This window comes from Falco rusticolus, chromosome 5 (genome assembly GCF_015220075.1).
Source record: "Falco rusticolus isolate bFalRus1 chromosome 5, bFalRus1.pri, whole genome shotgun sequence".
NCBI classification, from domain to species: Eukaryota; Metazoa; Chordata; class Aves; order Falconiformes; family Falconidae; genus Falco; species Falco rusticolus.
In genome coordinates, this window is record NC_051191.1 from 23,789,657 (window position 1) to 24,078,014 (window position 288,358).

At 40.9% G+C, this 288,358-nt stretch overlaps 8 protein-coding genes and 1 long non-coding RNA gene across 22 annotated transcripts; 4 read left to right on the forward strand and 5 right to left on the reverse strand.

The window, feature by feature from the left end:
- Window positions 1–5,659: 5,659 nt before the first annotated feature.
- Window positions 5,660–43,485, reverse strand: CDC123 (cell division cycle 123). Of its 3 annotated transcripts, XM_037388092.1 has the most exons (13): window positions 43,320–43,478; window positions 42,165–42,236; window positions 40,070–40,124; window positions 39,211–39,243; window positions 35,601–35,696; window positions 34,783–34,889; window positions 26,941–26,989; window positions 25,222–25,297; window positions 22,097–22,219; window positions 18,349–18,377; window positions 12,889–13,017; window positions 10,844–10,981; window positions 5,660–10,023 (listed from the first exon to the last, which is right to left on the reverse strand). In XM_037388092.1, exons 1-13 carry the CDS (start codon window positions 43,391–43,393, stop codon window positions 9,997–9,999), a joined length of 1,008 nt encoding a protein of 335 aa, XP_037243989.1. In that variant the 5' UTR covers window positions 43,394–43,478; the 3' UTR covers window positions 5,660–9,996. The 3 variants fall into 3 exon arrangements, with proteins under 3 accessions (XP_037243989.1, XP_037243990.1, XP_037243991.1); XM_037388093.1 differs by lacking the exon at window positions 12,889–13,017 and having other exon boundaries at window positions 43,320–43,480; XM_037388094.1 differs by lacking the exons at window positions 5,660–10,023; window positions 10,844–10,981; window positions 12,889–13,017; window positions 18,349–18,377 and adding an exon at window positions 18,384–21,959 and having other exon boundaries at window positions 43,320–43,485.
- Window positions 43,486–43,580: 95 nt separating this feature from the next.
- Window positions 43,581–58,330, forward strand: NUDT5 (nudix hydrolase 5). 3 transcript variants are annotated; one of them, XM_037388095.1, is made up of 10 exons: window positions 43,584–43,772; window positions 47,691–47,799; window positions 51,601–51,668; window positions 53,433–53,485; window positions 54,187–54,294; window positions 54,813–54,908; window positions 56,454–56,555; window positions 56,965–56,973; window positions 57,668–57,721; window positions 57,992–58,330. In XM_037388095.1, exons 2-10 carry the CDS (start codon window positions 47,737–47,739, stop codon window positions 58,099–58,101), a joined length of 663 nt encoding a protein of 220 aa, XP_037243992.1. In that variant the 5' UTR covers window positions 43,584–43,772; window positions 47,691–47,736; the 3' UTR covers window positions 58,102–58,330. The 3 variants fall into 3 exon arrangements, with proteins under 3 accessions (XP_037243994.1, XP_037243992.1, XP_037243993.1); XM_037388096.1 differs by having other exon boundaries at window positions 43,584–43,717; XM_037388097.1 differs by lacking the exon at window positions 56,965–56,973 and having other exon boundaries at window positions 43,581–43,772.
- A 1,423-nt stretch (window positions 58,331–59,753) lies between these two features.
- SEC61A2 (SEC61 translocon subunit alpha 2) lies at window positions 59,754–76,929 on the reverse strand. Of its 3 annotated transcripts, XM_037388089.1 has the most exons (13): window positions 76,703–76,929; window positions 75,486–75,553; window positions 71,525–71,590; window positions 69,565–69,643; window positions 66,108–66,239; window positions 65,855–65,964; window positions 65,117–65,270; window positions 63,998–64,158; window positions 62,774–62,971; window positions 61,764–61,955; window positions 61,535–61,611; window positions 60,828–60,856; window positions 59,754–60,158 (listed from the first exon to the last, which is right to left on the reverse strand). In XM_037388089.1, the coding sequence occupies exons 1-13, from the start codon at window positions 76,707–76,709 to the stop codon at window positions 60,001–60,003; spliced, it is 1,431 nt and encodes a 476-aa protein (XP_037243986.1). In that variant the 5' UTR covers window positions 76,710–76,929; the 3' UTR covers window positions 59,754–60,000. The 3 variants fall into 3 exon arrangements, with proteins under 3 accessions (XP_037243986.1, XP_037243987.1, XP_037243988.1); XM_037388090.1 differs by lacking the exon at window positions 60,828–60,856 and having other exon boundaries at window positions 76,703–76,928; XM_037388091.1 differs by lacking the exon at window positions 76,703–76,929 and adding an exon at window positions 72,443–72,585 and having other exon boundaries at window positions 59,754–60,856; window positions 75,486–75,535.
- Window positions 76,930–81,829: 4,900 nt separating this feature from the next.
- On the reverse strand, window positions 81,830–102,549 carry DHTKD1 (dehydrogenase E1 and transketolase domain containing 1). Its single transcript, XM_037388087.1, has 17 exons — window positions 102,371–102,549; window positions 100,484–100,639; window positions 99,503–99,714; window positions 97,484–97,678; window positions 96,893–97,162; window positions 93,692–93,863; window positions 91,940–92,138; window positions 90,741–91,053; window positions 89,592–89,676; window positions 88,799–88,938; window positions 88,301–88,451; window positions 86,974–87,080; window positions 85,691–85,855; window positions 85,216–85,298; window positions 83,410–83,579; window positions 82,846–82,931; window positions 81,830–82,369 (listed from the first exon to the last, which is right to left on the reverse strand). The coding sequence occupies exons 1-17, from the start codon at window positions 102,519–102,521 to the stop codon at window positions 82,268–82,270; spliced, it is 2,757 nt and encodes a 918-aa protein (XP_037243984.1). The 5' UTR covers window positions 102,522–102,549; the 3' UTR covers window positions 81,830–82,267.
- A 5,903-nt stretch (window positions 102,550–108,452) lies between these two features.
- On the forward strand, window positions 108,453–176,527 carry UPF2 (UPF2 regulator of nonsense mediated mRNA decay). Of its 3 annotated transcripts, none has more exons than XM_037387453.1 (22): window positions 108,453–108,596; window positions 113,986–114,365; window positions 117,463–118,242; window positions 122,587–122,747; window positions 123,748–123,945; window positions 125,807–125,956; window positions 131,100–131,203; window positions 131,719–131,804; window positions 138,533–138,641; window positions 139,806–139,919; window positions 141,073–141,189; window positions 146,921–147,106; window positions 147,639–147,842; window positions 148,454–148,729; window positions 150,522–150,705; window positions 154,111–154,250; window positions 156,054–156,158; window positions 157,095–157,193; window positions 158,009–158,176; window positions 163,543–163,684; window positions 167,411–167,531; window positions 175,223–176,527. In XM_037387453.1, exons 2-22 carry the CDS (start codon window positions 114,004–114,006, stop codon window positions 175,230–175,232), a joined length of 3,816 nt encoding a protein of 1,271 aa, XP_037243350.1. In that variant the 5' UTR covers window positions 108,453–108,596; window positions 113,986–114,003; the 3' UTR covers window positions 175,233–176,527. The 3 variants fall into 3 exon arrangements, with proteins under 3 accessions (XP_037243350.1, XP_037243351.1, XP_037243352.1); XM_037387454.1 differs by lacking the exon at window positions 108,453–108,596 and adding an exon at window positions 108,759–108,779; XM_037387455.1 differs by lacking the exon at window positions 108,453–108,596 and adding an exon at window positions 108,893–109,177.
- A 13,799-nt stretch (window positions 176,528–190,326) lies between these two features.
- Window positions 190,327–216,013, reverse strand: PROSER2 (proline and serine rich 2). 3 transcript variants are annotated; one of them, XM_037389155.1, is made up of 4 exons: window positions 215,819–216,013; window positions 206,294–206,502; window positions 194,989–195,241; window positions 190,327–194,111 (listed from the first exon to the last, which is right to left on the reverse strand). In XM_037389155.1, exons 2-4 carry the CDS (start codon window positions 206,426–206,428, stop codon window positions 193,120–193,122), a joined length of 1,380 nt encoding a protein of 459 aa, XP_037245052.1. In that variant the 5' UTR covers window positions 206,429–206,502; window positions 215,819–216,013; the 3' UTR covers window positions 190,327–193,119. The 3 variants fall into 3 exon arrangements, with proteins under 3 accessions (XP_037245052.1, XP_037245053.1, XP_037245051.1); XM_037389156.1 differs by lacking the exon at window positions 215,819–216,013 and adding an exon at window positions 214,763–215,050; XM_037389154.1 differs by lacking the exon at window positions 215,819–216,013 and adding an exon at window positions 203,846–203,930 and having other exon boundaries at window positions 206,294–206,374.
- A 9,982-nt stretch (window positions 216,014–225,995) lies between these two features.
- LOC119148660 lies at window positions 225,996–229,019 on the forward strand. Its single transcript, XR_005104450.1, has 3 exons — window positions 225,996–226,199; window positions 228,206–228,269; window positions 228,369–229,019. It is a non-coding gene; the product is annotated as an uncharacterized LOC119148660 (long non-coding RNA).
- Window positions 229,020–234,694: 5,675 nt separating this feature from the next.
- On the reverse strand, window positions 234,695–243,798 carry ECHDC3 (enoyl-CoA hydratase domain containing 3). The gene is made up of 5 exons (XM_037389120.1): window positions 243,626–243,798; window positions 243,381–243,502; window positions 241,026–241,123; window positions 237,799–237,999; window positions 234,695–236,243 (listed from the first exon to the last, which is right to left on the reverse strand). The coding sequence occupies exons 1-5, from the start codon at window positions 243,754–243,756 to the stop codon at window positions 235,914–235,916; spliced, it is 882 nt and encodes a 293-aa protein (XP_037245017.1). The 5' UTR covers window positions 243,757–243,798; the 3' UTR covers window positions 234,695–235,913.
- A 2-nt stretch (window positions 243,799–243,800) lies between these two features.
- On the forward strand, window positions 243,801–250,580 carry LOC119148659. 4 transcript variants are annotated; one of them, XR_005104448.1, is made up of 8 exons: window positions 243,808–245,477; window positions 245,656–245,810; window positions 246,249–246,337; window positions 246,566–247,052; window positions 247,723–247,875; window positions 248,815–249,037; window positions 249,396–249,617; window positions 250,072–250,580. XR_005104448.1 is itself a non-coding variant. In XM_037389121.1 (6 exons), exons 1-4 carry the CDS (start codon window positions 245,170–245,172, stop codon window positions 246,614–246,616), a joined length of 603 nt encoding a protein of 200 aa, XP_037245018.1. In that variant the 5' UTR covers window positions 243,801–245,169; the 3' UTR covers window positions 246,617–247,052; window positions 247,723–247,875; window positions 248,815–250,580. The 4 variants fall into 4 exon arrangements, 1 of the variants encoding a protein (XP_037245018.1); XR_005104447.1 differs by having other exon boundaries at window positions 249,396–250,580; XR_005104449.1 differs by having other exon boundaries at window positions 249,444–250,580.
- The last annotated feature ends 37,778 nt before the right edge of the window (window positions 250,581–288,358 follow it).

Sequence of the window (288,358 nt, forward strand, 5' to 3'; positions counted from 1 at the left end):
TCTGCTATCCCTTTCCCAGATGTCTGCAAGTACACCACCAGATGAGTTTTTTCTTCCCCTTGCTGCGAGATTAGAGAGAAAAACCTTTCTCTAGGCAATCACGATCTACCATCAAGCCCACCAGGTCTTTTTACAGCTCAGTGATGCCAATCAAATGGTTTCTATGAGAGGATAAGTGCTATTCCCAGACTCTGGCTGACTTTACTACTTGGGGTGGATCATCACCTCCTGGAAAAGGGAGAAAACCCAAATCCAAACCCAGTGCCGGAGCTGAATTCCCTCTCCTCTTCATCCCCATGCACTGAGAAGGGCTGGACCACCACATCCCCAAAAGAGATGGTGACAGTCATGTGCACATAGGAAAACACTGAGGGCTTCCATCTGAAGTCAGCAAAATTAAGCATGGATACAACCTTGAAAGGGTACCTGGCACTCATAGGTGAGATTTGACATTTTAGGGGCAGTTGTCTCACTAGATAAAGCAGAAATTTTCACCACATCTTGAAGTAGGGAGGGGAAGGGTCTCAAGACCAAGCATAAGCAATATTATTCCTGCAGGTTCCCCAGACTCCCCTTGTAGGTTGCCTTAGGGCTGGGATTAGAACATTTTCTCCTCTAAAGTCTCTCTCTGCTCATCTTAGTTTATGCATTAGCTGATTTCTTTTAGAAACAACATGGAGCACAGCACCTTTTCCCATAGTGAAGGATTCAGAGTTTGCCGTTTCTAATGAATCGTGCTTTCTTGTAGTAACAATGAACTGTCCCATGAACTATTCACTTAAAGGCAGTTCTTTGTGCTAACCTCTGAGGCTGAGCTTGAGTAGCCAGGAGGGAGCAGCTGAACATGCCTTCCACTCCAGCTTCTGAGACACTTGAGCCAGGCTAGGCTTGGCCAACCAACCAACCCTCCTGGCTTTGGCAGGGCACTGCCAAGCCCATAGTGTGAACGTACCTGCCACTGCCGGCAGCACAGCTGCAGGATAAGACTCCCGGGCTGAGACCAGCGTGCACATGATACCACTGCAGATCAAGGAGAAAACTCCACTTTTATTGAATGCAGGGACAGCTATAAAGCAGCAGCTCCAGGGAATCCAGGGCAACCACAGTGTCTTTGTGCTGCAAAAGCACTGGGCAGGCACTTAACCAGAATGTTACAGAGAAGCCCTGGCAAAGGGCTGTACTAAATGTGGCCAAGGAAGGTGAAAAACCCACAGGGAAGAAGAGTCCTTCCTGACCCTAGACCCAGGGGACAAAGTGGCATCTTTGTGCTGCAACAGCAGCAGGCAGGCAGCTAGCCAAAATGGCCTGGCGAGGGGCTGTGCTCAATGCAGCCAAGAAAACCAACAGAAACCACCTGGTGACCAGTGCTGGTCTGCCCTGGGGAAAAAAAATTCCTCCCTGTTCCCACAGCTGGTGATCGGCTGTCCCCAGAGCATGTGAGCAAGACCTGCCTCCCGGCCCCACAGGGTGTCCCCTACTAGGGATGCCACCACTGCCTGATCCCTTTGCTCCCACAACCCAGAGCCATCTCAGGGGCTTCAGAGAGTAGCAAAAAGCCCCTGGACGGACCAGCCAAGTTGCACAAGCCTGTGGGGTAGGATGGATCCACCCGAGAGCACCGAGGGAGCTGGTGGAGGAGCTTTCCCAGCCGCTCTCCATCCCCTACCAGCAGCCCTGGCTCAGGGGGGGCTGCAGCAGCCGGGGGTCAGCCAGCGTGGGCCCGGCCACGAGAGGGGCAGGAGGAGGGTCTGGGCAGCTGCAGGTGCCGGCCTGGCCTCGGTGCCGGGGCAGCCACGGGGCAGATCGCCCTGAGCGCCACCAGCCAGCAATGCAACCATCACCATGCCCAGGCAGGATCACAGAATCAAATTGGAAAAGACCTTTGAGGTCATCAACTCCAACCGTTACCCCAGCACTGCCAAGCCCACAGCTAAACCATGTCCCTGTGCACTGCATCTACACATCTCTTAAATCCCTCCAAGGGATGGCGACTGCACCCCCTCCCCGGGCAGCCTGTGCCAGGGCTCGGCCACCCTTTCCATGAAGGAATTTCCCCTCACACCCACCTAAACCTCCCCCGGCACAACGTGAGGCCAGTTCCCCGTGTCCTGGCGCTTGTTCCCTGGGAGCAAGCATGGAAGAGAAAGGAGGGAGGAGTATGAGATGTGCAGCAGGCCTTTGCCCACTTGTACCATGCAAATACCTAAGCAGACCTGGATGGGAAGAAAAGTGGGATTGCAGAGCACCAGGTGCTGGAGGCAGCTCTTAAGAGTGCATTCCTGACTACAAACCCAGGATATTGGTAGCATCTCGCCACAAGAGCAGGAAGCAACAACTTGGAAAAGCCAGCCTGAGACAGCAGGCCAGCCCCTTTGCCACCTTCTACCTTCCACTGGACTTCAAAGATGGTATGACAGGCCAAGTTTTTCCTTCTGGGACGAGAACCTACCATCCACTGAAGTTAGAAAAACTTGTTTCTTGACTGCAGTAGTTTTCTCTAAGCTTTTTGAGTTCCCAGCTGTCTACCACCTCCAGGGTGCCCCTTGAAGAAGTCTGTCTGCAACTGGAGCATCTCTCCTGTGACAAAAGGCAGAGAGCTGGGACTGCTTCACCTAGAGAAGAGAAGGCTCGGGGGGATGGATCTCATCAACATTAACTATGGCAAATTGAATACGAGTCAACAGCGAGCCCTGACAGCCAAAAGGGCCAACCATATCCTGGGGTGCATCAAGCACAGCATAGCTAGTCAGTCAAGGGAGGTGACTGTCCCACTCTACACATGGCCCCACTTGGAGCACTGTGTGCAGTTTTGGGTGCCTCAAGAGAAGGACATTAAACTGTTAGAGTGTATGTAGAGAAGGGCAACCAAGACGGTGAAAGGTCTTGAGGGCAAGACTTACGAAGAACATCTGAGGTCACCTGGCTTGTTCAGCTTGCAGAAGAGAAGGCTGAGGGGTGACCTCATTGCAGTCTGCAACCTCTCAAGGATAGCAGTAGAGTGGAGATGCTGTTCTCCTCTCTGGTGACCAGGACACAAGGAAATGGAATGAAGCTGCATCAGCTGTTCAGACTGGACAGCAGGAAAAGGTTCTTCACTGAGAGGGCGGTCAGTCACTGGAACAGGCTCCCCAGGGAAGTGGTCAAGGCACCAAGCCTGTCAGAGTTCAAGGAGCACCTGGATAACACTTAGTTACATGGGTTAGTTTTAGGTAGTCCTGTGGAGAGCAGGGAGTTGGACTTGATGATGTTCATGGGTCCCTTCCAACTTGAGGTATTCCATGATTCTGTGATTCAGTTTCTGGCCGCTCTCCAATAACTGACTTATTTCTTGCAATATTGTGCCTAAAACGACACACCACAGTACACCATCCCCACATCAAAAAAATCATCTCATTTCTTCCATCCCTCTCTCCTGCTAGCCCAGAATGACACCTGCCTTTTTCCTCCCCCAACAGCTTATTATCGCCTTGCATTTAACGATCTCTAACTTATCCACTCCCACTGTACTGCTGCTCGGCCTGTTCTTTCCCCATTTTGTACTTTAATGTCTGATTTCTCCTTGTAACTACAGCACTTTGCACTCACCTTTATCAAATGTCTTCTCGTTATTTCAGGCCATTTTCCGTGTGTATTATGGCCATTTCAAATTCTGATACAACCCTCAGAAGTGCCTGCGTGTATTCTCAATCAGTGACAACTGCAGATTTTTGTAAGAGTTACTCATTTCAGTGCTCCAGTCTTTAATGAAGTTAGGGAAAAACACAGGCCCTCCAATAAAACCTGTAGTAGTCTCACTCAAAACACCATCTCTGGGTACATATCAATAGCTTTTCCAAGTGCAATTTTTCTGCGACATTGTGATAATTTAGTTTGTTTCCTTCTTTTGCTTGTAAAAAGGATGTAGCGAGGCAAAGAAAACATAAATGCATGTTTTCTCTGAATCATCTATCATTTTTATTCCATCCCCTCATCTTTTCACACTTAATCATGTGCCTTTCCTTCCAGCTTCTGCCGTTTCATTTTGATTGATCCTTACAAGTCCTCACTATGCCATTTCTCCTTCATGTTAGGAGATTGCTGCTGGGCCATTAACAAAGCGCCTCTCCTCAGTTATCCCACCCACCATCTCCCAAGCCTCCACACTTACCAGAACTGCCTTTTGAGGTCCTTATTCTGTTTCTCTCATCTCCCTGCTTTCTCAAGATCACCGAATGCCAACTCCACAGCCACTTTCACCTGAATTACCTCAGACTTTAAGATTTTTAGCTGCTTGTAATAAGCCTGACTGTAACCCAGAGCAGCCAACTCTAGAATAACAACCTGTACCCTTTTGGAATACAACCTCTGTCCTCTGGGGAAAAAAACGAGAATTCATTAACTCTGTCTTCTCAAGTCTTCACATGTTGGGTACCTTCCCAACAAATACTAAAGCAATGAATAGCTCCCATCTCTACCAGACTGTTGGGGGATACTGGTGGATGAAAAATTGGGCATGAGCAGGCAATGCACGCTTGCAGCCCAGAACGTCAACTGAATCCACACATCACTGGCAGCGTGGGCAGCAGGGTGAGGAAGATGATCCTGCCCCTCTGCTCTGCTCTTGTGTGACCCCCCCCCCCCCCCCCCAAACAGCGCTGCATCAGCTCTGGGGTCCTCAGTACGGCAGGGACACGGACCTGTTGGGGTGAGCCCAGAGGAGGCCGTGGAGATGCTCAGGGGGCTGGAGCCCCTCTGCTGTGAGGCCAGGCTGGGAGAGCTGGGGTGGTTCAGCCTGGAGCAGAGAAGGCTCCGGGGAGACCTTACTGCAGCCTTTCAGTACTTACAGGAAAGGTGGAGACAGACTTTTTACCAAGGCCTGTAGTGACAGGACAAGGGGCAGCAGTTTTAAACTGAAAGAGGGACATTTTTCATGATGAAGTTGGTGAGACACAGGAACAAGCTGCCCAGAGCAGCTGTGGGTGCCCCATCCCTGGGGGTGCTCAAGGCCAGGCTGGACGGGGCTGGGAGCAACCTGGGCTGGTGGGAGGTGTCCCTGCCCGTGGCAGGGGGGGTTGGAACTAGATAGTTTTTAAGGTCCCTTCCAACCCAAACCATTCTGTGATTCTATGACTCCCAAGCTTTGGAAATATGGACACTGTTGATGTTCAGCATCATGCCTCCAGCCCTTCCTGAACCACAGGTATGTACCCAGTATGCTTCCATGAAGAAAGGTCCTGACAAGTCAGCGTTTTTGACTGACCCGCTATCCAACCTCTCCCTGCAACCTGACAAAATACATTGTTGGAAGAAGCCTGGTCAGCTATTAAGAGGACCTCAGAGTAGTCAAAACACTCCTAGTAGCTAGGGAGTAATTTGCCACAATAGTTTGCACACAGAGGTACAGCAGGTCGCATGTCCCCTCCCCCAACCAAAAGAATACCCCCACACACACTCCTATTGCAGTGCCCATGTCTCTATTACTATAAAAATCTGCAATCGCACATTGCTGCTTAAGGACTCTGTATCTTTAAGAAAGCTTCAGGTCTGCACGAAATACCCCAATTATGGCAGCAAATCTTATTCTAATTCTATATAATTTCAGGATGGCCACAAGTCAGAAACTTTCTCTTCACCAAGGTCATCAAATTCAAACTGAAATAAAGACACTGTTAATATAAGATCCAGGCAAATTTCTGTTAACACAGATTTATTAAGCCTCTAAATATCAGCATTACCAAGTATTCATCATGAATCAAAAGCACTACGGTCTGTTTCTTTATTACAATTCAAGGCCCATATTCTCTTAGCCAAAAATACGTATTTTAGTTCAATATCATTTCTTGAAGTGATAGACTTGCTATCCAAACACAACCTGAATTGTATACTCTTGGCCTTTACAAGGTTGAAATTATTTACCAGCTGCCAAGCTGATCTGCCTATTTATACTCCCTGACAGATATCCTGTGTTCTTCTCCAGCTATTTGATACTTCAGTTTGGGACAATGTGTGAAAGCTAAACTCACTCAGTCATGCACAAAGGTACCAGAAGCATTTTTACACAGGTTTGTACCACGCCATTAGCTATCTCCATGCTGCTACTGATCTGCTTTGGAACCCTTTCATCTGACAACGCTCTCCTGAAAGCCTGAAACCATGACAGTTTAGTTTAATGATTTATGTTGCTTAAACGGGCGTCTGAACTCCATCTCACTGGGAATGTTTTTCTGGCCAGCACTGCATCCTGGACATCAGCAACAGGTGAGTGCTTAAGAATGAGATACATGAAATTCCTATCTAAAAACATCAGACACAGTTATAGGGATTTTTACAAGCCATACACTGTGACCAGAATCCAACAAGTGGTATTCATTTTACTGAGACTCAGAGCTGGCTATTACTTTCCTGCTTACAGGGTTTTATTTGGATATTATAGAGCACTACTCAGAAACATCTCTAAGAGGGAAGGAAAAGTGCACAGAGAGAGGGTTTTTAAATTCAGATCAGTATTACCTATGCTGCTGCTTACTCTAATCGTAACATTCACCTAAATATTAGATTGGTGGGTGAGGAAAGATGTGGACATCACTGGAGAAAGACGAGTCAAATGAGTACAAACAGAATGGACAGTCTTCAGCCCTGAAGTACGGAAGCCTTATTCCAGATCCTGAACTAAGCCAGTACATGTTAACAATTACTAATTATGGGGTTACCGGAATCCTGATCCCCACCATCCATCAGGGAGATTAAGCATTGCAAACGCTGGCTGTGAAACAATGAAGACTTTTCTTTGGCACGCCTGGTAGAGCTGCAGTCCAAGAACTGCACCTCACTACACTTGAGCCATTAAATATAGCCAGGCTTCTGAGGAGTTTAGCAAGTATATGATCTGTATAAAATGACTGCATGCTACCTCCCTCTAACACTTCCCACATTGGTCATCTAGGTGAGATTACAAATATCTTTATACAATGTTTTAAGGATGTAACTAAGAATATGTAGTATATAGTTGGCTCTTATGCAGCAAATGGTGATCATATCACTGAATCACACGAACAAAGACCTGAACAATTGGAATTTTGCATTTTCAAATTTCTGTATGATAGCTAGAGGCAGAAACTGATTTTACCATGACCTGAAACAAAATTAAAACAGCGTCATCTACTATTCAGTTTAAAACTGATCTTACGTATCAACACTAGCTTCCTCACCTCCCCAAGAGGAATATGTTTGTTACTTATCCTCCCAGATCGTATGGGCTGAAAATTCTTTCAGAAGAGGAATCTTTAATCTAGCAGACAAAATTCAGTAAGTCAGAGAAAGAAGCAAGATAAAGTATGTATTTAAATTGTAAGAATATGGTATTTTGGGGAATATGATTACATAGAACACATTTTTATAGTGGGGACTTTCTGTATTGGGAGCTGAACATGGGACTAGTATTTTTGCTCTGCTACCTTTTATTGTTTTTCATGATGACTAAGCCCAGAGAAAGTGGCATAAGTTCCCGTAACTCTGCAATAAAGTTAGTCAGTGTTTGATAGCTTGGGTGAGCAGTCTGTTAATTCAGATTGGTCACCCGTTAGCAAATCATAGGGGAGAAAACCAAACTTTGAATTCACTTACCACTAGCATACAACCATAAAGAACTATATAAACTTTGAGTATATTAAAAAGCTGTTGAAACCGATGAGGGACGGAGGAGTAAGCTGTGCCAGAGCGCCCTGGGTAGGAGACAGGAGGAGCACAGCATGTTATTATGGTGGTCCTTTAACTAGATGATCAGCACAGGCTAGCAACAAGCAAAGCTGTTTAGGGAGCCAGGTGCTGGGGCAGTGTCTGATTCCACTGCCATTTGTCCTAGAAACACTCAGCTATAAATGTAGAGCACAGAAAACTGCAGTTCTTGCAAACATAAAGCAGCAAGTCTAAGAGCTCTGCACTGATTATGGCCAGTTCACTCAGTAATGCCATTTTCAGGATAAATAATAACATCAAGAAACAAAGGACTGTTAAAAGGCTACCGCTCCCCAACCTGCTCGCCTAAAGGGACACTCTGGAGTGCACAGGGTCCCATCAAACTGGTCCCAACACTGTATATGTTCTGGTGAATATCCAGCACAGAAAGTTGTGATAACGGTAAGTTAATTCGCAGAGCCCACAAAAAGGATGCAGGAAACTATCTTACAGCTTTAAACCAAGACTCAGTATTTTTAAAGACAATAATCTGCAGTTCAGAAGCACTTATGAATCTGCTGGAAATTCCAGGGCATCATCCATGTAAAGGAAGTGTGGTTAGATCATCACAATAGTTTAAGTTACAGCTAAAAACATTAAAAGAAAAAGGAAGCTTTGTTGATTTTTTTATATTTTGAAGTTCCTACCTGTTTTAGAGACATTTATACTCAAATAATGCCTCTAGTAAGGGTGAGAAAAACTCATCCAAAGTCCCACAGTATGGCAGGATTAGGTATAGCCCAGCCCTGAGTTAATGATCTTCCAATTTGTATACAAAAAGCTATTGAGAAAGAGATTCCATCACTTCAAGGGTTAGGCAGACCTTGTACTCTCAAGACTCCAGGAGCTTTAATCTGTGATGTTTCATCAATGTATTTGGTAGTACTGGATTCTTAATCTGCATAATCTTTAACTTAAGAGTCAGTATTCATTCAAAACTGAACCTAAATAAAGACAGTAAGTAATAATTTAACATCTAAGCTCAGATTTAACATCTAAGAACAGATTGTAACTGAGCACCATATCAATCTGACAGAAAAGCAAGGCAAAGAAACATGAACAGCTTTATATACACAAAGGATCACATAATTAGTTTGAAACAGGAATCAGTTTCCAGGGCTATAAGCATCCCCAAATGTCCTTTCATTTCAACAGTTGTGCACACCACACCGTCAATACATTACCAATGTGATGCAAACACCTATATTCAAAAGTTAGTTGGCTCTTCGTCTGAAACTGCCCTCTCTCCACCATCCAAATAACAGCAACTGGTAACAAGAGCTTCTGATTCTCCAGATTTAGCCAAGCTTCCTTTTATACAAAAAACCTAAAGTACCACCAAATGAATCTAGAATTTTAAGAGCTGAAAGAGTAATAGTTTTCTTAAAAAGCTCAGAGATGTGGTACAAAAGAAACAAAACTGAGTCCACATATAAAACTACAGGTTGATGTTATGTTTAACTATTTATATTAAAGCCACAGATGATATCTAGTATGTAATCATGTTAAAAAATAAGTTTCAAGAAAGCTTTTCTATGAAAAATGAAATTTGGTGAAGTTTAACAAATTTCATAGCTTTAGCTACCGTGAAAATATTACTTTACTTGAAATGCATTCAAAATTTCAAATTCCTGAAATTAAAACTTTTCAAACATTAAGTATTCTACTACATCTTAGCTGTTCTCTGAAATGAATCATTAACCCTCATAACAAAGGAAAAAAAATCTCTTCTCCACATTTTTTATCTTTTCTTTTTTTTTATATATAAAGGAAGGATGAGAAGTGCTCCCAAAAGAAAGCCAATTTACAATTTTAAAAGGTTACTACAGAAAAAAACCATTCCTTTCTTTCCTTGTGACTATATTTTAAGCAAGATTGTGCCTAAATTCAGAGAATGCTTGATGTTGTAACTGCACAAGCATTAAATGTTATCATATTTACCACTGCAGAGTCTGATGGCATACTTCAATGGCATCATTCTTCAATTATGAGATGAGAAAGCAGTTGTTCAGTTGCACTCAGATTGTTGCTTGCTTGCACCAGGGTATAATTGCATTTAGCCCGGAATCCAGTGAGAATGCACCCTAATATTTCATGTTTCCCTGCAAAAGACTTTTCTACACTTTTATACAAGCCAGCAGACACACAGGATGAACAGCTCTTCAGTTCTTTCATGGACTATAAAAAGCAGGGTTTTTTTTAAATCAATAGCTTAATAGTTGTGCTAAATATAGCTTTTCCCACATTTCTTCCTTGTAATTCAATGTAATGCTTCTTGATACCTCAGTCATCATCTTGCTGATTTCTTTTCTGTCAGCAGAACAGGAGAGTTCATAATGTTAGGACAAAGTTACCTGAAGTAACAACACTAATAAATCACAACAAGTGTTTCCAGATACAATGGTTATTAGACAATGACTGCGTTTCTAATCCATTTTTGAATGGTAACAGGTAGTTTCCAGCAAATGGAACAGAGCAGTATCAGCCCTCTCCCCCATCCCAAACTACAGGATTTTATTCCCAGTAAAGAACAAGATTTGTCCCACACATTAACCAAAAGAATGTACAAGAACCAGAGAACATGGTGGTGGTGGCAGAAATCAGTGGTCAAGATGAAGGCAACTGCCCTCTCTTCCCTAGCTTATAAAGATACCGTGTTTTCATATCACTGTTCATCAAAGGAACAAAGAAAAAAGTTGTATTGAAAAAGGAACAGGTGTTTATGGTTTTTTTTCTAATATACTTATATTCTAACTTTCAAAGAAGTTGTTAAAAGCATTAGCTTTGACCACTCAAAATGCATTTCCATTTATACTATGTTTGTATTTACATTTAAATAAGAAAGAAAACACAGCTAGATCCTTCAGTAAACATCCATTGCTTCCCGTAAAGGTAAAATTTATTAACGTAAGTGAAATTAGTATTAAAGATTATTCTTTGTCATTAAAAAAAATAAACAAACTACCAACCAACAAAAAACCCAACAACACATCGTATGATGGTTTCATACATTACTTTTTCTGTAATTATGTAACCTATGTTAATTACAAAAGCACAATTCCAGGCATTTTGATGTTGCCATTTCACAAACATGACAGGTCAGAAGATGGTTTTTTTCACTACTTCTTACCAGTTTAAGAAAGTCAATTAATTTGTGAACATCCTCTCCTGTAGAAAGGTCCACAAAATCTTTTGGCAGTCGGTAACTCAGGTATGGACTAGGCTGGACAGTAACTTTACTGTTCGTACAACGGAAAACTGGATAGTCCTTTGGAAAAGATATTGGATAAGACAAGAACAGAGTACGTGAATAAAACTAGCAATGTTTTCCGTGAGACTGAGTCACTTTGCCAATGATATTATTTGGCATTCATTCAATTAAACCTGCACTTTCTAAATATTGTAGTTTTCTTATTAAAATCTCTGCCCACTTAAGAGCAAAAGTTAAAACGTTACTAACAGTCACATAAAGGCATTTATTCTCTCACTTGAAAGTTTCTAAAATGTAACAATTGTTAATGCATTTAATAGACATACATTTATAACAGTGCTGTAATAACAGCTTTAAGGAACTTCAGGCAAGAGTATCTACCTATGTGGATGAAGAAAATACATCCCTAATATATTTTTGTTTTTAAAATATATTTTTATATAAAAATAAAAAATATAATAATAAAAAATATAAAATTATATATATTTTAGGGATAGAATCCCTAAAATTCTCTTCACAGGTTCTTTGTTTAAACCCATGTTTGCAAATATAACCTTAGTGAAATTATGACCTAAGCTTTCCAACCAATTTATTTACTGAAGGAAAAAAATATCTCTCTAAAAAAATATCTCTAAACACTCAACTGAAGCAACAGGTTTTGGGTAATTTGTATGATTTTCAGTTCAACACATTGACATACAACGTAACGGCCCACTGTGTGGCAATAAGCAGCTTCATTTTAAAAGACAGAAGTTCGGTAACTTCACACCAGATTCTGTGACTAGATGTAAGCTGACACATGAAGACAGGTCACTACTTTTTATCCAGGCTTACACCACAGAAAACTGCAAAGGGTCTGGCACTAAGAAAAAGAAATCCTCAAAACAAAGTTCAGGTGTCCCATGGACAGCTCAAGAATTGGGCATGTGTTTTAACAAAGGAGACACAGCTTTTACCAGGAAGGTTCATTGAATGGGTCTTCATACAGCAACTGCCACATGGTGAGACTAAGAGAAAACAGCATGAATGATATCCTGCAGAGAGGTGTATTTCCCTTGCAGTGTGTTATGAAAATGGCGACAGAACTAAAGTGAAGCTCAAATTTTAAATTTGGCTCAATAAAGCATACCATTTCAGTTACCTCTAATGCAGTTTAACAGCTAGAAAAAATAGACAAAAGCCCCCGCTATTTGACTTGCCATCTCTCCTCAGACAACTACCAAGTGTTTCCCAAGATAACATGCTACTTTGTATCTTCTATCCAGCTGTCCGAGGGCTCCTTAAGATGTGAGGACTGTCTCAAACAGGCAGTGAGAAGAAAGCTGGAGTACAAATAAATGAAGACTATCCCTCCCTCTCTGTATCGATGGGAAGTTACTTGTTTTCACAGAGGCACTACAACTTGGAAGAGGGACATAAAAGCCCTGCTCTGCAAGGTCAGAGAGTTCAACCAGAGGACAAGACTTCCCTGAGGGTATCTGATATATGGAAGAGAATGAAGTTAAGCTTCTTGCTGCCTCCCCCCAAACATAAGTCTGGAACTCTGGGAAACTGTATGACAGCTACCAAGAACAAAGGAAAACTTCAAGTGATTAAATAGAAAAGTAGCAGATTTTAAGATAAATTGAGAAGAATGCATCCAAACCGCACAAAACCAAGTTTCAGGGCAGGCATCATCTTCACAATGTGGTCAAAGCTGTAATATGAGCTTGTATCATTTGAACTAAAAATTCCCTTGCAGGCATCTAAAACGAGCACCCAGTACTTGTTGAGATTAAGTACTGTCTGCTAAGGTAGATTCTTCTGAGGAAGAGTTTATGTTTCATGAGATAAAGACCTCCATTTACTTCAATGGGATCTGCATCCCAATTTGACTATAACAGACTGATGGAGGGACAAAAGGAAGGCAGGAAGGCATAACGCCTGTTGGATGTTAGCCAGTCCCCCTCATCACAGGGCTGTACCTGTTCTGTTGCTTCCCCTTCACCCTGGTCTCCTTTCAAGTTTTTCCCAGAGGTCAGTTCTTCCCACGTAAACAGCAAGGAGTCTGTTACCTCACCAAATGGGTTAAAATCTATTAACCAAATCTTACCCTGCAACAGAACAACAGAAGAATTAAAACAAGCCACAGAACTGAAACAACCACAACAACAAACCAACCAGAATACACACACATTACCGTAGTATGCTTGGTCTTTAGATAAGGTGATGTCAAATTTGAAATCATCTGGTTTTAAGCACTTAAAATATTCAAACATCCTTTACAGTAGACAGTTTTAAAATGCAGCAAGCTATGACTTAATATTTTATTTATTTTTATTAAACTGAAGATCGGACAGAACTCAAACTGAATTCAGTTCTATGCAAGGTGCTTTCAGACAAGACCACAGAAGTTCTGGCTAATACCCACGGTCCTCTGAGATCCCTAGACAGCATGAGCAAGGAATAGAAAAAAACAAAACCCAACCCAACCCAACCAAAAACTCCCAAAAAAATCATACATCCAAAACCCCCAAACAAAAATCCCCGCCCCCCAAACAGGGATTTTGCTTTCCATCAAAAGCCACCTCAGCACTGCTGTACATTCAGCAGTCTACAGGAACTGCTGTTCTTGGTCTCAGAAGGGACCCAGCAAATACAGAGCAGGGTCTGCAAAATGCTAATGGAGATCATGAAAGCTGGAAGGTGCTGCACAGATATAGATAAATAAAGAATAACTTAAAGGCATTTTTAATAGCCATTACTAACAGTCCAGACTAGTTTCTCCTGCCTCATCTTTAATATATTTGTGTTCCAAACAGTACTGGTAGTATGCACAAGAGCATGCCCGTTTTCTAACTGAAAAATGAAAGCAGAAAGACTAACAAGCCATATTAAAGGTAAAAGAGGTGTCTGCAGAGGAGCAAGAAATAAGTTTGTGTTCCTTGAGTCATCTTAAGATACAATCACCAGCACAGGGCTATCTTTTCTTACCCAAGGAAGTGTCATCTATTCTAATAAAACAAAATGTTACAATGAATTATAATGAAATATGACTACACCTGCACTAAGGATTTGCAAAAAAAGTATTACATTTTGAAGAAACCAGATCTATCAAATATGGAGAGAAAAAGGTTGCTGTAGTATAAGCAGGACTGAAGGGTTTTATTGTCTTTGTTAAAGACCAACTGGAACTGGAAACCAAACCTGAAGACTGGGCAGCTACTAAAAACTTACTTACCCTTCTCTTCCTTTCCCTCATTCCTGAGGGATCTCCTTTCTTTAAAAGGCCTTCCCTATCTTGATACAAACAGCAAAGATCTTCAATGATTTACACTACAGCCATCTGGTTTCTAACTCACAAAGATGCTTTTGAAGCCTTCAATCACAGAGTAACATGGAGATTTCCTCTCCCACCCACACTACCCAAGTCACCCCCACAGCTACTAACGCACTGTAGAATAGGAAACCCATGGAAACCCATACAATAGAGAATAGAAACGCTCTGGCTGGTCTGTTACAGTCCACAGCAAGTTACTGAGGGGGGGAAGTCCCAGCACAGAGGAAACCAATGATACTACTTGTAAACTGGAACTGAGCCAGCGGGCGTGTGGTTGCACGCAGGCTTTCACAGGTCTCTCTCTCTCAGGGCAGAGCCACAGGGTACAGCTCTCACAGAGCAAGTTTTGAGAAGCCAGTGCACCCCAACAGCAGTACTAAAACCAGACGCCTACAAAAGAAACAGCAAATTGCAGGGACACAGACCTGAGTGGTTTCTTACTTGTTTCGGAAGGGTGAAGCAGCACAGATCTGCGTGGCTAAGTTGCAACACTTCTGCACTAATATTGACACCACTGGTGCAGAGAGAGAACAGGGCAAGCTCTGCTGTCATTTTCCACCTCTGTTCATCTCAAAAGGCAGTCACAAAGTCTCATTATATAAGCGATGTTTTGCTTTTGCTAATGGGGACATCTTGTTAGCTCCAAGGCAGCAGAAGGAGGAAACTGTAATTTTAGATTTATTCTATCACACTAGAAAAACAAGCTAATGAATCCATTTAATCACACACACAAGCAATGGCTGGCAAAGTTCATTCAGCAGTTCAGAGAATCTCCTTGCATCAGAAATGCTTACACTTCATAAAGGACTTCCCTATGAAAGGCTATCACAGAGACTCCTCCTCACCCCAAAGACATGAAACAGCTTTTTCATAGGAACTCATCATTTCTCTAGGGAAGAATGTATGCTGGAAAAAAACAAAAATTGGTTTTGAGACTACTGGAAGAGACACCTGTTTTTTGTGAGCAGCCAGAGAGCAGTACAACTTCTACAACAACTGTTTCCTTGAGACGGTCTTAAATCTGCACTGAGCTTTGGTCGCTGCAAATTAATGAGAAGTGGCAAAACAAACTAAATATTCCTTTTCAGGGCTCATTAAAGGGAGCGTATATAACTCTGGGTCAGTAACCAAACTATCTTAAGATTAAATGCTCCTTCAAGTCTTACATGCAATGTCATGATTTAAATGCAGTTTCAGATCACTTGTACTAAAGAGCAGTAGTAAAGCTATTTATCTGCCATCTTCTTGTACAGCACATAAATGCACGAGCCAGGAAAGAGAGCTGTGCATAACTGAAGAGAAAAAAAAACCAAAACCAACTCATATTACATTGAGATTTTTTTCCTCATCTTGAAACAGGAACCGATAGATTTAGCACATCATGTCAGCTTCACGCTTTGTTTTACTAAAGAATTATGCAACATGCTGTTGAAAGGAAGTACCTATGACAAGGCCTGTTTAAAGGAAGTGAAAAGATAGCTAAAATGTCACTGAACTGCTACATCGCCCTAACTGCAGCTGCACCTTCACGCACAGTGACAATGCTCACAAGGCAGAGAAAGCACTAGTTTGCACGTTAACAAGAGCAGCTGTGAGCTAGCAGTGGGCTGAAGCCACTGGCTGCATTTCTTTGTCTTACCACAGTGACTTGTCTTGAACACGGTTACAAGCTGTTAACAAAGAGCACCAGCAGAGCCTGTCAGGCTTCTCAGCTGTTGCACTATGACTGTGAATGGCTAGCAGGTAAAAAAAAGAAAAAAAAAGAAAAAAAAAAGTGGATCCAAATGAGAACAGGCTACCAGTCCTGCAACATAACTTCTTCAGGACTAGCTCTGCAGATCACCCAGCTTGGAAGACTGTATTGACAGCGTTTCTTCCTTAAAAGATGACTGGTCTGCAAAGTCAGGCACTTGCTTAGATGAGCTCGGTGAAGAGTAACAGGAAAGGTGGACACAGAAAACGTCGTTCTCAGCCAGGCCACCACTGCTTCTTTGCCACCCTCAAACTCAAGGAGCAGAACCTGTGGCAGCCTACTCCATACAGTCTCTCCAGTAACTAAAGCAAGCACAGGGAGGGGGTTGCTTTCATTCACATCTGATTTAAAGTGGACGTTTCTCTCATTCCGTACGTTAGGTTGCCATGCAACCAACCTGATGAGGAGCACGGGCTCTGGAAATTAATCACACTCGGCAACACTCAATATTCTTGTGCTGCCTATAACTCGCATACAAAGGGAGCAATGAATAACACAGTTGCAAACCACAGAAGTACGTGTGAAAGGAGGGGGATCTGACGCACAAAGGGCTATCTGGCAGTTTACAAGACCTGAGGGTAGAAGGCACCGAGAGGTACCTACAAACAGCTATACTTTATCTTGACAGATGAAGAAACACTGCACATTTGAGAACACACAGGCTGAAACCTTTTACTTAAATAATACGTCTCCATGCCTCAGCTGCGAGGCAGACTATGCAATGGTAGAACATGGTTGAATGCTGAAGTGTTGCTCCTCATTTTGCCTGGCAGCATCCTGAAGTCTGATGACCTGAGCCTGGGCAGGTAATTTTCACCACCATTCAGCATGGCTGGTTTTAGCCTGTAGCCTGATTTTTAGATACCTATGTTAAAAGTTGAGCTGAGTAACAGTACAACAGCTGTTTTCCACATGACACATATTCCTGTTTAGCTTCTGTTTTGCAAACTATGGCATGATTTACTATTACACAATTTCAAAATACTTTAGCAACATTCAAAATCAGAATTGGGACTTACTACAAATAGTCCCAACTCAAATAAAAGACTTCCAACGCCATAACTGTAAACAAGTCAAACGGTGAGACTCACAAATCTATATAACAAAAGTATATAGCCACTGTTCTTGCATTTCTGGCTTAGGATTTGGAAAAAATTAAAGCTTCTCATGGCACTGATATGATTCCCAAAAATCAGGTTTTGACATTTAAGGCTACACAACCCATTTTTGGTTGTGGTTGCTTTTAAAACAATACGTGTGTGCCTTTCAAACACAATTCATCTGACCTATTTCTCTCCATTGACACTGGGAGAGGTCAAGGTAACTAAATCTGCTATTGGCACCTGAAGTTCAGATGGGACATTTCTACCCACTCCATCACTATCTGGATGTTCAGGGTTCTGATCTGCCAAGGCAGAACCACAGCCTGGAACAGTTTGAAAAGAAAAAAACCATTAGCTTCCATCTGTCACAAACTGGGCATGCCACATTCATATCCTCTTTTGACAACTATCCCTTCATGTCCTAGACTTCCATATATGAAGTAAAAGTTATCACGACCACAGGACAGGGGACGGGGGAGGGGGGGAAGCCCAGGAATTATTTTCATTTTTTTATATAAGAATCCCCCAGATTTTTAAAGTCAGCAAAATATCACCCCCACCTTATTTTCTGAAATGTCACTGCCATTCTGCTGAATGTTCAGACACATTTCCATCAAAAGTACCTGGAGTAAGCACTGTGCAGAGGGAATCTTAGCAACAGGTAGTCCTTCACCAAAACAATGTAGTAATGTTGCATAATATTATTAAGTACCCAACTTAAAAGAAAATGCCCCAAGCTTGTCAATGTTTAAGAGACATTCAGACAATGCCCTTAACACGCTTTAATTTTTTGGTCAGCCCTGAACTGGTCAGGCAGTTGGACTAGAGGACTGTCCTATGTCCCTTCCAAATGAAACAGTCTATGCTATTATAAATTATTCAGCAAAGACTCTCCATGTCATAATGAAAATTAAATTGCCTCGAATAGATTCACAGAACTGACAGAATTGCAGCTGAAGCCAAAGTTACGTGCTTTAAGACAGACTACTAAATAATTACATGACTGGCACAGACATATTTACACCTCTAATCCTATTATTCTCCTACTGTAGACAGTCTCTAACATAGAAAAAGACCTAGAAAACAGAAAAACATCAAGTGAGTTGGGTGGTTTTTTTTCCTTTTTTTTTTTTTTTTCCTGCCAGGACCACGTCTAGGAAGATGAAACTATTATTTGGTCCATCTCTGTATCATTTCAAGAAGAGTTTCCACAGAACAAGCAATTCTATACAACCTATCATCCACTTACCCTGCTGTCTCTGTACACATCAAAAACAACTGAAAAGAAGAAAAAAAATATGTTAATCTTAAAAGACATATAATTTCACACAAGTTGTCTAAATCTGAATAGATACTTGTGTACACAGCACAATCTGCAAAGTCAGTATGTCCAAAGAACTACAAGCCAGAATTAGGTTCATTTCCAAGGGGGAGTTGAAACACTCCAAGAACTACTGTTAATGCACTGAAAGATTGGCTGCTGGGTTTCTCCATGTAACACTAGTTTCTTCTGTTGATTTTTTTCCCCCCATGGAGGACATTTGGTAAACTCTTAGTCCAGAGAGAAGCTTATCTTTGACATTACTGCTCTTTGGTTTACAGCAGAACGGAGAAATTTTAAGGAAGGATCAAAGACTCCACTGTGCTAGACATTGCGTGAACATTTAATAAGAGAAAAGTTCCTACTTGACAGAGATTAGGACTTCAGCAGATAACAAGCCAAACAGGTTGTAGGAACAAAGGGGTCTGTGGGTGTGCTGAGAAGAGGTGGCAGTGAAATGGCTATGTTTAATGTAACCTAGAGCAAATACAGCACACCTACCCATTACTGACAGCTCTTTCCAACAGAACCTTTGCTACGCTGTGATTGTCGCAAAGGTGCCTTGGCTAGCCCCCTTGTCGTCCCTCCCTTTGACTTAATTAAGCGTGAATCTTTGTACATGCATCTTTCTACTAGCTTCTGTTCTGTATGGTTAAACAAGTCTTTGTCTTTCTATACAGCCAGGGAAATCGACAGGCATTCAGGCATGACTACACACAGAAGTTGTACCAGTTTAGCAGAAAGAAAGAAAGAAAAAAGTGCCAGATTTAGAAAAACCTCAGACAAACACTGTATTATCACTTCCTTCACTAACAAGGAAGGGAATACTTCAGCCAAGAGATTTCCCAATACATGCAGGATAAACTAAACTCAGGATATGACTGAAGAACACTTGAGCCTCAGCAACTACACAGGAAGCTGCCCATCAGTAACAGGGATGACGACTGATTGCATCCATGCATGTAAAGCTACTCAGCAGCTTAATCTAACATTTCATGTGAAGTTGGCTGAGCAAAGGGCAAAAAACCACAACTCAACAGTGCCAAAGCCAGTCACGTAACAGATTCTGACCATACAGCCTAAAAATCCACCCAGCTTTTTGCACAAGCTCAGTTACGTCAATTTGAAATGTCTGTCCAGAACTGCGTCTCAAGAAGACAAGCCCTCAGTGACTAAGGAAACTGTCAACACAAGTAGTACAGCAATCCTGGATTTCTTCTACAGCCGTTCAACTGAACTTGTTGCCTGTACCATGTACTCTTATTAGTCATGTTCCATTAATGGAAAACTTGCATCTGAGCTTCACAATAAAATGACATCTGTCAGCTTAAAGCAAGCCTATGGCAATCACTAAGGCTAACAGCATTTAGTGGGATTTACATCCCTGTTAAGACTGACTGCACAATGGTGACTAGTTTGGGACACTCACAAACATTGCACAGAAAAGAAAACATGAATTGTTACCTCTTCTTAGGGACAACCTCAGAGCAGGAGTGTTGTGTGCCAGAAAGACTGTAGTAAAGCTACCAGCAATTGCTCAAAATGGAGACTAAACCAAAGCTCAGCTCCACGGTATCAACACCTCCAGAACAGTGTTCTTACTGGGCTCTTATGAAAGGTATTTAGAAGGTTCTAACATCATTTAGAAGTATTTATAAAGCATTCACCCATCTGTTATCCTACTGCTCTGACTCTGCAATGCTTCAGCTGCTCTGACTCAACTCTTCCATCTGGAGATGCTACCAGACCAACTGGAAAAAGCAGAGCAAACAGCATGAAAATCCCCAACAAAACAAGAACTCAGAAAAAAAGCTGTAATACCTTTCCTTTTAAAAGCAAACAAACAAGCAAATCCAGATTTTTATTGTTAACAACACATATGCTACCAGACAGTGGATCAAAGGATATGATGGGGGATGAATGAAAGGTGGTGAAAAAACAAACCAAAAAAACCCCACAAAAAAAAACCCCAAAACCACCAGAAAACCTTTTCTGCATGGCATTTCTCTGCAAATGGACAAGTCACCTTCATTTAGTGCCAAAGAAGAAAAGGTTAACAAACCTTCATCCCAGAAGGTCACCCTGAAACCTCTTCCCAGAAGGTAACTCAGATGACATAAAACTATGTCCTTTACATAAGATGACACTTCAGACCTTTCAGTTCCCCAGACAGCAGTTTCACTGCCTAAATCTAGGCATCAGTTTCCAAAAATAATGCCCTGAATTCTTATCTATCAGTTGATTACATACCAGCTAAAATTATGTTGGAACACAGAGGAAAATTAAAAGACAGTAATCAGAATGTCAGATCTATATGACTGATCTTACTTCAAAACATTAGGGCTATGGACCTATTAAATTAGTATACTGACTTCCAGATGACTAGTCTTCTCCAAGCCGTGGTCCTTGAGAGCTTCTCTGGACTGAAATAAAGTAATCCTGCTACATCACATTATTAAGAATTTTAATATAACCGAGACTGGCACAGAAGGCATCTTTTTCAGAAAGTCAGACAGGACCCATCTATTTGGTTGCTCTGGTGGCTCAGCAAAATGATTAATCATGTTCAAAACTCAACTAAAGGTTGAGTTTTCAAAGCTTTGTAGAAGACAATACAACTGCCAGACAATTCTTATATTTATATATTTTACTAAACTGAGGTTTAGTCCCCGCCAGACCCAATTTAAATCTCTTCATCATATTTTTCACCACTACTGACCACCCATCACAAGGAACACGATTCAATTCTTACTAAACTATTTCCAATAAAATTTGCAAAGGACTCTGCATTTAAAGAACAAGACAATTCATTGGGGCTGCTTAGGTGTATCAAATACTGTGGCTTTTATTCTAGCCTTAGCAGCTAAACTGCTGTGCATCCATATTCTAGAAGAAAATATAACTTCTTGAAAAGAAACTTATAAATCCTTTTTTCAAGAATTACATCAATAATTTAGCAGAAAATATCTGACAACATCTTTATAAACAAGTATACTTACTCCTGAATATCTTTTGTTAAGCATTTCCTACCTCACTTCTCAGGTTTAGAATTTTTCTTAATTAAAAACAAGTATAAGGGTAAAAAGCTTAAAAAAAGAAAAAAAAGAAGCAGCAGCCATTAGGCCTTCTGAAGGGATCTTTCACTCATTTATTGTGTTTTCCTGAAAAGCTCCAGCTTATTCCTTCAGGGTTTTTTTGTTGCCAATTTTATAGTCATTCAAAAACTACACTGCTCTGCATGCTCTAGCCACAAGAGCTGTAAGACTTCCTCAAGTTCAAAAGAACCAAGCCCTGTGAAAGGAATAGCTGTGAAGACAGAGATGCATAACGTCACACTTAAAATATTGGGGATGCCATTATTTATTGAGAAGTACCCATTTTAACAGTGATGTCCAGCAGTAAATTGGGATTTAGCACATTGCAACTCGGTGCACTGTAGAGAAAACGAGCCTGGCTTAGCAACAGCAAGGGGGCAGGAGGCCAGGTCTCATTTCCATGGAGTTTGCCCTTGCAAGCCCTTTCCATACCCTGCAAAAGAACTTCAGAGAGGTAGACTCTTCATTTCTGTTTTTATGTCTTTGCAACTATGCATGCAATAAATATTTTAAAACATTCATAAACATCCTCTTTCCCTCCCCCATCCTCCCCTTGCTAACTGAAGCTTTAAGATACTTACAGTCTTCATCCAAGAATTTGTACTGTATGTGTTTCTTGAAAAACTCCTGTATTGATCTACAGATGTCCTCATGTTGCTTGGAGATATGATCATAGTATTGAGTGTAGTCCCTCTGTGATATACCTGTCAATAATTTCAGCTGATTATAAAGAGCTTTGGGCATGCAAAAAACCCAACCAGGCAAAATGCAGTTATCAGACATGCACGTCATAAATTATATTTCAGAAGATGGGGTTCCCCCAAGTTTCAACCATTACTAGTGACTTACTATTTGGCTTTATTCCCTTATATTTAAAGAACTTACATTAGGAATCTTTTCCTTGAACAGTTCCGCCCTGCATTTTGTGAACCTCATTTTATATGTACACACTTTGACTATTTTTAAGTGAATTTCAGTAGGAGCCTCTGCCTGTATTTAAGTTTCCAATTCCTGTCTTTTCCTGTCACTTTTATTCCCTCTGGTTACTCTGGTCAGAAACCTTTTCTGTTCTGCACATCAGATCCAGGGACCAGAATTTGGAACCATGAAATGAAAGGGACAGACACTAAGCTTGCACATCAGCAAAAATGATAGATCCTAGTGTACCATAAAGATTCTTATTTAACCACTTTTTTTTTAAGCATGGAAAAACACATATCTGTTTGATAAGACACTACAGGTAAAACCTTAAATCCTAAAATCAATGAGATGGCATGCAGTCTAGTACCATATTTCTCCCATTTGCCCCTCTGAAGGCTTTCTTGCCTATCTGACATTAGATAAACCATCCCAGCTACATCACAAGCTCTTCATTTCAGACATTTGTCTACAAGACAACAGTTTAAAGTTGACATCAACAGGATTACATTCTTGCATGCATCTGAAGTGACAGAAGTTCTCATACAGGATGTGTCAACATAAGCCACTGCAAAACCCTCCTGGACAAACGTCAAGCCACGACATGCTCCATCACTGCAGAATGAGTAACTCATGCTACTCAGGTAAAGAAAAAGCCAGAACCCCCAAAAAGATGTATCAATGATGGCAGTTTGCTTTTTTAACCATATACAAAACTCAGAGATTAAAGTTTTACTGTAAGACAATGCTGACTTCCTCCAAAGATGTGCTCTTCAATAAAGTTCATATAAGTTCATATAAAGTTTATGATGTCAGTGGAACTGTGAATTATTAATACCACTGCAAAGCTTAAATCAGATCTAAGAACAAAAATCAAGAGACAGTGGCATCTCAGGGGATGCAGACGTGTAACTGGAAAATTCACTTCACTGTGCAAGTATCACTCTTTAGTTTGACTGACAGGCTTATTAATTTTAAGAGCATGGGAACATATTGTGAAAAATCTTGCAACAGTCTCCAGAAACAGAGCCTTGAGTGCTAGCTAAAAAAAACTCATAGTGGTAGATCTACTAGGTTTAAAACCTAGTAATGAAATGTACAGTGTTTAATTAGCCAGCATACAAATGCTTTGAGGTATTTGAAAGTAAGTATCACTATATATATTCTATAATAGATCTACATTCAAACGTTTTAGAGGTTATTGTGGTGATGCATATATCGGGCAGTTGTGGTATTCCAGCAGCACATAACAGGACAGGATTCAGCTCTTCCCCCTTCAAAAAGCTATTTTGGTAGCTGTTAAGCAATACCAACTTAATGGAGAATCTCTGCTACCAGCAAGATAAACTCTGCTACAGAGAACTCCAATAAACCCTGCAATTCACATGAACGGAGAGAGAACGGCAAGATGAGCGTAGAAGCACCAGAAGGAACAGCCAAATAAAAGGGCTATGCAAATGGTATGTGTTGACAGCACCTAGATTAGCACATCCCAAAATGTCTATGTGCAGCTCCATAGGACATCCAGATCAGGAAATAAAGAACAGGGTACATTCCTAATGATTCACAGAGGTGGGACAGGATGGAGCAACAGATTGCTGACAGCTCCTAACAGGTACAAAAAGGCACATGCAAGCCAAGCACATAGTCGTCATGCTGAGAAGTCAGGAGAAACTGAGGACTAGCTAGCTAATGTCCCTTCCCTTCCATATCACCACAAGGAATTGTGGACAGACCATTTGTATATATGCATCTTGGTGCTTGTGAATACATAGATGTGAGACAGACAAAATGAGCAAACTCTGGTTTATTTTTTTTTTAAAAATCATCTTATTTCCTATAAAGTCTGGATTAGAGCTCTGCTACGTCACTGCTATAACATTTCCTTGTTAGAAGAGTTTAGGTGGAATTATTCAATCTTGTTATGGACAAATGTGCACCAGTCCTGTTCTACTTACACCTCTGTTTATCTTTAAAAATTCCATGGTAAACCAGACCAAAATTGAATTCAAACTCCAGAATAGTATTTAGCCTGAAATTAAGCACCTCAATTCAAACACTTGTATGTGCACTAGATGTCTAAGCTCCTGTTATAGTCAGCAGAGAATAGTCAGTATGACCAGAGGAGTGTAATTCAGCTAAATTTGCCCTAGAGCTGCCTAAAATACATGCTCTAGCACAATCTGCCCGTTCTCCAGCTGTCACAGGTCTCCTGATGCACCCACTAGCTCTTTGCATACTGTGGATGCCCTAGATGTTCAGTGCCACCTGAAACATTTTACACTTAGGATTCTGAACCAGAGTAACAAATCAATAGGTTTTCTGACTAAGCTACACTGAATATAATATGAACTCAGACACCTCATACATCCATGGACATGTTACGACATCCCACTTTCTGCATATGATATCCACATGTGGTCACATTTTATCAACATAATACCCAACTACCTCTGTATTGATTCTGCAAGTTGGAGATGATGCAATTCGCTCCTGAATATAAAAAAATCACTCAAAAAACAGCCTTTGGGTGAATTCTAATTGCTAATTCAGAAACTTAAAGAGTATATCCACTGTAATACTTGAGCATGCTATCATGCTTTCAAATACAGTGGAAAGAGAAGTGTGGCATACAGCATTCTAAATAACAGAAGGAAGAAGAAAACATTAATTCCAGAAATGAGGTAAGGTAAGAAAGAACTGTCTTCAGATTTAGCTCTGATTCAAGGAATCACGAGAAAATCCTCAGAACGTCACCTAATAATTTTATCTTTAAGAAAACCCTTACCTATAAGCTTGTTTTCCTTGACAAAGCATCTGAATTCTGCACCAGGGATTAGTTCACACCATTTGCGAAGAACAAGCTACAGAGGAAAAAGAAGCGACAAAGTATTGTTTCAGAAAGGTAACAGGTTAACTTTTTCTCAATAGGTATACCTTCTAGATCTACAGTTCTGCTGTAATGATAAGATGACCTCTGAAGTTATTCCTGATGTAAGAAAAAACAATCTTAACCTGCAGTTCATATAATTGGCAAATGCTTCAAAGCAACTAGACTTAATGTTAGCTTCACAGAATCACACAATATTTTTGGTTGGAAGGCACCTTTAAAGACCACCTAGTCCAAACCAGTTTAAAGCAGAAAGGTTCAGAATGGACATAAGAAGAAACTTCTTCACCATGAAGACCGTCAAGCGTTGGAACAGCTCCCTCCCAGAGGCTGTGCAGCTTCCATCCACTGAGATTTTCAGACCAGATTTGATATAACACCAAAGTGACCCAATTTGATCTCATCGCTTACCCACCTTTGAGCATGAGAATGGACTAGAGACCTCCTGAGGCCCCCTCCCACCTTTATCTTATGCTCTTCCACTTTGTACGGCATTTATAACTGCAAAATTATTAATGAAATAACTTCAAAGTTACATTAATGATAAAGCATGAACACCAAAAACCCTGCTGTACATTACAAATCTCTCATGGAATTGGCAGAAAGTTGCTTCCTAGTCAAAAGAGCTGATGAGCAGAATTAAATTTAACCAAATCAACCTCTATTCTGGTATACACCCAAGCAGAATGCTGTGACGCCTTTGAAGGCGCAAACCAGTTAAAATAAGGACATGGGATGGAAATAGTAACCAAACTATAACAGTCAATAGGACAGATTGCCTGGTAATTGAAGCATATCTCTGGCACTTTTTCAAGTTTCTGCATTCCTAGGCTGAAGCATTCAAATGGATCCACACTATTTTAAAGGCCTCAGTTGCTGCTACTGGATACTGGAAACTCCCAACACCTATCAACTGAAGTCGAAAAATCTCAGTAATCAAAGATGACATTCCTAACTACCGTGTAAACTTGAAACTCTTTGTTCTAACTTTTAGATGTCTGTCACCTTTAAAGCACACTAGATAGTACATTAAAAACAACAGGGTTCATTCACTTTTCCAAAGCCCTTCAAGCCCACAGAATGATGACAAATGCTATATTTACATAAAAACTATTATTAGAGAAATGACCACATGCTATCACAAAAGCAATAGCACCACATGAATAGTTTGAAACATTGCTAATATCTACATCACTAGTTTAACATTTTAGTCTGTTAACGAGCATATTAAACAAGATATGATAGACCACTTCAGGATGTCCCCAGCCACTACAGCTAGCTTCTCTCTCTTAGTAACCTCAGTTGTGATATTCACAAGCAGCATGCTGTCAAGAAGATATGACTTTCAGCTGTTGAACTTGTCCTTCTTGGCCAAATCTGACAGACATGAGAGGAAATCACAAGGAAGCTTCAAAAGTCTGATCTTTACCTCATCTGATCTGTAATTAAATGAACTTGAACTCCTTATGACCTGTAATGCTTAACCAGACGTCCCCACGCTGCCCAAGGAACACAATTAAACAGAACAAATTTTATGGGCACATACCCAAGCACAAATGGCAATCTGCCTGTAAGCAATCCATTTAAATTGCCTAGAAATCATGCAAAGTGTCCTACCTCATAGTCCAAAGAAGGATCAGGGGAATCATCAGTACAGTGAATAAATCTGGAAAAGTAAGGTACAAACATCAAAACCCGCTTTTACATGTAAGATTTTAGCTACAGTGAGAAAAATAACCCCAAACCGTGAATCACAAAAACCTATTAAATTATCTCCAAGACATACAAACCAAGTAAATTTGATAAATCAATAAAAAAAACTCCTTTTGACAATGACTGGGGGGGGGAGAAATTTTTTTTCTGTAACTTGGAAGCACTTCAGTTTGGACAGGGATGTAGCTAAAACATGACTGTTTATCTGTTTATTCATTATTGAGTTTTTTTCTGTTTGAATCAAAAATTATGTTCCTTTCCTCTTTAGTGTTATGTTGGCATAACTGGTTTCTCAAAGAAGAAACTTGAGCAATCTAATCTAGTTCCATTGCATCACGTTTTCACTGGTACTGTTAATGTTTAACTTCCTAAACCACACAACAGAGACGTATCATCGTGCCTTACAGCAGTTCATTTCCATGAATAAGGGATGCAAAACAGCACCACTCAGCACTTCTGATTCCACAGCACAGTATCCTTCTAAATTAAGAGCCTTAAAAAATACTACTACAAATTTCTTGAGAGTGGGAATAAATACAACTATTTCTATAACTGCAAGCAGATGTCAAGGTTTTGTCCCTTGTGAGTAGCTGACTCGGTGTCACCTTTCAGGAACTATCAAGAATGGAGTCAGTTAGACCCAAGCCAACTTTTATCAGTTTACAGCAAACCTCGCCATAAATCCTGTAACTTTCATAGGGAACTAGCAAAAGAACATGCATTTTCCTTCCAAGTGTACTCCCTAACCTTATTGGCAACAAACTACTTTGATGAACAGAACCATGTAAAGGGCCACTGCTGAGCAACAGTCTTAAATGGAAACATTTATACAGTCTCCCTTTGGCACTGAACTCTGTTAAGCAATCCAAAAGTCTATAACATCTTTAACGTAAGCATTGCATTTGTAAGACATGGCTGCCCACCCTTCAGTTTGAAGAGCTATCATAAGAGTTCATTCAGTATACTGCCAGCAGAAATACGTTTCACACATTTTAGACTTTAATGTCCACTACATGCAGAAAAGAAGGGCAGTAGCAGGCATGCTTTCCAAAAGTACTGTAATCAAACAGATCATATATATCTGTAAGCCCATGTAAACAGATAACATCCTTCAACTACAATTTATATTCCCCACAATTTAAGATCTGTCAAGGCAACAGAAACAAATTCATGAGAGCTCGCAGTTTAGCTAGACTCAAAATTCCTCCCTCACTAGCATACATGCCTACCATGCTCAAGAAAATATCCCCCACACACAAAACCAATCATAAACTATTTATATAAAGGTAGCTGAAGTCCAGCACACAGAGTTTTACAGTCCCTGCACGCTAGGACCCGTGTTACATCTCACAGAGTTCCGTATCTGAGGTCGGGGTACCTGCTTCATTCCAGTAACATGCAGTCTTTTCCAGCAGTCAAAAAACAGTCACAAACAACCAAAATTATCCCCTGCTCAACCTTCAAATATTTTGGGCAAGAGCTATGTGGGGAAAGATACTTCCTCTTTCCTTATAAGTCAGAAAATTAAATCCTTGGGTGCCATCCCAAGCCACACAGAGCGCTCAGGTATTGCTGTCAAATCAAGCAAACAGGCAAAATTATGAATATTGATAAAAATACTGCAGGATGCAGTAATGTTATTTTTCTTAAGTCTTAATGACACAGGACTGAGTACAAATGAGGGGGAAAATGGGAGAACACAGCAAAAGAAAATAAACTCAGGTTTTTGTAGTTTCAGTTTTCTTCTAAATAGTACAATGAGACTTTTTTCGACAATAGGACATTACTACCACCCCTTTCTGGAGGGTAAATATTGGGCAACTTGAGACAGTTGCAATTTTATATTTTTTACCAACTTATTGTAGCATTCATTGTTTAGACCCAGCTGAATTCATCTATTACACATGGCCAGAGGCAGAAGGCTACACAGGGTTTCTTCAACCTGCATACTATTCAGGTTTGGAGATACCTGAAAGAACAATCAGAAAGACTTCAGGAATCTAAAACTGAGATATTTCTGGGCTCACTTTTCTGAAACCTTTGAAAATTGTCATTTTGTACTAAGGGTGACAGAATTAAACTCTGTTGCTTATAGGCCTTGTGCTGTGGTCAAGTTGCTTATAGGCCTTGTGCTGTGGTCAAGTTGCTTATAGGCCTTGTGCTGTGGTCAACAGCTTGCTTACATATTTATACTTAGATGTCAAGAACATAAGGATCAAGGTCTTCTTCTGTGTAGCAGCTGTTAATCTCCAAATGCATACACTTGACAACAGGACATACTACATGAAGCCACTATGTGGTTCTGTTTTCAACACAGAGAACAGCAATTTAAGAAGGTTTGTAAGACCTCCAGTAGTTACCCGGCTAAGAGAGCCATGAACTCATTTGCACATCACAGATTATTCTGTGGATAATAAACTATAATAAATATAATGAAAACCGTAGAAGTTGTTCTGTACGACAGTTCCCATGCTATTACCTCATAGCTTATTTTAAAACCTTAATAAATAAATAAAAAATGAAGGAGAACCTTCTAACAACCTTTGAACTGCATTTTTATTTCTTGAATACTGAACCTTGCTGGAACTTTAAGGACTAAAAGAAATAAGAAACTCAAACACTATTCAAAAGAGGATTGCTAGGAATTAGTAATAAATTGCAAATTGCTAGGAAAAAGGGTATGCAAGTAAAACCTCAAGGAAAAAAAAAAGTAATCATCAAAGGCCTCATTTTCCACATCCTCTCATGTAGGACTGCCTAGCTGGGAAGAGGTTATACTGAAGTCTAAACCCTAAACCAACAGCTACGAGTGCCAAGTCACAGCTTTATGAGCCAACGCTGCCTCCTATGTTCTATCAGGAGAACACAGGCTGTTATTCCTCCATATCTCAGAAAAACTATAATGTCTTTATAATTTTTAATTCAATATTTAGAAGCATTAAGTCTGGTACCAAAAATGTAGCCAGAATGCTAGCTTAAAACCAAAAAGGACTGAAACATCTGCTAGGTTTTAAAGTTAAACAATGTGCTTAGGAGCCTCACCGATTGAATACTCATTCAAAAGCAGGCTCTCTCAACTGTTCTCAGAAACAGGTGCCTAAAATTTTAACCTAGCCCTCTTATAAACAACTGAATAAAGTTTAAAAAATTGCATCACCCCTCATGTTTCTTTTTGTCTCGCACATTAATACATTTGGAAACCTTTCCCTGGCCCAGTGGGAGTTGTTTCACCTGCTCCATTAACCTAGTAGGTATTTCTTACCGACTAAATGTGGCATAGATGGTTCCTTTGCTTTGTTTCCTGGGCTTAGGCAGGGTTGAGTGGCTACTTTTAGACTCTTTACTTCACCTGTCTTAACCAGCTTCTCAAAGTTTTCAGGAATGAACTTCTGGAAGGAACAGGTCTGTAGCACCAGCTGGTCCAACAAAATACTGAGAGTCAATTTACAACTCTTAAATGCACTTCAGAAACAGCCTTCTTGGATGTGACTCATACTGCCCCTCTATAATAAGTCAAAGGGCAATCCCCGCAAAAGACGTGCTCTGCATTAGGTTGCTTTTCAACAAGGTGGAACTTACAGGAGTTCTTATTTCACCTCTATGGTTGTGATTAGTAAACAACTGGAAAAATAGTAACACTTCTAGCATTCAACATCCCAATGGTAGCATCTGCAGATCTAAAACTTCCAGTATTGCTCTACGGAACAGGAGCAGTCTCTGAAGTCTGACAAAACTTCCAAGGTTTATTAATGAGCATGACATAACCACAAGCTTATCTTATAACTGAAAGGGCATTATCATATAATTAGAACTACTGCTAATATTTATACCAGTCTCGGTGTGGGCAGTCATGTCTTAATAAAATGTAGCCCACACATTCTTAACAATAAGGAAGAAAACTGTTCTAAACCAATGCACTCAACACGGCTTTGACAAGATTTTTGATCAAATGAGGACTTTTAATCACTTAACAGAAATCCCAATTAGAAAGGGATTTTGTTTTTTTATCACATACTCACAAAGCTAAGTTTTTGAAAGCCTACATTAAAACCCAAAAAGTTAATGGTCATACCATCCACAAGTTTTTTTGTGAACTCATCTAAGTAAAATGCAATGCTTACTTTGAAGCAGAAACATTGACTACATTAACAACTGCATTGGTCTGAAGTTTTTGTTAATTTGTATAAAATTAACAAGGAGGAAAGTTAACTCATTATTCTGAACTTTTCAACCAAACAGTGTCAATGTAATGAGAGAATCCAAACATTTAAAAGAGTCAAAATTTATCTAATCACGCTCAGCCTATTTGCATTAAGACCATATTTTTAAATGGTTTGTATTGAAGTATTGCCTAGCTGAAGTTTTCTTGGAACTTGAGACAGCTGAGAATTACAGCAAGGGCAGTTGCCTGACCTGAATAATGTACATAGATCGATACCAGATATAAGCAGATAAGAAATGGGAGAGGAAGGAAGAGGCAAAGAAAGTGGTTTGCCTTAAGTCCCACTTCACTGGCAAAGCTGGATTACGAAACAGATCTTCAAATTGCCATTGCAAAGTCTTTTCCATATTGTGACCCATGAAGCGGATTTTTTGAACAGAAAATAAAACAAATAAGAAGAGTACACAACATTTCAGGTGTTACTTATGCAGGGCAAGAAAATTTTGGCCCGTACTGGGTGTTAATGAAAGAAGTAGAAATCTAGTGCATTTATCCTCCCTCTGAGTAGCCCTTCCAAGGGATTTGGATGTATGTATTATGTATCCAGTTTTCATCTGTTCAGCACTTCAGGTTCTTATGCCAGCTACATTTTTAATTTCTGCTTGCTAAGGACTAGGCAACTGGCAGCTAATCAATAGTATAATTAAGGAAGACTAGTGTTCTGATTCAGCAAATAATCATTTCACCGTTTGCATGGGGACGTTTTGTACGAATAACTTAGAAATAATTTAGAAATACCATGCACAAACTGGACAACAATATGTGCTTTAATCAAGTACAACATATTCATAAAATACAAGATACATACAGACCAGAGCGGTTTTACGCACTACACACATTTCCCTAGTCATAAGTACAACTTCCACTCAAATTCACAGAAACCAGAAGGTTGCATTGCCTGCATTAACTCTACCTTACCAAAACAACCAAGCCTGTTGGTTTGGTTGTCTGACAAAAAAAAACACAAAAAAAACATAATCCAAACTTATACCAACATTAGATTAGACTTTACAGGAAGGGAAATAAATACAATACTTCTCAAACTAAATTTAATCTTTAGATTAGGTGATGATCCCACAATCATGTCACAAAGTTTGCTTATTTGCCACCCACTAGCTAAGCTATGCTATCAGCTGGTGTGAGGCCTTACCACGCTGGAAAAAGTATCTAAATGGATCAGACTACGGCAATCTGAGGTGTTGCCTTCTAGCTAGTGGTTATTCTCCCGGAGCAGGATCAGTAGAAGAGAACATGCCGGCTACAGGCTGTTCAGCCACTACCGTTCTCAGTCTGGTGTGAACTTCAGGTGAAATTACTGATCGTTCAGGTTAACACCCACGCTGTGAAATCTCACAATGTAGGAGCTAGAATGTAATCATTGCCTCTACCACTAAGTCAGTGCTGTCTGCAAGGAGCAAGGTGAATAGCTGATGCCACCAACCTTATCTGATAAAGAGATAAAACCTGACAGAAAATGCACTGATTTCAGTCTCAGTGAAGGTGGTCAAACCTACTCATTCTACTACACAAACGGCATAAATTAAGAGCCCAAACACAGACACAGATTTGCCACATCTTCTACATCAACTGGTGCTTACTAAACCCTTGACTGTGTCCCAAACTCATTAGAGTGTGGTAACCAGACAGGAACTCTCCAAGGAGCTGAGGGTGCTTTTTGCTGAACCTTTTTATACATGAGGATAGCAGAATACAAAACCCGTATTATTTGTATCAGCCCTTCACAAGTCACAGTTCTTTTCAGATCCACAAGACTCAGTCCTGAAAGCAGGTACAACAAAAGACTCAAATTTTAGTGCTCAACCCTCTGAGCAAACCATCCTCAAGACACCTGGCCAAATCACCTAGCCTCCCACTAGGGGAAACCATGAAAAAAAAGCACCAAAGTCTTCTGAGAATCACTATTGACTCACATCTGAAATGCAGACTATAGATTTCTCAACTCCCCCGTCTCTTTCATTCTCTGTGATCCCAGAATTCTCAATGCTCACAACTGCTTCCCTAGTCCAGCATACTTTTCAAACTCTCTTCTCACTCCAGCATCTTCACCCCTCCTTCTCAGTCTCTTCCCCTGCACCTCACAATGGTGTGGATTAGACATAATGTAAAACCTAGCATCAGAATTGGACCGATAGTGTTGCTAGCACTCCATAAATGCAGAGATAAGGATGAGGATGTTGCTACCTACCATTTTTTTAATGTACCAACAAACAGGGGGAAAAGAGTTATTAGAGTTGCCGGAATAAAAAAAGAAGGCAGTTGCACAGCATTAACACAACTGGTTTCACATTTTAGACAAGACAATCCTTATCATGTCATAAGCTAATTAACACAGGACTACTGTGCTTGGTAACCCTCTACAATGCATGTAGAACAAGGGCCCTGCATTCAACTGAGTTTCCTAAATATGCCAGCAATACAAATAAGCACTGAATAATTACTGGATAACAATATCCCTCATACCAAGCCATGGATTGCCCTTTTTCTTTGAAATATTGCTTTTCTAAAAAAGATAATTTTTATAATAGTAACAAGAACATTGAATTCCAACAATTTTATTTTCTTTCAGAAAAAAAGCTGTATTTTAGAAATAAGTGACATGAATCAGATGCAGGTACTATGGGAGGAAACTGTTCCTATACAATTAAGCATTCTCTTCATGTGAGCAGATAAAAGAAACCCCAAGCACATCATATTTATAATTTTATCTGAAATGATTAACCTTAGTCACAGTTCATGAAGTGTTTGTTCAAGACCTACAAGAACTTGGGTTAAGAAAGAGCTCTAGGAATACGTTAGCAGAAGTCTCAGGCATCTTCCAGGCAGCCACACAAACTTCAACAGCTTTAAATTTTGAAAGGGACATGGTAAACTCATGCTGTATTACTACAAGTGGCAACAATAAAGTAGGTAGCAACAAATGAATGCCAAAAGAGGCGAGAAGGCAAAGAAACCCAAAATTAAAACTTCTCTTGCTCTGGAAAGCAACTTGATAAAAATGGTCTTAGTCCATAGCGTGATTTCACATGTGCTACTTAAATATAATGTCCTCCTGTTCTGCTTTTCACTCATTTGCATATTAAAATCAAGAGAATATAAGAATAAAATGGAGGCTGCTCATCTCTTGTTGACTGAAGCCAAGTAAACAATTCTGATTTACTAGAAGAGACTCACTCATAGTAAGTAACAATGAAGACAACATGTCTTGCAATTCTCTGCACTAAATCGGACCTGGCAATTATTTTTGCACAGTGGAGGGAGACAAAGAAGAAGGGGGAAGGGGTGGGGGGAGCTTCAAAGAGCAACTAACTTATTACTGTACCTGAAACTTATACTGCTGTGCCTGAACAACTTCTAAACATGAAAATGTATTCTTCTATCAGCTATTTATTGTTGCGGTACCGTAAAGAGTAAGATCTTTCAAAAGAACTGAAAAGTTACCCTCAGAGGGTTGGTGGCTTTTTTGACTGGGTATCAATAAGATTGTCTGCTAGAAATCTACTTACGGCTGAGTGAGGTCACGAGTAATGAAGTCTGAACTCTTGAAGAGGAGAAAGATGTCACTGAGAGCTTTACATTTCAGAGAGCTGTTCATTGCTATCCAGTAAGCATCCTAAACAAAGATGGAGATTATCCAAAAACACAGCTTTACTAACAGGAAGGAATGTGAGCTGCAGATCCTTCTAAACATTACACAACATTTGAAATACCTGCAGAAAATATTTTTTTTATTTTGAGGAAAACTTCATTAGCTGTTACAAGAGACACAATAGTTACTGCTTTTTTTATAAATAATCTGTTGAAAGCAGAACAAATCAATTTTAAAAACTAAGTTTTCGGCTTACTGCTTCCAGGCACTGTCTTGGAATGCTTGTTTGAACACAAGTTTCCCTTGAGAACATGATACAGACACATTTGGGTGTACTACACTTAAGGTGTAGCTAGAGTACCTAAAAATAACCAGAGGGAAGCTCACTGCTCTTTAAAAAAAAAAAGTGGGGTTTTTAATCTTTATCCCAGGCAAAGTTTTCAACCAGTATCTTAAATGAGAAGATTGTGACCATCACACTGTTACCTGTGACAAGGATACACAGTTTTACGTAAGAAAGCCAGTGCTGTCTTGCATCAGTCTCACCAAACGTGCACCATCTAGGTCTAACCCACTAGAACAAGTTGCTGTATCATACTTCACTGTATCTTGTTTACCACTTCGTCCTTCACCAGAACCACTAGTCTCTTCTACTTTTCAATGCATTAAGATAAAACAAACAAAAACATCCTTATGATAACACCTGTTACAAGTTTTGAAAATCAGCATTCTTACCCTTGGTGCGCTCCAGTTAAGTTTAGGAAAAACACTACCACCCAAGGAACTTATTGCTTCTTGAACTTTAGCTGTGAACTCAGGAAATTCTGGTGCCTGAACAAAGAACAACAGAAATATCAGTTTTAATACATTTAGTAGTGAAGTGTAGCCATCTTCTAAACACTATCTGAAATACATATTGCAGAAGGAATAAACTTGTCCAAATTCAGGAACCAAGAACCCCACAAAAATAGTGCATTTGTAGAAATAAGTAACTTAAAAATCAACTCTGACATTCTTTCAATCACAGAAAATTGAAAATGTGTTTCCAATTCTCACTTTCATTACTAGCAAGACTCCATGAACTTCAGGGGAAAAACCCAAAACTCCACAACGTTCATCATGAAAGCTTCAAGAGGTGGCAAATGTACAACTCAAATAGACCTTAAATACATACCTGTTGTTTTATAGCCAATGGTAGATTATTGTATACAAATAAGAGCCAAGAAGATTTAAAAACAAGCAAACTTTCAAAAATAGCTTATTTAGAATTAAGCATCTCTTTAAAAAATCTAAACTAGAAATATTGTAGCATCCTGTCAAAGTATTATAAGGTACAAAAGAAATCAGCTCTGTTTTGTAATAGTTCTCTAGTTGCATTTAGGAGCACAGTAAGAGAGCAAAAATAAACTAATCAATTCATAAGCAATATGAGGGACAGCTCTCATTTAAGCTTTAGTTTTATGAAACGTTGTTAGTAATACTTTCACTTATCTGCTCTTACATTAGGTTTTAAAGCAGCTCCTTAACAATACACTGCATCAAAAGAGGGGGAAATAGGTGAAAAGTAACAGAGGGGAAAAAGCCTCCTTAGGATGCTATAGACTCCACTTCGAATGTGGTACAATAGGAAAACTGCTGACTTTTAAAATAATATGAAAGGATTTCAGGCATACGTCAAAGACTTTTCATGTAATAGGATTTATAGCAAAAAGTATATAAGAACATTATTTCTGCCTGAGTACTTTTGAATTCAACTCAAAGCTAACTTCTATGCTAAAGTTAATCCGTCTCTAAAACAACAAGGCCCTCACGGCCACACAAGTGTCCAAAAAAAGTTCGTATGTTTTGCTGTCTCCTTTCTGCAGACTCCCAAATGCAAACACTTAAAAAAAACCCTCTCACATTGTAGCGTAGTGACCTAGACTGAACTTTGCACATTCTGAATTTTTCCTTAGTATGTTATCTAGTCTCCATGGGAAACTACACTTGAAAAACTGAAAAAGCACTTCTCTTATTTTTAGAGCTTCACTCAATTCTAGAAATTGTTCTCACAAGAAGTAAACCTCTTCATCCGCTGCATTCTGATCAAATCTCCTCTTGTTTTGACAGAAGTCAGGAGTCACACTATATATGTAATACCAGCACATACTAACCCTCCCTGGGGAAATGCCCATCATGTCATTTGATTAATACAAGTGAAGAAACATACACAAGAGCATAGCTCTAAGGCTGCATAAACAAGCTAGATTCTAACATTTCCTAAATTCTGAATGCCTGACTTTGCAACCATCAATACTGATGCACATTTTTTTAAACACAGAATTTTCTAAAATTCTATATTTAATTCTTCAGAATATAAAAGGGAAAAGGGAAGTAAGTTTACCTAATGACTCAGGCATGCCATCAAATCCAAATAATCACAAGCACAGCCCACTTTACTGCTCCCTGAGCCAAGAAACCAACAGAGAATTGTAACCTGGGATTTACTGTTAGTAAGCTATGAATGCCCAAGGCTGACAGTGAATGCAGAACAGCAGCCTCCAGTCTGTCTCACTATTCTTTACACATTATGTTCCCTTACTGTCTCCCTGTTCAGCTTCCACATCGCTATTTGATCCATTCTCATCTCTTGCAGTAACTCCAGATGCAGCTCCCCACCCTTCTGCATTCCACACAAGCAGTTTCTTCACTCTTCATTGCTGACAAAGTGCTAACAGGCAACACTGAAAAGCACAAAAGACTTTCCATTTACTCACTGACCTCAGAGCAGTCCCTAGTTTTCAGGTGGAGAAAGCATATTTGCCATAGATGAAGCCTTCAGAGCAATCATCCACCAAACTTACAAGATGGTAAAGAGCACATTGTGAAATTCTACTTTTAGAGTCTCTTTCTTTGTCCAAATGTAGTTGTATTTTTGTAGGAACTAGCTGCAGGCACAAACCATGTTCATTATTAACCATTTTCAAAGTTCCAGGTTTGGCAAAAGACAAAGCCCTACCAGTCTCCTAACAAGAGCCACCCTGGAGGCCAAAACACCCCTCTTCTTCCTCTACGTCTGCTTTTATTGCTGAGTATGATGTTATACAGTATGGAATATCCCTTAAAGACAATTTGGGTCAGCTGCCCTGGCTCTGTCCCCTCTCCTTCTCTTGCCTACCCCTTGCCCAGCCTCTGGGGAGGGGCTGGGGCAGACTGGGAAAAGAGAAAGCCTTGATGCTATGCAGCATTGTTCAGCAACAGCTGAAAGTTAACCCCATCGCAGCCAGCCCCAGTAAAATGTTAGCTGTTAAAGCTGCAATCCGTACACAGCACACAATGCTCACCTAGCTAAACTGAAATCCCTTGGCCTATACCTTTCTGATGGGTATCATACCTCTTGATTACATATTTCCTTGTTGTGTTGTATACTATAATGAAGCTTGATTCAAAATTCCAATACGATTTCTTTAGCAACATTAATGTGAGCTCTGCAAAAGGTAAGATGGATGCCAAAATCCTTGTTCAGAACAATTTACAATCTAAAGCATCTACTTCATCAACGCTTAGATATTTGGACTGAAGCTATTAGCATGTGCAAATTTGGCATGTATTAGGTTTAAAATCTAGGCCATGAATTCTGTGCTAGCATACACACAGCTCAGAGCAGAACTGTTGTGCTGCTAATTGCACCTAATTCAATGTGAACAATTCAACGCTTAGGAAGCAGATATGACTGAAGTAATGGCAGACAACCGACACAAGTATGTTAACTCTCTGACAACAATAGGGCAATAGCAAGTTTCAAAAAAGATGTAAAAAAATTTATCAAGGAAGCCTGTTTCATATCCATCATGATCCCGATTCTAAGCCAGGCACAGTGCAAGAAACGCATAGGCAGGAAAAGGAAAAATTTAAAAAAAAAAAAAAAGGAGGAGAAAAAAAAAAGATGACAGAAAGAAATGTATTTGGGAGGAAATAATGGCACAGGTGTAAGAAAAGAGCTGTGAAAATTGAGCTGCAGGGGCTTCATTTCTTCTGCATCCAGTCTGATTAAGTAATTGGGAGATATTCAAAGCAGTGAAAATGAAAGACAGCTATATTTAGAGCCATACTTCAGTTCATTTCCTATAGTCTAACAAGTGTGTGATTGTTGGGGATGAAGAAAAGCATTTTATTTTTAGTTAAATAAAATTAAGCTAGCAAAACTTTTTTTAAAGTTGCAGGCATCTACACTGCCATCTGTCTAGAAAGGTCTGAAAAATGTTAAATACAGCAACAGGTATCTCTAACTGGCAAAAAGTTCATATCACAAGGTTGCAGAAAGGATACTGCTGACAAACTCACATTAGGTTTTACAGGATCTTACCTTAAGTGTTGTAGTATTCTCATCATCTGACCACTGTTCAAAGAAGAACAAATCAAAGGTTACTGTTTTCCTGAGACATCCTTTGTAATTTATGAGAACATCAGAATTCACATAGCTTCCTACAACACACAGACCAAATCGCTGCCTGGTGTTCCTCTGTAGCGTAACACCACCACCCTCCAATTACTACGTCTGTAAATCAAGACAGGAAAAATACTGTATATTCAGCAGAAGTACTATTCTAAAGTATAGGTATGAGACAACACCTATATATTTTAACTGTGATTTATAGCACAAACTTGGACATTTCAGAACTCAGCAAAGTCTTCCCTGTCTAAAGCTTGTCTCCAGCTCCAGCACTTCCATCCTTAGACCCATGATATATTAGTTTCATCTGTATTTCTCTTACACCACCTTTCTGTACCTTCTGTTACCTTATACTTAAGGCACTTTTAGCATTTTTCTTCTAGAGTGCCCTTCTGAGCAATTATGGCCTCAGAAACTTTCATTGTTTCTTGAAATAAGTCCTCCAAATGTACTCCTCCTCCTAATTTTTCAGGACATGAAACAGCATTAAGTTCGATTCCAACATCCTTCAACATTCCCTACTTACTACAACAAATGCAACTACTAAGAAAATAAAAAAATAAAAAAAACCATCTGTAAAAGAGCACAGAAACATTTTAAACCTTGCCTAACATCACAGTACAAATAATTGATGTTTTAAAGTTCTTCGGTGCAACTACCATGTGATTATTACTTTCGTGAACTACTCTCCTCACCTATAAATTACGCAGAACAGGTTACACGTTCATATTTTTCTCAGGAGACTTGACATTAAGTTACATTTTATGCTGACCTGTATTTCCTCTGCATCATCGTTCCCCTCCTGTGAATGACTTGGCAGATCTTCTCTAAATCAAAAAATTAGCAGGAAAAAAAATTAAGCACTGGAGTTTGACTTGATCATACATATAAATTACATTTCCACAGCAGTTACCAGCTGTTGATCTCAAAATGTTTCTGGAAGAAGATCAGGCCTCAAAACCCCTGGCAAGAGAAAGATCAATGCAAGCCAGTACAGCAAACCAAAGAGCAAACACCCTGGCACTAACACTGGGCCCTACCCAAAACACTTTGCTTCTTTCAAATTAGCAGATCACTTTCTGCTCTGAAAACACCATAATCGAAGCTTTTCAACACCCTATTAATCATTCTTTTCCAACTTCACTGTACTGACAGAAGCACAAATTAAACAATTTTTTTCTTTTTTAAAAAAAAAGTTCAATTTTAATTATGCTTTGCCTCCATACTCCTTTCCCAAGTAAAAATTTTTAAATTTCAGATGTTGACCTGTTAATTTCTGGTTCTGTAAAGAAAACATCCTCGCGCTCCACACAGAAAAGAAGGTCCTATGGAAAGTGGATATGTAGTCATTAGCTTCTTCCTGAAAAGTTCCTTTTTCTACAGAGGTGAGATCTGCGGCTGTAAATACTAGCATATCTGGGCGAAAGCACTTAACTGCAAATATTCCCTTGAACTTGTAGGTAACTTTTCAAGTTCTTTAGCCAATCTGAGTGTGAAGATCTTGGAGAAGGCCAAGCCCTTGAAGACTTATTCACAGCAAGTCAGCGTAGCAAACAGGGTAAGTTCAAATGTATGTCCCTGCCAAAAGTCAACTCTTCAACAAGCTGTCTCTGTAGGCCCTCAACATACTATTGCAGGGGTGAAACTATCAATTTAGGTTTTGACATCTAGAGGTCAGACACCAGTTCACTTAGGATTAAAAGCGATCTTGGCCTTTACTGCACGATCACATTCACTTACCACTAAGAAAGTTCAACTTTGAGAATAACTGGTTTCTAAAAGGGATTTTGAATTGGAAACATTAAAACATGACTTAAGTCAATTATACAGCTGTCCATCATTCCACTGAAGACAGCAGAATTTGTATAACATAGCTGTAAAGTCAAACCCTCAGTTTAAGCTTTTCTGAAGGCTTATTAAAAAACAAATGGCTGCTGCTAAGTAACTTGCAATATTCTGCAATATGGTTTAAAAAAACAATTCTAATTTTCTGTATACCTTTTATTAAAAAAAAAAATATTTAAAATTTAAAAAGGCCTTTCATCTTTACAGGGTGTTTTACCAGCCTCAATTTTAGATAAATTGATTTCTGAGAAATCAGACGTAGCTCCCTTACACTCATAGCCTAATTGGTTGCTCTGGGAGAGGCAAACTACCAGTTAGGAAATGATGGAGTGCAGATTGATTTCCGAGTCTGGTCATTAACAAGATGTATGCATGCAATAATCATTTTAGAAGGAAGCCATATTGTGAGATTCTAAGCAGAAAACAAAGAGCAAGGCCTGGGTTCTTTCCAGCTGTTTCTCACATCTATCCACCTCATCCTTCTCCATCCAAAACTTGGCATAGGTATACATACAGGACATTCAGCTTTGTCCTATGCATGGCTTACATGTATGCAAATTATTATACAAATTCAATAACTACTAAGGTTTTATATATAGCTTATCCTATTGAGAATTAAGCCAGTAATGTCACTTTACCCTTGGATAAGGCAGGAGGCATGTGAACAGCATGGGACAGGTCAAGCCTCTGAACTGGTGCTAACCATATCAAAGCAACCAGCACCTGAGAGACTGGTAGACTCCACAAGGAAAGGCAGAGAAAAAATGAAAGAACTGTCTCCACTTGGCCTAGAATGAAACTATTACATGGATTTTAGGATCTGCATCAGGCTATAGCAAGTCAAGTTTTACTAACAGCAACAGTCAGCCCATTCACATGCTCATACAGTATGAGGTTTACTGCAGCCAGAATGGTCAAATTTTAAAAACTCGTTATGCAAAACACAATATGTGTACACAAAATAGTGCTGTAAATATAAAACAGTATTAATACTTCAAAGGTGGAAGGAAAACACTCTGTACCTTCCTGAAACCACAAGCGTTCCATCATCCAGCAAATATTCTTTCACATTCTCTGGTAGGGGAAGTATAACACTGGAAGAAACAAAGAGAATTTCTTTAATAACGTGTTATTATTACTTGTTAAAATAACAAGAAGAGTTGAATAATTTGTTTTTTAACAGAACATACCTCAACAACAGTATGTTTTACTCTCTAACACTATGAAAAAAAAAAAAAAAAATCTTTCTCCCCTCTCACCCCTTCCAAAAAAGCAATGCCCATTTTCCCTTCAGGGGGGCAGAGGAACATGAGGCAGACATTTTAGATGGAATTCACAAGCACCCCATTTCTTCAAAAGCTCTATGAAATTCAAAGAAAGAGTGTGTGTGGCCAGCGAGGAGACATGTTGCTCAAACTAAAGGTTTCCTTTCTCAGATCCAAGCCACAATTTGCTAATACCACCTGAATGTCCAAAGAATGCAGGACTATCACTAAACTTGCCCAAAATATGCATGTGCTAAACAGAAAAAAACATAAAAGATTAAATGCTTTGACTAAAAGCCTTATGTCACTGCTTTTCAATCCAACAGGGCAACTATCTGGAGCCTGACTTCCCTGAGTTATTGATAGTTCTTGTAACCATCTTGTGACCTGCAGCCACACCTTAGAAACAGCAGAATTTGCCACGGCTTCCAGAAAGACACACAAACACAAAGTCAGCCACTTGGTTTGGGTGCGTTCAGCCTCAGCTTCTTTGAGCAACCAAGTGGGAACAGCAGTGATGTGGGTATCAGCTGGTGTTCAGTGCAGGCTCCCACCGGGAGAGCAGGAAGCACAGAGGGAGTTTGCTGCTCAAACCGCCCCCTCAGGGTGCAGGGAAGAGAGCCCACCTCCCGGGCCTCCAGTTTATAGCTCCATCAAGCCCTTCCCACCTCCCTCCCAGCTCTGCCCCACAGAGGACCCTCTATCCCACCCAACCCTGCCCCAGCACAAGCCCATTTCCAACCCAGCCCAGCCCCACGCGCCTCCCCACCTTCACCCCCACACGCCCCCTACTCGCTTCTCGCAGCCCCTCACCCAGCCCCAGCCCTGGCCCAGGCCCGGGCCTACCTACACCCAGCCCAGCTGCACACCGCCAGAGCTCAGTCGCCCCCGACCCCACGCCGCCCCCCTCACCTGCGGATAGTGACAGCTCTGAAGCGCGGGTACCACACGGAGAACTGGCAGTGCGCCACCTGCTCCTTCTTCATCCTCACCCCCGGCCCGGCCCGCTGCGCCGCGCCGCTCCCGGAAGCTCGCGCTCCACCCGGAACCTCCCCGTCGCTCCCGGCTGCCACCCGGGCCGCCATCAGCAGCGCACCCGGCGCGGTGCCACTCGGGCCCGCCTGAGCGGCGCACACAGCCGCCGCCTCCCCTCGGCCGCCGCCGCCTGGCGCCGCTCCCGCTGCCGTCCGGCCGCCGCCCGCGGCTCCCCCAGCTGCCGGGCCGCTCTCCCGGCCTCGTACGTGTGCCTGGCCCGAGCGGGGGTGTCCGGGCGATACGCTGAAAACACGGTGGCCCTGAGGAAGCGGCGGGTGCGTTTCCCGCCCGGCGGGCTCTGCTTGCCCTCTTTGCCCGTCCCTTTGCAAGGTATCCCCTCCCCGGTGTTACAGCGGAGCTGTGTACCGACAGAACCCACTTCCCCCTCAGCCGGGGCTGCGTGTCATTTTATTTTGGGTAGGGCCGAGCGGTGGCTGGATATTAACGTTCGTCTGAGGCCCCGCACGGCGGCCGCAGCCACCGGCAGGTTGGGCGCGGGACGGGGCTGCTGCTGACCCTGTGCTGCTCGGTGGGCAGGGTGGGGCCTTCTGCGGGGCCAGAGCCAGTTCGTTTTCCTTATTTTATTTGGTGCTGGTCACCCGTGCTGCTAAACATCCTGGCAAAACACTCCTCCCCCTCTTCTCCCTCTCTCTCGTTAACTTACGCTAATTAATTGGGTTTGTTGCTGGAGTCATTTTGCTGACATGCCAGCACACTGCCCGATGGTCACAAGTTTCAAGTGACTCAAGAGCTTTTAGGGATGTTTATCTTCAGCACACACACCTGGGCATGCTGTTGGGTAAATGGTGCGTAAATGCTGCCAGCGTCCCTCCTGCACGCTGTTTATAAGAAACCCCATATTTTGTTTTATCTTGTGCTTGCCTTGCTGAGCTTCCATTAAACCTGGCTGCTGTCAGCTAGGATGTGTAGTTTGTCTTTTGTCTTTTAAGAGGCAGATTTACTGTAGAATGTCTTTTGAAAAGTGATGTAGAAAAGCTAATCCACCTGTAGTGACATGGGTGGGTTAACAGAAGGCCCTGATGGCTCGGCTACTCTCTAAGCTGATTCACAGACCTCAGTTGGTTTAAGATTTTAACTCCTGGGAAGGATAATTTGGGAGCTGTGGAATGGTTCGATGTTGCCTTGAAAAGAAGCCACTCAATAAAGGGATAAGCAATGGGAATAAAGTTATCTCTTTTTAAAATGGTATACCTTTTTAAGGTCTGAGTTTGACCACATGAATTAAATAAATGGAACAAGTAGCATGATTTGCCAGCAGTAGCCTGCAATATTAGAAGCAGGCCAAACTTTTTGCATGATTTGTGGTTCAAGTGCAGTTGATTCGTGCTAAGGACACTGATAAATGTGGATATTTTGACATATGCTTAAGATCACACTGGTAGCTATTAAAAAATTTGAAGCATAGACTTCATGCAATTGTATGTCAGGCAGTCAGGTTCGCAGGCTGCTGTGTGTTGCATTTTTAACTCGAATGATACAGTGGTAATATTATGAGATAGAAGAACCTTCCTGTCTGAGGGCTGCAAGACAAGGTCTATTCTGAAATCTAACATAGGGCTTTAGAAACTTGACATTGTAGTGTGCAAGTTTAATTTTCAGTTGCTGCTGATTTTGATGAACAAAAGGTGTTGCCACCCTTGACAGTATGACTAATGTGAGATACCGGAATTGCACCCTTCATTTAACTGAACGATGTTGCAGCTTTCTAACAGCAGAAATTCTCACTTGTCTACAGTCAACTGAATTTGGAAAAAAATACTTTTTTGGTGAACTGTTTAAAATGTCACTTACACGTAGAGTTATTGCACCCACTTGTGGAGGAGATCAAAACTACAGAGGCTGAGATAGATGAGCTCTCGTGTTCGCTTGTTTTAGATTTTAGTGGTAATTCAAACGACTGAAGCGGTGTAAATTTTTGTTATTTTAATTCACAAGCTACCCTTGAGTCTGTCCACTGCAGAAGAGAGCAAGTTGTGTAAAAACAGCTTCTTCTATTAGATGAGGTTCTATTTAGTATGTATTTGTAACTGATATAGCTAAGTATTAATGCTGTTGTACAAACCATTACTATAGGTGCTTGTGGGATTTAGGGTACAGTTGTGATGATCTGTGTTTTGGAAACATACACTGATACTTGCAGGCTTATGTGGAAGGGTTAGTATGATCGATGGAATGGGATTTCCTGTGAGGGGAGACTAAAAAAGGCAGACTTATTCAGCCCTATCAAAAAAAAAAAAAAAAAAAAGAAAAGAAAAAAGTTGAACAGGAATATGGTTCACTATCTACTCTCTTGATATATTGTCGATCAAAAAGGCTATAAGTCTTTCCAAACATAGGAGGGGAATTTGTTGTAGCTAGGTATGTGAGGTAGGTTTTTATAATTTTAAAGCTGTATACTTCAGGCATCACAGAGAGTCCCCTTTGTTTCCTCTGAATGACCAGGAACCCCTTGGAACTGCTGTGCTGCGCTGTACTTCTTTTGCGTAAGGTTGGTGGAAAGCTTGATCTTGTATTTTAGTCACAGCAAAAGACCATGGCCGTTGTCCAGCTACAGCTCTTTGAAGGGAGTATGAGACATAACTGACTCAAGAACAAATGAGGAACAGCCAACTGAACTAGCATGACATAGAAATTGGAAGATAAGCATGTGAGGTTCTAGAACAGTTTTTCATACAAATAGTAGTAAGGTAGATAGTAAATCTATGTAGTTTTAAGGTGAAGCTTCAGTGCTTTAAGAAAGGATTATAGAACATATTTCTGAAATAACAGAATTGGGTTTAATAGTTCAGGGTCCTTTTTCAGGACTTACGTTACATAAAAATGACTTGACCATTTGACTACTATGACCTACTTCATCCAACGAGACTGTCTTGAGACTTAAGAAGGAGCCTGCCCTGTGTACATGCTGAGGAAATGGATTTTTGTACATTGGTTTTAATCCTGCCGATAACCAGAAATATTTTGTACTACCAGTTCCTTTTAACTACTTTGTGGAATTAAATGCAAATCTAATATGTAAGAAAGGTGACTGTTGCCACATATTCTGAAGTGTTTCACAAATAGGCAGTAGATGTTATCATAAAAGGATAAAGATGAAGCAAAAAATGCAAGCGCTAAAATTGGGTGTGACAGAGAAGGTGATCACTCGGTTCTGGTTTCATTGCTAGGGACCCCACAGAGCCTTATTAAACTCTAGTTGAAGTCAACAGAAGAAATACTGTTGATTTTGTGGAAACTTTATGACCATCAGCACTGAGAATGATAGTGATCTTTGAGATTATCTCATCTCTTCTTTAAACACTTAAACTGGTTTGCTTCTTTGCACTGTCTTTTTGCTTGTGATTCATGCAGATTTTCAGGACTTGAGTACTGAAGCTTGGTATCAGAGACGAGCTTCCTTGGAATAAGAGTTTCCGTGCTGAAAGTGCGCCATAGCTCTGCAGTGAGGCAGGGACTAATGGTGAATCTCTGATGCATCATGTTTTGCTGCTCCCTGGTGTGCCTTTCAGGTAGAACTGGGTTGAGACGATCTTAGGTTTCTAGGGAGCATTAGGGTGCAGGCCGAGGCATTGATGCAGGTGCAGAGCCTTGCTCTGGCCATGCATTAACTGCCTTTTGCACGGTGTTAGCCACAGCATTCCCAGTAAGAGAAACTGCCATGCTTTGGTCATGCTAATTCCACGTGCCACCTAGAATTGTGACACACAGGTGACTTTTTGACCTTGGTTTTTTGTGGGAGGATTGAGTCATTTACGTGTTTATTTTTGATGCATGTAAGGTGGAGGTAGGTTCTAGTTCTGATTCTTTCTCAATAGCAGGCAGGTTTTACTGCTGAAGTCCTCTTGGTATAAGGTTTTTTTCCACTTTCACAGTGGAGTGTGTAGCCCTGTTGTGGCAACACTGTGTTGACAGAGCACTTCACCTAGATCAGAATGAAACAATTGGACTGGATCAGTTTTGTCTCTGTGTGTGACCCTGGAATAATTAGGGAGGGTGTCTTCAGCCAGTAGCTGCTTGGCAGCTGACAGGACTGAAGTCAGGGATTTGACCCAAACTGCCGCTTCTCCTTTGATTGACTCTGAAACCATCAGGTGGAGCTGAAAATAGGAATTGCACTTGCCATCACGTGTCCCTAACTTTCTCCAGCAAGTTTTATTTGTTAATCTAGAATGCAGAAATGAACCTTTTAACTTTACTCTGAAAGCAAATATTGACTTTGTTTCATAGTAATCTGGACTTTGCACAGAAGGGGGAAAGCCTGACATTCCTGAAAATGGCAGCTGAGACATCCACAGAAGTTCCAAAAACTGCTAGACAATTCGTCCTTAAAGAAGAGGTATAACATGCTTGGGTTGACACATATTCTGTTGTTAAGTAAGTTATTTGAGACTGATCAATATGTTTGTGAGGGCAGAGTAAGAAATGCTATGTATGCTGTACTTCTGTAAAAATCTACTCAATAGACAAAATGCTTCTTCCTGGTGGTCAGAGAGTTTAAAGAAGGTGGCATTTCTCTTTGATGAAATAATCATACAAATTACCAATGGGCAGAGAGAAATGTACAGTGTTGCATTATTTTAAGCTGCTGCTTCTTTTTTTGATTTTGCATCTCTTTCTTGTATTGTCTGCTCAGTCTAGTTTCAGTGTTCGAGAATAATACTGATACCTCTGAGAGACTATACAAATTGGTGGGTCATGAAATAGCCTTGTTTTCTGTTCCTTTAAGATGATGAACCACTAAGAGTTTCCTTAACATTTAGGATTATACCTTCTTTGTTGCTTTCTGAAAGGGTTTGAATTTAGACACTTGTTCTAAAGACATTAGTAAGGAGGTAGTAAGATTTTTTCAAAAATACTGTGCTTGCATCTTCACAGAATCAGAAAATGTCAGGTCCTGAGGAAGGAATTTAGAGGTATTTCTGGGTGCTTATTAGGAGCGATTTCACCATAATTTGAACTGCCTGTATTTGTTTCTGCTCTCTTTTAAGTGAATTCTTAAAAGTTAATCTTTGGTGTTAAAGGCAGGTTTGGCAACAGCATCACATGGTTGTTATAATGCAAATGTAGTTTCTTTTCTCCAGTGTTCCTTCCTTGGAATGAACAGTCTTGTAATTTCTTTAGGTTTCAAGGTACCAAAACTTCATCAGGAAAAGAGAGACTCACATTGCTGGGATATATTTATGGGTGGTTTTTTTTAATATGAATATTTTGCAAGCATAAACGGTTTCATTTTTGTAAGCTTTTCGGGTTTTTTATTAAGACCTGTGGTTTTGCAGGTAATATTTTCATTTTATCCTCTTTTTTCTTTTTTTTTTACTCTAATGTCTCTTTGTTCTTCTCCTTTGGATTGTTGTACTTTTTGATGGCATTGGAAGTTTGTAATAAGATCTTACATATTTTAAGCTGTTTATTTTTTTCAGTCATTTAGTGGGATTAATACAGGAGAGTATTTACCATGCCTCTGCCAGTGGCCCTCACATTAAAAGTGATTCTGTAACTCTTCAGTAACTACATGGTCTGATGTTGGAATATCTTAGAATCATAGAACTATGGAATGGTTCGGGTTGGAAGGGACCTTAAAGATCAACTAGTTCCAACCCCTGTGCCTCAGGCAGGGACACCTTCCACCAGCCAAGGTTGTTCCAAGCCCCATCCAACCTGGCCTTGAGCACCCCCAGGGATGGGGCACCCACAGCTGCTCTGGGCAACCTTTTCCACTTCTTCCATGAAAGTGGTGACTGATCTTACTTCCTTCTTCCTGCTTCTGGGAGCCCACAACCAGGCTGCTGTAAGCAAAAGCAGATGTTATTTGCTATCACATTAATAGATAAAGCAATAAAAATAACTCATTCTAAAACTGAGTAGAGTAAGTGCCACACATTCTGCAAAATGTCTTTAGGCCCTAAATAGGGGATTTAGCAAAGCAGAAGTTTTGCTTCTAGGGCAGCTTCTGCAGGTTTTAATTATGCACCCAATGAGGCAGGTGATAAATTTATCTTTTTCTTCCAGGGAAACTTGGCAACTTTCTTTTTTCTCACCCTGTAGGTTGTTAGCAACAGGAGTTTCATCTTACTTTAGAAGGTTGTGAAACCACTTCCATTGTAAAGGTTTATGCTGCATGTCCTATAGTACTTTTTAATTATTGCCCTATGACAGTAGAGGCGAAGAGCTATACCTAAGAATATCTGATACTTTCACATTGTTTGTTTTGTATACGTAAAGCCTACTTTTGTTCTTTTTTTTTTTTTTGTCTTTTTAGACTTGAGACATGTCTAATTTCTTACAGACTGGGGATTTTTTTTCCTCTAAGATTCCTGGGGACAGTACTGTGGTTCTGATTTCAGCCATTTTCCCCTTTCTGCTTAGCAAATGGTAACTTGGTGACAGGGGTAATGATCTGCCAGTTCTGTCGCATGCTGCAGCAATATGGGACCATGATCAGTAATGTAGTCCTTTGTGTTCTCTGCAATGTTTAAAAAAAAAAATTGATTAACACAAAATACTTGGCTGTTTACTTAACTGAAAAATATATATTCCCCTCCTTGGACAACCAATGGAATGTGATTTTCATCTATTTTTCTTGTGGATCTTCCTGTACTCCAGTTCTGCAGTGATTTAGGAGTGAATACAAAGCTATTTACAATATACCTGAATGCTTCTAAATGGAATTACTTCTTGTACCCGTAATGAGCATAATATTCTTCATCGTGTCCCTTCCAGCTCTGTTTTTGTGACCACAAAGCCATTAGAAAACCTTATTGAGAACATATAGCTCTCCTTGTCCAATTTCTTTTACATGGAAATACTGTACTTTCCAAAATAAATGCCAAAACTTTTAAGTGTAAAAAATGTGTAGCCACATTTACAACCATAGGAATACTATTGTTATGCCAGTTGCCTATCAAAATAATTGTTCTGAAGAACACATTTTAAGAATTATGTGGGTTTATCCATCTCAGTTCTAATTTACTGGACACATGAATCACTTCTGATTTGTCTTTCTGCCTCCAGCTGATGCTGTACTTGTGTACTTGTGTGCTTCCGTACCCTACTTATAGCTGCATGATATACTACATTTCATTTCTCTATATTCTTTTTTGAGTTGGTGAATCTCTCACTTTTAAGTCCAAGACCTCCATGGCCACATGGGCCCTATTTGTTCCTTGTCCTGCACTAGAGGATAGTGGTGTGCCAGCCATGTGAATGACCTGTCAGACGTCATCCTTTTGCTGCAATTCAATTTTGTAATTTTTTTTCCCAGGTCCTCTTCTTCCCTTTGCTTGTGCTTGCTCTATTGCTGTCAGCAGTGTGTCTCATTAGACAGTAAGAAGTGATTTGTTCATCTTACTGATTACTTCTCATTTCTGTGGTGAGACCTATGGCCAAATTGATATAAATTCTGGAGATAGGCTTCTTGTCTGCCTACACCTTCAGCAAAGCTTAAAATACAAGTTAGAAGAAGTAAACTGCTGGGCTAATAGCTAGGAATGTTTGCCTTTTAAAGGAATTACATGGAAGGTAACGTCGCAGAGCAAATAAAGTCACTTAGCTCAGAAAAGACATTTTGTAGTGATGCCGAGCACTCAGCAGTGCTCAGAAATCCTAAAAGGGCAGGTATGTATCGCTGCCCGTGGTTACAGAAAACAGCAGTTATGCAAGGCCACGGTCTTGAGATCGTGGCAGGGAAAGTTTCAAAATCGTTTGCTTTTTAGTCTTGCATGCTTAGCTGTCGGGCCATGCTCTCTGATAAGTGGGCACTCACGATGACTAGAGGAGCTACAGTCTGTGCAGACCAGTGACCCTTTTTCTTCTTCAGCTGAACTATGACCTTTGCAAAATCCTTCTAAAAAGATGATGACTTTTCAGTACATAAAATCCCATTGAATTCATTGAAACTTGGTTATCAAAGTCACACTAAGAAAAGTTACTGGACTTATTTTCTATACCTTTTCAACAACTTAGGGTAAATGGGATTTTTTCCAGGTTAGCTGTAGGAATGTTGTGTGTTCCTGCGTGTGTTCTGATGCTGAGATTTTGCTTCAAGAGAATCCAAAAATAATTGTGTTTCTCCCCTTAGCCCCAAGTTATCTTTGGGATTAATCTTATACTGTGTTTAACAAAGAATTCTTTATTTTAGGTAATTGTAGAAAGAAAATGGTTGAAGCTTGAAGAAACAACTTACACTGATCCCTTTGGTAAAACCAGGTAATTGCCTTTCTGAAATTTCAGATTCCTGTGATGTTCCCCGTTATACGGACCACCCCCAGGCTGGAGGATACAGAGTTACAAACCTATTACTCAACACAAGATGAGATCTCATTGTGCAATTTCGTTATAGTTCTTACTGTAGAGAGAAAAAAAATCTTCCTGTAGCAGGCATGCTAGCATGTGGGATCAAATTTGCTCCTAAATGCTTTTGAGCACACAGGACCCTGGTTTACCTTGCGTTTACAGTTCCTTGTAACGATGCTCCTTTTTAACAATGCCATGCAAAAGCAAGTTCTAGCTATGCAGCAGCACTGCGATGACCAGTCTGTCTCACGGCTTTTCTGGCGCTTCATCGAGGGCTCCTTTTTCCCTGCTGATGGTGCTGGATCTTGCATACTGCTGACAAATTACTGTCCTCTTGTATATTATCACGCCTGTCCAGTTCTTTTCTATGCTTTAGTTTTGCTGTATTTATCTAGATGTAACAACATGGCTTTACTTCCCTCCCCTTAACGTGTTAGATTTTGTAGTGATTTCTTTCTCTAAGGCCTTCCCAATTAATCAGCAAAGTATCCTTTTAAAGAATAGCACTGATTGGAGCTTTTGTGCAAGGATTTTTATTGCTGGTGGATTTTTCTTTTTTACTCATCCCATTGTTTATTTTGAGAGAGCAGCTTTGGTCTTCATTGCCTGGATGCTACTTGTGTGCACAAGTAACTGAGCTGAGAGTTCACAGTAACTTACACTATAAACCTTATACAGAAGCAAGATAAAAGGTAGAATGTACATGGTCTTGTTACAAAATTTTATTTCAAAATCTGACATGTTTCATATATAAATTGCTTTATTTTACACATTTACAGGAAAGACTTGCCTGTTCTGTGACAATCATTTACATCTTTCCCTTATTTTTAGTCATCTTTAAGCAGTCATTAATTATTTTCTCTATCCCTCCTTTATGTAGACAAACCAAAATCATACTACAGACATTTTATAGTTCCGGTATGTGACAGGGCATGCCTAAGGCCAGCTGCGTTCTTATGGGGCCTCACTGTGTGACAGTATATTTTGCTTTTAAATGAAAGTAGCAAGGGTCTTGTCCCAGAAGTGCACAGCGCCAGTTCACACACTTGAGTTGAGGTATTTCTATCTTTTTACTCTAGTTTGTGCAAAGGAGGGAGCTAGGTGGTAATACACAAAAACTAGCTCACCTCTTAACACACAGTAAAACATTTTATACACTTTGAACAATTATTTACAATTAAGTTTAGTCACACTGAAGTCTCATTGGTTCTTACAAGCCTCATCTCCGTTTAAAGGTACAGCATTCTTCTTTTTTTTTCACCTCTCATGTTTTGTAGGGAGAGGGCTTTGTTAGTAAGGGGCTTTCTTTGCTCGAGGGCGGACCTTTTAGAATGCTGATTAAGCTAGTTCACACACAGTTCAAGTAATTTTCTGTTTATTCTCATTAACCATTTGGTTCTTCTTGAGCTTGTCATGTTACTTCTTGGCTTGAAGTATTTATGATATGTATTCCGTCTCCCAAGGCCACGTCTTGTTAACTGTTTGCAAGGATTAATTGACATCCTCTGGTTTTCAAATTACTTCTTGTTTTTCACTATACATATTTACATATTTTGTCAAAATTTGAACTTAAAAAACAGACTGGCCTTCTATTAATAGTGTATCTGTGAGCCGGTCAGGTGCAAGGGTAGAAGACAACTTACGTATATATTTGGTTTTTTTCTCTGTGTTAAACAGAACTTGGGAAACTGTAAAGCGTACTGGCAACAAAAAGGGAGTTTCAGCTGATGGTAAGATGTTGGTGACTTGTTTTGTTTGCATTTCTTCCCATGAAAGTTCTTCTGATAAATTCACTGTGCAGAGGTAGAGCCGATCTGTTTCTGAGTGAATGAGGATGCAGAACAGCAGCAGCAGAGCTCAGCAGAGCTTGCTGTACCCCTAAGCTAATGAAATGGTAACTTAAGTGCTGAAGAATCAGGAGCTTCCTGGTGGGAGTGTTTTCCCAAGATCATTTTATTCACTTCAGAACAGGAGTCATTTCAAAGACATCATGGTTGCCCTGATACAGAGCACCGCACAGACTGAGTGGGGTCTGCTGTTAGGGGCTAGGGATAGAGCTCTCTTTGGACAAAAGAGGGACATGATTTAGCCATGTGAGGAGTGTAGGATGGGGTTCCATACCGTGACTTCCAAACAGTCTCTGCAGGCAAGAGAGCCCTTCCCAAGGTACTGGTGGGCTGAGGCTTGGTCTTGCTTGGCATGTGTGCCTCCTGTTTGCTGGGGTACTTTGAAGATTCCTTTTTGGGCTTTTATGTCTTACCACACATGATATAAGGAGCTTAAATTCATCGTTCAGGATTCTGGAGCAGGCACCTAAACGTTTAATGCTCAGAGTAACAGTGCTTGGGTTCCTTTCCAGATCTAACACTAAATACTCACTTTCTGCTGTATTCCAATTCTATGTACTTGTGTCTTCTGTCACTGTCTGTAGGTGTAGCAGTGATAGCTGTGCTACAGAGAACTCTCCACTACGACTGCATTGTCCTAGTGAAACAGTTCAGGCCCCCAATTAACAGCTATTGCTTGGAATTTCCTGCAGGTAAGTGACCGAAACCTTGAGTCACATAAAGCTGACAGTTAAGTGTGTTTAGATGTGCTTGGAGTGTCGATCTTAATGAAGCAGCTCTAAGCAGAAAACCATGGTGAGCTCTGTAGCTTGGTGTGCTGTTCAGAAATAGGAATACTTGATAATGAAGAATGCGAAATGAGCTCATTGTAGCAGACTGGAGACACTTTGCACAGTCGTCTGGTAGTAGAGTATTACATTTTCCTCCACTCCTCCTTCCTCTAAGAGTCAAAGCTTCTTTCCCTCATGAGAACATTATTGCCATTTCCTGGGAAGGTAGCATGCTTCTGTAGATAATCAGAAGATGTGGGCATCAGCACGATGAATCCGGGAACTGGAACCCTTCCTAACACTTCAGTTTATCCCTCTGTAAAAATAGGGTAGTGAGGGTGTTTCACCTCTTCCATAAAGCTGGATTAGAGCTCAGGATGGGTATTGCAGCTAAGTGCTCCCTTTTCAGTTGTTGTTGTTGTGTATTACCTGTCTCACAGGCCTCATCGAGGAAAACGAGACTGCAGAGAGTGCTGCATTGCGGGAGCTGGAGGAAGAAACCGGGTACAAGGGGGAAGTTGTTGAATGTACTCCAGGTCTTTGCTTTTTTTATTTTCCCACCCAAAGCTAATTCTGTCTTTGATGGGTACTTTAAAGGTCTGAAATGCTCTAAACCAAAGGAAAAATCTGTGCAGATTAGCGGAGTAGTATCCCATGGCTGTACCAGTGAGGCTTTGGTCCTTGATGCATCAGTTGCTGAACTTCTGTTAAAAATATAAGACTAAAGTAAAAGTTTTACGTCTATAGGGAAAAATTTGGTGTTAATTAAGATTCTTTACACAAAACCCAATTATTCAGGGTGTGATTTGGCATTTTAGTATAAAGGTCTCAACTGTGAACAGCATCCACGAACTTGGGTAGAAAAAATAGCTGCACGATGCAGTCTGAGTGGAGGTCACCCTAATGTCAGCTGTAGGGAGGTGACACTACTCAGCTTTCCAACCACAAAGAAGAAAGGAGAGAATAATCTGAGTGAATCCAGAGATCCTTTGGAACGTGATTGTTGCCAATCCACGCTTCCTACATAAATCAAAACAAAATGAAGGCAAAGCAAGGATCATAAATAAAACTTGAAAAGGTAGAAAGGTGAGACAGCTTACATATGATTTCAGTCATTCGTGTTGAGACTTGGCTTTTGATTATCAGGTACAACTGCATGCAGGGGACTGAGAGAGATGGAGACAGGTGATGGCAAAATTAAGACTCTAATAGACTGAGGAAGTCTGTAAGGGAATTACAGTTTAATCTTCAGTCTGTGGAATGGGAAGTAAACCTAGCTGCTGAAAACAAGTCTTACAAGGAATCCAGAAAAGAGCTGAGAGTTTCAAAAACATTACTTTTAAGAATGTGTGTCCTGTTTTAACCCCAGCCAGCAACTAAGTACTATGCAGCCACTCGCTCACTCCCCTCCCCTAAGCGGGATGGTGAGGAGGATTGGAAAAAAGGTACAACTCATGGGTTGAAGTAAGAACAATTTAATAATTGAAATAAAATGTAATAATAACAATTGTAATGAAAAGGGTAGGGAGAGAGAGGAATAAAATCCAAAAGATGGGAAAAAAATAATACAACTACGTACCACCCGCCGACTGGTGACCAGACAGGCCCTGAGCAGCCATCAATTGGTCGCTCCCAGCCAGCTCCCCCCAGTTTATATACTGGGCATGACATCATACGGTATGGAATATCCCACTGGCCAGTTGGGGTCAGCTGTCCTGGCTGTGTCCCCTCCTGGCTTCTTGTGCCACTCCAGCCCTCTCGCTGGCAGGGCCTGAGCAACTGGAAAGCCCTTGGACTTAGCGTAAACATTACTTTGTACCAACTGAAACATCAGTGTGTTATCAACATTATTCTCATACTAACTCCAAAATGCAGCACTGCACACCTACTGAAAAGAAAATTGACATTATCCCAGCCGAAACCAGGACAATGTGAAACCAAACTTTTCACAACTCTTCCAGCACGAACATGTGCCAAATACATGCTCTGGCATTATACCAGATGTGAAAGCTTTTGTTAAAATGTCAAGGTGCATGAGTTCTGCTTTCAATAAATTAAAATCTACATGTGCTTGTTGGCAGCTCTCTGCTTGGACCCAGGTTTGTCAAACAGCACGACACACATTGTGAGCGTCACCATTAACGGAGATGAGGCTGAGAATACAAGACCTAAGCAAAAACTTGGTGAGTTTTGTACCATTTATTTGAAAATCTGGAGAAGATAACAAAAGGATGTGTTTAGAAGAACTATCCCTACCACTGCATCTGTTCTGTCCCAGCTGATTTAGATGCTGTAGGTCCTTTAGATCATACCCTGCAGTCTGGATAAGCAGAGACATGTTTCTTTGTGGAATTCACAAGAAACATCTGTGTTAAGTGTCAGATATTGGCACAACCAGAATGAGAAATTTAGGTGCTAAACTTCAGGTGAGGGCCATAGCACTTGTGAACCTGGATATTCCTCTTAGTTGTGGCTTGACCCTCAGAGTAACTACACTGTCACTCACTGACTGTCAAAATAGGGTTTAGTTGTAAACTCTATAGTGTATTTCAAAACCCTTAACTTACTACAATTGTTTTCTTTTACTTGCAGATGATGGAGGTACGTCAGGGAACTGTGCTCCCATTGGCAGTACAGTCAAGTGTGGTCTTCGTACAGCAAGTTTTACTTAGAAAATGTCAGTTAAAACTATTTTGGGATTGGTTAATCTCCTGACCCTAATCAAACGCGCATGAAATTGACTTTGGCTTAGACATGAAAATTCCTGTGGGGCATTATCGTGTCAGTTATCTACAAGTATTGCATCTGTAGCACCAGTATCTCAGGAAACACAAATTCCTGAATCCACAACAGCTGTAGATCAAGCTCCAAAGACAACTAATTCAGATAGACAGGGGAGGTGTAAGCCAACACCAATTCACCAAGAGCAAACCCTTTGTCCCTGGGCCGTTTTGGTCTTCAAACACATCTACAATCCATTACTGTACCAGTATAAGCCAAACAAAACTCCAGTTCGACAGTGAATTTTCCGTTCTCAGAAAGGAGCAGGTCTCCTTTCAGGATTCTTATCCTCCATAGCTGTCAGCTACACTGTTGTTCCCAGCTCTTTTCCAGTTTCTTTCTGCCAAACCTGGTTTTTAGTGGCCCCAGGTCACTGCCTTCCCCCATTTCATGGGCCTTTTTGCAATACATGAAGCGTCACAGCTTTCGGATTGGTGATGAGCACTAGGGCCAGGTCCCCTTCTAAACAGTAAGAAGCAGGACTACTACTGATCACTAATTTCTTCTCTCCTAGAATTTGTGGAAGTTATTTCACTTCCGAAGAATGACCTACTGCAAAGAATTGACGGTAAGAGCTTTCCCACACATTAAATGCACTTGTGTGAGCTTCAGGTAACCCTTAGCTTCTCTCCTCTCAGCTCCTCACTCATCCTAGAATACTGTATCTTAAACAAAAAGCTGGGAGAGACCTGGCCAGGTGACAGAGTGATAGCATTAGGTCTTAGCATTAAGAATTTATGTCTGGAATGTTATATATATTCATTTTAGTAAAGGACTTAAATTTCTGTAGAAGAAAAGTGTTAACAGCATCTCATAACATTTTTGTTCTTATTTTCAGAACTAGTAGCAGAGGAACACATTGCAGTGGATGCCAGGGTTTATACTTACGCGTTGGCCCTGAAGCGTGCAGCAGAAAAACCGCTCCAAGTTCCTTTTATGAAATTTTAAAACCAGATGATGAGAAATTTAGTTGAAAACTGCCCAATTTAGATGGCTTAGAAGTATAACTCTTCTTGTAGAGCAAAAAAAAAAAAGGTTTGTAGGAGCGATGCTGATGTACGAATGATTGTGTTGTTTTTACCTGGGGTTATGTAACTGACAAAAAGTGTTCCTTCTAACTGCTATCAAGCCTTGACCGAATAATCATAATAAAAATGCTGCTTAATTTTCAGAACGGCTCATTTCTGACTATATTGATCATTCCACTTACATTTTGGTATAAGGAAGATGCTGAAGTGACTGTAGTGGGTGTAATGCCACCTGTTCAAAAAAAAGGAAGACGGCAGGAAGAACGTGCGGCTCCCGAGTCCACGTGCACCGGCAGCATCGCTGTGACAGCTGTAGGTCATTCTCTGCAGCAGCGGCAGCAGCAATGGGATGGAGCGTGTGTGCTCTGGCTGCTGTGTTTGAAACAGTACTTTTGGGAATTTCCTTTTATAATTTAGACCTGAAGATGTTGCTGCTTTCTCTCAGCGCAACTAAAGCTACCACAGGCCAGGGCTGGAAGGGGCCTCTGGAGACCATCTAGTCCAACCCTGGCTAACGCAGATTCTCCCAGAGCAGGCTGCACAGTCACATCCAGGCAGATTTTGAATGTTCCCAGAGAAGGAGACCCCACAGCCTCTCCGGGCAGCCTGTCCCAGTGCTCTGCCAACCTCAAGGTAAAGTTCTTCCTCATATTCAGATGGACCTTCCTGTGTTGCAGTTTGTGCCCGTTGCCCCTTGTCCTGTCACTGGGCACCACTGAAAAGAGCCCGCCCCCTCTCAGCGCTCGCCCTTAAGGTATTTGCATGCACCGATCAGGTCCCCTCCCATCCTTCTCTTCCCCAGGCTGAACAGCCCCAGCTCTCTCAGCCTGTCCTCACCAGGGAGATGCTCCAGCCCCCTATCCGGAAAGAGAAAATTGGTTTGTTTGATCTAAGAAAACAATGACAATGATGGCGAAGACAAGATATCCACTGGTGCACACCAGCACCGTACATGGCCCAGCCAGGGCATTCTGTTCAAGGCACAATCTTGCTGACACGCCCGAGACAGCACAGCTGCGCAGCACCCCCTCTCCTGGGACACCTCCACCTGCTCGGCTGTGCCTCCGTTTAGTCCAGTCCCCGCCAGGAAACACTTCTGCCAAACCAACCTGCTGTGTACCTACGTGGGTGGTCACCTGCTTCTAATCATGTAAGCCACCACCACTGCTTCAAGATACCAAAGTGTCAGCCACAAACCGTCCACAAATGTGGATGAGATGCATAAACAGGAAGGCTTTCCTCGCTTAGCAATGAAGCAGAGAACTTGCTTAAGATTTTCTTCCCTTCACAAACAGAGTTACTTTCAAGTTCAGCGCGACAGAAGACAGAACATGAAATCAAAGGGAAAAAGTAATTGATTACAGCCGAGCAGAAAAGCCCAGTGATTTTAAGGGGAGGAATCCTGAGATTTGTTTTTCAATTAAGGCTGCCAAAAACTGATCAGAAATACATATTAGAAAGGATAATGAGAGAAAAAAAGGCACCCTCCAGGCCTACCTCTCTAACAAAGCGCGTTAGAAATGACCAAAACCTGTGTATGAATTACACCTCGCGCAGATAAGACACAGGAGAGAGCTTAATTAAATAAGTTTATTGTCTAACATTTACAGTTGTTACGTTGCCGCTGCAAAGTGCGACAAATAATTTTTCAGCAGGAACTCCTCGTTCCCCCTTTCCCCTTCTATGAACACCACTTCAGGAACCAGGCCTCGGTCTTTAGACTCACAAAAGCAAAGTGGACGTGATGTTTCAGTGGCACAGTTTTCACAAGTACGTGTTTAAACAAAACTATGGGGCTGACTTGCCAGCGTGACAGCAGCTACCGTGCTGTCTCATGGAAGGCCCAGGGCAAGAGCCCGAAATGCCCTGGGCCTGGCCATGCAGCAAATCCACCACAGAACCAGTTCACAGGTGAGATGAGTATCAGTCTCCGGTAAAATGTTTGCTTGTTCAACCCTGGAGCTAAGAGAAAGGTGCCTGAGTGGAGACACCGCAAAGGAATAAGGAGTGCTGAGTTCAATGATGGGGAGATGCAAGTTAAAAAAGTATAAAAAAATTAAATGTAAAACACAGGCTACAAATAAATTTTGTCAGGAACACTGGCACGTGGCAATCTGAACCCAGATATATTTTTTTTCCTATCAAGGACAGGGAAATAAATGTAACATTTTAATGCCGTGTGCAAAAATGTTTACCGATATCGAACTGATACATGTTACCATCTCACTGCAGTATTTGAACAGCAAGGTAGATGAATTGGTTTCCAGCATTACAGGCAGCACTAGATAATACTTAAACAAGATAATGTAAACTTTATTCTTAAGGCAGCTGGTACTAACGCTGCACACAGGCATTGCTTAATGCCCATTACAGTAATGGGACATGTAGCACTTGAAAACAATTAAAGAGAAAACAGCATTATTGAACTAAATGACGCATGTTGTCAAAATACTTTCCCTTTCACACAAACCATGAAATATTTGGACACCTAGAAAAATAATGCACCTACTCCTCCAACTTCAGCCTGTTCTTTTACAAATATTTCAAAATACTGATAAATAATAGTAACTGCAAGCAGAATGCCAGTGCCGGACCCAATGGCCCCTAGAAAGTCAGCCAATACTGAAAGGGCACCAATGCACAAACCTCCAAACGCAGCTGCTGTAGGGATATACCTGGACCAAAGGAGAAAAAAAAAGAAAAAGAATTTGTAATAATGAATTTTCATTGAAGGATTCTAACAATACATCTACTACTAGAACAACCAACCCGACTATTCAGCAACAAATTCAGCATTGCAAATGCAACTCTGCCATTGCTCTTACTATCTTCCCTATCTGCACAAAGTAGAAGCTAAAATAAAACATTCACCGATAAGAAAGGTGTGTGAATAACTGAACACTGGCAAAGCTCTTCAATTCATACTGTAATAGTTCTATATATATGTGCGATCTGACCGTCACAGAACTAAGAATAACTGTTTTGACTTAAGTACGTACAGGTAAGTCTACCTTTCAATACAGATCTGCAGGCTTTGCATACTGCACAAAATACCGCTTCTGTAGTGTCATCTTAGTTCAGTAACGGTGAAGTAAAAATCAAGGGATCTTCCTTTTGCAAACATGGAAGAGACTCAGCCCAAATTCCCTCATTATGCCACTCAAACAAAAGACACTACAGCTTAACCTCTTACTATGAACATGTTCTGCATTACCAGAAAAGGTGCCAGCTGAATGGGAAGAAACTTGACATTTGCAGTGGAAACAGGTCTCAGATTCTTCCAAGAATATCTGCTCTATCTGACAACTCCCCAGCACTCTTAACCATCCAGCTGGAAGTCAGCATTTCCGTACCTGTTAAGCTCATGAACCATTGAAGTATCCCTGTGGCCTCTCATCACCATTTGCTGTTCTTTGAGCTGCTTGGCAACCTGCAAAAACCATAATTTTACGAAACTGCTGGGGTGTTTCAGTCACCTGATATTTTGTCAGAGTAATTAGGAACTGATTAGTTAGCAGCTAGTCAATTCTAAAGTAGAGGCAGCGTTTGAAAACATTTATGTATTTTTATCAGAACACCTACATCTTTCGCTGATGAGCCAGACACCTCAATCCAAGTCTTCGAGAAGAACGCACAGGATCCCAACATAAATATTATATAAACTATTACATGGACAGGATCCTCAAATATTGCACCCATGGATTCTGGAGGGGACAAGTAGTAGCACAGGCCACCAACAGGGTAAGAGCGAGCAGGGCCACCGCCACTGACATCCTATGAGAGGGGAAGAAAAAGGCAGTTAGTTACTTCTCACAGACCTCTTGCACTCCTGTCCTGTCTTTTAGAGGAATTCCTCTTCAACGTTTAAAACAGCTTCTATATACAAATGTTTATCCTGGTTTCAGCTGGGATAGAGTTAATTTTCTTCTTGGGAGCTGGTGTAGTGCTGCGTTCTGGATTTGGTGTGGGAATAACGTTGATAGCAACAACTAAAAACTTCAGTGCTGAGTAACATTTATACCAAGTCAAGGGCTTTTCAGTCCAAGGAGAGGGCTGGAGGGGCATGAGAAGTTGGGAGGGGGCACAGCCACGTCAGCTGACCCCAGCTAGCCAGAGGGATATTCCATACCATACCATGTCATGCCCAGTATATAAACTGGGGGGGGCTGGCTGGGAGCCACTGACTGATCGCTGCTCAGAGCCTGGCTGGGCACTCGTCAGCGGGTGGTGCGCAGCTGTACTGTGCGTCACTTTTTCCACACACCACCCCACCCCCCCCCCCATCTTTTGGGTTTTATTCCTCTCTCCTTTTCATTACAATTATTGTTATTGTTGTGATTATATTTTATTTCAATTATTAAATCATTCTTATCTCAACCCATGGGTTTTACCTTTTTCCCAATCCTCCTCTCCCCCTCCTGCTGGTGGGGGAGTGAGTGAGGAGCTGCATGGTACTTAGCTGCTGCCTGGGGTTAAACCACAACACTGTTAAGAAGTAAGTATTCCAGCTTTCTGCTGGTTCATTACCAAGTTTCACAATGAAGTAAATATATACAAATAATTTTATACAGTTAAAGTGGTAAAATACTTACTGCCCACTGTCCTAATAAGTTCACCAAAAAGTTGCCACTAAAACGAACAGACAGCATCTGGGAAATGACATAGAGGTTTGAAACTAAGGCAGACTGCAGAATGATGGGAATGTTGGAGGTATAGAAGAGCTTGATAGGATAGCTGCTGTACTGTCCTCGATATCGTGCAGACTTGATCGGTAAATCAACACGAAACCCCTATGGGAAAGAACACAGATGCACCAAGTTTGTTTCCAAGACAGAAGCTACTCCTAGGGTGCCTAAAAGCTATTCCTGACCACAAAGCTCTTGCTAGATAAAAAAGGAGCAAGACAGTAAATCCCAATGGCTTTCTGCTACAGTCTGGATCACAAATTTTAAGGACTTACAAATTTTACTGCTTGGTTGTATTACATTCTTTTTACATAAACATTATCTCTCATCTGCTACATTATATTCTTGTAAAATACCCCTTACAGAATAGGGATTGATAAAAGCCTTTAATGGCTTTAACTTAACTAGCCAGTTAACAGCAGGCTTTTGTGTAGTAATCCCAGCCTTCTGGTCTCCAGGGCTGGCTCCTATCGGAGTAGGCCCAAGAAAAGCCACATGAATTTGAAAACCAGGTAATTCATTTTTTTGCCTCTCACGCAACAGCTTAAAAAAAAAAAAAAAATTCATATTTTAGCCACACAGATTAAAAAAAAGGAAACAAAAAAAATCACCACGTGGACCCTCCTTTTAGTGTACATTTTAGTAAATACTTAAATTTAAAAAGAAAGAGTAGCTGAGTATTTCAAGACAATTAGGGGAAAATCCAATAAGCTATACATTAATGACATGGTTGTTTTCTAGAACATACACACCCCAAAGAAGCAAGGTTCTCTAACTCTGTCCAAAAGCATTCTTTTAATTCAACAATGAATATCAAGCACATTATCTGTGCACTGCAACGACTGCAGTTCCAGAATCCCCAGAATCCATTTTTAGTAAAAATACTCTCATAGTATGTATGGCAGTTAATGGAATGTGAGATTACATCACTGAGTACATCTGGCTGTAAAATTTAACAGCTGTACTGTCACAGAGGTATGTTACTGAAAACAACACTGAAACACAAAGCTCCTCACTCAAAGCTAAGATACTGCAGTTACTCTAACTTTCACATTTTTTCCCAGTGACTGCAGCGTCTAGGGTCCATGCACTTCTACCTACACAGCTGTGGAGAGGAACTTCTCATTTTACCTGAAAATATATGACTACAGCAAACACAAACACTGTAGCAATCAGATTCATGAGATTGGGCAAATTCTGCCGGTAAAAAGCTTCCCGCAAAGCCCGGACTTTGTCAGTTCGTGTAGCCAGAAGATGAAATAATGCAATCACAGCACCCTCAAACTCCGTTCCTGCACAAAGCAAAAAAGTAAAAGAAATTTTAATCTGGAAATTAAAAACATTTTAAAAAAATATCTTCCTTTCAGAAATTTTAAGAATGACACATAAAAAAATCAGACGCAATAGGACATAAATCCTGTTACAACAAATACATCACAATAGAGGATTCTGTTTTAGCTTTTATAGAATGTAGAATAATAGACCAAAACATTATTCCTGGTTAAAAAACAAAATAACCTAACCAAGTCACACAAATGAAAGAGTAATCTTTTTCTTTCTTTTCTGGGAGTAGGAGGATGATTGGAAGGAAGAAATAATAAACGAGGAGAAAAACAGCTTTAGAAAAGCAGTAGTACCATTCAAAAGAACTACTAAAAATCAGATGAAAATGAAAGCAAACTAAAAAAATATGGCTCAGGATTTCAAACATATGCATTAAACTAGTTAACATCTTGATGCAAACAGCCTGTATCTTGGTATTTCTAGGGTCTCTGACAACCAGATGTTGTCAAAGGCTGGCTAAGAAACGAAGAGATGGTAGTCTCTGAAGACTCAAACCAGCTTAAAAAGTAATTTGGAGGCATCAACTGTAGAAGTATCCTATAGCCACAAACAACAGCTGGATCATAATCAGCTCCTCTGAAGATACAGAACTTCTTCTCTCTTTCTGTGGATTAAATGACGCCACAACAAGGACATTTCAGTTTGGAAATCTGAAAATCTTCATTCAAGGTGTTTCAAGCTCCATTTTAACTACTGCAATTCAACTCCGCAAAGCCAAACTTGTAGGTTATTAATCTTCACTTAAATCAGAAAACATTTTCATCTTACATGTTACACAATTGACTTTAGAAGCTAGTCATTACACGTTAAAATATTTTTTAATAGCTATTCAATAAACATCTGACAGTTTATGTATAGTATACATCCAATGAAACATGTTATAACTGCTTGTAACAGCACACGTACCTCTGCCAGTGTTGATGGTAGTGGGACTAAAGGCCTTCCAGACAATGGTCTCACAGATATTGGTAGCAATGAACAGGGAAATACCCGACCCCAAGCCATAACCTTTCTGTAGCAACTCATCTAACAGCAACACAATCAAACCAGCAACAAACAGCTGTGGGAAAAGAAACAAAACTGAGCAGAAACAAGAATAAATCAAGTCAAGAATTACTAATTCATCATGTTGCAGCATGATCATTAGTTTTTCACCTAAATATCATTCATGCAGTACATTTGCCCTTTCATGTACAAACGCCTGCGCATCTCAGCTGGCAACGATCTCTGTGACTTTTCAACACAGATGCTAGCAAAAAGATTATTCAGTAAGCACTTTTTTCAAAAAAAGCGTTGAAGTTTGCGCATTTACTGCTTTGCTCTACAGGATAATGTCTCAAAGCTGCATCTGTGCTGTTTAGTGAGAAATCCACCATGGAACTGAACAGCAGCTACTGCTTTCAAAGTCTACTAATTCCTTTACTTCAAATTAAGCAGCCACTCCTATCTGAAACATTTTTGATACTAATTGTCCCATCTTTCTCCTCCTTTACAGAATATTTAGCATTTCTCCTATACAGGCAGACAGATACAACGGATGATGCTCTCTAGCATTAAAAATAAACAGCAACCAGACATACATTTTTCCTTTCAGCTATACTGTATCTAACCAGTCTGTTACACACAAAATAGCTCATTACAAACCTGAATTATAATAAGAAGACAAATTCCAGCACCCATTTCAGCGGGATCTCCATACATTCCAGTCATAACATACACAATGGCTTGCCCAATGGTAATAATCATCCCAAATACTAAAACAAGAGAGAAAGCAAATTCTTTAAAAAAATTTGCTGAAATCACCTACCAAAGAAATCTCACATCTAGTATGACTTCGGAAGGCTGCTTTCCCAACAATAAGAATATGCTTATTAATTTTAATTGGAACAGTGCTTACATTTCTGAGCTCCATTGAACAATGCTCTGTCTTTGGGAGTATCACCAACTTCAATGATCTTCGCTCCAGCTAGCAGCTGCATGATCAAACCAGATGTCACAATGGGTGAGATACCCAATTCCATCAAAGTACCTAAACAGGAAGAAAAATTAATACAACTGCCATTGAAGTATCTCTCCTAAAGAATTATACTCGGAGGATATTAAGTCTGTTGAAAGGTTTATGACCTGTAAGGAACATTCTTCGTAACACTTCAAACATGTATATTCCAGTACAAGTATAATCAAAACAAAAACCATTATCTCCTCACAAAAGAAGGCTGCTCTGTTAAGATCTGTATTTTTGAAGGGAACATTAAAAACCTATGTAGCTCTTCAAATATTTTTGTGGAACCACACTAACACTAAAGGTCAACGCACACTGAAGCTCAGCTTTTTGGCATATCATATCAAGGAACCTTTCACTGAAAAGCATCTTGTCCCTGGTTGTTTATTCCATCAGTGCTTCAACCACCACATTTTCCAGAGGTTTAATTTCGAAGACCACAAGAGAAGTGCTGCAGATCCACAGTGGCTGACAATGCCACTCTCAGAATCACTGACTCTAGTTAAAAGCACGGTAGTTTAGGATTAAACTAGTTTTTAACAAAACAAAGATGTGTCATTAAGATGCTCTTATTCTGGCAACTCACCTACTGGCGCAACGTCATCAAGTTATGAACTTCCAACCGTATACAACTCGAACAGGGCAATCTAACTTTACACAAGACCACTGCTGCAGCACACAGGTGTGCATTGCTGAAAACCTGCCTGGTTTTCCCTCCCAATCACTTCGTCCGGTGTAGTAAAACTGAGGCATCACTCACTTTGCTTGCATCCTCAGACTGATGCACCTTGCAACACCGGAACTACCACCTAATACTCTAATTTAGAAATATTCTCAGCAAGGTCTTATTCAAGTACTGATACCTGTGTGAGTTACATTATAATGTGGTATGGGAGCTGATCTGAATGTACATAAAACAGTTAAACCCAGGAAAATAGCCTGCCTCTTGCCTGTACAATATACTCTCCTGTCTCATCTCAATACAGAATCATTCTCCCACATCAACTTTTTTGAGGAACAGCATTATGAAGAGATTACTTTTCGAAATTTAAGTTGCCCTTCAGCTAATACCAGAAAAATTTCTCCTACCTGAAGCTTAAGAAACCAAGAAGTTGAAAATCTGGATGAAAATTAAGAAACTAGAACTACCAAGTGATGAAACTTTCCACATTTCCTAAGCTGTAACCTTAAAGGAAAAAAGTTCAGGTAAGGACACGTTTTACAAGTTCAGTATTCAATTAAGCCAGATCAAGTTACTTGGTCACCATTTTTTATGCCCCTTGAGTGACCATGTAAATAATGCACATTTTTTCTGATGTTAAGCCACAATATCCACCACGGAGATTCAAAAGAGAATCAGCTTACAATTCTTTTCAATTCTGTACATTTAAGCATAACTCTGCTCTCACATGCAGTACAGTAGTGCTCCATCACAAAATTACCAAGAAAATTATTAATCAAAAACTATTTAGCCACTGCGGACTTGCAAAGTTATAACGAGAACCAGTGACAAGGGAAACATGGTCTGTAAGGTCACATGGAAAACGAAAAGAAGAAGAAACAGCATCTCCATACCTGATCAGCCTAGAAGCTTAGCTGTCCTCACAGCCCACCTCTGACAGGGGCCCCTTCTTTGGGGGAAGTATCATTCTGTATTTCCCTTTCCCCATATACCAGTCATTTATTCAGAAACTGCTTCTGGCAACTTCTGCCAGTAATGCATTCAGAAACTTTGAGTTATATGGGCTGCTTAGTAACACCATTGGCTGCCCATTCCCTCTTACAGTATAAGCAAAAAGTGACTATCCATTCCCTATACACTTTTTCCCAGAAATGAAGACTTAAAAGACATTTTGGATATGCACATTTCGTGGCAAAGAATCCTTATTTTCTTGGGATCTCTTCATGTACGTTAATATCTACCTTAGATTCTCGGTGCTTTTTCCTGAGTGTTTTTTAGTTCACTTATCTGTCATGGCATGGTACATTAGAACTGCATGCAATATTCAATTTGTGGAACTTTACAGATTTGTGGAGACATTTCTTCTGGTCTTTTCAACCAGTTCTTAAGCTGTTAGTTCTTCCCTCTTAACCCACAATAGCTTAATTTCCTGAAGAGTCTTTACTAAGTAATCTGAATTTAACGAAGGGCTTTTGAGCACCTCCACTACTGTCTGGAGACCTCTTTTCATTTCTACCTAACTACCAGAGTCCTCATTTCAGTTCTGATTTTTGAAAATTTTAAGCATTATTGCACAACTATTTTTTTATTTCCTTTTTTGTGTATGTGTTTTGCCTGCTACCAAAATGTGAAAGCACTGAAGTCATTGTAATAATCTGGTTCTTTCATACTTACATCCTAGACTCTACACACTGTTCAGTACCATGTTAAATATTACATCATCTCCCATGGAAACCTCTACATCTCCAACAGCAAGAAAATTAGGATGTCAAAACCTTTAACACATCCTCCAATGACATCTAGTCAGTTGACTTAAGCAAAATTAACTTTCTGGCTCCTGCTTTTTATTGCCTTCACAGTCTCTCTAGTCTTTTCTTGGCCACCATTACCATTCTGTCTGGGTAGTGGATAACAAATTTAGTAGCATACACTGCCAGTGAGACACAGAATTTTATATGCAGATTCTGCAGTAGAGTTTGAAACAGATAGCTTATTTACCTTAATTTATTATCTTCACACGTGTGCCAAAAATTGCCATTCCTAAATAATTTGCACCTTCACATTACAGGGTTCCACTGATTTCCTTATTTCCAACCAATTTTCCAAGATATGGATGAGGTCAGTGTCCTCATTTAGAGTCACACATGCTAGGTCACCCATCTTAAGTTTTAGACTTCTAGAATTAGTTTAACTCTTCTTATATATTTGGTTGGGATCACCTTGTCTATTCTAAAATTAGTTAGTTTAGCGAACTATATTCATCTCTGCCCTTAGCTTTCACACCTATAAAATTACTCACCCATGATGATGCCAAAACATTATTCCTTCTGTGTGACTTGCACACAGAAGGAAACACTCTCATACTGTGTATCAGTGCTATTCCTAAGTGGCAGGGCAGAAGACTCCCTGTCCCATATATTAATCAGAAAGAGACTACAACATTATTCCAAAAACCGAGAACCAAGATTAATCCCATTTGCATGTCAAAGGAAACCTCATTCCTAAGGTGAAGTACTCCTCATGTATCAGTTAATTTTAACTACATCTGTGTTAAGAACTTGACAAAGTATTTCAATGTGACATCTGGGTTGCAGGAAATTTAACAGCCAACTGTTTTTCCCCTGGACTGTTTATACCAACACACAACAGAGAAAGGAATAATCTACTAACCTCTGTTTGATGCAAGAATGACTCGCATCCAATAGAACGGATCTGCAGAATCGGATGACATGATTCCAAACAAAGGTATCTGTCAAAGCACACAACAGTATTAACAGACACACAAAGAAAGCATGCATTAATCCAAACATCTTAACAAGTAATGATTCAACTGCTATACTGTTTAGTATCATTTATTCCAACTTTTTATTTATTCTTCTTTTTTTTTTTAACTAAACCAGAGATACTGGCACTCTCTGTTTTAATCCTCCAAGTGGCGTAGGACTCAGAGGACTAAACTAAGACCCTTCCACAGGAAAAAGCAGAAACCTCTAGAAAGAAGAGTCAGTGCACATAAAACAGATTACTGAAGTTGAAGATGTAAATGTCTGACATAAGATTCTGGAGCACCACAACTCCCCAAAAGAACATAAAAAAGTATAAATAGGTTAGGCACCACAAACCATTAACAGAACAGGGAAAAATATTAGATGATGTTCTCGCTACTTATTTCATGAAAATTTCTCAGCGATTTTGAGGTGAGCTTTTTGTTAAAAAATTGTTCTTTTCAGTACAAGTTAAAGATATCGCATAAACTGCGATGTAAGTATCTTCCTCCAGCAAGTTTAATAGTCAAATTCTGAATATGTTTTAAAATATCCCATACGAAACTATCAGAAGTTAGCCAAGTTTACACAAAACCTCCAATATATTGATATTGAGGGATTCTGAGCTCTTGAGAACTCTTCTTAATCACAAAAACAGTAGACTAGGAATCCAGGTGATCTTATAGATTAATTGTAAACTCTAGTCTGCACCATCTGATTCCCTTATTCAACTACTATAATCTTTTGTATAGATTCAAAATCTTAATTATGTATATATCCAGCAGCTAGGAAACACAGATAAAATACATGTTCTACCTCCAATATTATTCCCACCTCCTACTTCCAAAAAAACAGGTAGGTACAAGAACTGGGTTTTAAAAGCCTTTTAACGGTCCTTCAAAGTTGTAAACAAAAATTATTAAACTACTGCTACAGAGTCTGGAATGGGTAAGTTACTAATTATAACTAAAAAGATTTGTCCTGAAGATGTATGGCTCATTTTAAGTCTTCTAAGAGTTCTAAAAGTTCTTAAAAATGTGTATCAAGTAATTCTCATTTTCTGCAATGTCTATTCTTTAAATAAGCAAAAAAAACCCCAAACAAAACAAACCACTATCTGTTTACAACCCACGTACATGTTCCAGGCACTCCTGCAACTAGGAGTAATGATCACATAAAAATGTTTAAAAAGACTTGTATTATGGAGGGGGTTTAGCTAACATCTTTGCCAGTATATTCACAAAAAACAAGTTCTAAATGTCAACTTTAACACCTCAGAAAAATACTTTCCTGCAATCTTTACAATCGATCAGCTTATTATCAGGTAAAAACAATAATTTCTATTTCACTTTCAAACTTGTCACTTCTAAAATTTAAATTTAGCTATGAACAGAGGGTAAAGAACGCATAAAACTGCTCAGTTTGTTTATACTATTCAATGAATAATCAGCTCAGCTGTTTACCCTGCAGCCAGTATCATCATTTGATAGGACCAAGGCCAGGTTGGATGGGGCTTGGAGCAACCTGGGCTGGTGGAAGGTGTCCCTGCCCCTGGGAGGGGGGGTTGAACTAGATAATCTTCAAAGGGCCCTTCCAACCCAAACCATTCTATGATGCTATGACCCTTCATAAAACAAGAAAAAACATTATGTATATTAAACTAAATAGAGAGAATTAGTTTCTGAAAACATACATACTCATTTCAGAGAATCAGGTTTCTTTAACTGAACTTTAAATACTTAACCATAAAAATAAATAACTGAAACTGGTAGGTCAACATGAAACAAGAACTTCTCACGCTTTCAGTATTCTATTTTGTATGTACAGAACAACAATTTCTGAACACAGAAAACATCAATACTTACCTGGCAGCATACTAAGAAAATGAAAAGCGTGATAGCCGTCCATAGTACCTTCTCTCTGAACTGGATCTACAGAACAGATTGTAGAGATTAAGCATTCATTTTATGTAGAATTTTCACTGTACTCTCACATTAGCACTAAATGCTGTATCATTCAGAATTAAATGTGAAGATACTGAACCAGAAGGCATGACTTCTCATTAGAATTTAATGTTAATATGATTTCAGACTTTATGGAGAGAGACAGTCATGGGCTTCTGTGTAGTCAAAGAAAACTTACTGGATCTGGCAGGCAACACAGCTGACATGCAGTCAGTAGAATGTATTTTATGTATAATATTGTAATACAGTGGGTATTTATAGCAACAGCATGGCTAAAAACATGAAAATAATCAGAACAAAATGAAAGATTAATGCAAAAAACCATCTTCAGTCATTAGTGCTCTAGGCTTCAGCAAATTGGAGGCACTTTTGTAAGGCTGGAAGTTATTAAACTAAAGCACTATGAAGTTTTTAAAGAAATTTAATTGCTGTGAAGACAAGTGATAAAAACAATGAGTTTTGGACAGCAATTCAAAATACTGAATTAAATTCTTCAAAGGGTGTTAGAGGAAGCTTAAATTCACCATTATGTTCATGGACATTGACCACAAAGTAATTTTTGAAGACTCTCTTTTTTCCCTCTCCAAATTATTTTTATCAATGTAGATTATGTATTACTTTAAAAAGAACGTCAGCTCAGTGATCATTAGTCAGTAACACACTGAAGAGAATCCAAGGGTGACAACATTTGAGGCAACTGTTACTAGCACCAGGTGCAAGAAAAGAAGAATCACAAGATTAAGTTTGAACCAGAGGATTACTCAAAGCAGGAGACAGAAAGAAATGCACTCATATGTAGTGTTACTTTAAAGTTCCTACCTCTCCTCCATGGACCGTAAACATTAGGATATGTGTGTTCACTGTACACAAGAGCACAGCAGCTACTAAAACGTGACATGAACTAACATGTAAGACAGATACAGCAGAAACACTAACTTTCTGCCTCCAACCACCGAATCTGTCTGTAGAGAAGTAACAAGAAAAAGGATTAGTGCCTGGTTTTATAGGCACCGAACACCCACAAATGAGGAAATATAAAAGCAATGCAGCAGCACAGCTTCTCAAGCAAAAGAAAACCCAGTAGTAGTCTATAACCTTTATAAGTAAAATCACACACTTAGAAGCAAAATAATCCCGGTAATTTATTTACTGATACTGCCTCACTCTTTGAAAAGAGGCCAAGATGCTCAAAATACTTACAGTATAAAGTTAAAAAAAGAAAAATAGTGACAGCAGCAAATAAATCCAAACAGTATCTTGTCTTTCTTCATGCAGTGCCGACCCACTTTACCACGGGCTGTTTGAATTCTATACTTCAGAATTTATGTACAGACTTCCAAAAAGAAGAATGCTTAACCAAATTATATCTGCAGCCCAACAGTTATCGTCAGCTTCTGAGACATCAGTCAGGCTCTACAAGTGCTCTGGCTCTCTTTGTAACTGTGGTGAATATGAGCATTAGAGAAATGCTGTTATCACCCAAATCAGAGTTATTCACAAGGAAAACAGTCTCTATGACTCAAAAAGACAAAGAAAGAAAGAGGCGGCACCTGAACCCATATGCCAGGAACAGCAAATACAAACTGGTACCAAAATATTCCAGCCACAAATGGTAACAAGCACAGGGACAGTACATTTATTTCATCATGAGATCAGATCCAATTGGACATTTTATTCCTTTGACATTTTTCTTAAAACTTGTGAAAATGAAGGGACTTCAGCAGCATCTTCTCGGTGTTCTGAACAGTGTGTTCTACTTAGAAAAATCTGTGCATATGAGGGAAATATGGACCCATACTACTAACTACAAAAGCAGCAATGGCTTCTGTTAATCAAGTTGACCAAAACATAAAAGCAACACTCCCTAGAGACAGAAAAAGCCCATTTCCCTCCTCAACAATAATACCAAAAAGATTCAACAAGAGCCCAACTGAATCAAAACTTCATCTTCACTTAACAAACAATACAAGTTTAGAGAAAACAGATTTCTTCTATTTTGTTACCTTCATTTCTTGGCCTGACCTTAACTAATCTACTAAAACCATTACTAACGATGTCTGCCTGTGACACCTTGCAAGAAAACAGTAAGTAACAAAGAATCACAGTGATATGGAATGACCTGGGTCACTTGATAAACTACACACAAGCAAGGAATGTAACTTAAAATAGTCAAAGGGCTCTTCGGTTTAGGAAAAATGTTCCCAATTGTATTTTCACTCTAGATTTGTACAAAGCTGGGAACTGGAAGTCATTGCCTAGTCAGTGACCTAGATAGTAATAACGTGACCCAAATACAGAGGACAGGAGTCTTAGCACCTCTCTGGTCATCCTTCATCTGCTGATGAAGGTCATGGGCAGATAAGCCCTAATGCCTCTCTGGCAAATAGAAAGGGGGGAAGAAAACAAAAAGCCAAAGAAAAATCACTACTGCCAATCAGCCTCACAGAAACATCAGTATCTGTAGATTTGTCTTGTAGATTCCTCTTCCCATCCACTGCACTAGACAAAAATGGGATAGATGTAACCAGCTGATCACAGATAAGCTGTAAATCAGCATCAGAAGACCACACTAAGGTTCACTGCTGCTGAAACAAAGATGGGTACCTGCCACCCAGATCTGGTGCATCCAGATCGTAGCACGGGGTCTGGCTCTGGGGATTTCTGCTCTGAAAATGCCCTTGTCTGACCTAAGTAATTTGTTTGGAAACCTGTCCCAAGAGGGAAAGATGCTGGAAAGCAACAAGGAAAGACAGATGGAGCAAAGAGACAGGGGATAAAACCTTATCTTTTTTAAAAAAAACTATTCCAGAAGGGAATAATCAGCAGGTTTTACTTTATCTTCTCCATTTGATCCAGCAGGCTCAGCTACAGTTACTGGCACAAACATCCCTGCATCCGGTCCTTTGGGAATCTCTCATCAACAGAGAGGATTCTTTTGGATGGTGTCATGTTCCAAACCATGCATTTCCCTTTAAGAATATAAAAATCAAAACCTAGCTCTTAAGGAATTTCAGGTCAGTCATGACAATGAATATTAGGTAAATTTGTTACTCTAATTAGAACCTTTGTCACCTAGGTGATACATGCTTCCTTGAGTTTTGGAAGTAAAAACAGTGGGGGGTTTGTTTGGTTTGGGCTTTTTTGGTTTGTTTTTTGGGGTTGGTTTTTTTTTACAAGGTAGGTCTCCTCCTGATCTGCAGAGATTAACTAATTTTAATCTAGAAAATATGCCAAGAAATGGGAGGAATTTCAAGGAACAGACAGATTGGCTGTAAATGAACTCAGTTCACTTAGTTCAGAACAAAGTGTCATATCCAGTACATGAACAGAAGCAATTACCCAAACTATATCATGGAGCACCTTCCTACTTCATCAAGGTGAATCACAACTATGGGAGTAGACAATACTTTGTGGGAAAAGAACTAAATTCGTGCTTCCTGAATTATAGCGCAAGCCTTTTCAAAGTAATACATAAGCCAGCTCAACGCCCAGAGTTGTGTCCAGTACACAAAGTCAACAGTGGTTTCCACAGACAACACTTATCCACAGGGGAAAAAAAATTGCTTCAGAACTCTGTTCTAGTGTATTAAAACAGATCCAATCACATGGAGCTGAAACTAAATAAACTTAGTCTAGAGATGAGACTTCTTTAAAAAAATTAGTTGGCATAATTACCAAGTGGAACAACTTACCAGAAGGCTGTTAAGAATTCATCATCATGGTAATCTCTTTCCTTAACATGGATTCCCCCCCGTCAAACAGTATGTCCTACTTTAGGGCCTACTATATTTATATTGGAGTGTGGACTTGAATTATCATAACATCCTCTTATCTGTGAGCAAGAACATAATGTGGCACTCACTTTTCTTTCCGGCTTCTGAATTTCAGGTAACACCGCACAGAATGGCTTAATAACTTCTAAAAATTTTACTGTTCCAGAAAAACAAACACACACGCAAAAGAAGAGAGAAAAATATATTAATGGACCTTCACAAATTTATAAAACTCATACAACTTTATTTAACTTCTAAAAGGAAAAAAAAAATGTAATTAACACTTCATAAGTGAATTATTTCACCTAACACACAGGTTAATTCAATGTTGCAAAACTAACAACCTCTTTCTAAAACAGCTGAAAACAGAGCAAAAATCTGCAAAGTTCTTGTTCTGATCAGATTTGGACCATTATTTTTTCCGCAGCTGGAATCTTTCTACATGAGAAGCTGCACTGTATCACCAGAAGTGAACTAAATTGTATTCCACCTAAAAATAAATGACCTAGTATCAGTCTGTACTAGTTAAACACAGAAGCAAAGGATATTCACATCAAAAAATATCCACACAGAGATTAGTATCATGTGCTTGAGATTAGTAGTTAGCTGAGAAAACAATTCAGCTGGTAAAATATGGTGAGAAATCGTTAATTTAAATCACTGCAACACTCAGAATAACTGATCAGAATAACCGATCATAATTTCGGGGAATTTCATTTTAACTTTTGATACAGCTTTCTTCACAGTTTCTCCTTAAAAAACACAGAAAAGCTCCAACAGCTTGAGCTCTCTTGGGGGGGGGAGGGAGGGGAGGAGTGGAATTAAAGATCAAAGAACGTTCGATTGGTGGGGAATTTGTCCTACATGATTCCCAGCACATTCGGACAGCCATGGAAAACCACCGTCAGTACCTCGTCAAAGAAAATGTTTATTGCGCTGCGAGCCAAGTAAAGCGGTACCTGGTCCAAGCGGCAGGGCTGCCGTGGCGCTGGGCTGTGACACCGCTCCCCTTCGTTCGTGCCACCCCCTCAGGCAGCCCACCAAAGCACGCACCCAGCCCCGCAGAAGGGACCTAAGGCCGCAGGGAAACCCCCCGCACCCCTCGCAGCGCGGTGCCCCCCCGCCTCGCCGCCCGCCGCAAGCAGAGCTGCTTGGGGGGGGGGGGAGCCGCCCCGCCCGGGGCCGGCACCTCGGGCACGCCGCCGCCTCAGCCCGCCGGGCCGCCCCCCGCCACGTCCTCCCCTCGCGCTAGCGGCGCCCCCCACGCCACCGCCCCCTCCCCGGGCCGCCCCCCGCCCGCACTCACTGCCCATGGCGGCGGCGGGGCCGGCCGCCTGCCTCCGCCGCTGTCAGCGCCGCTGCCTCCGCCGCCGGCCGGCGCCCCCACGTGACGCCGTGCGCAGGGCCCCGCCCCTCGCGCGCAGGCATCGCTCCGGACGGCTATTGCTGCCCTGAGGGGACGGCGCCACCGCCGCGGCGAGGACGGGCGGCACGGCCCCCGCTGGCGGCTCGCTGGGCGCCGACCCGCTCCCCTCGGGCCCAGGGCAACGGGACACGCGGCGGGGCCGGGGGCAGCCCCCCCGCGGCCGGGCGGCGCGGAGCAGGCGGCGGGCGGCCAGCCACCGCGGCGAAGGACCCGCGGGCGGCCGCGCTCCCAGCGCGCCCCGCGCGCCGCCGGGGGGCCGTTCCCGCCGCGGCACCGCCTCGGCCCGGCTGCAGGCGCCCCGCGGTTCGCTGCGGGCTGCCAGCGAGCGGGCGGGGGTGCGGGCACGCCGCCTCCTCCTCGCCCTACACCGCAGCCGGGCTCCTGCCTGAGTCCTCAGGGGGATTAAAGAGGTTTTCCTCATGGCATCGATACGGTAACCATCGATGTGAGAAGCACAGATTTAACGGTTTGGTACCGGTGCGTACCCTAATCCAGCCACGTTGATGGCTCTACGTGGTAATTTCACTGGTAATTTGGTAAAAGCACAGCTCTGTGGGTGAAGCGAACCTGACAATGGAGACAGACTTGGGAACGGGTAGCACCAAAACGGGTATCATAACCTTCTTCCGAGCTCTCAGTTACAATAGGCGACGGTCTAGAGTTAACAGAATTCATTGCAGGATTTAGATACAATAAATTAAAATAATATTTTCTTCTGAGCAACTCATCTAGCCTAGTTTTACGCTAAGCTACCAAGAAAGAACATGAGACATGTGAAAGGAGTACTTGAATCTATACGTAAGGTTTTGCTTTGCAGTCCCTGAGAAGAAATCCTCTTAACCAAGACCTTGCTACAATATCTGTAAAGAATTTTGTTCACTAGCCTCCCTTATCTGAAAGGGCCGATAAAGGCTTTTTCTTCCAATTTATATAATCAAGAATTTTACAAATATTAATGAGCTACCCTGTAGCAATTACTTTCACTTATAGTTCCTGATTAGTCTGACAAATGGCCTGATTAATGGACCTAGCATCTTACTTGTAGATCATAATCTCCAAGTAATAGCTGGGTTAATAGCTGAGACTGAGGAAGTTTCTTGCAATTACCCTTTGTTTGGATTTTTAGCTGTATTTATCTTAAAAGTTCTTTAAGCTCATGTGCTCACAGCTCCTATTTATAGTTGCTGGTCCACGTTTTGGTGACTGATTAAACATCCAGAAGGTTTCTTCAGTCCATACTAACATAGATGCACCACTTCAGGCATGCTGAAAAAATGCTACTATGTGACTCACAAATGGGTTCCCAGTGATGGCAGTAAAAAAATAAGTCGAAAATCAAAATGCTGTATTGTTTTCTTTGCTTGTTTGAAATCAATACCCTTGTGTTCAAAACTTTGTGCCTTCATAATTCAGGCTAAATGTTATTTTTTTGAAACTAAAATAACATCACTGTTACTAAACAATTGTTTTAAATTGTTTTCCTGATATGTTTTCTTCCTGTCACTAAGAGTTACTGCTGTCTTCAATGAACTACCCAACATCTCATTCCTTCAATGTCTTCACTTTTTGTCTTCTAGTGTTGCACATCTCTGAAATTCCTGAACACACCATGACACTCAAGTGTTTTAACATTTCCTCTCTTTCTATTTTCTTGCTATCTAACAGCACGTAAAGCTTCACCTTGGTTTTGTTAATGACCCACAAAGCTCTCCTGTCCAAGGATTGGGACCTGCTCTGTTACCCACTCACCCAACTTGTATAATATCATTTCATCTGGCACTTTCCGGAAGAATTTTCCTGCACACACAGGAAACTCGCTCCCATTGTCAAGCAGCACTCTCATCTGGGCCTTTTGCAATTTCTGCTTCTCTTTTCCAAAATGTTTTTTTTGCAAAAGCAACCCAGCACTTACACAGGGACAGCCAAGTCTACATGTAGAGCAGAGCATAGCATACAGATGGAAAACAGTTTCATGCATGTCCAAAATTGGTGGGAGAAATAGTGTTAACCCCTAAATCAGCAAGTGCTTTGTCTTGCTCCTGGTAGCTGTTAGCCATCACAGAAGAGCATGTTCTGCAGGCAATCTGCATCAGCAATAGCAAGGAAAGCTGTACTGAAGCTCTCCCTTCCTTACTGCAGCATCCCTGGGGGGCTCCGTAACACAGCAACACTGGGCTGGGGACATTCAGCCAAGCAGCGGTACAGAAATAGCCGTCTCTCCCATCCCACCAGGAGGATAAACCAGGCTCTGAACACTCAAGCGTGTTGCTTGGTTAGATAATCAAACCTGCACAGCCCGTGTGCGAGCAGTGCGTTAAAGGTCAGGTTTAGGCAACATGAAACTCAAAAATACTAAGTCTGTTCTTCCCTTGGGTGTATTGTCAGAGTGAAAAAAAAACCATGAGTTTATGTAATCGTCAGCTTGGAGTCAAGGCTGGTGACTGAGCTCTACAACTTCCTGAGCTACAGCTGCAGCCAAAGCACTGTTAGTCTTTAGCCTCCTTTTTCTAGTTATCAATGTAGAGGTTTTTTGTGAGCAGAGCATCAGGAGACAAACTGTACAAGTAAGTATCAAGTGCAACACAAAGTGCCTGTTTGGGCAAAGTGTCCAGCAAACTGAAGTATACATATTATTATGTATTATATCCAAACAAAATGTAACCATATCCCTGTGAGAGAGCAGCTGCTGTACTAGACAAGATTCATGGTTAAAACAGAAGGACAGGCAGAGCTTCAGCCATTCTCAGCAAAGGCGACTTAACCTGCAAGAGCCTACTGTCCAAGGACCATGGCAGGAATCCTTAGAAATCTCAGAGTGGAAGCTTAAACCAGCACGTGTCTTGAGCAGGTAAAGCTGTTGAGAAGTTGTAAAGTTTGCTAGAGCAAAGTGGAAGAAATGTGATTTCATGTCACTGTGATGGATGTGCTACAGCAGTCAGTCATGTAAACGGACTACAGAACAGAGATTACAGAGGTTATTTCTGGGTCATATAAAGTTAACGAATTAATGTGTGAATTAATTATGATAAAATACCGAAGTAGGCTTCAGAAACACTTTGGGGAGCCATTTCCCTAGATGAATCTCACCCTGCCTGTGATCTGCTCTTCCTCACCTACCGTGACTTTCCATCTAGAGTGCTGGATTTGCTTAAACCCCACTTGATTCTTTTCAAAAAGCTTTTTGGCTTGTGGTGGGTTTTGTTTATTCAAGCACGCTCCATGCTCCCCCAGGTAACTTTGAGAGGAGTAGGGAGGTGCCAACTTCACACTGACAACTAGACTGGAAAAGAAAAAATGCTGGGAAAAAGCCTGTGGGGATGGGAGAGCTTCCATGGGGCAGCAGGAGGGCCATCAACACTGGGATCTGCCTGGGCAGCTTTTGCCTCCCTCTGCCATCTGGCTTCATTATTCTCCTGCTTAACTTCATGTTTTCGTCATTTATCTTTTGCTTCCCAATAAAGACCTATTTCTTTCCTTTCCCCAGATGACAGCTGTGCTGAAACCTTCCCTCAGGAAGTGCCAGGGCTTTCCAGCCAGGAACTGGATGCTGACTGCTGAGATACAGAGCATGTGGCTATAGAAATGTCTCAGCAGGTGGGAGTGGAGGGCAAAGGGCTTTTTTCACATTTCTTCCAAACACATTCAGTTGAAAAAGTTAAGACAAGCAGAAGGGCAAGAGCCTTCTGGAAGGCCTAACAGATCCCTTGTGGAGCTCTAGCTGACACACTAGTCCTCTAAAGGGATGCAGAGCTCCCACATGCTGTAGAGGGAAGAATTGTTCTTGGTGCGGTAAGATAGGATTCAGGAGAAGCCCTCTCAGGGCCATAAGCAGAAGCTGTGAGAAGGGGAAGACCCGTGGTCACTCCTTGCTTGTGACAGCTAAAGCTGACTGTCCTCTCCTGCTCAGTTTGTGTCATTGCTGGAGCAAAGGTGCATCTTGGGACCTTCTTCAAATGGCTTGAATACCTGCATCTGTTTGAGCTCCTTCAGAAAACCTGGCTGGTTACCTTCCTGTTTTGTCATTTGCTGCTTTCTATAACCCCATTTTACTGACACATCTTTTCAATACAAAGTCTGCAATACCTACACTGCAAAGAAGAGTTTTCGCTCACGAACCTCCTAACAGGCCATGAGGATCTCCCCCAACAAAAAAAAACAACCACCAACCAAAAAAAGTAGTGATGTTTGGGCTTTTTTTTGCTATAGCAGTTTTTTTGGTAAGTCACTTCAACCTCCTAATTCTCCCACCTCTCAGCCTTCCAGCTTCTGGTGTACTCGAAAGAGGCCTCACTCACACCTTTCAGCAAGTTGTCCCTCAAACTCTTTGCAGGCCGCCTCACTGCGCTTCTCTGTTTAGCCTGCCACAGCTTTGGACTCTTTTCTGTTGCTCTTACTTGGTCACAACTTCAGCCTTCTTCCAGCATGAGCAAGACTTTGTGTGGAACCCAAGGACCACTGAAGGAAGAAACCAAGCAGAAGTAAGCCCTTGAAAACAGGCCAGTCACGAGAACTGATAACCACCAAAGCAGCCTGGGACTGGGAAAGAGCTGGTTTCTTAAATGCACTTCCCTTTGGCTTTACTGGTGAGAAATTACACATTCCTTCTCAACACGGAATACTAAACCAATTTAACAGTACAATCTTGGGGTTAAGCAAAAACAAAAAACACACAACCAACAAACCAGAAGGACACTAAGGAGAATTTTCCACGTAGGAGGTCTTCACTCTTCAGCTAACCTCCAGAAACCGGTTTGGTCTCCAAAAAACATGATTTTAAAATACAGCACAATGTCTGCAGCATGCCTTCCACCCTGCAAGCTCCTATGAAAGCACTGCTTCTCCAGGCAAGAAAAACAGTGGTGCCTGAAGCCTTCAGGAGCCATCCTGCAAGGTTCCCCCCAGGAATCCTGCTTTAACAACTCATGCATTCAGAAGAGCATCAACAGCTGCAACAGATTTAACTCCTGGCCCATAGCAAAAGAAATGAGAAAATCCATGACACTCAGCTATAGAAACGGCTCATTCCCAGGCATGGGGAAGCATTTATTCAACCAAAGAGCACTAACATTTCCATGGAAACTGAAACTGTTTCCACATATGCACCATCTCAGGGAACTTTCAAGTGCAGATAAGCAATGTGATACAAAGTATTTTATAGTCAACTCACAGATCTGCCCCCTGGACTGCATTTATTTAGGGGGTTTTAACTTTAAAAAGATGTTTTTTAGAAAATACTGCAAGAGAAGAAGTATCTAGAGTAAAGGGCATCACCTCTCATCTTTAGGTATTCCCCTTCATGAAAAAACTGCTTCATCATTACGGAACTTGTTCCATTCTTTTTTTCGATTTTGGAGAAATTAGTCTTAGGGGTCTGGCTTTTGTTGTTCTTCACAGCAGGAAGCACCAAACCTGACTGACAGCAGGAGTAGTCCATGTGTTGAAAATTTAGATAAATGTGTTGGTAAGAATTTCTTCCTGCTGCTGGTGGTGTAGGGTTCCAATGCCAACTGCTGGGGCTGGTAAAGGAGGTCTGCTCACAAGACGGAGCTGAAATTTGAGTCAGGAGGAAATGATTAATGAAGCAACAGCATAGGTTTGCATCTTGAGGTCCCCTGATGCCATGGGGGTATCTACTGTCACATACTGGTCAGTCCCAGCTGAAGTAATGCAGGAAGTTATCCTCCATCTCCCAGAGACCGTGGCTCCAGGAACATTATAGTGCACGATCTGCCAGAGCAAACAGCAGCTTTGGATTCTCCTCCTGCTCACTTCAAGTATGTTGTTTCCTACCTGGGATCTTTCCTCATCCTGTCTACTTTAACTAAACACAGGGTAGAAGAAAGCTCCAGTCCTGCTCATTACTGCTAAATGGTGCTATAAAGAGCATAAGTAGCTTAAATTAGAACACTTACTTGGTTTAGGCATCAGGATTAGTTTTTTTGGGTAAGCACCAAAGAATTCTGCATTCAAGGAGAACTTCAAACTTCATTTTAAAGACTAAAACACCATGGGGAACATCTTACCTTAACCCCCAGCTGCTTTTCAAACCGTGGTGACACAAAGGACCATGGACCCATGTTCTGTGGTTCTTCCTGACTCCAGATGAAGACTAAAGGAAGGACAAGGGTACATTAAAATGCATATATTTATCTTCTCAGCAGCCCAAGAAAAACAGTTTTTTCTTTGTAGCACCTCTACCTTTTTTGTCTTGGCACTATCTTTGAAATGAAGGCTTGCCAGATTGAATTCCCTTGCAGGTCACAGCTTGCTGAAGTCAAACCAAAAGTATATCCACTATTAGGGTATACTGTGAGTATATTCTGCTTGTCTACTGCCATTTTCAAAAGCTACTTAAAGGTTCACTGTAATTTTTAGTAGTGCTTTATGGAAACTATCAATAGCAGAGAGACAAGTTCTTTTAGCACAAGTGGTAAAAATTTCTATTATTCCACCCCAGAAACACTAGATGTGCTGGAGGAAGAACAAAGAGCAAAAAGCCACTAGAACTCTTCATCCTAAAAGACAGGCAACAGATTTAGTTCAGTACTTCAAAAGTGTAGAAACACAAAGGTAAAAATCTGGCTGACCTTTTGCATGGCTGTATTTGCTCAGCTCTTGCTGTAGAGCTTCCAGGGGGAAAGGACACAGTTCTTCAAGTCTCAGAATAGCTGTGTTGTGCTGTTTCTCTCCTAGTGTCTCTCTTTGCTTCACCAAAGCATAGTAATGCTTACCAGAACAGAGCACCACCTGGGTAACACTGAAGAAAAGTAAGAATTTTTTCAGAGTTTAGTGTGTTACAGAAACTCTATGCAGGACAGTTTCACACATTCAGCTAACAGCCAAACTTTGAAGATAAGTTTATGAAGCTAAACTGCTAGCCTAGAACATCTTTTCTCTTCTTTGTTTTCTCTCCCACTCACCTCCAACAGGTGGCAAACTAACCTTTGGGCACTGTATACCACAGCCCAGAGGTCTGGTTTCTTCAGTAATCCTGGGAAAGCTACCTTACAGTGGGATTCATCTTGCTTAACTTTAAATATCTAAAAATTAAACAACTAGTCAAAGCTAGTCATCTATGTGCTCTCCGTAGAGAATAAACAAGAGAGAGAGAGAAGCACTTCCAGACAACAATCCTCTCCCACACCAATGAGGAACTGACTGCCAGGAACTGACTGCCGGAGATAAAGAATACCCTCCAGCAATCTGAGAGGTCTCAGCTCCCTAACCTTGGAGATAAAGAACACCCTCCAGCAATCTGAGAGCTCTCAGCTCCCTAACCTCACCCTTTGTGCCTCACCATCCCACTTAAAAAAAAAACCCAAGATGCTAAGATACTTCCAGCCTTTGAGTGTGGGTGAGGATGCAAACATCAGCAACGCTGTCAGACTCGGGTACTACTGGGACAAGGACCAGATAAGAAGCTTAGGAAGGCAAAAAATGAAGCCTAGAATTGCACATTGTGAAGAGGATTCACTATGATACATAAAGGGAGGAAAATATACACACACAATTTATTATTGCCATAACTTCATCAGCTCAAGTGTTCCAACACCAGAACAAAAATTCTGCATCTCTTCTGGGCCACTCACTAAGACAGACACTGAGTGGGCTGGAGCACATCTGAAGACAGGCAGCAGGGCTGGGGAAGGGGCTGGAGCAAAAGTCCTACAAGGAGTGAGGAGTGGCTGAGGGAACTGTGGGTGTTTAGCCAGGAGAGGGGGGGCTCAGGGGGCACCTGATCGCTCCCTACAGCTGCCTGAAAGGAGGCTGTAGCAACGTGGGGGTTGGTCTCTTTTCCCAAGTAACAAGCAACAGGACAAGAGGAAACAGCCTCACGTTGCACAGGGGAGGTTTAGATTGGGCATGAGGGGAAATTCCTTCACCAAAAGGGCTGTCAAGCATTAGAACAGGCTGCCTGGTGGGGGTGGCGTCTCCATCCCTAGAGGTGTTTAAAAGACGTGTAGATGCAGTGCTAAGGGACATGGTTTAATGGTGGGCTTGGCAGTGATGGGTTAATGGTTGGATCTGATGATCTTAAAGGTCTTTTCCAACCTAAACAAATCTATGATTCTATGACTCACATAATGGCTGCTCCCAGTGACTGCTAGCTAATGGGCCCGGCACAGAACAGCACGTGTCTGACTAACTGTAATCACAGCCTCCCTGTAGGGCAAAGGCTGAAAGCCTGAACACTTTACTATTATGCAGATACGGTAACTCCCAAAAAGTAAGCAGAAGAAAAGGAGAGAAACAAGTAAACTAAGTCACCCACCATAAAACACATTTTCCCCCCCAAAGTCACCTCTTTCACACCACCTCAAGCTCAAGCTGTTAGGTAGGAGAAAGGGACAGGACATCCTTCCTGAGCCTTTCCTCTAAGAAAGTAGAGCTACCTTTTAGGATCTACTGAGTGGTCACCAATGACAGGCTTGAATGTTGTCCTTGGGCCCATTTCTTCAAAACTTGATACAGCAGCCTACACAGGGGAGAGTTGGAAGTTACCAAATCTTGCTGCATTTTCCCTGAGGCCAGAGTTTGGGAGAAGATATCCAGGCAGGGTTTTGATAAGCACAAAAGATACAGGCTTTCCTCTCCCTCCTATTCCCATTCCCACTCCCACCGACAAAAAGTGGGATAAGATTCCCAATAACACCACCAGACCTAGAATCAACCCTACTTCTAGCTCGCCTCCACCCAGCTTTAATTCTCAACCTATCCAGCTCCAAACAGAGAAAACTTCATCAATTTGACCCCAAAACAGAGACGGAGAACAGAGGAAGAACAAAGAGAAAGGGGAAGAGAACACAGAAGAGAAGGAAGAAGAGGAGGGGTAAGAAAAGAAACAGGAAGATAAAGTTTTCAGCTTACAGGGAGCCTGAGTAACACTTTGGGAGAAGCAACAATGAGAGGTTTCCTGAAGTTTCGGACCATTTGCCGCCGGAGTAAATGGAAATACTGTGCTGGGGTAGTGGGATGCACAACTGACATGTTGACCTGGTCCCCATCAACTCCCTCTTCTGAGCTGTCACACATCTGTATAAGGGGAACACAGTAATACCTTGTCAAGAAGCCAGCAGTAAACCAACTATGCAAGAGAGAATCTAGACACACATGGGACACTGACTAGTGTAAGAACAGAAAAGCAAATAACCCAATTCAGACATTGACTGCAAGGGAAGAACAATGTCAGAGAAGAAATGGCTTTAGCATTGAACTGGTAGGATTGTATCTGAACTGCCCCCTTCTAGCAAAGTGAAACCAGGGCATGACAGTTTTTATAACAGCAGAGAGGTCATGACTTCACCAGAGTGGCAGCATGCCTCCAAATACACTGTAAACACCTCCTTAAGCCTCATTACTCAGATGAAAAGGCTTTCATTTACTTACTGGAGTCACAGGGGCATAACAGTCATTGTTTGGGTTGTTTTGGGTGTTTGGTTTTTTTTTTTAAATGTGCCACATAGTTACTAACTGGTATTTAATAGTGTCCAGTATTTTGTTTGTACGATCTGTGGCTAGTGGACAGATCTGCGAGTGGTTTGCTCAAGAGGGTGGCTGCCTGTTTCTGATGCAAACCCCCAAAATATTTTCCATACAAAGCGCTCATTAGAGGTCTGCTATTTGCAATTCAGCAGTTCCTCTTGCTACTGGACTTGTTCTGTGGCGCAGTGCCACGGCTGAGGAGCAGCAATCCAAAAAAAAGACAGCAGGCAGTACTGAAGCATGTCCCACTAGGGCTGTGTGCAGTAGGCACAGGGCCCCTGCAAGCACTACGCAAATCTCATGTTAGGAAATTCCAGGTTATCACACACCTACTTGGGCAGGTAACAGAGATGCAACAGTAACAGCAAGCACTTATTACAAGGTTCAATCAGAGTCTTGCATCAAAGCTGTTGTGGCAGCATTTAAACCAGAACTGCTTCCTCACCACTTCCAGACCTACACCTTCTAATCACAGTATGGTTTCTTTCTCCACTTTCAGCCCAGCCTGTTGTTATCTCATCATGGTGGTATGATCTTGGTATGCCTCCAGCTTCTGCTGTCACTAGCAGGAACACCAGCAATGGGGCACTTTGCAGCAAGACTCCCAGAGCACTGACCACCAGTGTTGCGATGGGAGATCTGTGAGTCTGAAAGGTGTGGCTGGGTACCTGTAAGAACCGTTCCATTCGGCAGGACGAGTGCTCAGGGCCTGCACCATCATAGCCGTGGGGAAGAAGAATTACTATCCCACTCTGCAGAAGCCATTTAGCCTCACCTAAAAACACACAATGAGGAGGAAGGAAAGAAATATTTCCACAGAACATAAAGCCACAAAACACTTACTACTTCGTACAAACACTCGGGAAAATAAAATAGCTAATTTCCACATCATTGTATACAAGCCTGAAACATGCTGCTGACATTTTGCCATGAGATTCACAACAGTGAAACTGCACACATAAGATGATCTGAAGTTTCTGAAATTATCAATGTAACTTTGGGCTTCCAGAAGACTTAAGTGTCCATGTGGAACACGTGATAAGGTGAAGATTTTAAAATGTAGTCTAAAACATCACCACAGCAAGAATCCTTTTAATGGAATTGCCTTCCTGACTTTGAGGTGTCCTCTAACTCTCCAGTAAGAAAACCCCTAACCATAATTCACTGTGTATTTCCTGCATACCTTGTCATTTAGTTCTCTGCAGGTGTGACCCAGGCAGCATACTGTGAGCTAGGCCTAGCTAGCACAGCACTGCTAGCCACAGGCTGCTTCCCCTGGGCTCTGTCAAACCTCCTGCGCTATTTAAAGGGATTACAGTCAAATCCAGAAGGTGTTCATCCCAGCCTCAAATGCATGTTGAAGACAGGTGGGTTAAGAGGGCCTCTGAATTTCATCTATGATTACAGAGGGAGTGCCGAGACCTAAGGGAGGCTAGATGCCAAAACACTGGATGTTTACATATAGTGAATTTCACTCCAGAAATCCATCCCAGCATTTTTTCAAGCGTGTTCCAGCTCAGAGAGATCTTTTATCTGAGCACTCAGAAAGTATGCTAGAGTGAAACTTTGAGGGTAGTTGTCAAGCCTTGTTGTGGGGTTATTTGTCTGTTTTAAATCACTATTTTCCTTTTGTATTGCTTCAGGACTTTTTCAGACGCCTCAAAAAGAAAAGGTACAGCCTAAAAAGCTATCAACTACGTATACACACAGTAAAATAAACTGGGGAGGGGGCCAGGAAGAAACACTATTGATATAACGAACTGTCTTTTGGAATTACTGTCTTCTGCCAAGGGTGGGGTGTCTTTCATTTTAGATGTCTTGTCTTCAGGGAAAAGCTGCACAGAAGTCAGGACCACATAGGTAAGCTCACAAGACTTCTTAAGAAAATATAATTGTTTTCTCAGCACATTGCCCTTTTACTTTAAAGATGAAGGATTTTCTAGTGTTTAGTATAAATGATTGATTTCTAAATATATTAGTTCCTTGTACACTCACCTCCAGAGATGAAAGTGTCAAATATTATCTGGGCTCCATTAAAGAAGTCTCCAAATTGAGCTTCCCATATTGGCAGTAACTTAGGGCTCTCAATACTCATTCCATATTCAAAACCAAGCACAGCTTCTTCAGACAAGGGACTGTTACTCACCTAACAAAAGGAAATTGTTGGGAGGGGTGGGTGAGGAATAAGATGACCCAGGGTTAAAAACCTTTGGAACCAGGCACATCAGTGCTAGGCACACTGAGGACATGCACTCCTAAAGGCAGTCGATGGTCACCTGGTTTTTTTGCTTTTGAATGAAAACAGCGGGGGGAAAAGAATCTTATCTCTCAGGGAAAAGCAAAACCCCTTGTTAAATTTGTTAATTTTTATGTCTCTGTATCTGACATTTGCCAGAATATACAGGCTACATACATATGCCTCAGCAGCTTTAAAATATGCATTCTGTTTCAGCACAACTTCATGAAGGTTGTCTTGTGGACCGCAGGACCTACCTCTAAGAAACCTTTCTGGTCTGGGGACATATGATTCAGAGGAATGTAGGTATCATCTGTCTCTTGGCAAACCAACATTGCATGTCGTTGGCTAAAGGTTCCTCTGCCAACATCTTGTCCACTTAATCGGATATTAAACCCTTGCCAAGCAATAAACAAAACACTGGATTAGCAAGTCATGTAAAAAGAAAACATGCAGGACAACACCACGCTACTTTAAAATACTACTTCTCTTGTTATGCCTCTTCTTGGATTTTCCCTTACCAGCAACATCAAATCTGAGATGGAATTCTTAACCACCAGCAGTTCCAACTCACAAGCACAGAGATGCTCAGACATTTCTCTTTTCTCCTCTCTGCTGCCAAGAATTACTTTATGCTTCAATTTACTGAAGCAAACTGCAAAAAAAAGTGCATTCTGTATCATATGTAAATGGAGATATAAGTTCAGGCTAGAGAGGAGGAGAAAGAAATAGTATCATGAAACACACTCTACAAGGATTTGGGAGGCCCCGCTGATGTCAGCTGCACTGTTCATGTCCTTACCTCCACGCACAAATGTTTTTTGGGAGTGGGAGGGAGCAACAATTCTTTGAAGACATTTAGTACTTGATCTATAAATATCAGCGACACACAAGATTCATATCTACCTTCTTGTAGTACCATACAAATGCAAATTGTCAAATTTATACATCGTATCAATCTTCAGACTTAGAAACACCAAAGAATTCTAAGGTTATACTTCCTTGACATCAAAGCCAAAATATTTTGTCTGCTCTCTAGTTGCCTCTTACCTTGGCTCAGCAGAGAACCAAATGCTAAAGTTTCAGCTGTTGCCCAGTCCAGCTTTTTTCCTTCCTCCATTTTTTGAACTCTTGACTAAAATAAACAAGGAAAAGTTATCATTTTGTCTTTTTCCATCTTTTTCAGCAGTATGAGAAGCTGGAGGAAAAAACCTCCACCATTATAGAGAGAAATGCTATATTCCTGCCACCAGCTTAGGTTGGTTTGGAATACACACAGTCTTACTTCAGCACATCCTGAAGAAGGTTTCCCTGAGAACCACAGAACCACGGATTACCCACATGTTTACCTACCAGTCAACGAACTGTGATCTGACAAATTAGATCTTAAGTCTGAAAATATTAAAAATCTTAGCACAGCACAGAGCATACTCTTGACAAACTTTTGGTTTGTCTGGTTAGCAGTGACGGAAGATACCAGGCTTAAGTATTTCAGTCACCAGAACTCTCCCCTGTTCTGGCCTGCAGAACTGCAGACAAATGATCTTACCCAGGTGTGGTGTTCTTGCCTTGGGCTGGGAAGACAAGAACACCAGTCTTCTGAAATATTCAGCTCATGGCCTCTCTATGGCTGCCAACCAGACACTCACATGTGGTCATAATTCATCAAAGGGAAACATTCACAAACCCAAACCAATCCAATTATTGCACACAAACTTACAAGCTATCAAAAACTGACTGATAAACTTGGCCACATGCATATGCTTATGTTTATACATATAAAACATTAACATTCAATGCCAGCTTTGGAAAGTGCACACACTATTACAAGCTCCCGATTCATTCTCTCAAAGTATTCATTAAAATCATAAAGTATATAAATGATAGTAATTTATCATAATAGTTTGTATTATTTCTAAGAATAAACAACTATTTTCTATAAGCTTTTTTCTTCATTGCAAGGAAATATTGTTGAAGTAACAAAATTAAGTATATGGTCAGATTTGGGGAAGATGACATGCCTTTCTTCAAAACTGGAGGAAAAATTACGATCTCAGGCTCAAAAAAGAGCACGAGCTTGTTTTTTCCTAGATAATACTATGCTGTTCTCTAACTGGCAGCCTTGCTGTCTTTAGTTTTCCCTGTAACAGGTCACATCTTTGATCCATGAGACTAGAAGCATCACTATGCTCTACTGACCTGTGCATAGGTCTTCAGAAGATGGCTGTGCATCTGGAGTTCTTCAGGCACCTCTACAGACTTGACTCCAATAAACTGCAGAAGTGGTATAGGCATACCCGTGTCCCAAGTGGTGATTTTAGCTGAAGGCTCAACAAAGCCTTTCCAGTGAGCCTGCAGGTTGGTAGGAGGTGGACTATACAAAGTCATGTTGGCAAGATGATCATTCAGTTTAGAATAGTATGTTGTCTTTATCTCAGATACTTCAACCTCAGTCATGAGTCCAGCAGCTATTAGGTGCTCTGCATACGTATCTGGGATACTCTTACGGGATCTGTCAGGGAGGGAATCAAACCCCATAGATATTAAGCCTGAAAAGTGTCACTGCAGAACAAGGAAATACCACCTTAGTACCATCAGGTACCATGGAAAACTAAAATAAACGACGTCCTGGTGCGTTACGCTCATTTGCATCAAGTTTGCTTTTCTGGCATTTCCAGAAATATAACAATTCTTTTGGATATGTGCTTTACAGTCCTTCGTTTTTTTAAAAAGTGCCTATAATTGGCAGTTACAGGTAAAAGCAAGTAAAAAAACCCCTCCCAGTTAGGCTGAGTCTGTGCTATCATGCATATTCAAACAAATTTACAGTATTAGCTGAGAACAAATTTACAGATTTCAGTATTAGCTGAGAATCAAGCCATCCATTCCATAAATGTTCCACCTAAAATACAAGAATTCATTGGCTAGTACATTTTTATGTGTATTTTTCTTTGGGGATAAAGATGGAATCTGAATACATTTAAATGCTTATAAAGATGAGCCCCCATTTGGAACCAGAAGGACCGGGCAAAGAAGAGACAACCACCCTACTGGCTTCCTGCTTATTCTCCCACATTATCTATGCTGCCCTCTGACACACAGAAGACAACTTTGCCTTCTGATTACTAGCAATCATGAATTTGAAATCCAAGGGCTACGCGCAAGATTGTTCTCCAAGAAGCATCAAGCCGCATGTTCAAGAACCAATTCTAGTGGTTACCTTCATTAACACTGTCAGACTCACACCTTAGTCAAGGGCTGCTGACAGTGTAGCTACACTAATAAAGACTTGTCGGTATAGCAGAGGATCATTATACAGATAATTCTACTATGCTAGCAGGCAATACCGAGTTGGTGTAGACATTCTGGGTTCCCCCATCAGGTGGTGTTACCCTTACCTGATGATTTTGTACATGCTGGGGTTGGTGAAGAATGGCTCATCAAGTTCATTGTGGCCCCACTGCCTGTAGCACAGCAAGTCTACTATCACGTCCCTGCGAAACTGGCGTTGGTACTCGACAGCCAGTCGTGTGGCACGCACAACTTCTTCAGGATCATCCCCATTCACATGGATAACTGCACATCCAACGATTTTACCTGCCCAGGAATTCAAAACAGCAACAGCAATCACACCCAACGCCTTCCAAAGAAAGCAGACACACACTTATTCTGCTGAAAGCCACAGACAATTCATGTGAAGTGTATTTAACAAAAACAAATCTACAGAAGATGCTCTTTGTGATGAGAGCTGGGGTAAGGAGTAGTCGTCTTCCCCGAGAGAAAGTGCAATTAGCCCAACCTGTTGTATTTGTGACACTTTGAGCACAAGTTCTTTACCAGCACTAAATTCCCAAAGGACTTTGTATTTATACACAGTTCCTGCATCTTATTAATCTCCATGGAAGTCTATGGGGAATGGGAGAGAACTATTTGATTGCTTCTCTTTCAAAGAGAACATGATTTTTGTTTCCTTCTTATCCTAAGCTATCACTACTATGAATTCATCCAGGCCAGAAACAATCTTTTCCCTTGTGAGCAGTTGTTCTATTCACTCGTCCTCCAGGCAGGGAAGTCTCTCGTTACAGAAAATGCTGCAAAAGTCAAACATCTTGACACCCTCTCCTGTGTGACAATTTGGCTGCAAATCTTCACAGCAACAAAGTGCTCCTCTTATACTTCATCTGCCCAAATTCTGGGAAATTAAGAACCTTCAGCCATTCCTGACCCACATCAAGTTTCCCTCCCTAGCAAAATCCCGAACCTTAAATGGGTAACACTCCCCTCCTCACTGACCAGGTAAGAAGAAAAGAAAACTAAGGAAGGAGGAAGAAAAAGAAACAACATAAAATACCCAACCTCACAACACAAAAGCAGCCCAGGGAAAACGTAGTCATAACATATACTATCTATCTTATCAGATTTAGTGAATTTACCTGTTCACAGTTTGATGAAACCGTAAGACAAACACTTGATGTATTTTTATACCAGTGTATTTTTAATTACAAGAGACATACACAAAGGAACTAACTACTACGTCTCTGATCCTGCTGATCATAATACATCTGTTTATCACTAAGAAAGACCAATTCAAAACAAAAGACTTCTACTTTAAGCTTAGAAATGCAGTGAGCCTCGTCTTTCAATTGAAGGCTCAACAAGCTCACCTGACAACAAACATCACAGAAAAACGCAGGAATAACTGACTTATAAATCTTGGTCATGAAACACACTAGAATGATTTTGATTAAATTTAACAAGATACATTTAAAATACATCTATTATACACTCCGTCACAATACATTTTTAAAAGCTGTCAATGACATGGCAAAAATGAGTTATATATAAAGACTTCACAGTAATTTTGCAAATATTTTATAACACCCTGTAAAAATGTGACAAGATTTCCCTTAATATTTAGTCTTTGCCAAAAAGCAGATGAGGGGGACATATTTTTAGCATCTTGAATTTTTGCTAGTAGGAGATAATTTTAATTTCTACTTTATCATGAAAATGGAGATATATTAGTCTAACTCCCTGGAGCTGATAGGCACTTGCTATAAAAAGCCCATAGCAGAGCGTATATTCACACTGGAGTAAAAAAAACTGTCCAACAGAACAGGCAATCTTCCTTCTGATTCAACTGTACATACCAATATCACTACAATACAGAGATGATCTTCCTCGCTCTGGAGGAGTGGTGTAGCCCAGCTGGTTATTAACAATCAAATGGATGCTTCCACCAACTCTGAAATGTGGTAGATTAGAGAGGGTCAGTGTTTCAGGAACAATCCCCTGCCCAGAGAAAGCAGCATCTCCATGAACCTATATTAGGGAAGAAGATTGAAAAGTCTCGTTAGAAAGCAATGGAGGAAGAGCAAAATCAAAACTATAACTCATTAAGCAAGACATTTTAAACGAGTAGGTAGAACAGACACATTTTCAGTAGAATCCACTTCTTAACCCCTTTCAGACTGCCTTCGTGATTTATACAGTCTTATCACTAACACAAGGTCATAGCAGCCAACATCCGTACATGACTGCCTGATGTAATACTACCTGAAACTGACCTGTAATCTCTTTAAATTGACTCACCAGTGTGCAAGTGACCACAAGCATCAGGACTATAGAAAACTGCAGCAGTCAGTAGCAAGTCCTTGAACAAAAGGAAGCCAGTCACCATGGCATTCGCTACATGCTTTGCTGAGAGTTAAATGACAGTGAACTGGAACTTATACCTACTTCCACCTTACCAAGTAGAGACAAGAACAGACACAACAGGAGAAAAAAAAAAAAAGTAGAAAAGGAACTAATGGAAGCATTCCAAAGCAACTAAAAGCTTTCAGTAGGAAGTTCTTGATTACATTTCAAAATTGTAAATAAATGTTGCAAGCAAAAAACAAAAGTTTCGAAGGGGAGGGGAGACTACTGTAATTCCCAACCCAGGTTTCCAAAAGGCGAGAGATACTAGAATGAGCATCATCTGGCATTTCAGTGGTTTGAAACTAGAGGTAGTTCTCCATTGATCAATATGATCACAGCTTCCTCAAAATGCAGACTTGATGCTTTGCAGATCAAAGCCACTATGCAGACTGATGTGATTTCTTACTGAAAGCAGATGACAGTTCTATTTTCTAGTTATGGGATAGTGTTTTCAAGCCTTAAGAGACTTTTGGAGGTGCAAGGACACCTGGAAGAGAATAGAGGGGCAATCACCCAGTGAAATGGCAGCACTGGGTTTTATGCAGCTCTAATACAGAGACTTTTTTTAAAAGGCACCACAGAAAAACAAAGTTAACTACTGCAACAGAAACAACACAGCATCTCCACTCTCTTACCACGCTACACTTGTTCCTGAAGTGTTGTGTTTTCACTTTTCCCTTCTGGTTTCTTCTGCTGCCTAAGAAGGCTATGTATCTCAGTGATACCATTTGAGTGAAGACCCTAGAGTATCTTAAAGAACTTTATGGCCTTCAGTACATCCCAAAGCATTAAAGCCTACAGACATTGTGACTATCCAGCTACACAAAACTCATCATATGCAACTCAAACCCCAGAGGATTCAATTCCTGTGGCGCAGGCACAACTCCTTCTAGCTGAAAGCTGGAAACAATTTTTGCTAGCACATATTTTTTCTGGGCAGCATTACCCAAGAAGATAAAAGCAAGGTCACTATCAAGTTTAATTCAAACAGTGACCCTGACAGTGGAACATCAAATGTGAAATTTATTTCAGAGAGACCTTATTCTCAGATTTCAGTTCAAATCATAAACACCAGTAACTGCCTGAACTCCACAAAGTGGAGTTAAGATATGTGAGAAGGTGAAAAATAAGCCGCTTTTCAGCGGAGGTAGGCAATTAAACATTGCAGAAGTGTCCATGGTAGTTAACCATGCAAAGCTGCGTAGTTTTCATATACTCCAGGCCCCATAAAGTTCTAGAAAATAAGATCTTCACACCTTGGACAACAACGCTCACCACTGACACTGGCACCTTAGCTCATCTTTACTCTTTCTACCCTCAAGCTCTGGCTGGTGGAATAAAAGAACAAATGCCAGAGTAAACCTCAATTCAGAGTTTCCACGCATATTTCTGGAGAGAAAGCAGCAATGAAAACAGAAAGCCCAAAGAGAAATCTCCAAACCAAGATTCTGAAAGAGGAGCTGCCTGCTTCCAAACTAGCTGAATGAGAGCAGTTAACTATCACAACTGGAAAAATTTGCTGCCTTTTTTTTTTTTTTAAATGTAATTCTTGGACCTCTTAAAAACACAATCACAAGTACTGATAACAAAGAGGCGGCTAGCTCAATGTTGTTCTTCTCTACTATGCAACCCTCCTTACCACTTACCCCTTCCAAAAATAAAACATTTTTCTTGCATAGGGAAGGTCCATTTATTCTGAAGAATCTTTGTTTAAAGAGTGGTAGTCTCATTACTACATGGTGAAGATCTAACATTACAAGATCGACAGAATCTAATAAACAATAATATCTTATCAAACTAACTGACATAACTGCACTGGAAGATGAGGAGAAGATGCATCAGGCAACAAACTTTTCTCCCAGTACTCACATGCCCCAAAGACTTTTTTTTTTTTTGTAAAAGAAAATACGACCAGTAAGAACCCCAAGGTGCCTCCAGTTCTCTCAGTATTTCATATTCTCCTTTCTGCTTTTTCTCAGTATCCACATCCTTCCAGAAGGAAGCAAAAGATTTATTTAACTGAAATACATTTGCACTTCCACCTGTAACTTCCTCCACGTTTATTATACTTCACAGGAGAACAGTTCTGCCTCAACTTGTTTTTACTGCCAGCTCAACTCACTCATATTTCTAAGTTGAATATAATACAAGAAAAGAAAATTTATGAAGGAACTATTTAGAACTGCCTCCACAGCTATAAAAGACAGTTCAAGGAGTAAAAATCAATTCCAGAAGACTCTTCAACAGTACCATGATAAAATGACAAAATTCTACATCCTCCTGTATAATTTTGCAACCTTGTTGACAGCTCTTCTCCAAACCCATTTAAATTTAAAGAAGACTAACAGTGGTGACCTAAATGCAAAAGTTGTCTGTGAGGAAAGGCATACATGGCACTCAATGCAGAGTACTATTAAAATAAAAGGAAGGTATCAGAATCAGTCCTTCAGAAATCTTAGAAGTGGAATTGTTTAAATGCCAATATGTCACCTGGAAATCTTCCTTGCCCTCTTTCTCCATAAAGAGGATCCCAGTTCTGGACATTCTACATTAATTCAGGTTTCATTTGATATTTCTATACACGCTACTTCTGTTCACATGCTAGTCCAGGAAGCCTTACAAAGACTAGTTACAAATTGTGAACAAAATACCTGCAGGCAAATAACTTTGTCTCCAGGCTGTGCCGAGCTCTCTGGGGAATAATCTCCATCGAGCAGAGTCTGTTGCCTTCCTCGTGTCTTGCCCACGGCCACTGGATTGATCGCTTCTAAGTGTGAGGGGTTAGGTAGCAAGGTGACATGTACAGGCCTGTGGGAACCGAAGTCGAGATCTACAGAAGATGTCAGGTGGGAGAGAACATCTCCAATGGCTGCTGAATTCTCTGGAAACTCACTCAAACCACGCATCTTACGGAACATGAGCTGCATGGAAATAAATATGGTTAAACTTCCTTTCCGATTCATTGACACAACGAAAGGAAAATATTTACATAACTGTATGCTCTCTTAGTCCTGAAATTGCAAGGATGCTTCTGATAACAGCACATAAACCCCTTCATTAAGAGTTCTTTTAACAGTCTCCTGTGGGTATTTGGCTGAAGTGCTGACAGGAGGGGAAAACACTCACACAGGTAACTTTTTTTATTGCTCCAGCATTTGCAGCATGACAAACTTCTGCGATTTTACTTTAGTGCAAATAAACCAGGCATAGAGCAACTGCCAATCAGAATATAAATCACTCACCTCAGGTGGAAGCTGAAGTAAACCTGTGAGAAGATTAAGTCTTCCACGATGAGGCATTCCAAGAATGATATCTGTCACACCGCTGTACGCGCACATCTTGAACAACTCATGGAAGAAACCCATCATACTCTCTGCTCCTTCACCACCATACCGCTTCACTGTGGCAAACTTTGTGGCTAAGAAGTGGTCAAACTCCTATTAAAACCAGGAGAACTTCAGTATTGAGCTATTTTAAGCAGCAGTCTTCTGTTTGTAAAATTGAAATATAATTTATGTTTGTACCTTTAAGACATAGGAACCTAAGCATACTCCTTAAATTTCTCAGCTCATTCTCCACCCACACAAACTAAGACCAGAAGCTATGATGACTACAATAAATCAGCTGTTATCTCCTCTTAAGCAGAAAAATGTTGAATTGAGGACCAAACTCTCTCCATCCAACATGGAAGGAGGTGCACAAAGAAACAATACCACAGCAATTTACAAATTCCTTGATCATTTAGCTATTTTAGGTGGAAATTAAGGAATGGTGCTTTTTTACAGTATAAACCTTAACTATTCTGAGATGCAAAGTGCTAGAGAAGCACACTGTTTAATTTTGATTACTATTGGACACAGTCCTTAGTGCATAGGTAGAAGAATGCTTGAGAAAAGGAAAATACACACATCTGTATTTACTTCATTTTCTTCTCACTTCATTCCATTCATCTACTCCTAGACAGCTCTCCTAAATGACAAAGTTTTGGAAGCACTGGAAGTGTCTGTAGTGTTTTGCAAATGAAGACTGAAAATAAATCAAGTCTGTAACTGAGAAGGGAAGACTGAGCCACAGCCAAAGATCCGAGCCAACTGCTGAACTCCTTCTAGTTAAGCAACATTTAGTTCTAAGGAATAATGTATACAAAACTAGCCACACCTAGAAGCAGTTTTTCCTGTCAGGGTTAAATTCTACACTCATACAAGCATATTTCTGGTCATACTGAAATCAAGATAGGGTACATCAGGGTCTCAGTTTCAACCTCCTGTGTCACTGTCAAATTCCTCTAACTGCCAAACAGGCAAGAAAAACACAAAATGTGCCATACACTTCTGTTTAGTCATTGGTAAATATCACATTTAACACTCCTTTCACTTGAAAACTGGAAACAGACATTTTTGTGGAACCTGCTCTTCTACCTTTCCATCCTTCTCGATAACGTGGAGAAAAAAGGGGGGAGAAAAAAAAAGCAGATTTTTCACAGTACAGAATTACTGCAATAAATTTTTGCTATACATTTTGCAAGTACATAAATCTTCCATTTCTGTACAGGATGCATGAAACAAAGGTTCCTTTGCTGAAAAGCAACAAATGTACCAGTGCTATATGGCTAACACCTCAGTCCAACTCTCTGGTTGGACTCTTTGCTCTCCCAAAACCTTGAGAGACCTCATACTTAAAAAGCTAGTAAACAGATCAGCATGAGGATGAAGGAAAACGCAGAACAGCTACACCAGAACACACAATTTCACAGAGCTCTGCCCAACCTTGCATTCACATCACTAACATTTAACATAAGCTGTCAGATCATTAGCCTAAGAGAACCTCACTTTTAAAGACTGATTACTCATGGGTTTGTAGGGTCATTGTTTGTGTCTCTGAATGATAAAGAATATAGGTTACAAGAATATACATTACACACCGTGTATGTTCTAATTAATTCTAAAAGCCTTTTGAGTTTGGAACTGCCCGGAAATATTTTCCTAGAAATAATTTCCAAAATAATCAACACAAACCAAAAGGTATTGCTATTTGTTTCGATGATGGCTGCTAAGTAAACTCAGCAACAACCTCTAATGAGATTCCTGCATTTGTATATTGCACTTTTTCAGGCAAAACCTTGTACTTCTTCCTCTTACACCCTGTAAAAGCCTTTCAGGAGAGCGATTGTTCTTTATCTGCATGAGTAATGTCTGGAGCAGTAAAGGGTTCACAACAGACTCCAGAATTCTATTAAAATCCACTAATAATGAACAAGATACCTGAGACTCCAACATCAGTTTGCACAAGTGCTTTTTCTCTTCAGGTGTGAATGCTTCTTGTTTTAGCTCTTCAAACCTTTTAGCAAACCATTCTCTCTCCTCCAAAGTTGAAAGCTGGCTTGTTTCTATGGAAATATGCCCGCAGTATATATGGTTAAGGTAAGCCAACACATCCTCTAAGGAAGCCTCTTCTTTTCCCATGTTCAGAAGCCCTGGTGGGAAATAAATGTTGTTAGCCACTTTGGGGAAGGAGGGAGAAGCACTAAGACCTAAACTGTTGCCTTGCAATTACATTGACATTTTGAGCATACAAATTAACGTCTTGTGTTCCTTTCCTCCATTTAAAAACAAAAGTCAAGAAATTATTTTATAAGTGCACTTCAATGTAATTAATACAAGGGTCTCTTCCTTATTTGTAAGGTGCTCAAAATGCCCTTTGGAAAGGGTTTACTGTGAATGACACAAAGTCACTAGTTTTGTGACTCAGTATAGCACTTGGTATCTTGCGGCTCAGAGAGATGAGCTCTGATCCCGGCTGCATCACAAATAATTAAGCACTTGTTTTGCAGACAAAGAACATAAAGCATGAAGAGCCTCCTTTGTTCAAGGTCACAGCAAGAGTCTAATTGATCCAAGAAAAGACAAGTCTTGACTTCTGCCCCAATGCTCCGACAGCTTCACTACCATGTTAAGTATTATGGTAAATCACAGAATGTTACAGCGTCACAGGAAATGAATGTACAATCTCAGTAGCTGTAACAAGTAAAAATTTTCATGATTTCCAAAGATGCTACAAGGTAGCTCCTCATCACATGATTATTTCTGCAACAAACATGTAAGTAGACTGAAGTTAACAATTTCCCATCCAACAGTTCATTACTGATTTAACCAGCACTCAATATTTAGCTCATCTGCAGAGGCCACAGCCTCTCAGTAAATCACCCGTGAAGAGAATTTGCTGTGATAAGGCTGCAAACTTACCTGTAGTAATGAGAGGCCCTTGAAGAACTTCCGCCAACTCTTGGATTTCAGGTACAATGTTCATAACAGCTTGGCCAGCAAACAATGGGTTTATTTTGGCTGCTTTGTGGCCATGTTCAGCATATGCAGTTATTAAACGAGCAAGAGCATGGTCAACTAAAACCAAAAAGAAAGTAGAACAGCATCGCACATGTGTTCACATTTAATCCATTTATAGCACCAACACAGGAGCATTCTGTCCACTGATAATCAAGATTCTGGCTGTAAAGACAGTTTTTCTAAGCAGTTGTTTTCACCTTAACACCCCACAACAGCTCCTATCATCAAACTGCTAAATCTGCTCACCCATCCTATTCTCAAGCAAGTACATTCCAGATTTCCCCCAACAGGCTCTTGTAAACATACGCAAAGCTACTTCACTTGGCTTTGAATCTCTTTACAACACGTACGTCCAACTCAAGATCAGCACACTACAAGTGTGCAAAGTCTTATTTCCTCAGCCAACTCGATCATACCACTTATGCTTCCCTGTTCCTTGCTGGAATGGCAGGATAGGGTCTTAACAACAACTCAGGTTGTATAATTGAAAAAGAACTCAGTAGTGTATCCACAGGAGCCACTAGCCAGCAGCACATGCATGTGCTGAGCTAGGCCAGACACTAAAAATTCGAGTAGGTGAAAATGTTTTTCAGCAGACACGAGGAACACGTTGTTGCAGGCATTTTGCACTGAGGTAAAAAAAATTATCAACATAAACAAAACTTGACCAGCTGAAAGGTCATGCCCACAACATTGCTGTCATTGAGCACATGCCACAGCCCAGGTTGAAAAACTGTAAAACAATACAATATATTGCAAGCAGAATCTGTTACAAAGTAATGATATGAACCAGTTTATAATGGATAAACAATTGGGGCCAGGCAGGAGGGAGTGGGGGGAGTTACCCTGATAAAGATGGCAATGCTGACACCACTCAGGTCTGAAGACTGATTTTTACAAAACAATGCAATTTCGGAGCCCATTTCACAGAGTTACTTCTCTGACATGCGTGTTTCCACTGCTGGCACTCTGCTCCAGCTATTATGTTCACACAGCTGGCGCATCCAAATCTGGTCCCTTTCTCTAACAGAACACGACCCTAACATCTCCTACAGCACTCTCAGCAAGAAAGCAGTTTGAAAAAAGTAACGTAAAAATATATTAACCCTTTCCTAGCTTAACAAGGAGGCTACTTAGTGATAGGACTTGGTGTCCAGGAGCTACAAGACCGGCTGCGCTCCCGGCTCCTCTGCGACGGGCTTAAATCCTACCAGCGTCTCCCGAGGGCCCCAGAGGGCTCTGTGCTTGAAATTACCTTTCCGCGCTAAAAGTAAGTGCGCTACAAGCATCGCCGTTACTGCTAGAGGAGAGCGTTACCTGTACTTGGCTAGTTCAAGCAGCATAACATAACGAGGGAGAGCGGCAGGCGCCCGGCGCAGGCACTCCTACGAGCGGGGCACACGCCTGAGGCGGCGCCGGCAGCCCTCGGGGATGGGCCGGTGGCTCCCCGGCAGCCAAAGCAAACGGCGCGGAGAGGAGCAGCGCTGCCGCACGGTCCCCGCCGGCCCCGCACGGCCCCCGCCGGCCCCGCACGGCGCTCGTTCAGGCACAAGCAACCGAATACGAAGCGCCTGCGACCGGCGCTTGGCGCCCTCGGACTTTGGGCCCCGCAGCGCTCGCAGGGCCGTCGCCTTCCCTCAGGCGAGCGCGGGGCTGCGGCCGCCGCGGCGGGACCCCAGCCGCCCCCCGAGCCGCGGCGGGACGCGCAGACCCTCCGGCAGCCCCCGCCGCCCTCCGCTCAGCCCGGCGCGGCTCCGGCGAGCAGCGGAGAGGTGCCCGATGCCCGACCTGCTTTGCCGCTCGCCCCGGCGCCGCGCCGCTCCGCCACTCGCCCGCTCACCGCCTGCCGCGGCTTGTAGCCGTAGACGCCCCGCTCGGTGCGGTACCAGCGCCGCAGGCCGCCCCGCCACGGAGCACAGCGTAAGCTCGCCGCCGCCATGGCTGCTGCTGCCGCCCGCCAACCGCCGGCCCCGCCGCCACCACCGCCCCCCAGCCGGGCGGAGCCGCCGCTTCTCGCCCCGCGCCCCCAGAGGGGGCCGGCCCGGGCGGCGGGGGGGCGGCTGCGCCGGTGCCCCCCGTGGCTTCGACCGCCCACACTGCTTGTTTGATCCTTTCCGCGGCTGCAGAAATGTGTGCCAGTGCCCTGGTATTTCCCATTAAAAGGCTGCCTCACCCTCCGGTGAAAGTCAAAGCTTCACCCTGTGCCTACGGCGTGCTGGGCTGTGCTTGGGCTGAGGGCGGCATGGTAACCTCACCATCTCCGCAAAACCCACCAAAAAAGGCCGTGAGGAAGAAAGTTGGAACAAAACCGAAAAGCTTTGCTTTTCAGGTGCTGCGAACCGTTTCGAAACACAAGGAGGATGAGGAAGGTCAGGAGCCGCCAGCATGGCCTGGCGCTGCTTGACCAACTGGGCTGCCTGCCGTGTGGGGCTGGCGAGGGGCTGGCGAGGGGCTGGGGGCTGCTGCCTGGCAGGCCCCGCACCCTCTCACAGGCGATGCATGGGCTGGGGGGGCAGACGGGGGGCGGCTGCACACTGGCAGGAGGGCTGGGGCCAGGGGGTGGCTGTCAGCAGGGTGAAGCCTGCTTGGAGGCTGGTGAGGAGCGGTGTACCCTGGGGGTCAACACTGGGTCCAGTTGTGTTCAGCATCTTCACCAATGATCGGGATGATGGGGCACAGAGGGAGTTTGCCCATGAAACAAAAGCGTGAGGAGTGGCTGATCCATGACGGGGATTCTGCTATCCAGGGAGACCTCAGCAGGTTGGAGAAACAGGCCGACAGCCGTACTGTGCAGTTCAGCAAGGACAAGTGCAAAGTCCTGCACCTGTGTTTTGCTGATTGACTGGCTGCCAAGCAAAAATGAATTCCAAATCAAATATAAGAATAAATGCAGTTTAATATATTAGGATACAATAAAGAAAAATAGCATGCAATATGATAAAAGGAAACTACTAGTTATGTACAATATGATAAAGAAGCAACAGCAGCAAAGCACCAATTTGTAACTGCAAAGCATTACCGAGACTAAGAAAAGGAGACATGATGAATTCTCACCTTAACACCGCCCAGGCCCACCCTTCAGCTGGGAGCCCCGTTGCAGCTGGCACCAGGAGTCTCTTGGTAACTGGGAGAATTTCTACGTGGTGCATCCACCCGTAGGTGAGGCTTCTGGCCCAATCCTGGAGCTTGCAAGCCTTCATAGTTGGTGAAAAACAAAACCAGTTTATATACCTAGTGTATGTAAACTTTTAAGTTTAGGCTAATTGCAGGCGTGCACTATCTGATGATTCATAAGGCTCACACATGCCAGGGATGTTGGCCAGACCCCCAAGCGTGGTGGCGTTACCACCATGACGCAGCTGCACACAGTATTTATTGTCTGGATGGTCCTGCTCACATCTTGCCGGTTGAGGGGGCTCAGGACAAACCCCAGCTGCTCATTAAAGCTGTCCTTGAGCTCCCTGAGCTCCCTGTCCAAGTTAAGCGATCCCTAATTAAAGGCAAACACTTCTTCATAAGCAGTAATCAATGTAGTAACTTTTCACTTCACCTTGGGGAGGTACAACCCCACGCACCAGCACATGCTGGGGGCCACCCAGCTAGCAAGCAGCTTGGCAGAGAAGGGCCTGGAGCTCCTGGCAGGCACCAAGCTGAACATGAGCCAGCAATCGTACCTTTGCAGCAAAGGTAGCAAATGATATCCTGGGCTGCATTCACTAAAGTACTGCCAGCAGGCCCCCTCTGCTCAGCGCTGGTAAGGCCACAGCTGGCTTCACCTGTGTAGAGTTTTTGGCTCAGTACAAGACAAACATGGACATAGGGGAGAAAGTCCAATGAAGGGCCATGGAGATGATGAAGGGACTGGAACATCTCACATGTGAGGAAGGGCTAAGAGAACTGGGACCCTTCAGCCTGGAGAAGAGAAGGCTTGGGGGTATTTTATCAGTGTACATAAATGGTTGAAGGGAGGATACAAAGAGGAGAACAAGTTGTGCCCACTGGCAGGACCAGAGGCAATGGGCACAAACTGAAACACTGGAGCTTCGCTCTGAACATTAGGAAACGCTCTGTCCCTGCAAGGGTGACTGAGCACTGGCACAGGTCACCCAGGGAGGTTGTAGAGTCTCCATCCTTGGAGATACTCAAAAGCTGTCAGGACAGCCCTGGGCAGCTGGCTGCAGGTCGCCCTGCTTGAGCAGGGGGGTTGGACCAGATGATCTCCAGGGGTCCCTTCCAATGTCAGCCGTTCTGTCATTCAGTAAACTTTGTGTGAATGCAGCTGGCCAGTTGCCTTTCCACAGGTTTGGTTGTGCTCATGAATCTACTTTGTATATTGCCTTCACAACAGGGAACTCAAAGAGTATTTTTTTCCTTCACATCAAACCACGGTTATATGCTTTTGGAACAGGTGGAACTGCATTTTGCAACTGAATCAGTTATGACACCACAGCTGGACACAGATTTTAAGATATTCACAGTTCTTGCAGAGGGACCACTTGCGTTCCTTGAGTTCATATGGCTGGGTTTATGCAGATTTAGAAAAGCCAATTTGGGAGAAAAATAAAACTTTAAATGTTTTAAATAAAACCTTTAATGCTGCAAAGAAAGCAAAAGGATGCAGCTATAGAAGGACAGTTGACATATGCCAACAGAGTAAAGTGTAGTGGAAATATGGCTTTGGATATTGTTTTTTTCAATGTATATCAGAACAAAGAAACCTTGAAAATAATGTTGCAACGTTACATGATTTCCTGGCGTTGACAGTAGAGAGGCAAAAAAGGTTGATATAGTTAAATATTTCTTTCTGTGCTTGGGAAAAAAGACAAAAGTTGCAGACAGATTGCATGATGATGAAATACTTTTCCACAGTTCTAAAGTAAATATCAGTCAAATAGCATAAATAAATAAATAGCACTGTGGCTTTGCTTTAAAGCAGATAGAGACTTTGTTGAGTATTTCCCAACTAGCACTGATAGGAATGGGTTTGAACAGTAAATTTTTTCCCCAAGTTAAAAAGGACTAAAGGAGATGATTCCATCACACAATGTGGATCTTGGAGAAGTAATGGCATATTTGTATATATGGGTTCACTTACCAGTTTAATGAAGTCTAAGCATGTATTTATGGAATATATATTTCATCAAGTTAACTCGTTGGGCATTTTCTGTGATTCAAAATTCAGTTAATAAAGATTTGAAGTGCTCTGCAGACTTTTGCCAGTGTAATCATCTTGCGTAGGACATGATTAGACGTGGCAAAAGCCTTGCTGTAACTATATCTAGGTCAACAGAAGATTTTGTTGACTTTGGTTCATGTCTAAATCTGAGAAAGTGGTGCCTGTGCCAGCAGAAACACCACTGCTAAGGGCATATGTTCTAGCTTTGCAAGGAGCCTCTCCTGGCCTGACCCTTCTGGCACAGAGAGCCTGCCCTAGAGGACTCCTGTGTGAGGCTGATTCATAGTACCTGATATTCTGGATAAGAAAACCAGAAATGCTTGAAAATCAGGGTTGTATATATACTAAATAGTATGCAATTGACTACCTAGCAGATCTAAACTTGCAATATTTTAAACAGAAAATCATCAGCTGAGAGTATTTCTAAAGGGATTATAGTCCTTGCCACTTCAGCAGCTATATCAACCTGAAAAAACTGCCCACAAATTAAGTCCTGTCAAAATTTATCAGCTGGAGGTACATGGTGAAGAGAGGTTAACTTGGATCTGAGTGTCAAGATGGACTGGGCATAAGCAAATGCAATTTATTTTAACAGGATGAGACGCAAGCTTGTATACCTTGAAAGAGTATAGGCATTAAAACATAGCTCCTTTCCAGGAAATAGTGGCTATGAATTACCTCTGAAAATCATAGGACTGAAACAGATGGGTCTAAAAAAGTGATGTGAATATCAGCTCACTTGGCAAGAAAGATTATCTTCTGGATTTGGCTACAAGGAAATACTGAGGACACCTACAGATTCTACATTAGGTCAGTATTTGGCACGACTGTGATTCCTCTCTGAATACTGTGTCCACGTTTGGTGGCAGTTAATTGAGGAAACATATTGAAAAAGCTGGGAATAAGAGCTTCAGGAATTACAAAAAGTGAAAGATATGTTTTATATCTGAGGCTCAGGAAATGAGATCTACCTGGTTTTCTTTTTGGCAAGTTAGTAGGAAAACTTGATCAGTATGTACACCGATGAAACAGGTACTTTACAAGGAAAAGCCTTCTGAGCTATCGAAGGTAAAACAAGATTTACTTGCATGGTCTTTACAGAACAGAGTTCTGACACAGGTGTACTGCGTGGGAGTGTGGTATAAATACAGAAGGAACTTGTTTCCTTTCAAAATTTTGATAGTGCATTTTAGTCATGTTAGAAAAGGCAGCAATATCATGCTTCAAAAGAAAACAAGCCAACATTTCTTGATGGAATGCCACTGAAACTGATACATCAGCCTAACATAATGCTGAGTCCGCCTTTTCAAAACAGACTCAAAAAGGAATAATTCAAAGGCATCCTTTAACAGGCTGTGGGATTGGTGCCTTTGGAAAATAAAGTGCCAACACTTAGCCTGGAGTTAGCCTCCCCATTTAACTTCTTTTTTTCCACATTTAGCACATGGATCTTCTCTCTAGTGAATCAAGCTTAATCAACCTGGTAACTCCAGATATTTTGGCAAGTAAATGAAATCTTTGTGTAGTAGGGACACTGGAATGATCTGTGTAAATAATAAGCATGACTTTGCCCTTTCAAACTCAGAGATTTTTAGATGTGTCTGTGATTAATTTAAACAGGGAGGAGAGGTCTTTCCTGAAAAAAACCCACCTGTCTAGTCCTGTACTGGTGGGTAGAGTACACCTAAACCTCTACATCAGTGAACAGTCTTAAATTTGGACTGACTCTTGCCTCTGAATAAAAAGGTGGCTTTAACAGCTGAATAATCTCGTTATGCACATCCAGGCCTGCCGGCTGGCACTGTCAGGCATTTCTGGGTGCTTAGGTGTGGAGCGGTGTAAACATTGTCCCATACTCAAGAAAAATGGATCCGGATTCAAAATGAGGATTAAATAGCAGATTATCATCTGGAATTCTGGGTTGTGCCAGCTTTTTCCAGCTTGAGCACCTCCAGAGCTGCCCAGCAGCTGACATGGAACTGGCACGCAGGTTGTGAGTGCCTCAAATCGGGGGGTTTTGTGCTGGCACGTTGACTGCTGCAAAGGGCCTCCGGACACCGGGTAGGCACAAGCGGCTGGCACACCGGACAGCCAGCAGGCCTCAGTGCAGGCACCAGCTTCAGGCTATGCAACACAGCCGACGACACTCATTAAATCGCTACTGATGTAGTAACTTGGTGTTACGCCAGAGTTATTCCCAGTGTTTTCTCACGGTGACAGCTGAGCCGCTCAGGCAGCGCCGCGCCCCGCAGCCACCCGTGCCCCGCAGCCGCGGCGCGGCCCCCTCAGGCAGGCCACCCTGAACATGACGACGAGCGCCATGCGACGTGACGGCTCACGGCCACCGACACGCCATCGCAGCGACAACACGCGGAGCAACAGGCCGAACAGTGCGCCGGGGCCCGCGGACACCCCACCCCGGGGCCAACCCCCCAGGCGCCGTACGGGCGCCCCCTCCCTCCGTTACTTCCGCCTCCGCCGCCTCCCGGTAACCCGAGCAGGGCCGCCCGCCGCCAGGACCCCGCCCGGGGCTGCCCTCAGCACCGCCTGATCCCGCCCGGCGGGAAGCGCCGCTGGCCGAGCCGGCTGCAGCCGCGACCACGGCGCGGTTAGGCGGCGCTACCTTTCCTGTCGCGGCCGGGCGGCGCGGGCGGGCGCGGCGGGCTCGGCCGGGGCGGTGCTGTCGGTCAGGCAGCGCGGCGGGCGCCCCGGCAAGGAACGAGGCGGGCGTCGTGAGGGGAGAAGAGCGAGGGGGCCTCGCGCGCCGGGAGGGGGCTGTGGCGGGCGGAGGAGTCGTCGCTCCGCGGGAGGCCGGGCCCATGTTCGCACCGGGCGGAGGTAGCGGAGCGGGGACGCCGGGCGGCTCGGAGGGCGGTGCCGGGCCGTGCCGTGTTGCGTGGGGAAGAGGGCCCGGGAGGCGGTGGGAGGGCGCGGGGGCCTGTCGGGGGCGGGGGCCGTGAGGCGGAGCGGGGCGAGGGTTCCTCAGGGCTGAGGGGTCCCGGGGCAGGGCGGGACGTGAAGGTGAAGGGGAGGGAGCGCTGGGGGGGGCAGGTGGCGGCTGTTCTCGGGCTTGCGGTGCGGGCGGGGGAGGCAGAGCCGGGGGCTGCCTGGCTCGCGGGAGGGCCTGCGCGCGCAGGTCGGCGTGTGAGGGGCGTCCTGGAGGGAGCGAGGGGGGAGGCTTGTTCGCTGAGGAGTCTTCTGCTCAGCGTGTATTTAGTGGCGTGTCTGTAGGCCTCTTCCCAGTGAAAAGCGTGTTCCTGCAGATGTGACAGCAAAACACTTTCTCCGGGACGTATGGAATCGAAAGTAAAACTGCCCGGCTGGTCAGGCAGGCCTGCCTCCCCTGCCGGGGCACAGGGGGGACTTCTCAGCACCGTGATTGCCTGGCTTGCTCAGTCTATCACCTTTCAAAAGTTGTGGTTAAGTTTACTTTCTTTTGATTCACCATGCTTTTTCTCTTATGTTCCTTTCCTCGCTTTAAGAGAGACCTTAATTGCGTTTCGATTCTTGAAACTTAATTTTCGAGGGGTGTGATTTGTAACAGTGGAAAAGTTTGTTCCTCTCTGAAATTTTTTCACATGGTCAGGACTGGGATGTCTTACTTACATTCTTTCACCTCCCTTATCTCTTTTGTGATAGAGTAGCTGCATAAAGGAATGTTTATGTGATAAATTTCCAGCAGCAGTAAGAAAGTGTGAAAAAAATCTCTGTATGCTTTATTTAATAAAGCTGTATTCCTTCCCCCTCCCAACTAGTGTTTGTAAGGATCGAGGTTCTGGTTCATGGTAGTGCAGTCTGTGACAGTAGGCTGTTCTTACAGATTTGAGAGGGTTTAAGCGTATCAGGCCAGGGTGTTGCTGTTTATCCATATGTTCTGAATGGTGAATGAGTTAGTGATGCTGAATACCTTATATGAATCTTTGGTTTCCTTGAGAGTAAGTACATAGATTCTTGTTCTTAAATGTTGTCTGCATATTTCAAGACTTATTTCTTAAGTTTCTGAGCCTACAGTATCATGAGCTCAGTCCCATTGCTTTTTCAAATAGCAGGATTAGCATGAAAAAAAACTAAGTAGAAATTCAGGTACAATAAAAAATTTCTTAATTAGGAGTGAGTTAAGGTATGTCAAATAATAGAAAAAATTAAGGGAAATGGTTTTCTCCTGAAAAATAGCATCTGTAAGTGATGAAACGAAGAAGATAGAGTATTAAAGCTTCTAAATGTCACTACGGAAATGGACTGTCAAGAGTCCAGAAGCACATGGATGCTTGTCTTGTATCTGTCTTCTCTGTTCTTTCTGATTTTCAGTTGTGAGCACCGGTTCTTTTGATTTATTTGCTTATGAAGTTCATGTCATTATTGTGTCTTTTCATCGGTACATTCACATAAACATTAGGTATTAAATAGAATTTCTCTTAATGGTTAACTTTTTCTTACTGTTTTCTTGCCATTCTCTTAATCTGGACCAAAGTGTTTATCTTCAGCCTTATTTCCTGTGGAAATGAGAGCCAGGCTAGCCTGCTACCTGTCTCTTTCCATTTTTCTTTGCTTCCTGCAACTTTTGAACCTTTCAGCCAGTTTCAGTCAAATTAGGCAGATATTTTGAAGGTATAAACATTCTACAGGTCTTGGGAGAACAGGCAGCTGAGGAAAAGCAACAAGGGCTACATTACTGTTCTTGCTGAGGGAAGGGTGATAGCATATGCTCAGTGGACAGTTCTGTTCTGTCTGTGCTGTTGCTGGCACTCGCGCTGACCGCTGAATCAGTCTGTGTGTAGCTTGGAGGCAGCAACCGCACTGCCTGCCTCCTGCCATCAGTAGCTGTTAGGCATAAATGAGCTGGCAGTATGATCAGAAGTGTGAGATAAGCAGCTATGTACATAGCAGGTAGTAAGGAGTATTGTAAGATACGTGATACAGGACAGAAATCTATTGTAAAATAGGTTGTTGGGATTATTTTGGTAGTCAGTGTTCGTAGGGAAAAGTGGATAATGCTGCCTTGTGGCCAAGATGACAATGTATCCTATTATGTTCCATCCCTTTTCTTTTTATCCTATCTTCACTATTTTGCTTTTGTACAAGCCAAATGTCAGATATGTCTTTAAAACAGAAATCTGAGTTCCTAAATTTAATAAGGGTTTGAGAACTGTGATGATTTTTGTAAGCAACTGCATTAAAAGTTACATGTGTAGCTGCATATCTTGTTTTGTGGGTTTTTTTTTTTGTTTTACAAATCAATTGAATTGCCCTACTGACAACAGGTGGGGGACAAAGATAAAAGCCAGAGTATTGGAATTGTGACTTGCCTTTCCAGCATGTCTTTAATCAAGAAAACATTTTTTCCCAATGTTTTCCTTTTAAACTTGGCTCCCAAGTTGTTATCTTCTGGAATCTAAATTTCTTTTTAATGAATGTGTTACTCTGTTCTTTTTGTTTAATAGGCTTCTTGGTGAAAAACATTTTGATACAATTATTGGAGAGTCTTAACGCAATGTTCTAATGGACCTAATCTTAGTAGTAGGACATTATGGTGATGTTTAAATGCTAAAAGCTTCCCTTTCAAAACGCTTTTTTTAAAAATGGTGGGAGAGATGCTTTAGCTGTCTCAAAGTGATGGAATTTCCAATGTGCATTCATAGTGAGAAAAGATTAATAAATAGTTATGTTGAATTTGAAACGGGACTTGTAGAGGATTCGCATCCCTCAGATGAATGTGTGAGGAGCAGGTCCCACTTAACTGCCCTACAGGGCACAAAAATTAGTTTAGACCTCTAATATGAAGGGGTTTGGGGGCGATGCTTAGTTGTTTGGGTTTTGTTGATTTCCCCCTCTTGGTTAAGTACTCATTGCATAATAATGTTGTTTTAAGATGATGTAGATCAGTGTTTGTGAAATTTAAGGAGTTCAGATTATGTTGAACTGTGAAACCTTTTAGTTGTAGGCATGCGTTAGGGAGCCACATTTGCTAGTACTTGCTTAAGCAATGCCGATTTGATTGGTCTCACTTTTGTAAGTTGGTGTCAGAACAAAGATTTCTTCATTGGCGCTGTTGCCACTTGCTGCCAGAGAGGCCAAGCCCCAAATAGGTTCTCCATTGGGAAGCTGTCATTGCCCATTTCTGAATATACTGTGGACTTTTGTAAACAGTTTTTTCTTGAGAGGACCTGGACAAGCATATAAAAAACTGTAGCACAGTGTTCCTTATGGAATAGTATACAAGTCGTTTTATTGAGAGGTGGTGGGGGAAGGTGGAATACTTAGTTAGAAACAGAGGTTTTCTTTAGCATGATGTCTTACTTATAAATATCTTTCAAAAATAGTTAAAAATAATACTAGAAGCACTCTACATTGGAATGCAAGTGTCTCATTATCCATGTGAATCTAGCATATTTTCATTGTCCAGTCTGAGTAAAATGTGAGAAAGGCAAAAGTAGGGGTGGTAATTGGGAATCAAACTGGTGTTACTAATAAAAAACTATTTAGGAGGTATCACTTGCAATGTGTCCCACCAGTCCTGCCTATGTATGTGCTTAAATGGAAGCACGTAAATATGTGAAAATTACTTTTTGTTTTAAGAAGTTAATTTAACCTGAAGTAAATAAGGCTTAGGTGATTCTAGGTGCCTCTTTCAGTCCTGTCCAGCCCTATCTGATCCTGGACATGAGTCAGCAGAATGCTTTGCATTGAGGCCAGCTGCATTCTAGACTGTAGTAACAAGTTACCCAGCTGGTTGAGGAAGGTGAGTCTTTCCCTCTGTTTAGTGCTTAGCAAAACAAATTTAGACACCACATCCAGCTGTGCAGTCTCAGTTCCAAGAACGGCATTGACATGCTGGAGCAAGTTCACTGGAGGGCCACCAAGGTCATTAGGGGCTGAAGGACGTATCTGAAGAGGGTCTGAGAGAACTGGGTTTCTTAATCTGTAAGAAGAGAGAGGAAAGTCTCGCTACTGCTTACAACAACCTAACGGGAGAGTTAAAGAGAAGATGGAGCTGGGTGGTTCTTCTCAAAGTTGTACAGGGATAAGATGAAAAGAAATAGACATAAAACGGGGCATAGCAAATTCCAGGGTGGCATTAGGAAAAGCTTTTTCACAGTGTGGTTATCCAGGCACTGGAACAGGGGCCCAGAGGGGACCGATGCATCTTTGTCCTTGGAGATACTCAAAACTTAGATAGCTAAGTCCCTGATCTGATTTGACCTTGTTTTGAGCAAGGGCTTGAACTAGGGGGCCTCCACAGTTTCCTTCCCATCCAAGCTATTCTGTGATTCTACCCTTGTTCACTATATGTTATCTTTTGTATCCTTAGTCAAATGAAACTAAAGCTTAGAGGGCTAGAAACCCCAAAGATGCTGAAGTTCCTATGAGTCTCCAGAATAGCATTGGTTGAGTAGAAAGAAATACAAATCGGAGCCATTGATAATGCTTGCTAATTGTTGTTTTTCTGTTACTTCCATTTGTTCTGCTGGCAGGGAGGTTTGTGTGTACATCTTAGCACAGCATGTTCTTCCAGCTGGTACTTGTGCTATGGGGAAGAGTGCTTGAGAAGACTGGGGAGAAATCTTCTCAAGCTGAGAAGGAGGGGGCAAGATGATGCCTTTGCACAATGAGGACAGTCAGGTATTGGAGCAAGTTGGCTGGAGAGGTTGTGCAGTCTGTATCCTTGGCAGTTTTAAAGACTGGAGCCTGGAGCTATCTTGTCTGACCCTCATAGCTGACCCTGCTTTGAACAGGAGATGGACGCACTTGAGGTCCTATCTATCTAGTTATCCTGTGATCCTAAGTAGAGGTTCTGGAAGAGGGAGTATGCTTAGGAGATGTGTGGAAAGATCAGTGAGGTGCAGGTGCATGCTGATGAATCAAATACTTATTTTAAAATTGGGAATACTTTGCTTTTGTCAGTCTTGGTTATTATTTTTTTCCAGATGGGCTTCAGTTTGTTAAAAAGTTTTGTATTCCTCTGGTTGTCAAAACTTCAAATGCTTTTACTTCACAAGTCTTGTTGAAGACAATTTTGCAGTATAATGCCATAACAAAATCATTAGATTTTACCTGTTGTTAGGTCCATTCCTTAGTTCAATAAAACTTACTTTAAAGCTGTATTTTATTCTGGCGAGACATTTGTGAGTTATCTTACTTGGTTAAGAACTAAGTGAGCATGGGTGGTCTGTGGAAATGGCTAATACATCAACAAGTTAAAAGTATTTATTTTCCTGTGATTCTCCAGACTTCCCTGGGTAACACAATGCCAGCTGAGAGGAAAAAGCCAGCAAATATGGATGAAAAAGAATCTACATTAAATAATAAAGAAAAAGAATTTAGTGAAAGGCGACCAGTAAGCACCAGGGAGAAGCCGAAAGAAGACGTCAAAGTTGGCATGAAGAGAGAGACTTTAAAGGTTCCAGAAGATAAAAAGAAAAAACTGGAAGAAGATAAAAGAAAAAAGGAAGACAAGGAGCGGAAGAAGAAAGAAGAGGATAAAGTAAAGGCAGAAGAAGAGCAAAAGAAGAAAGAAGAAGAAGAAAAAAAGAAACTTGAAGAGGAGGAGAGAAAGAAACAAGAGGAGGAAGAGAAAAAGAAACAAGAAGAAGCAGCTGCTCAACTGAAGTAAGTTGTCTTTTAAGGGCTTAATTGTGCCAAATGCTGTAGTCTTGCTGTCAGGATTGTGGGCAGAATTATAAAAGGTTAACTGTTTGAGTTACTTATGTAGTGTTTTACATGGCTAGCTGGGTATGCTTTGTAATGTATGCCTACGTAGTTTTGGGTTTTCACCTCTAACACCTGTTACTTTAGTCTCTAATATGGGGTTTTGATAGTATTTTCCATGTGATGACCATGTAATGCACAATTATGCTTGAATAAATGTTGTGGTTTAACCCCAGCGGGCAACTAAGCCCTTCACAGCTGCTCGCTCACTCCCTTCACAGTGCGATGGGGGGGAGAATCAGAAGAGTAGAAGTGAGAAAGCTTGCGGGTTGAGGTAAAGTCAGCAAAAGCCACGTCTTTAAGCAAAGCAAGGAATTCATTCACCACTTCCCATGGGCAGACAGGTGTTCAGCCATCTCCAGGAAAGCAGGGCTTCACCACATGTGATGGTTACCGGGGAAGACAAGCGCCATCACTCCGAATGTCTTCCCCTTTCTAATTCTTCCTCCAGCTTTATATGCTGAGCATGATGTCATATGGTACGGAATATCCCTTTGGTCAGTTGGGGCCAGCTGTCCTGGCTGTGTCCCCTCCCAAGTCCTTGTGCCCCCCAGCTGACTTGCTGGTGGGGTGGGATGAGGAGCAGAAAAGGCCTTGATGCTGTGTAAGCGCTGCCCAGCAATAAGGAAAGCACCACTGTGTTATCAGCGCGGTTTCCAACACAAATGTGAAACACAACCACATGCCAGCTCCTATGAAGAAAATTAACTCTACCCCAGCCCAAAACAGCACCTTCTCCTGCCCTTATTCCATACTATTTACATCATGCTAAGGTCACACTATCCATTAGAACATCATTAACCACCACCCCCTCTCCTGTCCTTTGATGTAATACATAGATGTCATTCCCTTAGTCTTTATATGACCCCTATAAAATGTCTACAAAAGTCCACAAAATGTCCATTGAGTCCATGACTTTGTGTTCCATCTGTTATGGTGGTCACTCAGGACAGGAGAGGTGGTGTGTTGCATGGAGGTGTTGGGCACCGAAGCCAGCTCAGGTCAGGTCACTGCTGCACTTGCACTGCTTCTTGTAAGACTTGTCCTCCACTAGTTTGGGTGGTTTCTGGTATAGTCATTTGTGTAACATGCAACTGAAATAATGGGTGAAAACAGTTTAAAAGTATTCCCATTACAGTCACCACCCCTGATCCATTTGGGCCAGTTTGTAGGATTTAACGTTGCAGTAAACTCCTCCCCGTGCTCCTAGCCTGGCTAGCAACAGGTAGTTTCTGCTATAGTAATTCCTCTAACATGCATCCCAAATCCTGGGTTACAATGATTTAAAGCTACAGTCTCCATCCCTGGTCCATGTGAACAAGACCATTGGGCTTTATGTTGCAGTGAACTCCTTTGCCTGTGCTCTGGTGTGGTCTTACCTACAGACTGCTGTCCCTTGTGGGTGTACCTGCTCCAAGTGGAGACTTACACCTGTGAGCCACGGTCTCTCCAAGGGTATGTCTGCTGCAGCATAGACTTACCCACATCCACAGATGCTTTGAGGTGCACCTGTTCCAGTGTGACATTCTCCATGGGCCACAGTCCCTTCAGAGGTGTACTGGCTGCACCGATATAACCATGGCTGCAGATGCTCTGAGATACATGTGCTCTGGTATGGACTTATCCACGACCACAGATGCTTCAGGGTGTCCTGCTCCTGTGTGGACTCATCCACAGGTCATGGTCCTTTTGACTTGAGTTCATACTGGAGTTCCAGCCTGTCCAGTACAGCAGCACCAAAACACTAGTGATGCCCTGGCCATCTGCCAGCCCAGGTGCATCGCCATTGCTGTTACCATAATGTTCACAGGCACAGGAGAGTGAGATGATAAGCAATACAGCACTACAACAAGCAGTGAAAGCAAAAATCAGCCACTAATGAGGACTAGACTAATATACAGTAAGGCAAGCAAGTGCCAGGCTCTGTCATGTGTAATGGTTACTTGGGAAGACAAACACCATCTCACCAAATATCTCCCTGCTTCTTCCTCCAGCTTTATACCGCTGAGCGTGGCATTGTATGGTCTGCAATATCCCTTTGGTCAGTTGGGGGGTCAGCTGTCCCACCTGTGTCCCCTCCCAACTTCTTGTGCACCCCCAGCCTGCTCACTGGTGGGGTCGTGTGAGAAGCAGAAAAGGCCTTGGCTCTGTGTCAGTGCTGCTCAGTGGTAATGAAAACACGCCTGCTACCAGCACTGTGTCCAGCAAAAATCCCAAACATGACCCCATACCAGCCTCTATGAAGAAAATTAAATTACCCTAGTCAAAGCGAGCAAAATGGAGAAGAGCAGTTTCTGTTAAGATAGAGGAGTGTTAGCGTCATAAAATTGGGAAAACAGGCTCTAGCAGACCACAGACCATAACAGGAGCAAATGTACTGTGAAGGATGGCTGTAGTCTCTTAGCATGTAAGCTGGCGGTTTAATGTGGTACTACCAAGACAGTGTTTCTTAGCATGTTATCAAAAGGTACTACAGTGTCGAAGATGGCATCTTTAGACCAATAAAGGCAAGATTTCAGACGTTCTTGTGTTTGAAATATGTCACTTCCTAAGACTCAGGCAATGTTATTGCCAGATTCTAGCTGGGACAGATGTATTTAACCTATTTAAAATTTTCTGTGTAATTTCAGTAGTCTGGGAATAAAAGATTTCCCTTAACTGTGTAATACAGTAACCTATTGAAAGGTGGTTGTCCTCTTCTGTAAGAATGTAATCTCTTCCTGGGGAGTAAATGGAGTTTTAGGTTTATATTTTTGAAGTCTGTTGGGATTAATATGTTCTGCATAGAAACATTTGATAAATTTCATTTTGTTACAAGTAGTACTTGCCTTTTGCAGCAAAAAGTTTAAACTGAGTTTATGAAGCAGATGCTTCAGCTTTCTATGATTAACTTGTTAGAACTACTGGAGGGTTTCCAACTATGATTTTTTTTTTTTTCTTTGAACTGTTAACCTGGTTAAAGTTCTGTAAGAAAATGACTAATTTTTATTTCTCTTAGGGAAAAAGAGGAAGCACATCAGCTCCATCAGGAGGCTTGGGAGCGCCATCAGGCAAGAAAAGAGCTTCGCAGCAAAAACCAGAATGCACCAGACAATCGCCCTGAGGAAAACTTCTTCAGCAGACTGGATTCTAGTCTGAAGAAGAACACAGCTTTTGTTAAGAAGTTAAAAACCATTACAGAGCAACAAAGGGACTCCTTGTCCCATGACTTTAATAGCCTGAATTTAAGCAAATACATTGCAGAAGCAGTAGCTTCTATAGTGGAAGCCAAACTGAAAATATCAGATGTGAACTGTGCTGTGCACTTGTGTTCTCTCTTTCACCAGCGCTATGCTGATTTTGCTCCTTCATTACTTCAGGCTTGGAAAAAACATTTCGAAGCAAGGAAGGAAGAGAAGACTCCCAACATTACCAAGTTAAGAACTGATTTGCGTTTCATTGCAGAATTGACAATAGTTGGGATTTTCACTGACAAGGAAGGTCTGTCTTTAATCTATGAGCAGCTTAAAAATATTATTAACGCTGATCGAGAATCCCACACCCATGTTTCTGTGGTTATCAGCTTTTGTCGGCACTGTGGAGACGACATTGCCGGTTTGGTACCAAGGAAAGTAAAAACTGTTGCAGAGAAGTTTAACCTGAGCTTTCCTCCTAGTGAGATCATTAGCCCAGAGAAACAACAGCCTTTCCAGAATTTGTTGAAGGAATACTTTACATCTTTGACCAAACACCTGAAAAGGGACCACAGGGAGCTACAAAATATTGAAAGACAAAACAGGTGACACTTGAATGTTGCTTTTTATTTATGGAGAAAAAAATAGTTTTATTTATGAAATGCCTAGATTTGTTGCAGTATTTATAAACAAAGCCTGTTGGTGATGTGTAGACGATAAGTATATTCTGCAATTTATGAAAAAAAAGTTTTAGATATTCTCTGAATATTTAAAAAGCAAAACCAAAACAGACTCTGCATATCTTTAAAGAAAACAGAGGTTTACCTTTTGCTTTAATTCTCTTAAATCTGTTACTTTGGTGATGCTCCCTTAGCAGCTTGAGAGTAATGCTGCCTTCCCAGCTGGTACTGTCCTTTTCCCTTTGGCACAATCTGATTTCTCCCTTTCCACCCACATGCACCTAATGGAGCATGTGCCACCATGGCTTTGGCTTGTTTACTTTTTTCTTTTAGCCTATCAGTATGGAGGAAAAATTAGGTTAGATTAACAAGGTATCCCTTACACTTTAATGTGGGCAAATTTTATATATTAAAATGTAGGAGGGTATAGACAATTTGATTCAAATCCTCTTAAATGTCTATATGAAGTACTAATATTGAAGGGTCTGGATATACACAGCATTGGAATCTGAATAATTTAATTTCTACCATGTTCACATTGTTTAGTAATTGTTTGCTTTTCTTCAGAGCATCCTGAGTTGTCATTATTGCAGACAGCCTAAACCCAGCTGCTGGTCTTAAAACGCAGTCATTTTAAAACCTTTTGGAAGCACTTCAGGCAGAGAGAAATGAATGTGTTATTGTGTGTAGGCACAGGTTTCGACTAGGAGGCTGAACATGCAGAGCCAAATGTATGCTTAGAATACATTAAATTTTGATGTTCGTAAACCAAGGCTTTCAACTTGGATCCATTGTGCTGGTGGTATTGTGCTGCAGTCCCACCAGGTCTTGGTCCGCTAGGCATTTTATTTCACAGGACTATAAACTGACTTTTGAACTACTGTTAACTTGCAGAAGTACCTTATTACTTTAAAGTGTGCTATTAGTTATTATTTTTTAAAAGTTGATGAATATAAACTTTTATACTTTCACAGTTACAATTGGTTCTGGGATTTCAATGAGTGAGTGTTACAAAGACTGTATGATAGGAAATAAAGTGAAAAAAATCCCAGAGATATGAAGAATGCTAAGAAACTGTGAAGACGAAAGAACATAAGTGATCTGGGAAAGGGAAATATGCTTTAAATAAAAATGACTGGATAGAGCTCTGAGCAGCCTGGTCTGTTCTCATCATTGAGCCTGCTTTGAGTAGATCAGACTAGAGACCTCTTTATGCACCTTATTATCTGAATTACACCTATGAACTTGGGTGCAAAGCTTTGTTTTGGGGAAGAAATATGAAGAACTATCATTTATCACTGGAATAAGTTTATTATTTACCTGAACTGTAAAGTGTGTATTTTAACTGCTTAATAAAAGTTGGGGAATAAGTTTTGTTAAAGAAACAAGACATCAAAAAACTTTCCAGCTTAATTTTATTTGCTTACAGCATGTCTGCAACAGAGAGGTGCTTGTCATTTGCATGCTATGGAGGTGCAAGGCATGAAGTCAAAGATAGAAACTTTCGTACTAAGAAGTCTGTGAATACTATAGAAATCTTCATAAATTGTGGATTTTGGGAAAGGGGATTGTGTGGTTGGTTGGCTGCTTGCTTTTGGGTTGGGTTTTCTTTGGGGGGGGCAGGGAGGTTGTAGCTTTGTGTTTTGTGGGGTTTTTTTCTGTTTCTGTTTGTTTGGGGTTTTTTGTTTTTAGAAAAGCAATGATCTTACCAGAAAAAAGTCGTCTATATTTGAAACCTGATCCACTTTGTAGAGAGCAACAGCTTTTATTCCCACTGTTATTCCAGAACCAATGAGGTGAACAGGCAGCAGACTGTTCCTTCTTGTACATCAATAGTGTCATATGTTTAGGTTATGATAGTTTGTCAGGTAAATACCTCTTGAATTTGTCTGTGTCAGAAGAGTGAGTGTGACATAACTCAAGCTGTACAGATTGGTTGAGTTAGTTGGAAATTAATATACTAACCTTAACAGTGCTTTAATACTGTGTTACCTGCTGAATCATTTAAGTAAAATTAAAACATTATTAGACACAAGGTTTTCTGCAAGTGCATAATGAAGAAAACTACCTTAAGTAGAAGGTTGTTTGGTTACCCAGCTAAGGGCACAGGAAAATCTGTGCAGGCTGGGTCATTGGAAGGAAACAACTTGATTCCCAGATTCTAGCGTGAGTTTTCGAAAACAAGAGTTAGATACAGAAGAAACTTCTTTTATCTAAATTAAGGATGTTTTTAAGAACTGCTGAACTTGTGCTGTGAGACTTCATGAAATTCTGAAGAGACATAAAGTAAGATAAGTGCTGTGTGCTATACTTTTAATTGTATTCAAAAATTAATTGTGCTTTTAGAAGTTTACTTAGTAGGTTTTAGCTTGCCTGAATTTGTTAATACTTGTCTTCTGGGAACTGAAACTAAGAACTGGAGCTACTGTACTGTTGTTACAGCACTTTGCTTTTTTGTTTTTTAATAATAGCACGGAGCTTCTGTGCTCGTGTTTGAGACTGCTGGTATATTGTAAACTTAAAATAGGTACCTAATGGATAGCTGTCTCTATGGAAAGGCTATGAATTGGCACTTAACATGTTTCCTGAATCCAAACTGAACTACTGCACTTGAGAAATTTTCAGTGATTATATTTTTTTTTTGCTCTAATTTGCAGGAGCAGGTAATACATGTTATATATGTGTGGTTTTGTAAAAGGGACAAGAAATAGAACTTCTGCTAGTGTTACTGCTTCTTGCCCTCTAGCAAGATATTTATGTCAAGTTTTGGTTCTGAGCAGATATTAAGGATTTTGTTGCTCACCCTGTGAATGTGTTGTGTACAAAGATGACTTTCATTTTACAATTAACCTGGAACTGAGAAGAGCTAAGATTGATATCCCTCAATGTTGCTTAGACTGCTTTGGAATTTTTATGCCATAAATTGTTAGGGTATTTTGGCAAGAATATGATTGTATACTTACTGCTTAATGAAAGCCTATTAATTATGTAATGATACAACCTGCTTTAGGAATTATGACATTGCACCTTTTTTCAAACTTTTATCTTCTGATTCTTTCATCTCATTGCAGGGTGTGTTGTCAGTGGTCACAGCTAGTCAGTCTGATGTTACTACCATTATCCAAATTACTGTAAAACAAATTGGAAACTTGCTAAGGCAAGCTCATTCTGTCAGCTTCCCTTTGAACGTCCACATTTGATCTGAGTCCGTTTGTATCTTTGCTGTGGTAGGCCCCCAAACAGCTCCGTTGGTCCAGAGTGCGTCCCTTACTGGTAAAGAACTGACTGTGCCTTGTCCATATAAGAACGGTTCATGCAGAGTGGACCCTGCCACAGAGGGGAAAATGCACTTCTCGGGAGCCCTAGCTGAGGACAAACTAGAACATTGCTAATGAGCAATGAGCTTATTCTTAGTTAACTTAAAATCAAGAATGACAGTCTTTCATCAGTCTTCTGTGGCAAGCTTTGTACTAGCAGAGACTACTTTGTTCTGTATGTTTGGTTCAAACTACTGAAAGTTCTTGATTATTTTTTTTGTCTTGTCTAAAATCCAACATGGTCTTAATTGTAATTTGGTAAAGAACATTGAGTTGTACTGTTTTGCATATCATTCTGAAACTGCTTTATTGTGTACTTGTAAGCAGTGATTATGTTCCTTCAAATGCAAGTTGCTTTTGACAACAGATTTCAATTTTACAAATGATAATTTAAGTATGGATAGTTTCATAAAAGAAAACAAAGAGCAAATGAAAAAATAAATGTAACTGCTCTTAATTTGGACTGATGGTCTTGCCATAACTTGGTTTGTTAGAGAGTTAATGGACTTGTTTTAACATGCAACTTTTTTGAGCCTCCTGGCAATGATTGCCCACTTAATATATTTCCACATTGTTCAAACAATTGTTACAGATGCAAAGCAACTTTTATCCAGCTTTCATGTAAGTTGAATGTTTTAATTTACCACAGAAGTCTTTTCATAGTGCAAGACTGTAACAGGATAATCATGGCAAAAAAATAAGTTAGCCTTTCTCTTTGGACTTTGAAGTTAGAGCTTCTGTTGACTGTACTATCCGCAATGATACCAAAATCAGTAGTTCTGTATGGTTGGTTGGAAAAAAACCAGAATTGCTCAAACTTTTGCTATTGTGATCTAAACTAGAATTCTCACAGTTACCTTGAAGAGGGAAGGTTAGCTTTGCTCATTGGTAGTGGTTCAGCATAGCTCAAATATATTTTAAGAAAGAAATGGTCTTACTTTGATTTTTATAGGCGCATTCTTCATTCCAAGGGAGAGCTGAGTGAAGACAGACACAAACAATATGAGGAGTTTGCAATGTCATATCAGAAGCTGTTGGCAAATTCTCAATCTCTAGCTGATCTTTTGGATGAAAATATGCCTGACCTGCCCCAGGAGAAACCAACACCTGAGGGTAGGCCATCTTCTAAAGCAAGTAAACAGAATGCTGGATTTCACTTGGATGTGGTGGGAAAGCTAACCAAACCCTTTCTGATGTTTGCTTTCCACTGATTTCTTTTTATTTAGGCTTTCCCCCTTAAGGATATAACCGAATAATACACTTTTTAATCAATATAATTAAACCTCATGTAACCTTAACTATTGTATATGCCACGTAGTTATGGTAACTTACTATCTCTTTAGATTTGTTTCAAGTAGCACAGGAATAAATAGAAAACTAAAAATGTTTTTAACCTAATCCATTCCATTTAATATAATGCATTTTTTAATATTTAAAGAACTTTGTGTTAGAGTTTTGAAATCTAAAATTGTTCAACAATGGGTTTGAAGTGTATTTTGGGTCATGATATTATGAGCTGGAACATATTGTTAAACCGGGTGAGTCACTAGGTGGCTCTCTGGCCCCCTGAGGAGAAATGCAGCATTAAGCTGGCAGAGCTATTCAGTGCCTTAATCTCAAATTTTTAGATTTAGAGATGTTGTTGAAATGATGACTGTACCTTTAGTCTTATCTCTTGATTTTGAGCTTAAAGTTGTATTTATTGAATGCCTCTAAATTTAAATTATTCTTTTTAAACTTCTGTTCTTAAACTGTAATGGGGTACAGTTTATCATACTCAAAGCGATTACTTTTTATGCTAATGGAGTTAGTCTGTTACAGCTTTCCTTTTAATTTACCACATAATGTGCTGCTTGATTTGACTTTCACGCTGATACTGTCTGTGTTTTCTATCATTGTCAAATTTACAATTTTAAGATAACTTACTGATGTATCTAGTATTAAGATTGGGTTGTTAAAAGCACTTTATACATTGCAATATTTAAGTGAAAACAGTAGTAGTAATAAATGCATTAATGTGTTTCTAAAAGTATTGTTTTTAATCTTTCAAGGGGCCTACCATTAGGAAATCAGAAATGTGTGCAAATAACTTACGGTTTCACTCTTTTTGCAGAACATGGACCTGGTATTGATATTTTCACACCAGGAAAGCCTGGAGAATATGACCTGGAAGGGGGTATCTGGGAAGATGAAGATGCTAGAAACTTCTATGAGAATCTCATTGACTTAAAGGCTTTTGTGCCAGCAATTTTGTTTAAAGATAATGAAAAATGTTCCCAGAACAAGGAATCTGGCAAAGATGAATCAAGAGGTAGAACGCTTAGATGAGTAGTTTTTTAACATATCTTGTCCAACAGGTATACAAATTTGATGGAAGTAATGAGTCTCATGAAATAATTTGTGGTGATCAGAAGAGTACACCAGTTTGGATGAATTTTTAGGGAAGAAACTGTGGGATAAGGGTTATATCTGGGTATGGTATTAAGGAAGAAAAAAAAAGTAAATGCATTGTAATAGTGATAGGATTTTAAATTTAAAATAATTGGAGATTAAGCAGTGTGAGTAAACATTAACTTTTCTGTGGGAAACCTGAAAGTTTACCTTCTTTGAAAGATGGTTAGTGTTCGTTTTGGTTTTTTTCCACTAAACTGTTAATGGTAGCTAACTGTCTCAGTACGAAATTCCAGTAGATTTAAAGATCTGGGTGGTTCCTCATTTCTGACGCAGCGCTAGGTTCACAGCCAGGCATTGGTAGGCTTTCAGTTATAACAGGATGAAAATTACATTCACCATCGCTGGCTCAAAGTGTAACAAGGTGCATCTTTGGATAAGAGCAGTGTTCTGGCATTGAGGAAATGCCAGCAAAGACACAGGCCACGTGGTTTTCTAATACACATGCAGTAGGTCAGGGCTGAGTATTAATGGAATTTCAACTTTATAGCCCATGGCCTTCTTTCTGATTTCTAAATTCTGAACTTTCCCTGTGAGGATAATTAGGTGTTGGAGCAGCTTGCCCAGGGAGACTGGAATCTCTGTCTTAAAGGATTTTTCAAGATAACTGGAAAAAATGTGAGAGAAATCTGATGTGAATAGAGTGCTCAGCCACTCTGAGCAGAAGGTTCAACTGGAGACCTCACCAAGGTCCATTCCAGACTAATTTCATCTGTCATTCTAAACAGGTTGCCTGCTTTGTGAATCTGCTGTTTCCATATGATGTGTGCACTGTTTAGAAGTTGTCACATTTTTGTTTGAAGAATTTAAGTATTTTAATAAAGTTATTTGCCTTGAAAATTACTTTTTTTTATGATGTGTAGGCTGCAGGTGAGGTTTGAAGGAGGCCTGAAAGAATAGCAAAATATGTAGATAGCAGTCTCTTGGAAAAATGCTGTATGCTGGACTGGTGGTGTTGTCAAGAAAAATATTAGCGATTCCTTTCCGAATTTTCATCTAGAGATTCATAGATTATTTGTTTTCAAGGAAAATACGATTTTTATTTGACCTTCTACATAGCGCATGATTTCTTTAGTATCTTCCTCCTGTTCTGCTGTTTGCTTTTTTTTTTTTCCCTTTGTCTGCGTAAAACACTTTTGCTTACCTTGCTTTGTCCATTTTGTTACCAGTTGAGCTATGAAGAATATGCAGTGCAGGCATTAGAATTAGTATCTTTGAAACTGGCTCTTTTTGAATACTGTTTGTGAATACTCGGTTACTAGGCTTTTGGAGGATGTTTTTTTACCTGACCTTCCCAGTATGCACGTTTTGTTTGCTTGTACTTTCATGTGATGGCCTGGCAATTACATTTTAAGCGCTTTTGGACTTAGATTGCTACATTTCTGAAATCTTGTTCCATTTCAATGTATGCATGTCATCCAATGAAGATGTACCAAGTATAGTTTGAAACAAACCAAAGCACTAAAAACTGTTGGCAGTCCTTTACAGGCCCCAGTGCAGGTAAACGTTTACAATTTTTAGGCGTGTGGTTAAAGCTGCATGGAGGGTATCAAACCACTGAGACCCAACAGATGAGACAGTGTCGTCTCAAGAAGTGGGTATTCTTTGTCCCATTTCCTTTTAACAAGATGAAGACACTTAACAAAATGCGAGTCTTCCTGTATTCTAATCGTGACTGTGTATATTTAATAATTTAATATTTCTACTGAACTTTTAAATAGATTCAAAAGATGCCAAAGATAACAAGGAAGCATCTGGGAGTGAGGATTTGGAGTTGGAGCTGGAGAACCTGGATATTAATGATGATCCCCTGGAGTTAGACTGTGGAGATGAGGCAGAAGATCTTACAAAAAAGCTGCTTGATGAGCAAGGTAAAAAGAATGGTTTTTAGGAATTCTTTGGTGTTCCCTGGTGGCATTTTTTGAGCTTGGTGGTTTTTAGTCAGTATGTAGAGTGACTTCAGGGAGATTTATTTAGTTATGAAAGTAGTTGCTAGAAACCGTTAGGATTGTGGTCAGAAATGCAATCAAAACGAGACATTTGGCTACAAGTGAAAAATACATGGAGGTTTATATAGTGAAAGTTACTGTTGCCCTCATACAGCTTTTAAAAAAGAATGTGGAGGCAGTTGTCTGAAAAGTGACTAGAAAGGAGTATATAGACTTCAATGCATAAACGATTTTTTCATCAAATGTGCTTAGGGTACTAATAAATTGTTTTCTGTTTTTAACTTCCCTTGAAATCTATGATTCATCTCTGCCTTTCTGTCTTGTTATTCATTAAAGACTTTTCTTTTGATGTTACAGCTTTACACAGCAGTATTTAAGAATTCTAACCTCTAATTATGCGTAAAGGGCTGCAAATGGCATCTGTGAAAATCTAGCTGTGTTAATTTTACTAAGGGAAACAGCAGCAAAATGATTCTTGAGAATTTTTCTTATGAATTGCAAGTTTTTGTTTCAGTAGTACTAAATAGGGGTAAAGCAGGTATTGAGAGCTGTATAAAGGAGCAAGTGAGGAGTTTTCTTTGAGCCCAGTTGGTAAGACCCATCGGTTTTGCTGCTTTGGATTTCCAAGGGCCAGTGCAGATTCTTTTAACTTCTGAAGCAGGAAACTTGTTCTGTGTTTAGAATGTGTGTGTGTATGGGAAAAATCACATCTAGAATTGACTGGCTGGAGATTCTGTGGTTTAAAAGTGAAAATCCTACCTGATCTAGTGAATTTATAATCTAATCATCCTCTTGCTTGAATCTGCATTGGTCTTTAAAAGCTAGGAAGTTAAAGCCAGAACTTCAAGCCATGGGGTTCACAGTGAAAGCAGAGAAGTTCAGACCCCGGCGAACGCATGTGTATCAGTGTTTAAAGCATGGGTTCATCTGATCAGGCTCATGAATGGATCTGTCAGTTCGGGCGTTGAGTAGCTTGAACAACTGAAAGTGCAAGTTTCTCTCAGGTGGCAATACGGATGGGTTAGGGCATGTCAATCTTTAAATTGGATGACTCTCTCGTGTACCTAAAGTTAGATGAGCTGAAATTCATCTTGGGACTATGCTGGTCTGTGACACCTCACAGATTCAAAGAAGTTAGCTCCAGAGCCAGATCTTTTCAGACTCCTCCTGAAAGATGGAAAGGCTGTAAGGGACCTTTAAAGCAGTCTGCCTGCCCTGCAATAAGCAGGGACATCTTCAACTAGATCAGATTGCTCAAAGCCCCGTCTAGCCTGATGTAAGGTGATGACTTGGGGTGTAGATTTCATTGACAGAGGAAATAAGTAAATTACAGAGGGGAAAACAGGATAAATGGGGTAGACAGTCCAGTCAGACAGTGGGCACTGCATATCTTCTGTTACTTCTGCATCACTTGTCACTTCAGTCTTTTCTCCCCCATCCAAATACGAGGCAGACAAGGCAGTTTTCCAAAGTGTATGTTTTTAAAGCAGGTCTGCCCTGGTTGGAGTCTATAGTTAGCTAAATTTAAGATATGACGTGTAAAAGGAAAGTTGATGCAGTTAGTTGAAGAGATTTGCTTACCAGGAATTCAGCTAATTTATTTTGTTTCTCTATTGTGTTAACTTTGAGTGAATCTTAATTTTCTTGTTTTCAATATGCTCAGGGAAGAGAAAGGGAGCAGATAGCACTGGAGCTGAAAATAGTGGCGGAAAACATGCTGCAAGAAGTGAGTTTTGAGGTTATTTTTAAGAGAGAAGGTAAAATGGTAAAAATGAAGCTGTGTGAATGAAGACAAAGATGCTAAGTAAGGAATGGACAGGGTGAAAGCCATGAAGGGTACTGGAAGCATGAAGAGTGATGTTAATACATATTGATCTAGCACCAGTTTTTATAAGGTTGTTCAGCAGCAGAGAAGATGTGTAGAAGGAAGTATTAAGTCACAGAATCACAGAATGGTTGGGGTTGGAAGGGACCTCTGGAGATCACCTAGTCCAACACCCCTGCTAAAGCAGGTTCACCTAGAGCAGGTTGCACAGGAATGCACAGGAATCTCAAAGTCAATCCTTTTAATTTTACTACACTGTTCAGAGAGCTAGCAATCTATCAGAAAACCTATCAGAAAAGCAGGAATTGAAGAAAAATCTAAAAATAGTCATTAAGAAATATTTTTTGGAGTTGTGAGACTGGCTTCTGAACACATTCCTCAGTGAGGCTTTGATTCAACAAACAAGATCTTTAATACTATGCCTGAGTGTTGTGCAGAGAGCGGGATCCAGCCAACAATTTGCTTATGGTGTTGGTTTATACCATCTGAATGTGAGGGCTCCTGCATCATCAGATTCATTACAGAAATTTGTCTTACAGAGGAATAGCTACTAGCATTACAAAAGCAATTCTATTTCCACTGTCTGGGTGATGCTGTACAAAGTAGACTGAAGCTTTCAGGCAGAGTGGATTTTCTAGGAGAGAGACTGCTCTAAGTTTAGAGTTTTGCAAAAAGTAAAAAAAAGATGTTGCCAATAAGGGAGCCAGGGTTTTCTCAGAAAATGTATGTGTGTAGGGAGAGGGGAAGGCAAATAACTGTTGTTGCTGAAGTAGAAGATTGTTTGATACTGATCGTTGCAGGAGAATGACTTCAGTAAGTCCTTAGTGTCTTCTAATGCTTTCTCAGTTCTGCTCCCTGGAAGTTGCAGGGTTGCATCCATTTTTGGTTAAATATAAAGGTGTTTAAAAAGAAAAGAGATTTACTTTCAGTCTCTGCAGTGATCATACTGCATGATTTGATCTGCACCCAGATAGACTATCACAAATAGTCTAACTGTAACTGTTACACGTAACTACTGGTAGTAAATATTTAAAAAGAGGTAATGCCGTTGTAAAAATGTGGTGGTGATGAAACGGTGGAACTCAAGAGGATCAAGGTGAAAATCAAGAAATGAGTGATTTTTTTTGCACGAATTAAATACCTAGAATTGTCATTTGCCTTAGAGAAGGAAGCCATGACTGTTTCATTTCCTGTCACTGTAAAATTCTTAATTTTCTATCTTAAGTCACAAACCTGATTCAGGTACTATAAAAGAGCCTTTCCACTTCAAAACTATCTGTGTACTACGATGAGAAAGAAATACTTAGAAATACGGTTTAAGAATATCTGTGGCCCTCCAGTGAAGGAGAGGACCAGTGAAAGAATAGCTGTATTTGGGAACTGTTGAGATCGAATGTGGTAGCGGGGCATCTTGAAAGATTGTCTTGGAAAGTGACTGAATTGTCAAAGACTTATTTTTTTTAATTTATTTCAAGAGCATTGAGTCAGTTTGAGTAGAAGATTGAGGTGAGACAACTAATTGCTCTGAGGGAAAAAGGGGAAGATAAAAGAATGTTCTGAAGTGTGCCTATAAATACCTAGATGGAAAAATGCCTTAAAACAAGACTTGCTAGTAAAAATTATCTGGCTTGAGCTGTTGCATGCATCCTAGTGAACTCCAGCTCTGATTAGATGGATGATGAGAGTCAGGGTTCCATTAGCATTTAAAACTTTGTGGTAGTCTTTTGTCTGAGCCACCTGGAACACCTTCCTTTTTTCTGCCTTTCTTAATGAACCCTTCTTTCTTGTTCTTCCAACTTCTAGTTGCCTGTGCCGGAGAGGAGGAAATGTTGTCTGCTTTAATCTCTAGTACCTTCAAGACTGGGAATCTGGCAGTGTTCCTTGGAGCAATGCTTAGCATTTGTCTACCTAAGCTCAACCCCTGCCCCTAGCAGTTTACAAAAACAAGAAAAAGAAAAAAAAAAGTCCTACAGTGTAGCATCTTTGTTATCTCTTTGCCTTTCAGTAACTTGAAAAAGGAATGGGTGTTCTCATGCTGGTTTTTCTTACTGTTTAGTCTGTAAAGACATAGTGACTTCACCAGGTGTTGGGTATTTTGTAGTTTATTTGAGTGTGATTTCGACCACCACCACCATATTCTCCTCTGAAGTCTGTGCCTGTTTTCCTTTCACATACGTCTTGGGTACTTCTGTTACTACTGAACATCCTCAAACTGAAAGAAAACCAAGCTTCATGATGATCCTTATTTCAGGAAGTAGTGTTCTTTAGTGTTCCTTTGGCTGAGGAAGGGTTCTTTCTGAGTGTTTGTGTTATAATTCATTGTTTTGACCTGTGTTGTGCTATAGAGCAAACTAAATGCCTCTCTAGTAAAATCTGGACATTTTTTGAGGCATACTACGGTTTTCCAATTGGAGGGTAACTAGGGGGATTGGTTTGGTGAGATCTTTACAGTTAATGTTAGAAAATCTGGATTTCAGTGGTAGAGTTGGCCTGCAGTCTTCTACCTGAGTAGTGTTATTGACTCAGTCAGTAGATACAGGTCACTGTCACTGCTCCCCATGTTGCTAATTACACAGAAGCATTTGCTTGAAAAACAAGTTGTCACTTGCCTTGCAATTGCTACATGATCAACCCTCCCTTCTTGTTGCTTTATGGTTCTATACTCTTGTTTCTGTAAGCTGAAGGAATTAGGTTGGCCTCTAGCTTTTAGAGCCTCAAGTGAAAAGATGTCAAGAGCATACCGGATGAAAGAATGATCTGAGTGGACATTTTTGATCAAAAATTCTATTCCTCCTGCAGAGCAAACATACATGAAAAAGTAGAATCTTCAGTTGCATTAAGGTGTTTGGGGTTTTTCATTCCTGTATTATTTTCCTTCATGTTTGGGCTTTCTTGTGGTCCTCCTTTTATCACCTCAAGAAGTTACCATAGTTTTCTAGGAATATATATTTGATGATGCTGCTGACAGTATAAATTAGGAGGGAAGGAACTTCATTAATACAAATACAGGTTTTGAAGGTGATACTTCTGACTTTTGTCAGCCTGGACAATTAATGGATTTATTTTTTTTTTGCATTAAAAAATGAAATTTTGTATTCATCTTTGTATCTTATTTTTTTGAATCTGTGGATGAATGTTTAACTGATCATTACAAATGCATTGTGTTTTGGGAATGTGATTGTAAATCATGATATTTCATAGCTTAAAGATGTGTGCTGCTTGTTTATTTCACTCTGTTAGAACAAGAGGATGAAGAAGCCAGTACTGGATCTCATTTAAAACTTATAGTAGATGCTTTTCTCCAGCAGCTTCCAAACTGTGTCAACAGAGACCTCATAGACAAGGTATAGTCATAGTTTTCATTTTTTCCACTCTTAAAAGCTATAATGCTAGATCAAATAGATCAGAAATAAAGATTTGAAGTTTTGGAGTTTAGCGGTAGCTGAATTAATTTTTAACCTGGAGGAAATACTTTCTTTTTCTCACTTAGCCATTGCCCAAATACCATGTGATACTGATTTAGTCTGGCCATTTTCTTACATGTGTGTTTGTTTTGGAAGTAGACTTGACTTTTTCCTTTTTTCCTCCATTACTGCCTGACAAATTACTCTTCATCTACCTACAGCTGCTTTCGTCCTTGTGTTCATTTAAAGAATCAGTCTGTATTCCTGTAACTGGACGTGTTTTCTGGCTATGTCAGTTCTAGACAAAAATGAAGATTTTTCTTTCTGGTTATTTTTAAAGCAGCTGCATGTAACAGCAATAGCTCTAAAAGATGCTTTTGAAAAGCATGCTATATTGCTTTAAAAAAACCTACTCCATTAAAGGTGAAGTACTGTATTGACTATTCTCTTTATAGGCAGCAATGGATTTTTGCATGAATATGAATACAAAAGCGAACAGAAGAAAACTAGTACGAGCACTTTTCATAGTGCCTCGACAGAGGTAAGAACTGAATTGGAACAAGCTGGATCCACCCTTTGGTTATTTAACTTAACATATGATATATGTGTATATTTTTTAACTGCTTAAGTAACTGAAAACCAATGTATGTTCCAAGTAGCATTTGTTTATTACTGATGTGCACTTCTGGACCAATTTATGCTAGAGCCCCAAAGAAATATTTAGGATTCATGATGAAGCAATTCACACAATATTTTGCCACAGCAGTGTAAATTCTTTTAATAATTACTTCCGTTTTCTGGTACTTGCGTGTTTATAGTGAATCTTTTCATTACTTTTTTTTAACCATGAAACCAACAAAACCTACCTTCTATCAAAAAAGGAAAATATATTTAATTCAGGAGAACTTGCACCGCTTTATGTAAGAACCTGTGAATAGTTAGAGCACAGTGTAGTTTAGGTAGGAGGATTTTCTGTGGTACGTTAATTCTGATACAGTACATAGTTGTTATAATAGCCTTGTATCTTCTGCAGCAGGAGAGGATTCCACACCATCCAGTTTAGAGAAAGCAAGTAGAATAGTTTGAGCCTGGCCTCTTCTGTCCGTGTAGAGTTTTGCTCTTTTTCCTTGTCTCTCTTTGTGTAAGCAAGGTCCCTGCACTTCCAGGAAGAGCCTTGCTTACAAAATGATTGCAAATGTTAAAATAAAAATGTTAAATTCATTGGAAGAATAATATATTTCTCTGCTCTCTGGTAAACTTACACCTTTAATAGGTGTAACTTAAATAGGTGCAATTATGAAGGAGTCGCTCTTCCAGCTCCACCTTGCCTTGTTTCTCCTGGTTGTTTTGATCCTGATTTTAGTTTCAAGTGTTTCATCAACATCTTGGATATCCTGTTAAGAGTTCACACCACTTGGATTCCATTCCCTTTTAACACTGGGGGAAGAAACATGGTTTGAGTGTCCATTTTGTCTCAAAACTTGTGTAGACTACTGCTTTGAATAAACACTTTGTTGTGGTGTTTTCCTTTTAATCACTTCCTACACTGTGTTTTCAACCTTAATTCTAGCTTATTTCTACACTCCATCTGCAATAAGCATCTCCTGTGCTAATAACCCTGCTCTTTTAGCTGTATATAAAGCAATGGTTTGTTTGCTGACCGTATCCATTAACCTGACTCTTATGTTGATACTAGGTTTTGCAGTTAGATAGTACACATAATCTTCCATTCTCTTATGCATTCTTTTCTCTAAAAATTAAGGTTTTGACGTCTCAGTCTTTGGAGGCTTTGATAGAGGCCTGATTGTGCCTGAAATATGACTGATAGAGGAGGCAGGCAGCTGAATATCTTCTGTGCTAGACATAACTAGGTGCTCTTCAGTCCGAATGACGGTGTAGAGGAAATGATGTTTCCATTTATCAGCCTGCTGGTAATCATGAAATGCATCAGAACACAGTTTGAGAAGAACTTTTTTTTTTCATGGTCTATGACATCTGCAGCAATATAAATCAGCAGGATGACTTAAATTATTGTCTTCAGCTCTACCATAATAGAGGATTTTCCATGTTTGCAAAATTAAAAGGGGCTTGTTGGCTGGTCTGTGAACATACAGTAATATTTGTACTACTGCTCTGTATTTCTTTCTGGTGCTGTGGATTCCAGATAGGTTAAATTGATTGTTAACTCTTAGAATCTCCTTGAAGATGCATTATTTTTTTTGCATAATCCACTGCAGTGTGCTAGATGATAATGATCTGAAGGAACTTGTTGACATTGTCCCCAGTGGAAGAGGTTTTTTCAAAGAACAACATCATAATGGCTTGTAAATCCAGCAGCTTGGTTTCATAGATACCATGAAAGCAAAAGTTAAATTCTTTTGTGTATTGTAGTACTTAAAAAAAGGAGATGTGTCTTTGATGAGGCTGTACTAGGAACACAGTAAGTTCCCAGAAACATATATAGTCTCCACATTGTTGCTGTCCTCCCAGTGGTAGTTTCATTATCCCACAAAAGTGTTTTATAATAATTTTAAAAAGATTAATTTTTCTGTAGGAACTAGTAGACTAGTATAGATGGTGTGGTTGGCTCAAGAAGCTGCTATCTTCGTGACAGTTCAATTCTCTAATAGTTGGAACTAATACTGAAATGGCTCAGCTGATCTTCTCACTGTTGCTTTTTAATTATAAATATTATTGTTAATATTAGGAAATATTAATATTCCACGTACAAAAAGGTATTTTAATACCTTTTTCTGCTGTCTGCTCAGAGACCTACTGGACTAATTAATGCTCCATCTTCCAGCTGTAAGATCTGAAGTTCAGTAGCGTATATCTGCCTGTTCTTTTGCCTGCATTAGTGGTGCCTGTCCCTGGACTACTAAGCAGGAGAAACAGGATGTGGACTGAGCTGCTTGTTCTGAACCACAGACAGTTGCATTGAAAATACCTGCTGAATTGCCCATAGATGCAGATGACTTCAAATGGCAATCTATCCGTATTATTTAGATTTGCTTTATTACTGCAGTTAGTAAAGGAGCAGTTCTGCTTTCTGTCTTGAAATCAACGTTTATAATCCTTGTGGAATTGTGTATATGGCACACAGTACTAATGGCTGCTATAAAATGCTACAAATTGACTTAGAAAATTATATAATACACTGCTTTGAAGGTTTGTATGCTATGTTTTGACAGTGGTTTTGCTTCATTTATCTCTTCATTGAGCCACAATGGTATGTCTTTACCTTCCGTTATTGTTGCTGCAACTGGTTTTTACTAATTCCAGGAGTTTGTGCAATATCCTTCTGGGATACCATGGGAGAAGAAAGCTTGTTGTGTTTATGTCCTGGAGGAGGTTTTTTTTGTGGGGGTTTTAGGTTTTGGGTATTTTTGTGAAAGACTCAGAGGAACAGTGTCCTTTATAGGGTGTAGATAAACCAGTATATTTTCCAAAGCATTTAGTCTCCAAGCATGTAAGATAATGCTGTCCAAGTCTAGCTATTATGTTGGCAGCAGTAATAAGGTGTTTCAATAACCGAGTCAGTTCTGTTTCTACTCTTGAGAGATCTTAAAGAGTTTTAGGAAATGTGCAGGGACAACAGTTTTACCAAGAAAGTACAAACTGGTTTCATGTAGGAGGAGTAAGGCAGACACCGTAAAGTTGAAGTCATTATGCAGTGTTGCCAGGGAGCTTTCTCGCTGCTCCTAGGGTTGGATAGATTGGGACAAATGCAGGATTCTTCAAGACAGAAACCTGAACTTGACAGAAAAGGACAGTGTTTCCTGAACTAACTGTAGATTAGTGTTAGTATACAACATCATTGCACTGCTCTGTAAAATACTTATGAATGGATGGCATTTATATTTTCAGCTGCAATCTGAACCTCCAACCCAACAGAACAGAAAGCCTTTTAAAAAGATTTTTCAATGTTAGCATACAAGTGGCTTTCAGATTTTCATTGGAGGATTGCTTTAAAACTAATGATTAGCCTTTTAGTTCAGGACTACATAGTTTGCAATAAAGTGACAATACAGTGATTTAACCCATACTGCTTGCAGCTTTAGGGTATTTATATGTAATTCTTTGCTATCTAACTGAATTATCTTCCTGTACAGATACATGTAATTATTTATGTTAAACTGCATACAGCAATTCTGTCACATTTTTCAGCTTCAATGTGCAAAGTTTAAAATGCTTTAAATTCAAAACAATTCTAGCCAAATGCTAAACAGTAAATAGGAGTTGTGGCTTCTGATTTTTTTGCTGTTGCCATCTAGGGTGATCTCTGAAGTTGTGAGTTTACTAAGGAAAGGATCCGTTGTTTGCCATTCAGAAGTTTTTAGCATTATCTTTCACTGTTATTAATTAACTGCTTCTTGAGTGTTGCATATTTCTGAGCATTTTAACTGAAAAAATTGTAGTCCTGTAGCTCTATATCCTGAGAATCCTCAGGTTCTTTTTGTTCAATTGAACGTGACTTAACAGTATTTCAGTGGCGTGTCTCATTTAAGGATAAAACTGAGGGATGTGCTTGAGATCAAGGAGTTTATGCCATGGCAAAGAAAGAAAAGCAAAAAGTGGTTATCTGGCAGCGTGCAAGGTCCGCTGCATCATTCTCTTCCCACTGAACAGTGCCGGTGGCAGTTTGTACCTGTTCAGGCCCTGTGAATACGCTGCATTTATCTGGTTTATGATTATTTTTCTGAGGCAGGAGTTCTTGCTGTGTTACTTCATTCTTTAAGCTGGCTTTCTGGGAGCATCCCAGTTAATAAATGTAAAAATGCCCCTTCAGTCTTTCTGGGTGTAGGTGTTTTTTATATATATATATATATATATAAAAAAGTACAAAATATATATATATACTTTCTGGATATACAATTTTCTAGAGAGATTGCAATTAGGACTTTAATTTTGAGTGAAGTTGTTTTATTTTTCTGAGGTTTTTTTGTTTTGTTTAACATTTGAAACTTACAGGAAAAGATGTACTCAGCACTGAAGTGGAGTCCATGTGATCCAGAGTTAACTAGATTTAAACCCAAAGTGTGTGGTCAAAATGACAATGGTCAGAAGTAGTGGGGTTTTTACTGTGATACTTTATATTTAGGATGCTTAACAGGGGCTTCAAAGAGTAACTGACTCATCCCTGATGCTAGGTCTTGCTTCATAATGTAGAAGAGTAGGAAGGGAAAGCAATCCCGTGGGATTCCTGTTGGGTTTTTTTAATTTCTCCCCGCCTTCTCAAGGAAAAGAAATGCTTTTGGAGAAAAGAAAACCCGGTTTGATAAGCCTTTATGCAAGTACCAGTAGATGGTGCCACTGATCCTGTGAGAGCTCCACTTCTGAACATGAATTTGTGTCTCCCCTGTGAGAGAGGGAACAGATTCAATCTCTGATTGCCAATTTCACTGTAATTGACCTAAGGCTTTTCCTTATTATATTTCACCTATTTCTAAATACCCAGTCTTGGTATTCTTCCCCATGAAGAAACCTTTTGTATTCTGTAAGGGAATAACAACAATGTGCTCTAAGACTTTAATTTTCCCCCAGGTATGTTCACTTTACACAGAGATGAAATTATTAGCTTTCAGCAGGCAGGTACTTGTTCAGACCAGAATAAAACTTTCAGCTGTTTCTCTTAAAAGAGATACCATACAGAAATCCCCTCAGTTCAAATACACCTCCTCAATTCAGCCAAAGTCCTTTCTTAGTTGAGCTTTTGTAGGTGTGTATGAAGTAATGAGACTTTCACTTTTCTGAGAGTTAATGGCTAAATGCTTAATAACATCATAGTAACTTGCTGTGGCTAGTCGTTCGTGACTGTGTGTTCCAACAAGCTTGAAAAATGTAAATACTGCTTCAGTTATCGATTAACAGGAGAGAATAAAAACTGTTAAATAGGTAACTGGGCTACCTGCAATGTTTCACCAGGAGTTTTATGGCTGCTTCTTCCAGGTAGTATATTCTGACGCTTCTAATCCACAGTTGAAATAAATAATTATCCCTCTTTCTGTGAGTGGATATTAAAGATCTTGGAAATGTCTCTAGTGACATAGCAGTAGAAAGGAGAGGGGAGGTGGTCGAGTATTCTTTGTTTTGGGGTTTTTGTCTTTATGCTCTTCCAGTTTTACTTCATGCCAGGGCAAGCTCAATGTATCAGCTATGCTTTTAGATTTTTTCTCTTGGTATTTTTTTTTCTTTTCCCTAGCAGTAGGGAAAACCTTAAAACTTCATAAAGTGTAAACTCAAGATCCATTTTTCCCTTATAGGCACTTATAGGCAATTTCTCACTTGAGGCATGCAAATTTAAGATGTTTCTGTACACTTAAAACAGTAGGCTCATTCTGCAGTTCATGTGTTTGGAGCATTGACTTACATTCTGAAAATAAACCAAGAAGACTTCTTTCAGCTCGTTAAATAATATTACGAGGCCTCAGAGTGCAGTTGGTTTCTCTGCATTTAAGTGATACATACACATTGACACAAAGCAGCAGTGTTACGTTTTGTGTCCTGTTACAGGATGGTGCAAACCAGGTTTAAGAGCACTTATCCCATTTCTACAACCAGATAGTCTTTGATGGAAAGGAACAAAGTACAAAACAAGGAAAATACAAATTGCCCTCCAGAATTCCCTAAGGGAAGTATGCAGTACTTTGAAATGGGTATGAAGGCATATAATCCAGGAAAGAAAAAGAAAATAAGGAAAGTTCTATAGAAAATTTTGAAGTAATGTTTGTGGGACTGCTAGCTTAGTTTTGGGGAACAGGGTTGCCACATCACATCTGCTGAGCTTTATTTTATGTAATAACTACTGCATTCATGTAGAAGTTCACTGCCTTAGAAATAAAGATGTTTTTGCCTTCCTGGGTATGTCCGCTGCTACTCAAAAAAAAAAAGTGGTAATAAATGGAGTTGTGGAAGAATTTTTCGTTTTGAATGTTGAAATGGGTTCTGAATTTTGTTTGTATCTGGTGATTTCTTAAAGGTCAAATTCTGTAGGTAAGGTGGTGTTTGGCATTTCACCTAAGGCAGTAGTTTTGAAAGGAAATTAACTTCGAAGGATTCCAGTAGGATGTGGTGGCATACCTTCTTGTCTTGTTGTTTTTAAATGATGCTGCAGTCTGAAGTGTGAGCCCATAAAACTGCATGTACGTAGTTCTGTCGGTACACATACATTCATTCTTGTCACAAGTAAAGTGGTGCCCATATTTGTAGACAGAAATGCATTTCTGTTTATAAATTAGTTGTCTATTTTATAAACTCCTTTGTTTGCAGGTTGGATTTGCTACCATTTTATGCAAGACTGGTTGCCACATTGCATCCGTGTATGTCTGATGTAGCAGAGGATCTTTGTTCCATGCTGAAAGGGGATTTCAGGTTTCATGTATGTTTTGTTGATTCAGTTTTTTGCATTCAGATTAACCAGTCTGCTAATAAGTCATCCCTTGGGGAATAAAATAACATTTGTTTTTATGTTGATACTAATTCTTAAATTCAGTGAATATTTGTCAGCCAAGCAAATTTGTTCTAGAATTACAATTTACCATGTATGCCTGCATATATATGTATTAAAATGAACTGTACAACAGTTGCAAACAAAACAAAAGTTGCAAAAATTAGAAACTGCTTTAACAGTAAGTGTTGAGTCTTCTGTAAATTAATAAGTTGCATTCAAAATGAGAACCAACCTATTCTAACAACAGGTTCCCCACTACAAGGTTACTTTTCTAATGTAGTTGTTATTATTGTAATGTAGTGCTTAAGTCAAATTATTTTTTACAGTTTTCATCAACCAGAATTTTATATTCCTCACAAACGTATTTTGTGGCATTGTTTCTTCCACATTCTTCTAAGTTCTGTAATCAAATCGGTTATGGTGCACAGTGATGATTCCCTCACTGTTTTCTGAGATTTATGGCACAGATTTCAAATTTTTTTTCTAATACTGCTGTTAAAAACGTGTATGAATTGATCAGATGTACTGAAGTCTTAACTATCTGAAGTTAAGCTTTTTCTGTTGGGGAGAAATACCATTTTTTATTTTGTGGATTATGTTTAGAGGTAGATATAAATTTGTACTTTGTTAGTAAAATTATGCTGGATGTCAGTAATTTTAAAAAGAAAAAAAAAGTCTTTACTTTATTAACCTGGCTTGAAAAAGCTGCCAATGTTTAATATTTTCTTATGGACTATACAAGTGGTCATATTCATATAGAGACTGTTTGTTGATTTTTAAAATATAGAATCTAGAATATTTAACCACTACTTAAAGTGGGGGTGGCCAGGTGGATGCATGTCTATAACATTAAGTATGTCAGAGGACTTCAGTATTTTGGGGGGATGGGGAAAGAAAATGAAAAGCTTCTAAAGAAACAAGTTTGTAGAAACTTTTAGGAACCTCAGTGATAGGTAAAAACAGAGCATAAGGAACCACACAAATACCAGACACTGCTGAATTCCCAAGCTTATTGTACACATTCAGGTCAAAGTAATTTCTAAGAGGTAGGTATTTTTGAGGGCCTAAAATAAAACTTTTTTTTTCCCCTAGGTAAGAAAAAAGGACCAGATCAACATTGAAACAAAGAATAAAACTGTGAGATTTATTGGTGAACTTACCAAGTTTAAGATGTTCTCCAAAAATGATACTCTCCACTGTTTAAAGGTTAGTGTTGTGACAGTCCTGTATTACTGTATGTGCTGATGTTGTGTCCTGTTCCCCTTCGTATCTCTGTTGATGATGTTATCCATTAATTCATTGCTTAAGATGTTTTAACCCTAATGTCTGCTGCTACTGTATGTGAGGAGACTTTTTTATAGCTGTTCTAGAAGTTAGAATGTTTTAATTTTTGTAGTGGTAGGAATATACTAAAATAAACTTCCACCTTTGGACATAATCAAATTGCTAATAATTTTCTGTGTGAAGTGATGGTAGACATTGCTACTTATCTACTAGACATTGCAAAACTTTCATTATGTTGATCTCAATTAATGTTTTTACAGAGAAAATAACAGTAAGGGGGAGAGGTTAAAGGCAGAAAGTTTTTCAGTGATGCAAGGAAAGGCTTATGTGCCATTTTAGCAGATGCTTCTGTTGAGGAACAAAAATCTGTGGAAAGCATTAACCTCTAGGCATATAGTCTCGATTTGTATGCTGTTAAACGTTCAAATTTATCCTTGATGTCAAATACCAAATTAAAAATGGGTTTAAAAAAATAAAAGTGCCTTTCATAAAAGGTGGTTGAAGACTCACTTGAATTAAGATGGCTTCTGGTGGGAATAATTTCATTTATATGGACTCATTAGGTATTGAAGCTGAATGCTTAAATAGTTACTCATAATTTTTCTTCTCTCATCTATAGGTTATTGTAAAATGCAAAGCTCTATTAATTTGTAGTTATTGCTTAACTTAAACAATACAATTCAATTAGATGTGCTCTGAGGTTATGGTGTCCTTTTGCAGTATTATTTGGTGATTTTCCAGTCTAGCAGCAGGAATTTTAAAGGAGATGTGCCTGAGTTGGAAGGAATATGGGAGAAATTACAGTGTTTGTTTTAATATTGTAGTCTTTTTATGCTAGACTTAGGAACTGTCCTGTGTTTCAGCCTTCTGGAGTCAGAATTTGGGGTCTAGACAGTTCTTATATTTTTTTAATAAGATGAATATTTTGGGTTTTGTTGACATCTGATCAGTAAAATCAATTAGCGGTTTTTTTCTTAAAGACTATGGAATGTAAAGTCTGGTAGATACAACTTACTGTTTTCTGCAGTTGAAAAAGATGCTTAACATGCTGTGTTTTTACATAAACATATACCAGATGCTTCTGTCAGACTTCTCTCATCACCATATTGAAATGGCATGTACTCTGCTGGAAACCTGTGGACGATTCCTCTTTAGATCACCAGAATCTCACTTAAGAACCAGTGTTCTTTTGGTAAGAGGAGACTCATCGTCTTATGGGGGAGGGTGTCATGCACTTAATTAAACCAATTCTTCTATTTTCTGGCTTTGTGAAGTGGTGTCACTGTAACAATGATTGTGACTAATATCTTAATTGTCAGTTACAATGTTGAAACAATTGTAAGTGAAAACTTTCATTAAGTTTTATCTTGGCTGCTCAGGGAGGATAAGATTCTTTAATAAAAAGAAGACAAGTATGGGAGGACAATGAATCAATTTTCCTGAAATCTTGCCTTTTCATTGCGGAATGGGGTTGAGATGGACTAGTATTATATATGTGCGAGTCCTGGGCTGCTTTGGCTCTATCAGCCTTGGTTTGTAGTCCTATGGACCTGTCATCTTGTTATTTATAGCCTGTCCAGTGTTGTCTCAGCTCTGAGATTGCACCTCCTGTGAGAACAGCTTTCTGAAAGTATGCTGGAGAACTCCAGCTGACCTATAAATCTGTTCATGACTTAAAATGTAAATAAAGAATTTAGTTTCTGAAGCAAAAAAACTATTGTTTTTCAGATAATTCAGAGATAGGGCAAAAGCAGAGGATGAGGTTGAAAGAACATGGTAGCTGTACCTGAACATGCTTGAGATGCTATTTGAGGGGGAAAATGGTGGTAAATCGAACCAGAGATAGTAAGATATTTCAGCTGGAGGTGAAGATAGCCGTGAGAGTGTGCCTTTATGCGCCCTGCATAACAACCTGAGGTTCTGAATTTGAAGAAAAAGTTTATGAAGATGCTAGAGGAAGGGGGTTTAGAAATGGAGATTGGTAATTAAGGTGAGAGTAGAAGTGGTATCTGTAAGTCTAGGTAAGTACTGGCAAAGATTTAAAAATAACAAGGATTAACTTTGGGTCTTTTTTAATGTATGAATTTGAGCCCTGAATAATATGTTTACAGGCTTGAGACAATCCTAAAAGTCTGTGTCCAAGCCAAGAGACTGAGTCAAACGTGTTTGAAGTCCATCAACAATAGATACTACCCATAGGAAATTGCGTTAAATTAAAAGCAACTTAAGCAGATACAGACCTACTAATAGCCCATGTTGTTGTATTAGAAGTATGACTAGATGTTTTAATGTTCCCTTCAAATCTGTGCACTGCAGGAATTATATAGACATGTGTATCTGCAGTAAAGAAAGTAGTATTTGTGTTTGGGGGAGAAAGTGGACATTTTACCCTTCTGGAAGGGAGCAGTTGTAAGTGTTTGGAATCTCTTTCTGTAGAGACACAGCACTTAAACTCTGAAATATTGCTGGGTCTGCTCTCTCTCCTCCTTACCAAAGCACAGGCTTATACTTGACATGTCATTTTCTTGACTCTATAGCCTCCCTTCTCATGCTGTAGAGTTAATGAAGACGTAGTTGTTACATACTTGGGTACATCATACGATTTCTTTTCTACAAAATGCTATTTCTTTCTGAACATCTTAGAATGTTGTAGCGTTGTTTCAGTGGCGTAGTCAGTCACAGGAGGATAGAGATTGGCAAATAATTTGCAAGTTCTCAGCTCGTGATTTTTGTTGCAGTGTACTTTGTATCTTGAAAGGCTCAATCTCTCAGTTTTCGAAAGGTTTGCCAGCTGATGTGTTTTATCGTTAAATATATTCCTGTCCATAATGAAGTATTTTCCCCTGAAAACACTAGCCCATTGTCTTTAAAAGACACTTTACTCACTGCTACCAATTTCTTGTAGTTAATAAAAATTTTAGAGGTCAGGAAAAATCAAATACCTTTACCAGAGTTGCTTTTTGTAACAGACTGCTTTTAGTCTTATGCACTGCAAAAATGCTGATTGTTAGCTGTATTGCTGAAATCTGTTGGATGAATGCTAAACATGACTTGACTGTGAAGTGTGAGACAAACCACAAATGCTCTGTCAATAACTGAGGCTTAAAGCCTCACAAGATTTTGGATAAGTAACCTTTTCTTACACATTGAGGAACCAGGAGAAAAGCTAGAGATGACAAGTAAGTTTGGAATATCTATTAAGATGTAAAATAAGCTTAACATTTATATTCTACAACCATATTAACAGCTGCCTCTTCTAATGTTGCCCTGTAGAATGTAGAGATTTCATTTTTACTTAAATAGTGTGGTACCAGTTAGTGTATTCTGTAGAAAAGATGACTCCTAAAGCAAGCTAATTAGGATTTTGTGGTAAAAGTCTAAGGAAGTGTAAAGCTGATCTTACCAATGACTCTTACTAGTAGAATTAAGGCCTGTTGATCTTCCAGATAATTATTGGTCTTAAATCTTCACTGCTGACGATATATTATGTAGTAAGATGTCAAACAGGCCATATGTCTCCTATTAAAGACAATATTGCTTTGTCCTGGTGTGGAAGAAAGTCATAGCTAAGAATGGATTTTGAAAGTTATTTAGGGAAAATTAATTATTAGGCACTAAATTGTTCTGTGAGAGTGCCACAAACTTAGTGGCACTAAGTGACTTCAGAGAAACATTTGATGGTCACATTCTGGGTTTGTAGAACTACTGTCAGGTTTCGCAAATTATTTAAAGATTCTTTTATCAGGGCAATGTTTATTTCTGTTAATCATTCTTGGCAAGTCTTTCAAATTCAATATCCTTTATGTAATTTAAAATACTGATGTAAAACTAGCTTGGCTTTAGGGTTGGTCTGTTGATAAATAGATTATTTGAATTGGATTATTTTAATTGGTGCTTTGGAAGGAAGATCAGTATTATCTTGATCTATGTTTCTTTAATATAATCATTTTAAAATGTCAAATTCTTGTCTTATGCTGTTCTGGCCTTGTTAAAAGAATACCAAGTTTCGGTATTAAAAGACTTCTGATGCATTTTTAATCCTTTAATTTAGACAATTGTCTTTTAAAGCTTTAGGGCAAGATCACTTTTATTCATAAACATATAGAACTTAAGCTACACAGTGGCCGTTTCTTGGGGAGACTCCTTTCGTAGAGGGAGTTGAAACTGTGGGAGGATGTGACAGTGTAATTGTAGAATTACAATTAGAATGAGACTGTTAATTCACTATAACAGTGCTGTGCTTCCAAGAAGTTTAGAATTTTGATTTTGAACTGTTGAACAAGTAGCAGGGTAGTGTGGGTAGTAAAGGGAAGGAGAAGCTGAACTGTTTCAGTATCTTATTACAATCTTTATTACAATCTGATAATGTAAATGTTAGTCATGCTGAAATGCTTTTCTGAAATGGGCTTTTCCTGCTCCTTATGTTTTACTTGGTGACTTCTCTTTTTTTTCCCCCCTTCTCTCTCTTTTTGTTTTTTTTTTGGTCTGCTTTGCAAAAATTCTATTTCTTGCAATGCAGGTTGATGTTATCACCTTGAGGGGGGCAAGAGCAAGACTATTAACCAGGGGAGCATCTCCTAATTCTCCCCAGATTTTCTTTTGAAATGCATCTGCAGTATACGCTACATACAGAGAGGTTTTGGTACCAAGAAAAAAACCAAACACTAAACCCTTTTTCTGTTTTAACTTTTGGATATTTTAATGTTATTTGTGATATCTTTTTATTAAAGGAAAACCAGAAACCTAATCTTTAAATGTAATGCTTTACCTTTGTGATTCTTCATTTTAGACTAGGAAAACGAGTTAGCCTAAAGTGCTTTAGACTGCAGGTCTTGCTTTTTTCTTCTGAAATGTGTCAAGGTTTTTTGTTATTGTAGGCAGTGTATTGTTACGGTTTCTCTTTGTTGCCTGTCCATCTGACTTGATGCCGTAAATGGAAAAGGATTGAAATACACATGGTTGGTTAAAATAGTGATGATTTTAAACAGAGATTAAGATTAATACCATCCACTTAGAGTTAGAATACATACTTGGGATTGCTCAAAAAGATTATGAATTACAGTGATTTTGAGACGTGGGGAAGTGCCTATTGTCTCATCTGGGAAGAAACATTTTAATTATAACCTGTTATTTACAGTATAATGTACAACTTTTTATAACAGGAGGACAGAAAAATTATGTAGTTTTAGTGAGTTTTTAATTTTATTTGCAAGCCCTTCTGCCATTTTCTCTGGTATGCTTTACTTTGCCCCACTTCATTTTTCAGTTTATAGTAAAGCATGATAAATGTCATTAAGGCAGTAAAGATGTATTTTCTCCCGATGCATCTAGAAAAGGTGAAAAATTTGCAAAGGTGACATTAACGTATATGATGACACTGTTAGGTTTTGGAACTTTGTACTATAAGTGGTTTTTCCCCACAATTTATGTATGCATTTGTTAAGCATCTGTAGGTAAACTTGCTACTAATTGACAGAAATTTCCCATTTGGAAGGGAGCAGTCTCAGGGAATCAAAGGGGAGGCCATTTGTGTCATGGAAAAGGTTAAAAATGAAATGCCTTAGCATTGTTGTCAGATTAGTCTTCCTAGGAATAGAGCAGTCTAGGAGGCAAATCACATTATTTGTTGAGTTACTATGTTACACAAAGCTGCTCTTCCTTATTGAATTAGCAGCTGAAACGCAAGGTTAAGGAGCTGTTTAAGTATATTTACAACCACTGTCTTGTAAAAGAAACTTTAAATTACTCAATCTTATTGGAAAGTCCACCGCATGAAGAATTGTACTTCTTTACTAATGATCAAAAAAGGTTTAAACCCTTTTCATTAGTTTACTGGACTGCATGAATGTATATAGTAACATTTGCGTATAGTGATAGAACAGTACTTACACCTTAGTTTTGTTTATCTGTTTGATGCTGTAAATTATTGTTTAGCCAACCTCTATTAAATAATAGTCTAAAATGGTGCAGTTTCTTTTTCTGTTGAACCACTTTAGAGTGATTTAGAATATATGGGATCGTATGTTGTACATAAAAATGCAGTGCAACTTACAGAATTACACACATATATACATAAATACACATATGTGTATAAAAATATTTTATAATGGAATTAAGCTCATTGTCATCTTTAACTGTAAAAATCAGCGGCTTAGAACAGCTACTTTAGTTCTTGTACAGAATTTTTAGATACAAGAAACTTTTAAAACCCACAAAATAAATCTTAAAGTACATATTCAAGATGAAATATGGAGAGAAGATTGTATTCAGTGAGGAAAATTAGGACAAACCTGACAGTTAAGCACAGTAATTAGTGTTGATGTAGTAACCTTTTACTTGTCTAATTTTTTTTCCCCAAAGTCATACATTGTGGTCGACTGCAAGAAAAACTACCTATTCTGCTTGGGTAAACAACAATGGAGCATGTAATAAGGAAAATGTCATTGCCTAAACCATTGAAAAGCAATGTGAAACCATCAGTATAAACTTTCTGGAGTTGCATACTGATGTAGAAAATAGATTGCCACTCTTATGATAATTCATTATGCTTGTGTCAAGACATCAATATTTCAGTTACTTTAGTTAAATAAAATCATGTTTTGAATGGAATTGCTAATAATCTTATTAATCATTTATCTAAATCATAACAATTAGATTTCAAGTTAAACTTTAAATACTGTCCTGAAACTTTTTTCACCATAGGTGAACCATTATTAAAATGGGGATTGTGAAGAAAAATGATCCTGGAAATAGCAACCCAGAACTACATACATGCATTGTCCTTTCTTCTCTCTACCCAAGCTTTTAACTTACTTTTCTGTGATCTTTCATGTTTCCTTTGTCCCAAACGTAGATGTAAAAGCCTTTGACTTGAAAATGTAATATATCAATGTCTTTAGTTGAACATTTGCATTTATTTCCAGGAACAAATGATGAGAAAAAAACAAGCAATGCATCTTGATGCACGCTATGTTACAATGGTAGAAAATGCATATTACTACTGTAATCCCCCTCCAGCTGAAAAAACTGTGAAGAAAAAACGTCCTCCTTTGCAGGAATATATTCGTAAGCTTCTTTACAAGGATCTCTCCAAAGTCACCACAGAGAAGGCAAGTCCTTTTGAAATCTTTAATACAGGTTTTACTGGAAGTGATATAGTACCTACAGGGTTTGGGGAGGGTTATAATTTTTTTAATTGCAAGCAAGAGAGATCAAGTAGGAATAAAAAAATTTTAAGATAGCTTAATTTATTTTATTGGAATGCATAGAAGTTCCATTCATGGACCTGTGTTCTCCACAGCGTTAAGTGCTGCACAAATATAGAATGAAATGAGAATCTTTGTGCTAAGTACCTTGTGTTCAGAGTAAGAGATAAAAGGCTACAGTTAAATACAGACTGTAAGAGCAAGGAAATTACAGAACAGATTTGGACAGCTTCATTAGTAGCTAGAGAACAGAAGTTGGGTTACATGTATGGAGTTTTCCATAGCTACTGCAGATCTGGAGGATGCTTGAAAAAGAGAATGAGATTGCTTGCAGGTGCCTACAGAGATTTCATCCCAGCTGAGAGATGTGGGGATGACAGTGAGTAACCTGTTACTTTGCCTGCTAAAATGTTGTTTGTCTTAAAATTTGGTTTAGGTCCTGAGACAGATGCGCAAGCTGCCTTGGCAGGATGCGGAAGTAAAAGACTATGTTATATGCTGTATGATCAACATCTGGAATGTGAAATATAATAGTATTCACTGTGTAGCCAACCTCTTAGCAGGGTTGGTCTTATACCAGGAAGATGTTGGAATTCATGTTGTGGATGGAGTACTAGAGGATATTCGACTAGGAATGGAGGTAAACAACTGACATTCTTACTAAACTATATTCATCTACTTATGTTGAAAGGAAAATAGTAAAATAATCTTGCTTAAAGAAAGGTGTCCTTGAATTCTGGGTTGTTGTTTGATGACTTTTTTACCTCAGTTATTTGCTTTGTGTGGGTTTATTTAAATTAAAAAAAAACAACACCCCCAAAAAAACCCCAGCAAACTGCAGACATTACTAGGATAGTTGCTGTGCTCCCCTTGTAGTAATGGCATACAATTTGTTCTTTCACAGTGTAGTCAGATTCATGCACCTTAACTTTGGAGACTAGTCCATATTTTGATAGGTGAATTTACAGGAATTATCTGGGCAAGATAGAGTGTGTGCTAAATGTATGTGAACTTTATAATAACTATTAGTTGACCAGCTTTCATAACTACTTTTTAATGTTTGATTTTGTTAGTGTATGTAGCCAGAAGTAACCATCTGTAATTATAACAAATGCATCAATTTTTGTATACTACTTTTTTCTTTAAAAAAAAAAAAAGCAAACCAAAACCCCACCAAACAACAAACCTTTTACAAAGATTCTGTTGTGTCTGCATGATAAAGTGATTTTTTTGTTTTCTTTTTTGATAAAGGTTAACCAGCCAAAGTTTAACCAACGGCGGATCAGCAGTGCCAAGTTTTTGGGGGAGCTTTACAATTATCGAATGGTGGAATCAGCTGTAATATTTCGAACTCTGTATTCTTTCACATCATTTGGTGTGAACCCTGATGGTAGTCCTAGTCCACTGGATCCTCCAGAGCATCTTTTCAGAATCAGACTAGTTTGTACTATCCTCGATACCTGTGGGCAGTATTTTGACAGAGGATCCAGCAAACGTAAACTTGATTGCTTCCTTGTATATTTTCAGGTATGCTAAACTAAATTCTATGTAGTTCTGTAGATTTCTCTAACAAGCCGAACATGAGTCACTCTGTTACTTACATTGTTTTCTAGCACTATAGTTCTTAGAATCCTGTCTGTCTGATAGCAGTTTTATTTTAAAGTGATTTATATGTAGATGTTACTGTTCCAGCAAAGTTGCAGGACACTGGGGTAGCGGTAGATTCACTGAAGGGTTTGGGTTCCCCCCCTTCAGGGGATCTCAGCAAATGGGAAAATGGGCTGACAGAAACCTTGTGAATTCCAGCCAAGGTAAGTATCAGGTCTTCTATTTGGGATGGAATAGCTCCATGCAGCAATACTGCCTGGTACTGACTACTTAGCAGCTTTGCAGGAAAAGGTCTGGGACTCCTGTACTGTATGAACATGACATAAAGTTTTTCACCATTAGGGTGATGAAGGCCAACAGCATACTGTGTTGTGTTGGCAGGGGTGTAGCCAGAGGTTTGAATGATTTTTTTTCTTTTTTCACTTTCCTTCTTGGCACTTGTGAGACCACATCTGGAGCACTGTTTCCAGGTCAGGGCTTCCTGGCAGATGAGAGGAGAGACATCAGCAAACTAAGCTGGGTCCGGTGGAGGCTCACCAAAATGATCAGGAGGCTGTCAGTGCTCACATTGTGGGTTTACTCAGCTTGGAGAAGAGAATGCTCATTAAGTTGCTGTCCTCAGCTAATAGTGTTTGTAGAGGAGGAGTCAGAACTTCTCAGGTGTGCACAGTGAAAGGATGAGAAGTAATGGTCACAAGGTGCAGCAAGGAAAGTTCTGATTCAATAGATGTAATGGGGGGGGGAAGGATTTCGTAAGGGGGGGGGGAGGATTTCATGATGGGGGTGTTTAAACACTGGAATGTGTTCCTCAGAAAGTGGGGAATTCCAGCCCATGGAGTTCATGCTAAAAATCTTTGGCTTTTAATTTCTTTGTCTTTCTGCTTCTCTCTTCAAATTGTACTAAAACAAGGATATTTTTAAAAAATAGGTGATAACGACTTATTTCAGACCTCCAGAATGGATATCCTTCATCTGTATACAAGATGTAAAATGATGTTTTGAAGTACAGCATGGTCTTGTTTTTAAACCCAGAATAAACTTGTCAGTGAAAAAGTCATTGTATTTTTGTTACACCTTACGGTTTCAGACAAGCGTTCCTTTTGACCGTGTCACCTTTTAAATAAAAAAATCTGTTGCTTGTATGTTGTTTTCAGATGTGATTTTTGCAACACCTTTGTTCTTGGATTCCACTGTTAGGTTCACTTAGGATCAGCATTTATTTCTTACACTTTTATTTTAAAGGGTATGTGCTAATTTATTATGAAGCAAACTGTATCAGTCACTTCATGCTAGCTGCAGTCTTAAAAATTTTGTGATGTTTCCCCCCTTTTCCTCATAATATGCCTTTGGGGGAATTAATTTTCTTGAAAATATACAGAAGAAGGAGTTGAAAGCTGGCTGGTCAAGCGCTCATCTCTCATAGAAAGAATCTACCCTTAGAAGGTGCTTTCTTTTCAGTGCCTTTTTGCTCAGTCTTCATACTTCTGGCAAGTGTTATGATAAAAGGATCATGTTCTTAATGTTTGTGATACCCAGTGTTACCAAACAGTGTTTAGTGATATCAAAATATCTGACAGTTGTATGAAATAGGAGAGCAGTGATGTGAAATCTTTTGCGTTTTTTACTGTACAAATATAGGTAAGCATTAATAACTTGTATAGTTTATAAATGCCATTGTGCATATAATTTATTTTAATATTTTGTGTTCTAGCGGTATGTTTGGTGGAAGAAAAGTCTGGATGTTTGGACAAAAGACCACCCATTTCCTATAGACATAGACTATATGATCAGTGATACTCTGGAACTGCTGAGACCAAAGATAAAGCTCTGCAATTCTCTGGAAGAAGCTATCAGACAGGTGCAAGACTTGGAACGAGAATTCTTAATAAAATTAGGTAAGAAAGTGTACAAGTGAAATGAGTTGGTTTTGATAATTCCTGTATTTCTTTAAATGGTCTTTTGTATGGTGGTAATGATGGGTAACTTGTTATTTGCATGGTACAATCTTTTTAGTCTCATGATAGGAATATTTGTGTAACTTCTTTGCATTTCTCTCATCACCATGGAGATCATATAGACTCTCCATAACTCTAAAGTGATGAATTATTTTTTTTAAAAAAAGTCAATACCAATACTGTTAATATAGTAGTATTTGGAGTGGGAGAGTGTGTCTGTTTGTAGATACATTATATTAGTATATGCAGTAGTATGGTGCAAATGATGAGGAAGAAAACTGAATATCATCAGAAAACTTTAGAAAGCATGCTCTACTACGAAAAGCAAGTAGTATCTGTGCACTCAGTTCCTGCAGCCTGTTGGTTGGTAAGCACTGATGAAAACCAGCTTGGTCATTTTGGTAGATTGGTTGCTTGCAACTCTGTGTTCCTTCCCCAGTTCTGGATTTCACCAAAGTTAATGTGTCAAAGTAAGCATTAGTTTAAGACTACAAAAATCTGGGAACAGATTTTGCTTTTAAAACACAATCAGGTACCTTGAGCATTACACTTCCTTTGGAATAATTTTGAATGGACTTTACATTTCAGTAGAGGCCAGAGGGCGATTTCCTTTTCATGAATTAGAGCTTTGGTTAGATTATTAAAGGTTTTTTTTTCTTCTTAATATTTACCTTTTGGCAAGGTTCCATGCTAGTTTGTAGTTCTTGCTAAGATTACAGTAATATGTATTTATAAATCTTGCTGTGTTAAAAATCAGTAATTCCTGGAGAAAAAGGTTGGGTTTGCAGTACAGCTCAGTTGACAAAATACTGGTGTGTATCTTAAACTATCATTGTCATATTAACTTTTAGAACTTTTTACAAATCAGTTCTTTCTAATTATTGAATAGTACTGTGCTCATTTCTCATTAAATGGAGTTGTTTTCTAATCTTCTATTTTTATTTGAAGACAAGATTGTTCATTAAAAGCTTTCATATGTAAATTTTACACTATTTAAGTGTTAATTAGAGCCTTAATAGCACTTCATCTAGTTAGACAAATAGAATTTTTAAGAATAATCCTTTAATCCAGTTGGATAAGTATGTGTAAGAGCCAGGTAAAACATTGCAAATTCTGTTTTACGTGGAATTTGTTTTTTAATATGCTGTTTGTTTAATTGACATGCCTTAAAATTACCTATGTAGTAATGTAGATAAAAATTTCCTTATGGTATGATCTAAATACCAGCTTTTATGCTTTCCAAATGATAACCAAGAAGCAATTTACAAGTAGTGACATAAAATGTAATATTCTTTTGAAAGACACTTGGCACTTCTCTCCTACAAATGCCTTGAAAAGGTTATGATGATAGGTGCAAGCACGTCTGAAGGAAATGAGGTTTTTAATACTTGAGCAAAAGCTCTAATAAATCTGCAGTTCTTGATTCAGTTTGTCCCCACGGTTTCCCAGCCCATGGACAGTAACACCAAGAAGGTACTGTGCAAAAGACCATGGTGTGCTTTGCTCTTTGTCAGTCCTAAGTGTAATTCTATGCAGAACAGTGGGTGGCTTGTTGCCTGCAGAGTGTGCGTTTGGGACTGACTGTTGTTTCCTGTGCTGCTCTGGTGGGTTTCTACCAGTAAGAATATAGGGTCATTCAAAAGGAACTTGTGCATAATTGTGGAGCAGCACGTGCTTTGAAGAGCCCAGTATTAATAAAGGGGGGGGGGGGGGGGCGGCGGTGCAGAAGAATGCTTTGAAATGTCTGGAATATGAAGGAGGAAGCATATGTGTGTGTTTACACAGAACTGAAATCCTCAGTAACTACCATAAAACCGTATCTACTATTAATTCTATTTCTGAGTTTTGTTTAATTTGAGCATTGCTCTGAAAATTCACCTCCTTCTAAAGCTGATCTTTGTGATGTTAGTCAAATTTTTGTCAGAGATCTGGCTGTGTGTGTCTGCATATTGGATCTCTTAAAGACAGCTGGAAGAGAAATAAAAAAAAACCCAACAAAAAACCAATGAGATATGCCCTCAGAATCTAGACTTCTGCTCGGGAATTGTGTACTCCTGCATTTGTTCTTTGCATATGGAGAGAACAAACGAGGAGTGGCATGAATACAGAACTGATGTGTTCATTTGCTCTCCAAAAGACTTTACGCTAATGGCCATCCCCAGGTGTGGTCAGTATGATGTCAAAACATGAATGACGAACTGCATAGTGACTTGTATTGACTCCTTAGTAAAATCTTTCAAAAATTGCTTGCTTAGTTCTGCTGTGTTGCAGAAGACTGGTATCAGCGTTGCTTTGTGCTAGCTCAAACCATGATCCTCTGGAGGCTTAAGTGGCTTTGTAAATCAATGAAACCAAATTAATAGAATGTATGAGAACAACAGTGTATGTGCTGGAAGCTTGTTCTGTTTTGCATTGGATGACTAATTTTTTGCAGTGACCGTTCTTGAAAAACAGATTGATTCCCCCCCCCCCCCCCCCCCCCCGAATCAGAACCATGCTCAATTCTTAATACTTTCTCTGAAAACGATTCTGATTGAAGTCTATTTCTAAGACTAAATTGGACACTGAAAGAAGCTAAAACTTACTGTTCACTGCTGTGGGAATGGTATAGATAAGGGTATTACACTGAAGGATACCTTATTAAAAGAAAGCAGAGGTTTAGGGAGCTACATTTGGTAACGTGCACACAGAGTAAACCAAAACGTCTTGAGAGACAGCAAGCAGGACAGTAAGGAAAACTAGAAGATGAAGTAAAACAGTGAAAGAACTATCAGTCCTGTCTGCAAGTAGGGTGAGCATACTAGATAATACTTTTGGAAGAGACTGGTTTCTTAAAGACTTTATATATATACATCCTCGTAGGTTCAAGTGCAGCCTCAGAGCATGAAAAGAGGGTCAGAAAGTTTTATTACAGTCTGAGAATATAGTTGTTTCGAAACCTGTAAATTGGCAGTAGTGTGAAGTACTGTAACTAAGACTGCAGGGTCTTGATGTGTTCTGTGGTTCTGCTGGCTTTGTAGAGCATCTATAACAGTGCTTATGTTTCACTAAGGTTGCACATTTAGTTTGTGGATATTTTGAAGCAGTTTGCACAGTGCAGCATCTTGATTCTGTTTTATGGGAGACTTTAAACATTCTTCATAACGTTTTCCTCCTTTTCTGGCAGGGAAATTATTACCCTTTGTGAGTAAGGTAGCTATATAGAAAATGTTTCATTCAAAAGTCAAGTATTACAACCCATTGGAAGTTTTAATGTTCAGTAACAATGGACTTTTGCAGTGATCTTCCACATATAACTTGAGCGGTTATATGTGTTCTACTTCTTTCTCTTTTTCCACATTTCAGGAATTGTAAATGACAAAGATTCCAAAGATTCCATTACAGAAGGAGAGAACCTGGAAGAAGATGAAGAGGAGGAAGAAGGTGGAGCAGAGACAGAGGAACAATCTGGAAATGAAAGTGAAGTAAATGAGCCAGAAGAAGAGGTGAACTTAATAATTTACTTGCCTTGCATAAAAAGAATGAGTAATCGGTATTTTGATTACTCATTATTTTCTGAAGCCCTTCTATCTCATGGAGTTAGCAGGTGAAATGTGGGTGTGCACAACTCATTCAGTACTCCGAGGCTATTTCCATCCCAGTTTTGTATATATGGAAAACTGAATACAGTGTCTGAGGCTTATTCTAGAGAATTTATGGCAGCAATGTGAACCTGATAACTTTGTTCAGGGTATGTGCTGCTTCTCAACAAAAAGATGCCTTTACTTTTTGGCATGAAAACACTTTCAGATAATTATCTTTATCTGTTGTAGAAGCAAAAGCATTGACTAGATGTCTGAGCAGTTGTGTAGGAAAAATAACAGGTGTTCAGAGTATGCCTGTATAATGTGAATAAATAAGAGTTATGGAGCATAACAACCTTCCTTGTTTACTCTGCCAATCATATTTTGAATCAGAAATGGTGGAGCCAATAAAAAAGATGTGTACATAGAAATTCTAACTTGTCACTATGACACAGCAGTTTACGTGGTAATGGTAGTGTTACAAGAAAATGAGTTCATCAAGGTAACAGGAAATACTTTTCTCCTTATGCTTGGGTTTGTTGGTCTACTAGTAAGCTTTCTTCCAATCCATGCTTCTCAGTGTTAAAGTTCCTGAAGTTTGGCTGGGTTTGTGCCTTTACCCACAAATTAATAGTATCGTTAGAATCAGAAGTGGTTGTGGGGTGGGGAAAGGACCGCTGGAGATCTTCTTGTCCAGCCTCCCTTGCTCAAAGCAGGGTCACCTACAGCAGGTTGCCTGAGGCAGTGTCCAATCAAGTTTCTAGTATCTCCAAGAATGGAGGCTGTACAACTTTTCTGGGTAATCTGGTCCAGTGTTTAGGCACCGTCACAGTAAAGAAGGCTGGTTTTCTTACATCTAAATGGAAATTTTCAACTTGTGTCTGAGTCGGGGCCCAACTGCTTCTGGGTCTGTCACAGGGCACCACTGAGAAAAGTCCAGCTCCCTCTTCTTTGTTCCCTCCCTTGAGGTATTACACACATTGAGAAGATCTCACCCCACTCAGAGCCTTCTCCTCCCCAGGCTAAACACCACCACCTGTCTCAGCCTTTCCTCCTATGACAGGTGCTCCAGTCCCTTAATCATCTTTACAGCCTATTGCTGCATTCACTCCATGTGTCCATATCTGTTGTGTATTGGGGAACCCAGAGCTGGGCACAGCACTTCAGATGTGTCTTGCCAGTGCTGAGCAGGCAGGAAGGGCTGCCTCATTTGACATGTCAAGAACATGTTTTCCTAATGCAGCCCAGGATGCTGTCAGCTGCCTTTGCTGCAAGGGTGCATTGCTGGTTCTTGGTCAGTTTGGTGTCCTCCGGGACCCCAGGTCCTTCTCTGCAGAGCTGCTTTCCAGCCTGTACTGGTGGAACAGGGTTCTTGCTCCTCAGATGCTGGACTTTGCATTTCCCTTCATTGAACTTCATGAGTTCCTGCCAGTCCATTCCTCCAGTTTGTCGAGTTCTCTCTGAGTGGCAGCACAACCATCTCGTGTATCAGCCATTGCTCCCAGTTTTCTGCTGTATGTTTGTGTGGAAATGTCAGATAAAGCTGAGTGAGTCCAGACCGAAACATTAAATGCAAAACATAACACATTTACTGAGGCTGAACTGAACTAAACAGGTTTGGCTGGGGAGCGGGTAGGAAAGGTACAGAAAAGGTGAATGAAGAATCAGATGCAAGTGGCCTTTTTTGTTTTAAAATAGTCAGAAGTTATTCATTGAATATTTCAGGAGGGCTCTGACAATGAGGAAGAAGAAGGTGAAGAAGAGGAGGAAGAAAACACAGATTATCTTACAGACTCCAATAAGGAAAATGAAACTGATGAGGAGAATACAGTATGTATTGTAGCTTAAGATAAGTGAATGGAATTTTGCATCTTTGGTTTTCTTTACTGAATGTTTTTTCCCATGCTGCTCCTAACATGTCTGGGAAAATACGGCAAGAACACTCCTTGCTATTCTTTCAAATACATTTTAGAGTTATTTTTATATTTGCAAACTTTCATGATTACCTTCTGAAAATATTGACGCTGTCAACTTTACTACAACATGTTTTCACAGGACTGTGTGCTTTCACAGGTGGTAGCTAGTCTGGAAAAGATTGCATAAATGATAGTTTTGCAATCTAGCAATGGTAGCAAAGTGGTATTATACAACAAGGTAAAGTAGTTACGCTCCACTAGATTTCAAAACTAAAAAGGAGACAAACTACAAAGTGCAGAATTGCTAAAATACAAATTTGGGATTGGTAGATTGTAACACCTGTAGCAAAAGAACCCATCCGGTTGAGCCTGAACTGCAGTTACATAGTAAGGAAAGTAATGAACATTACCAGTACCCTAACACATTGTTCTAGAAACAATGTTATGCTTTCCAAATACTGAAGAGTAGTAGTTGTCTTGAAAAGACCATCTAACTTTATGGACTTACTGGAAAAATTAGTTAAATTAGGTGTGGTAAGGATAGAGACTTTTCTTTGTATTTTTGCCGTATCTAGAATGTGTACATACATATCTGTGCACATACACTAGTATGTCAGAATGTTATGACTGGCCAGCCTTCATAATAATTGATGCAATAAGGGTCAGGAAATATTTCTTCAAGAAAATAATTCAGGCTGAAAGCTTTTTTTCTTTAACAATCCAATTGTTTAAAGCTTTTGATTATGTATGATACATAATAAGCACTAAGGATATTGTTCCACTTATTTCTAGACTGCATATTTGTATTTCTGAAACTAACGTAGTAGAATGTTTATTCCCACTGCAATAGGAAGTAATGATTAAAGGAGGAGGACTTAAGCATGTCCCTTGTGCAGAAGATGAGGACTTCATTCAGGCATTGGATAAAATGATGCTGGAAAATCTTCAGGTATAGATATTTATTTTCTTGAATTAATATAATTTGCTGTACAGCTAACTATATTCGATTGTTTTAATTTAAAAAATTTTTAAATTAAACTTCTAAATATAATTATACTATAAATATATATATAAATATTAATTATTATTTTTTAAAATAAGCTATTGAAATGCTTAGCTTCCTATAGTAAAGAACATGATTTTTTTTTTTTCTTAACTGTGGCCTCTTCTCTGTAGTTGACACATTTGGATAAGTAGTTTTTAGTAAAATAGATGTTGTGTTGTTTGCCTAGTGAATATATGACATGCTGACATATATAACAGCTACATCAGATACTATACGATGCTTCTGACTTGATCCTAAAGCATCCATGCCTAGGTTTTAATATGTTTAAAATGTAGCTGCATTTATGTTTACGTAACCTTTAAGTTCTTTTTTTTTGTTCCAGTCACATCTAATCAATAGTGTTGAGTATAGCAAACCCTGTATGAGGAATACATTACTAAGAGCCTACAAGAAATCTTGAATGTAGAATATCCTTTCTCAAGTCTGTCTAATCAAGTCTCTAGATTTCTTTCTTTAGAAGGTTGTTATTCAGAATAACTTTAAAATTTGAAGTATTCTGTCCCTTTAACTGTCTTCTTCACAAGCAAGGAAACTAAAGGGAAATGTAATAAAGCCTAATACATTTATTTCTATGTTGTTCCATTTTCCTGGGAGATTAAACCTTTTCTCAGTCATGAAAATATGCATGTTGCCAGACTTAACTGACATTTTTAGTATCTGATCATTTATATAATTTACCACTTTTTTTTTTTTTATAGCAACGGAGTGGTGAATCTGTTAAAGTACATCAGTTGGATGTTGCTATTCCTCTACATCTCAAAAGTCAACTGAAGAAGGGTCCTCCGCTTGGTGGTGGGGAAGGAGAGTCAGAGTCTGGAGACACAATGCCATTTGTCATGTTAACAAGAAAAGGCAACAAACAGCAGGTAGGAGTTTACATAAGGCCGAGATATTGTTTAAATAACTAAAATCCTTTCACTTAAAGTCACACTGTGACTTTTGAGTCACACAGGTGTTTTCATTCCTCACCCTTTTCTCAGAATGGGGTACAGATAACTTACTTTTGCTAAACAGAAAATACCATATGTAGTTTCTTGGAGTTCTTGGCTGTTAATAGAAATCACGTGGAAAAACTCTGTGGTTAAATTATACCATTGCTAGTTACATTTGGTGATTACACCAGTAGGACAGTAGTATGTCTTAAATGTATTTGAAGTACAGTTGTGGAAGATGAATGGATGCGATTGATGGACTGCCACTGAATGTTGAAAGGAGTAGCAAAAAATAAAAAGGAATATTCCAGAATCTTAAGATTCTACAGATTCTTCTGAAAACACTTTCGGCTTCAAGTCGAGATATATGTCATTTGCTAAATTCCATTTCCTGAGTAACTCCCATTTGGCTGAATTTGTTCACCTTGCCAAAAAAGTCATTATCTCTGAAGACATTTATAGGGGACTATTCCAGAACACACTGAGTGACTCTGTTGGAGAAACTTAAATGGAAATAATGTAGATAAACCAAACAAATGCCTTGCTTCATGCAGCCAAGCTATATATCTGTCTTGGCTCGTTTCTTCAGTATGTTTGAATTTTCTTAGGTCAGCAAATGCATAGTATACAAATAAATACCTGACATGTTCCACATGCATTTCTCATCATGGTTTAAGTCTTCGAAAGAACCTTTTCATTTTTGTTGTGTAAATTGATGGTGAAAATGAACGCGTTTATATGGAAAGGAAACCCAAGGCACTGTTTCATTCCATGCATCTGTACCATTTAAGTGTTTAGATCCCTGTAATTACTCTGGACATTTGTTAACTGAATTGTGACAGTAGTGTAACAGTTGAGGTATATAAACCCAAAGTAGAGTCTTTCTTCTCATTCATATGAAAGACATTTCAAAAATTAATGTAGAAAGTGATGCCTCTTATAAAACACTTCAACTACTGAGTGTGCGCTGTGCTAACTGCTTTCAAAGTGGAAGTGGCGATACCTATTTGAGTGGGCACATACGTGCTTGCACTTAGTAGTGGTGATTAACTGATTTCCTTACTATGTTTCTTTGGTTATTCTGTTTTCCTGGAACTTGAGTGTAGTATATCAATTTGTTGTGGTTTAACCCCAGCTGACAACTAAGCCCTTCACGGCTGCTCGCTCACTCCCTTCACAGTGCGATGGGGGGAGAATCAGAAGAGTAGAAGTGAGAAAGCTTGCGGGTTGAGGTAAAGTCAGCAAAAGCCACGTCTTTAAGCAAAGCAAGGAATTCATTCACCACTTCCCATGGGCAGACAGGTGTTCAGCCATCTCCAGGAAAGCAGGGCTTCACCACATGTGATGGTTACCGGGGAAGACAAGCGCCATCACTCCGAATGTCTTCCCCTTTCTAATTCTTCCTCCAGCTTTATATGCTGAGCATGATGTCATATGGTATGGAATATCCCTTTGGTCAGTTGGGGCCAGCTGTCCTGGCTGTGTCCCCTCCCAAGTCCTTGTGCCCCCCAGCCGACTTGCTGGTGGGGTGGGATGAGGAGCAGAAAAGGCCTTGATGCTGTGTAAGCGCTGCCCAGCAATAAGGAAAACACCACTGTGTTATCAGCGCGGTTTCCAACACAAATGTGAAACACAACCACATGCCAGCTCCTATGAAGAAAATTAACTCTACCCCAGCCCAAACCAGACTGAAAGTTCTACAGAGATTTTGAGTGGGGAGTTTTAACTGTTGTCATCGGGCTGAGGAGGGATTTAAGAGAAGTCTATTAAAAAAAAAAAAAGGGTGTTTAGCTTTTTCAGGATAATTTACTGGGAGTATCTGTAGTTACCAAGAATTTTAAGATCTTCGTACTCTGTGAGGGGAAAATATTGCCAACGTGTGGCTTAAGAAGAAAGCAGGACTTGTTCAGGAGTTTTCCCTGCTCCTCCCCCAGTATTTGGTTTTGGGAGTAGGCTCTTCCTGCCAAAACTTCTCTCAGTGTTTCTAGAAATGTAGAAAACAGTTGCTTTGTAGACTACTGCAGTTCTTGAGTCAGTGAAAGCCTTCTTTGTCTATAGTTCTGTATTCAGAAAAATAAGTCTTAGCAGTCAGTTTTAACAGAAAAATAAGCAGGAAAGAAGAAGAGGTGGAGTTGAAAAGAAAATAATTATTCCTTCTTACGGAACTTTATTTTAAATCTGCATGAACAGAATGTGCAGAGTTTTGAAGTGATGGATGCCTGCTTTAGTGTTAAGTTATAGCTGTAAACTTTCAGCTTTTTAAAAACAGTCAAAAGGAGTTTGCAGACAACCTTGGAAGGCTGTGAGTAGCTTCTCATCTGCACTGCCACTGGAATGATAAGCATCACTGCTTCACTACGACATCAACCTAATCACTTGCTATCTTAGCAGTTGGTTTGGTCTCTGTGTGCTTTGTCAACAGTGCTGCTGAAACTAGAAATTCACACAGTAAGAGAGTACTTGCTGATGAAAATGGTATGTGCTGTGCTTCCTTCTGGAGGCTAATATTTGGTAGTTGAGGTCCAGTCACTAAGTACTCAGCTCATGTGCCAGTGTTCAGCCAGATTTTGGTGGGGCATTGACAGCTAGTTTTTTCAAGCAACACAAGAACAACTGAAAGCAGCATACAACCCAAATTAATAGTCATTACGGGCTGATAGTGACAAGGACACAATATTTTTATCCTTTGTCACACTGTGATTTACTAAAACATGCAATAGCAAGGATATTGGGTAGACCAGTGTCTTGCAGTAGATGGGTGGGTTTTTCAGCTGTCAACTGAGCAAGGAAGTTGTATAACAAAACTTAGAAAACCAATAGCAGAGAACTGAACATTGTTACTGGAAATGAGACAGTGGCATCATGATTTATCTGCAAGCCATGAGAGGACAAGGGGAAATAAAGAAATATTGCTATCATAAAGGATCGGAGCTGAGGTCTATCTAATACCATTAGATGTTTTTGAAACTGTCCAAGAAGTTTTGTGCCAGGTAGGTGTGAGCTAAGGTGAGATTTAGACAGTAAAAAGCAAGTCACGTAATGTCCAGAAACTTGGTTAACACCTAAGACAAAAGATATCCTTTTGTTTGAAAGATTTCTGTAAAAGAGTGGCAATATCCATTACCTTCTCCTACGTGAAGTTCTTTATCTCAGTAATGTTTTTATGAAATCTGTAACCTAGTCTTCTGAATGATAATTTTTCTTCTTCAGATTGCCATCTTCAAAGCGAAGTCCTTATGTTCAGTCCTCATCGCACAGATTTTATAAGAGGTTTTTAATATACCTCTTCATTATTTGCAAATCAAAAATATTTTGTTTGCTCACTAATCATCATATCCTTTAGCAATCGTCATCAGTAGTTTGATTTCAGATGGCAACTGTCTGAATGCCTTGGGACAGTGACTCAGTGATACTTTGTTAATTACCAGTCTGTTGTTTTTTCTTTCTTTAATATGCACCCTTAGTTCTCTTTTTTATACTTGAAGCATTCTGTCTGAAAACACTTACCAGTCCCATTAAGCTGATAAATCCATAGTACTGATAAAACATAAAGGACATATTAAAATGGATGAGGAGCTTAGTGGTGAAGCTAAGGAATTATTTTTATCATGAAATGCTTGTAATGGGTTAGATATTTATGTAGTTTGTGTGAAGTATTTGACAGTATCTGGGAACATGCATAGTATTCTCAGTAATAAGTACTGTTTTCTGTTGGAATTTGAAGAATTTTCAGTTTTGTTCTTCCCTGCACACCTTAATAACAACCTTGTATTAATTTCTAGTATAATATGCTATTACCCTCCCCCGGCCCCTAAAAAAAAAAAAATCTTCTGCCTGATCTGTCTCATCTAAATAAATGTAGTTTATAGGGTTTCACTGTACCCAGGTTTTTGTCAAGTCTTTGCAAGGGTCTGTCTTAACTGTTTCAAACGCAGTTTATTTTCAAATGCTGCATCTGAGTACTTGGTGTCTTCTCACACATCATTCATCTGCTGCTAGTGGGGCACTAACTATCTAATAGATACCTTGAGATTTCTCTAGTAATGATTGCATTAAATACTAACCATACATAGTGAGGATTTTGCTTTTACTATATACCTTCCAACAGAGGTTTTGATAATGTATCTTTCTGTCTCTAGCTTTTGACAGTGTAGCAGAAAAGAACACTTAGAAGTTTGCTCTGCTTCTGTTTCTGTGGAAATAGATTACAAGAACAAGCAGCAGGATTCAGACTAGTACCAGTTTGTGGAATATTGAGAGTGATTATCCTTAAATGCATTACCCTACATATAGCACGAAAATATTTCTTTCTAATGGACATGCAGTTGAAGGAGGAAGTGAAATTTTTCTAAATATGTTCACAAACTTTAGCATTAAGACGTTTCTGAAAACTATTATTTCAGTTGCAGTTAAGATTAAGAATCACTTTTCTGTTCTGGAGCTTCTGTGGAAATAAAAACTTGGATTATCTGAGGCTAGGGAAAAAGAAAGCATCTTCTCTATGCCTCTCTGAAAAGCTCAGCTGTATTTTTCAGAGAGAGGGTACTTCCGTAGGAGTGGTACTAAGCTTACCTTTACCATAGCTTATAGCAAATCAGATAATCGGTTGAATGTGTAGTGTGAGTGTTTGCATGTGGGGGAGGAGGAAAAGACTAAATTTGGCACCACAGTTGTCTCCAGACTAGTAAGAAGCCCTGTGGAGCTCGAGTCATCCCTAAAAGGAAAAGTACCAGCCAAGGAATGAATACCAGAGGATATCTGAAATGCTTGGAACCTTTCTTCTCTGTTATCACAAGTGATAGTAGACATTCTGCTCAGGGGCTTCATCTCTTTAGAAAATAGAGACTGTTGGAGGGAGATGCAGCTTTCTGAGCCAGCCATGGTGCTTTTATCTCAAGACTAGTGTCATTCACTGTGAGGGCATTGGCTTGTATGAAAATAAGAAATAAAGCATACAGCTATGTGTTTCTGGAGAAAGTGGATCAGTTTTGTTCCCCTTAAATACTGTGTGTATAGTCTTTTGCCTTAGCGGCACGTCAGCATTTTTTATGTTCTCAGTGCTTTTAGGAGATCTGAGTGTCTTGTATTTTCTCATGGTTCCTTATGTGAAATAAGAGTTTAAAAAAACTCCACAAACAAAACCAAGAAACAATATACTTCTAGTAGTAGAAGTAGAAACTTCTGTAGGAAGTATCTCATCACAATGACGTAGAAATAACCATAACCCTTCTGCATTTTGGATTGTTTTGGGGTTGGGTTTTTTCTGTGATGAGCACTTACAAATGTATTTTCATTTGCAGTTTAAGATCCTAAATGTACCAATGTCTTCCCAACTTGCTGCAAATCATTGGAACCAACAGCAAGCTGAACAGGAAGAGAGAATGAGGATGAAAAAGCTCACTTTGGATATCAATGAACGGCAAGAACAAGAGGACTACCAGGGTATGAAAATCACCAAGTATTTAATTTTTATTTTTATTTTCAGAGGAACTTTCATGGATCTAGAGAAAATATTGTTTGTGATAACTAGCTAGCAGTTCAAGTTCTGAATATTGGTTTGCAATACTTCATGGAACACCTGTATTTTAGTTTGTCATTCATTATTTTACTCTTTGGTCTCTGTGCTTGAAGAAGTTTTTACAGCTTTTGCATGGAAGAGACTTTTCAGGTGGGCATCAGATCTCAGCATTTCCATTTATTTTGGGAAAGAGGAGTAACTGAGACTTTCCTTAAAAATAAGATAACACAATATTAATCTGTTGTTTGTGGCATTGTCTCCATTACTGCAAGGCAATTGAGTTGGATACAAGAGGAGTTGATTCTGTGCAACTTAAACTCTGCTTTTTAGATACTAATAGTTATTTTAGATATTCATAGTATTTAGAATCTTCATCAGTCTAGCTAAGACTTGCAAATACAAAAAGGTAGCCTTCACCTGAAAAATAAAAACTGTCACCTCAGCTTCGTATTGCTAAGGGTTCTAGAGTGCTACAAATATGGAGCATAAGAATATATTAACAGAAATAAAGTTTTGTACAAATTATATGATCTAATTTGTTTTTTAGAGGTATGTAAGGCAGGCATTTTGGTACTTGGACAGATTGAAGCAAACAGATAATACAACAGATCCGATAGCCCCTAAACTGATGCATTTGATCTGTTTGGTTGTTGGGTGGTTTGTTTTGTGGTTTGGTGTTTTCTTTTTTCAGGCTTAACTTTCCTTGGCTTACAAAGATAGTAGATAAAACCAGACCAATAAAGTTGATTGTAATCAGTTCTTGCGTTAGTGTTTCCATTTAACATCTCCAAAGTACTTGCTCTGTTTTTTTGTAAAGATGTTGTAGTCTGGTGGTAATCACAGTATAAGTAGTTAATTAACAGGAAATCTCATTTGAGGTTATTTAGTGAAAGGTCATCATTCATCAAGAAATGGGAAACTCAAAGCAGCTCTAATTCTAAAACAGAGTGGAATCTAACACTTCTTTCAGAACTTTGATATTGCAAGTTTAGTTCTTGTACTCATAAAAGTGAGGTTTTTTCCAAAGTGAGTGTCTACAGAGCTCTGAAATGGTAACACAGTATATTCTTAGTATTAAACAACCTAATCAACTTATTTTCTGAGACACTCCCCTCTTATAATAGCCCACCTGTGAAAAAAAAGGAAGAGAAACAGTAGACTCTAGAATTAGACATTTAGGTGCTTTTCTCAGGCTTTTTGTGGGTTTTTCCTCGTTAATGATATTTCTGATATTTTTACTGGTCAGGTCATTTGGGGGTTTATGCCTTGGCATATGACTTTGTTAGTATCTTTATAAATGTCTGTTTAATCTAAGACTTTATTGTGAGCAATTGTGCTTTTTATCCAAAAAAGGATCACATTGATTATGTCCAAGAGAAATGAATCAGACAACTGCTACTAATTGATAACCAGTAATTGGTAATTGTTTTCTACTTTCTCATAGATTTTCTAGGTGTCCTGTATAAAGCATTAATACAGGGGTAAATCAATGTGGAAGAAAGAGCTTTTTCCATAACTGGCGTCCATTTTTAAAATGGGTATTGATTTTTTTTATTAACCTGGATAATATACACAGTAAAACCAAACTAAAAGGGACCTTTTGATCAGGTTAAACAGGCCATATTCATTTCTCTTTGGAACTATATTTTATTTAGATATTGTGCATTTAATTGTTACTTTTGAAGTGTCAGCTTGCCTGTAACCAGTTGGTACATACCCATTGAAAGAAAAAGTTGGTTTTAAATTTCTGTTCCAAGCTTTGAAGTTGCCAGTGGAGGAAGAAGTCTCAGTTTCTGGAAAAATGCCTCAGAGTTGTCCTAACATTTGCACTTTGTGGTTTTTTTTAATCTGCACAAGGTAGCTAATAGGTTAAAATTCACTAATGTACTTCAAAGTAGTATCAGATAATTATTTAATACTTCAGCAATATTTGTTAGTAATTTTAAAAATAACATTTTTCATTTAAAGAAATATTAGGAACTGGTGAGTCTCTAATTTAGGCTAGTATTTTTCTGTGTAGATAACTTTTTTCTTCACTAAAACCAAAGGTAGGTTGACATGCCTTCAGCCTAGCTAATACATTGTGCTCCCCTGCCATTTCTTCCTTCTGTTACCTTCTCCATTACGCAGTTTCTCAGTTACTGACTTTTCACAAACCCCAATATTTTCTTTCACCTACACTGGAAAACAGAAGAGACAGGCATGTGCGTACTTGCTCATTCATTCCTTGCTTCTACTGTCTAGCTGGCAGTGTACCATAATCTCTTCTTATTTTCTCCCTGAGTCTTGTCATTGCCAACAGAGATCTCTCCCGGCATACAGAATTGGTTTAAAGGATGTTATTTCATGATGTTTACAAAAATGGACTGTCAGTGTATTGAATGGCTTTCTTTGCCTTTTCCAGGTGTCAGTAGGGGAGTATGTGGAGCGTGAATACATGGTTTGTTAACTGTTGACAGCAATATTGTCTATTAAAATCATTCATGATTTCCCAGTTTCTTAAAGATTGGGTGGATAACTTACTGAAAGCCTCATGTGCATTTTGTAAATGGCAAAAGATTCTCGTTGAAGTCTCTAGTTTTGCCCTGTGCAAGTTATTGTGAGAGTAGCAGGAGTTTGTTTCTAGCAGATGATGGCTATGTGTCTCCAATGAGATTACCAGAGATTAGAGAACTAGACAGAGCAGACTTTCAAACATAATCTGTTTAAAAGCTTATTCGATTTTCCCCTTCATTTATTCCATCTGTCTGTTTGCTGAGTAATGCAGATTCTTGCACAGGTGGACTGTCAGAAATACTTTCCATTAGATGCACTAACATATGGGCAGAGCTTATGTGGAGGTTCCTATGATGTATTCATAATTATATTTGATACTTAACCAGTAACTTAGCCTGGTAAAGAGCAATTTTGTATCATTAAAAAAATGACATTTTAGAAATTTTTAGCAAATGCCAAAGTACAATACTTACCTAGCCTAAACTGCCTAAAATTTAGATGTCCAGGTCTAAACAGGGTAGTGTAGGCTTCTTTCTACACTCACCTATTTTTTTCTCACTGATCATAAAGTGAAAAACTCCATCCATGGGACAGCTGGTGTAATGTAGGTCAGCTGAGTCACCCTCTTCAGGTTCCTGTCTTCTCTGTAAAAGGATCCTATTATGGCCAGCTTAGACTTCTCAGTGCCTAATTTTAGGACAGGTTTCTTGCTGAGTCTTTAATTGGCAGTAGCATTGTCTGGTTGTTACTATTTCAGGGTAGTTTCATGTTGTGGCTTCTCATATGGTTGTGAAGCTTTGTCCCTGATCACTGATAAAAGAAGTGGTGGCTGATAAGTTTACAAAGAAAAGGTCACAGGCCTTTTTTGTGAGCACCTATGATGGAAAGCATTGCTGGCAGTTGCTTCTGTAAGAACATCTGGAAATGCAAATTCTTATTACAGGGTAGCTTGGATTTGTCGAAGCTGTCTATGCAATTTAGTAACTTTTTACAAATTAGCTGTTGTGGAACAAATTGAGTGTTAACCCTGAAGTATTGCCAATTGTAAATAAGATGTCTTTTTTACTACATGGTGGTGAAATATCCTTGTGTAAATTCCTCTTTAAAATGATGCATAGAAAATGTGTTTAACTTTCTTCTGTGTAAAATTACAGAGATGCTGCAGTCTCTGGCACAGCGTCCAGCTCCAGCAAATACTAATCGTGAACGGCGGCCTCGTTACCAGCATCCGAAGGGAGCACCTAATGCAGATCTAATCTTTAAAACTGGTGGGAGGTAGGACAATCTTCTTTTAAATGTGGTAATTCCGGTTCTAGGCAAGTAATTACCTTCATAATTGAAATAGATAATGATCTGTGTACTTGCAAGTGCATTTGTTAGTAGTTTCCATTCTAAAGCACTCTGTTAAAATACTGAGCAGTGTTTTGTGCTTCTAACACGGTGTCTATTAACACCTCCTTGACACAGGTTTGGAAGCCAGAGGATTATTTTTCAGTTGTGAAATGACTGGGAGAATCTGAGCCTCTTTTTTATAGAGGAAAGGATGCAAGTCTGCTTTCTCAGTGAGAGGGGAGAGGATATTATTGAATGTCTAGAGAAATTCTCATTGTGCTTTTTCAGTTTGGTGAGTGTGAATTTGAGAGCTATACCTCTGTATTTGAAGCCATGAATGGAAAGTAAATATAGTAAAGGTGGGGAAGGAGGAGGAGAACCATTGATATATGGTGTGTGAGAGCATACCAAAACCAGTATTAACATGAAAAGAATCATTCCAGATTGCCTAATAGTAATTCTGAGACTTTAATGTATCTCAGTGTGTCCTTTCTCACTCAAATTAAGCTTGCAAATAAACTATTAAATTAACCCTGCAGCACAAATTTGAATAGACAGTTTCAGGTGAAACACAGACTGCTTTCATGTTTCTGTTTTCTTTGCAAGTTAATTTTGGCCGTGGACACATAGGAGCAACAACTGGGAAGGGAGAGTTTACCTACTAATGGGTCTGTCTTTGTAAACTACCAATAAGTTAACGTAATATACTAAACCTCTGTTACAGTACCATTACCAAATTCTTTCTGGTACTTTTTTATAGTTACAAAATAACTCTGATGATCACTCACTCTAATGAGACCCTATACAGATACTGCTTGAACAAAACAATCCCTCTGTTTTTTGAAAACAGGCTGCAGTTTAAAATAATATTTTTTTAAAATTAACCAAATATAACTCAATAAAATGATCAGTGCTGTCCTTTTAGCTTTTTCATAGCACTGTGGCCTAATACTGTCACAGGAATAGAAACTATTCAGTTACACTGAATTGCCATATCGGCAGGTGTTTCATAAATAACTGTGCAGCCTTCTCTTCTTTGGGTCATCTTTCCCAAATGCCTTGCAACCTGTATGGGGAGCACACTGCAATTCTTTAAAAACAGCAGCCAGACCTGCAGGTGCAATATTTGCAGGGTTTTTTTAAATGAGTTCTTTTGAAAGCTTTTTGTTTTCAAATGTTTTAGGGAAAATACAGTTTAGGACTTCACTGTAAACTAGGTCAGACATTGTCCAGCAAACAGTTTAAGTAGTGTTTGCTTGTTCAAATAGCTGTGCCGTGTACTTACAATTCTGATGTAGTTTTATATTATGTAATTTACTCTTTGTTCCTTTTAATCTGTAAGCTCCTTAGAGCAGGGACCAGGAAATTTGTTTTAGCAGGCATATTTTATTTGTTGTGTCATGCAGTGCTCAGGCTTGTGGTCATGCATCAGTTGAGCCATCTTAGCCTGTAGTAAGGGAATTTTGCTTTTCTTAACCCCAACTGAAAGATATTTAAGCAGAGATTTTCTTACCAGAGACTGTGGGTCCACCAGTGGCTTACCGCTTCAGGTATAGATTGTCTGTCACCTACGTTTTTAGAGCTTCTGATTTATAGGGAATATTAAAGATTGTCTTCTGACTTTGAAGGGTGGACTGCAGTCTCTGCCCAGACTCCCGTCATGCTTTAGTTAAGAAGTTACCCCATGGACTTAGAGGACACCAGTGTTTCCGATTTGCTGAGAGATCTGAGCTATTAATTTTAGTATCTGTTTAGAGAAGTTTTCACTTTCCTACGGGATGCTGTTATCACTTGTGATGAGTGAGCTGTGTTGCATTGTTTCTTCATATATACGGAAAACTGATAAATTATTTTCTTACAATAGTAACTCGAATTTATTGGAAATAATAATGTATGTTACTTTCTTTAAGGTATGCAACTTTTTATTTTAAATTTTCTGAGGTTAGGGATAATCTGAGCAAATAAATCTCCTTGTTGATTCCACTGTAATGTACAATATGATGGGTTCTGATAGCTGAAGTTGAGATGAGGACTTTCTTGCATTTTAAGTACTGTTGAGTAGAGAAATGTAAAGGTAAAAACACCAAATCCTTTTGTGCTGCTGACATGTCCTAAGCACCATGTTTCAAACATCTTTTAGCAAGTAAAATCCAAATAGACCTATCGTAATGTATGATTCAGAGATTCATGAGGGCAGCACTGGTTGTTCTCTTGTATGTTTTTGGCCTTGAACAGCTGGATCTGGCTTTGCAGTTAGCCCTGCTGTCTGCACAGGATTTGGACTAGATGACCTCCAGAGGGCCCTTGGAACCTAAATTTTTCTGTGATTCAGTTTGGGCCTAGTGGGGTGCTAAACCAAAACAAACCCAAAAAAACCAAAATCACCCACAGATGTGATGCCTCTTTTGCCTGTGATAAACCCACAGTAAATGAAAGAATTAATTAGTGGCTGTGGCTATATAACATGCACTTTGTTAAAAAACAAGAGAGAAATCTTTCACAGTGTTTACTTTGTGATGTATGTACTTTTTCTATATTGAATTAAATGAAGTGAGATTTACAGACTTTGTCAGATTTCTTCTTATTTAACATGTGCAAAATCCTGGATCAAAAATTGGAGTTTATTGTTATTTGCTTGTAATTGCCTGGTTTAGCCTCAGGTTTTAAGACCTGCTAATCCTGCAAGGAGGAGATTCTTTTTGGGACTCGTACATTCAAGACTGACTGGCCTTAAAGATAATTTACTGTGACTCCTTTGGAAGTAGGGTTCCTTGATTTGCTTCAGCAAACTGGGAAGGCAACACTTCCCACTTTTGCCTTCAGTTCTGTAGCATTTGTGTATTAAAAGAGGACTTTGGCCTCTCACTTCAAAAATATTTTTTTCCTTTCTTTAAAGAGGATGAATACCTGATAAATGGCTTGCTTATAAAGTGAAATGAAAGCAACCACATTTTGTGAAATCTGTTTTAAAACATTGATTACCAAGAATTGCAGTGAGTATTTGACCATAGAGAAAGTGGGCCTTACCAAGGAGGTTTTTTGTCTTGTTAAACCTCTCCTTATTAAAAGCAGTAACCTCAAAACTCACTGCTGTTCTGAAAGTATAGTAAAGAAAGAGGACCTGTTTGTGTCTAAAGGTTCATTGGGATGCAGCACTATGATAAACTAAACGATATTCAAGTTAATTGGTAATTTTACATCTTCTGTTTGCATCTGACTCTTACTTCTGTTTAACCCACTTAATAAATAAAAGTGAAGCATAACGGCAGTAACAGAATGTTAGGATTTTATTAGCTAAATTTTCTCATAATGAATAGTATTGCATTAATGCTGAAAAGTCAGAGCATGGGGTAATAAGGAAAAGTGTGAATTTAACACAATTTCCTGTTTCAGCTACTGGACAAACACACTTCATACATCACCTGCCATGTAGCTGATGTATTGACCAATATTGTATTTTGAAGGTTTGAATTCACTTCTTACTGACATACCAGAAGTCTTGGGCAGCCTAAATCCAGTTTCTCTGTTAGTCTCAGTCTGGCTGATTGTCATAGACTACCATTGTAATTTTCTAAAATGAGACAGACTCCTGGGTGTTGGTGTGGCACTGTCTTCAACTAACAAATGTATTTCTTGGTTATTCATGCTGGTTTCGAAATTTTTAGTTGTAATTTTCAATGATCTCTTGTATTCTTTAAAAAAAATAAAATTGAAAGGTCATCACTTTAGCAGTAATATTTTGCTAGTTTCAGAGATTTTTATGATGAAGTGGCTCCCACTTTTACATTCTAGATATAAGTACTAGATACAGATACTAAAGAATTCAGTCATCTATTTAATTGTGTGGTAGCTCAGTTGACCTTACTCTTTGCCATCTTTTTCACTACTAGTTTCATCTTGACCTTTTCTCAGTTGTCATTCTCGATCCTGTACTACATCCTTTTCCCTAATACATACACATGCTAGTGTAGCCTTCCACGAAAGCCATCCAAACTCAGCAGGGAAATTCCAGCCTCCCTCTTCAGCTGTTTTATGGGAGGAAGCCCAGGGTGGGAATATGAAGGGGGTAGGGGGATGGCCAAGTCCTGCAGCGTCTTTTGATGGTCTGCACTGGAATTGAACCAAAAAAAGTAAGAAAAGCCAGGTTCTCAGGTGTTTGTCTTGGCAAGGTGGTGCTTGTTGGGCTCTGCAAATGTAGGTGGGAGTCTAACCCATGTAGCAAAGGTGGAGAGACCCCGATCACAATTAGAGTTTAGAGGGAAAGGAAGGCAAGATTTTATTTATTTGCATACTAGTTTATAATGACTCTTTGTTTAAAAGAGTTATTTCAATAATAATCATACTAATAAAGCAGACAAAAACCTCTGCAGTTTTGTGGCCCTCTGGAAACTACCTTACAATCCTCAAAACACCTTCCTGGTAATAACCCATCTGGCATACTATGACTTTGATTTTATTTAGTCAGGTTATTTAATTTTTGTTGAACAGATGAGAATATAAAAAAGAACTTGCACAACTTAAGATTCTCTTACATAGTTGAGTCTAGCTTTTGTGGATTGTTTGAATCTGTGCTGTTTACAGTATGGAAGTTGGTAATTCAGATTTTGTTAGGAAATGCCATGGGCGTCTTAGTATTTTATTAGTCCGGAAACACATGGTCTGAAATATGATTATTCCAGATAATATATTCTTGCACTGCTAAATTGATAACAGCTGTTTAAAGTCCAGTGCTATTTCTTTGCAATACGAAATGGCTAGGCTCACATTCTACAGAACGTAATTTTCAATTTTGCTGTTGAGAGCATAGTCACATGAGCAGTAGCAAAGTGTTTAGAATGAGTCTAAACACTTTACATTTGTTGATGTTTCTCTCCAGCCCGTATTAAGGTACAGTAAGTCTGTAATCTCTGTTACTGCATTCATTTCTGTCGAATCAAATCACCTCATGGTCTGATACGTGAACATACTTGCGTACTGCCATGGGGAAGACAAGGGATACTTTGTCCAATGCCATAGATGTGTGAGATAGGAAAGAAGCAGACTGTGGCTTGACGAGTGCTTGAATTTAAGTTTCCCAGGATTTACATTGCTATCTGCCAGTATTTTTCTTCTCTTGCCAGTATACAGGAATGCATACGTACTGTCAAAGGGCAGTTTTGTGGGAGGAGAGCTGAGAAAACAAAGATCTGTCTCTGTAAGTTATCTCTGCTGTCGTGCAGGGAGCAGCTTGGAGCAGGAATCTGAACTTCAGATTGTTTTCCCCTCTGAGAAATTGTTTGTCCCCTCCCAAGCTCATGCATCTGAAAGCAAGAAAGTGCTTTCAGCAGAATAAAGCACACAAAGAAAAGAGCTGTTCGTGGAAGAGTGTATGCTTAAAACAGAAAAATAAATTTCAGGTGTTCACTGTATTCCTGTTTGTGGTTAATGTGATTAGGGGAGAGAGGCAACAGAGAGCACCAAAACCGAGATTAGTCATGAAAAGCAAAGCACCAGGTGAGTTCTGAGAGGAGGTGTTCAGAGAAGGAAGGTGCCTGAAATTTGTGAAGAAATACAGTACTTCAGAAATGCATAGGGCATTGTGGATTGATGGAGGACCTGAGGGGATTAGGCAGAAGTGTGCAGTTTAATTTCAAAGGTCTCACATGTTAAGAAATAATAAGGTTTTTTATATAATCTGGACACATCGGTGATGTGCAGAAATTACTTGATTTAATGTACTCTCCTGGGCACGTTTCATTTTAAGCCATAATGTTGTCTTGCTGACTTAGACTCTCCCAACTTCACATGTGCAATAGGTTTGTGATTATTTTGTAGCGTATACTACAGTGTAATGTTTCTGTGCATTTTTATGAGTTCCAGTTTTCTACTGTGGCCATGGTTATGTAAAAGTGTATCTATGTGTTTCTCCATCACATGGAGTATGTAGGCACTATTAATATTTACGCAGTGGCATTGAGAAGCTCACTATACGATTTTTACACAAATTAATAACTGCGTTGGTAGCAGGAAGTAGGGGAGGGGAGTAGATTGCAGAAAAAAAGATATATTTTGCACATAGATTTCAGGATTTTTTTTAATTACAACTGTGTACCAAGTTTGACCTTGCCACAGATACAGGTTTGAATCAAGTTTACTAGTTTGGAGAGAGATGCCATGTGAAATACCTGTGTTTGGAAAAACTACAACTAAGATTTTTATGAGCAGCACCTTGCCGTAATCCACTGAAACACTGCTTACTCTCCCTTACCTGCCACCAACATGCTGGTTTGGATGAGAGTAACTTTTATGAAGTTAAATACACGCAGCTAGTCCTAGCCTTTCCCCTTCCCTTCCCATCAACAGCAGAATTATTTTTTTAAAGGGACATGTAGAGGTAAAAGCATGATTCTGCAATTCATTGATGTTGGAAGTTTCTTCTCAGTTGTAACATTCTGCAAGTGAAATCTCATTCGACTAAATATATTAAAATTATAATTCCTCTCTTTTGCAAACACATAGCCAGTGTTCCTGATATTGAGTGTGCCACAAAGAATTGGAGTATTATATTATGTTTCACTAAAAGGTGGTTAAAACCAAGTAATAGAAGCAATACTGCAGTAAGTTCTAGTGATGCATCAGCTCAGTACTTCCTGGCAAAAACATACAGTATGTTGAAGTAAAATACACAAATACTGGGTAACATAACAAAGCAATACATAAGAATACAGTATCACTGTGAAAGCTTTATAGTTACTATGTCCAGTTAACATACTTGAAACATTTATCTTGCAAGTTTCTCAATAAAAACTAAGTTTAGATTAAATTACTGTTCCACAAATGCTTGGGGTTTATGCACTAATGTAGAGAAATAGGAACTGTTTCGTTTACATGGTAAAAGACTTGGGTGTGTAGCCCTGGAGCTTTCTTATAATAGTGTCTAATTTTAACTTTGCTTTGTACTACTAGATTTTAATTTGCAGTCTAGAAATCAGATGAAAAGCAGCCCAGGTCCAGTAACCGACAGTGGTGATGAAGTTAGGGATACTGGATTAGCGTTACTGCTAGATTACTCTGGTCTTGTTGAGTCACATGCCTGAAAATTGATGTAACTTTTCAATGGATATTTACGTTCTTAAGAGTAATTAAATGCGACTTTTTCTAGGTTGGGACATGATTTTGTGAACAAGGGATGATTGAAGATTTTAATACAACTGTTGACTCTAGAAAGGTTCTAAATGTTTATTTGACTCTGGAAAGCCCTCTGACATTTCTGCAGTACTTCTAAACATTAAGAAACTGCACAAAAAGATGAAAACGATTTAGTATAACTTGTATTTCAACAAATTGACAAATCAGTTGTGCACTTCAGTAGTTTAGCATCTCATCTGGGAGAATAAGGCAGCTATTTCTGAACAATTTTAGATTCGTCTGCTGAGATTGTATAGGGGACTTTTTCCTGAAACACATTATCTACCTTCTTATATCTGATGTAATCTTTTGAAAAAAATTAGTGCAGGTAATAGAAATACCTAACTTGAATATGTATAGGGTAAAAGAATATCAAAATTGCTAGCAGTTGCTTTCAGTGGTTGCTAACCTGCATAGTACTGGATATATTATAACTAAAGTATTTCTGTTATCTTTCCTTTTCTTAGGAGACGTTGATCCAGCAGCAAGCGTCATTTCATTAGGTCCTGTATCTCTGATGTTGTGGATAGTGGAGTTCTCCAGTGATTAAATGAGAGCAGTGGACACATCTCAGCATGTCAGTCTAGAGCGTTCAGAATCAAAACCTGGGACAGGCTGGGGCCATGGGGCAGAGACAACAGCCTCCCCTCTTCCCCCCCAAATACACACAGAACAAGTGGAAGCTTCCAGTCATGGCCTACCAAAAAAAAAAGAAAAAAAAAAAAAGAAAAAAAATAAAAGGAAAAAAAAAGCTTTTTGTAATGGGAACCACATTGAGGGTTAATCTTTTTGTAAGAGCAGAAGTAAATGAATGAGATGGTTAACTTGACTGGTGAGCAGCTTGGTGAAAACAAAGATCAACCTGAAATTCAGATAAATCACACTGGAATGGAAAAGGTCTTGGACAGCTCAGTATGTGGGAGAACAGAGTTCTAAACTTGGCGCAAGTTACGTTATCTCCGAATCAAGCGCTTTGTGTTGGAAGGATATTCCTTGGGGGCTGCAAATCTACAATAGAAAAATGTAGAGCAAACAGTGAAATCTAAAAGAAACCCCTGACAAGTAGGTTAACTTATCAAACACTCCTCAGCAATACAGGTTTTGGTTAAGGAATAGCCTTTTGCTGCCAGATGAGCAGGAAGGAGGAGGTGGGAAGGTGTGAAAAACTTAGAGGCAAGAAGGTAAAATATCTGTTGAGGTTTAAAATAGAATGTGAAGTTGATTAACACAGGGTGTTGACTTGAACTGCTTGGAACAGCCTGACACCAGCCTAAGGACAGGGATATGGTTGAGCCCATTGTATGTATCATTGAAAACCAAAATGTGCCGGTCAGCGTAACAGAAGGATGTCAAGGAGTGGATCCAAATATTTTTTTGATCTTCATGGGCTGATAAGCCTCTGTGTCTATTGAAACAAACAAAAAGTTTAAAAAACCCACAAGATTTAAGTCTGGAAACAAGTAGAATTTCTATTTTTTCTAAGTAGAAATTGAGGTTTCTTGGTCTGTTTCTGACAATCTGTTATTTATTAGCATAGATTTTTGTTTGCTTTCAGGTAGAGATAGTTAATTGGGTTAAGGAGCTCATCTGTATGTTACTACTAATTTTTTTTCTAGCTCTTTTAAAATCCTTTTTACCACTGTTTTTGGTTTCTGCATGTAGGAAGAGAGACTTGTAAAATGCAACATTTCATACAGAAATGCCGCCCGATCTTCACCAGCTTCAGAAATCTGATCTTTGCCAATGCTGCAATAAAGTGTTGTAATTTAGAATTGGTGTCTGTCTCTTTACGTTGACTTTGTCCTTCTGAAACGATGTTTTGAAGAGTTTGTGATATATCATCAGGCTGTAGCTCGGACAAGTAATGTAAAAACAGATGGCATTTTACCAAAGCAGGAGGATTCCTACCCCAAGAAATGTACTGGAAGCACACCTACCAAATGCAAGGTTTTCTTGTTCAGCAAGGAGTTGTGAAACAGGTCATCGTTTCACATCCCATAAGCTGTCATGCTGACAGTGGCTCTGAAAGAAGTGGCTTAACACCACCTTGTCTGCAGCAGCTTCCTGTTGCCCCCTTGGTGTTGTGTGGAGCCGGGGCTTGCTGCAGCCACCTGGGAAACTGAACTGGAAAACTGGCCTACCTTAATTCAAGTGATGTGGTTTGGACAGAAAGATTCAAGGTTGTTGCAATGTGCCTACTTAACGTTGTGTTCTGTAATCACAAATTGAACAGTGGGAGTGAACAAAGTGCAAGCGCAGCTTTAAGTCTGCTTCTCTCATTTGTGCGCTGTAACAGCAGTCAGGGTTGGGAGATGTTCAAATCGTTGGAGCGCATTTTCCCCAAGGACACCTCTGCTCAGGCTGCTGGTAGACAACTTCCAGTTTGCAGAGCGTGGCTTGAAGGTTTTACAATGTCATGTGTAGATGCATTTTGCTAGATTGCTGCCGGATATCATTTAGTAAGGAGGCAAGTATCCTGAAAGTGTACAGTCACCTTAAAAACCCCACGTTGTCACAGTTGTTTGCAAGTGTCCCTGTGCTTGGAGAAGGTCCTTCACGTGGCATGGCTGTGGGATGTACCTGCCCTACAAGGAGGAGTACATTGTGGGAAGGCCAGGTCTTCGTTTCAACTGTTTATTTTCCTATGAATTTTTTCCACATAAAATTTATGGGTATGTTTATTAATCACATTTGTAACTCTGAGCTCCTCCAGGAACATCTTCTTACGGCAGTATGACTGTATCCAGCGGGCCAATCCAATTTCCACTTCCCTGATGAAAAATACCTACTAATTTGTAATAGCAAATTAAGCATCTAATTGTGGTTCAAACTGAAGTCAGCTTCCTTTTCTGAACATGCTGCTTAGTTTCAAAAGCATTTAATTTATCTGAATTGAATAACTGCATAAACATAAAATGTGAGTTCACCTTAGCTGTTTTGTGTGTGTCAATCTAATGTCTTGGATGGAATTTGGATCGATGGAAATACATTTATAAAATTACTCGCTGAAAACAGTTGGTGGTCAGTTGGGGATTTCCTGGACTTCAGGCTGACCTCAAAAATCTTTTGAAGTTTAATTTCAAAATAAATTATTCTGATGGTATGCTGAATAGAAATCTTATGTCAAAAGTCATTGCGAGTGAAACAATGATGTTTGAACATACACAGCAAAAAAAAATATTTGCATCCTATCTATTCTTTGCTTCTCCGTTGTGCTGGCCCCACAGCCTCACAGATGTGGTGCAGCTAGGTGCCATCCTGCTGCTTGCGGAGCAGTTTTTCCACCCGAGTCACGTACAATTTGTTGCTGTAGGGGTTACAGCACCCCATAGTCATTTTATTTCATTAGATGTCATTGGAATGTCATTTCATTTTATGTCATTAGAATGCTTTGTCATTGTTTAAAGAATATTTAGTTGAAAATGGCGAGGTGAGCAGCCTGCTTTCGGTACAGGAACAGGGAAATAACCTGTATTTTGATCAGTGCTTGTCTTACCTGTGAGTATCGCTGCTTTATCCTGATGACATTTTTATTTTTATTAATGACGTTTTATCTAATATCATAGATTTGTAGGATGGTTTGGGTGGGAAGGGACCTTAAAGACCATCTAGTTCCATTCCTCTGCCACGGGCAGGGTCACCTCCCACCAGCCCAGGTTGCTCCCAGCCCCGTCCAGCCTGGCCTTGAGCACCCCCGGGGATGGGGCACCCACAGCTGCTCTGGGCAGCCTCTGCCAGCGCCTCACCACCCTCACAGTAAAGAATTTCTTCCCAGTATCCAATCTAAATCTCCCCTCTTTCAGGTTAAAGCCATTCCCCCTTGTCCTGTCGCTGCAGGCCCCTGTAAAACGTCCCTCCCCAGCTTTCTTGCCGGCCCCTTTAGGTACTGGGAGCTGCTCCAAGGTCTCCCCGGAGCCGGCTCTGCTCCAGGCTGAACCACCCCAGCTCTCCCAGCCTGGCCTCACGGCAGAGGGGCTCCAGCCCCCTGAGCATCTCCTCTTTGCCTGGAGTACGGTGACCTGCAGGTGCACCAGGTCACTGGGGGAATCACACCAAGTTCAAGGTGTGGCATTGTTCGATGAGAGAGAGGATGTTCCTCCAGGAATGTTTCTCAAGGGATGCTAGTTAAATATGCTCTTGCAAAGAGTATTTCTAGAGCAGTGTTCCTGAGCATGCATGGAAGTAGTTAAATCTAGGAAAGCATACGTAGATGGAGAAATTCTTTCTTGCATAAAAGATTTCTGTTATCGTTCTCTGGAAAGAATTTGGACTAAAGTCAGGTCTGGATATTTGAAGTTGTGCCTTCACAGATGTGAGGCTTGTTGAGCTGGCTTGCTGACAACCAGAAAGTGTGTTGCATGATGGTACTTCATATATTTTTTCTGTGGCTTTGGTGTTAGATGGTAATCTCTCTTCCTGCAGCTCTCAAGCCCCCAAAGCTCAGGGCAGGGGCTGGGGAAATGAAGGCCTTCCCACTGGAGGAGATCAGGTTTGTGACCAGCTGAAGAACCTGAACATATGTAAGTCCATGGGACCTGATGGGATGCACCCTGGGGCATCCCAGAGGCTGGAGCCCCTCTCCTGTGAGGACAGGCTGAGAGGTGGGGTTCTTCAGCCTGGAGCAGAGCCGGCTCTGGGGAGACCTTACTGCATCCCTTCAGGATATAAAGGGGGCTTCAAGAAAGCTGGAGAGAGACTTAGCAGGGCCCGTAGTGACAGGACAAGAGGCAGCAGTTTAAAAGAGGGGAAATTTAGATGAGGTATCAGGAAGAAACCCTTCCCTGTGAGGGCGGTGAGGCGCTGGCAGAGGCTGCCCAGAGCAGCTGTGGGTGCCCCATCCCTGGGGGTGCTCAAGGCCAGGCTGGACGGGGCTGGGAGCAACCTGGGCTGGTGGGAGGTGTCCCTGCCTGTGGCAGGGGGGTGGACTAGGTGATGTTTAAGGTCCCTTCCCACCCAAACCATTCCAGGATTCATGGGGCATCACTTGGAAGGCTGTTGAGCTGAGGTACTGTGTTGGTCCTTGCTCCAGGATGGAGCCGAGGTGGCTGGGAAGCTCTTAAATGGGAAAGTGGTGGGTTCACTGGGAATGTCCATAATCACAGGCAACACCTTGAACTCCAGCTGGTGCTGTCTGCTCTCTTTCTCTACCATTGCAATGCTGTAATGTGATAAAAGAAGAAAAGATCTTTTTTCTTCCTGACTTGCTGAGTTTTCAGCTATATGTTGCTATAATTTTATTAACTTTCTAGGCCTTCAAAGGGAAGAACTGTTGTCCTCTTTGTTATGGAGCTAAAAATATATACAAGCACATCGACGCACATGCCGCAGTGCACACACACAGAATGTAATTTTATGTATGTTAAGGCTTAGAAAAGTACTTTTGTATTGTGGAGATTGCCTGATTTGCTCAAGTTTTCAGGTTTTTTTGATTTGCCCTTTCCAGCAAAGCAGTAATTGTGGGCTTGGCAGGGGCAGCGTGATGAGAGCTGCGAGGAGTTACGCTGCTGGACTCGGCAGTTTGCTGATGCAGCCTTCTCTGTGCTTGACGTGGGAACACCTTTGACTTCAGTAAATGTGGTGCTGTCGCAAAGTGCTGACTTGGGGAGATCACCCAGGATGGGCTCGGTCAGCTGGCAGCATAGCTTTTCACAGCTCGTCCAGCTGTTCAGCATCAGCACCGACTCAGGACGGCTGTGACCAAGGGCAAGCCATTAGTAGTCCATGCAGGTTGGACCTGAAGGACCAGCAGCACTGGTGGCACCGGCAGCAGTGGCTGCGCTGCCCGAGCAGGGTTGTTGGGCTGCCGTCAGCTACACACTTGTTATCAAGATGGTCATTGTGCTTTTCTGTCAGAGGGGTATAAATTAAAGTAGATGAATGAAACAGTGAGTAAAAAACTGTGATAGTTACTATTACCCTCAAAATGCGGTGCTGTTGACCACATATCCTAGCCAGGTGAGTGAATATTTTCAAAATAAATATGATAATAATGATACCACAAGCCTGTTGTTGCCCCTTAATAAATATTTTTTTTTCCCTTCCTTTTCAGCTTCACCACTAATTTTTTCCACACTGAGGTTTTTCCTCAGCCACACGCCATTCTGCCCCGCTGAAGATGCTCATCTGAGATGACGCTTCATAGTCTCCTCTCAGAACTCAACTAGAAATAGCTTTTTTCCAACCACTGGTAAGGAGATCCCAATGTGCTGGGAGCAGGAAGCTATTTTGGGCAGGAATCAAACAAGTGAGTAAATGTCAAAACATTTACTTGTATTGTTTGGATTATAAAGTTTGCTTTTAAGTTATTGTTGGGGTATGATTGTGCCATTAAAACACTTGGTGTTTATCTATGTCATTAGAAGAACAAATGGTGTTTTGTTAAAAAGACTCAGTCCTTCCTTCCCTCCCTCCACTATCTGGATCCAAGCCACCAGGCAAATAAAAAAATGGTTCAGACATTTAAAAAGGAGAAAGAAACTTAGATTTTGCTGATGTTTATTTGTTCTTTGGCATTTACCTGCAAGAAAAAAGTTCCTGTTGCGTGTGGGATAAAGGAGAGTGGCCTTTTCTGCTGGAAACAAGTTCAGGGTTGACAGCCCAAGAGCTTGAAAACGTTGTTGTATTTATCTCTGAATTGTCTGCAATTTTTTGGTAGTACCTCAAGGTTGTCTTGGTAAGGACACCCACGTCGCATTCTCACGAATGGGTTTCACAGCCCGAATACTCGTGAGGACCAGGGAAATGATCTTGAATACTGGTGATGCTCTTCTCCACTAAAGGTACCGTGCAGCCCTAGGGTCAGCAGTGCGATGAGAAAGCCAGCGGATGCCTGTATTTTGGGTCACATGGCTGTGGTAGGTACCTGGCTGCGCGCTCTGCTCCATCCATTTGGTGTAAGTGATTGAAGTTTTGGGAAACTTCTGACTTTGGGAAACTACTGATTTTATCTACACGGTGTGAAATCCTTGGCGCTATGTTTGTCCCCAAGAAATAACACCGCTGGCCTGTTCTTGATAGATTACCCAATATGTTAAGGCTGGTTTCATTGCTCAGCTCTGTTTGCAGCAGATACTTGTAGCCAGTTCTCCTCTTGCCATCGGATCCCCCTTGGTAACACGGGGATGGTTTTTGTGGTGGCTTGTCCTAATGGGCTGTCCTTCCCCGCATGGCCCAGGGCCATTCCCGTGTGCTGATTGCCTGAATGCATTTTTATCACTGGCCTTCCAGGCATGACTGCAGGGTGTTCTCTCTGCATCTAAGAAGCTGTATGGCTAAACCTGTTCATGCTGCTGTGTCCTAGGCAAGCTCCATCACACCTGGTGGCTGTTTGGCCACCCCCACTCCTCTGTCCATGTAGGCATCCTGGCAGTGACAGAGGTGAGGACCCTTGTTTCAGGGTAGACAGAGCTTGTTGTAGGAATTCACGTCATCTCACTTATGTATTTAGACCGCAAGTTTCCTTCCCAGACACTGGAACTTGAGCTCTGTGTGCGTGAGAAGGGGTTCCCTCTGTGTACTGCTCTTCCTCAAAATAGGAATTTGAACTGGAAGAAGAAGACCTTAAAATGCAGAAAGCTCCATGGAAGCACCACCAAAGGTGGTGTGAAACAGTCAAGGAGTGATGCTGTAAAGAGTGATGTTTTGTTTCCTGCCAGTTCTGTGAAAAAAAAAAAAAAAAAAAAAAAAAAAAAAGCCCTCTGGTACCCATGAAGTCTCATACAGATGCAAAATTGCTCAGGTCCTACTTCTTGCATCTACCAGGTGCCTGAGTGTGGAAATCAGCTGAGATGTCTACACTGTGTAGAAGGCATCAAAGTCCTGCTACAGCTGGTGGAGATCAGATCAGTGAAGCCTCAGCAGCTACTAGGTGTCTTCTTTAGGGTGACTTCAGTCACTGCCTAGGTGTCACGGGTGAGATCTCTGTTGCAGTAGTGGGAGCAGGGTGTCCCACATGTGCATAGCCACCAAAATTCACATCTTCATCTGGAGCTGAGTCCCGTAGGTGACTGAGGCTGTTGGAGGTGTTACCCAAGGCATCTGTGTGGGACTGGCGGATATGATATGGGGCTTGGGGTAGACCTGTGTCCTCCTCCAGTGGTAGCAGAGGCTCAGACAAGGTATGCTAGGGCATGAAACATCTCAAAATACCTGTGAGCAAGCAAATTGGGTTGCTCTGACAGCAGTCAGCTCACTGCGGGAGAAGAAATGCTGAAACAGAGTTAATGAGAGTCTTGATTTTGGTAGCATTAGCCACTACCGTCAGCTGCGCCTCCGCTGCCAACAAGGACAAGCCTGTGCAAGTACAGGAGTTGGGGATACCCAAGCAGCCTGCTCAGGACTGTAGTTTTCCGCCTGCTGTTCCTAGTTCCTAGGGCTTGCAGCCACCACTCAGTCCCTTAAAAGCCTCTTTTCTGGTTAATTTAGTTAAATCAAATTTAATCAAAAATCCCCATTTTGGAGATAGGTGCTAATTTCTGAACCCTTGGCTTCCTTCTTGGGCAGCTCCTGATCGAACATAGCAATGCCACGAAACGGCAGTGAGTGAGGGACTGCAACAGCCTCTCCCGAGCCAGAGGATGCCCTGAGAGAGCCAGCTTCAGAAACCCTTCGCACCGGCAGGGCCAGGATGCTGCGCGCACTGTGCCTGCCTGGTGTCGGGGCTGCCGCTCATCCTTGCTTGCATTTCTTCAGGGAACAATTGCTGGAAGCCCCTCCGGCTGTGATGGGAAGTCCACATCTGCTCTACGAGGAAGAGCTGGTCCTGGCTGCAGAGCTCCCCTGTGTCTCAGTGTCACTGCCCGGCTGAGCTGGTCATCCTCCTTGCTGCGCCAGTATCCAATTCTTAAAATTAGGTATATTATAGATGTATAGATATACATACATGCACACACATACATCTCTCGTATGTCTGTTTGTAGCAAGCTAAAGATCAGGTGTTCTCTCCCGGGAAGCAAGAATTGAATGCATCGGTAAGGCTTTTATAACTGCCTGAAGAGAGGTTTGGTGCTTAGGCTGTATTAATCCAGTAAGTGGTTATTAAACTGCTATGAGTTGCATCCCTGGAGTGACAGAAATGAAGCCCAGGTAACCTAGTAGTGAGAGGGACTTTTCTTATCTCTGCTCTGGGAAGCTTTTCCTGTGGTGGTGGGGCTATGGCTTCCTCCTCAAGCCTGTGGCAGGAAGAACCCTCTCCTGGGAGGAAGACCCATCGGTCAGCCTGGTCAGGAGGAGCAGTCTGCTTCTTTATGAGAATTCAGCCAAGCTGTTCCAGGCAGACACCAGTTCCTTATCCCTTCTGCGGCAGCCTTTCTTTTCCAGTGGAAAGACGGATGCAACAGCAGGACTTAGACAAACTCTCCCTTTCTTACTGTAACACCTGAGAGGTGTAATCGTCGGTGGTTTATTATTCAGGTGGGTCCCAAATCCCAAGCCCTGTGAAACTAGGGGTTTATTACTAGCTGTGAGTCCTACCTAACGTAAAACCAAACCAGCTTTTGGTTTCAGGGAAAGCATCGCTGTTGCCTGCAGGGTGACACGCCGCAGAGGAAAGTCTGTTCTTGGCACAGCCAGTGCAGAGCCCGGGCATTTATTACAGGATGTAGCAGGAACTGCCGTGCTGGGCACACAGTGCCTATTTCCTGGGCTTGAGCATGCTGGAGAACTCATGCCATAAATAAAATTTAAACCTAATCATGCAAGGTAAACCTGTTTAGGAGGCAGGAAATGTTCCATGGTAATGAAGTTTGTGTCATGAAGCCTGAAGACCCTGTCGATCCTCTACCTTTGTGCTGGCTTGTATATCGGAAATAGAAATGTGCTGACAACTGTTTCCTAAGAAATGAAGAAATACTCTCCCTCCTGCCATGACGGCTGGTAGGAATACTCTTTTCCTTCTGGTGTCATTCCACCCTCTCAGCATCAGCACAATGGGTGGCTTATCTTCGTTAATCACAGTATGAACAACTCATTGCACACGTGAGTCTTAGCTTCCAGGCTGCTGGTTTTTCTCCTGGGCTGGCAAGGAAATGCTACTGAAGTGGTAGGTGTGGTGGTGGGAGAGGCAGGGTGATTCAGGATTAGTGTATAAACCTGGCAACCCAAAGGTCAAGCTCATCTCTGCTCTTTTTTTCGTGGCTTAACATCATTGTCCTTGTTTCCCAGCTGGGAAACGCAGCCCTTGCCCTTCCTCGTGGGGACGGATAAGCCAGCAGAGAACAGATAAAAAATGACACATATTTCTGATGCTTACAATAACAAAAGCTCAGAGTAGAGAACTTCCGTTGAAATGATGGGAAAAAGTACATCACGAACATTTGATGGTGAAGTTGACCTTCCCAAACCTCTGAGGAAATGAGTGATCCCACTACAAGAGCTCTCCGAGGCTGAATCAGAGAGGGAAGTGACTTGCATGGGAAGCCACCGTCAGCAACAGGAGAGGAGTACTGTGACAGCTGCCATTAAGCACAAGCGTGCGCTACACCCAGCAAGAGCTGGGGTCCCCGGAGCCCCGTGCAGCTCCACGCTGGCTCTCCAGCTGGTGAAGGATGCTTGCACCCTGTCATACAGCTGCACTGAGCTCCGTCAGGTCCCTGTTACTCCTGGGCAGGACAAGCCATGGTTTATGGAGATGGGGCCTGTCCTAGGGTCTGTGTGGGGCTTTGGCAGGGAGTGTGGTGATGCTGGGGGGGTGGATGTGAGCTTACTGGGAGAGCCTGGCTGTAGTTTTCTGCATAAACTCACAAATACATGTGTGGTGTTCAGCAGTACCCGCTAAGCTGGGCTTTCCCCTGGTCTGGCCGGTCTCTGGCAAAACATCCCTTGACCTTTGCTGGTCCTGTCTTGCTAGTTTCTTGGTCAGGTGCTTTTTCAGTAACTGCTGTAATCTTCCATTTGCAAGCCAGGAAATGGAGAGGAAGGATGTCCTGGCTCCTCTGCTACGGCAGCGCCAGGGGCTGCTCGTGGAAGGTAGACAGCACTTTTCTATGCAATGAATGGCACCAGTTAGCTGCACGTCCTAACCCAGCCTGCCCCAGGTTCCTCATAGCTCTGCATTGGGCTGCTGCTTCACAAATAAAGAAAATTTTGCAATAGATATGGTGAGACAGTCGTTGCCTCCTTCCCCACACAGTGTTTTGCTGGTCAGGTGGCTGCTGCAGCCTGGGGCAGGGACTGAGGCAAGGGCTAGTCTGAGAGCAGGGTGGCCAAGGGGACACCACGGGGGACACTGTACTGGCTGAGCAATCACAAGTGAAGGGACTAAGGCAAGGGGACACCACGGGGGACACTGTACTGGCTGAGCAATCACAAGTGAAGGGACTAAGGCAAGGGGACACCACGGGGGACACTGTACTGGCTGAGCAATCACAAGTGAAGGGACTCAGGCAAACAGCTATGTGTGACAGACCTCGGGCAGCAGCTCAGCAGAGGTCTGGGCTGGCTATGGAACAGGCTTTGGAAATTGGAGCTGCACCCTGATTCAATGGTTGAGCGAAGGATTTTATGTCTGTCTTCTAAATTCAAACCTTCAACATACATGCCAGGTTTTATCGGGAAAGGGAACTATACTTTAAAAAAAAAAAATGATGAGGGGTGGAACCCCCAAAACCTTGGGCTTGCTTTGTCCCTCCGGTGAAGACACTGTAACAGCTGCATTTCTTTGTGACACAGAGACACCCATCTGAGAAAATAATGGTTCTAGGATAACAGTGCCTCAGCAGCTCCGGGGAACCTCTCCCAATTAGTTTGACTCCTGGGGCTCCACGAGACATTCATGAAAGCTCAGGGCAGGTGCAAAGGCTCACGAACAAGAAGGACATTGAAACCGAGTTGCTTCTCCAAGCCTGCCAGCTGGTTCCTCGTGCCTGTTCAGTTTAATCCTAAAGTTACTAGAAGCCTCTTCTGGTTTTCTTTATTTTGCCGGTTGCAAGTAGCAGCAGGTAATTATGGCCCAGTGGAAAAATCCAAAGGCTGAGAAGTATTGACCAGCCCTATTAACAAAAATAATCTTTCCTGGCAAAACCCTTGAGACAAGAATGCATCTGACCGTTAGGTGAAGTAGTTGCGGCTGCGCTGACAACTTTTCAAGCCAGGCATTTCCTAACATGGGAGGAGCCACCCCACATGGGAAGAGAGCGGCCTGTTTTGAAGGGAAAAAAGATGACCAAACAAAAACAAAACACACAGAGAAGGGTGTGTTCCCGTGGAAGGGGTTGGCTCCATCTAGTCTAAGGACCCTCCTTACCTCAGGGGAGAAGTTATTTATAGTTTGGGAGTCAGTAACGTGGGGAAGACTCCACTCCTCTGCCTTTGCCTCTGCATGACGCAGGGATTACCTGGGAGCAAGACCCTGGGCAGGTGGAGGGGTGCGTGCGAGAAGTGATGCACTAAAAGCTTCTCATCGAACTGGCTGACAATGTCCCTCAGGGGCAGCCCTGAAGGGCCACAGGGCCCAGGCAGGCTGGATGTGCTTCAAGAAGGAAATCCTAAAGGCAGAGGAGCGGGCTGTCCCCACGTGCCGAAGGACAAGCCGGCAAGGAAGGAGGCCGACCCGGCTGCACAGAGCTTTGGGGGGAGCTCGGGGGAGGGGGGGGGGGAGGGGAAAGGAGAGTTTGTGGCCTTTGGGAGAAGGGGCAGTCAGCTCGGGGGGCTGCAAGGGTGTCATGAGGTTGTGCAGGGAGAAAGTGAGAAGGGCCAAGGCGCAACTAGAACTTCATCTGGCCACTGCCATAAAAGACAATAAAAAGTGTTTCTATAAATACATTAGCAACGAAAGGAGAGCTGAGGAGAATCTGCACCCTTTACTGGATGCGGGGGAAGCAGCGACACAGGCTGAGGCAGAGGCTGAGGTGCCCAGTGCTGCCCTTGCCCCAGTCCTTAACAGTCAGAGCAGTTGTTCTCCAGGCACCCAGCCCCCTGCGCTGGATGGCAGGGATGGGGAGCGGCATGGAGCCCCCGTAATCCAAGGGGAAATGGTCAGCGACCTGCCACACCACCGAGACACACACACGTGTACGGGGCTGGATGGGATCCACCCGAGCGCACTGGGGGAGCTGGTGCAAGTGCTCACAGGGGATCGGGCCCCGCCAGCGTGGGGCTGTGAGAGGCAGGTCCCAGTGCTGGGGTGACAGTTGGATCTGAAGATCTTAAGGGTCTTTTCTAATCTCAACGATTCTACTATTCCAAGATCACACCTAAGGGAGCGTCCATATCTACACACCAAGCTACATACAGAACAGGCATCTACCTACCGTAACCCACATTTCAGCTAGCGGCCAAGCAGTGCTAAGTGAGAGCCTCACCGTGCTGGGTTGAGCACCATGCTGCTGCCTTCCTGCTCCAAGACCCTTCCTCCCCCAGCTCTGCCCTTGTCACTACAGTCATGCAACCTACCAACACGGGCCCCAAGACACCACTCAAACCATTTTCTGTGTGCCTGTTGCCAACCTAGCTGCAGCCGGTGCTGTTCTGACCTCTCAAAATATTAAAAGTAGAATGGTAGAGAAAAAGATTCTTAGATTCTTAGAGCAGAAGAAAGGTTAGAGTTAAATGTGTCTGCATAAAGTAAACACTTTCAAGTTTTTCCACTCACTTCAAATTCACCTCTGCATCATTTAGTGCTGACCTATTAAAGACATCAAACAACATGCTTAGGGTCCAAGTCACTAAGAACAAGTTAGTTGGAGTTATGGGTGCTGTAGGGGCACAGGATACACCTGAGAACTGAACCATCAGGGCTCAGCTTTGCAGCTGCCTCCAGCGCAGCCTGAACAACACCCTGCCACGAGTGGAGTACGCGCTGCTCTGAGCAGTGCTACCCTGGACTCCTGCTCTGCCAAGAATAACCACCACCAACCAGCCAGGTGAAAAACACGTTCTATCATTTTTCCCTTGGTGAGTTCAGTTACAAAACAGTGAAGAGTTCATTCAGGAGCGCTGTCACTTACAGCCCTTCTGTTCGTGCCTCTAACAGTACAGAAAAGCAGCCCAAGCTGCTGGGCTAAAACTATCACCTACCTTTAGCCTCATGCCTTCCCTGATAAGTTTATGGATAACACTTTCTGAAGCTGTCTAAGGGAGAAGCCAAATTTTATAAAACACGCACAGAAGGATCAAAACATCAAAAGCTTATTCCCAAAGCTGCAGCCACTTGAAGGCTGACAGTAAACGGGCAGCTCTGTGAGGTTTTACCCTACAGGCAAGGGTGAGGCACTGTAACTTAGTTTAAGTTTCATTAGAGATTGAGCCAAGTTAAATTCTCTCACACTGGCTCCAGGCTGGAGCTGGATGCAGTTACAGGAGGCCACCTGGCCTGGCTGAGACACATACCAGAGCCCCAAGGCAGCCCTGGAAAGCTTGGGGACAGGCTGCTAGACCTGCTGATACTTTTTTTTTTTAATGCCCCCAGGTAGGATATTGGTGGTAGCCAAAAAGTATCTTATGCAAACAGGAGTTAGAATGTAAATCACTCTAAAAACAAAAGCACCAAACCAACCTATCTTTTATGATACATGAGATTTGGTCAAATGCTCAACAATGCTTGTGTGTATATATATATATATATGAAATAAGTCTTCAAAACAGTAGAATTGTTTCAAGGATTCCTTCCAGGTATGAGCTGGAGTGGTAGTGCCACCCTCCAGCCTCCTACTCAGAGCAGCCTGCACGAGGGACTGAAGCCACTGAAGACAGCCCTTGCCAGTCTGAGCAAAAAGCAGCCACTCATTCCTGAACAGCTGTTCTTCCGAGGATGCTGTTGTCATTATTCAATCCAAGTTTGTTAACTTTGGCTCTAAACCATTCCCTGCTCGTAGCGGGACAAATCTCAGCACAAGATGACTTAGCCACCACCTCAGCTGCACAGCATTTCATCAGGGAACATTCACCTCTCTGCTCGACTCAGCAGCAGTAACTCCAGTAATGCATGTCAGAGTCAGCACTAATTATTGTTGGAAGTGTTTTAGCAGTCTTGATGTGCAAGTATCCAAACAAAAGACAGAAAGGCTGCAAACACACATGCACATGCTCAGAAGGGAGAGGTAGGAATATTCTCTAGTGGGGAACTTTGGCCTGTGCAACAAGATAGATTTCTGCCCTCGGCAGGATCACACTCACTTACAGTAACACCCATGGAAGGCAGCCACAGAAACACAAGGATTAATTACTATTCTTTCACATAACAATATTCCTTTTGGAAAACTCATCTCAGTATTGCAAAACACTAGGAGAGGGGGGGCTTTTGTCTACTTCAAACACTGCTCAGGATGAACTTGCTTTCTGCAAGGACCCTTATCACAGTTCCTGAAGTCTGGCAGTGAGAACACATATCTCTTGTCAGAGGACAGACATAATTCTCTCTGCCGCACCCCCCTGCCTTTTTTTTTTTTTTTTCCCCTTACTCCTCCTTCACCCATGGTATGACAGAAACTGGCCCCCACACACAAAGTTACATCCACAGTTACAAAGAGAAAAGCCATTAAGTTGGTATTAGCTATCAAAGAAAGTCACTTCCCTCCTCCAAGAAAGATGCATGGTACTGAGTGACAAAGAACAAAATTCCACCTTCCATCAGCCATCATTTCATTGGTTTTATCCCAGTTTAATAGATTATTTATCAGATTTCTGTGAGACAGTTACCTCTAACACAAGGGGAAAAAAAAAATAAAATCACACCAACATATACACACAAAACAAGATACACAAAATAGAGCTAAATTTATATACAGGTTATTAGCAGCTAGACTCAACTTCATTTAGTACATGGCTTTACTTACTACAGTTTTAGGCACAGAGAAGAATTTACCAGTAGGATATTTGCTATAATGAAGGGCCACAATGAATACCTCATTCCAAGTCCTCACTGGGCCAAAATCTGTTTACCTAATGAAAAAATCTTAACTCTCACTTCCCACCAGCTGAGGACACAGCCCAGCACAAAGTATGAAAGAACATGATCCAGCTAATGCAGCATACTGCAGCTTTATACTTCAGATATTAAACATCTAATTTATGTGGGTTTTTTTAAATAGGGTTATATTACAGATTTATTGAACAGGACTGCATTTCAATGAAACAATTAGTGTCAGGGTTTTGGTTTGCCCCCCCCCGTTTGCCTAGCATGGACTTTCAGCTATAAACCACTCAAAGAGCTAGAAAGAAGCTATTAGATGTGAAGATTGTGTTGTATGCACTTCACATTTATAACAAAGAATTTACTTTAAAAGGATTTAAAAGCACAAAGGTCGTGAAACATTTATATTTACTTAGCAGGTTACATTGATAAGTTATGATGCATCATGCACATGTAGGACTCCGTTCCAGGCTGCACTGAACCAGGTGCTTGAAAGTATTTTCTGTCTTTCTGATTTAGGACTACAGACTCAGAGCCCAGCAAAACAAGTACGTGCTTTACTTTCAGCGTACAGGAAGCCTTTTTTGTTTCAGCAGCACTTCTCACATTTGATTATGCATGTGTAAGTGCTTTGCCAGACTGAGGAATGGCCACATATTTTAATTACCGATTGCTTATGTATAGTAAGCCTGTCACACTGAGGAACATGATCACTTACCCAGTGAAAAGGCTGAAAGAAATACTACATAACAGAACCAGCCAGATACCATAACAACACAATTAAAAATTTAAGCAGCAAGCAGATAATTAAAAAAAACAAAAAACAAAAACCACTTTAACTTATGAGGCAGGTTGAAAATGACGCAAAGATTTTTCCTTCACGACAGCTTCACTTAAAAGTACAGCTCAGCAAGTCTGAAATACTTTTATCACAAGGACTACAGACTTGTTTATCACAGTTACATCAGAGCTTCTCACTGAAGGGTGTGCCAGTTTCTACAATAGCTGCTCCCCTCCTCTTCTCCAAGGTTATTACTTAGCTACTCGGGGAAAAAGAGGGAGTTGCTTGAGACTTTAGAAAGTGCAGAGAGTGAGTTTTTCCCTTTAGAAAAAACCAAAACACTGAGAACTCTTAAACATGCAGGAATAACAAGAAATTTATAGGGTCCAGAGTTTGGCATTTGATTTTAAAATGGCTATTTTTGATGTTTTCATGTGTACAAAAAGGGAAGTGAGTTTTAATGTAAAAGAGCAGCTTTGCCATAAAAAAATCATACCACCACAAAAATATAATTTGGGACCATCTTTAAAAGCATGTCTGTTGAACAAAGGCAAAATAATGCCAACTCAGACCAGTCAGCAGCTCCATGCTCTTACATACAGCTCTCTCCTGTAACTCCACTTAGCCTGCAAGAATTTTGGCTGTAACTTGTTATGCATTGGCAGGGCATAATCAAATAAGGCTGTGAACAGAGGATCATTGGGGCTGTGATACTACAGGCTTTTTAGAAGTAACAGAACGCACAACTGTTCAATGTAGTACAGCTATTGTTCAAAAAAACCAGTTTTTTCATGGGAACCCCAATGTAAGAGGTAAGACTTTTAACATTAGGTTCTCTCATTTGGTACAAAATTAACTTGTTCTTATGGCTTCCCTGCTATAAGATCATCAGTGGTACAGAACAGTTGGGGTCACAGATTGTCAGGAGACTCTTTGGCTGTCAGTGAGAAAACCGGTGCGTGGTGCATATCCTTGAGGCTTATCTGGTGTCTTTCACTGGACGCTTAGGTTGCTAGAGTGTGACCAAACAGCAGGTGGCTGGGAAGAAAGGCAAGACCTCAAGCAAAGCAGCAGAGTGATGCAGTCACCCACTCAAAGCTTGGGCTGCTTTGTCAAGAAGGTCAAAACAGAAACCCCTTCTGTACAGTCTCGAGTCAAGTGGGCACAGAGTGAGGAAGGCGACTCTGCCCCGGTAGGAAACAAAGCCAAGCCAGATAACACAGACAACAAGAAGTCATGGAGGTGTGTCACACTGGTCAGAAATTTCAGTTTTGACATTTTCTTGAGCTCCCATGAACAGACATAGACATGTGGGCAAGACAAATGGAGGGAACTCTCTGTTTTGGCTTCAGAAATAGCACAAAGAAGATTTACTGTTCGGTTTGCTACGTACAACAATACTGCACTGTACACTTCATTAACAAGATGCTGTCTCATAGTCCAGCATTACTTAAATAAAATTCCTCTTAGTCACAAAGAGGAACAGCTGAGTTTCTCTGTAGGAAGGACAGCTGAAACCCGCTGCTGTAAGTGACCATACATGGTGCCAGTCCTTCTAGGATAAACACGAGCAGTCATTCTGCAGTGTCTAGTACCTCCTTACTTGCCTGAAGCAGAGAAAGTCTCCTTTCTTCTTCCGATCTGTTTGATCCTAATCCTGTTGGGACTATCCTAGCACAAAGCCAACAAAGCCATGATACGACTTCCCCGCTGTTGCCACAACATTCCCGTCCGAATTACACATTCTCTTTCAGTAGTCCCAGTTTCCGAAGTGCCTCTCTCCTAGCTTCTTCTGTTGAGCCGCGGCCAGAAAACTTTACCGTTATCCCTTGCGATCGAAATCCTGAAGGTCTAGGCAGTGAACCCGATCTTCTCCTCATATCCAGGTTTAGACTAGGTTGTTTATAATCATTAAAACTTTTTGCTGTGTCCTCCTGTGCATTGCTGACCTTCTTAGCAGCAAGAGCTATGTCTGGCTTGATTGTTACAGTTTTGCCCATAGGAAGGAAAGGGCTAGGCTCGCTTTTTAAAATCTCATGGATGTTTTGATATCCATTGGGAACAGCATCTGCCTGTTTCGGCTGCACATTAAGCTGCTGAGTGCTTGCAGCATGGTCCACTTGGTCCTCAGCTGGCTTTTCCTTAACTAGGCCAAGTTTTGTCAGGGCCTCATACCGTGTTTGCTCAGAGGAGAGATCCCTTAAGGAAGAGCTTCTGTTACGTGACAAGAAATCATTTTTCTGCAGTTTCTCCTCCAGTTCAGCTGCCAGAACAGCTCCTCCATTGATGTTGGCCAGCACCTGAGCTCTCCGCTCCTGGACATTAACCGCTGCTTTTGAAATAGTCTCACTGAATTCTTTGCCACTGACATTTGTTATGTTGATGTTGCTCGGGAACCGGTGCAGTTTGGGTGCAGGTGCAGGAGGGTGCTTTGGAGCCGCAGAATAATCACCGTTGGTTACTGGGCTTTTCTTCCTGTCCAAATTCCCTTCCTTAAGGGCACTGGGGAAGCGCACCCTGCTTTCTACCTGCTGCTCAGACATCTTCTGGGCCACGATGAGCGGAGTGGGGATAGAACGAAGCAGTTTTGGATGCTGCACAGGGGGAGGGGGCAGAGGGGGAAGAGGAAGCATCTCTGACATCAATGGTGGTGGTACAGGGGGATGTGGGGGATGGTCAGCAGGTACAGTTGGCTTAGGGCTCTCAGCTCTCCAGGCAGCATCCAACGCTTGAAAGACAAAGTGGCAATAATGTCAGTAAGTCTTCACACAGAGTAGAATACAAGGCTTTCTTTCACCTATCCTTAGCAAGCATCTGTACCCTCCTCTCCCAGCCTTTCAAACTCAAACTCAGCCCACACTGCCAGAAGAAACTGTAACTGAACTCCTAGCAATGGCATCTTGTAAGCGACACTATGCTTCAAATCCCCATATTTACAATGCATTCACTAAAAGCCCCCTTCCTGCTATTCATTCACAGTCTGCATGTTAGCTCCGCTGTGTTTCAATGGCTGCTTTTTCTGTAAGACTTTTGCAGTTATTTTTTATTATAACAGCCAGGAGAGGACACATTACATCCCACTGTATGTGCTAGCTGATAAATCCATTCTCCAAGAACGGAGAGAGCAAACTCTACAGGGTGAAGAAAATACTATCAATAAGTTTGTAACAAAATGGTGTATCAAGTGCCTCTCAGCACTACAAACAATCTGCTATCTTAAAACTCTTAGCAACAGTATTAAGAGGTCTTTGAGAGAGGCAGAGTGTGAATAGGTTGATGAACACTCATCTGCCTTGCTGCGATCACTCTGCATAATACTCAGTTCTGTTACAACTCTGTCACCAGGTAGGGGACAGAGAAGAGTCCAACAGCATCATATGCATGGACTCCATGAGAAAAAAACCCAACAAAGAGTTGCAATAACAGCAATAATTCCAGAAATCCCAAATCAAATTGAAATCATGGTCCTTAGAGCTCCTGATGCATAACAGATTCATCTTGAGGTAGTGAGGAAGGTACAGACTTTCTTCAGCTGTTTCTAATGAGAACTAGAATGTCAGGGCTAGATCAAAGGGAAAAAACACACTTTCAGGAAATACTACTACCTGGTTCCGTATCTTTGCTAGGAGGGCCTTCATGGTCACTACTCTCAGGTGCAGACTGTACTAAGTCGATGATATCTTCAGCCTCTGAATGACTGGACACATTTTCTTCTGTTGACCTTAGAGACTGACAGTGGATGCCACTGTCATGTAGGACCGGCTCCTCCAAGTCATCTTCTAAGGCATCTATAGTTTCCTCAAAGAACATAAGAACATCCTGCTCTTCATGAGTTAAGTATTTCAGACTCTCATCATCCTATGGGGAAAGAGAAAAAAGCCAGAAAGATTAATTCCTACGGACAAGTACAGGTAAGTACACTGAGAGCAAACACAGCACCCCTTTTCAAAGGCAGAAAGAGGCAGGATGAAACAGGCAGCAGTCACATCAGAGGCATCTCCTGCTTGATGTTTCACCCCTTCCTAAAGGAGCATTCAGCCACTACAATGCAAGAGGAAAAAAAACAAAGCCAGGAGTTTACAGGGCATTAATTATGACTTAAGGACAGCAACTGGTATTTTGTCCTTTAAAGTACCCAACTCAAATGGATATTTTTTTGCTGAACGACAGCTGGACAAGACAAATTGCTAAAAGATCATAAATAAAAAAAGGCAACACCCTCTGCACATACCCCTGTGCCTTTACAAGGGTTAAGATCACTTCTTTGGGCTCCAGACTGGGGTAAGCTGTTTCAATTGCTGTGTCAGGTTCAGGGACAAGACTCAGGGAGCAGCATGGGAAGGAAGGGGTGCATTCCGGACAGTCCAACAAATGCATCGATTCTCTTTTTGCTCTACACCAAAGTGAGACTTGGCTTCTAGAGGCAGAGCTAGAGCTGAAATTTGGCTCTACCACTGCAATCTCCAAGTTATCTGAAGTTGCGTGATAGATTACAAAGAAGTAATAATAAGGAGGGAAAAGGTTTCTAAAGATTTTACCTTTGAGTTACAGAAAGGAAAATTTAGAGTAAATATGAAGATATGTTCCCTAGCAGCAAAGTTTCTTGGGGTATTTTCTCCAGCGGGAACAATCCTCTAGACTACAGAAGTGATAAATTATCACTTGGATTATCCAGTTCTCACTTTCTGAGTCACTGCTCTTGATTAACACTGTATCACTATGATAAGCTAGGCTAGGCAGCAATGCACGAACTCTTTCCCCTCCACCTACACCCTAGGAAACACTTACTTTTCCAGAAGCTTGGAGATGACAAAGAACGATTAGGAAAGGCACTACATTAAGACAATGGATACAGGAAAGACATTTCCCAAGAGAGCTGTGTAAATTCTGGAACATAATGAAGTATTGTTGAAAAGTAAGTGAGGTTTTCCCTTTTCTGGATTGAATTTCTCTCCTGCCAGGCATATACTGGAAACTTTGCTGTCAATAACTTAAGAAGGCACCAGCAAAGCAATACAAGACCATTTCCTTTCTCATCTCTGCTTTTCACTTCTCCAAGGACATCTGATCATGCATGCAGGCAAGGTAACAAGGCTACTTCCCAATGGAGGACTGGGGGTATTTAGGTAAACACAAAGGAATGCAGTGCAAATATCCCAGAGGTAGATATGTTCTTGCTAGGGCAGAGCAACTTGCTTCAAACTCTGTGCCTGTTCAGATCATCTTACATTAGATTAGAATAGAAAAAGCTGTGTGCAGCTCTACCAGTTAACTCCTTGCACAAACAAAGCTTTTATCCCTGTCCTCAGCATTAAAAATAAGAACAATGTACCTCTGTAGAAAAGTAATGCCTATAGATTAAAGAACTATAAAGTGCTGCATTGTACCAAGTGGCTCTAAACACTCGAAATATTACAGATGAGAAAATAAGTGATTTAAGGCTCTTAGTTGCCTTCTGTGTGGCCTGTACAACATTTTCCCTGTAAATAAATGAATGACATAAGACCGACACACAGCTTTTCAGCCAGCCACTTTGGGGCAGGTTTTCTGATCTGTGGCTGCAATCACATGAACACAGCATCCTTCAGTCACAGCTGGCACAATTTTCTGTTAAAACAGAAGACTGAAGCCTTGCAGGGAAATACAACGTTGGTTTCAACAAGAGGCTCATGCTACAACTGCATTTCTAGAGACTGAGTTTTATTGCCATCAGGGTGAACGTGGTTTGGGGTGTAGATATTTGTAACTTAGTCTTACCATCCACAGTGCTCTGTCAGAAAAAAATAACTTATTCCAGCTTGCAGCAAAACTGCTACAAAAGCTTAAATTTGGATGCCATTTGCAATTGCCTATTTAAAGGACAAATTTCAAAGGCTGACGTATTCCACAGCTTGCGCACACCACATGGCAGAGCTCAGTTTTCAAAGGCCAAGGAAAGTTTTACGGCTGCACTTGAGAAGTGAGAGACAGACAAGCCTTTTTTTTTCCCCTCCTTCGTGGATGTTGCAATCTCCTTCCTTCCCCACCCAAATACTCATACAGCTGCTATGTCTAGTAGGCAAGAGAATGACAGGAAAGGAGCTGTTGTTAGGTAGGCCCTAGCTGGAGCTGAACAGGGACTCCAAGAAGCCTTTGCTGTGGGTGAGCTCATTGCAAGAGCCAGACTTCCACAAGCAAAGGAAAAGAAGGGGTTGTGTTTAAGAATTTCATAGTGGCAGCAGATCCAGAATACAGTACAGTACAGAAATGACTGCAACACACTGTTCATTTAAAAGACCTGCTCCCACGTGAGCTCAACACATTTGATCAAGAGCTGTACAAAACAACAGGTGAATTGAAGCAAAGACCTTCAGAAGCCCTTCCTTCTGTTTCCGTGCTATAAGACTGAGCACTTTTCGATGCCAGTTGGGATTTGCAGAAGGACTGGTCAGCAGAGCTATGCCAAATTTACCACCCCTCACAGATCTTGCTGGAATGAGCACTTTCCCTTTAGATTAATGATCTGAAATGAGTAATCAACCCTTTGCAAATACATTTGTAGTAAGTGTCATACCTAGATGTGAATGGCCAACCTCGTCTCAGTTAGCACTTCAGTCTCTTTCCTCATGCAGTTTTCCTTCAAGATGACCAATATCACATCTCCTCAGCCAAAAAGACAGACAGCAGTTCTGGAGAATGGGCAGCCTTATGGCAGGTCACCGTACTGAGATGTAAGGCACACAGCCTGACTAGAAACTTCCTCAGGCAGGGCATGTTTCAGTTTACAAGACAAGGAAATCATCCAATTTTAGACACACAAGCACAGTGAAAATAAACCTACTCAATTTGGTCAAACCAAAGGAGTTTGGAGATGTAAAGCAAGCAGTGACTTGCTTTACCACTGGTCTGAGAACAGTATGGTATTATAAAATGCCCACTTGTATTACTAACAATATAGTAAAGCTTTTTTTTTTAATAGGAATTTTGTCATAAGTTAACTGGTGCCAGTTTTAACTAAGGTTACCAAGTCCATTTGCAAATAGTGCATTTTTGACATATTCCGAGTACTGGAACAGTTCGTATTCTTTCTGGGCTGGTTTTCTAGGCATCTTTTTCTCCTTGAAGAAACTGGGTTTTCAACAGTCAAAGCAGTCTTTTCAGCTACTGAAGTTATTTACCTCATACATTCCACCAGCTCCCTACTCTTACAAACACACTTCCCGAAATTAGATCGATCTCACATATACCTAGCACTACCAACTTTAAAGCTACTGTCAAAAGACAGCTTAAATTTAAAATTTGAAAATAGTGCCTTAGCTGAGGATTAAAAAGACTGCTTGGACAGAAGAAATTTGGGACACAAACAGCTGAAATAGCTGAATATGCTCAGCTGGCATTAATATTTTAGATCTCTGTGCAGCCAAACGTTTCCTGCTTCCACCAAACAGGAAAGAGTCTGTTATGACAGTGTTAGGTATAAAAAAGGAAAAATTAAGCAAGGAAAACAAAAAAAAAAAGGGAAAAGACCAGAATAGAATCTGTTTCATAGAAAAGATCCCTTTCCTACCTGTCCAAAACAGTAACCTAATATCTATCAGAGGCCCACAGTTTTTCACATGCATCTGAAGAAATTCTTAAAGTCACACCCAGGCCTAGAATCTTAAGACCAGTACAGCTTTGACAGAAACAGAACAGCAGGGGAAATAACAGGACATCTGTAGCAGTCAAAAATAAATAAAAAAATAATTCCTTGTGAAAACTGCTAGAGAACCAAATTTCAATTAGCAAAATACCAGAACACCAGATTAAACTGATTAATGATAAATCACTTGACAGTGCCAAAGAATGAATAGGCATAGTTCCACAGTAGAGAAATGACTGGATGCTTCTCAAAAAAACATGAAGGGAGCAAACGATCCTAATATGTAGTAGAAAGAGACCAGTATAACAGCACTTATGCCTTAGCCTGTTAATAACAGAGCAAACAGTCCTACTTGTAAGGAGTGAAAGCTCTACATGCAGGAACAGTATCAGGAACAGGTACAAAAGCTTCAGCACAGAAGAAAAAGGCAAGTACCTCTGATTATATTTACAGGAAAGGGAAACAGAATGGGTCATACCACTGCATTGCCTAAGTTGGAAGCAAGAGATAAGAACAGGTCAGACCATGAACTACCGCACAGGATCAGACCAAAAAGTCCATTTAGCTCAGTAGCCCGCCTTCAGCCACCAAGAATGCACAGGACAGGGGAATGTGGCTGGGGGGAGGAGTATTCCTGTATATTGGATAGGTTTATATTTTTCTTCCCTGCGTCCTTCCAGTTTCCAGCAACACATTATTTAAGGACTTCCCAGTTGCATCCGTATCTGTGTACTTAATAGCCCTTAATAAGCTTTCTAGCATGAATTTTTCTTATTGTTTTAGTCCACTTAAATGGCTGGCATTCACAGCATTCTGTAGCAATGAGTTCCATAGTTTAATTGTGTGCTGCGTCAAAGAGTACTTCCTTTACAACCCACTATCTGATGATTTTGATAATACCATTTCATTTGCTGAAGACTATAATATTGAATGTTATTTTTTTCAGTTTGTTAACATAATTGTACCTGTGTGCTTCATAATAGTTAGCAAAGCATATAATCAATAGGTCATAAGTGAGGAAACAAAAAATACACTAGATTAACTGAAGTAAAACTGATTAAATTACTCCTAACCTAATTTTCAAAAAAGCAAGATAGAGCAATGCAAGATCTACTTAAACTCTGAAGACATCACCTTGGTTATCAAAGTTCGGCTGATAAGCTTAGAGTTTTCTTCCCTTTAATGTTTATGCTAGAATGACATTGAGAAAAATTGGAGACATTTCAGGCAAAAGCCACTAAGCACTGTCTATAAAAATCAAGTAATTTCACGCCAATCACATTTCTCATGAAAGCATTACTGACTTGGCCAATAGGTATAAGCACAAGATGTCATATACCTTGATTTGAAGGCTTCATGACATGCCCCCCCTGCCACCCCCCCACCCCCCCCCCTCCCCCCCAAATACACTCATGGATGAATAAGGAAACTATGCCTAGATGCAGTACTACAAGGTACCTGTGTAACTGGGGGGCAGGGGAGAGTTGTTTTTGGGAAGTAGCACGATTTATTGCAAATTGTATAATGCAAGAAATCCTGAACAGATTTATCTCTACACTTCTGAACTTGATACTTCACTGACAACAGTAGAAAATTAATTTAGTATTTGAAAATCCCCTTATGCTGGAAGATGTTGCTGCAAGAACTAAGGCAGAAGATACCTTCATGAGCTATATTAAGTGTGCCAGTAGTCTGTAACATGAAATTCAGTTGAAAAACACATTAGAATGATGAAAAATGTTTAAGTAGCAATACTAGACAGAAAGAACTGCAGGTCAGTTTAAGTGCTGTAAAGAGGAAAGAGCGCTGTTCAGGTATGCAAATGTCATTCTGGGATATATTAACCAGGGTGATGAAATAACAGCACTCCTCATTTGGAACACAGGGTTCCAGTTCAATCGCTAAACTTCGGAAAGGATACAGCCAAGCCAGATAGGGTCCAGAACAAAGCAAGGAGTGCTGAGGGTTTAGCTGCACAGGAAGGCTGGAAGAATGGAGCATGTTATGTTTTAAAACAGAGAAGGAGGAATGGGTGGTAGGCAGACACAGCCCTGTATGTATTTATATATATTAAAAGTTGACCACCTATATCATTACAAATAATTTTCTATACGTGCACTAAAGGTGAGACAAGTGGAAAGTGGCTTTCATTTTACAAGAATTTTAATCCAAGTATTCCTTGAAAAGCGGTGGAGTACAAAGAAACTACTTTGGAGGTTCAGGAATGGCTATCAGTGAGGGTTGAAGAGCAGAGCTGCCCACCTGCTGGAATAACATTTATCTACCTGATTGATGCTTCTTTGAAGCAGAACGATGCAGTTTGTGCACAGCGCATAAATTGTCTTCAGTATCTAAATTCTCACTAGCATATTCTACAGCAAGGCCATTCCTTGCTACGAGCCACGCTCTTTACCCTAGCTCTATACCCATGGCCCAAAGCACACAGTCTTCCAGCACCTCTTCCTCTCTACTTCTTGCCCTGCTGCTAGGAACAGTAACTCTTATTTTTCCAAGGCATACTGCTTCCAAGTCATACCAATATCAATTTAAAGTGGATGAAGCACAGCATAGCTCTTCTCTCCATACCATGTAAGGAATGGCTTCTGCCTGCCCAAAGACAGTTGTATCCATTGAAAGTATCAGTCAAGAATTCTTCTCATTTTTTGAGTATTGTTATTTAGCAAAGTAGTTGGACATGGAAAAAGACCTTATTTTACAGCAAAGCCTATAAAGTATCAGTATCAAGGGAAAAAAAACACATTTTTATGAAAAGAATCTCTCAGGACTTTCCCTTGAATGCACCCAAAGTGCAGTTCAGCATCACAAGACTCTGCACACTCAAATTGTGAGGAAAAAAAGGTGGCAGTGGGCTAACAGACACAGAATCTGTCCTTTTCCACTAACTCCTAAAACTACACTGGAATCCTAGGACATCTGCAGAGAGCCTGGGGCAAATATAGTTATGTGGTACACTTAAAGAGCCAGGTCTGTTGCATTTGGATTATCTGTACTGATCCCAAAAGGACAAAGGTCATAGCAACTAACTTTTAGGCTCCAAGAGGCATCATAACCACAAAATAACGAAGTCAGCCCTGAGTTAAATGACTAAGTGCGCAAAATAAGATACTGAGGCAGTTCAGACTACTGACAAGATACTTGCTCTCCTTGTCTATGTAACCAATGTTCAAGATGTCACCTGTATTATACAAGGTGTCTGGTAGTGACAAGCTGTTTTCAGTGACTGTCTTGTTAGAGCCACAGAGGAAGCTACTTGGCGGAAGTAACAAATGGAATGAGACTGACATCTTTTCAGATTCATCGCCATCTTCCAGTTTAAACCACTTTATTAGTGACCAAAAGCAATAGTCACTTGGCCAAATTCTGGAGGTCATCACTGCCCCAAAAAGACTGGTGATGAACCGTGGCAAAAATAAAACAAATTAAAACAACGCCCACAGCACAATCTGTTGAGATTAACAAGAACTCACTATCCCTCAAACCTATCATTCAGTAAGATAGGTTGAAATACAGAAGGTATAGCACTGATGTCGTGTCAACAGAACCAAGGCACTGACACAGCTTATTACTAGCACAGTTCCAAGTAGCACAGTTCACTTTAGGCACAACCAGCACCTTTTAGTGTGATTTCACAGGCGATACTAGTGTTCTAGCATGTTGTTCACACCTAGAAACTAAAGCAGTTACTCATGGCTGAGAATAGATACACAGTACAATTACCAAGGTGAAGCACTGAAAGAGGATTTGCTTTAAGATGTCAGTCTGTGCTTGTTCCGTCAACGGAGGAAGACAAATTGCTTCAAAAAAAGTGAAGACCTAGTTTTATCTCCAAATTAAGTGTCCTTAAATTGCTGCAACTGTATTTCACTGCAAGTTAATTCTTATACCACATGTCAGAGTCATTCAAGAATGAGTTTTGGAAGTCAGAACTGTGAAGCAGAACAGAGTGGTTTTGTTTACCCTCCCCCCTTGGACAGTGCAACAGATTCCATGTACGGAGAAGGTACACTTACCTCATGCTTTTACCAAGCATATGCATGGATACCACCTTCATTAAAAAGAAACCAGAATATTGTGCAAATTCATGTCCTCATCTGTAAGAGCTTTTACGGTTATGAAAGGTGGTGTGAGATGAAGATACCAAAGCAAATGTTCTTTCCATCTAAATGTAGGCTCTTGTGCTTGTCTTCAGCTGCTGTGATAGATGTTCAGGTCTGGATTTATGCTGCCAAATCTATCATTTATATGGAAAATTCTACTACAATCAAGACAGGACATCAGCACCTTGCTTTCCATTTGAAAAAATAAATTTGGTTTTAAGGATTGCGATTGTCAAACAATAACTAAAAGCACCTTTGCGTAGGTAAGAAGGTGAGAAATCTTGCAAAATTAAACTTAACTGATGACAGCCAACTGGTAAGGATCACACACAGAATTTTAAGACGTTTTTGCCTTATGGCAATTCATGTCCATCTCCTAGTCATTCCTAAACCAACAACCAGTTCTACAGCAAGTAATGCCAGCGCTGACACAGAGTATGCATGAACAGCCAACAGTCAGCCAAACCAGCTCTAAGCAGTCAGCATAGGCTAGTCCAAATGTTTGTCTCTATTATCACATCCCTAGGTTTTTCTGAATTCCACAAATGCAATACAAAGGTTATATTTAGTGACTAATGTAATTTGACACCAAGAAGCTTAAAAGCCTCTTTTTTGTAATCAAGTAGGAAGAAATCTGCAGCAGTACTGGCCTGTCATAAAAAGTACTGCTACACTTCTTTCCTTGGCAAGGCAATAAAAAAAAAAATTAAAGTCAACCCTGACCTTTCTTGCTGTGTCTCTAGGTGAACAGACCCAGAAAGGCGATATATGAGAAGGCAGGTAAGTCTGTAGTTGCTCCGTTTCAGGGCTGTGAAGGGAAGGTACAGTGTTCCTGAGAGTCTGCCCTATACTTTCTCAGAATTAGTTTAATTAGAAATTTTCTACACAGAATTAGCTATCCCCTCCTATTCAGAAGATGCAGAAGCTTTAAGGGTCTAATGAACTTTGTAACAAAACTAATGAAGCAAGAAGTTAGGGTCTCTAGGAGCATATTCCAGCAACTAGCTTTTCCTCTTATAGATCTCCTGATCTGCTTAGTGGACTATAAAAATCACTCTTTTAGTACAAAATTATACACAAGGATATAGAAAAATAAATATTTGAAGAATCCTGCTGCTCTTTACCCTGAAGATTTCTAAAGCCTGTTCCAGTCAAGGCTGAACAGACAGAAGGCATCAGCCTGTAGAATTACACTTTTTTCCTCACACCAGATCACAAAAAGGAAAGACCTAAGCAGCACTAAAGCCTTGACTACTATTTACTTAAATCACAATTGGCAAGATTTCCTTCATGTTCAGTTCAACAGAGACTCCTTCTCAAACTCAGAAACCAAAATTATGCCTTTATTGAAAAGCATTTTAATTCCCCAACCTGTTATTCTACACATACTATTTGTCAGCCTTATCAGACATGCCACCTACTATATTGCTGGAAGAACAGTCATGGAAGGGGATTTATGGCACCAGAATTAAAGGCATTTCACTTCCCTCATGCACAAACTCAAACAAGACAAACTAAAGGCTTCAGAAACTTCTTTTGTTGATGCGCAGGTCTGATGGGAATTGCCTAAACCTGCAGCTAGCTTTTACTTCATCTAGAGATTATTGCATTACAGAGTAGAAAGAGATTCCACTTCTAGCTGATGCATCATCATATTGGTTATCACATGGTAAGATCTAGTTAGACTAAAGGAATCTGTCATTCTGACACAGCAGACTCAGGATGAGACAGTAGAAACATACCGATTTATACATAGCCTCATTATTCAACACTGATTTTTTTTTTTTTTTTCAAATGACTACTTTCATGCCTGCTACTGCAGCTAAGAATAAAACCCATGGAAACGTAATTGGCAACTAGTTGATAACTGGGAAAACTGCAGAGTAATGCGTAGAATTAACTTGTATTTCTGCATGAAATTAAGTTGTAAATATTTAACAAAGTCCAGCTCCCACTGCCATTCTCTAAGATCCAACCAATCTTCATATAATAAACAACATACTCCAAATACCCGAGTCCAAATGGTGTACTTGGCTATGCTCTTGACCTCTTCCACCCTGACTCTTCACAACTTTTTTCCATCACAGATCAGAAAAGTTAAGGGACTAAATTTAGTAGTACTTGTTTCATGTTTTACCTAGCCACACAAGTTGAAAGATACAGCATAATATTCACAATTGCATTTTCATTAGAAACAGCCAAGAAGGAGCATAGTTACAATTACCTCCTGTTGCCAAAAAGCTCAAGATGTATCACAAAACCATTGCGCATTTCTGTGGTATATAGACAAATACAGGTATCAACTTGCCAACTTATTTCTGCCACTTATTCTTTCACAGAAAACTACTTCACTAAAAAGGAAGCTAGTAGGGAGGTCAAAGGGAAAGATACAGAATTCTATGTTTAAGGCAAAGCAGAAATCTAGATTTTCATTTAGGGAAAGCATGTTTACTGTAGTGTTCTTTCCTCAATTAAAAATGGATGCTTTTCAAATGGTTGTGATAAGAAAACCATGCACGGAACCATATCTGCTTTCTAGGCTTAGCCTGCCACAGTACAAACAGTACTGTTGAGTTCATTGCCTGAATCATCCTGCTAATTGGAAAAATGCAGAAATGCATCCTACTCCCTCAATTACTCACATACTATTTAAATGGCCACACACTCATATTCACTAACGCAAAGACAGCTTTGTTTATGGTGACGTATTTGTTACTCACCTAATTATATGAAGGTGGAATAAGCCAAGACCTTCATTCAGTAGTGTCAACAAACAGCTTAAGCAAGAAACAGCATATAGAACTAACACCCTAAGTTCCTTTACGAGCTACTTAAAGCAAGGGCAGAGATGCACCCCAAACTGTGCACCACGTGTAGGTGGGTTGCACCAAGTAGCCAGCATAATGCATGCTCCATTCCTCCCAGAGACCTGGGAATGGTGGTATGTCAAGAGAGAAGCACTCTCCAAGCTCTCAGAGCTAGAACAACAAGCTGTTGTACCAAGTCAGAGCAGTTATTTCTAGCCTTTCAGTTTGTTAGCAACTCATAGACTACAAGCAACCATTTAGGACTAGAAATGACAAAAATCAGCACTTAAAATAAATCCTGGGATGTGAACAGAGCTACTGATGTAATTTGTATTACTAAACATAAGGTTCTTTAAACACTTACCAAGGCAAGATTCCTGCACCTAGCTTGGCTGCCATGATTTTCCACACCGCCACCCCTCTCCATGCTCCCATGTGCATGCTTTGGAGAGATTTCAGCTGCCATTTCAGGAGAATCTGAGAGGAGATTTCTAGGCATCACACTCTTATTGATCCCGACACTGCGTAGAATGCCATCAGTGTATTATGTAGGGCTGCCAGCCTTACTCATTTCTGAAAACAAGAACAATGTGTTACATTTAAATCTGGTTTTAAAATACTTGAAAAGGAGTAAAAAATAAATACTAAAAACGTATCCCTCTTGATAAAGGCCATATCTTTATGCTCTGGAACGTGTCTACTACCTATGGGTACCTTTAAAAAAAAATAATTGGTCTTATTCTAAAAGCTGACTTTAAAATTCCAACATAGCAAGGTTCTATACCCCATCTCATGTGCTTCCAAACCAAATGTCTACAGTTACAAGCATGGACCCTGCATACACACCGGTCCTATAGATTCAATTTGTGTATTCCATTATGACACATCATTAACTGCAATAAAATCCCATCAGCTGAGATATCAACTGACCCAGTTCAAGCATCTTCATCTTTTATTAGCTTTTAGACAAGAATGCCATTTATCAGATCACGGGGGAAACAGAACCCAGTTCTTTTCCCAACACTGCTGCAGTTAATTCCTGTGCCAACCACTCCTGGTGAAAGGTCCACGAACAGAACTTGGTGCCATTTTTGTATCATCACATTACACAGCAAAATTGCTTTTTAAAGCTTACAGAGCTTTTATTTCACTCAGCCATGAAGAACAGTGCTTGTACATTTGGAAGATGCTTAATGGAACAGACACATGCACCAACACTTACTGGAGCAAAAGCCCCCAGTCTTTTAAGCTATCCTAGTGCTCAGTGCTGTAATACCCCTCTGAATTGTTGTCATCTCCCAAAACACTTTGGCAGAACTTCTTCCTTCATTCTCAAAGTATCACAAACAAATGACATCCTCGTGCACTAACTGCACAAACATGGGGTGGGTAAAAAAACAGAACCTAACTAATTTATCTCTCCAAGATGTTAAAACATCCTTTGCAACAAGGAATTGCCTTGTTAGAAGTTAATTTTTTCCCCCACCCTGCCTGTGACCAGGAAACAGCAGTGATGCATTCCTCAGAACAGTTTGTTCTGAGGTACCATGTTATATGCAATCAGCTGGAACTGGATACCATTATCTCACACTGTACAAATGAAAGGAGATGGTCCTGCTTCCCAAGTGCTTCTCCCTTTGTTATAGTTCAAGAGGTAACATGAGAAGCAAAGTCAAGTCTGCATTTCCAATTCAATTGGATTACTTCTCCTTCCTCCCTTCCCCTGTCAGGCTGAGAAACCAGAACTCCTGGTAAGCAGATTACTGTTTCATAGCAGTGAGATAGCATCTGCTGGTACTGAGCAACAATTCCATCCTGCTGATCATTTCCTCCCAGGAGAGGGCTATGACATTACCAGAGGTACACACGAAGCTCCTTCACCCATGCCATAGCACCAACTGTGTCCTATGGGAAGGCTCCCACACAGTGTAGCTAGGCTGTGGTCCAGCAAGTCTTGGAAGCACAGTCCACAAACAGAGCACTGGATTGCCACAATAAAATCATCTGATAGACCTAATGTTCATAAGGCAGGCTAACAATTAAGATTTAGCCTTGCTTTTACATAAAGAACATTCTTCCTTTCTTCTATTAATAGCTAGCTATAAATAGATACACTGCATCCTCAGGATAATGGTCCTTAAGTGATGCCACAGAGGTACAAACATGTTCTTGGTCCTGGTTTTCAAAATCACAAGACAGGCAGACATGAGAGCACTGCAGCAGCTGCTGTACCTCTGGTTGCCGCGCACCCAGGCTCAACCCCAAAAGCTATGCTGCAAAAAGCTAAACTGGAAAAGAACAGCATCAGTCTAGAACACACACTGCAACAGCAGCTCCATCTACAAGAAACCCTGCGGCACTGAACAGCCACACACACAAGAACATATATATCATTTTTAGAAGGCAACATCATCAGCAAAAGTCTTGACTCCTCTGAAATGCTACTCAAAGCACAGACACAGATGTGTAACATTTTTAGGAGGCAAGACTATCAGAGAAAATTTTGAAAACTCAAATTCACCAAAAACACTCACTGATTTCAGATTTCATCCCATGACTTTAAAGTGACATTGGGACTGAAGAGTATTTTTCTAAGGAGGGACCAGCAAGAGGGGAGTACCACTACTGACATCCAACATAAGGTGAGTATTATTTGTCATCCGCACTTCTAAGCTGCAGCATTAATTTTTATCCAGGTATCCCTGGATATGCCACGTTTGTTCAGTCCCTCAGTGATATATTATAGACAACTACTAGATTTCTGGAATTATACTCAGAGCTGTTTGTAAACATTTTATAGATTACATTACGAGGGGTTATAGCTCCAGATTACAACAGCCATCATAGACAAGACCCACATTTAAAGACTAAACAAATAAAGATATTAATCCAAGTTACCAAGAAACCAATCAATAGGCCAAAACTTTGAGGGAGAAGAAAATATTTAAGAGTACTGCTCTGCTTTCTCTGACAGCAAAACCTTAGCACAGCTAGGTCTAAACTTCATAATAGGCTATCCACATCCAGGACAGCAGGAACACCCAGAGTCAGTAGTAATAAACATTAAAGCCACAAGTTCAAAATAACAACAAATAACTCTGCTTCCAGCAAGCTCCTGGGGCTCATTTTGGAGCTCAAGTTCAGATGTTTCACAAAGCTCCCAAACAATGAATAAAGGCACTGACTGCAACTGGTTAAGAGACCTATGCACACAGGATGAAGTAGCAAGCATTACGGTACTGGTTCTGCTTGTGTTGTAAGCTGTGACTCCTTTGGAGGTTTTACTCATTTCAGAAAAGCTCAGGAGCTGTGTGATAGCTTGTGAGCCTGCAGAAAGGCAGCAAGGAGAAAATCTTGTTTCCTTCTATCTTTTACACCATCTTCAACACTTCAAGGGTATGTGTTACCAAGATCATAACCCATTCATATACATTGTTTCCTCTCCCCTTCTGTGGTTTTTTTTATGTAGGGGTTTCTCCCTTAAAACATATTTGTACAGTGCCCTGTGCAGCAACAGCTGATGTGAGGTTGCCTAACCCTGCTGGAATGCATAAAGCAAGCTTTACAAATTCCCCTCCTAACCATGGCTAACACAGAAGTCTCTTCACAATTTTTATGCTCTCTCTTTTAAGTGAAGGACTTAATGGATTTAAGACAGAAATAGCCAAGAAACTAATGAATTTCAAGACTACCCCCACTGCCTGTTTCAGTAGAATTGCCTAGGTAACAAGCAAGGGTTCAAAAAAATAAGGTGACTGTCCTGCTGTTCTTGCTCTCTGAGGATAACAGGCAGCTGTTCCTCCTGACCTTCAGAGATGCATTAAATATGAAAGTTGCTCACAACAGGATTTGTTGCTTGGTCTATTCAATGCATTGTAATGGGTTGTTTTTTGTCAGGTTTGTTTTATTTTTTTTTCATGGTTTAAGAGATATGTACCTGTACTATTAGGGATTAATAAAAAAAAGTCAGACCATGATACAAGAGTGCAGAAGTGTGACAGGAACAGTACTATTTGGAGAAAATATTGCAAATATTAAACCAAAAAAGAATTGCAACGGCCCAAAGATGCCATCAGCTGAAATGATCACTTCTCAGTTACACTAGGGCTAGCCTTTATGAGATATTTAAACCAAGTCACATATCATACATGTTTGTCAGAGACCAGTAGTAGGAAATTGAAATATTCAGAAGTTAACACTGAATTTTACTTCCAAAGATTTAATTTTGCTTTGACAGAGGCATATAACTCACAGACTGCATTAAGCTGCCATCAAAGTGAGGTGGAGTCTGTCCTTTCAAGAAGGATATTTTTATAGTTTTGCTGACTAAGATTACTTCTTCACTGAAGTTCAATGTTAGCACTGTTCCTACAGTAGCAGGAGATTTTTTTAAAATTGTTTATTAACAACCCTGTTTGAAGACTAGGTTATTAGACAAAAAAAAATAAATAAAATCCTACAAAAAATTGAAGACATTTAGAGGCTAAAAGTCAACCACTACATAAGCCAGGAGCTGAAAGTCAGCAGATAGCATCATGCCATTTACTGCACAATATATTTAAAGTAAGTAGAGTCAACAATTTTTAGAGAGTTATCATACATTTTTAAAAGGGCACAATGAGTCTCTCCCTCCCTTCAATATACATACAATTTCTAGAACACTCTGCACGAACCATTTCTTAAGTTAGATTTCTAAGCCTGGACTGTACTCTGAGCATCACACATACTTTGCCTGTTCTTGAATAGCTATTTCTTACTGATGAAACTGAAACAGAACTGGCCAGTGAACTTCATGGTTTGTTTAATCTGTTTGCTGTATACAGACACACCAATGTACACTATCAGTTGCCTTGCACTCCACAGCAGTGCTTGAGTCTGGAGAGTTAAGCATCTGGAAAAAACATCTGAAAGCACTCTGAGGTCATCTGAAGTGTTTCAGTGGGATAGGTTTTATAAAAATGATGATATAGGGGCAGCCTTGAGACTTGTATCGCTATTAACCTCTGCCAGTTCGCAGCAGAGGGAAGAGTATGTAAAGCAAGGCACGCAGAGAGTAGGAATTCATTCAGATTCCTGCATGTTGTGGTCAGCCACCAGGCTTTCCAAAACAGGCCAGGGATTTGTGTCTAATAACCTAATGACTTTTTCCTTGTATTATGTACTCCTGCAACATACCTTTAGGCCTGCTGTACACTATCACAGCTAAACAAAACCAACTGGTCCATGACATGTCTTGACTGAGCCATTGCTGTTACAAACTCCTCAAAACTGATCCAGTATGATGGACATATCTCCTCCTTATGAACACAGCTATCAGCAACTGAATTCTTACCTCCTTCAGTATATGAAAGAGTAAATTCTTGAGCTTTAGAGGTAACCCATGCCCTACTCTTGTGATATACAGTAAAATTCAAGCTTTCTGGTAGAAGAATAGACTAAGTAACAGTACTGCCTACCAAGGACAAACCTCACAGGGAAGCCGACTAACTAAGACTGAGCATGAAAACCCCAGAATCAGACAGTAAATTCATAAGCTGTTCTTATAGAAAGAGTCAAAATAAAACTGAAATAACAATCAACAGTGCTTGACATTTAGGAACAAAGTTAAACCAAAATTGGCCAACACTGTTAAACTCTAACTTTTATTCTCCATATCATAAGTGTAGATGCTTATGATAATAAGCTAATGCATTTTACTATGGTGCACTTTCCTTATCTGCTAATGAAAATTCCTGAGACAATCGTGGTTATTCAACATCCAGCAACCAGGAAATATTCCTGCCTTTATTTAGAGAGGGACTGTCACCATAGTACAGCCAGCCAAATAGAAGTGTTGACTATTAAAAAAAAACAACCACCCAAACCCAATAAAACCCCCAGACACACACACACAGAGTCTACAACAGTATGGTCCTCTAAACAAGAGCCACCAGGCCAACAGCATTTTTACAGACACTTCCTGGGACATCAATTCTGATTGAGATTTTCAGAATGGGTGACAAGTAAATTTGAACAATGTTTAGCGAAGTGGGAACTTGGGGTACTCTCACAGAAGCATGACAGACATGCAACTGCAACCAAAGTAACTGAGTGCTAACAACCATGCAAGACTCCCAGAATTCAAGAAAATTTAATGAAACTAACCCCATTATTTTGTTTTAAACTTTCAGATTCCTGGTTTGCACTTGTGACAATTCAAACTTTCCTCTACACACTGGAGAACTACAAAATCCGTTAGTTTTAAAACTAAACACAAAGATTCTCTCAGTCCTCTAAACCTGGAAGCTGAAGCCTCAAGAAACACACTGAATGTCATTCATACAACTCACGCTAGAATTGGCAAGAGCTGCCAACAGTGAAATAATTAATCCTGTGTACATAAGTTTTTAAAAGAACTAGATGGGCAAGGCACCAATTCAGTAAAACTTAAATCCAGCTGACTTCACTAGGGTATTTCATCACATGCTTAAATGGTTTGGTGAATTGGATCTCAAATTAAACGTAGCAACCACTTGAAAAGAAAGGAAACAATCACAAACCAACATTTTCATCATCTAATAATAATTCAATTGCTACACTGAATTCTCCAAATCACGCTTTGCTCAGAAACAATGCTTAAGGTCACATCTTTGACCATGTTAATCCAAGCCTCAAGATACCAGAAAGAGAAGGTTCAGTACTGTGCCTCATTCTTAACTGGTCTTTCTGGATTTTCAAGAACAGGCTTTTTAGTTTTTTGAGAACCTACATTTTAGAAACTTTGTTACCTACTGAAGGCAACCAAGCAAACACAAGACAAGAGACCTTCTGCGACAGCTTAGATCATCATTACCTCATCATCCTCTCTGCAGTGTTTAGGAAATGCTGCTTTTTTTAAATGGAATACCAATGGAATTACAGTGGAATACCAATACAGGATTTGATGATGCTAAGCACATTGGTCCACCCTCAAGACAGACTTTACTGGGGAAAGAAAAAAACCCACAATTGTGAGGCATATTCTCTCTTACACCCTGCAAGTAAACTCTGTTCCCAGTTCACTACATCAGCCAACAGCTTCAGGTGAACCCCATTACCTAAAGTGAAGGCCAGTGGCAATGGTTCATAGATTAACCAACCAGAGAAAGATCCCTGAAGTGCTCACATTTCGTATGTATTTACAGTACCAGAATCCCTCACTGCCCCAACTAAAAATAGAACTCCAGTCAGTGACAAGTAGTTACTTTTCTTTAGATTAACGTCTTACCCCAGGATAATAAGGCTCTCACTTGAGAAAGCTGAGATTTGTTGACCAGTATCTGCTCAGTGGGAAAACTATATACGATACCCAGGGCTCTCTAGTCCAGGGTTATGTGGGGTTTTAAACACATCCAGGTGACGGCTGGGGCCTCTTCTGAATACAAATGTCCTTATGTAAATTTCAACAAGGAAAGTGTCCAGGTCTTTTAAAGTTACTCTTTTTAAGTCCTCCCTGTTAACATCAGGGTGGTGCTATCTATGACAGCCACCACTTTAGAAACATGAAATGTATACAAACAATTTCAGGCACAGACTCCTCTGTAATTAGTCAACTTCTGTCTTGTTACAGGTGCAGCATCACTCAGGTTTAGGATTTCATTATGTAACTACTGCTACAGCCACAGCAAAGGTGAACCAAATCCTGTTTTACAAAGTATGTAAGACAGCAAGATAATTTTCAGCCCCAGGAGGGCTGTGTCACAGTCTCACAACTGGATCTTAGGTTGTTTTCCTATGTTTCTTTTTGTGACTGCTGTACTGGCATAGGGAGGAGGGCAGAAGACATCTGAAGCACAAAGGAGAGGTGTTTACTTTAAAAAGCAGCTAATTTAATGCACATTTAATTCTTATGTAAGTACATAAAGGTCTGCCTGCCCAAGGCAAACAGAGCTGAAAATAGTACTGGCAAAACAGAGCAGTAATTCTTGCCCTGGACTTGCCTTGGTACAGGGATAATCAATACACACCCAATTGAAAAGAATATCTTTAGGCAGTTAGTTACACTAGAAATTAAAATTCTTTGCTTTTATTTTTCAATAAAAAAAAAAAAAGGAGGGAGGACTTGGTAACAGTATTTGACAAAGCCTGTCTGGCTGGCTCTGAAAGCAACATTCATATGCTCATTTATTTTCATGCTCCAGTATTTCAGAAGGTCGGTCAGCCTGAGATGTGTCAACTGCTCAGGAGTTATGTTGTTCCAGTTACTATACCCAACCAGCAAGCCCCTCTGCCAACATTCTTGGTTAATATTTCTCTCAGAGGCATGCAGAGAAAAAGCAGCTATGACCAACAGGAGAAGACTACTGACAAAATAGAGAAATGTACTATAGAATCTCCCTCTTCCTTTCCAATGCCAGGTATTACTTGTAATTCCAGTCATAACACTTCATTTCAGCTATTCACTCTCCATTGTAAAAAATGCCAACAAATCCTTGATAAGAGACACAGCTGGAAAAAAAAATCATTCCATTTTTGAGAAATAATCTTCATTTCTTTGAGACCTGAGTGAGCTTGAGGACACACACATGTACACCCCTTTGCTGTTTACACTCCAGCTTCCCCCTTGTACAGCAGTAATTACTGCAAAGGAAGGAGAAAAGCCACAATCATTACTTTTTACAGTAGCACCTGTACAAGGAAATCCATCTGCAGTGCTGCATTAGCCAAAGAGTCTTAAAATAATATCTTTTTATTAGCCTAAGACAGAAATTGCAAAAGCTTTTAAAACTAAGACTTGTGCTTTAGGGTTTGGAAAGAAGTCTTTCCTTCTGTGCCCTTCATAAAAGGAAGGGGAAAGGAAATAATTGTTACTTACATTTCTGATACTTGTTATAGTTTACAATCCACGCAAAATTTTTAGAGAGAGAGACAGCCTCCTCCAGATTTCCCTCCTATTTCATCGGCGTGCTTGCGACCGCAGGAATCATCTCTTGCTACACCAGCGCAAGGACCAAGAACAGAGCTCTGCTCTCAGCTGCCTCCTCCTCTCAGTGCCACAGTAAAACAAAAACTATTCAGGAAACACGCCCATGAGATCCTGGATTACTGAAAATCCCGAGAGTGTTTTTAAGGCTGTGGTTTCTCTTACGCGTACTAAACTTCACCTGAACTACCACCTTAAGCACCAGCCATCTCATGCTTGCCGTGTCCAGATGGAAAAGGCACTTGACGGGGTAGGAGGTGGAAAAAGATACTTTAATCTGCTACTGTTTAAGCCAACAGTTTTTCCAATAGTAACATTACATTGCAGTCAGAACACAATAAAAAGGAATAAGGCAGCTCTTTCCCATTACCCTTAGTCACACACACATCCCCAGTAACATCACACATCCAAAGTTTAACAATGCACAGGTACAAAACCTTTCCTTAATTATTATGCTCTCTAAACTGCCAGTTAGCACGTGCAAATTGTTTTTAGACAGGGTATGACGGGGAAGAACAAGAAATCCAAGGGGAAAAAAATAATTCCTTAACATAGCTCAAACTAAGCCTCCCAGGCAGCAGGGAAGCTCCTGGCTCGTAGCTTTTCCCTTCCCCTGCCCAGCGACCCAAGCCGAGCCCAGCGCCGCCCGCACCGCCACAGGGAGCCGCGCCGTCCCCCCCGCCGCTCGGGGAGCCGCGGTAACTGGCGGGGCGAGGAATAACGAAAAATCCCTTAGCAAGTAACAAAGCCAACACCGAACCGTTCCTATCGGGGGCTGATCAACGCGCGGAGCGCTCCGCGGCCTCTCCCCGAAGGGGCCGCTGAGGAAGACTGAGCCAGGGGCGAGGCGGGGCGGCGGGAGCGGGTCGCCTCACACCGGAGAGGAAACGAGGGTCCCCTCCGCCGGGGCTCCGCGTGGGGAGCTCGCTGCGGGGAGGCTGCACTCACCGGCTGCGGGGAGCAGCCCGCACCTCTCCCGGCAGAGGGCGGGGAGGAGCCCGGAGGACGAGCGGCAGCGGGCAGGTGGCCGGAGCGACAGCCCCAGCCAGGCACGGGCTGCGCCGGGTAGTCGGCCCCGAACTCATGCGCACTGCGCCCGGCCACCACCCACGGCGGGCGGTTAAAGCGCCAGGCGGGGCTGGCTCACCCTGTGTGGGGAGCGGCGCCCCGTCACGGCTCCACCTCAGCTCGGGCGGGACCGGGCGCCTTTGATCCGACCCTCTGGGCAGGGCATAAGGCCGGTACTCCTCTCTTCTCCCTGGGCGGATTGGGGCGGTAGCCTGCAGTACGGCCCTGTCCGGCCCGGGGGGCTGCGTTGTGTTGCTGACAGTCCCCCTGGAGCGGGGGTTAAACGCGCGTCCCCGCATCTACAGTGCTGCCTGAGGTGGCTTCGCTAAGCAGCGGTCCCCAGTGTCCCCTCAGCAGCGTGTGTAGGGCGGGTCCTCACAGCCCCCCTGTGAGGGTGGGGGTGAGCTGGGCACCATGGCGGCGCGCAGCCGTGAAAGTGGGAGACTATACCTTCGGGTTCCCCTGAGAGCCCTGAGGTAAAACCCTGCCCGGCGCTGGCTTCTCAGGGCGGCGGGGGCAGCCCCGATCATGAGGGATAAACCGTGCTGGATCTGGTGTCTGTGGGGCTTGTTCCTCCACTGACCTACTGGGAAACGTTGAGGGTAAGAGGTGAAGGAGAAGCCGGTCTCTCCCTGGGGCCCCATGCTCCCTGCCTGAGCTTGCGTCCGCAGCCAAGAGGAAAGAGGTTTACGTGCCTTGTTGATCTGTGCCACCTGTATATTTAGCAGCTCAATGACAAATATTGCCTATTTGTACTTCTATTTATTGCTAATATATCATCATACTCACTGGTATTTATCAAGCAGTCATGTCTCCTCCCTCCTCCGTTGCACAAAGCCAGGACAGCTGTCAAAGTAACTATTTGACTTATGTCACACTAAAAATTTCAACATGCTCTCAGAAATCATTATTTCTCACCCATGCTGTGGTGGCAGAAATAATCCTAGAGCAGGAAGGACCTCAAACTGTGGAAGATGGAGATGTTTCAGAAGGATGCAACCTACCCAAAGTAAATGGCATAGCAGAACTGGGAAGGAGGAGCTGTGCAGTGTGCGCCTACCTCTATTTTCTATGCTTGGCTTTGCCAGCAGCTTGGTACAGGATCGTATGACTGTCCTGGGTAACATCTGTTACACAAGAGTACAGGAGAGGAAAGTGCATTATTTCATTAAGGAGCAAAGGGGAGTGGTGTCTACTACATATAGCATGTAGACCCTGGTTAAGGAGGATATCTTTATTTGGGAAACATATTTAATTCAAGAATGTACTTAAAGGTAAGCATGTACTTTATTGATTTCCAGTGTGGGAACACTAATAACACAAATGCAGAGTGCTTTGGAATTCATCAATGTGGGATGTTAGATAACTTCAATGTATTATTCTTACAGTGTTATTTGTAGGTATATGCCAACTCATCCTGCCTGAGCTAAAGCTCTCCTTGCTAAGTAGGATATCACCTTGAGGAAGATCTTACAGTTCCAGGGCTTTGTTGGCTCTACAGTGTTATTTCTTTATTTCTTGATCTACTCTCAGCACTTTGTAATACGAGGTCTAGTCGTATATTAAAAATGTGCCCTGTTGACATTTTTCTACCCCAGGTGTGTCTGAAAGAGGTGGTAGGTTTTTTTTTTTCCTTTTGATCGTCATTTGTATGTTTTTTCTTCTTTCCTTGTTCTGCAACGTTACCAGCTGCTAATCCCAGCACTAACTTTATTCTAGGAGAGCAACCGTGTGTTGACACATTCTGTCCTGGAGGTGGGGAAATTTATGGTGCACAGTTCCAAATACACAGTCCATTACTATGTATTAGAGAACTTCCCTCTTCTGTGCTGTGGAAACTTGTTGTACCAGTTTAAAAATATGTCAGGCATGCATCTCCTTCCTCTAACATTAATCATTAATTAACATGTGATATTGACATTTGTGGTTGCTACTTAATAGAGCAAAACACTATTTTATGTGGGTTTCTAACTTCTATCATACTCCAACATCGACGTCATAACATTCCCAGCTGCCAGTGTCAGTATAGTCCTATGCATGGGAAGTCCATTCTGCAGCTTCTCTGGAAATGCCACCCAAACCAGAGCTACTAGATGAAGCCTGTGTTTGCAAAAATCCTCTTGGCAATCTGACTCCTTTTCCTTGTGTTACAGGCCAAAATTCAAGTTTCTTCTCACAGAATGTGCTTATTATATTTATTACTGCGAACAGCTGACACTAGACACATAGAATTAAGCAGCTGTGGTCAGAGAAGATCTTATTCACCTGGTTTGGACTTTCTTTATAAAGAATTTTCATTTTAGGGTTGTTTTGGTTGGGTTTTTCTTGGTTGTTTTTTTTTTTTCCCCAAGCATGTGGCCTGGGTTTGATAAGCAATTAGTAGAACTGAGCAGTCAGAAAGAAAATGTATAATGGTGGAAAGCTATCTGTTATTTGTTTGAATTTCAGTAGGCTTAGAAAGTTCCACAGTTAAAATTTGGAGCCCCCTTATGTGAGGCAGGGTATATAAAGTAAAAAAAATAATCCTGTTTTAGAAAGCTGGTAACTTACATTTTAGACATAAGGCAACAGGTAGACAAAATAGGGAATAAATGTGCATTGACATATGAAATAACTGTGGAAGAAACAGGGTTTATCCAAAGTGAAGGCTGAGTTACATTTATGGTCATTATAGTTGACATACTGTTGTGATAAATGTGGTAATATGATTTGTTATTTGTAGAAGAGTGCCATTGGAAACCTCAAGACAAGACCACGGTTTATTGTACAAAGTATTGTATAAATACCAGGTAGTGTACGGTCATTGTTATTCTTGTTTACAGTTAGTAATCCCACATGAAATAGGCTTCATGACTCATTTATACAACTTTTCCTCCTGACTGACCGTGTCCTCTTTTTGGCAAGGCACTTACAGCTAGAGCCAATGACAGGCTTTGGTGTGACAGCACACCTTGCTTTTCAGTGCCTAGCTGGCAGAATGGATTTCCAAACAGCAAGATAAACTTACAGTAGTCAAAACCTTGGGATTTATCCGTGACTCAGCAGCAGGCTGACATTCCAGCCCAGATGTCACTGCTGCCTCTCTCGTGCCCAACCAGTGACTTTTGTGGTGCTGTCAGTCAGGTTTGCGTAGTGAACTAGATCAAAACAAACAGGGCAAACCTGCAAGATACAGACTGGATGGGTGGTCTGTGAGATGGGTAAGAAATCGGCTTACAAGTGGGGATCAGTGGTTTTTACTCAGACTGGCAGCCAGTCAGAAGTGGGATCTCCCAGGGATTGATACCGGGCCCCATGCTTTTCAACACTGGATGATGGGATTGAAAGCACCCTCACCAAGTTTGCTGATGACACTAAACTGGATGGTGAGGTGGACATGTCAGAAGGGAGAGCCACCTTATAGAGACAGTCGGACAGGCTGGGAGAGTGGGCTAGCAAGAACGCTATGAAGTTTAACAAAGACAAATGCAAGGCCCTGCACCTGGGACAACAAAACACAAGAGCCCAATACAGGCCAGCATCTGTGTGGCTGGGGAGCAGCCTTGCTGAGAGGACGTGGGTGTGCCAGAGACAACAAGGTGAGTGCAAGTTATCAGTGTGTCACTGCAGCAATGAAGGCAAATCAGATCCTGGGCTGCATCCACAGGGACATTACTAGCAGAAGTAGAGACATGATCCCCCCACTCTGCTCAGCACTTGTCAGGCCACACCTGGAGTACTGTGTCCAGTTCTGGTCTCTGCAATTCAAGAAAAAACACAGATTGGAGAGGGTCCAAAGATGGGCCACTGAGATAATCAAAGGACTGGAGAACCTGCCCTGTGAGAAAAGACTGAAGGAGTTAGGTCTCTTCTTCCTGGAGAAAACTCAAGGGGAACGTCAGCAGAGTATTCCAGTACTTAAAGGGCTGCTACAAAGAGAGTGGAGGCTCTGTCTTCACAAGAAGCCACATCAAGAAGGCAAGAGGCCTTCTTGATAGAAGTTGCACCAGGAGGGGGTTCATCTTGATATAAAAAGGACATTGTTTACAGTGAGAACAATCTTACTGGAACAACCTCCCCAGGGACATGGTAGAGTCCCCATCGCTGGAGATTTTCAAGATGTGACTGGACAGGGTGCTAGGTGAATCCCATGTAGGCTCCCTTTCCCATGGAAGGCTGGACCAGATGACCTTTTGAGGTTCTTTCCAGCCTGGGCTGTTCTATGATTCCATGAACATATTTGGCAGAGCTTGTATCATCTTTTTTTTTTTACACAGATATTTTTGTACTTTGTTTAGAGTGTCATGGGACAAAACCAAACTTTACATTGAGGGAGACAGATAACAACCTCTCAAACCAGATCTGTTGCCACAGGGCCAGGAAAAATTCTGAGCTGCAGACAGAAACTCCCATTCCTCCCCTGAGTGATTAGGGTACATGTGTCTAAAGTGAGAGGTGAGTTCGAATGGTGTGATTGTTCAGAGACAACTGAGTCTCCTAGACTCACACTTCCTAGACAAGCACTTGAGATACCATCACCTGCTGTAAAAAACCAGCCAAGATAGGATCTGCGGAGAGCAGACACAATCAGCATTTATTGGGCGCTGTCTAGGAACACCTTTAGCATTTAGTTCTATTTGTGATTAAGCCAGAATATCTAAGTTCCAGCTTGTGTTCTAAATTAATTGAGAAATTGCCTTTGAAACTGCTGTGGCCCGTGCCATTCTGTACCTGTGCAGAAGCACAACTGGAGGCAGCTGTGGTTATCAGCTTGTCTCCAGCCAGCCTTCACAGTCCTCCTTTTGTCTTGTGGATACCCAGATTCACTCCTGCCTCCTTCACTCTTCAGTACCTTATCTCCTTCCTGTATTGCTGAGGTCATCTCACTGTCCCCAAGCCATCCCTTCTGCCTCCTCCATCATCACTCCCACGCCACCAGTGTTTCTTGACTTACCCTGTTCCCCCAGAGCTCTCCATATTGTCTTTGTGGCTTCCTACAGCCTTCTGTCTCTGTCAAACCATGTTCCTCTTCCTTGTGGCCCCAGAGCCTAACCTGACAGGCATACTAGTGACTTGTCTAATGAGTTGGACCTGATTTCTCTCCTTGCCTTACTTCTGATGTTAGTACACCTCACTGATGAGAAAAGGTTTTGCAGGTACAGAGAAAGAAGTTACCTGATGAGTTTTGCTGTCTTCAAGGGTTTGTCTGCAGTTCAGCTGGGGGGAGGGAAAGGGGAGCTGGGGTGTATTTTTGGCATTCAGTACCTCATTTTCACTTAAATCCTTGTTTTGGCTCCTAAATCCTTATTGGATCTAGTCCTTCATCCTTTCCTTCAGCAGATCCTACTCGCTAGAGCAAATACTTCCCTTGTCCCATGTTTTGTCTGTTCAGAGGGAGGTGGGATGGCCTTCTACTGGTTTTGCAGTAGCTGGCTGAAAGTGACCCAATTTGAGCAGGCTCCTGTAGCATTAATGCAATACAAAAATATACCCAATAGCTTTTTCTTGGCTTCTACTATTTAAAACATGTATTTTCTGACTTTTAATGATAGTTTGTTCTCCCATACATTCCAGTGAGTATAGGCAGCTAGTTATTTTCCAGTGTCAGTAAGTCTGAAATGAATGCAACTTATTTTCCTATGGGGAATGGAGACATATGCCACTGAATTTAATTAAATATTAATCATATTATTTCTAAAGGGAAGGAGTGCAAGTAGAATCAAAGAGGTGTAGAAAATTATTTATTCTAAGACAGCATAAGATACATATATTCAGAAATAAACTTGTCTTTTTAAATTGTGGGGTTTTATGGGTTTAGATTTTTTTTTTTTAATTTCTGGTTTGATTCCTGTTAGAACTGGAAGTTAATTCTTCTAATGGTCTTCCATTAACCCGTAATATGAATCTGGATTATCATAATTCCACTTCCCAAGGACAGGGTGTCCTGTCATACAGTGAGCTGTATTTTGCATTTGAGATGTATTTTCTGTTTCAGCAGAACTGAATATGGAGAAGGAGAACAGCATGGAGGGATTCCTTATGTATCATGTTTGAGGCAAGGACTTGCTGTTGCCATCCAGGATGTTTTGTAACTGTTCTGGAAAGGGATTCTGGTAGGGCTGTGGGCTCTGTCCAGGGTCAACTTCAAGTCAGTAGAACAAATCCTGGTAATTTCATTAGGAGCTGAATCAGAGCTTTACTAGATCAAGAAAGGGGTTTAGACCTCTGTAGCAGAATGTAGATGGACTTCAGACATTTAAATTTCATCTGCAATCCAAACAATCTCTGCCTACCAGCCATCTAAACCTGCATCTGCCTTACCTCTGTAGGTCCCTCTCAGTTTGACCTGAAAGTTCACTAGCTGCACGTGCTGTATGAGATGAACAGAAAATTTCAGCGCAAACTTACGTCTTGTTCAACGTAGTGGCTTACACATTCTCCATCCTCAATGTCACTCAGGCTCAAAGTGTCCACAGTGTGCTTGGGGATACTCAGTGTTACTTATAAACTGGCTTTCTGTGTACTGTACCTTCATAGAAACTGGGCTGGTGGATAGCTTTCATGGTTCAGAAAGTGAAAGCAGAGATAAAAGCTTCTAATCAAGGCATTACAGCAAGATGATGAAAGGAGGAAAGAGATGTGAATCCTCACCTCCAGAACTTCAAGGACAAATCATCTATTTTACATTGCCGTTGATGGATAAAAAAATTCCCCATCATGGCAATCCTCTAATCCCACAGGACAAAGTTATTAGAGGATAATCCTAGCCTAAATTGCAACCCTATGGGAGCATTGGTTCTCCTAATGCTGTAGGATACAATTACAGAACAAGGCCTGGAAACCACAGACTTTGTTCTGCCTTATTGCTTAATTGTTTAATGAAGTATTCACTTCAACTAAGTGAGTGCTTTGTAATTTTGTACTTGCATGCAGCTGGCAGTGGCAACAAGCAGAGAACTGGCTTTTTTTCAGAAGAATTTCTTCTGTTGGTGAAAGAAGATACTATTAAAGATATCAGGCTCCAATAGTAAATAATTTGAGATCTACCCCCATGAAGGGAAATCTCACCCTTAAAAGTGAGGAATGAAAGCGCATTTGTTACTGCTTCCACCCACCCACCTTTTATCCTCTTGATGCTGTGCAGACAAATGGAAGAGGTAGTGTGACAATTAGTACCAAATCTTGCACTAAGAATTCAGTTTCTAAGGTCAGGACACTGCTATCATATGCATCTCTAAAACTGGAGTGGGAGAGACATTCCTGACTTAAAAAAAAAAAAAAAAAGTATATAAAAAAGGCTTACATCAAGATGAAAGCAATATTCAAGCTCTTAAATAAGTGCAAAGTAACGATATATGTGCACAGCAACATAATAGCATTGAAAAAGTTTATTTTACAATCTTCTGTGCATTTCAAGAGGAAAACAGTGGCCCTGTTTTACTCCTGAAAATATTCCTATGCTCAGGACAATGTGTCAGACTCCAGGACTCAAGGATTTCTCTGGCAAAGGTCAAGTGCTCAGAGACATCAGTTCCCTACCAGCTGCTGCTAGGCAGCTCTGTACCTTCCAGTAGTTCGGGTGTTTTGATCTTTTGAAACATTTATTTCTGTTTATAACTATGGAAGGAACTTGGACAATTAGCTCTGGGCTTGGATATAATTTTTGGCTGGGGACCTAAGCTCCAAACACTGGATATCAGGATATTTACAACAGGCTAGTGAGAGCATATGACCCTGGAAAGGGGAGAAAATTGTTTGAATGCTGGAGACTTTTGAGTTCCAGCCATGCAGGGTCTCTTGCAAATGCTAAATACCAAAGTGACATTGTTAGTCTTTAATACTGGGCTTTTCTTTAATAGCTATAAAAGTGTTTTATGAATAACATCAGTACAAACAGGACAGGTGAGGTCACCTGTGCACTGATTTCCCTTCTTGCCAGCCCTGCCTCTCGGGAGGTAATGCCTATGGATATTTTGCTGGTTCTCATAAGGAAGGGTGCTGCTTCGCTAAGACTACATTGCGAGAGGAAGACAGCAATAAAAGAAGTGGTTTACAGTTAGTTCACTTGTCGCTTTCCACGCAGACTCCGCTATCGGTACCATTATCGTGAATTCCATGGACTGCATGCAATGGGAAGGAAACCATTGTGCAGTTGCATTTGGGGCATCAAGAAACAATATGGTATAGGGCACCTGTGTGTATATGGTAGATACGAATGTATATAGTTAATGTGTTGTTCTTGGCCCAAAAGAAGTGAGAAATAGATGTATCTGCCATGTTCCTTTTAAAAGGAAGTACAGTGCAAACCTTTTGTTTGTCAGGTTGCTTTGTAACTTGTGTTCCTGAAACTACCATTTTCAACATCATTTAACAAATCATTATAGGTCTTTTAATAAATTATAGTCATTAACCTTGCCTAGGGTAACTGAGGGCAGGATTTTATTTCAGGCAATAAAGAGTCTGTCCTCTAGGCCTGTGTTCAAGATCACAAGGGTGTCAGAGCCAGCATCAGTTCAAGGACCAACAGGAATAACTGGCTCACAGCCATCTTTCGTACCTTTGTGATGCTGACGGGTTCCTGCCTGTGCCAGTGTACAGAGACTTCTCAGGCTGCTTTTATCTGTGCTCACTCCAAGCTGCCTCAGTTCTTGCAGCTGGAAGAGCTAAATCACGGGAAAACCCTGGTTCCTTTGCCTTTAAGGACATACCTGCCAGCTTTTCTGTAGGGAGTTTCCTGCCGAAGGATCGACACAGGGGAAGGGATCTGACTCATGGCTGCTAGAACACCTCCTGGAAGAGCTGTCATGGAATAGCCACAGGGCAGTCGTGAATCAGTCCTGAGCAGTCTCATTAGCACCTGATTTCTTAATGGCATCCCGTATATACTTATGCTACCAGCTATTTTTGTATCCTCTATGCAACCACTGCCTTAACAGGAACTCTCTGTCCACATAAAAGAATGTTGGGGTTTTTTCATCTATATGGAAATGCTTGCATAAACTTTTGTTTAAACTCTTTAAAATGTAGATTTTTAATCCAGAAGAAGAAAATAACTTTGCTTAAAACTGATGTTCAGTACCTTTTTCCTAAGACCAGCATTTAGCTTCTTTGAAGAGAATATTTCAAAAAAGGTTGCAAAAATATCTCTTTAACATATTTTTGGCTTAAAATGCTGGCTTGCCAAGTCTGTTGTTATAGCTGCTTATCACTCCAAGGTAATATTTGCTTTTCGTTTCAAAGTTTCTGCTTCTTGCTTTTAGTGTTACTGGTGGTGGCTCAATTTCTGTGGTTACAGATGGCCATAGTCTGAAATGGCTTTTGCGTGCACCAGCTTCTCTGAGTCAGAGAAAGATCAAAAAGTGGCAGAGAGGAAAATGAAACAGAGGGCACAGATCACCTCTGTCTCAGCTGTGTGGGAGCACAATTGTACTGTGCTGAAAAGCTGTCTAGTGGAAAAGGCACTGAATCATGACTGATAGGGATGACTCTGGTCTGAGTAGAGCCTTTGTAGTAAAAACTGATGAAGCAGTTAAACTACATCTTCCACTCAGTCTGCTGGTAAGAGTTGTCTAGAAGCTGCCAAGCACAAAGCTGCCATAACCTCTACCCCGTTACCATGGGCTGCCGGAGATTTAGCCTGGGCTGGACCCCACTTGTCACCTGGCACACTTATCAGTGTGCTTGTTGACCCAGCCTGGGTTCACTGCATTCCAGAGCTGGTCATTTAATGTTGTTTATTTGAATTTCTCTGTAGCTTCAGCACAGCCTTGTACAACTGGCTCTTTTGATGTTTACTGTGGTGGCTTTGAACAATGTAATTGCTCCCCATCCTTTTTCTACAGTATGGGAATTTGGGGAGAATCAGTTAATTCAGCCTAATAACTACTGTTCCCTGAAATTCCAAATATTAATAATGGTATCATTATGCATGGTCATGTTTTCTTACTTTTCATGAAGCCACGCGTACAGCTAAAGCTCAGATAAAGAAACACCTGGCATTTGTATTTTTCAATATTTACAATAGTCTAATGATTAGCAGACTCTTGCAAAGTGTTCACTTGCCCTAAGGGATGGATGAGGGATGAATGCAGGGTATCTGCATTACAATTGGAATATTGTTCCTGCTGGGAGAGGACTTGAGAGAATATTTTTATTTTTCAACAGTTCCTGTTGTGCCTTGGCATTTACAGTCCATCTGGACTAACACCTTCAGCAGTTTTCTTATCTACCCAGCAGACTATGGGCCAGCAGTGTGACAAGCACATTAGTTCATCACCAAGCTGTGAGTAGCACAGTTGATTAGTTTTTATCATTCACTGCCGTAAGTGTGTCACAGAGAACTTTATAGCTTGCTTTACAGGTGGGGAAACTGAGCCACGGAGACCAGAGGTGGTGGGTGTCACTTAGTTCACTGTTAAGAAGGGTGGAAGAGGTGACACAGATTCTGGCTGGTCAAACTCTGGCTAAGAGACCCATCCTCTGGATTGCAGTATATATCTGGAATGACAGTATAAAATCCTGTCAGCTTTGTCTGAATGAAGTTGACTGATTTATGTTGGCTGAGGATTTGGCCTGCAGAATTGATCTTGGATTGTAAGAGAGAAAATCTAATGGTGTCCTCTGTTCTTAACTCCTTTGACGAAGATAGCTTTAGAAATCCATTTTGATTTTGTGGATTTATCCTTTGTTCTGAAAGAGGCATGAAGGCATGATTGTCACACTCTGCTCACCTCTTCTGCCTGGTTTGCTGATCCAGTCTCCTGGAAGGTCTTTCTGAATCACTTGTTCCCTCCAGAACCTTTTACCAATTTACACAAGCTCATTTGGATCTACAATTAAAACTCCCTAGGAAAGCCAGAACAGCGAGGCTCTCCCAAACTGTGCTCTGCTGACTGGTCCAGGACCCCAGACACATCTGTATTTTTCACAACTGTGTTTCTTAAAGCAGAACAGGGTCTCCTTTTGCTTCCAAAGATCTTCCTAGCATTTGGTACCAAACTGTCCCTCGACTATTGGACTGCAACTGATCCTCCGATGTAATCAGTGAGGATGCAAAGACAGGGGCTGCAGAGAAAGTGGAAGAAGAGAGTTTAGACCCATGACTTGCATGACTTCCAGGAGTGCTTTCTGAGACACGTGCTGTTCAGAGAGCTGCCTGATTAACCTAGGGGCTCGTTCCTTGTGAGCAGGCAAGTAGAAAAACAACGCTGGCAGAACTGGTCTGGCACAGTAACCAGGATTTGCTTCACGATGTGAGCTGTTATTGCCCTCTGCTGACAATTTGCTAATAGTGCCATCACGTTTAAAATGGGTTTTCTGTTGTGCAAGCAAGGATTTCTGAGGATCTGCAGTAAACTGAAGGAACCTCTCTCAGAGATTTTCGGTGTTTATTGCTTGATTTTTTAATGTCCTTTCTCCCTGTTATAACTTAGATGCTACATATCAATCATCCCACATCTAAGCTGTTGTGCAAGGTGTACATGGAGTGAGAGCCGATTTTCCACTGGCGAGCTTGTCTACAGAGAAAAGACAGAAAAAAAAAGAATAATTAAAAAAAAAAAAAGAATGATCAGCACCATTTTACATAAAGGCTGCTGAGATACTGAAAGATCTAGCTAAGCCCACAGAAAGGCAGCTCTATTACCTTGTCTGGAAGCTGTAGTCAGATGAATTTAAAGCAGAAATAAGCTACAAGTTCTGACTGCAAGGAGAATGGATCATATTGTTGGCATCTTCTTTTTTTTTTCTCCTTTTTTTTTTTCCTTTTCTTTTTTCCTTCACAAAGTTAGATATTGCCTTAGCTCAACCAAAGTTGCAATTCAGGCCAATGCTGTATGGGAGTAAGCAGGCCAAGAAGCAATGACCTCAGCGCTCATGAAAACAAAAACCAAACAACAAACCCAAGGAGGGAGAGGATAAAACAGAATTAAAATTCTGCCTTCACACTAAAGACTCAAAAACAAAAAAGCAAGAAAAAGCACACTAATCTTAAAGTATTTTTAACCTAATCTAGTGAGGTCTTGAAAGAGAACGGAGACTAAGTATTCATCATGTCTATATTTATATAGTCTCTTAACACTCAGAATAGAGATTTTTGTTATAGGATTAATGCCCTTAAACAACAGAGGATAAAGTTTTAATGGCATGAAGGGTACATTTTATTAAAGAGGTATAAGAAACAAAATATTTGTGTCTAGAATTAGGAGAATCACTTAATGCGTTCGTTTGCTTTCTCCTTTCCCTCATGTTCTATGTAAGTTTTACTAATTCTTTATTGTTTCTTTCCAGAAGCATCACTCGCTGTCTACACTGAGAATGATTTTGGGCCAGGAAGTGGAGAAGACCAGAGCAGGTATATATTACATTACCCTTAATGTTGACAGGGTAGAGTTGACAGGGAAAACATTGCTCATCTTTCCAAAAATGATTTCATCCACTGTAACTTTTATAGGAGGACAGGTCTGGAATAAAACCTGAGTCCCCTTTGGAAGACCTAAGGACTTCTCTGTCATCAGCAGCTGAGGCAGCCTGAATGCCAACATTCTCTTTATTGCAGTTAATTTGTCCTTAAAGACTCCTTCAGTGAGCAGACTACGGTTGGAGCTTCTGCTTTCTTAGACATGACCCATTACATCAGACCTCACTGGCATGTGGCTCTAATGAGCCAAGTAGCAGATAGTCTAAGATACTGCCATCCATGCCTTTTATGCCTTTCCAGGAGGTGACTTTCCTTCAGCAGAATTGGTGGTCGAGACCTATACCTATATCTGTATTAAGTCCAACAGGTTAACTTGCACTGCTATGAAAGTTAGTTTAAAGAGATGATTGTATTTTGATCTAGGCTACAGGAATGTTTCCTATTTTGAACTACTTCCACAGCATTACAAGTTTTGGTTTCGGCAGGCTGAAAACACTATTCTACCTAAAGAGGGAAAATTAAATTTTCTTGTATCAAGTAGCTAGGAACAGCAGTCATGGATCAAACCCATGAATGTGGCTTAACTTTTAGCACTACAAATTCAATTTGTTATTTTATCACCTGGTTTTGTTCTCGATTTTTTCTCTATAACAAACATGATCAATAAAATATACAATAACTCTGTGATGCTCACATTGTCATGACTCCAGAATACAAATATTTAAAATAAGTATTAACTTTTAAAAGGCCGTATAATGAATATGACTACATTTGGACACATGGAAGTTTAATGAACAATTTCACCCTTTCAAATACACAGTGATATTAGGGGTACATTTCTACTATTTTCTTTTTATAAAAGCTATGGGTTTGACAAAAATAATTCCTAATACTGGCAACAAGCAGCCAGGAGATGGTACATCATACAAAGGAGAAATAGAAGGTTATAGCTCTGATGTTTTTTCCCCTCCTTTGTGAGTGTAAAACAGGATGGGGATGTGTTCTTCAGTGGCTAAATTCAGAATTAGTATGATCAAGGTGCAATGCCAGCGAAATCAAGACAAATTAATCCTACTCATTGCAGTATGAGATTTATCCTATAGCTTTAGGCCTTCATGAAAATTTAACTGTTTCTCTATTATCCCTGTTGCTTAGAGAAGGCAGCAAGCACTTCTACGAGATTATTTAAATGTAGAATTATTACAAAATTTTGCAGCTAGAGATGGATGGATTTTACATAAAATCCCTGCTCTTTGTAGCAACCCAATGTGATATTGAGCGAGATAACGGTCAGAAAGAACATTGCCAGTTCCTAATGAGAAACTGTTGATAGTAAAATTACCCCAATGTTAATCAAAAAGCCAATAAATGTCAAGCATGGGGCCTTTGATGCAGTAGCTCATAATTCCTGTTCAGAAGTCTTTGCAGTTTCTCTAGGGTATGTAATCATCCTTCATTTCCTCTGATTTTGCTTAAAACTTTGTTGCTGAAGAAGTATGAGGAGCAGGTGTTGGCATTCTGAATGCCACTGTTACAGTGCCACTGGCTCACCGTGAGACCTCAGGTAAAGCACATTTGGCCTCCATTTCCCCATCTGCAACACAGGGATGACAATACAGGAATTACCCAGAGGCAATTCTATGAAGGACACAGTGTTGCCTTCCAAATGTTCAGAAATCATGAGCTAGATGGTAAAAACTACCACACTGACTTTGGCCAATGAGTTAGTCATGCATTTCTAATGTTACCTACATCCAGCTTTTTGTGCCTTTGTAGTACAGATTTTCAAGCTCTCTCCTCCACAGCTATGGGATGTTACTTCAAACCAGCACAAAACTAATTCTTACCCAGTCTGCTCAATCCTGGGTTGGGTGGCCTTAAGAAAACATCATGAGGTTTATATATGAGCTTATATGAAGTCCCATCCTGTTCTTCGGCTCTGTGGAACGTGAAAGGTATAAATCCCTTGCCCATCACCCAAATCAGACAAAGGTGTCTGACTCTATCTTCAGCATACATCTCCTAATTGATGTGGTGAGGCGGATTGTTGCCTGGTCCATGAATCAGGAAAAACCTTGTTCCAAGTGTTGCTCTAGCTGTTGCTGCACCCCGGCTTTTTGCTTGCCTTGTTTATGAGAGCAGCCTAAAGTTACATCATAAAGTGATATGATCGTATCCCCAGATTTTGCCTATATATCTTTTCTAAAATTTCCAGGTAGAGTCTCAAAGCCATTCCTCAGGGCCACTGAGGTCAGTGGCTCGATAGTTCATTACATTCATACTGGCAATTCCTCACTTGCGTTTTCTTGACGAGTTTCTACTCCAGCTGTTCCTGTGTATATGAATAGAAAATGCGTACCTCTCTGTAATTTGCAGTGATAAGCTGCATCCTAGAGGCTGTACGCAGATGAACTCCTTCTTAGTTTACAGAGAAGGCTGTGTGTATGCCACATGCTGTCAGGGCCACTTGAAACTAGGCTAATTACCTGGCAGATATCGCTGCAGAGCAGATTCTTTAATAAAAATGGATATGACAAGGGATAGACTCTTTGCTATTCTGGGACAAACTCTCCTCAGGCAGTAGATAGCCACAGTGGTAAGGCTCCCAATCTATCATTTGGTTTGCTGTTTCTTGGCTGTAGAACTTAATTAACAATACTGGAACCAGTCTGTTTCTCAGAAATGGCCAGTAAATCCATTCAACTAAACAATAAAGGCAGATGTGAGCAAAAATAAAAATCCCATACAAGTCAGAAAAAAAAATTATATTGCTTTGTCAATCTACAGGGGCCAGTGCAGGAATGTTCTAAAACCTTTTGAAGCTTTTCTGTCTAGTGGTTCAAACAAGAGGGAAATGTTCCTGTGGATGTCATCATTTTTGGAACAGACAATTACTAAGTACATAATTACTTCATTGCATGAAGTCGTACAAATGAATACCGTGAAAACTGAGTTAAAACATACCTACAAATATTTTTTCTCCTTACAACCTGAAAGGACAACAGAAACATTTAACACACCTGTGAATTAGACTGAAAAAGACCATGAGCCTAGAAAAGCAGTGTTCTTAAGGATCTGAACTCAGTCATCCAGAGCACTGTGTTTCCTCAGCTTCCATGGATTTGAACTGTGAAGGAGCTCAAGGCAGTGTGGTGTTTGGTCTTTTACAGGGAAAGCCAAAGGTAAGGTAACACTCCTACCCTGTGCCTATCATATAAACAACCAGAACATAATTTTTGATAGTTAACTTCCCATCACCGTTTTGTCTTGCTAAAGTATGCCTGTTCTTAACTTTACATAGCACTTCCATTAATGTCGGCCTGCTCATAGCGAAAAAGGCCAAGGATACCTGTATGTCTTTGTAATACCGCTGTCTTACAAGGCCATTTGAATTCAATGTATCCACGTGAAGGAATAAGATGACCAGAATTTGATTCCATTGCAGTATAACAATTTAAAATGAAGTTATTATTCTTTTAAAATGCAGACCTTTTTCCTTCAGAAATTATAACCAGGAGTTAATAATAATGCCAAAGCCCGTCTTGTATAGGTGGCAATCAACTGCAGAAGGTGAATTTCTAAATATTGGAAAGAATATCCTCATCTAAATTATCACTCATGTTTTAAGATGGCCAGTGAAACCATTTTATTACTGCAGTTAGTTGGAAAGATTGCAAAAATAAGGTAATGTACTTATTCTAAAAGCCTGGAACAAAAGAGCCAGTAGAGATTTGCTGAGTAGTTGCAAGATAGCCATTAAGTATAAATATTTTTAAAAACAATTTACTCTTTCCTAATGCTTTTAGAGCAGCATGTGGGAACAGAGTCTAAGTGCAGCAATTTACTGCATTAAAAAGGACATGATGAAGGTTATTGGGCTCCAATTTAACCCTTCTATCTCTTAAATGCTGATAACAGTTCCTAACCTAAATACGCTATGTGAGTTTATGTAAAACTTACCCATTTTCCTCATGGGAACATTTTTAAAGCAGCTATTCCCAATGATCCACATTTTTCACATTCCTGTAGAAACAAACTAGTTTAATGGTAAATTCAAGTTTCAAGTTTTAATTCATCACATTAAAAATAGCAGCAGAACTGGAAATTGCTTTCTTTTCATTCTGAATATGCTTTGTAGATGGAAAAGGGAACTGCTGTGTGGGGCTGGATACGTATAAATGATAGGAGAATTTATATTACTGAATGAAAATGTGTAGGCCAGTCAGAAAGAAAAGAGGCTGATTTTTACCCCAAACTATTCAGGTCTTGTTCCACTATAAGGAATAACAGAACTTAGTACCGCTACTCAGGAAGCAAAATGTCATCCAACGCCTGGACCCCAGCAGCACACCTGACAGAGTGCAGCCCATTGCTGCTGCGTGGAAGGCAGATTGATTGAACCCTGAGACCACTTCTCGTAACAGGGGGACAGCAACAAGGCTGACACCACCACCAATGGCCTTTGCTTGGTGGCTCTCATGCTTAGGTCATTCTGAATTAGACCTGCATCAACTGCATTGCATAGCACTTGCCCTGGGCTTCCTCTAGCTCTATGAAGGTGCTGCTTCATGGCCCAAAGGCCCAAAGACGGAAGTGTTGACTTTTTGCTGTGGCAGTTTTTCAGTTCAAAGTGCCCAAAATAAAGGCAGGCCTGCTGGCAGGGTGGTTTTTAGCATAATGCTAAGGATGCTCAGGAGCGTTAGGCAAGGCCTATGGGTGTGGTATCAGGGCACTGTGAAGGGTTGAGCGAGCCAAAACTCATGTGGACTCATCCCTACTGCCTAGGAGTAATCAGTCCCTGGAGAGAACTGTGCCAGGACTTTCCTAGGTATCTGATTCACTCCAGAGTAGAACTAAGGAATGAACTAACATTCATACAAGACAGGGAACCAAGGACACAGGAGCAAACATGCCTTAAAACAATCCTTGATTCATGATACTTCCATATTTGGAGTTTTAGCAGCTGTAGGTAGGACTCATCTGATCTAACTTAAGACATCTAAGTCTGAGCTAAGTACTTTGGGCTACTTTTACTGTCAACAAATAAAAAAAGGCCCATCCATATAGTGATTCACCTGGTCTTTCTAAGATGCCTGTTTAAGGATAAAGCAGATGAGCCTACACAATTTGGCTAGGTGGAACTGTAGAAAAAATGTCTTTGCTGAGACACCATCCCATGATCAACATCGATTGATACCGAGGCTCATATATATTACTTGGCATCATCATCAATAATACATGCTCAGCAGATTTGCAGATGATGAGAAACCGGGGGAATGGCTGACACACCAAATGGCCTGGCTTCAATCCAGAAGAATAATCTAAGGAGAAAGGCAAGTTTCTGCACCTGGGGAAGAACAACCCCAAGCACCAGTACAGGCCAGGTGCTGCCTGGCAGGGCAGCAGTCCTGCTGAAACCGGCCTTATGGTGGATGCCCAACGGGACATGAGCCAACAGTGCACTCTCATCACAAATAAGACAAAATGCATACATACTGAGCGATACTGACTGGCTGAAACTGGCCAGCAGATACAGGGAATATTTTGTTCTCCTCAGCTCAGCACTCGTGAGGTTCTATTTGGAATACAGTCCGGTTGTGGCACAACCAGTACAAAAAGGATGTGGAGAAACTGCAATTGGTCCACTGGAGGGCTACCAAGCTGGTTAGAGAACATGACCTACAAAGAAAGTGGAGGAAGCTGAACGTGTTCAGTCTGGCACAGAGGAATCTATGCATGGTCTAACTGCAGCCTGTGACTGCTTGAAGAGAGTTACAAAGATAATGGAACTGAAATTTTCTCCATGTCAGATAATGTGACAAGGGGTACTGGCCAAAAAAATGCTGCTTCGAGGCTCAGACTGGACTTTAAGAAAAAATATTTCACCGGAAGGTTTGCAAAGTGCTATAACAGATTACCCAGAAGAACAGCTGAATCCATGTTGTTGGAGGTTGTCAAGACCGTAAATCCATAGCTGAACTGCTGCAGTGTCAGTAAAAGCCCAGCTTTAAGTGCAAGGATGGGCTTTCCAACGAACACATCTAAAATGATGTGATAAACGGAAGACATACAGCCTGAAAATTACACCTGGGTCAAAACACTGCCAGGTGAAAATGTCTGCTGACAGCCACAGGCAGTGGCTTTCACAGTGTGCCCTTTGTGAAACTAAACACTCCCAAGCCATGCTTGGCCTCACCGGAGTCAACAGCAAAGTTCTCCAGAGCTGGGACAAGTGCTTGAACTGATGGAAAACCAGGATGTGCTTGTTGCGACCCAAAGGGAGCTGTTCCCTCCCCTTGGGACTAATGACCAAGTTCACGATCCCCTTGGACTGAATTAAGGTGAAATGACACCAGCCAACCAATTTTATGATTTATTAACACACAATAGAAGGCATGTGGGTAGATACAATAACTCAATGGCAATTACTTAACTGAATAACTTAATTGGATAAGCAAGTTCCATGCCACAAGTTTCTAAGAAGAAAGAGAGGAGGAGAGGGAGAGAGAGAGCTAGAAAAAGAGGAGAGAGATAAAAGAAAGAAATATCACCACCTGTGGATCCAGCTGCGTCCTGTTGGTCCTCTTCACTCTGGCTATCTTGGTGGTGGGTGTCCCACCCAAGCGGCTGACGGTACCATTTTTATACAGGCCAAGTCCCAAAATCTCCACCCGGTTCCAAGAAACTTGATGCATATGCATGGTGGGTGTGACGCTAGGTGAGAGTAGGTACGGCCTGGTTCCACACAGGCTCAGTGGATCTTGGGCGGTCACAGAGGGACTATTTTGGGGTTGCATCATATGATTTTGGGGTGAGACCAGACCAGACCCTTCCCAAGGCTGATGACTTAGTACCCTTGCACGTGTGCAGTTAGCTGTTTACAGGCACCAAAACCATGGGATGCAAGGGTGGAAAAAATACCACCTCAGTCCTGCCTCTGCAGGGCTGGAAACCACTGTCTCATTCTTTCTTGTGGTTATAACACCTGCTATGCACCTGAGTCAGCAAAGCTGGCACCTTTTGTACCAAGAAATGTTTAAGGCAAAACATCCGTCTGCCACAGTGCTGAGAGAGACAAACATACAGTTCATAAGCAGATATAATCATACGGAGCAACAGACTACTGTTCCAGGCTTTTGTCTGTAACATCTAAACAGGATTGGAATCCATTATGATATATGTTCTACCATCACCTCTGGAACGTGTCCAAGCCCTTTAATTCTCTACTACTACTACTACAAAATGGAAATTCTCACCCAGAACTATGGGGACAGGTACTGAACAGTGTGATCTGAGCTCTCTCAAAGTTCCTGTGATTCCCTAAATAACCTGGGACATATTAAACTGATTTTTGCAGCACAGAATTCCTTCTAAAACCATAGATTAAATTCATTGCTGAAAAAAACCATTTTGTTTGATTTTTTCTCAAGATTTATTATATACTTAGAATAAATTTGTTGTGTGTTTGGCATATGTAAGAAGAGAAATCTAACTTTCAGTAAGAACAAAAATATAGTTCCCAAAGGCAACTGCATGAAGAATCACAAAGCACAGCTAAGGTTAGCTTAGAAACAAAATTCATTTCTTCTTATCCTGAGAGTGTGACCAGATGGGCTTACGTTTCTGAATAAAGGCTTCAATACCTTCCTGCCCATCTCTCAGAGTCAAATTGTCCATCATGACCTGAGTAGTCATTTTGTAAGCAGTATCGAGGTCCTGTGCCATCTGTCTGTAGAAGGTGGCTTTCCCCAGTGCCAGGACAGATTTGCTGCTTTCACATATCTTGCGAGAAATTTTCATGGTCTCCTCTTCCAGCCTGTCTTCAGGTACCACCTTGCTGACAAGCCCGTGCATTAATGCTTCTTGGGCAGAAAGAGGTTCACCCGTGAAAAGCATCTCTAGTGCCACCTGAACAAGAAAAAGTATTGTATTAAGTCAATTCATCCACCTTATTGCTTTGGTTTGTCTGGGGAATTTCAGCCTCCTCCTTCAAGTGCAAGTTACTCTTTTGATTAAGTTTTAAATCTTCTGGCCTCTTAAACTGTCAAGGAAGCGTTAAAGAGGGTTCAGCAAAGAGAGGGACTGGGTCGAAAGCTGACCTTTTTTCAAACCTGCCCACTGACTCCAGCTGTCCTAGGCTGACGCCCCTGGGATTCCTTTCAAAAGCTCACAGTCTCTAGTGACTGCAGGAGGAATTAAGAGAGAGATGGATCATCCACAATGTCAAATGACTGAACTTGGTATTTTAAGCTGGGCATATAATAATAAATAAAGACTTTTTACATAAATGTGTAGTTTTTGAAAATACCTGCATTAGTTTTACATTTAGTAGGGTGTTTTTAAGTATGTCCTTCTTATAGCCACAGCTATTTCAGTCCTCTGCTGTTCCCAGCATCTTGTACTTGAGGTTTCATATTAAAAAGTCTCCCAAATAGTCAGTGACTATTCAATGCTATATATCAATAACAGTTTTTTTCCATGACTCCTAATGCAATTGACCAATGCCCTGAATTGTGAAAGCTGATTATCTTCCCTAGTGTCTTTGCTCTGGTAGCTACAAACAATGGTAACATTTCATTTTATAAAAGGTAAAATCAGTAATCATGAGAACTGTAGGGAATGTTCTTGCTACTTTGAAAAGTGGCAGAGAAAAGTATATCCCACACATTTTCAAAAGGTGATCACAACCCCCAGAAATACTAATTCAGAAACAGTTCTAACTGTATACTACAGCAGACTTGGGGAAAAAAAACCCCACAGACAAGCTAGATTTGAACAAGATGGCCTTACAGATGGGAAGTTTAAAGCTGAAGCTCTTATCCAGCAATTGGACTTGTGCAGTTAAGACACTGCATCTCAGCAAGCCCTGCTGGGCTTGAAGAGTCTGTCTGCATGAACCCAACTGGATCAGAACTTAAAATTTCTTTTCTCAGTTATGGAAGCTTTACAGATCATACTATTGTTTATGCAGTGAGGCCTGTAGTCATAATCAATAGAAAATAAAGCAGGAAGAAAGTATAGGAGGGTTTTAGATGCTGTTTAAAGCATCTTGATGTACACCCAGGCGGGTCATGCTGGCTGTGAAATGTCACTGCCTGGCAAGAATTGATACCTCAGTGAGACTGATATCCTGAGCTTGCAGGGGTTTCCTCATTAGGGGACAACATCATTGGCTAAAGCACAGAGCTGTCTGTTGGAAAGGAAAGGGATTGCTGAGCTGGTGTGCTGCTGGTATGAGTTCCTGCTGGTTGAAACTGCATCAACAGAAAGCTGCTTTCCCTAAACAGAGTTCATCCCTTTATTATTTTTTCCCAGTCCAAAGAATTATGAAGGTGTCTTTTGCAATGAAGTATTTTGCATGTTGTATTGCAGCAACATAAAGTTTAGGCAATGGAACTAAAACTCCTAACATGGGAACCTACTTCTTACAAAATTACAAAGAGCAGCTGGGAAGGAAGCCTACCTTTCTGGGAAGAGATCGGCCCAAGGCTACAGCTGGTGTGGAGCAAAACAGTCCAATGTTTACTCCAGGAGTAGCAAATTGAGATTTCTCACTTGCCACTGCGATGTCACAGCTTGCCACAAGCTGACAGCCTGCTGCTGTAGCCAAACCATTTACTTTGGCAATCACTGGTACTGGAAGTTTCTGGATTAAAGTCATAACCTGCATACACAAAAGAAAGCAGTCAGTTAGTCTCTGAAATTTAAGCGGTAGCTGTTCTAAAACTTGCAATTGCTTCATGCACCTCGTGTGCATTTTTCAGCTTTATTAACTGGAGTTCAGTAAAAGAAGCAAACTCTCTGCAAAACCTGTTCTAATGCACAAGACCACTGCCATCCCACGATATGCCCAGTTGTGTTTACGTAGCATGAGTTGGTCCTGCTAACTCCAGTGGAAATGGAAAACACAAGAATGAAAGGCAGAAACGCTTGTTATCCGATCTGCATGGAGCTTGGGGTCTCTGCACTGCAGCCTGTCTTGCTGGTTTCTGCATGATCTCAAGACTGGGTTAATTTCCCCCAAACACAAGCGCTGAATGTTTTTCTAGGCTTATTCTGCATTCCAGGGAGAGACTTACTTGCCAGGAAACAATTTTTCCTGTTTATATTACACACAAGATGGGAAAACACGCTCATTCTCTCTCTCTCTCTCTCTCCCTGTAACTCTTGAAGGTTGGACATCCAACTTCAGATAGCTGAAATTAAGAAAGATTAATTTGTCCTAACATTTCTAATGCAGGTTGTCCTTCCGTACAATCAGAATAAATGAACTCAATTAATTTTAATGCCTGAAGATACAGAATGCTAGTTAAATGACTGCAGTCATTATGTAGACCAAAAAAAATAATATCTCATGTTAGCACAGTGTAGCAAGGTAACATTTTTTCATTTGCTACTTCAATTTCTCCAGTAGATGATGCCTAGCAAATTTTACATTGCTTAGGTAAAATTACCTACATTCAGTTTTGAATTTGGTCAGTCTTTGTATCCATTCTTCTTTCTATCTTTCTTTAAAAACAAATTTTCAGTGGGTCTCGAGAAGCAGACAACAAAAGAGTAACAATATAGCATGTATGCAGACAAACAATTACAGAGTACTCATGTGGCTATAAAAATTCAGTCAGCTGCTTCTCTGAAAAAACCCACCCCTGGTACTTACGGTTCTGTATTTGAAAAACCTCTGGAGAAGTGATATTCTCAGCTGTCTCAATCTTGTATGTGGCAAGTACTTAGTTCTTGGATACTGCATTATAGTATTGCTAACACTGCCATATGCATGGGGCAACAGAGGTGTAGCAGTTGAGATGATCTGCTTAGGACTAACAGTCATAGACAGATGTAGAATACAAGGTTCCTGAAAAGTAGTCCAACACTCTGGACCCCCTAGTCCACAACACTGTAAGCATGTCATTTAGGGTAAGATCTGTCCTACTTAAGTATTGAAATTTAGGAAGACACAATCCCATTTTGGAAGCCCTCAAAAGCACCTTTCTCTCTCTATTGACCTAAAAAAAGCAAAAATCAATTATTCTACCCAACAGCTAAAACTAAAAGTTAGATATTAGTTAGGATCCTAAATAAAGCCTAAATTACTACCTTTATTTATGTTTGCCTGTAAAGTGCCATTGTTATTTAACAGTAAGACAACAGTGAATTGTGATTTATGAGAAACCTAAATCCATTTAGGATACTCAGGTAGAAAGTTTAAAGCACTTATCACTACCACGAACATCAGAAAAAGGATCACTTCAAGTGTCCTTTCATCTCTCATATTTAATTTCTTCCTGAACTCGCTTTGCCAGTTTCACAGAAGCATTTAGGGTGGCAGTGACCTCTTGAGATGATGAGTCCAACCCTCCTACTCAAGCAAGCTTCGGTACAGCAGGTTGTCCAGGACGGTCTCCAACTGGATTTTGAATATCTCCCTATCTCTGAATTTCATGGTCTCAGGAATATTCATCTGAAATTGATACACCATTTATTATTTATCATAATGGTCCCTTACTAAACTTACTATTCAGTAGCGCACCATACTCACAAAGAAAGCTAGGCTTGTTTTTAACTCTAAATGCTGACATTTTTGGCTATTTCTCTTTACTAACCAAAGTTAAGCTTGCTATACTATTAATTAACCCTGAACATAGGTACAGTGCTAGATACACATACAGGACAATGTAAACTCTTATGGTCCTTAAAGTGAGAAGTTTACCAGCTCTTGATTTCATGCCATATGGAATAAGTTTCACATTTTTTTCTGCCTAATCTTTCCTGTTCTGTGACTTGGAAGCTGCATGGTTCAGTTTTCCACTGACAACATACTGGTATTCTGCCCTGCAACTGAAAAATTGATGTTAAGCTACTGGTGGCTAAACTATTGGACCTTGGCTCCTTTCTGATGAAGGGACTAACCTGTCATTCAGCCATATTTGTACTTACTTCTTTGTGATCAACATACCAAGATGAAATCCCCGCAAAGCTGCCAGGAGAATTTCTTCATATTACACTGAAGGCCCTTCAGCTGTAACTTTCACACAGGGTTTTTACAGCATTTACTAAATATGTGCTTGACAATGTGTATAAGATCATTATTACTGGGGGAACTAGAACAAAAGGTTTCAAATTACTTCCTGTGGTCACACTGAGCACGATTAGGGGTCAGATTCTACTGCTGTTACAATCAGATCGGGGTTTGACATTCCCTGCAAAGGCTCCAGGATTCACTTCAACTTCCTGACAAGTTCTTGTCTGGTTGGCTGACTGGGCAACCAGTGAGTCAGACCTTATTTTCACATTGTTTACTTGATGTTTAAGATGGTCTTGAGTTACCAGCTAGAACATTTGATCACAAGTGATTTGAAAATGGTTATCCCTGGACTTCTAGGAAAGACACTGCCCAAACAGCTGCAAGGAACACTGGCTAAACTAAGGAACGTGCCATGACTGTACCTATCATAGGAGACATGCACATTGGCATTCTAGCCCTTCTACTAGCATGTCGAGAAAACCACGGAAAACATAATTTCACCAGGATCAGGTATTAAAATGACAGAGTGGCAAAAAGCAAGGAATGGGGAGCAACAGCATGTGCTTTAGATGGCAGATGAGCAATGCTGTCCCTCCTTAAACCAGTATCATTGCTTGCTCTCAATACCAGGCAAAAGGGGGTGGCACATAAGAACATCTGCTTACCTCTGCACATATTTCAAATACTTGAGAATGATGCTTCACATCATCTTCACTTGACAGTTCCTTTAAATCATGGCCGGAACAAAACACATGTCCTTCAGCTGCAAAGAATTTCAGGAAGTCAGTCTGAATTAATCGAGAAACCAGGGGTAGCAGCATATCAATGCCCCCCTAAAGGTATGTCAATGAGGTGTCAATGGTCAGAAAGGAGCTTGGGGAGGGAGTTTTACAGAGTTCCAAAATACTGCCTTCTGGGTTTTATAACAACTTTAAATCGCCATAATGCAACATTTAACCGCAATAACAGCCATAAACATTTTTAAAGGCCTAGTTCTACTTGTATTCCAAGTTACTTTGCTAAAAATAAGGCACTTCACACCTCTGAGCCCAGTTTCTGTAAGGATACTGTTCTAAACAGCTCCTTGGTACAATGTAAACTGGGCAGCTGGAGCAAGGGTGGAGTGCTCTGGTCTCAGATTAATAAATACAGTTAGTCCCCATTTATTGTACCCAGCATTAATGATTAACTTTTACTAAATAAGCATGAAGATTTTTGTGTCACGGCATTCAAGGCCACATGGAAAGAAAACAAAACAAAAAAAAAGTTGTTCTGCTAGAGCAGAACCAAAAGGGTTGTTGGGGTATCTTTTCTTCCACTGCTAAAACTGTCATCTGGTGAACCCCAAAAAGCATGTCCAGTGTTTGGGCAGCAAAAAGCAGGTTTCTGTGGACCGAAGCTTTAGATTTGCTTGCCTCCAGTGGCAGCTAAAATCAAAACACCCTTCACAGGTTCGCTATCTTTACAACAGTTTTCCTTTGTCATGAGGATATCTGCCATATGAATAAACTAATTTGATGCTTTTGAATCCTTCAGAACTTCTCAGGTATTTGTATGGATGTGAGATTTCCAGCTACAACTATGCAGACACAACCTTACCTATGCATTCGTTTCTTACGGATCACATTATTGTGACACAGTCTATCCATAAATAACCACACAATTAACATCAGTCAGCTCATGGGATCAGCAATACGTATCTGGAAACTAATCACTTCTGCATTTGTGCGTCACTGAAGAAGAAAACACTACAAAGTCTGTGTTAAAGACTCAAAGCATTCCCTGAAAAGTCTTTTATTATCTTCAGATTTCTTCATTTGCATTCCATTCAGCAAGGGAATTAAAAATCAACAGGAACGTGCAATTTCTTTCTAAGTAGAAAACCTGAACAAATTCAATTGTGCTTGTGAACTGCCAGACTATACTCCCAAAGAAGAACCTGAAGTGTTTCACAAAATTTGTAACTGCTCTTTGAAACATTGAATAGGTATATTTAAACTCACCCCTGTGAAGTTAGCTTACTTCCTCCCTCCTGTGTCTGTGCACTAACAGTGTTTTCCTCTGCGTACAGGAACAGCAACATCCTAAATTAATAAACCTACTTCTCCAAGATGTTTGAGAGGGTGGCAGGGAAAGATTATCTTAAAATTGCAAAGTTAAAAAAGGTGGCTTAAGAACAGCTCAGGCTCAAGTTTCACTATCTTTAATAACTCTGCAGGTTAATATCTAAATGGAAGAAAACTGTACTAGACTGTGAGAGTATTTTACAACTGTAGGTTACGGGTGACTGCAGTATCAATATTATGGTTTCTCCTGCATTGGAGAGTTTTTTAAAAACATTTTTGACAAACCAGTGGCAAAGATACGAGGCTGATCCTGGCTTACAGCAGAGCAACAGAGCACATAATTTGAATAAACCTTGTGAACCCTGTTTGCTACCATCAATACCTGCCACCAAAGGCAACAAGTGTCATACGAGATCAGCATGTCCCAGCACAAAACCCCCTATTTGGGAATGTTAGTTTTTTAGTTTGATGACCTAGCTTTTATTCTGTTTAAAGTATTATTTACATATAGTTTTAAACCCAAATCTACCAAACGTTTTTACAAAAGGAAAAAGCTCATCAACTCTGAAAACACATTGTTTGTGTGTAAACTGACTGAAATACTGACACGTTGGAACGTGTTTCTACAGTGTTTCTTCTTAGACACGTTAACTATCAACAAATATATAATAAAAACCAAGTTAATGTGGTGTTCAAGAATAAGGAATTAAGTATGTGAGGGTGGAAACTGGGACGAGTATAGAAGAACAGGGTGAATATAGAAGAACAAGGACTGAAGGGCGAAGGCACCGGCAGGATACACTGCCTGTTCCTGGGCTGCTGCACGGACAGCAACACGCAAGTACCTTCCGTCCCGTTTTCTGCAATTCTGTGAGCGATTTCGGTTTGAACTCTCAACTATCCCGTTTCTGCCCCCTCCCTCTCTCTCCCGCCGGCCTGAAATGGCGGCAGTACCTGAAATGATGATAACTCGGAGGTCTCTGCCCTTGGCGTCGTGCAGCAGGTCCTCCCTGAGGGACTGCAGCATGGCGAGGGACAGGGCGTTTCTCTTCCGCGGGTTGTTCAAGACAATGTGTCTGCAGAAGCCGTTAAACACAGCAGGGTTACTACAAAGTGTAACGCTGACCAGAGCCGGAGGGCCCGGCCCGCAGCAGTGCCTCCCCCGGCCCGGCCCGGCCCGGCCGCCGCCGCCGCCTCACCGGACGCCCTCCGCCTGCCGCCGGACCGTCAGCTTCTCCGGCGGGGGGGGCAGCCCGGCTCCCGCGGCCGCGGCGCCGCTGAAGGCAGCAGCCATGGGCCTCCGCAGTCGCCACAGCCGGGTGGCGGCCATGGCTGCGGGGAGCGCCTCGCTACCGACCGCGAGGGCGGCCACCTCCTACCGGCCCCGAGGGCGGCCCGCCCGCCCGGCGCGGGGCCGGGCCCTGTCGGCTGCCGGGGCGGCGAGTGCTGCCGGGCCCGGAACGGAGCGGCGAGTGCCGCCCGCGTTTCCCCGCCGTGGGGGCTGTAGCACTAATGAGGCCGCCCGGGACCTCCTGCTCTGGAAGGGTGGGAAGGGGGCGGTCAGTCATGAGGGTGCTAGGAAGTGTCGGCGGCCTGCTAGGGAACGGTGACTTGTGCTGTAACGTCTCCAGATTCCACGGGGCGTTCGCGTCGGTGACCACGGGGTGGAGGTGAGGGCTGCGCTGAGAAAACTTGTTGGTGTCACTAAGCTGGGATTTACCCTCAGCAGAGAGGACAGCTGTGTCATGCAGAGAGAACAAGATCACTCGGGGGCTGATGGTAACTCTCTGGGATGAAATTCCGTACTATAGGCTTTGGGGTCTGCCGTGGTGTAACCCCGCTGGTAACCAAGCACCCCGCAGCTACTCGCCCGCTCCCCCTCACCCGGCGATGGGAAGGGCAGCCAGGAGTGTAAACACGAGGACTGAGAGAAGAACAATGTAATAATTGACCGTTCCCTCAGCTCACAAAGCAGGTAGCCCAAGACCTGCTGCTGCTGCAGCAGGTCCCTGGTGGCCAAGGGCCAGTGAGGGCTAGGAACGGAACTCCTGCCTGGTGCCTTCCCTGCAGGAGCAGAGGCCAGACTTTCCCATCTGCGGGCAAGTGCCTCCGCTGGAGCTGGGGTAGCCACGTGAGTGACACAACAAAACTTGGGCGATCTGCTTTCTGAGTTGACAAAACAGATCCCTCACTTTTGTGTGCCCCCGGAGCCCAAATGCACATTGGAAACATCCAGACACTGCTCCTGAAAAGAAGGTGTCAGGAAGGAATTCTCTTGCTGGTTCTCACCCTGTCCTGGAAGCCATGGAAGTCACACAAGAAAACTTGGGCTACCTGCTTGCTGAGCCAAGAAAACGGTCCCCTCACTTTCTCACTCTACTGGAAACCCAAATGCACTTTGGAAATGTCCAGTCACCGCTCCCCCAGAGAAAATGCCAAGAAGGAATTTTCTTGCTGGCAGTCACCTTGCCGTGGTAGCCATGGAAGTAACTCAACAAAACTTGGGCTATCTGCTTTCAGAGCCAATGAAATAGTCCCCTAAATTTTGAATTCTACTCAAACCCAAACACACGTTGGAAATGTTCAACCAGTGCTTCCCTGGAGAAGGTGCCTAGAAGGAATTCTGTTGCTGCTTCTAGCCTTGCCTTTGTACCCATGGTAGTGACTCAACAAAAATTGAGCTATCTACTTTCTCAACCAAGAAAACCAGCACCCCATATTTTTGCACTCTCCCAGAGCCCAAATGCACATTGGAAATGTCCAGCCATTGCTCCCCCAGAATAGGTGCCAGGAGGGAATTTTCCTTCCTGACACCTTCTCTTTAGGAGGTACTCTTCAGAATATTCTTCAGAAGAGGATTTGGCAGTTCCTGCACTGGAGGAGGGTACGGGGAGGTCCTGTGCCCTCCAAGAGCAGCAGTGACAATGAGGGAGGTGAGCTCCAGCCACAGGGCCAGGAGGAGCTGCAGCATGTGGCTGCCATTGGCAACTTGGCCCCAGGGCAGCCGTGGGTGAAGGAGCTCAACACCAACCGCTGCGACAAGGATGACAGGTAATGGAGCACCAGCAGATGGGTGTTTTTTGGGAAACCTCTGGGCTGTGTTCCTCCCCTGGGGCTTTGTGCTTGTGGCTGTTCTCAAGGGAGGTAAATCTGGCAAGGGCAGATAATAACAGGCTGTTACCTTGCTATCAGCTGTGCTTACAACTGGTTGTGCTTTCTGTCTTTGCAGGCACAGTCCCACAGCACAGCCTGTGGACCCCAGGGAGCAGAAAAACAAGGGAGAAGCTGCTCCAGGCTGTGCAAAAGGGGTGCCAGCATCCAGTGCTGTCTATGGGGCAGGAGCTGCTGGGGTTACATGGTGTACACCTGCTCTGGGGAGAGCAGGTAAGACTCTCCAGTGCAGAGGAGGTAATGGGGAAAAGACCTGTCACCTGCCCTTCTGATGGGATGCCCTGGAGAGAGGATGTTTGGAAATGATGATGTCGTGTTGCTCATGATGCAGGAAAAAATCACACTGCCAGGCATTGTCCCTGGGAAGCAGAATTCTTAGGACACTGATTCTCTTTTGGCTAGTTTCTGATCAGTTTGAGGGATCTCCCTGGCATGTGGAAAAGGTGTGTGCGCTAGAGGAAGTGAATTTCCAAGCAGGAAAATTGATGCATTTTGAATCCATGTTTTGATACGTTGCTTGAATTTCATGGGTTTGGGGTGTGTTTTTGTGCTAACATTGTCTCTGGAAGCATGATGGTTCGGAAAGCACTCCAGGCACCAAGGAGTTGTATTAGCTCACTCTGGTTCCAAAAATATGTGGGTTTAATGCAGATGAGCCTGCAGTACAATCAGAGCCTGCCATCCGCAAGTCCCCCGCAGCTGAAGAAGCCATCAAGGAGAGCAAAAGCTCTGGGGGGGAGGTAAGTAAACCCAAAGATTTTTAACTGAGAGTCTTCGTTATAGGATTAACTTGCATGTGAATGCCAAATAAGACTTTTCCATGAATAACGTCTAATGCAGAGATGTTGAAAATTCTTTTATCAAAATCTGATGTCAAGTTGGTGACAGTCCTCTTCTGCTTTTATGTTATGCTGTCACTATCTCCTGTTTTGAGTGGATTCTAAGTTTTGTCAATTTTTATTCTTCAGCTTCAAACAGGCAGAAAACGGCACAACCCAAATGCCAACAGCAGGATCTGAGTCATCCTTTTCCCACCTGAGTTCTGGAAGTCATTGGACACTAGAAAGTGTTGATGTGGAGATGTGTCAGGGAGCATATGAGCAATGGCTTCAAGTGCAAGAAAAGGTCAAAGAGGACATCACTGAGACGTGAGAAACAAAAAGCATTTTGTCTAAGCAACTGAGCAAAGGCAAAATGAAAGCTGACAAGCTGGAAAACAAAGTGGACCAACTGAAAAAAACCCTCTGAGCAAAGACATTAGCTTTAGACATCTCAGAAAGAAATTTACGTTGGGCCCAGAGGCTGGCAGAGGAGTGGCATACTCTCTACCTTGAGGAAACTGAGGAGCAAGAAGATGCCATCAAGAAGGCAGAAGGGCTGCAGGAACAACGGGTCCAGCTCCAGCTCTGTCACCATCTGGGAGACATGCAGAAGACGACTGCCTGAGAATGAATGGTAAGTGATGCCTTTACAAGTGAGGTGACAAAGAAAAAAAAGATGTGAGGTGAGCACTGATCAGGAATGATGTAAAGAAGTGCACTTCTCAAGGCTATCTGGCACTCCTAAAAATCCACAGGTATAAGGTACATGTGTGGGAGCCCATCAGTCAAGTTGGTTCTGCTTGGTTCTGGTTTTGTTGGAATTATGGAAAGTTCTGGCAAGCCTTGAGAGGAGCTTATAGACACGTGTACATACAAATGCTTAGGCGTGCCCTGGTTTTTGTTTGCGTAGCACAAGAATAGCGTAAAGGATATGCATGGAGTTGGCTTTAGAAAGCCTTGCCTCTGATCACTGAAGAAAGGGCTGCAGTCCAGCTATGGCTCTTGCATTGGCATCGGATGGGATTTGGGCAAACGAGCAAAACCCCACAAAGGCACAGCCTCAGCATCTTCTGAGAGTAATGTGCTGGGAAACAGAAATCTTAATTAAGAGATGATGTCTCTTTAGTTGTCTTCACTTGCCATTGATGGTTAGAGATGAGCAGCTGTGCAGATGCCATCTTCTTCCAGAGGATGAGATTTCTTTGCACTTAGAGAACTGATCTCGCTATATTAACAAGTAATTGAGAATACAGACTTTGGCTTCTTACTTTTTCCTTCATACTCCTGTGACATTGTTTCCCTAGAGAACAGTGAGAGCGCTGCAAGGATTCTTTGCTGATGCTTTTGCAAAGCAGTGGATGGCAGAAACTTCACTGAAAGCTTCTACACACCAACGTGATTACCTGAAGAAAGAAAACTCCCACTTGCAAGAGGACTTGAACAAGGCTAAGGCCAAGGTAAAACAAAGTCTGTGAATGTGTTAAAATATATGAAGCTGTTCTTTTCCTTCAGTGACCAGAAGAGAAGAAAATATTATGGGAACAGAGACAGGAGAGATTTCTTTGAGGATGTTATGAGCTTCAACATCACTAACAACTGTTTTCCAGACTAGAGGGGTCTTTTAGCTCCTTTCTCCTCCCTGCCTATCCCTCTGTCACCTAGAAAAACTCACCCAGCTCTTCACAGAGCTCGTTTCGAGGCTGAGAGGGAAAGCAGTGGCTTGGCAGCAACATCCGGGTGGAAGCAACTTTTGAGAATCGCTTCTGTTCCAACACCATCCAAAAGTTGTGGCCATGATGTGACATCGCAAGCTGCATGCTCCCACATGTCACTGGGTTGGAATGCTTTCTTTGCTAAGTTTTTCTCCTCTCGGTCTCTGCAGAAAGATGGTGTCTAGTTCCCTTACAGCGGTGTTTTGGGGGAAGGAAAGTACCTTTCTGTTTGCTTTCACCTCATAAGCCAGGCTTCACCCTCCCTCTGAGTAAGGCCTCGAGGCTCTTGTCTCTTCCCCCACACTGTCTGCCCCAGGCAGGCATTAGTATAAGGCTGAGCCTGTGGGAAGGGATGGGGCAGAACAGGAGTGCCATGGAAGCAAAGTGAAATGCAATGAATGCAATGGCATGCAAAAGAGTGTCTTCCCAGGTGTGGACACTGTATGATGCTGTAGGAGTCAAGTGCCTTTGCTGTAGTGCCTCTTTGGAAAGGAGGGAAGGGTGGAAGCTGGAGTTGTCTTCTCAGCAAGGGCTTGAAAGGCATACTTTTCTTCAAAAAAACAGGTGGCTTTTCCCTGGCTTGAAATACAAACTTGGTGGCTTACAGCTCTGACCCTGATCTGTACATTTGAGTTGCACAGGGATATTTGATCCCCTTGTTGAATGCAGATTGCTTTTTCCCAGCATACAGATGCATGAACTCTCCGCGCAGCTGGAATTGGAGTCCCAAAAATCTCTGCAGCTTGAGGCTACAAATCAGCAGCTGTGAGGGCTGGGGCCTCTTCTGTCACATCACTTGGTGACTCCTGGGGTGGATCATAGCACAACAGTGCTTTATGGGAAACAGTGTGAGCAGCCAGTGCAAGAAGAAATGAGAGAGAAGCAATATTCCAGTCTGCCCTTGCAGGTCAGTTGATGTACTGATTTTTATCTGTAGTTGGCACAGCATTGCGTTCATTTGTGTCAGTGGTTGTGGCTTTTAGGTGTTTTGTCTTGGGCATCTAGTTCTCTTTGTTAGTGCTGTGGGTTTGGCTTTTCTGCAGGGAAGCTGGGGAGATGCAAAAGGCTGTATCAAAGGGCTTCTGCATACATCGTGGAGCCTGTGTGCATGAAAAATGTGAGCCTTTTCCTCACCCGTGCTTATAGAACATTGTAGGCTGTTTAATACCAGCTTTCACATAAAAACAGCAGAAAGAGCATTTTTTTGAGAGTAGTGGGCATGGTCTTTTTCTTCCTGTTTCTTCAAGTTGCATCACCTGCTTTAGACACAGGCAGCCACTCCAGAGATCAGCATCACTGATAACCTCTTGCAGAAAACAGCTGGAACAGAGAATTAAAGCTCTGGAATTGGACCTGAAGAGAGCACGGAGCATGTAGGAGGACAGTGCACCGCCACCGGCATGTGTGCAGGCAGATGGAAAAAGCTGCAAAAAGTGTTGCTTGGTGGACCTGGAAATTAGAAGTTGTCTCACAAAGACGTTAGAAAAGTAAGTCCAAACATTTTCTTTTTTTCCCCACACAAGACCATATGACCCTTTTCATCGTGGTTTTTCCATCCCACATCCCTTTCTTGGATCTGATCAACATGATCTATGCACCTTCAGGTCAGCATGCTTCTCAAAAGAGTATGCCTCGGGCTCTCCCATTAGGGAGGCTGCTTTTCATTTCTTTTTATTGACCCTGCAGTAACAAAATGAACCACGACTGTCTGCAGGACGTTTTAGTTAGTTTCCTTTTAGCAGTTTTCTGCAGCCATCTCCTCTTCATGCACATATGGAGGAAAACAGAGGAGCTTCAATTTTGCTGCTGTTATCCTCCAACTTAGGATAGACACACTTGAAAATGCCTGATTTCTGAGCTGAATGAACTACCCTGGCATGTTCTCAGCTATGGTGGAGGGTCTTAGACACACATACAAACGTATGGCCTCTGCTTCCACAGGGAAGGCACCAGGATGGAGTTCTGCTGCTGGCTTTCACCAACCCCTGGGTGCCATGGACCTGACACAACAGGGCTTGGGAATGCCAGAAGCAAGCAACCTGGTTTTATCAAACTGAAACAATGCATCTCCCATAGTTCTAAGCACTACAAGAAGGCTCTGTTTTTCATCTTCAGAAAGCATTACATCCTCAATATATAATGAAAACATGTGAAACTTGGAGGATTCCCATGCTTTAACAAACATAAGAAGGCATGAAAACAAAAAGCAGATGGACTTTTTCATTATGGGACTAGACTTAAAAAAGGAAAAAGGACATCTGAGATATGTCTGGAGAAAAAGATCAAAAGTGAAGTTTTTAGACTCTAGAAATCCTAGTTTTATGAATTAATATTTCATAACCTGAAAGTTCATCCATTATTAAGAATCTTAGTGGGGAAATAAGTTAAAAAATCTAATATGTAAACGTTATTCCACCTTGCTATATAAAAGGGAGATTAGCTTGCTTTCTTGAAACATGTGAATAAGACTTATCACAATCTGGAAATTTCTGTCCTACAATCTGACAGTTTGTCCCTGTTAGTAGCTCTTAAGGTTCACTCTTAAATTTATTTTTCCTGCAGAAAAAATTGGGAAATTAAATGTGTATTCAAACCATTTAAAGATTGCTAAATAAAGAAGGGGAAAAAAAAAAAAAAGGGTGTGAAAATAAATGTGAAACCAGGTCTCTAGTGCTGAGTCCTTTAAAATTGTTCAGTCCACACACATTTAAGGAGGAAGATCAGAGGGTGGCTCAACATGTGAATCATGTTGAGTGCACCTGTCTTTGACAAACTGGGTTCATCCATCTGCAGATATCCGTATCCATATGAAGATATATGTGACTGAAGATTACTTTATATATGGCACTTGCATCTGAGTTTAGGACTTTTCTGGAAGCACACAGAAGGTTGGGAGATTTGGGCTTTGGATCCATTCTGCTGTGATATAAGGAAACAGGAGAGACAGAATTTGCCGTAAGAACTCCGGCACTCCGGTGGATAAAGAAATACTCAATTTCAGGTGCTGAAGCAGTTCCACTGACTTTGGCCAAATGTTACTATGGAGCAAAGCTTTCATCCGTTGTAGAAAACCCAGAGGAAGTTTTCAACTTTGGAGTTCTGTGTTATGTCACTTCAAGTTAACACAACTTACAGTCATTAATCCTCACCTTTTCTTTCCAAGGAAGACATTCTGGGTGAAATTGTGCATTTTTCACAACATGTGTTTGCTGCTAGGCAGTATGACACAGACTTCAGAATATGGTGCTTTATTTGCTAAGCTTAATGTAGGATAATCTGCTAACAACCCTTATGCTTTTCTGTTTATTCTCTGGATCATGACATTGTGTAGTCTCTTCTAGGGGTAATTGTTATACCATTACTCCTTGATAAATTAGAGTAATGCAGCTGATGTTTATCAGCAAGATTTCTGATGCGGATTTCCAACAGTTTGACTGAGATCAGAGACTTGTCTAGTGGAATTATTTACCACTTAAATGCATTTTAAAGAAAAGCCGGACTACTGACTTTCTTGCTGTCATTTTTCACAAAACTGTCCCCTGAGGTTCCAGCTATGAAGATCAAACACTTTCTTGTAGGTTAAATATGACACATAACTTTCCTGCGAAGCCTGGTAGGCTCCAGATGCAAAGTGAGCTCAGTGCATGCCTGCTAATGGAAACTGCCTCCTTTACTGACAGATTTGGGTGCTTTTAACAACTGCTTGCACAGCCCATGCTCTGCTGCAAATTATATTGTGGATCTGCATTTGGGAGATAAATAGAAACAAAGCATAAATGACTCAAGAGGAAGTTTCTCCCCCCGTCCCCCTTCTCTCCCATCAATCCTCTTGAGCCTTTCCCATGACAGCTGGTTCCTCCATGATTTCTTACGCAAGTCCTGCGTGTCTTACCCAGGATCAAGTCTGATAAGGTATCACTTGCCAGCACTGTTAGCTGTGTCTGCAGGAGCAAATGGGATCTGCGTGGGGCTGTTCTCTGTCACTGGGGCCAGCTGCCACCAGGTGGCCTGTATCTCCGCTGTTAAACGCTCAGCCTCCAGATCACGCAGGATGCTTACAAACTACTTACTGGGAGTCAAGCCTGATCTGTGTTAACTTCCAAAACATGCCTAACTGGGCTAGCTGGCTCAGACCGGTACTGTGCTAGAGACCATTTTAATATTTTAGACCTATAACCAGTGATGTTTCCTCCCCTAACTAGCACACATCCAGCCATAATGTCTGACTGTAAAGTCAGACTTTAAATAAAAACTACCTGTGTACCTGCAGCAATACGATTACAGTAAGCACAATATAATTCAGATAAAGGCAAATTTAATGCAGCTATTCCTAGCAACTGTGATTTTAAAAAAAGCATGAATAAGTGATAAATATTTCACAAACAATTATTCATCTATTCATTGAAAACAAATGTTTCTTAGTAGAACTGGGTTGTATTTATATGGGATGTGATTAAGTTTTGAATTTTCTCTTGTTCTATGGTGTACGATATTTTTGCTTCTACATTTTTGGTCCTGGTAAAAGACTTAAAAATAATCTTTCTGCCACCTTAATTCTTCTTGAAAGACATCAAAAGTAGATCTATTTACACGGTATTTATAATAAAAATAAATACACCTACAGGGTCTAATCCTGCAACACTTACTTGCATGAGCTGGCCCATCAGCATCTGCTGATGTTGGATCAGGATTCAAATTAAGTCAGAAGAAGCCTTTCTGTTAGTTTTCACAGGCTCTGAAGTAGTCTTGTATGTGAACAATTCTTCTCTGAGTTATTCAAAGGCATGTTAGTGACTTCAGGTATATTTTGGCACCTGGATTAGTTCTCATTGTAAAGCGTTCAACAGTGAAAAGCAGTAAAGTCTTTCTGTTCTTTGCCAAAATCAGTATCTGTGCCAAGAGAGTTCAAGAAACTCAAACTCATACAGAATGACTAGGGCAAATATATACAAATTTACGTCAAACACCTATCTGGGATACAGATTTCAGATACAAACTCCAGTATAATGTAGAAATAAAGATGTATTTAGTCTATAGGAAAATTAAAAAATAGAGGGAAAGAAGAAAAATGAAGATAAGAAAGTTACTGCAATTACCTTTAGAACAGAAGATGAATTTTTCTAGATATAATTCTAGGATATAATCAGCTTTACATGGGGATTAAGTTGCTTTTTTTGGAATCGCCCCCCCCCCCCCCCCTTATAATCAGTCAAAGCCTTACCTTTCTGCTGTAAGCTTAATTCAAGTTTTTCAATATTTATTTGGCCCTTTTAAAGCTCTGTACTGTTATGAGGCACACCTCATTTTTAAACTAGGGGCATAAAACTTTTAAGTTAAGGCCAAGGTACTGAAAAAGTGGTATGTGATGGATCTCAGCTTTACTGCTTAAGTCAGCTTGGTTCTATTTTTCAGTAGATGATGTATCCAGTAACTTCCATAGATTTCTTAGGTTCTTTGTGGAACGCTTTTTTTCTAAATGATGTGGATGATTCCTTGTCTTGATTTAAAGAAAAATATTGAAAAAAGTTTAAAGTTATAAATCCCTAAAAATCCTACTTTGAATTGCATGTTACATATCAGCTCAGTGATTACTGCTTTCCCTTGCAGTTTCTAGCCACTAAATCTCTCTCTCACGCATAGTTTAGAAAACAGAAATAATTTTCAAGTTAAAAAAAAAAAGGAAATCTTCATAATTTGAGTGCCCACCTTGAACAGTGATGAACTGGCACCAGTTTACATTTTGATACATATGAGATCATGTGTTCTCCACCCATCCCACAGTATAACTTTTCCTTTGCCACGTACTTTACAATGTGTAAGTTCTCAAACTTCTGCAGTGTTGAAATCAACTTTACAGTTCACAGCTGTCTTTCATTCATAATTCTTCAAGGTGGCTCAGTGTCTGCCATTGAAATGGAAAAAAATATTAGTGTAAATACTAAAATGTAATGTAAGTGTAATACTAGTAGGGAAAAGTGTAATGTGTTTTCTGTGCAAGCCAGCACCTGGATATTCAATATTACCTACATTCTAGAACCATTGACATCTCAGCAAGATACCAGAAAATCTTTCAGATTTGCTAGTGAATAACAGTTGGACAGTAGTGATCCATTAATTTGGTCTGTCCCAATTTGGCTGGATCGTTATAAACTAATGCTAAGATCTGCCATTTGATGGCAGGGATTTTCATAATCATGCAAACCGAAAGAAATATGCTACGTATTTTTGAGTTCCAGACATTTAACTATTTGCAGATTACAGTTGGTGCCAGTAGCACAATTTATCAGTTTGCCTTATGTTTTCTACTTTAAAATTCCATTTTCAGGCACGTTACCTCTCTAAACTTTAACTGGATGGCTTACAATGTAAACACCAGGTGTCTGCCTCAGGCTGGATTTCTCTAGAAGGTTTCAGCAAATCTGTTCAGTAGTTTGCTGAGAACAGGGTCAGAGGACAAAAAAAATTCCACGGAAGAGTGCTGAATGAAATAAAATTTGTTTTCATCAGACTTTCAGATAAAGAGCTTTTCACTTTGTGAATCAGGTCCCTTGGTATATTGCCAGACCTGGAGAACAAGTAAACAGTTCTCAGGTGTTTCTTCTGTTGGGCTAGAGGAATGATTTTTAACAATCATTTTGAGTCAAAGATATGGTTATTTGTTTATATGAAATTATATGTTATTTTGTAAATGTGGTTGAATGAATTTGATCAGTGATTGACTGTATGGCTGAGATAGCTCCTCACACAGAAAAATTCAAATACTTGTATAAATCGCTTACATGGTGTTAACAACATAGTGTGGCAGTTATGCTGCAGCGAAATGGTCAGTGACCTGCTACCCTGCTTAGACACGCACAATGGATCCACCCGAGAGCACCGAGGGAGCTGGTGGAGGAGCTTTCCCAGCCGCTCTCCATCCCCTACCAGCAGCCCTGGCTCAGGGGGGGCTGCAGCAGCCGGGGGTCAGCCAGCGTGGGCCCGGCCACGAGAGGGGCAGGAGGAGGGTCTGGGCAGCTGCAGGTGCCGGCCTGGCCTCGGTGCCGGGGCAGCCACGGGGCAGATCGCCCTGAGCGCCGTCACACGGCACGGGCAGGACGGCCGGGGATCGGGCCCCGCCAGCGTGGGGCTGTGAGAGGCAGGTCCTGCGTGAGGAGCCCCATCTCCTGCTGGGACAAGGGGACCCGCTGGGTGGCTGAGGGAAAGGCTGTGGCTGGTGCCTGCCTGGGCCTTGGCGAAGCCTTTGGCACCGTCTCGCCCAGCATCTCCTGGAGAAGCCGGCTGCTCCCGGCCGGGCCGGGGGGGCTCTGCGCTGGGCACAGCCGCTGGGCAGGAGCCCCCAGCGTGCCCAGGTGGCCAAGGGGGCCAGCAGCGCCCTGGCCGCTGTCAGAAGCGCTGTGGCCGGCAGGGCCGGGGCAGTGCCCGTCCCCCTGTGCTGGGCACCGGTGCGGCCGCCCCTCGGGGCCTGGGCTCAGGGTCGGGCCCCTCAGGGCAGGGGGGACGCAGAGGGGCTGGAGCGTGTCCAGAGCCGGGCAGGGGCTGGGGCAGGGGCTGGGGCAGGGGCTGGGGGGGGGCGGCGGGGGGAGCTGGGGGGGTCAGCCTGCAGAGGGGGGGCTCAGGGGCACCTGGTGGCTCCCTACAGCTGCCTGGCAGGGGCTGTAGGCAGGGGGGGTCGGTCTCTGCTCCCAGGGAACAAGCGCCAGGACACGGGGAACCGGCCTCACCTTGTGCCGGGGGAGGTTTAGGTGGGTGTGAGGGGAAATTCCTTCATGGAAAGGGTGGCCGAGCCCTGGCACAGGCTGCCCGGGGAGGGGCTGGCGTCACCAACCCTGGGGGTGTTTAAATGACACGTAGATGTGGTGCTCAGGGACATGGTTTAGTGGTGGGCTCGGCAGTGCCAGGGTAAGGGTTGGACTCAATGATTTTAAAGGTGTCTTCCAACCTGAATGATTCTATGTATCTATATTTCTAATTATCTTTTTGGCATACTAAAACCAGAAATGTGATTAGTCTACCTTATTTGGGAACATACTAGACAAACACACCCACTGCAAAATTCTGATTTCAACAGATTTTTTCCAAGGTCGGTGGCTGTCAGCTGTGTAGCCCTACCTCAGACCTATTCTTCCAGTACCAGGGGAGTTACGCTATTCTGGCTAAACCTTGGGATACTGGATTAAAGAATAGGAGCATTTCAACAGTTAAGAAGTTAACTACATGTTGCTCAAAAAGTTACGTGAACCGGATGCTTATTTAGCTTTGCCAAACAGGAGGTTTCAAGTTATAACGAATCATGTAAAATTGAATGTTGTACTAAACAGATAATGCAGAGTGTTTTGCCCACTGAAAAGCCGGTGTGTAGCTTACACACAAGCTCCTCCGTGAGGAGCTGAGAATTATTACAGCAGCAGAGTAACAACACACTTGAAAGCCTGTGCCAGCAGACAGCTCTCACTCAAGCCTCCCTTCTGAGCTATACACCTACTGATCCCAAACATTTGGCATTGTCCCAAGATATTTGGTGTCATTTTTCAGTAACAGCATCATTCAGGAGTTCAGAGACAGTCTAATACAAAGCTCTTTGGAGTCAGCAATGTGTTCATCTAGCCCAGTCCTTTTCTCAAATAGCTTCTAGGTCACCCTTAGGGGCAAGGTGAAGAAAGCTGAGAAAGCAAAGAGCTGGTGTACCCGTACCTTCTTTCATCATCCAGCTTTGTATGCAAAGTTTGGCCTGGGCAAAAAGAGACAAGGAAATTAAAAAATTAAGAGGTGCAGAGAACTGCAGCTCGCTGGCATCTGTCCATGTTTCTGCTACATCCATCTGAAGAGAGAGGCTACAGGGAACACAGCTTTTTATTGCTTCAATCATTAGTGCATTCTTTTAAAACTTCCTAAAATGCATAAGAAGAACAAAGTAGAAAAGCAGACAAAATTCAATGGCATAACAAATGACCAGCTATACTTTTTATTTTTCTTTATATTAGTGCAGTGTACTCTTGTTAGGCTTTGAAAATGCTGCCAAGCATGTAAAATCAGCAGCACAAAACGAAGGTAACTTCTGGAAGACACCCAGAGCTACACCCTTCTACCCCAGCAGAAACCAAATTTCATGGCACAAACAGGAGTCTTTTCCTTAGAAACAGTGTTTGAGGTATTGATGGCTGGGGGCCATCATCTGGATCCATGTCTAACAGCCTGATAAAAATGGATTTTTCTGAGCCTTGGGGATCTTATGGAAAAAAAACCCTTCAGCTGCCCCCCCTTTATTATAGCAAGGGGAGTCTAAAATCAATGTTTCTGCTAATTTATCCATGTAGTACATTGCCAGTTATGAAAAAGAAAAAAAAGATAAAAATGACAGTGTGTGAGGAGCTGGCATAGGGGTGAGTGGGATGGGAGACATGAGACGTCCCTAGACCCAGAGGGCAGTGAAGACAAAGCAGTACTGGTTTTATAAAACTAATTTAAAACCAGGGCAGCAAGGGGTGGGTGTGTGGGGGTTGGGGGATAAGGGAAATACTGTTCAGTTTTGTAAAATGGCTCTGTAAAAGAACCTGGTGTGTGTGCAAGCACATGCAAAATAAGTGTGTGAGAGGTGGATTTTGATTCCGTCTGGAATTTTAAATACTCTTGCTGTAAATTTCTACATTATTTAAAAAGCCTATGAAATGGAAGTAATTATCTGTTAAATTTAATTTTAATTGTAAGAGTTTTCTGAGGGAGTGATGTTAATCTGTGTTTCTATAGCCATCTCCAGACAGATAAACCATGGTTAGTTTTTAATTTAAATAAAAATTATTTTTCTTTGAATTTTATAATCTACAACATTTCATAATTGGGCAAGGTGGATAACATTGTAAAGTAAATTGAAGTAGAATTGAATAATTTTTTAAAATTTCTCATTGCTTATTATCTCATGTCATTCTTGATTAGCCTGAAAACTTTCTGCAGAAATAGTGAAATTGCACATATTAAGCAAATCTTAAAGAAATGCTGATTTTACATTTGTAATAATCCTAAAAATGACTCAGCTACTTATCTGTTCAGAACAAAGAGCACCACATGACCTGTGCTCAGCCATAACATGCATACTGTCAGATGCTAACAAATATTTAAAAAAAAAAAAAATTAAAAATTGGAAGATTTTTTGTTCTTTGTGCAAGTGATGCTCCTTCCCTACTGACGTGTGTCTTGCCAGACTGCAGGTCAGCCTGGGCTGAGAAAAGCCCTGCTTTGGTCAGTGGAGAATTGCAGGATAACTCCTGGTGAGGAAGAACTGCGTTCCTGAGCAACAGTTAACTGTGGTAGAGACAGCAAAATCATACCTGAGGGGACGGAAAGCACGGGGTATCTATCAGCATTAAGATACCAGCAGTATCTCTAGCGTTTACTTATGGATTCATTACACTGATTTTTCAGTTAAGCTGGGTTTCTAGATAAGGGTTCACTGTTAATACTGAGAATGTTAATTAGTTTGTAATATATCCCCATACTGCTTTATACAAGAGGATCAAGGATAGAAATGCAACATCCAAGAGAGAAAATAACAAACAGAAGAAGATCCCATTTACCAGGTATACATACAACACAGAACTCTGAGTTAAAGTTGCCATGACACCTGCAACCCAATTTCATTGCAGCTGGTACTGAATTCTCTAAATAGGGATATAAAGTATGGGTCTCAATATAACAACTATGCCATATCATTTAGGCAAAGCAAGATGCTTTAGATAATTTCATAATATTAGTGTTTAATGTTATTGTTCTCCATTTCTCAATTTTCTAAGCGTTTCCTGCCCTTTTCTCAAAAGGGAGGGAAAAAGAGAGTTTGTACCTCAAAAGTCAGCCTACCATTATCTGTAAAAGATTTTAACGCAAAACATTTTCAATAATTGCAAACTAGCAGTGGCAACACTTGCCCACACTCCTCTTCGGCTCTGAATTTGCAAGGTGCTCAACACAGGCAATCCCCTTGGAGGGAGCAGCACTGTGCCTAGTGTTCTACCTGTGCCGCAATGTGCAGGTGACAGTGGTGACTACAGTATGGTACAGTCACATGGTAACAGCCTGCCCCCCCTCCCCTGTATACTGGGCTCCTACCGCCAGATGGGCGGGATTTCAAAACTGCATTCCAGAAGGCCAAAAATACAACTTGTTATAAACTAGGATTTTATGAATTTATCAGTAAGATCATATGGCAGGACTAAATCATCTTACAACCCAAGAAGCCCCATTTTATTCCATGTCTATCTTAGCACACACAGACTTAGCAACTAGCTGGTTGCCTGAGTGCTTGATTCCAAACTCACTTTGGAAGCTATTACCCCCCAAGTGAAGAAAACAGACACCACCATTAACAGCTGAAAACTAAGACAGCACCTTAGTCCCTATGGAAAGGTGAAGCTGTCAAGGAGAAATGGACTTTTAAGCTTCATACCTGCAGGTTCTTGGTCTTAATAAAGAAAGAAGAATAGAGCCATCAATGCAGTGTGCAAACAAATCCATCTCAAACAAAATGATTGTGAAAAATTCAGCTCCATACCCCATACTGAAGACAAATTACTCTCTTCCACCTTAGTTACTTTGTATCCTGAAGATAGTTGAGCATGGGAAAGCTGCCAAAGAGTGACAACTGACCTATTAAATACAATACATCTGTCACCTGCTGTGTCAGTTTCCAATCTTGTCTGTCAATGCATTTAGCTACTGTATCAGTTGGCAAAATGAGTCTCGCAGAACATCAATTCCATTAATTGAACACAGGAAACTGCATCTACAGAAACTCTCATGTTGCTAGGGACTGTAACTGTGGCATTTCAGGAAAGTTGCCTGCATTTATCAGGAATTCAGCCTTATCAACATCTGAAATGGTCTTTCTTCTGACTCCCATCCAAACCAGCTCTTGACCAGCAGGCATCTTGAAATACCGGGTATGGATCAAAAGCAAGAAAGTTCTCCTTTCTCTCTGCACTAATTTAAATTAAGCTCATTACTAGAATCACAACAGATTTAAGTTCCAGAAACAGTCAATCAGCCCCTTCCTGTTAACATTTTTGCATTACTGTAGGACACCGAGCTGGTACAACTCAGTGTAATACTCTGCAGGTCAGTAGAAGTGTGCTGCCTTTTGCTCTTGTATTAGAACTGATGCAACGAAGAACTGAGAGGCTGAGACAAATAGTTGCATACTAACTAGCTTAAAAATATTTGAGATAAGAACTGAGTTATACTTCATTTGCGCAGAGCTGGGAAAGAGCTTTTCAATCACTGCTTGTACATGGCTGTGCACACCTATGCAGACCCAGGATCCAAACAGCTCTTTTTTTTTTTAAAGTAAAAAACCCAAACAGCTGAAAGGGGTTGTAGTAGTTGAAGAGCAACCATCAAAAAATGGAAAAATGCCCATGCATATTAGTGGGCAATGCTGGCACAAAAGCAAAAGTGTCAAGGGTAAAGTTTTGACAGAAATTGGAAGAATTCTAAACATCAGATATTTTTTATTATATTCCAGTGAATTTATTAAACTAAATTCCATTACATATTGTAGGTCAAAAAGAATCAAATATTTTTCAAGGTAAGTTAGGTCAATTTGTGATATCTTTATGATATAGTTATTTGAAATCACAATGTATTTGATGCCATAAGTTAGAGCCTTAAAGCCTTTTTTTTTTTTTTTTTCCTTAACACAAAAGAATGAATGGTAGTTTCTTCAAGACTGCTCCTGTGTTTTGCCAATTTATATGGCTTTGACCTTCCAAGGTACAATACATTTGGTATCATAAATTGCCCATGTACTTTCCAGCTTGTTGGAATCCTGACATATAACCTGGGAAAGCCATCTGAAACAGAACAATAACTAATTCCTGTGGGTGGAAATACTCCTTTCTGATACTTACACTACAGACACATATCTGTTGTGGGCTTCCACAGCTGCTTAGCTTCACAGTGCTTCCTGCAGAGCACCATTTCCTCAGACATATTGAAGAACTCTGAGCTGTAGCAGAAAATATAGCTTCTTTTTCACCAGATTGATATGCATAGTATATCCAAATGCAGTATCTTTATATTAAAGAATCAATGTGAATCACACCAGAGCCCACTTTTGCCCTCTTACTCATAAGTAGCAATATAGTATATTTTATATGAAGCTAAGATACTATTGGTTTTATATATTCATATCAAGAATAAGGACACAGTTGTAGGCTTCCTCACAATAAGAGTGCATTATTTCTGAATATTCCAAACCCAAGTTAACTGAAATACTGCTGCTGTGGCTTCAAATTCCACCCCCCCCAGCCCCACCTCCCAAAAGCCCTATAGGACTGTTATTAAAAGGTAAGCTAAGCATCTATGTCTTCAAAAAATGAACAGACATCTTTCCCCTTTTAATTGTGAAAATCTATAAGAGAATAAGTTTTTAGTTGGCCAATTATTGTGATTCTGTTGATCTCAGCTGACAGTATCATAGCCTCTCAGCTGAAGGCCTGTCCCACCTGGCTGCACAAGGGCAGACATGTTTCTTGTTCGAGGTAGTTGAAAGCAGTAGCCTGATGGATGTGAGGTTGCTTTGCATTGTGGCCAGTAGCAAGGCTGAATATGTATCCACGAGACATGCACAGACACATGCACTGCTGGCCACATGGATCAACATGCACAGCACTGCATGCCAGCCCCAGATAAATGCATCTAGCACTCACACAAACATGAGCAGTGTGGATGGCCTGATCCTGTTCTTGCTTTCTGGCTATGGGGGTGGAAATCCGGTGTCGAGAAAAAAACCCAAAACAAAACCAAAAAGCCACACACACACATATATGTATGCACAAAATATTAATCGCTCCAATGGTGAGCCTGAGATGCTCAGGCTACGCAGTAGCTGTTCCCCTGATATCCTGGTCCCCAAAGCTGCTGGTACCCAGACACAGGATCCCCAGAGATCTGCAGTTTCACTCCAGTAGCTGGTACTTTGTAGCCTACTTGCTGGCTAGTTCCGTTTGAAGTTCAGCAACTTTCACACATACCCACTCAGAATAGAGAGCACACCCATACAGAAGATAATTAGAAAGAAGATTTAATGAGAAGACAGGGCAGACTGGAACTGTGAAATGCTGGGCTGTTTGAGGAGTGTACCAACAAAAGACATTTACATCTGGCCAACTTGCTTTATCCCCTTTCCTCTCTATTTTTTCCTGCTTGTTACTTCCTAATCCATCTTGATAGTTCCCTTTTCCACTTTTGGTCCTTCTCTAATCATCCTGTAATATCTCACACATTGCCACAATTCCTTTAAATACTTCATAATACATTTTACGTAACCCCTCAAGTCTGCTTCCTCTGGTATCCCATAATAAGGGTCCAACCTGTGCATACAGCAACTCCTTTGGTCTGCAGGGTGCACTGGGAGGGACTGTCCTTGGTTCTTAGTGGGCTTCCCACTAGGGACAACAGTCCTGCAGTTCTCCTTGGATAGTCCCAAGCAGCTTGTTCAGGGTGTACCATTTACATTACAGGGTTCCTCAGTCTGGCATTGTTCTGATCTTCACTGGGCCTTTGTGTTCTTGCTGATTAGTTTTTACACACATAACTGTAATTTGCAGCTAATGATTCCCATGAGACAAAGATCATTCTCCAAAGCTGTCAGATGTTATGCTCCATAACATCTCCACGTGATCTGTGGCTTTGGATCCTTGTCTCTCAGGCTTTAGCCATTGCATGTTTGTTGCTTATTCTTGTTACTAATGCGTACAAACAAGGATGTATGAAGTACTATCACCTGTAGTATGTATGTACTATGCTTAGTACAGGCCACCTCTTCCCAGAGGGACATGGACAAGTGTCTGTCACATTTCCTCTCCCTCTCTTCTTCCTTTTTCCCATCTCCTCAACTAGTGGTAGAGGGTTTCTGTTTCTCTTTCCACAGCTTCTACCCATCTTTTTCTTCATTTGTCTTTAGAAAGTAGATATAAAAATATAATGGTCTTTAGTAAATATGGCTGTAACAACTGATTTTAATTCCCTCTGTTTTCTGGATTTTAGCACTGACACATAAAAGGAAAATTAAGGAAAGAGTGAGTTACTCCCTTCAAATGTTTCTTTCCATTTCCACATCTGCCATGTTTTTAGTCAGGTTGAGGGACACTTTATTTCCAGAAAAAGTGACTTAATGAATTATGAAGTGTTAATCTAACTTTTCATGGAAATTACACATGGCACATGATGATAAACTTGTCATTTACCAGTGACTAAGTTGTCACTTTGTGTGGGATTCATTTCAAGACTAAGACACCTATGTTTAGCTGTCTATATAAACGAGATGTCTGAGATCTCATGGTTAACGGCATTCTAGCCAATAGAGTCAACAGAGCCTGCCAGAACAACTGTATTTGAGATATCAGCATATAGCTGGCAAACATGCCACCCAACCCCTGGGGAGAGCTGCGCTCCTCTGCGGTGGTACATGACGGCCAGTTCAGCTGCAAAAAACTAACAATGTCTGAAATACTTTTGGATTTCAGAAACTTCCTTCTAGGCCTGGCAGATATGTTGAAGGACCTAGCATGGACTCACATTTTCTGAATATTATAACAGGGGAAAAACCCAAACAAAACAAAAAGGAAACAGAAAAAGCAAGGAATCACTTTGTTGCTAACAATAGATAGCATAGAATGAGCAATCAACAAGAAACTCTTACAGCATAATAATTTATCTGCCCTGGAGCTAAAGCGAAGCCCTTAGACACAAAGTTACAGTTTTTAGACAACATATATACCCAGGTATCACTACTTTGATGATTGAGATTTTTCTGAAGTATGAACCTCTATCATTATAAGCCATAAAAAGCTGTAAGATTATAAAATAATGGCTTGCCCCCACAATAATCACCATTGAATTCATTAATTGGCTTATTTGCTTATTGAATTACCTATATTAAAGTACATACCTTCAGAGTAAGTGCCACTGAATAGAAGTGGATGCCTTCTAACTTCAAGTGGATGCAGAGAGCTGAGGATGTGACAGGCACAATGTGATCTGACTTTTAACCTGAAACTTTAGAAACATATTTTAAAAAGTTTCCAAAGTCTTCAGAAGAAAGGTTGAATTGTTTTCTCAGTCTACAGTCTTGCTTCCAGTCAGGTGGTGGAACTGAGCAACTGAAAATGCTCAGATAAAGGGCTCTAGGTCTGAAATGTTTCTTAACAACTGCTTCGTGTCACCAACTCTTTGTTTTGGTTGGTATAGTGACTCCATACTTTCTTTTCTTTTTGTGAAAGAATTTTTTTTTCTTTAATGTGAGATTTTATTTTTTTAATATGCAGTTTAAAATGGAGGAGGAAGAGAAACATTAAGTCAATGCAAGGAAAAGGCTTGAGATCAGATCTTCCATTCAACCTAACGACTAGGAATGCAGCCGAGTCCCTCTGATGCACATCACGAAAAGCGGCAGCTTAACCAGGGCTGTCAGGGCTGCTCCAGGATCTTGGTGCAGCTGTTCCAGACTTGTAAGCTTGATACCAGTAATTGGAACTTTGGTTCACTTTGGACAAATCAATTACTCTGTCTGACTTCTGTAGCTGCAGATTCTACTTATTTAGCTTGGCAGCTGTGAGGCTAGTGTTGAAAATAACAAAGCAAAACAACCAGGGGTGGGTGATCATTATTAGGGGACAAAAAGATACTGTTTTTCCTACACCTATAACCTTTGTGGGAAGAATCCTGCTGTACTTACAAAATATCTTTTCTAAGACTTCTAAGAGAAATTGTGCTGTAGGTTCTGTAAAGATAATGACCTGGGATGTAACCTCCACTGAGCGTAATAAGAGGATGTTATCAGAACAGCAAAAATCCATTAATACTGATGTTGGGATCTGCTGTTACTGCATCTCGCTTGTAAAAGTCATAACCGACAATGTTCTCTTTCTCTTGAATACCAAATCACAAACCTTTAAAGCACAAATATCTAAATGAGAAAGCAGATTCTGACAGTTTTTCAGGTTTTATTCTGTTGTCACTCACCTGTGTTTTCGAATGAAAAAGTAAAAAATACGTTCAATGCAGGGAAAAAACCAAACCACCTAAAGAACAGCACAGTTTCGGTGAGTGAGCAAAGCAGAACTACACAGACATGACCAACACAAAGCAAATGCAGAGAAGTTTTGATACTTTTCTTGTACATCATCGCCTTCTTGATGCAGTCTGATAGTTGACAGCACAAGAACAGCTCCTCACCTAATAGGGACTGGAGTAGCACCGGTAGCTTTAATGGGCTCACACCTTCTTCTTCGTCTGGCTTATGACCTTTTCTTCTGCCTCCAGTTGTAAAGTTGTAGCAGTACATCTCAATAAGCTGTCTCTCCAAAAATTTTGTGGGTTGTGTTCCTCCCTCCTGTCTCCCCATCCCCCCGCATTTATTTATTAATTTTCTATTTCCTGGTACTTATCTCCTATCCAGAATATGATAACATTAAGCAGGGAGCAGAAACATCTGATAAACCTAAGTGGGTTTTTTTTGTTTGTTTTTTTTTTTCCCCCTGCATCCAGTTTGCACATGGAACATATGAAAGCTCAAACCAGTAGCACAGAGAGCCAGCCTGGGGGCGAGGGGAAGCCTTACAGCTCGCTGGCAGTACATTGCTCCCATGTTTCCTTCATGATTCTGTTTGCTTTAGGGTAACTACGAGTTGTTAGTAAAGTGATAATATGAGGCAGACAGCACATTAGGCTTCTCTGATGATGCACTTTGAAATTCCGCAAAACTATTGTCCCAATTGTTTACTCTATTAATCTTACTAAATTTTGCTTATCTGTGTAGAGATTTATTGATCTTCATTACCTAAACAAATAATCTCTATGAATCAATTCAAGCTGTTAGGACCCCATATGCTTCACTTTGAAGAGGTATCACCGGCTTTCAAGGTACAGTTCTTTGGTGTACATTAATGTTTTTTGGACAAAAAAGGGTGGACAATGGCCAGTTCATAGCATGAAAAATAAAAGAATGATGCTGGCAAGATGACAAAGTAGTAGAATTCTACATCCTGGAATGCGAATTATTTTTTATTTCAGTATCAGATATTCTTTATATGCTTGTCTTTTAACCTACCAGTCTTTATATAATGTGTCTGTAATCTTTCATGAATATAACATCTTTGAACAAAGAAAGGCTGTCTTAGTCTAATTATTGAAAAAGTACAAAAGCCAAATATTATATGTAATTTTGGCTCAAGCTAGTTACATTATCTCTATCCCACCTGCTCATCAAAGGTAAACAGAAGGTCTAGTCCCTTCCCATACATCTCTTAAGTTGTGTTGTCTCTTGGTATAACCTCACTTTAAATTGCAGAGATGTGTGATAGGGTATTACTTTATAAATTGAAAGATCTTTGCTGGGGAGCATCATGTTCTCATTGACTAAATGTTAATGGGAAACGATGAGATTTTAACCCAGCTGCTTTGGCCAGCTTGATTCCATCAGTCATTCCGAAAGAAAAATTATCATAGCAATTACAAATTAAAGAAAACTAAATATTTGTCCCCTATAAATGATCCTGGAGATTCATAAATTTTAAAAGAAAGATTTTTCCTGCCCATAACTTTTTCTGGACAGAGCTGATGTTTTCCTTCAACTCAACAAATAGATGTATAAAAAATATTTAAGGACTCAGCCCTCATCAATTTCAGTTTCAGTTTTATGCCTAAATACGCTTCACAGTTCCCCCTTAATCTTACTGCTTTACACTCCTGACAACAGAAAAACACCATTGCTCCTTAGAAATGTTTGAGTTTAAATACAGTAAAGATAAATGGATGCCTAAAAGTCCTAATTCAACACTAAGACATTCAAGATTTTTGCTCTAGTCCCTGGTTCTGTGTTTGGAGATGGTAAATCTGTGCATCATAACATCCTTGCCTGACAAAAGTTTGAAGGGTGCCTTGAAGATCTGCAGATATTTTATATCTGTGAAAATTATTAGCAAGAACTGAAAAACCTGAATTTCTCTTCAGCCTATAATCATCATATTACTCAAGTGACACCTTTATCATATAATTCAGAGGGAGGAAGACTGCTTTGCTTTCTTCTCCATCCCCATAATTTTGGTAAGAGTCTATAAAAGTATCTCTGGCAATGTAAGAGACAAGCTGTCAATGAAAGGTACAGACAGCCCTACCACTTCAGTAAGATTCTGTGCAAGCCTAGAACCATGATATGCTGCTATAATTAAAAACAAACAACAATGGAAGATTAATAAAAGAAATGCCATCTGTCAGTGGTTTTGTTCAAAAACTGCATCATACTAAAGGAGTGGGAGCAGTTGGAACAATCTAAAGGGGGTGAAGCAGTGCAGTGGTGTAATAGCACCATCCGTAAAGCAGCAGAGAGTTACAGGTTCAACCTGGCCTGGGAAGGCAGCGTCAAAGTACTGACAGTGCTGTGTTTTCTGCTGAGATTTGGAGAGAGGACCTCGTTTTTTACAGGGACATAGTGCCACTGGGCAGGTGGGCAGGCACAGGAGGGCCAGTCAGTCGGTCTGTTTTGAAGCCTCTGCTTTGCGTGGATGAGCACCAAACACAGAGGTCAGCCCTGCAAGATGTGGGATGCTGGAGAATGCAGCCAGATGACGCATAAGTTCATATGGTGGGTGAGGGTCCTGCCATCAGGGCTGTGCTCAGAGCTGAACTGAGGACTGACTTCTACAAATCCAGGCTTGTACAGCAGTGCATGACTTCTGTAGCTTGTTACAGTAGGCACTGAGACTAGAGCAACATGCTAGAAGGATGGATTTGTCTACAGGGGTTCTTGTGTTTGAACGTGAAAGCCAGACCTGGCACTCATGGCAGAGGTAGAACAAAACTTCCTCAGTTTCAGAGCTGACATAGCTCCTCTAAACTCCTACAATCTTGACACAAAACAGAAGTTATTCTCTTGAAGTCCAGATTAAACATAGGAAATTGAGAACTGTGATAAATGCAGACTCAGTCAAATTTAGAGACGACTTCAAGTGGCTCGGTTTATGCCAGCTGAGGTGTAAATTCCTAATAATAGTGCTGTTGAGATGGAAAGGTAAAAGTTATATATATTCATGTTCACTATGTTTATATCGGAATCTCTCGATTTCTCATAATCAATATATACACACACACACACACGTATCTTCGTAACATTAAAATGATTTGCCACATTTTCTATTATTGTGGAAGCTTTGGGAACAAGGATCTTCACAGAGCTCTGCAGACTTCTGTTAGGAAGGAACACAACCCAGGTATGTCTGGCTCCACTAGAAATATGGCAGCTACGATTTCATATTTGTAACAGTCTACAGCAACTTTCCCTCTCCAGAATTAAGAGCAATCGGACCTGCACATCCCAGTATGCCTTTAGACATTGATTAGTTAAGGAAGGGAATAGAATTTTGTTTTTTCTACAGAAGTCACGTATTTAATTCGGGTTGCTTAGTCAGCTAAGACAAAATTACAGGGTAGCTAACTTGTGTTCAAAGACTAAACAATGTGCAGAGAAAAAAAAAGAAAAGGAAGGATCACCTTTCTTTGTTAATACTGACTGAGATTAGGTTACAGGAGAGCCTTGTAATCTAAACACTAGAAGTTTCTTGAGGAGGCTGCAAATTATTTATTATGGAAGCTTCTATGAAAGCCAACATGAGCAACTTTAACAGGTGACAAAGTAAGTTGATCCTGTCAGCAGGCAAAGGCATAGATTAATATGGACATCCCTTCCAGCACAGTTTTCTGTCATTATTACACCAGCTTCTCCACCAAATCCAGGATTGTTCCTTTACTGACCTGTGCCAGCCTGGCCAAGGCAGATGTGAGCTGTCTGTGCCCTTCTGCTGAAGCCTGGCTCTTGGCTACTGGAATATGAAGACTTTTGCAGAAGAATCAAGTGCTCGTTAAGGCTGTTGGATCTGCAGTGGCAATCTGTTCAACCTGAAATTGGCTTCCACACAATGAAAGGCCAAATTGCCTTGAAGCTTTTAGTTTGGAGGATTGCTTCTTTAAAAATATATTCATCTGTAGTGCACGCTTCAAGCATCAGTAGGCCTGAATCTCTGCAGCTTGGAGACAGTCCTGCAAATTTATCGGCTTCTAGATGAGGTTAGTGTTTCTGTTCATTGTCTAGCTAGGTATAGCTGTCCTCAGTTCATGGGAGCATGCTGTATGTGTTGGGGTTATAAAGCAGGAGGAGCCCTTAGCCTGCAGCTCTGGTGTGGGGTTTCTTGTTCAAAACCATTATACTCTGAATTGTGCTATGTGATACGGCCCCTGGCACAAGTACAGCTCCACAATGTCTCGTGTTTTATGACTTCATATACTGGACATTGCCTCAGGTACTGGCTCAGCAACAGAAAAGGCTGTAGGAAGACTGAACATGTGCAAGGTTGTGCATCTTGGCCAGCCAAGAGTTACAGATGTGATTGATCTTGCGTTCATGTTTCCATTTCAGTCAAAAATTTCTGGCCCATTCTGTTCTTGTAAGCTGAAAGCAGCACTTGCACAAGGTCAAATATTTAAAACTTGGGAAGAAAAAGACTTCAATTCCCACACTTTTCTGGAGTGCTCCTCATCCTATGTATTTTATTGGTTTGTAGTTGATTCTCCTCCATCTATTCCCGTGGTATTTCTTAACGTACCATTTGTTTTCTTCACAGTATTTACTTCAACTAATTACCTTTACAATAGACTTTTCCCCTAAGGTTAGGGGAAGAAGCAAAGTCTTCAAGGTCTGGAACACATGAGAAAATAAGTACTAACAGTTGTAATTTTCAGGAATCCCGAGAAACAGTTGAAACAATTTTGAAAAAAGTATTTTGGCATCCAGATCACATTGAATGAAAAGGATTTACCCTAAAATGCTTTTACTAACAGGAGAAATCACTTTTGATACTAGCTACAGAGTAGTGCATGAGCCTGTAGCGAAGGCAAAGTTGTGGCACCGGTATTGCTTTCTGTGCTGGGCTGAATCAGAGACTTCCTGTAAAATGTTATGTGCCTTGATTTCCCTGCTGGTAAAACTACAAATAACTTTATTACCAAACTTTCCTCTGGCTTGCTTAGAGAACTTACTTTAAGAACCTGCTAGTCTTTTACTAAGGGAAGGTACATTAGGGCTCTGATCACAAGCATGGCTTTGAGATACCACAAACCCAATATTTTGACTTGCATAAAAACCTGAGTGAAGTGTTTTCCATAGCACAGATCCTTCTCAAAAATAATGTCCCAAATGTTTAAATACTCTCTATGTTCAGTTTTAAATGTGCGTAGATTAGTTCAGAAGACCAAATGGAAAGATTCATGTAGTAACTGGGCTCCCTTCCTAGAGTTCCCAGAAGCTCCAAGCCATTTGGTGTTCCTGAACTCAAGTATTTTTAATTTATTTGTAGGTCTGTCACTAGATGGCTGAGTCAATATTGTAGCTGAAATCCACAAGTAAAAAATCCACAAGAAAATCTGCTCCCCATCATGGAGTAAGAAATCGATCTGTTTGTCCATGCAAGGTTCAGTGAGTTTGACCATGCAGAAGCAACAGGATTGAAGAGAACTATGATTAGTGATTAAGCAGTTTATTTGTTACTTTTATTCCACTGATTACACCCAGCTATTAAACTCAGGATGCAGCAAAGAATAGCTGGACAATATCTATCTTTGGGTCCAGCATTCAGTATAATAGTATTTTCACCATTAGGTATCAGTTATTGTTATCAGTATCAGAGTAAGTCACTATGTCTGCCTTTGAAGACCAAGGGTGAGATCTGCTAGGCTGGTTACGTGAATGTTAGAAAGAGTCAACATAAAATGCTTCGCCCAGACTCCTTTTTTGAAAAAAGTTGAGGTCTAAAATCCTGCAATAAAATTATGCAATTTATCTGTGTGGTAATGAAAACATACTTTCCTACTCATCTAAAAAAAAAAAAAAATCCCTTTTTTTTGGTCTCCATTCGTGGCACCATTTTATAATTTTCTCACCTGCCGTGCCTTTGCTGATGAATACGAGATCTCAGAAAAAACTTTAGGGCAGATAGGGATAGTTGTAGCACCTAAATACGGGCGTGGAAAGCATAGTGCAAAGATTTATTTCAGCCACTAGATGGTAGCAAGACCGCACACCTAAAGAACAACATTCTGCATTTCTATTCGAGCTGATACCAAAAATAACCAGAACTAACTGTGTGGCAGGTGGCCGCCAATATGCAATTCAGCCTTCAGATAAGTTTTGCTAACTTTAGTTTTTCACCTCTACATAAAAACTGTTTTCACGTTCTGAATCTGTCAGCAATCTCTGAAATTCAGACTTCTAATTCAAATGGTTTTTTTGGGGGGTTTTGTTGGTTTGTTTGTTTCACGAAAAGAGAGAAAGAAGGAAGGGGGGGAGGGAAAGAGACCTACCATTGGACATGAAATTAATCTCTGAAAGGATCATAATAAACACAAAAATTAGGACCTTAGAAATGTCCACTGTTGCCTGTCTCGTTGGCTGCCTCCCTCAAATTCAGAGTTCAGAAATACAGTGGTAACGAAAACCCCCAAAAAGCAACATTAATTGTGAAGTTATAAACTACTGTATCATCTCTGAACAATATAGGGTTTTACTGGTAAAAGTAAATATCCATAAACGTCATGAAGCCCCCCAAATAATATGATAGGGTATTTCATATATACGTCTGTCGAAAAAGACTGTTCTGTATTTAAAGTACTTTGTGTTGGCTGCTCATGGTAAAGGGGAACATTCTGTATCTTAGCCAAGTTAAAGATTTGCTGTAGTCTGAGTCTCTGATATGTCTCGAGCTTGTGCTTCAGGGCTGGTTCAGATACCTGAAACTCCTGCAGTGTGTCTGGGTAAAGATGGACCCAGATCTTCAGATATAACGACACAAGAAGCCAGGGGTATCACATGCTCTGCAGAAGTATCTCACCACTCTTTCAGGGATAGACCTAAAGTGTATCAAGAAGTAGCTGTCTTAATTTTTTAGGACTATTTACAAAATACTTCAGCATCTGTCAGGTTTCAAGAATTGGCTTGTGGTGACAGGCATGATGTTCTAAGCAGAAGGGAAGGCTGGGGAAAAAATGTGTGCAAATATTTTGGCTTGAAAGGCCAGAGCAGGACGTTGATTGTGCTAGTATCTCTGGAGTAAAGTCCTTGGCTGTTCTTTAAATCAATGATACCGTATCTGAACTCCCAGAAAGCATGGCTTCAGCGTACCAAAATGACGAGCTTTTTATAAAACAAAAGTTATGAACTTCTTCCCCTCCCAATCTTCTGTCATTAGGATCAGATTTTAAGAATCTGTTTACAGTATCAAGTATTTCAGAAGTTTGCATGTGGACGTGTGCTATAACAATAACCACAGTTCTGGATCAAATGAAGGATTTGTCAATATTATTGCTCCTTGGCTTTTTTAGTGTGTCTCTATACGTCAAGAATCCTTTGGTAATGTTTGTGAAAATGATTATTTGATAAATCCCAGACTGAATAGATTGTGAAAAAAGAATTAAAATGGCAAAGTGTTTTAAGTGTTCTAAGACTGTAAAATATCAGGTCTGTCTTGTCCTCCGAAACTTTAATTGTTCTGTTCCAAACTTTGTTTGCTAATCTTTTACGCTGTCCCAAAGTTCAGAAGCAAACCAAATCTTTTCAGCAGGATGACAGCAGTATGTTTCAAGTTATATTTACTGCATCATGAACATTTGGGGACAGATTTTGTCCCCAGTCAAAAAAAACTCCAAACCAACAAACCAAACAAAACAAAGCTTTTTGAATCTGCCATTCTCCCAGGAAAAGTTTCCTGCTGCACTTCAACCTGAATCCCTTTGTGACTTTTGCCTTGTCTCGCCCAGGATGGAATGACCCAGCTGCAGCAGCAGCTCTCCCAGCACCCCTGTTAGGTTTCTGTCTGTGCGCTCAACAGACTGGATGTCTGTGGGTGCTCTCCCGGCGGAGCACAGTGGCATTTTTCCTGGTGTTCCTCTCTGTAGCCGGTTTGGAAAATGCCCATTGATTTATCCTTCTGAGCAAAATATTAAAACACTTTGCTATAACTGTGGGGGTAAAAATGAGATCTTGCATTTACGTGGTTTGATAACACAGATATACAGAGACCTAAATACAAGGAAGGTTAACTCCTGGTTTCTAAATCCTTATGCCTAGCACAAGGCAGGTTTGGAGGCGTAGTGATGAAGGAACTCCACAGCAGCATTTGGAGGGGCATGTTTACTGAAGCGTGAGTTGGCTGGCTCTTTTAAGCAAACATCTCAGGTCTGATAAAAAGCCCATGTCCCCAGGACTAGTAACATGCTTGCCAAGCCTTCTATTTAGAGACTGAAACCAGCTTCAGATCAGAAGTGAACATGTGGAGCCCATGTGTTTATAAGTTAGCAGGGGCCTATGAGAGCCTCTGGCTATTTATCCATGTGTTCATCAGTGCCCTGCCCTCCTGCACGTTGGACATCAGGGTGCTGTCCTTCTCTTGTGCTTCTGAGTGCTTCGATTTTTCTTGAGTTTGGTGTTTTTACAGGAACAAAATAAGAATAATTAAAAAAAAAGCTCTCAACACCATCTTCCTTTGGTTGATGTAGGTGCCATGGTTGTTGGTATCACTTCATTTCTATCACTGTTAGTGCTTTTGCTGTCACATAGGGGCACGTAAGCAAGAACTTTCCTTTCACATAGACTCACTTTCATCTAAAGTTTAGCCAGGAGTCGGATATAGGGACGATAGCTTCTGCTGATGACAGTTAGAAGGAAAACAAAGATGTTGATGCACATAAGCTATTCTGCCTTCAGGACTGGAAACTCTTCCCACATGGCACAGTAACAGGCTGCAAAGACATGCCTTTTCCAGGCAATTTGACCTCTTGATAATGCTACACCACCATGTTGTGGTGTGTTCAGTGACTGACAATACTCAGTTTTGTACAGACTGACCATCTGTGCCCGTGAGCTCTGTGTAGGAGAGGTGTCAGTAGGGCGTAGGCAAGAAGTTGGGCTCACTGACATGATTTTGATTGGGCCATCAAGGTGAGATCCCACACACATTCAGTGCATTAAATTGAAAGTGATGGCAACAGCTGCTAGAGCCTGGGCATTCTGTGACCTCGTGCATGGCTTTAAACACCTATTCTGCATGCTTTCCGTAAGGACTCCTGCAGGCCGAAGCATAACTTGAAGGAGCAGGGAATGGGCCTTGTGACAACATTTGGGTAATGGGGTTAGAGACTGGTAAAAACAGCACTTAGAAAAATATATATACTTCTGGTACTCCTGGAAGAATTAAGGCTAGATAGGGCTTATATGTTAGTTTTGGCATTCAAGCCAGCGAGCCTTGATTCTGATTCCTGGCACTATGAAGTTAGACCAGGCTTCAGCAGAATTAGACTTGTGTGATCCCTCTTCTAGCTTCAACGATTCCTTCTCATTTTTCCTCAAACTCTTCACAAAGTACCTTTGTTGCTTAGACTCTCACATTAAAAAAGATCAAAGATGGAAAAGGCAAAGCAGATAACCTGCTTTCCTTACACTGCTTTATTGCTCTGGGGGACTCCACTGTGGAAGTCCTTTAGGTTGATAGTTGAAGAAAGAGTATATCTTTAAATTTCCTGTCCGTGTTCTATAATTGCCAAAGGTGAATATAATCGAGGAACATTCAACACAAAAGAACTGGCAGAATCTGTGGCCTTTTCCTTAGATCTTCTAGGATGCAGGTGAGCACACAGGCAGTAGAAGAGAGGGTTAGAATTTGGATGATCATGTGGTATTAATCTTCATTTCAAGTAAGTAATGCCAGGAAGGAGAAAGAAAAATAAAACTGTGGTCAGCTACATCTGAGGTCTCATCACACGAGTCCATCCTTTTAATTTCTTTGTAATTCCATTTCTACTAGCTATTTTTCTTCTTCGAGCAAGTGTTGTGACACTTTTTCAACTCTAAACTCACAATAGAACCATTTATTTTAATAACGTCTTTGCTTTAACAGCTAGTTAAATGCAATGCTCTTGCTAACTACAGCAGCATTGTAGCACTGATTTAATTATTTCTTTCTCCGTATTTATTTGAGATAAAAATTCCCTGAAAAATCTCAGATCTAAACCACTTGTTTTAGAGAAGGACCACGTGTAGTGAATACTAAGCAGTCAGATATTCCTACTGAAGTAGTCCCTAACCACTATTGAATCATGTTAGCAGATTGCAAACATTTCTGGCCAGCCTTATGGCACTACCAGCGAATTATGTCTTTGATGTTCCTTCATTTAAATCTCCCAGTCCCTGTTCTTCACATGATGAAATGGAAATAGCGATCATGCACTACAGAGGTACTTGCAAGGGACTTCCATAAATTTTGTGGATGCAATAATCCTTATCTGAAATAAAGGATCTAGAATGTACAGTTAATGAGACTTTTTAAAATGGAAAAATAATTGAGAAAGTGTGCTTTAACTGGGACACATAAATAAATCTATTCAGGGACAAGATTTTTGTTTCCAAAAGTAACAGGTCTATTCTCAGTGACTGAGTTTCCTGACAGTGTCTTCTCCTGAACATGGTATAAAGGGTATTTAAACTCATAGGATATTCACCTCATGCAACCTAAGCACTGGGGGAGGGAAGAGATATTTCAGAACACTGAAGAGGAAGACCCTTTCCTGCCAAATATTGCTTTTTAATAAGTCTGAAAACTCTGATGATTTCCAAATTATCAGAGCAGGGAGTGTACCACAACAGTCTCAAACTATCAAAAAAACCCCAACTTCTAGAGAGTGGCCACAGAAGAAACAACCTGAAATCCCCTTCTATTACTAGAGTATCTTAGCAACTCAGAGAATATTTCAGCTGTGTACCTTGAGAGCACCCTGGGAACCACAGAAGGGACTGAGACACACACAAATGTGGCCATGGAAGCAGGAGAACTCATGACAGAGAAGGAAAGCAAACCCAGGCTTTTGGCCTCTGTGCTTCTGCCCTCATTAACTACACCATTTGTCCCTGCTTGAGGAATGAAACATAAAACTAGGGAGGATGACCTATGAAGAAATGGAAAACTTTTCTCTTTAACTCAGAGGATTCTAACACCATGATGGACGAATATACTGATCAAACGGGATAGATAGATATACAAGCTTTCATAAGTTGGTAAGACTGAAAACACTTCAGCAGCATAGCTGCAGCTGTCTCTGCAGCATAGGAGATTGACTCATCTCTCAGACCCCTACAGCCAAGCTTCCATAAGAAGCAGAAAATCATATTAGGTAGGTACAACAACGAAAATATTCATAGCAGATGATGAGACAATCAACCACAGCAAGAGTAATGTGTTTTATGAAGGACACCACCCTTGGTACCCTTGAAGTATATACTATCATTTTTCAACATCTATTACTTATCTTCTTGATGGTAGGATATAACTGGACTGGGTTTAGCTTCTTTTTGTACTGGACCTGTGTCTCAAGGGCCACCATGAACTGTGCTCTTGCACTACTTTCACCACAATTATTCTTGGGTATCTGTAATTAAAACCATCCGAGAAAGTTACAGACTGATCTCAGAAACACCAGCAATTAAGATAATGATTACGGAAGATGAGTCATAGTGATGACTATGGAATTTTGGCAAACAAATCTGCTCCTTAAAAATCCCCTTTTATCCTATTAATTTTTCAATGGACCTCTAATGAGTTAATTGGTGAAAGAAAGACCTTCTTCCTATGTTCTGTTCTTGACATTCATACAAATACATCCCTGAACATTTAAGTAACTTTCCCATGTCAGTCTTCAAGTAATTTTAGAGTGTGATGACGCTGCTCAGACGTCAGGGTTTGTTAGGAACCATCAGGATGCATCGGGCTAGATTTGGCACCTGAAGATGCAGATAGATACTCATTAGAATTTCCGTAAGTAACTGTGTACTCAACTCCCACAGCTTCTCATGAATTAATGATCTGATTATAAAAAAAAATCTCAGTAGTTGCTCACCCTAAAGGCCTTCCCAAGGCTGCCATTCCAGACGTAAGTCTTGATGACAGAAAGTCTACAGTTGTCACGTGATGTGGAAAAAAGAGGTTTTGGACTTGAGAAATGTAATATTCTGCTGCCAATTATATACCCAGTCTGAGTTGCTGACAGTTTCCTTTTCTTTTCACACTTAGGCAACATCTCTGGTCATAGAAAATGAAGAAATGCCTCAGGAAAGAAACAGAAAAATGTGTTTGGAGGGAGAAAGAAAAAAAGAAGCTCTGAGCCAACTCTCTGATGCCTGGCCTACTGAGAAGGTTTAGACAGAACCTCCTGGGTCTGATTTACGAGGGAATTTTCTTGGCCAGGATGAATTTCTGAAGATCATCATCTACACAAGGTATAACAAACAAAAGAAAGCAGGAATTATGAATATAAAATAGGGCATTTACTTTCTTCCTCTTCTGAAACAACTTTTCAGACTAGTGATGGTGTTTCTTTATCATACAGGAGAGCCATAGCACTGCTGGAGGGAATAGCTGGAGACAGTAGGGAGAAAAATTAGGCAGAGAACTGAAACCACGCAAATTCAGAGCTATAAAATATAGTAGAGGGAAAAACACTGGAAGGCAGAAGAAGTCTAAGACACATAAATAATTAGTAATGCCCAATGAAATGAAAATACCGTGGGATTTAAAAAACAGTGGTAGGCCCATGAAGTTGGGTTTTTGTGCTTACTAAGAATATTTTGAGGGGAGAAAGAATTTGCCAGTAGGATGTTTGTGTGTGGATGTGGGGTGTTGCTTGGGGGAAGATGTTTCCTGCCTTCAAAAGATTTTGCTCCTTCAGTCTTGGATCTAATGAGAGCCAAATGGCTCCTGGATGTAATTATTTCATAAGGTCTGTTGAACAGACATTAAAACTTTCACCTGCTGTAATCTTAGCTCAAATACGGCTTGCAACAAGAAGGAAGAGTGCAGTGTCCTAGAGCCTTCTGGAATGAAAACTTTCAATTTATAGATAATAAATCACTTGAAGCTGAAAACCACATTTAAGTAACACCTCATTGAGCCTTTTAAAAAACATTTTTTCTTGGTGTACCACATGTATAAATAGAGTTGAATAAAAATGATTTGCCTTGTTGATAATGAGACTAAAAGCACCGGTAGCAGTATAACAATGTATGCTTTCAGAAAAATCCTGTTAATGCTCTTTAAAATACTTCCCATCCTTCAGACAATGGAAAACTGTTTCTCTTGTTTGTTATACTAGAGGAAGGAAATATTAAAAGAGAAAATCTTCTATATTTTTAGAGGCCAGATTTATTGGCTAATAGGGGTAAAGGACTGTGTGTTTGAAGGAGCATGGAGGATCACTTTCAGGAAAGTGCTGTCATGGTGAAAGCTACTAATGTCTGGCTCATTGGGGATTACTGATTTAGATATCCCAGGATGAAACTTTTAATATTGTAATTAAACACAGAGGGCCATGACAGATATACCAGGGGACAGAGAGTCCTCTCTTTTTATTTTTCTCCACTCCCTCACCCGCCCCCCCACTTTTTTTTACTCCCCCTTGACTATTCTTAATTTTTCTTCCAGACTAGCTTTTTAAAAATTGTGTTCACAGCTAGACTTACCTTTGCAGAAAAGGCTGAGACTAGGGATGTTTACAGTTCAAAATTGTAAGTGCCAAGGAAAAGAGAGACCTGGTAAATCAGTTAAAACTTTGAGAGAGGCATGGAGAAGAAGGCTGTCTCTTCCAAGAACAAGGCAAATTGTTAGAAATTCCTGAAACAGTAAAGGATCCTCATCTATAGCTGGTTCCTCTATAAAAGCACTTAGATTTGAAAACAAAACCTCTGATAAATTACAAAATATTAGAGAAAATAGAAGAAATCATATCTTGAGAGAGAAAAGATGGGAAGAATAGAGAAGAAGCATTTCTGAGGAAAACTTTTCCTCCACTATCCTACACTGCAGGCAAGATGCATGGCAGTACTTCTTGCTTTCTTTTACAGACATCCCAAAGTTTATTCAGCTGACGATTTCTCTGTAGACAGTTAATTACAACCCGTGCCTTGGAGATGTCCCTATGTCTTGTGAATATATTGTGAGAAAAACTCCAGTTCTTCCCTCAGGTTGTCTCATACATATTTCTGGTCTTCACATTGACAAGACCATACTGCAAATTAAAAAAGTACCACAAAAAAATCTTTCAGCAAGGATATCTTTCTGCGTTTACCTCTAGGGTAACCTCTGAGATGTTGTGGAGTCATAACAGGGTTGAAGAGCCAAAGTATTGCTCAGGCATTTCTGAGAATGTACGTCTCCCACAGAACTTGTTTCAGAAATTTAAGAAATAGTCATGGTTATTTTTCCATGTCAGGGCATAACGAGATATTTTACTCAGCCAAGACTTTTAGGAAATGAGACTGCAAAGCAATGAGCCATATTTAAGACATGAAACACACTAGCAATGCTCATTAGAAGGAACTCCGACCTTTGCCTGGTAGATTCAAGGTACACCAAAGATCAAACCCAGAACCTTGCCCAGCTGCCTGCCTTCTGACAGTTTGCAAGCTGCTTCCTCATGCACTAAATCTAACATTCATTGTGTGTAAGTTCATGCAAGAATGCTAATTAAAACAATATACCTATCACATACTCTTACGCCTTGCAGGCAGCAAGAACACAGCAGGCAGCTGCTGTTCCGCCTCAGCGTATGGGAGGATGAGAGGTAACTGACCCTGCAGTTGTCGGTTAATTCACAGAGGGAAATCTCTTGCGCAACTGATGTTTCATCTGCCAGCACATAAAAAACCCCAACTGTACCAGAAGCATTCACTCTGTATAAGCTATTTGTATACGGTCATGAAGGCTAATTAGTTAAACGAGGAGTTCCACAAGCACAGGAAATAAGGATGTCTTTTGCTCCATATATTTCTGCTGCATGCCTAACTGACTTCAGAGCCGAAGGAAGCACAGGTTCCATTTGGAACTTTTCCTGCACCTGGGACCTGCTTAAAAACTCTTCCTATGTGGGAGAGAGATGAATGTGAGCATCTCCTTTTTTCCTCCATTAGGCATAACACGCAGGTTCTTTTGCTGATGCTGGTCATCCATTTTCACGAAACAGGTGGAAGCTTGATTATCTTTGATGCTTCTGCTCCCCTGCTGAAGTCCTTTAATAAAATATTGGTTTTATGAGGAGGAGAAAGGAGGTGCCAGATTAGGGCTATAACGGACAGGCACACTGACAGCAAAAGCCTCCTGTTGCCATAGTCAGGTTAAAAACCCCACGTGTGGATGTCAGGTAAGATCATTTTCTTTACATACACGAGGCTGTTGATTTTACTCCAAGGGTTACAAAAAAATTTATGGTTTTCTGTAATAAGCAAACCCAGAAAATACTGCAGGAACCCACAAAAACTTAATTGTACTCAGTGTACAGAAGAAAACATGTAGGTCTTAATATGCTGGTTGGGTGGCTTTTAGCATTCATTATTCCCTGACATAGGAAGAAACGATATTATGCCCCTCAAAGGTTTCCTCCAAGCAGCAAGAGATGATTTCCAACTACTGCACATGTTGAAGAGAGCCTAAGCCACATCATTTGGATTCAAACATGGATCTGAACTCCCTAAAGGTGCTCATGCCTGAGGTTTTGTGTTGATTTGTTATAAGAGATAAAATGACCACCTACGTGTATTTATCTAGATCCCAGTCTAAATTTTCCACTTAGAAGTGGGTAGAGTTTTGGGTTAAAATTACCAAGGGAAAAAAAAAAAAAAAAAAAAAAGAAGAAGTCCTGGTCAAATCAAAGTTGAAGTTTTCAAATGTTTTTTCTATTAGCTTAAGGGAAAAATTGGAGTTTCTGGAATGTAGACAGGGACTGTTTAACAAAAATAATAGAAGTGTTGAGCCTAACCCTTTGGTTGAAAGTCTCAATCAATGTTTCCAAGAAAAATGATGTTTCCCTTTTTCCTCTTAATTAAGAAAACCCCAAAACCTCCTCATAAAATTATAGAGCTGCTACATCCCAAAGCGACTTAGCATCTATCTACCCCTGCCCACCAGCATCCCTCGCCTCTACTGCACCTTGAAAAGGCAAGAACATATTTTCATGAAAAGAATTAAAAAAAACCCTAAGGCAAATACAGCTGATAAGTAGTATATTTTGTCTGCACACTGGATACCTCCTAGAATACTTGAAGCTAATTTCATTTAATAATCAATTGTTAAGGAACGTAATTTAAATTCATCAACATGATCCTGTTTAGACATTTCCAAATGATATGCTCAGTGATACAAATTCATGCAACACTTACCTACTTGATCTATTATTCCCCCAAAGATAGTTTACACTTTCGTGTTGGAGCACGAAGGGAGAAGCCTAGCGGTTATACCATCTGGTGTGTACAGGATTGCTATCTGCAGCTGCTCATTCTTCAGCTGCTGTTAGGAGCACTTTCCTCCTAACTGGGCAGTTGCCTTGAGTAACTGGATCATCTGCCCACTGTAAAAGCTGCCTATCTTTCATATTAGTTCAAAGGCTAATAGTTAGATAGGAAGAAAAAAGTTAGGTTGCGTACTGCATTTTTAACTTATGTGACTCCCATAGTTTTACTGAAGATTCATGGCCTTAAGTGGTGTTTCCGTTCCCACCCCTCCCCCTTTACCTTTAACATATTAGACCTCAGATTTACAAGAAATTACAACTTTCATTTTCCTGAAGAGCTGTTTCACTTCCAATATTTTTAAAAGTTCGGATTTCTACTGTAGGGTCATTACAATCTACATGCTAGAATATTTATCATCCTTATTTTATGCTGATTTTTTCATATGCTTGACAATCAAAAATAAGTAATTTTTAAAGTGCTTCTGGATATCTTGATACTGTTTTATACTTACACAGAAGTGTATAACTGAATTGCTGATAGACTAAACTTACTTAATTTAGGCATCAGAAAATTCTTGAACCTGAACCCTTGTGTTTTTATGGTAGAGCTGAGGTATCCTGTCCTCTTCTTGAGTGCCAGGCGTTAGAAACACAAAGGACCAAAAAGATTCCTGGTAAACGAAGGGAGGAAAGGAACCAATACACCTTGGGCAGATTTTCAGTCTCATTACTGCTAAATAGTAGAGGATTTCTTATATCTTGAACCTAGAAAACGGCCAAGGCTGGCTTAACGTGCATTACTTATTCCTGATTTTCAAAACAGCTGTGGCAAGTGAAAACCATCTTAAGGCTCCTGTAGCCTTACCTAGGAAACTATAGATACTGAGGGATTAGGCAAGTCAAAGCCATCTAGTTTCCCCTCATTTTGTAATTGCATTAATTGCTTCTTGGAGGGAGCAGAGAGGGGGCTTGTATCTGCATTGTAAAGGAAAAAATACACTTGTGGGAGAGGAGACTCAGTCTTGGCATGACTGTATCAGTCCATAAAGTGATATGAAACAGGATAATATGTCAATATAGCTTCAAAGTACAAGCAAAACATAAGCAATCAAAACAGTATATGTATTCAGACAGTAAGGGGGAGGAGGTGGGAAGGATCTTCTGCTTTTAAGAAGAGAAAGATTGTTGAGACCTATGCCTTTGAGAAACAGCTGTCTGGTCTGATTTAACCTCTCATTCAAAACAGAAATGGAAGTTATCCTAAGTACCTGGAGAAAAAGTCATCCAGAGAACTATGTTTTATGACATCCCCAAATGATCTAGCACATTATATGCTACAGAAACAACAATTTGTCATGGAACTCTCTGCCATTTGAATTAATTACATGAATTGCTCTTTACTTTTTGGGCAGTATTCCAACTGTCCTTTATGGGTTAATATTAAAAACCTGATGGAAAACGCAACATTTGCAGCTGAGGAAAACCCTTTCTGATGAAGTACTGCTCTCCTCTTCTTTTTTTAGAATATCTGTATATGAAAAAAGGTTGGTTACTCTCTTGTGTAGTTGGTGTTAGGGAGATTAACTTGTTTAGGACAGTAAGGACCTGCTGACAATTGCTTATCAGCCTAAGCCACATGAGTGTCTCTTCCACATCTAACTTATGCCTCAGAGCCTGTACCAAAGCAGTGAAATACATACAAAGATTCACAGGATGGGATCTGTGGGCCAATTGAGACTTCTAGGTCAAACTGAATCTCCATTTGGAAAAATTAAAGACAAGACAGCCTGAAGTGCAATTGTTAAATCTGAGTAAATTCTGGCACTGCCACAAGGTACTTTAGCCTCTTAACTGAAAAAAGAAAAAAAGGAAAACAAAGCATTTCAGGTGACTTAAAGCTCTTCAAATGACTTCCCAGATTCAGGCAATAGTAATAGGAAAACAAAAAATCTGGAGGAAAGGAGAGGGTCTGTGGAGTAATTCATCAAGCTAATGTAGGGATGACAGTAGTTCTCAGATACACGTGCTCACTTTCTAAAGGACTTATCTGGGATATGGTAAGGCAAGGTCCAGGGCCTCTTTCCCCACAGTCCACAACTGACAATAAATTTTGTGTCTCTTACATTTCAGATTTATGTCTAAAACACTTGTTTTTCGGCTTTCTTAGAAACTATTTGACTAGTGAATGGCCTGGAAAGAGGAAGCAGATTTTATTGCCTAACAGTTAGATCCTCAGGATGGCTGTAGCTGTAGCTCCGAAGTAAGTAGAAAGTTGTTTGGATCTTTGTTTCTAGCATCCTAGTTGAATGCATGGAAGTCTACTCAAGCTGCTTTTTCTATATAAAATCACTGGAAAAAACCAGAAAATAATTCTGGAGTATTTTTATTTCTGGTTGACTCAATTCAACTTTCCAGTTTTCATTTGTGGTTTTGCCACCAAACTGAAACATGAGCTACTTGTGATACCTTGGTCTTTGCTGGTAGTTTAACTATAATCACTGTTATTCAAAACAAAGCTTTTCTATTAATCAGACTGCATCTATATACATAAAAAAAATCGCCTTTAGTTACTTAGCAGTCAACAGCCTATATAAATGATATGACTTCCAAGGCTGGTGTGAACAATGCTTAAATGTTTTTTTCTAGGCTGCAGATATCAGCGCTATATTTCAATTTGTTAAGTGGAGTGATCACTTTTTGTAAAAAAATATTTTTTTAAAAAAATTCATTCCTTTAAAAGAGGGTCCATGTTTTAAAGATAATTGTTTTGAACTATGGACTTAGATTTTGGAAAGTGATTGTAATAAGACATGATTTGTGACCACAGGCCTACTCATTCATGGTTTTGAAAAGCACATTTGCCACAAGGTGGCAAACTATGCCTGCAGGTTTAAATTGAAAACAAGATTGTAGAGGTGTCAAGACATCTCCAAAACCCCCTTTTTCCCTGTGCTCAGATACAAAACTGTATCATATCAAAACCTGATGTGTCTCTACTATGTTTGTAGAGAAGGAAATTTTGTTCCTATGAAACAAGACAGCATGCAGAGGGGGAAGGAGGCATTTGTCATGCTAATGCTTTTAATTTACCACAACTCACAGAATGTTCATTTAAACAAACCTTCCGGATCTTCCTGAGAAAGCACTCTAAACTGCATAAGAAAAAAGTATGAGTCTATGGAAGCAGCTGTTAAACTTGTGAATAATAATTAACATAATTTTAGGTCTTGGTTGGTGGAACTACGTTTTACACTGGGGTCAAAGCTTTTCCAACGTAGTAAGACATTTTGAATGATCTTCCAATGGGGACTGGACTTGTACAACATACAAAACCACAGAAAGACTCTTTATACAGATCTCTTTTAAAGGAAACAAACCAATGAACTTCCATAGCTAGATGGTGATAAAATATGCCTGTTGCAAAGATAAGCATAAAAGAACAAGTTAATTTGATTTGCGTGTGTGTTAAATAGAGAGAAGGCAGATGGCACTAATATTGGAGTGTCAAGGAGAAAAATAACAGAAAAAGCAACAACAAAAAGCAAATTTTTTGGACTTTAACAAAAGGCTTTTACAGTAACAATGAATGTTTAATAAGTGTAGAGTTCCTTACAGGGAAATCTGTAAGAAAGGAAGAATTCTGGACAAACTCCACATCTGCCTTTTATTGCTGCACTTGTGGGTACATTTAATAACAATGTTTTATAATTTTCTGATTGTAACCATCTAGATAAACTCATACAACTGTAAATAGCAATTTACAAAGAACACCAAAGAACAAGTGTACTCTGAAGAAAATTTTCTGGTATTTTGTCAAGGGATAACTAGAATTCCTTAGGTGACCTGTTGGGTGTTTAAAGAAAACAAGGCAACCAAAAAGAAAAAAAAAAGCGGCAAATTTTCAGTCACTTCTGGGAAGGAAGATGCTTCATACTAGGATTGTTAAAATATTAATATGGAAAATTAGAATGTGGATGAGAAGGAAGAAATTGCCTTTCAGGGCCTAAGTTTTAGGTGAGGGTCTTACAGTACATCTTCTTAGATACTGAAGAAAAAGTCTGAGATGTTTATTCATTCCCCCCCCCGAGATTCTACATTTAGGTTTTTTTTTCTGTCAGCTCCAGTTACCTTGTATGCACGTGCCTTTTTAAGCAATCCAAAGCGAACACTTCAGGGAGCAAACCCTGAGCTGGTAGGAGTCATGTTAGGCTTTCCTCTCAATGTGGAGTGAAGTGACAGACCTGCTCTAATGGCTCTACAAATGATCCATGCAGAAGGAGTCTTTAAATAGTTGTTGACAGTTGGTGGATCTTTCCTGCTCAGTTTTGAGGCATTCCAGGGCTAATGGAACAATCAGGAGAGAGAACAGAAAAAAAATAAAAATTGTCTGTATACATTCCATAGAGACTCCTTCTTTATCTGCCATGTCAAAACTTTGTAACACATACAAACCCTCACTGACACAAAGGGGTTAATGTCTAAGATGAAATCCAGCTTCGGGTCTTTCAGACTTTGCACTTAATAGGAGACTTAGAACTTAAAAATAGTGAACTCAGCAGCAGATTAGTGTCTGTTGATAAAGATTCACAGTCCTCCTTGGAAAAACTTTTGGTTTACTATATGAATGTACTTTTTGTAAGAAAGACTTTACCCTGTGACACAGATTTTCACATTGAAGTACATCTAGACTCTTGCCTCTGCTTCTGGAGTTTGGTGGCTAAAAAACCCCAGTGTCCTAATAGTTGACAGATACTGAGTTATTGCTCTAAACAGCTGTGCGACACATCTGCAAACCAAGATAGCTGAGCACAGGAATCCTTAACTGCTGAGGAGCCCCTTAGGGGTGCCAGCAGGCACGGATTGGTGTGATACACTATAGTCACACTGAAGCCTGAAACCTGGGACAGAACCTCTGCTCAAGATCAGTAAGGCATCACCACAGACCGTGGGGCACGCAGCTGGAATGTGATTTCATGTCTAAATGTGAATTGCAGAAATCAAGTTGACCGGTAACAAACACACATGGTAGAGGGAATGTAACGTCTGGATCAACTGCAGAGCGAAGTTTTCCACTTTCATGTGCCATTAGACTTGCACAGCCAACGACGTGACCCGGCTCTAGTTGCAGGAGGTTGAGTTTGTGATCTAGGTGCAGCTAGCACTGAGCAGCAGCTGTTGCCATTAATCTGTAAGAGAACACATAGGACATTAAGTTGTGCATAGTAAGAAGGCAGAAACAAAGAAGTGAGATTGATGTGTTAATAAGAAGTTAAAAATTAATTATTCAGAAGAAAACCACCGGCAGGCAAAGGCGTAAAATTTGGGGAAATAAAAGGTAGATTGAGATGATGGTAAATCAGCAATACTGAGGGTCAGGTTATTTCAAAAGAATGGCAGAACTTAACACTGCCCTTCGCTGATGGCGATACGGCCAGCAAGCACTCATCAGGTGTGACTATGCTGCTGTGTGTGAATGTATCTTACCTTATATCTTGCCATAGATCTTAATCTATTCCAGGGCAAGCCATAGCTTTTCCTCACAACATACTTTTCCAAGCCCACACCTGTATGCACTAGCTAATAAATAACTGTGGTGTGCCTGTAAGTGCTGTGCCTGATCCTGCCCTCAAGTCTCCACACTCAACAACAGAAGCCAAATAAAAGCAACACAAAGATTTGGGATCTCCAAAAAAGATGGGGAAGTTATGACGTATACAAAAAATAACTGTGATCTTTATAGAGTTAAACAGATAGACAGGTGGTTTAAGCCCTTGCTTCCTTGAAAACTTCAGTTTTTCTTTAGTTTTAGCTACTCTCTATTTTGGCTGCATGCAAATATTTTGATAAATATGAAGTTACATCTTTTAAATTCTATTTTTCTCTGATTAGCATCAGAGAGATTTTCTTGGACAGTGTGTGATGCTTGTCTTTTTTGTGCAAATATAACATTGTTTAAATGTAACACTGCAGATTGCATTGTTTTAATTAAATTTGCTTAATTAAGAACCTTCTCCCAAACCTTCCAGCCACACCGCTTTTATTAGTTTTCTCTGGATTTACCCGACCAATGTAAAAAGGCTGATACAAACCAACATCCATATGACTGACACTGAGGCTCAAATTGCAGTTCTTCTAAAATACTTGATGTTCCAACTAGTTCTAACTGGTTTTGTCATCTTCAAATGTTATTGTTCCCAAAAAGCATTAAGCTGAGGCTTCAAAATTTTACCAGTTATTCTTTCATTTCAACTGGCTTACTCATGCCAAATAACTGTCCCAGAGCAAGTACATGATGAAAGAGGAAAATGTGTGCTGGGAGGAAGATCTGCCTCATGTTCAGTTCATTATGGGCGGCAACCCATCAGTCGGGCACAGCCTTGTGAAGGCCTTCAAAGTAGACAAACTAAGTACCAGACACACCCAAGACCTGGACTTCTAGCCCAGAATTTCTTTTCCTACATAACATAAAATATTGTATATATCTGTAAAAACCCCTAAACCTCTAACAGTTGCATGTTAAGATCGTAACAACAGCATTGATAGAATCAAGAAATGTAATTTGGTCTTGTGTTGATTTGTTGGCAATAATTTTGTATGAAGCTTTGCTAAACTCAAGTTGCAAAGGTCAATCAGCAGAATGAATTAATATTTTCCAGTTATAGGTGCAATTTAGCCAAGAAATATGTCTGTTAGGGTATGTACTGTATAATGTCTACTATAAAGAACTCCAGCTGAATTCAGTTAGTAGAATCTTTTTTATATTTCGATTCTTTGTATTTCTGTACGGCAATTTCTCCTCTTTGTCTGTCACATGGATCTGCTATTAGTTCTGCATTCATAATAGTATCCTCTTCTAAGCACTGTCTTCCCT

Bases quoted from the DNA above. Each gene is read 5' to 3' on its own strand.
- CDC123 (XM_037388092.1), bottom strand. From the start codon at position 43,393: ATGAAGAAGGAGCAGGTGGCGCACTGCCAGTTCTCCGTGTGGTACCCG. The intron at 42,237-43,319 runs GTGAGGGGGGCG...TGTTTCTTCCAG, and splicing joins AGAGCTGTCACTATCCGCAG to TGTTATACTTCCCCTACCAG. The intron at 13,018-18,348 runs GTAAGTGGATGA...GTTCTGTTGCAG, and splicing joins ATGTGTACAGAGACAGCAGG to GGTAAGATTTGGTTAATAGA.
- NUDT5 (XM_037388095.1), top strand. From the start codon at position 47,737: ATGGCAGCTGAGACATCCACAGAAGTTCCAAAAACTGCTAGACAATTC. The intron at 53,486-54,186 runs GTAAGATGTTGG...CACTGTCTGTAG, and splicing joins AAAGGGAGTTTCAGCTGATG to GTGTAGCAGTGATAGCTGTG. The intron at 54,295-54,812 runs GTAAGTGACCGA...CCTGTCTCACAG, and splicing joins TTGCTTGGAATTTCCTGCAG to GCCTCATCGAGGAAAACGAG.
- SEC61A2 (XM_037388089.1), bottom strand. The intron at 66,240-69,564 runs GTTAGTAGATTA...CTTCCTGTTTAG, and splicing joins CATTCTTGCATCAAACAGAG to GTACTTTGATGGAATTGGGT. The intron at 65,965-66,107 runs GTAAGCACTGTT...CTCTTGTTTTAG, and splicing joins GTTCAATGGAGCTCAGAAAT to TATTTGGGATGATTATTACC.
- DHTKD1 (XM_037388087.1), bottom strand. From the start codon at position 102,521: ATGGCGGCGGCGAGCTTACGCTGTGCTCCGTGGCGGGGCGGCCTGCGG. The intron at 99,715-100,483 runs GTAAGTTTGCAG...ATTTCCCACCAG, and splicing joins AGGGCCTCTCATTACTACAG to GGCTTCTGAACATGGGAAAA. The intron at 91,054-91,939 runs GTAAGGGTAACA...CCTCCCTGACAG, and splicing joins AGCATGTACAAAATCATCAG to ATCCCGTAAGAGTATCCCAG.
- UPF2 (XM_037387453.1), top strand. From the start codon at position 114,004: ATGCCAGCTGAGAGGAAAAAGCCAGCAAATATGGATGAAAAAGAATCT. The intron at 139,920-141,072 runs GTTAGTGTTGTG...AACATATACCAG, and splicing joins ATACTCTCCACTGTTTAAAG to ATGCTTCTGTCAGACTTCTC. The intron at 141,190-146,920 runs GTAAGAGGAGAC...ATTTATTTCCAG, and splicing joins TAAGAACCAGTGTTCTTTTG to GAACAAATGATGAGAAAAAA.
- PROSER2 (XM_037389154.1), bottom strand. From the start codon at position 206,370: ATGCACATGGGAGCATGGAGAGGGGTGGCGGTGTGGAAAATCATGGCA. The intron at 203,931-206,293 runs GTAAGTGTTTAA...TTCCCTTCACAG, and splicing joins GGTGCAGGAATCTTGCCTTG to CCCTGAAACGGAGCAACTAC. The intron at 194,112-194,988 runs GTAGTAGTATTT...TTGTCTTTCAAG, and splicing joins TAGCAAAGATACGGAACCAG to CGTTGGATGCTGCCTGGAGA.
- ECHDC3 (XM_037389120.1), bottom strand. From the start codon at position 243,756: ATGGCCGCCACCCGGCTGTGGCGACTGCGGAGGCCCATGGCTGCTGCC. The intron at 243,503-243,625 runs GTGAGGCGGCGG...CGGCTTCTGCAG, and splicing joins CGGCAGGCGGAGGGCGTCCG to ACACATTGTCTTGAACAACC. The intron at 241,124-243,380 runs GTACTGCCGCCA...AATTCTTTGCAG, and splicing joins CCGAGTTATCATCATTTCAG to CTGAAGGACATGTGTTTTGT.
- LOC119148659 (XM_037389121.1), top strand. From the start codon at position 245,170: ATGCACATTGGAAATGTCCAGCCATTGCTCCCCCAGAATAGGTGCCAG. The intron at 245,478-245,655 runs GTAATGGAGCAC...CTGTCTTTGCAG, and splicing joins CGCTGCGACAAGGATGACAG to GCACAGTCCCACAGCACAGC. The intron at 246,338-246,565 runs GTAAGTAAACCC...TTTATTCTTCAG, and splicing joins GCAAAAGCTCTGGGGGGGAG to CTTCAAACAGGCAGAAAACG.